General features: G+C 47.1%; 6 protein-coding genes, 2 long non-coding RNA genes, 1 other non-coding gene and 1 pseudogene across 11 annotated transcripts in view; 3 read left to right on the forward strand and 7 right to left on the reverse strand.

Annotated features, from left to right (window-relative positions):
• The window catches only part of LOC144102225 (uncharacterized), an 833-nt gene extending 401 nt beyond the window's left edge, over positions 1–432 (reverse strand). The window contains exon 1 of the mRNA XM_077635537.1: positions 1–432. This exon is cut by the window's left edge and continues 401 nt beyond it. Coding sequence (XP_077491663.1) covers positions 1–432 — 432 coding nt within the window.
• Positions 433–15,253: 14,821 nt separating this feature from the next.
• Positions 15,254–19,004, forward strand: LOC144100151 (uncharacterized). Its single transcript, XR_013307534.1, has 2 exons — positions 15,254–15,388; positions 18,774–19,004. It is a non-coding gene; the product is annotated as an uncharacterized LOC144100151 (long non-coding RNA).
• Positions 19,005–20,158: 1,154 nt separating this feature from the next.
• Positions 20,159–28,292, reverse strand: LOC144101142 (uncharacterized). The gene is made up of 3 exons (XM_077634178.1): positions 28,043–28,292; positions 25,210–25,321; positions 20,159–20,570 (listed from the first exon to the last, which is right to left on the reverse strand). The coding sequence occupies exons 1-3, from the start codon at positions 28,203–28,205 to the stop codon at positions 20,474–20,476; spliced, it is 372 nt and encodes a 123-aa protein (XP_077490304.1). The 5' UTR covers positions 28,206–28,292; the 3' UTR covers positions 20,159–20,473.
• A 6,711-nt stretch (positions 28,293–35,003) lies between these two features.
• Mgtor (nuclear basket protein megator) lies at positions 35,004–124,936 on the forward strand. Of its 3 annotated transcripts, none has more exons than XM_077634179.1 (49): positions 35,004–35,239; positions 38,395–38,499; positions 39,345–39,418; positions 41,665–41,761; positions 42,638–42,741; positions 44,372–44,536; positions 44,929–45,102; positions 46,059–46,278; positions 49,368–49,579; positions 51,782–51,952; positions 53,198–53,346; positions 56,356–56,457; positions 58,585–58,756; positions 61,605–61,780; positions 63,922–64,144; positions 64,715–64,855; positions 67,737–67,820; positions 69,149–69,349; positions 70,586–70,628; positions 71,830–71,895; positions 72,550–72,687; positions 74,957–75,054; positions 75,946–76,080; positions 79,653–79,727; positions 80,487–80,687; positions 82,740–83,000; positions 84,396–84,718; positions 86,097–86,409; positions 89,907–90,116; positions 91,845–91,947; positions 92,968–93,060; positions 93,831–93,964; positions 94,242–94,306; positions 95,577–95,782; positions 97,819–98,031; positions 101,034–101,129; positions 101,561–101,636; positions 102,370–102,506; positions 104,445–104,566; positions 105,221–105,298; positions 105,836–105,944; positions 106,418–106,659; positions 109,764–109,867; positions 110,824–110,924; positions 111,096–111,191; positions 111,787–111,988; positions 117,434–117,570; positions 119,374–119,487; positions 122,906–124,936. In XM_077634179.1, exons 1-49 carry the CDS (start codon positions 35,098–35,100, stop codon positions 123,370–123,372), a joined length of 7,470 nt encoding a protein of 2,489 aa, XP_077490305.1. In that variant the 5' UTR covers positions 35,004–35,097; the 3' UTR covers positions 123,373–124,936. The 3 variants fall into 3 exon arrangements, with proteins under 3 accessions (XP_077490305.1, XP_077490307.1, XP_077490306.1); XM_077634181.1 differs by having other exon boundaries at positions 111,805–111,988; XM_077634180.1 differs by having other exon boundaries at positions 101,564–101,636.
• A 10,015-nt stretch (positions 124,937–134,951) lies between these two features.
• On the reverse strand, positions 134,952–135,032 carry TRNAI-UAU (transfer RNA isoleucine (anticodon UAU)). Its single transcript is given in 2 exon segments — positions 134,952–134,987; positions 134,996–135,032. It is a non-coding gene; the product is annotated as a tRNA-Ile (tRNA).
• A 3,935-nt stretch (positions 135,033–138,967) lies between these two features.
• Positions 138,968–177,617, reverse strand: LOC144102226 (uncharacterized). The gene is made up of 23 exons (XM_077635538.1): positions 177,413–177,617; positions 176,015–176,284; positions 172,508–172,663; positions 170,993–171,054; positions 169,973–170,256; positions 166,543–166,663; positions 163,986–164,052; positions 163,795–163,875; positions 163,060–163,277; positions 162,354–162,434; positions 161,922–161,982; positions 160,463–160,713; positions 157,985–158,340; positions 154,266–154,473; positions 152,235–152,315; positions 151,220–151,303; positions 149,464–149,529; positions 147,576–147,722; positions 146,578–146,667; positions 144,296–144,417; positions 142,082–142,171; positions 141,214–141,255; positions 138,968–140,477 (listed from the first exon to the last, which is right to left on the reverse strand). The coding sequence occupies exons 1-23, from the start codon at positions 177,615–177,617 to the stop codon at positions 139,781–139,783; spliced, it is 3,840 nt and encodes a 1,279-aa protein (XP_077491664.1). The 3' UTR covers positions 138,968–139,780.
• A 2,667-nt stretch (positions 177,618–180,284) lies between these two features.
• LOC144100152 (uncharacterized) lies at positions 180,285–186,614 on the reverse strand. Its single transcript, XM_077633178.1, has 2 exons — positions 186,403–186,614; positions 180,285–181,100 (listed from the first exon to the last, which is right to left on the reverse strand). The coding sequence occupies exons 1-2, from the start codon at positions 186,506–186,508 to the stop codon at positions 180,865–180,867; spliced, it is 342 nt and encodes a 113-aa protein (XP_077489304.1). The 5' UTR covers positions 186,509–186,614; the 3' UTR covers positions 180,285–180,864.
• A 4,925-nt stretch (positions 186,615–191,539) lies between these two features.
• Positions 191,540–196,548, forward strand: LOC144100153 (uncharacterized). Its single transcript, XM_077633179.1, has 3 exons — positions 191,540–191,789; positions 194,513–194,621; positions 196,196–196,548. The coding sequence occupies exons 1-3, from the start codon at positions 191,684–191,686 to the stop codon at positions 196,284–196,286; spliced, it is 306 nt and encodes a 101-aa protein (XP_077489305.1). The 5' UTR covers positions 191,540–191,683; the 3' UTR covers positions 196,287–196,548.
• A 2,536-nt stretch (positions 196,549–199,084) lies between these two features.
• Positions 199,085–202,771, reverse strand: LOC144100332 (uncharacterized). Its single transcript, XR_013307618.1, has 2 exons — positions 202,677–202,771; positions 199,085–199,294 (listed from the first exon to the last, which is right to left on the reverse strand). It is a non-coding gene; the product is annotated as an uncharacterized LOC144100332 (long non-coding RNA).
• A 35,477-nt stretch (positions 202,772–238,248) lies between these two features.
• Positions 238,249–239,080, reverse strand: LOC144102227 (protein GVQW3-like; annotated as a pseudogene).
• Between the last annotated feature and the right edge of the window lie 15,138 nt (positions 239,081–254,218).

A 254,218-nucleotide genomic window follows, 5' to 3' on the forward strand; every position in this document is an offset into this window, starting at 1 on the left:
ACCGCTCCCGCTACCGGAAGGCAACCCTTGATCAGGGGCGTTGGTAGCGTTTCCGGTGCCAGTTTCCTTTCCAGGGCCGCCTTCCTCTTTTCCAGAGCTGTCCTTGTCAGTTGCGGCGCTGTCTCTATCCTTTCCAGAGCCCTTCTTCTTCTTTCCAGGGCTGTATTTGATCTTGGGACGTCCTTTCCCGCGGCCATCCTGACCTTCACCTTCGATCTCCTCGCCCAGCTCCAGGGACTTGGCGTCGTCCACGAGGAAGGTACACAGGCAGCCCTCCTCCTCGCAGCTCCATCGCATGGCTCCGAGTTCGGAGCAGGAGGCCGCGCAGTCGTCCAGGTCGCACGTCGAGTCTGGCCCCGCCTGACACCTGTCCGGAGCGAGAAGAAGCGAGACAAAGGCGGCGAGGGCAGCCAGGGAAACGAGGCAGTTCATGGCTGTGGCCTCGGTGACGCGTTCTGCCTGCGCGCCGGCCGCGATGCAGTGGCTTGGCTTCTCTAAGCTTTCTGGCTCAGGCTTTGTCTTTGGTCAGGCTGCTCCGCATGGCTCTGCAAGAAGAGAGAGAGAGAGAAAGGAAGAAAAGGGGAGCGAGAAAAGAAAGAAAGGTGGAAGAAAAAGTATAAAGGAAGGAAGGGAGAGCGAGGAAGGAAGGAAGGAAGGAAGAGAAGAAGGAAGGGAGGGAGGAAGGAAGGAAGGAAGGAAGAGAGGGAGGGAGGGAGGGAGGAAGGAAGGGAGGAAGGAAGAAAGCAAGGGAGAACGAAAGAAAAAGCGAGTAAGAAGGAGAATGAAAAAAGGACAAGAAGAAAGAGGGAAAAGAAGAAAGAAAGAAAGAGGGGAAGAAAAAAGAAAGGATAAAGGGAGTAAGGTAGAGAGGCAGGGAGGGAGGTAGGGAGGATGGATGGACGGACGGACGGACGGACGGACGGACGGACGGACGGACGGACGGACGGACGGATGGATGGATGGATGGATGGATGGATGGATGGATGGATGGATGGATGGATGGATGGATGGATGGATGGATGGATGGATGGATGGATGGATGGGAAGGAAGGAAGGAAGCAAAGAAGGACGAAATAAAGGGAGTAAGAAGGAGAATGAAAGAAGGACTTGAAGAAAGAAAAGAAGAAAGAAAAGGAGAGCAGGAAAAGAAGAAAAAGAAACAAAGAGAGAAGGAGAGAGAAAAGAAGGAAGGTAGAAGGAAGGAAAAAAGCCTAATAAAGTGAAATCAATTTTAGGTTATGGCATTTGTAATTTATTTTATCAAAAGCCAGGGACGAGATTAACAATTTTCATTTTACGTGAGTGCAGTTTATGATGGGTTCCTGCCTACTGTGTTGACTCTTATCGTTCGCTACTGATCTTGCGCTGATCAGTACCCAGCCCTATTACGTGAACTAAAGCGAGCAAAGTGTTCATACTGGCGAAAATTTACCGAAACACACAGAATTATTCTCGTTGCACTCGTGTTTTTTTTCTCGAGTTACGACACTTTTAAAAAGGACCACTGGACTTAGTCGCTACGTGTAGTTTCGTAATAACTGATCATCTTATTCTCGAACATTGAAACACTGTTCACAGATGCCTTTCGCGATAACGCTGCAGTCTGTCGCATTTTAGTATTCCAGCAAATAGCAAGCAGCCGCACAGACATACGGCACTTTTCTTTATACAGGTTTTTTGTTAGTACATATAGATTTCACACCTGTTCACCGAAGAATTTTACATAATTTAGCTTTCTTGTTGCCAAACATTTCTCCCCAGTGAATCCCCCTCAGACAGTTTTTTTTTTCGGCTTGCTAAAGCAAGCGCAGGCTCCATCTCAATGCTGTTTTGGCAACAAGGAGCATTTTTCTTCACTTTGACACCAAAGATTTCGCAGGAATTTCGGTTTCTCTGCAAATCAATCCACCATGCAGAAAAGTATTTTTATTTCTTTTTTTAAAAGTAATTTAAGCTAAAGGGAACTCTTCCATGTTGACTTCAATGCTTTGCGTCAGCGCAGTTCGCAAGACTGCGGGTATACTTTACCCTGATTCACAAGCATCAAGAAATAGAGACGCACATATTCGTGCCTATTTTCCGCGTATTCTCCGAAGCGGCAGTAATATTGCGTAAACTTTTGGCGAGTCATGCATAAGACTCTTTCCTTGCAAGAAATGAATACAGATGAAGCTAAATTTATTGTCAGGAGCCGTACATGCCAAGAAATGAAAACTACAATGCTTCAAAAAGTATGTATCCTTCTTTACTTATTCACGAAGCGTAACAGAGTATTGCTGAAGTGCAGGAAAACCCAAGAACCAAAAAGAATTATTGACAGAACTCACAACTGGTTCGGAATATTTACGAGTTAGATTATGTGCTGCTCCTGGCATTTAAGTCAATGTCGTTCTTATATTTTCTAGTACTGTGTCATTTTTACCTGCATGAAGCCGCCGCGGTGGCTCAGTAGTTATGGCGCTGCTCGGCTGCTGGCCCGATAGACGCGGGTTCGATCCCGCGGCCGCGGCGGTCGGATTTTGATGGAGGCGAAATTCTAGAGGCTCGTGTACTGTGCGATGTCAGTGCACGATAAAGAACCCTAGGTGTTCGAAAATTTCCGGAGCCCTCCACTACGGCGTCCCTGATAGTCTGAGTCGCTTTTGGGACGTTAAACACCATTAAACCAAACAATTTTTACTTGTATGGTTGAGGTGCAGTAGCGTAGAACGTTGGGCGAGCTGATTACACAACAGTACGGCTATAGCAGCACTACACTCAAAACAGCCACCGAGCATAAATGCTTCGGCATCATTATATCAGCCAATCTGAGGTGGACAACTCACGTAGATCACGTAACAAACAAAGTGATGCGTATAGCTCATGTTTCTGAAACGAGCCCTGCGGTATTCTACGAAAGAACCAAGCTTTTGGCGCACACTACTATCATTCGCCCAATACTATAGAATACGCAAACGTCGCCTCGTTCCCGTATACGCTAGGTAACATATATCTACGATGGAGGCTGTCCAGCAAAAAGTGTGCGCTTTATCTGCAACAGATATTGGCGCACCGATGCTCCGACGCTGATGCTATCTGAGACTGGGCTTGACACGCTAGCTAGTCGTGCGACGCTTCGCCGTCTGAAGTTTCTGTACATGATTTTACGTAACAAACTTAAAGTTGATTCTGCTACATACATTACCCTGCAAACTTCCAAAGAAACGCGTGACAAAAATGAACTCGCCATACAAGAATATTTCTGCACAAATAATACCTTTATGTTTTCCTTTTTTTTTCCGCGAGCTGTGCAGGAGTGGAACTCACTTGATGATTCAGTCATTGTCCAGCCAACTACTGAGAAATTTTTGGTGTTAGCTAGCAAAAGTGTATTACGAAAGAAACTGTGATTTTTATTTACTTTTATAACCTTTTTGGGGGTTTTCCATGAATTTGTATTATTGTCCCCATAATCTTCACTGTCCTTTTTGAATACTTGATATAGTGTTTATGCCTGGTCGACTGTTTGTCTGCGGCCAAAACCCACTCCTGTAAAAATCCCTCAAAAGGGATTGGCAGTATTGATAAATAAATAAACACCGCGCACAAAAACAAAAGCGAAAAACTATTAAAGGGAAGGACGAACATGATCGCAATGAAAACTGAAGACGTCTGTGTTCTGCTTTTAATGACAAACAGCTGTTCAGTGGTACATGCCGAAAGACGATTGTAATGACAGCAGCACGAAGCTGTCGTCATCTCACAGCTACCCAAGGAGCGTGCCACGCGAGGAAAAGTAAACACAGGTGAAATTACTCTTTACAGATTCTTTTTTTTACAGAGAGCACAATGAAAACAAAATTCCAGCAAGTCATGTCCCTGAATTACCGTAAAGTAATGAGCCTACGGCGCGTCTCTATAGGCGCCACTACAGGCTTAAAATAGCTCCCGATTCCGACCAAATGTAATGGCGTAGTCCCTGAATCTTCCCTCCGTGAATAGGCGAGACTCCATTAAAACCATTGCCCCCGGTGGGAGGCAGTCGCGGAGTGTCAAGGATGGGACAGCCGTCCACTGGACTCTCAGCTCCGTCTTCGATTCTGAAGTCGCTGACTAAAAACTGGGTTAAGCACAGCGCCTCCGCCTCGTGACAAAGTTTCGACAAGAGTATTCCTGAAGTTCCATCGAACATTCGAGAAGCGGTTGAGAGGAACCTAGTTTACTTCCACAGACGCTGCCATTATGATATAAAACCGCAGTTACTCTAAGATTTCGTTATGGCGATCACTTATTTTCTTGTGATATCTAACCTGAAAAAATTCGCTTGTGAGAGCGGTGGACTTTCTGCTGCATACAAAAAGCCACGAGTCCGAAAATGCTGACGGTGACATGAAAAACAAATGTGTATGCGTCTACATTTAAGTAGTCTTCTTTTCCATTCATCTCCGGCCATGATCAATAGCTTCCTGTGGGATAAAGGGCAGTGGGCCATAAGCGGTAACTCTATGGCAACGATTTTCCAGAGTTAGCAACGCAGTGAAGAATGCCGCAAAGAACGGCGCTACGATTCCTCACAGTTTATAATCTCGGTTCAGTGGTCAGGACGACTTGCAGGCTTCGATTAGGTAGAGCCGGTTGCAAGAAAACAGCTAATTATTGGTTGTACTCAGGACGCTTACTTCGCCGAAAACTCATCACAGCTTAGTTAAACGCTTTGGTGTGAGCCCCGATGAAGCTCGTCACTGAGTGTGACAGGGCTGACAGGTCAAAGGACAACGTGCTCTAATTTTGTGAGTGGCATAATACAAGATGCACCGAAACACAGGTGCGAAATAGGAGCCTTAGTATAGGACTACTTCGAACGTTTCGGGGAGCTGACTCAGCATCATCTCTTCAGTTTCCGTCAATATTTCCCGAATACAGCATTCATTTTAGAAGAGGGCTGATACGGGATGGTTGGTACGTGTTGAGGGGAAGAATGTAATAACGTTAAGAAGGGAAAAAAGGGACCGAGGGTTTGTGTCTTTCCCTTTATCCCGTCTCAGTTTAATTATATCATTTCTGTCAACATTCGCTTACCATGGCTCTGTACGGAAGACCAGTCAAGGCACCTCAAGAAAGCAGATTATAATATTTTCGTTGATAAAGCTCCGCCCTCATTTCTGGCAGTCATACATGGCAAATTGTTTCAAGAAAGCGCCAGACTTAACGACGCTGCGAAAAAATACGTGGTGGTCTGTGCATCGAACACACAAATATTTTGCCTTAGACCACAGTAAAAGTACGTTTTTCTGCATTACACGCTTGCACTGCGGGTATGTTGCCTGCATAGGCGAGTGAAAGTCGGCGTAGCCGTGACCAGCCTACGAAGCAGATGTAACTACACCAAGTGAATGCCGGAAAACAACTTTCTGAACCACCGTATCGCTGCCGGCCCTTGTGGCACAGTGACTTTCTTCGGAGGTCGCGAAAGGCTGTGAAAGCAAATCTAGTTTCGTTCTTCCAAAGCAGCGAGAGGTTGTAAAATCTACTCGGGCCTCTTCACAGGCTGCTTTCATTCATATAAGAAACGCCAGCTATAAATCAGGCTGCATCCCTAATAGCGCCAAAACTGATTCGGTCACATTCAAGACTTCTTTGCGGGGACGGCAACACAAGGACGTTACGGACAATCCGCGACCTGATGCCTTGATTATACATTAAAATAGCTTGCGTCGCGTGCTCTATCGGGATATTAATAGCATCTTCCAGCCCTATTAGCAGTGAGAGAGCCCAAGCGACTCTTTCAAGGCGCCACATCACAAAACAACCAACCGATAGCTTTACCTGGCGGGCGCAGGAGGTCGCTCGAAGCGTAGCACTCGCTTTCATAACCGCTCCCGTAAGAAGACCTCTGCTTTCGAGATTCATTTATATGTACTGCGCGCTGCTGTCGATCGGCATTGTGATCGAAACCTATTGTCACGGTTGTTCTTTTTTCGAAAGGGTTCGTCAAGACTGGAGAAAGAAATAAATGGGCGTGGCCCCAACGCACTCAGCTTACGGGAGCGCCACGCATTTGAAGACTCGTCAGAACGTGTGGACGACGATCCACGGTGAACAAGATGTGGCCTGGTGAGCGTTCTGGGTCTCCGTAGAGTCGAGCGTTAAGTATAAGTCCAAGCGCTTCCTACTCTTGCCTTGAAGATGCCAGCAGTGTGCTCCGGAGATGGCGTGGTTTCCGCACCTTTAGAACACAGAGACTCACAGGGGGCCCAGGACAAGAGTACGGTGTCGTCGTGCCGTAGTATTCCGGGGTGCTCCGTGAAGTCAAGTCCTGCAGAGCACAGCACGTTCTCTCTCGTGGATTCGCGACGCGGCGAGGAGAGCGCGAGAACGAAAAAAAAATCAGGTGAAAAATAAAAACGCAGAAACGAGAACGCGAACAATCAAACACAGCTGTGACAACTAACAATGGTAAACCTGGTTCACCCCCCGGGCTTCCTCGAGGTGCTCGTTTTTCTAAGGTGCGCTGTTGTGTGTTTTGTGCGCCTAACCAAGGCGCACAAACATGGTTTCCTTTCTCTTCCCGGCGTCGCGAGCGCCTTTTGTGACCGCTCGCTGCCGTCGAACCTAGCACACGGTAGCCGAGCTCGAGCAGGTGTGTATTTCACTGATTACAAACCTGCCTTCGACGAGTTGCCAGGGCTGCTTCTTTGGCTTTTTCATTAACTGGTTGCCCGTCAGTCAAAAAGGGAGGGGGGGAAGGGGGAGGGTAACCTCGTAAATCATGTTCTCTCCTTTACCCGTTCCTCCTCTCCTGGGCTCTTGAATGCGGAGCGCCAGCGTTCAAGCGATAGGTGGCGAGGAGGAAACGCGTGAGGGGAGAGAGTTACGCTCGCCGCATTCCTCTCTTATTCGCCCTGACTTCCCTCAATAGACTTTTGCCTTCATAATAAGCTAGCGTGATTCTCCGTTAGGAGCATGCAGGCAGAGTGTCCGACGATGGCTCATTTTATTTACCAGAAGGCTGTCGTGTTATAAAGTCAAAAAATCAGGTTTACCAGACGCGTAGCGCAACGCACCTTTCGGTGACATCAATAACAACGCGCGTTGTTCACATAAATACCCCCGTAGGTATATGACTGGACACCCTCTGCAGTAGCTCAGTTGGTAGAGCACTGGACGGGAAATTCGGATGTCATGGGTTCGGATCCCACCGGCCGCATGTGGTTGTTTTTCTTCTGCTTTCTAAAAATTATCTTTCAGCTATAAAATACTTGCGCTATTAATTTCCCGCTGATCAACACCACAAATTTTAAAAAGAACACTTCCCCACGATCTTTGGTTTCGGTGACTGTTGGGATTCTTTCAAACACCGTATGCTTTGGTGGCGCAGTGTTGTTATTGCTTTAGAGACTTTTCGAATAGGGTGACCCTATCGGTTAAAGGCATTGACGAATAGCGGGGCTCCAGTTCGCAGGCGAAGGACAATGCCACCCCTCCGGTTATTGTCCAGCGCATGCGCACTACCGCTCCGCTTTTCCCCTATACCCCTAACCGATAGAGTCACCCTATTCGAAAAGTCCCTATTACGTCTCGCCACATTAAATTGCGATATGCGTTGTACTGTAGGTGCGTTTACATGTTCATGATGTTTCGGTTGTCTCATGTACACATCATCAATTCCCAATGTTGCTCCCAATGCTGCTTCCCCCAATGCTGCTCACTGAGCCGAATCACATACGGACTACCCTTTCACATCCTAACAAAGGGAGAGGAGCAGCAAGGTGACACCATCATAAGGGGGGTATACACGGCGGCCCTTAACCTTCCTAAAAACACCTCGATGGAGCGTTTGACCGCACTAGGAACCTTCAACACCTTTGCGGAACTATCACAAGCCATCCGTGCATCTCAAACACTAAGACTTCAGACCACCCAAGCTAGACGAGCTACCCTACGCCGAGTAGGCACAGTTGCGGACATCCGCGCACTAGATGCTCAATCCTCTCTAGAAAAACAGCACAGGAAACACATCAGCGTGGCCCCGATACCGAAACATATGCTCAAAGACGTTCACACAGGCAGACGACGAGCGCGAGTATCGTATACCTACGCCGACGCCTAGCCAATTCCCCGAACGTGGTTTATGTTCACGCCGCTGCATACCCGCACCATGACAAGTACGCAGTGGCGGCAGTAGACCACCCTATTCAACACACTATTCACTCTATTCACTTCTTCTGTATGAGCCGAAACACCACCGGCCGCGGAGACCACCGCCGTGGCCATTGCCATTAGGCATTACGAGTCCCTAGGCCAAAACGCCCATGCGATCACAGACTCGCAACACGCGTGTCGAAACTTCCTGAGAGGCCGAGTTCCCAAGCACGTCAGTCGGCTCATGGGCACTACACCCCACATCAAGCACCACCAAATCACCTGGACCTCCGGCCACGAGGGACTGGAGGGAAATGAGAGGGCACATGCTCTAGCTCGAGGCGTCATCAACCGAGCGGGGCCACCCAAACTGTGCCCGCTTTTACTCCTCTACCTTATAGGTATAACGAACTCCTCGAGTTTCAGCGCCTTGAAAGGAGGCACTTCCATTTACCTCATAGGCAATTAGACACCCCAGATGCCGTCTCTTGGCGGCAGATACAGACGAACACATTTCCAAACCTCCATAGACCACACCTCATACACACATCATTATACTCCGACACCTGTCCCTGGTGCCAGGCCCGCCCTACACTCTTCCACAGTTCGTTGGGATGTGGGGCCAAACCAAACACTCTACAGACGGAAAACACGTTTCTGAGTGGTGGGAGGCGCTGCTGACCAGTAATAACCTGGAGGACCAACGGGCCCTCATACAACAGGTCCGCAGGGCAGCTCAAGCCAGTGGAGCCCTGGAATGAGGGCCCATCCATAAGCTCGCCCAACTCCCCTTCACTTTATAAAGTATAAAGTTTTTCCTCCTCCTCCATCCTCAATCATTAAAGGAAAACGAAAGACAAATTGTTATAATTTTTTTTATTTAAAGGAGTCGATTCTATGGCCATTTTCTGGCTATGTTGACGTTTGTCTAGCAGGAAAAGACTAATGAAGTCTAGGGCTCGACGGAATCCCGTCTGGCGGGGAAAATTCATACTGATGAAGAAAACATACACTCGCCAAGGTTCAAAGAAAATAAGAATGAATTGACGTTTCGGCGCCTGTACGGGTGCCTTGATCACAAAGAAGCGAAGGACGGGCAGGTGAGCTATATATGGGCAGTTTTTTGCAATTCATTCTTATTTTCTTTGAACCTTGGCGAGTGTATGTTTTCTTCATCAGTAGGAAAAGACTAGTTCATTTCTGAAAAAAAAATTGATTTAAAAATTTTCCCGCCACTCATTTCAAACACGTGACGTAGAGACCAAAAAGGACTCTGTGATACTCGTTTGGAAGTGAATGGCTGCGTAGCCCAGCCTCAGAGATGCGCGATGAAAAGTCTGCCTTTAGGAATCGAACTTTGCTTGCGAAAATGGCCGTTGGTGGAGTCAACTATATTTTTTTCACGTTTTCTACACTGTAAACAGGAATTGCCTTATAAGAGCTTATAAACGTAGTAAACAGTACTCCATCACACTCCCTAATAGGGCAGGACATATATGGCCCAAGTCCCAGGATGGACTTGGAAATTTACCCTCCCTTATAAAAATTTCTTTAGATATATAGTCTAAAGACTGTCCATAGACTTTTATGAAGTCCATAAGCTTTGTATAGACAAATCCTGTAGACTAGTCTATAGGCAATGCAAATCCTGTACAGTATATAGAGTATCTATAAATTTTTGGCCATAGAGTTTAGTAGAGTTTTTCTATAGACAGTCTCTAGACTGAATAGTCAAGAAATATCTATAGGAAGGCAATATAATTCATACAAAGTCAATAGATAGTCTATAGACCATTTCTGGAAGGGCAGGGCTTGGACAGCACACCCTGCCCTTATTAGGGAGTGCGCTGGAAGACCGTTTAGTGCTTTTTTACTCCCTTATAGGTAAGGGCTGAGCTTCCTCTACTTATAGGGTGCTTCCCGCTTACTGTGTAGCTCATAAGAGCTCGGTTTTCAGCGGAAATAGCCCCTTTCTAATTAGAGCGCTGTAATATATCAGTGCAGGTTAACTTCAATTTGTACACGATGCCTTTTTAGAAGCGTTCAACACGCTAGATGCCAACTTGCTAGATGCACGCGCTTCGCGATGAGTTTCTTAAGGGAAAGGGAACCGTCGACAGCTGGCACCTGTCGTAGCTGGAATTTCTAATGCTTCAACGCTCCTTTCAAATGAGTTCGCTAATAAGGTATAACCCAGTGTGTTTGCGGCGTGGGGCCGTCGAGAATTCACTCTCCGGTTCGATCCCGGCCACGGCGGCCTCCTTACTGTGCCGTTCGCTTAGATTACGGTGCATGTTAAAGAACGCAACGTGATCTAAATCATTTACACTTCTCCACAGTACGGTGTGAGCCATATCTCACATTATAGATCTGACACATAAGCTATCATTAATCACTAACGAGGTGCCGTATTTGGTAGCGCTCCTTCCTTTATTTTTCTTTCGCCCCTTTATCAGTGGGGATCTCGACTCGAGACTGTGGTAAGGCGCGCTCCTCATATAGGCTTGATAATTGGTTTTTGAGGAAAGACAATGGCCCAGTATCTGTCTCATATCTTGGTGGAGACCTGAATCGTACTGTAAGGAAAGGGGTAAAGGAGAGAGTGAGAGAAGAAAGTAAGAAAGAGGTGCTGTAGTGGAGGGCTCCGGAATAATTTCGACCACCTGGTGATCTTTAACGTGCACTGACATCGCACAGCACACGGGCGCCTTTTGATTTTCGCTTCCATCGAAACTGTGCTGCGGTGGCGGGATATCGATAGAGTACTATACCAGGGTGGCCAAATCCTACTCTGGTGAGAGTGTGCGTTGTCGGTTCTGGTCACCGAGATCAGGCCGCACCCCAGGCCTGGTTATACAATTCCATCGACATGCGGAGAAAAGGGGTGAGGTGAAAGCGACTTTGCAGGCGATAGTGTCTGGGATACATTTTCCTTGATCTTGGCGCCAAGGGGATAAAAGGGACTTTTAGAACAGGGTCACGTTATTCTAAGTGTTAGAGACTTTTAGAACAGGACGACACTATTGGTTAGGGGCATAGGTAAATATCGGGGCGCCAGTGAGCCGGCCAGGACAATAACGTTCCTCCAAATATTGTTCGGCGCATGCGCTCTGGCTCCCTGTTTTCGGAATGAATGGACAAGGGGCATTTTTCTGTGCACTACCAAATTTCCTTTTCGAAAGGGTAAACGTATGGCAGGCCGTCTCCGAAAGCCTGTGCGTTAATCGATGACCAACGGCGTAGCGAACCACGGAACGAAAGAACGACCTGATGAGTGTTACCAAGCAGAACACTGCTATACTAAACCCGCTCTGCGAATTCACTTTAGTGAATATCAACCGATAAACGCAACACATTCGACACGCTATCTAAGCAATTTAACACTTTCTCAGTGGCCAGTACACAGCTTCGGTAGCTCGGTAAGCCTGCAGCAATACAACCTTGAGTTATTTCCTTGTCCCTCTAAGGCAACTCCTGTTCGTTTCAGGAAACTCACGTAACTGCTTTCTTTCGTCGACCGTGTACCGCTTTTGCTCGGTCTTCGGAATATTTTGTTCACAAAGCTCGTTTTGAGAATACTGTGTCCCTTTACAAAGAGGGCCGAGCTGTTGGTGCCGCAGCGTAGTGCGTAAATTATCTCCACACAAGGCATGACCGAGGACATTCTTTTCTTCCACCCATTCTAGCTTGCACAAAGCATTCTAAAGACGACCCCATTTACCTAGAAAGTGAGAAAGATTGGAACGAAAAGGGTAAATGCGGCGACGCATCGATGGGTCTTTTCAGTCGGCACCGCGAGAAATGTACAGGCCTCGTAACGCCGTTGCTTCTGTTCGTCTCTTTGTTTTTGTTGTTAGTGTTGTCGCTTTCAAACGATTTCTCCCAGAACCAAGCGCATCGTAGTCAATGCTGCCCGCTGTGGTGTCGCAAGCACAGAGCGAAACAGACAGACGGGGCGACTCTGCTGATAAAAGCACGCGACTGATGATTCATTCGGGTGGAGCTTCGTAACGCATTCGATAGAGGGCGTCACGACTTAAAGGCCTGGATAGGACGCTCCCGCCTTCCCAGCCGTCGCTCGCCGCTGCATTTTGTTTCTTAGAAATAGGGACAGATGGCGCGACGACTTAATCGCGTCTTCGGATGGACACGGAAGCTCCCTTGGATGTTCTGAAGACGTATGGGACGTCCTGTGGACGTCCACTAAACGTCCAGTGGAGTTTCAGTGCTCATTGGGCTGCGACCACCCCCAAACCTTCTCACGAGCTTTTTTCGCGTGGAGATAGCGATGACTTTATTAGTACGCAGAGTTGTGCTTATTAATGGACTGTTTCCCTCTAAGGAAACTTTTAGTGGTTGACCAACAAGTTATTACTTTTGTTGAACCAGCTACTGGCCGCAAGGACTATCGGTACAAATATTTGGGGACTGTTTGGAACAAAAGTTTTTTCTGAACATCAGTATCTTCTGTAATACTAATTAGCATTGCTTGAAGCACTAGTTAGTTCACTGCTACTTTTTAGTCTTCCTTTTCCCTACACTTCTCTAATACCAAACCCCAAGGCGCACTTCGAGAAAATCGACGCCTGCAGGAGAAGCTTATCGTCGATATAGACTTCACAGCGAAGCTTGAGGTATACACCTCCGCGTTGTGATGGAGCGGTTGCCTGCTCAATGCGTCATGGCAGGCACTGACCACGCCGACGGTGAAGAGACGGGCACGAATGGTGACCGATCCGAGGTGACATCCATTCCCTTCTCCATGAATGCAGTCCCTTACATCGCATCAACTCCACTTGTTACTTGCGCATGCCAGGCAGGCTAGATAGGCATGACGTTTTTTTATTATGCTAGCTTATTTCTCATTTCAACAGAAAAGAAGAGCAAGACGCCGACCAAAGGTTTTTGTCAAAACAGACATTTCGGCTTCCATACGGAAGCCTTGTTCACTAGATTTTATTGTAGAACCGCAACGCTTAAATAGGTTTCAATAATCGTCCCAGGCATCTTGCATAGGTGTGTGGGAGATTGCCGATGTTACGAATAAGTCTTTTATCGGTGGTCTGAATCACCAAGGACGCGAGATACTGGCGTGAAAGCCAGTTCTTTTCTTTGGCGATGATAGAAGCCATTTCCCAGCAGATATCATGACCTGCCGATACGGCGTGCTCCGCAAGTGCGTTGGAAGTGACTTTTTTGTTCTTCACGCCCGACATGTGTTCTTTCAGACGCCTTCCTCCACGAAATCGAATTCTCCAGCAGTCCACAGTGCTCGACATGTGGTGTGGGCGAGGGCCTTGAACTCTTGGTCTCCTGCTACCATAATTTTTCAGCCTGCCGCAGAATACTGGAAACTGCTTTGGGTCCGCGACAGGTGCCTGGAGCTTGTACATGGTACCTGGTGCGAAGCTGCTTCTGCGTTACGTTTATTTAAAGTTTTGCCTTTTTTTTAAGGAGTTGGGTCTGACACGATCACTTTGAACATCTTGTGTATGCATGTGAGTGTGCGAGATATTTGCGTGCATCTGTTTCCTTAATATTTTTTCACCTTCATCTGGAGTGTGCTGACAGGTGTACCACCAGACAAATATCTACAGTGGTCATTAAAGCATGCCTCCTCCTTCTCCAACTCCACACAAGCGCCTGAGTAGAGAGCAAGTTATATACTGTATAATACCATGGCAGCTGAGGAAAAAAAAAGCTCCTTCCCCAAACCTCCTTTTTTTTCCCACCCGAACATACCCTACACTACGCCTCTGCCTAATAGTGATGTTCTATGCTTTAACCGAAAATCCCCCTATTAACAAAAATTCCCTATTTCAGCCCCTTTTTACCTTGTAGCAGCTTGAAAAGTCCGTCAGTATGAAAAAAATCTGAAAAATGTCGGTTCTCAAAATTGCCTGAAACTGTAAAAAGTCCCCAGACACACCTCCTGACGCACGAAATCGAGCTCACCTCTGATGAGCCGGTACGGTCAAAACCCTACAGGGTACCACCCCGGCAAAAAGAAATAATGGACGCGGAAATTCAGCGCATGTTGCAGTTAGGGGTTGTACAGCCAGCGGAAAGTGACTATACCTCACCGCTAATTCTGGTTGAGGCCCCAGGGAAAGATCCTCGTCCCTGCGTGGATTATAGAAAGTTGAATGCAATTACCAGGGATCAGCCATACCCGATTCCCAACATAGAGGAAAGGATAGAAAGGGTGAGGGGCGCGAAATTCATTTCCACCCTCGATCTCGTACGGGGATATTGGCAAGTTCCCTTCTCAGAAAGTGCGAGCAGGTATGCCGCTTTCATCTCCACAGCGGCACCTTTCGACCCTTAATGCTTAGTTTTGGGTTGAAGAGTGTCCCCTACAGCCTCTCGAAACACATGGACATCGTTCCCTTTTGCGATATTTCGCTCCGGAAGTTTGAGGAAAACATTAAAAAATGATTGTCGATTTGAGCAGTTAGGCCAAATGCGAATTAGGTGCTCTAGCGGTTAGGTTTTCCTTTCGGTTGTGGTGTTCAGAGCCAGTGTTCACGGAAGGCAATTGCTCGGATGGCGATAATGGGAATGGTTGGTCCCTTTACGGAGACTTAAGCGTCCCTTCAGGTTTTCCCAAGCACCCTCATATGAATCTGATCAAAAGCACCGGCCCGTCTATCTATCTCCTTCCTTTCTATTGTTGCTATGTTCTGAAAGCCGCTTTCATTGCACACATTCGCGCTTTCAAAAGAGCTGTTGGGCCTTTGCTGATAATACGAAGGGCCGCCTCCAACTTCTCGCTCTCATTTATACTTTATTAACGCAGCGCATAAAGCGCTTTATTCCAGCCGTCTGCGTCAGGCTTACCGGCCATGGAAATAACAAAGGGAGATTTTTTCATGGCGTTCTCTTCTTTTTTCGGCATGTTGGCTGATATATAAATATACAATGATCGCTCGACACTTTTTCTTAGAATTAGGTGAAATGCAGTGAAGGCTAGTTTTCTTTTCATCGCTTCGTTCTTTTCTTTACATTTAGCTTTCGCGTTATTTCAGCCATAAAAAACGTGCAGTTGTGACAACGAGGATGATTTGAAATGTAAAAATTACGGCCTCCCGACTGAAAGAGCCTAAATGGTTTACAGGGAAGCGCAGTTGGCGCTCACATTTGTTCTCAACGTAGTCAAAGACTGTTCGCTGACGTGTCAGAGCCAGAGACTTATTCCGAATTTAACGGCCTTCCGGCGCCCCTTATACGACTCACTGTCGATTCGAGGAAAAAAAAAATATTCCACGTAAGTGGACCCGCTATGTGAGCGAGCTTTGTTTTATGTACGGTGGAGCGATCTCGTGTTTGGAAAGTAGTTGGTTCGACGTTAATTTTGACATCTTTTCCTTCAACACGGACGCTACAGATGAGACACGACCAGTTTGCCACGGGCACAGCCAACTAGGGCCATCTGTCGGCTGCGAGTAGCGAGAAACGCGTGACTCAACTGGGATATATAATGAACTTGTAATTTTTAGAGAACTAGAGAGTCCCGAGAGATTCTGCCTGAATGGCGTGTTTATCATGGCCGACTCTTCTTTTTATCTAGAAAATATAACATAAAATGCTTCCTACGCAACCATGAGTTATTTCCGACGGCCATAGAAACTGATTGCTAAACATTTAATTCGTCAGAAAAGGCAAAATTGAAGACGATCCGTGCTAGATGGCTATCAGTCTACTGCTAACAGCGACCTGAGTGGCCCATTCAATGGCCCGGGTTTGAACGGCCAGGTTTGAGCTGACCAACACGACCTCCCTTTTCTCGAGAGTAGGAACTTGTATTAGAGATTCCAGTGGCGGCTCCTCTTTGCAGTTCACAACATGTAATCGCAAGTGGCTATTTCGCCACATAGTGTACATTCCGTGTCGTAATCACCGAGATTTCTAATTTTGATAGTAAGTAAGGAGTAATTAAGGATCGCGTCTGGAGTCGCGTCCAGGTGGTCTCCATCTCCTTGTGTATGGTTTTGTATGGAGGGGAGAAGATCCATCTTTCTAGTTTTAAATGACTAGTAATGTCGTTATATGATGCTAGGCCGGCATTTGAGAAACTCTCAGTAATTACCGCGTCTCCTGCTAGGCTAACGAATACTCGAGCTTTGATGTGTGCCGCTTCGTTGCCAGGGTTCCCCGAGTGAGCCGGGAACCATATCAAATCAATTGTTGTGGCTAAATTTTTTGCTTGACCCAATATGTTCATTACTGCCTGAGAAATTGTGCCCCTCGCATAATTGCGTATGGCCAATTTAGAGTCGCTTAGTATAGAAAAGCAATGGTAGGTACCGAACATTGGAAATTCCCGCGGTGATTTTGAGTGTTCAGGGCCACGTGGCGTGTGGTGGCAGCCTTACAAACTAGAAACATAGGTGCAAATATAGGTGCTCACCGTGTGCCTTCTTGCATATTTTCCACATCTGTGTCGCGATAAGCTATCTTCTCAGATATGATCGTGTTTATGTCATTCTTCACGCAAGTTTATTTTTTCTCTTTCGCGCTGGACGAGAAATATGCGTAATACTTATTTACTCAGTACGGTCAACATTTTACTTAGCAGCTTTATGGCACTATGGTCGGATACAACTCAAGAATGAAGCGGCTTTTCCCCGGCAAAGTATCCTCTTCCAGCCAATGGTGTCGGCCGATTTCCATGCGCCCGCTAGCGTGACAATGCAGGGAGTGGAAGATAAAAGGGGACAGTCCTTTCCCTGCATTATCATGCTAAGAGGTTCGTGAGAACTATCAATGCACTGTTAACGCGCCAACAAAAAGCTACACAACTAACTCGGCGGCAAGAAAAAGTTTCACGACGTTCTTAAAATATTCGTAATGAAAGCAATATCCGCTCTGCGGCCGTTTTTATTTTTTGCGACTCTTTGTCCGATTCAGCTTTTGCTGGCTGCCTTTTGTCGGCCTTGCCTTCCTTTAAAGAGCATATTAATAATAACGCAAGTTGGCCTTCAAAGCTCTTTGATCACACCGGTTGCGAAACTCTCCATAATCCTCCTGATAGGATCAGAATCCGGAGAACAGCAGACTGTCACGCCACCTGCGGCATACAAACGAACTACTCAGCGCTGCTCAAGACGCTAACAGGGCACAGACGCAATGCAGAACGTCGCCGATAGCTGACAGCTCAGCTCATAGGCGGTTAAAACATTAAGTTGGGCTAGTTGGTAACGGCTTAAAGGAATCATATTCTTAGCGGTAAGAAACAGACACAACACCAATTATCGAAGCCTTTCGTATTCAAGAAGCGGGCGACATGTGTGTAAGCACTCCCTCCCTGGCGTTGGCAGAAAAAGAGATTGTTTATCTGCGCAACCGTATGCCGTGCAGGAGAGGGAAGGGCGTAGTTAGACCTGATGCGGATGACGAGGCACCTGCGTGTGCTCAGTGATACATATTTATGTCGTACAAGTGTCCAGTAAAGACAGTTGAAGTCTAGCGGGTGTTTTGTGTGTGTGTAGCTTGGTGTTGTGTCTGTTTCTTACCGCTAAGAATATGATTCCTTTAAATCATAGGCGGTGCCAAGGCAGCGCTCGTGTCTGTTCTTGCTTTTCGTCTTCGTCTTGTTTTGCCTAGATACGCATTGTTTCCTCGGCCAGGATGTCCGATATGTAAACACGAGGACATTGAAGCCGACATTCATCACTTACTGTGGAACTACACCGCTCTCAAGCCTACAAGGATCCGGCACTTGAAGGTAGCGGGTCTTTCACCAAGCAACTCTGCTTCATACATTGCCTGGACGCAGGGACTCTATCGTTCTCTACAGGACTTCCTCAAATCAGCTAGCCTTTTTTCCATTCATTTTAGTAGCACTATACTACATCTTTCATCACATTTTCACCCGTCATTGATGCCCTGAGGCAATAAATTTCGCTTTAAAAAATACCATTGCAGATCTAGTACACATGGTCTGTACCTGCCCCTTCTATGACGACCCGAATAGAAATGTACAATTCTGGGAGACCTCATTGCTCAACCACGAAGCAGAGGAACAGCGCAAAGTCATCGGTCTCGCCATGACCGCCGCCGAGTCCCAAAGGATTCCGGCCGACGGTTAGGGGAATGAATGGGGATTTAGGCTATAGCCTTCCGTCCCGTCATTTTTTACGGGTGCAAATTCAAGCTATTTCTCTCCCTCGCGCGCGCTGAGTTTTCCAAACATGCATCCACTGCAACTTGTCCAATTCAGCATCCACGTGCAACCTTCCTGTTAACCTGATGTGAAGTGTCCACTGGAGCTAGACAATTTTTGAAGCGGTTTTTTTCGACGGTACGATAAGGAACTCTGGTCGGTCTTTAACCATGACGTCACTGGAGAAGTTACACATTATATAGAAGCGCAGAATAGTGAATCGAAAAATAATTTCTAAAATATGCGGCCGGAGCGCCTATGGCTTTTCTTTAGCTTTTTTTTAATTGCACGTCTACGCTGAAGCGTAGGCGAAAATTCGGAAATTTCTCAGCACTGCGGGAAATCCTTCGAAACTTATTCTCCTCCGATAAGTGCAAGTTTAGACACGGGACTTTGTAAAAATAAGATAATACGTATTACAAACTCTCCACTGAAAGTAACTGTCCAGCAACTGCTTTTTGACTTTGCCCGCTCAACTTTTATGCAGGCAATGTGCGGTTGCAAGCAGTGGAAACGGCAAAGACAAGACACAAGATAAACTACAGAGCGAGAAATAAGACAATACCACCAGCAGCTGGAGAGACGCGAGTCATCATAATGCACAGTACGGCTGGACGGAGATGTCCGCAGTCCATGGTCGTCCCTATTCTTCCAACGGCGGTGACCTTCTTTTTACTGGCGTTTAACGTTGTGGCGGGCTGCACTACACAGGAGTGCCAAGACGAATGCTTCCCACGAGGCGCCAAGGAGGCCTGGTGCAACGGACGGTACTGCATCTGCGACATCGACTTCCGTCCCGCAAAACCCGAGGATCCGTTTCCCACGGAAGAGAGGGAGGCTCAGCCCAGTGTGTAGCTCCGATCTCGTAACGCAATAAAATTCTGGTCAGTCTATTAACGGCATTCTTTATGCTGGAGGACTGAATTATTGCAGTACTTGTTGGAATGTTCTTCGGGGCTTACCAGTTTGCTCCTCGTAGGTCCATTCAAATAGACAATCGAAGATGAGTGAGGTATGGTATGTGGGATTTAACGTCCTGAGCCTGCGTGCGGTTATGAGGGACGCTGTATAGGATTAGTTTCCATCGCCCGGGTCGTTCAGTGTCTGCGATTCCGGCACCTTGGGCTCTGACAGTAGCCGAACGAACGCCATCTACTCAGACGCTTTGGTGGTTAAGAAAGGCCACAGTTAATGGTTAATAAATTTCTACACTCTGGCTGCTGAAATACTCTCTCGATTCTTTGTTAAAATGATTTAGTGCGAACAATGCGTACGAAATCATTAAAAAGAAGTACGAACGCTTCAGACAGTCTCCATGTCTTTGTGCGTGCCTAGCTGTCAGCACCAAAGGACATGTTCATTTAAGAGGAATTCCTCTTGAAGTAGTGCGTTAAAGTTCATTTCGATTGAAAGGCACTGATAGGGCGAAACACTGACAAAGACGACGGGACAAAGTAGTCGCTTTGAAGAATGCTAATTGCGCCCCTGTTTGCAGCAATCGCTTGAACTTCCAATTTACTAAAATAAAAACAGCACCAGACATGAGCAAACAGGCTCCTTGGTGCAGCTGTGAATGACGTCATATCAAAAATAGGGCTATATAGAATTACGTCATATCAAATGAAAATACCGCTATATAGAATGACGTCATATCAAACGAAAATAGCGCTATATTGCTGCTAGGAGGTTGGGTGTAGCATTAAAAATCCACGCATAAAGGGAAGAAACGTCCACACAAATGTTCGAAAGCAGCGCTCCACACAAATCTTCGAAAGCGGCGCGCAGCGCTGCTTTCGAAGATTTGTGTGGGCGTTCCTCCCTTTTATGCATGAATCTTTAATGCTACACCCACATTCCCACTGTGTTCCAGAAAAGAAAAAGAAAGTTGGTTTTATTCACAGAAGAAGGAAGAGAGGTCGGCATGTGCTCTACATATTGCTTTGGGTTGCTTTCCGAAATGCAAACACATTTAGTTTTAGGCAGAAGCTGTTGCTGATTCGTTGCGGAAGATGTTAACATGTTTACAAGACAATAAACTCTGAGCTTCACGGCTTTATAAGAGGTCTTATCGTTTAATATTTTTTTTCTTCTCCAGCAAAACCACTTCGCATGCTAAGCAGATGAAACAAAAATATGGAAAAGTGCATCAGACAGCACAAATGGGGTTAACGCTGGCGCCGCAAGTCTTCAAACCCCACCACAGACGAGAATGGGGCAGCAGCTTGGGAATGCTTCCAGAGACGCCTCGAGTTCGCAGTGCTGCGGTACTTGGAAATCTCCGCATCTGGCAACAAAGTAAAACATTGATGTGAGCTGTTACAATTAGGTATTTTTTCTTGAACGTCCATAGCTTCAAAAAGTGGACATCGCGCTCATGAATTAAAATTATCACCAAGAGACACAGAACGAATAACAATAATAATAATAATGATAATAATAATTGTTTTTTTGGGGAAAGGAAATGGCGCAGTATCTGTCTCATATATCGTTGGACACCTGAACCGCGCCGTAAGGGAAGGGATAAAGGAGGGAGTGAAAGAAGAAAGGAAGAAGAGGTGCCGTAGTGGAGGGCTCCGGAATAATTTCGACCACCTGGGGATCCTTAACGTGCACTGACATCGCACAGCACACGGGCGCCTTAGCGTTTTTCCTCCATAAAGACGCAGCCGCCGCGGTCGGGTTCGAACCCAGGAACTCCGGATCAGTAGTCGAGCGCCCTAACCACTGAGCCACCGCGGCGGGGCCCCAGAACGAATGAATTAATAATAATAATTGGTTTTTTGGGGATAAAGGAGGGAGTGAAAGAAGAAAGGAAGAGAGAGGTGCCGTAGTGCAAAACTGGTGTTTTCTGCTGAAAAGAAAGGATGCATCCTAATATAAACAAGAAGTTGCTGTCTTTCGCTGAGCAGAAAAAAGGATCAAAGAGAACTTCTGTGTACTGTGGCGAGTTGAAGTGAAAAACTTAAATATTTACTCAAATAACTCATCAAAGTGAGGTACACTTTGAAGGAAAAACGGAACAATTGCGCACAAAACCAAGTTTGTGTTCAAAGTCAACACAGAAACGAGGTAAATCTGCAGGAAAGATGTCACCAAATGGGAAAAAAAATAAATTCCGGCAAGGTTGAGATCCTGTCAACGCACTTTCGATTATTGACGCAGCAGTGAAGCTATGATTGTCCCAGTGGCTATTGTAAACAGTGCTAGATCAGGGGCTAGTACATGGCCAATGGGCACTTATACTCCCTTGGACGTCACACGGATGTGCTAAACGTCCACAGGACGTCCGAGGCAGTTTCAGTGCCCATTGCCATTGTAGTCTGCTTGACAAGGTTATGTGAGCACTCAAGTCTCCTGTCCTTAGTTTAATGGCTGCATGCTACTTTATAAACTAAAAGTACTATAAGCACTGTAAATAGGTTTGGTTTATGGTTTGGTTTATGGGGGTTAAACGTCCCAGAGCGGTTCAGGTTATGAGAGACGCCGTAGTGAAGGGCTTCGGAAATTTCGACCACCTGGGGTTCTTTAACGTGCACTGACATCGCACAGTACGCGGGCCTCTAGAATTTCGCCTCCATCGAAATTCGGCCGCCGCGGCCGGGTTCGAACCCGCGTCTTTCGGGCCAGCAGCCGAGTGCCATAATCACTCAGCCACCGCGGTGGCTGTACTATAAGTAGGGCTATATACGTGATTAGTGTGTTATTAAATGTGTAGCTTCATAACTTAAAAATTTCTTCACTCCTAAGAAGCACCTGGGTTATCAGGAGCTTCATGTCACGTATGAGGCATTCGTCTACATGACAATGCGGCTGGCGCGGCTATTTGCCGCATGCAGCTTGTCATATCCGCTGACGCATCGCACACGCATTTGTCATACTACAAATGAATCTTCTCACTTCCAGCTTCATACGAACGCTAACACGTTTGAAGAACTTCAAAAACAACTTCGTCGTTGATACTGACGATAGTTCCGAGCACATAATGCTAACAATAAGGCTTTTCAAAAGCAGTGGGTTTTCATTGAGCATAACTAACATCATCCCAATGTATGATATCATGCAGACAAATTTATAGAGGCGTAAAAAGTCAGCATTTTCTTCTTTTAATTTTTGGTTGGTTGGTTTTTCTTCCCAGCCAGTCATCTGGAAATGTAATTGGCTCCGTTGTTTTGCTGATCAGTTTAACAACAGAGAACAATCTATTACATTCGAACCGCGTCTTGTCACATCAATTCCGTTCTCCACAATTGGTTGCTTCGAAACAAAGGGACAGTGAACACCTGGCTGCGCACGCCATACATGACACCTGCGTCTCCGGGTCCGTATGAACTTGTCTGAGCGTACACTTAAGTTTTTACATTCGAATGGGCAAGTAAAAACAAAAGTTCTTCCTTTCCGCGTTCGTCTACTTGCAATTAACGCTATAGACAATGTTACAGAGACTGACAAAATTAAAAGTGCGAGCTTTTTGTACCACTCGTCATTCAAAGCCCGTCAGACTGCAGCCGTGTCTTTTATAAACATGTCAAGTTCTCAAATGTTTGGAAAAGAGGAAGGTGAGACGCGCATGTATGGCGAGCAGCCCAACTGGATATGTTCTCTGAGAGTGTTCTATAATCGATTTCACCTCGTCTGTACCCAACCTACGTTTTAGGCGAAGCTTACTGAATGCTTCTTCTTTTGTCGCGAAATGTGAGGATTTCGAACACTTTATTTTATATCAGCGTTTCCGATTCCTTTCACAAGTGCATCCTTCGAACTGCGACATGGAACGCAAGTTCGCATCCCTCCCGATCAAGATGCTTTTTTTTAGTGCCTGGCAGTTTAAATTTCAATAATGGTTCCGTATGAGGGAGAGAAAAGCCTTAAAGGGACACTGAGGAGAAATTGAAGTTGGCTTGTATCGATAGAATAACAGCTCCTGATCACAAAAACGCCACTCTTACTGAAAACAAAGCTCTTGTAATGTAGAAAATAGCAAGAACCAAAATACAGGGGTCGCCGCCACAGGCCAATCTCGCAAGTACAAGCGTGATGACTTCCTAGGACAAGAGGCGCCACCTTGGAGGAATTTTCATTACTTCATGAAAGCGACGAATCTCTGAGGCTGGCAAAGGAAGGTTGCGCACCGCACAGCTAGCCGTCAGAAATCACGGAGTCTGCGTTTACGTCACTTATCACGTCACTCCGTTCTGAGACGTCATAAGAGTTGTCGTGGCGTCATTAGAGTTCCCTGAGTTTGAATCAGAGCGGCGGGAAAAACTTTTTCATCTTCGAATCCAAATTTCTTTGAAATAAATGCATCTTTCGCGCCCGGACAAGCGGCAACAAAGCCATGAAATGCCGAACTATCAGATATTGCTAACAAAAAAAATGATAAAGTTCTCCTCAGTGTCCTTTTAATTATGAACTGCGGTTGAAGGGAGGCGTCCAGATGGTGAAGCCCGTAGTCAACTGCCCAATGTGCCGCAGCTATACTGCTGGCCCGGTCGATCATGGGACGCTGGCAGTCCTGGGCCGTGCTAGACAGGGCGGCTTCACACGGGCAAGGGTAGAGGGTCGAGGTTTATGGGGAGTTTAACGTCCAAAGGCGACTCAGGCTATGAGGGACGCCATAGTGGAGGGCTCCGGATTATTTTGACCGCTTGGGGTTCTTTAACGGGCACTGACATCGCACAGTTCATGGGTCTCTAGCGTTTCGCCTCTATCGAAATGCTACCGCTGCTCCGCAGGGATAGGGGGGCGGGGTAAGAGGGTTAAGGGAGTTGGGGGGGGGGGGTGTACTTAGTGAGAACTGGGCTCGCAAACTTTTTAGCTGTTTGTCTTTGAGAAGGTGTACATAACCTTCGCTTTTGGATTTATCGCAACAAAAGTCCAATTTAACCTACGTCGTAACTGCTCTTTTTCTGAACAACATTCTTAAGCAAAGCATACTTCGCCTTAAAGCTCTATGGACCAGGTTTCTTCGAAGACATGCTAGCCGTCGCGGTTAGCTCATTTGGTAGAGAACCGCTCTGGTAAAAAGGGATCATCCAGGGTTCGAACCCCGGACCAGAAATTTTTCTGCCGAATTTCGATGGAAGCTGTATAGCTTTTCTCTGTTACCGTATGGCTGGGCTCGGGTGGATGCCAATGAGTAATTACTTCCTTATTACAAATCTACTCCACATTGGGGGATTCCCCTAAAACATTTGTCGAACACTGTTCCCGCTTCGAGTTATTGATCAATTCGCTCTCGCCCTACCATATAAGCTAGACGTCCCGGTTAGCTCAGTTGGTAGAGCGACTACTCCGGTGAAGTTGTGGTCCTGGGTGCGAACCCCGGACCAAGACGAATTTTTCTTTAACGACAAAGCTTCTGTGGAAGCTGTACAGCTTTCCTTTGTAGGCGTATAGCTGCGCTTGGGTGGATGCAAATGGGTAATTACTCCTTAAATACACAAGATTTGGAATATGAACGCGTCCGTACCAAACTATGCCATAGCTATTATGAATACCTAGAAAATTGCCTCACTGTAGGTATACAGAAACATGTACACAAGGTATATCCCGATCTCTGCAAAAACACCAAGAAATTCTTTCTGAGCTGTACGCAGGCTGGTTCCTATCGCTTGCGATTTCTTCTTACTTGCATTGCGGGAGCTTTAGTTTTAGCAGTAAGAAAGTGTACGGTCGGAAACAATGTTCGACAGGATTGAATTTTTGAACTGTCTCCAGGGGGCAGACACAATGGCCCCATTTACAATGCGCTTCGTTTGGAGAGTTGGGACAAAAAAGAAACGCTCGCTGATTATCTCGCTTTCTTCGTTTGTGCTCTCATGCGCTCTGCGACCAGCAACAGCGCAAAAGGAGATTCCTTTAATCCGGGTCTCTTGTCCCGTTGTCGCGATATATTCGCCAGCTCCACATGGACAGCTGTGTACCTCTGAATGGTGATGGTGAAGTTCTCAGCGTCGCACGTCCAGGCCTCGCAGGGTTCTTTCATTAGGTTCAGCGTGGTCGGCTCCAACATCAGACCACCCCACGAACACCGTCCTGAAAATGAAATTGAAAGCAAATTGAAAGCCTCAGAAGAGACCCGCCGCGGTGGCTCAGTGGTTAGGGCGCTCGGCTACTGATCCGGAGTTCCCGGGTTCTAACCCGACCGCGGCGGCTGCGTTTTTAAGGAGGAAAAACGCTAAGCCGCCCGTGTGCTGTGCGATGTCAGCGCACGTTAAAGATCCCCAGATGGTCGAAATTACTCCGGAGCCCTCCACTACGGCACCTCTCTCTTCCTTTCTTCTTTCACTCCCACCCTTATCCCTTCCCTTACGGCGCGGTTCAGGTGTCCAACGATATATGAGACAGATACTGCGCCATTTACTTTCCCCAAAAACCAATTATTATTGAAAGCCTCAGATGAAGACGTGTTCTGGTGCAGAACTAAAAAATCAGTGTTTTTTGTTAATGAAGAAAGGTATTCGGCGTTAATGTACTCTCCAGTATCCTTGCAGAAGTGTATTCCGAGCTCAAACGTATAAAAAACTAGGAGCACTCATGTCTTTGCAAGTGCGCACATGTATGGTACCGAAACGAGGACGCAGGTTATTTGTGTTTTCAAAATGCATGGGTGAGCTTGGACGAACAGGAAACTGAAAAGAAAAAAAATCCTCCCAGTTCAATCACCATTTGCAACGCGAGATCCACCGACAGCTGTTTTCCATGGGCAGAAACGTGGTAGCTAACGAAAAGGGTTCAGCTTTATTTAAGGTCAATGCAGCAAGCTACGGAAAGAACAAATGATAGGTTTAACGTTAAGAGACCGGAAGAGGGCAGAGTGGGTGAGGGAATAAACGCGGGTTAACGCCATCCTAGTCGAAATCAAGAGGAAGAAATGTGCTTGGGCAGCGCATGTAATGCGAAGGCAAGATAACTGCTGGTCCTTAAGTAATAGAGTGGATTCCAAGAGACGGCATGGCGTAGCAGTGGGCGGACGAGATTAAGAAGTTTGCGGGGGTATGGTGGCCGCAGCTGGCAAAGGACAGGGTTAATTGAAGAGACATGGAATAGGCCTTTGTCCTGCAGTGGGCGTAGTCAGGCTGATGACGATGATGATTGTTCATCAACTTGGCTGGTGGGATGCGCACGACGCAACTGTGGTGTAGCTCTTGACGTCACTTCATACCGATGAGGTAGTGGCATGTTGATGTGCGAGTAAAGGGAGCTTCTTAGCAGTCGGGAGTGTCTCCCAGCAAAGGGTATCTCTCAAGAGGGGGGGCTCTCCTCTGGTACCAAACCAGGAGCTCCTTAAATACTCTTCGTATTCCCCAGATCCCTAGCTGGGGAATACAGTTCGAAGAATGATGTCCAATAAAACGATGGCACTGATGGTACCACCCACGGCAGGGCGGTCCTGATGTTCTCTCGCAGCTCGGTCGAGGGAAAGGGAACAGGACCCGGTCACGTTGTCGTCTACGCGGCCTCCAGGTAGGCGCGCACGTGGGTTCGGACTGCGCCCATCTGGAACAGGAAGGCGCCTGCGTGACACCGGAATGCGGGCTGTCTCCCAGCAGGGGTTGAAGATCTTGTACTGATGACCGAAACGCGGAACCTCTGTCGAAGGCGCAGCTCTCGGGCAATTGTTGAACCCCAGCGTGACTGAAGAGGGAAACACTGATCTTGTACTTCGACGTCTGATGACCTGTTCGAACACGTGGGGACGCTATTATCGTCGCTGCACCCGATGTTCCTGCAGCCACGTTTCTTCCAGAGGACTCATTCACCTTCGCGGTGGTTTTCAGGGAATCCTCCCCATGTCCATATTCGCCGAACTCAACAACAGGAAGGGAGCGCGAGCACAAGCCGTAGCATTCGGCGTTTCTTCGGTGTATCCGGCGAACTTTTTCTTTCAGAGTTGCACAACTGCGCCCTGTAATGGGGTGGACTCCGGCTTGATTCCGACCCCGTCAGGCATCTAAGGCTGCGCCACAACTTCAGAGCATCGAACGTTTTGCCCTTAGCCTCGGTGGAAACTGCGGCCGCCTTGACCCGGTACCGACCCCGTTACCTCATGATCGGCTCCAGGACACTATACCTAACAAAAATTTCTTTAGACAGTCTATAGACTGTCCAATGAATTCTGTCTATAAAGTCTATAGACTCTCTAAAGACAGACCCTAGAGTAGTCTACAGGCAATACAAATCATATAGACAGTCTATAGACAATCTATAGATTTATGGCCATATACTTTTAGTAGACTTGCATTGTCACACCGCTCCCTGCATTGCCATGCAAGTCGTTACATGAGAATTGGCCGACGCCATTGGCTGGAAGCGGGTCCTTTGTCGGGGAAAAGCCACTGCGTTATTGAGTTGTATCCGACTATAGTAGTCGCATCCACAGTCGATCTCCCTTTCAAACATTTCTTTAGTCAGTCTGTAGACTGCCTATAAAGTCTATAGACTCTGTACAAACCCTAGAGAACAGTACATAGACAACCTACAGATTTATGGCCATACACTTTTAGTAGACTTGTCTATAGACAGTCTCTAGACTGTATAGACAAAAAGAAATATCTATAGGAAAGCAGTAGAGTCTATAGACTATAGACTATATAGACTATAGCAGAGACTATAGCTAGACTATAGAAGAAGTCTATAGACTGTCGATAGACCATTTTTGTAACGGGAGTATGCACCGGTTCAGATAGAGTCTCACCCCAAGGTGTGTACGAACAGGCTAGTATATATAGTTAAGTGATGGCCACCGGGACTTACCACCAACGACGACCACGTCCTTGACTTCCAGAGTCGGCACCGGGCCAGCGGGAACTGGGGGATGAGCTTCTCCGGCCGTGGTAGGCTTAGTCGTCTCGCTCGAAGTCGTGTGGCTGTGAAAAGCCGCCAAAAAGAGGACCAAAGCCAGTACTCTGTACATCATTTTCGGAAGGCGCTGTCTGCTCCAGGAGGACGCCCGTTTCAGAACACGATTTCACTTCAGACACGCGCGAAGAACAGACGAGAGCGCGAATAACGACGCCTCGAAACCATTAGTGACAGGAAGTTGACGGAGATCGTGGGCCGCGATCTGCGCCGAACGTGCATCCGCTTCGACATGCACTAACAAGCGAGCCTCGAGATACACCCAACACACGCGACAAGAACCGAACACATCAAAGGTCGCTGCAGCCATTCTTTCCCCCTCTTTCCTTTCTTTATTGCTTATTGCTTTATTGAGGAAAAACAGGCAGCAGCGTCACTGGAAGCAATTATGTGTATCAATTGCTATAAGCTGACACTTTCAAGAACTTGTATGCGGTCGTCTTTGCGAGTTTTTTACAAAAAGAAATTCACTGGCGATCATACGATCTGATGCGACCAATCTGCGGTAGCATTATACTGGTTGTTAATTTCGCTTTCGCATTGATCGCCTTCTCATACTATTGCTTAATAATAATAATAATAATTGGTTTTTTAGGGAAAGGAAATGGCGCAGTATCTGTCTCATATATCGGCGGACACCTGAACCGCGCCGTAAGGGAAGGGATAAAGGAGGGAGTGAAAGAAGAAAGGAAGCAAGAGGTGCCGTAGTGGAGGGCTCCGGAATAATTTCGACTACCTGGGGATCTTTAACGTGCACTGATATCGCACAGCTAGCACACGGGCGCCTTAGCGTTTTTCCTCCATAAAACGTAACTTATTTAGATTTGATTTCGTCGTGGACTTTTTGTTGGTGCTTGGTGGGCACCTGCCAGCCAGTCGAGAGCGAAGATGGCTTGGGAAGAGGGGTAGTGGGCCTTTGGAGTATGTGAGCGGTTGTAAGGTGGGAAATTGTAGGCGGAAAATGCATTTTTACCGGAAGGTGCCCGGAAGGTGTTCCGATCCTCTCCGACGTGCCAGGGGGACTGAAGGGCGGAGGCCTGACATGGACACCAAGACAGCGGCATTTCGCCGAAAAATGTCTATCCTACTAGCACAGTAAAAAACACAGTAGAGCAGTCTGCTTTACTGGCGCTTACTAGAAAAGACGAGCCATCACCCTGCCATTCTTGAGCCTTGAGCATGTATGTACAGTCATGAAATTTATAAGCGTGACCAAGTGCACAAAGGAGCGTGTGCCTGATATACCCTCGAACACTACCTGTAGCGATACGTGGTGGACCAACCAACCTACCTACCTACCTAATTGCCTGGCCATGTTCACGCTCATAAATTTTGACTACTGAGGTTACATTTTACTGAGGTTACATTTTACTGACTACTGAGGTTAAATTTTACTACTGAGGTTACAAAAAATGGGCTATTTAGACAAACTAGGAAGACTAACTATTATAACTAGGCCCCACAAAATCAGTTGCAATCGCTTATCACATCCACGCGCAGCTAGCTCTCTTCCTACTACCCCAGAATGTATGATCTCAGAGCAGCGAGCGTGGACAGAAAGGCCGATGCGCGCTGTAGGAGAATGAAAAAATGAACAAGAACGTGAACCAACCTTATGCGGCAGATTTACTTTCTTTCCAAACCTTACAAACATCACGAACCCGCGTTTGTTCCCGTTTTTTCTAGTAACCTTTATTTCTTTCAAGCGGCAGATTTGAGAGCAAGCTCGAATGGCGCGTGACCTGTCGCACGCCACGTTGGGTTGCCGAGACAAACCGCAACACGTTTCCTGGGCGCGCGTGAGACCACACGCGAAAGAATAGTCGAACAAAGTGCTTCGATACAGCTTTCTAAAGGAACGTTGTGCCTTTGAAGGGCTATGGTTGCACCCATGGAGGAAGTACCAAAGAAACGCTGTACGCCCTAAAGTCAAATCGAACTGCGCGCCAGCTATCGTCGGTCAACGCAAACATATCGAGACTTGATTCCAATAGCCAACGCTTAGCGGCGCTGGCGTCAGTTCAAGCCGCGTGTTCGTGCTTTTGTATTAAGTATGCGTTAAGCGTGCGGGCCGCGGTACTCAACAGCTAATCATAGCCTCCCATTATTCATTCCCGGTCATCCGCTCCAAATCGACCGTTACACACTTCTTATCTGACTTTATGCGATGCGAGCGCCTCTTGCGGGCGTGCTGCTGGTTAGCGCGCATTTCAAAGAATTTTCCCTAACCTGCGGTGTATGTTAATTACGTTAACTGTAAAAGAACACGCGGGAGACGATGTCAGCGTATTTAGTCAGCATAAAGCATGCTCAGAAAATTGTAAAATCGTGGAATGCGTTTCTGTTGGTAAGGAGCGCGTATGGAAGAACCACATACAGCCTGCGTCGCCCTTGTGAAAAGCGGACGAGCAGTGCGCACCAGCGAATGAGAACAGAAATCAGACAGTAGCCCATCGTTTGCGGGTAAAGAATTATGAAGGTACTTCATAATACGGTATTTCATCCCTGCTAAAGCGCGCCAAACCACTGGAATCGCCACGCGATGCCAAGCTCAACGCGCGGAGCGAGTATTGACTCCTGGAAAATTAATGTTTATTTTTGTCTTGTGATTTTTTCTATTCTTTCTGTAATTTCTCCTTCATTTGCGCTCGCACGCTATTGATGCTGAGTACAACTCGTTTTCTTGAAGTAAAAATGCTTGTGAAAAATGCATTTGTAGAAATGCCTGTATACGTGAGCGACAGGAAAGGGTGGTCTGCTCTGCTACGCACAAAAGTGTTCAGCCCGAAAACACAGGACAGAGGGGGGAGAAACTAAACAGCAAGGGTGCCAGCTTTCAAGTTGAACGTGTTTTGGACGCCTCAGCTCAGGCCTATAGATATGACCCCATGCGCACAAGCCCGCAAGACTCGCATAAATTGAAATGAATAATACGGTTATCAGGATAAATAAAATGCGTTAATACCGAGCGTAGAAAATTACCAAGCAAAGGCGCATGCTGCGAAAGCGGTAAATGTGATGCTCAGAACTGTAAATTCAATTGTAAAATGGGGAAGACTACGTATGTTTGTCTGTGGTTTTTTAGTGTGAAAACACTTAAAGCTGTCGCGTTGAGGCTGCTACAAACTAATACATTTATGAACCCGGTATGGGCGTACCACGCGTACCCAGAGCTGAGGTCGCATGCTATAGATGCACACACTGTGGGGCGAGAGGGACCCTCTACCGCATGATTTGGGAGTGCCCAAATTCTCCCGGGGCAGGCAAAAATATTGATAGTAGAGAAGCCTGGGAGACCCTGCTAAGAAGCCCGGACCCTGAGCTCCAGCGCGCCTCCATCCATCTGGTGGAAGAAGCCGTTAGCGGTCGAGGACTGCCGGCCACCTCCCAGGCCTGCGTGCAGAAAACGCCTTTTCTGATGAAAAAAAAAAGTTCAACCGAAATTCCCACCCCGCAAAATATCAGGGTTTGCGTGAAGTTTCTGAGGGAGTCATGCAAGGAAAGGAAAGGCGCTCGCTGGGTCAGTGGACACCTCAATCACGCTTTGAGGTACGTGGCGGGAGATGTGCGCCGCATGCGTTGGCGTTGACGTTGTGGCAGAAACGCGGCACTGGAGCAATACCATCGGCGTTCATTGGGTTCATTGGCGTTGACGTTGACAACGTTGTAAAACTGAAATGGCTCAGTGGTTAGGGCGCTCGACTACTGATCCGGAGTTCCCGGGTTCGAACCCGACCGCGGCGGCTGCGTTTCAATGGAGGCGAAACGCAAAGGCGCCCGTTTGCTATGCGATGCCGTCATCGTCATCATCAGCCTGACTACACCCACTGAAGGGGAAAGGCCTCTCCCATGTCTCTCCAATTGACCCTGTCCTTTTCCAGCTGCGCCCACACTTCTGCTGCTCTCAAATGTCAACTAAAGGTCATGGGTGAGGGTTCGACATCTTAACTGTACCACATATCGTCATACACAGCTATCCTTGGCCATACACGGCTATCCAGTGCCTATCCGAAGACTGCTTTACCTAGCGTAGTGAAGCTTTTCGCTAATACAGCGCCACTTCCATTCCTAAAAAAAAACGGTGATTTCACACCCTTCTTCATCTCTTCCCCACGGTGTGGCTGAAGTGTCTCCTTTGTTTACCAATTTGTGTAACTTGCTTCCGGCCAGGCCACCTACCTATAATTAACTCGCCTTGCTTGCTTACAAGACGCAGCCATCGCCCCGTGTGCAGCGCCTCCACTGCGTTGTGTAGACACAAGCAACCCAATGGGCACTGAAACTTCACTGAGCGTCCCTAGGACGTCCAAGGGAGCTTCAGTGCCCATTGGGAAGGGGTGTGAGCACCCATCTCGTCACGTTCCAGGCACGAAGCCCGGATATATTTTCTTGGAGGTGGAGGCGGAGGAGGTAAACTTTAAGTTTTAGGCGCAGGTTGGGGTGGTGTTACCCTCCCCGCGGGCCCGCGGTTGAATGAATGAATGGGTCGGGCGCAGCAATTAGGAGGGGGTGCCTCCCGGTCGGCTCTCAGCACCGGAGACCACGAAAAGAGCCTTGTAGTAAGCTGTCTCCGCCTGACGGATGAGGAGTCTTTGCTGATCCTGGTCGTGGCTCCGGATCAGCTCTTCCCAGATGGCAAGGTCTGGGATGCTTTGTGATTTAGCCCCAGGAGAATCCTGACACTCTCAAATTAAGTGATTTTGCGAAGTCATTCTGTGGCAGCTACTGCAGAGCTCAGGCTCCCCAGAGTCTTCATCGTGTAGTATAGAGTACGGAAAGAACCTGTTGACCTGAAGCCTCCTCCAGGCCCTGCATACCTTTGGAGTGAGTGACCTATCCGGAAGTGAGAGTGTTCTCCTATCCAGTCTAGGTGTTCTGGTTATTTCTTTATACGTTATGAGAGGGTCTTTATTCCCACTCAGGGGCACTTCCAGAGTAGCTCGGATGTATAATTCTCGAGCGACGCTGTGAGCAGCCTCATTCCCCGGAATGTCCTCATGAGCAGGAACCCATATGAGGGAGACCTCTGTGCTTGAGGGGTATCTTAGTAATTTGGCGGCTTGACTGGAGACCACCCCCTTACAAAAGTGAACAGCTGCCTTAGTGTCAGACAAGATGATCTTGGCTTTGGTACTGACGCACGATAGGGCAATAGCAGCATCATCTGTCACTAACGCATTCCTAGTGTTAATCGATGCCGCAGTCACTTTCTCCCCATTCCCATCAACGGCGGCAATGACGGAGGCGCCATCGGACCCACAGGCTGCGTCGCAGAAGGCTATGTTACCCGGCGTGTCCCGGGCAAGATTGTTAATTATTGTTCGAGCTCTATGTCTTCTCCTCTCTTTATCATGCTCCGGGTGCATATTCTTAGGTATATTGGCGATTTTGAGATGCTTCCGCATGTCCAAGGGGAGAGGCTCTGCAGTATACGGGGTTTCCTCTCGCTCTCCCCTAGGTCATTGAGGATCTGCCTCCCTTCTATTGAGGAGCTAAGCCTCCAAATTTGCGTTTCTCTTACTGCCCTTGTGATCTCCGCACATGTATTGTGGACTCCCATACTAAGCAGTTTCCCCGTTGAGGAGTTAAGTGGGATGCCGAGAGCTCTTTTGTATGCATTTCGTATTAACTTGTCTATTTTCTCCTCCTCTTGCTGACTAAGATTCAGAAATGGAGTCGCGTATGCAATCCTGCTCACTATGAATGCTTGTACTAATCTCAGGAGACAGTACTCTCGCAGGCCTTTGTTTCTGAGGGAGATCCGTATAAAGATACCTATGACTGGGGCGACATAGGTGCTAAGCTTCTTGACAGTGGTTATGTTACGTCCGTTCGTCTGGAGAAAGTATCCTAGGACTCTTATAGTGTAAACCCTAGGTACTAACCTACCCCCAACGACAATCTCTATCGGGCCGTATAGGTGAGGGAAGCGAGTATCTTTCTTCATCTGGTCTTTGGTATTAAGCGAGAAGATCTCAGATTTTTGAGGGGAGCAGGAAAGCCCTCTCTCCAGAGCATAGTTTTCAACTACCTCAGCTGCTGCCTGCAGCCGGTTTGAGATGTCAGCGTTCGTTCCCCCTGTTGCCCTAATGGTCATATCATCGGCATAAATGCTGTGCTTTAGCCCCTCAATTTTTTTTAGCCTGCGGGACAGCCCTATCATGGCAAAATTGAAGAGCATTGGAGAGAGGACTGAACATTGAGGGGTCCCCTTAGCCCAATCTGCTTTGAGGAGAGCCCTACAAAGCTTATAGGGGCCTTTCGATTGCTTAAGAATCTTTTGACATAGTTAAAGCACTTGATACCTACTCCGGCCTCACTGAGGCCTTCAAGGACCGCTCTATGCTCCACATTATCGAAGGCTTTTGTAAGATCCAGCCCCAAGATTGCCCTGTCCCCTTTAGTTCTGTCGGGATCATCAAGTATATCACGTTTAAGCCTTAACATAACGTCCTGTGCGCTAAGACGCGGTCTATAACCTACCATTTCAACAGGCCAGAGTTCCTCGCTCTCCATGTAGCACGAGACGCTTGTCTGCACCACCTTTTCCATTAGCTTGCTCATGCAAGATGCCAGAGAGATGGGCCGCATGTTGCCTAGATCGACTTTTGCCTGGCTTAGGGATATATACTAATTTAGAGAATTTCCATTCCTCCGGTAAGTCCTCCCCGTCCCAAATCTAGTTCATTAGCTCAGTTAGAAAAGAGATAGAACTATCATCCAAGTTTTTCAGAGTGGTGTTGGTGGCGCCGTCAGGGCCCGCGGTTCAAACGTGCAAAACTTGCGTTCCAATTTCGCGCGTTCCTCCTCCACGTGACCTCACTTGCCGAGCGTCCGGTTCCGGTCGCCATCCGTTAGTCAAGCCGGTGTTTGCGCAGCGTACAGCACATGGCGGGCATTTCTTGCCGTAATTGTTAGTTGCCGGCGCTGGTGCCGTTGTTTTCGGCGTGATGTTAACAGATATTTTCGACGCCGACGAGGTACAGGCCTTCGCCGAGACCAGCAGGGTGAAGCTTGAAAGCTTCATTGCCCTGAATGCCAAGACCACTGAGGAGCTCCGTGAGGAGAATGCTCAGCTCAAGGCGAGATGCGGTAAGCCGATGTTTATTTCGAAAACACTCTTTCGTTCTTGTGTTGTGCTCGAAAGACAAAAGCAGCTGCTCTCCCGCCGCTTTGAGATGGAATACGTTTGCACTCATAAAACTTGGCATCGGTTGACAACAACCCGGTTGACGGCCGTTCTGTTGACAACCGACTGAACACTGCATTCGTGGAACTGCGTTTTCCCAAGAAAGTTACGGTTCCTGTGCTTCATTCAGTTTTTGGGTGGTCAGTATGGCCGTTATACGCTGTATTTTCTTGTCGAAGCGCCCGGCTAGGCAAATGATGTTTGCGCCTCATAATAATGCTCGCTTTGACCGTTACTAAACTGCTTCCTAGATTTTCGGATTTCAAAGTGCGTTCCGAGTTTGCGAACGTATTTATTCAGCCGGTATGCCGCCGCAGAAACGCAAAACACGGATTTCATTTTTTTTATTTGTGTGCGCGAAAGTTCGACGTCCGTTGTAAACAGCACACGTAGCAATTAATGCTGGTGCAAAGCACAGTTTACAGTCGTGTTTGCCGTTGCCAGCTTGAATTTTCATTTGTGGGCAGGGAAGACTGCCACTTTCACGCAGGCCCAGTGACCCTCTGCGCGTCAGAGATGACCCCGATCTTGTGTCCTCTCTCTTCCTATCCTATATCCTATATCTGTTTTATCCTATCTTGTGTCCTATCCTATCTTGTGTCCTATCATCTTGTGCCCTATCATCTTGTGTCCTATCCCGTCCCTTCTTTCTACCTGCACTGCCATTGAAGTCATGTTTAACCAACTAGCCCAACAAGCATCGATCTTAGAGATGACCCGTTCGGGCCATTGGCAAGTTGTAGTAGGGATGCAATGACTGATTCCTTCATTCTGCAGGAAAACTTGGCCCTTTGACCTTTTCAGACTTTCTGCACCTTTATCACCTAGAAGGCATGCATTATTGTGCCGTTGCTTTGAATGTAAGCATGTTTTGATTCAACCTGACACCTGTAGAGGATGCATGTTTTAAAAAAGAAAAAGAAACCTTTTCTGTGTAGCCACAACTTACCATCAGCAGTGAATACGTACGTACCTGTAGCTTGCTTTCTTATTTACGTCCTACATCTCTGCCGTACCTTTCTGGTGTTCATTTCTGAAAAAATCGCCAGATGTTTTTCGGCTAGTATACAGTGCAACTGCTACAAGGGGTGGGTATTGGCAAAAATAATTTGCATAGTTTACAAATGGAGTGATAGAAACAGAGCACCAATACTTTTGGCTCATTGTTACATATGCTGTGCACAGTTATTTGTAGTAGTAGGCTTGTGGATCCTTATTTAAATGCGTGTGTTGAAGCACCCAGTTTTGAAAATGTGCATTGAACATTGGGGCTTGAGGTATTAAGACTCTTGGGACAATACTGACTTAAGCTGCCGCAGTGGCTCAGTGGTTATGGCACTCGGCTGCTGACCCGAAAGATGCGGGTTCGATCCCGGCCGTGGCGGTCGAATTTCGATGAGGTGAAATTGTAGAGGCCCACGTACTGTGCGATGTCAATGCAAGTTAAAGAACCACAGGTGTTCGAAATTTCCGGAACCTTTAACTATGGCGTCCCTCATGGTCCGAGTCACTTTGGGATGTTAAACCCCCATAAACCTAAACCAATACAGACTTGCCGCACGCATGTAGTTCCTAGAACAAGTGAGCAATAACGCCAGCACTGACACTATGCAGTGCAAGCTTGGTGCTCCGACAAGCTTTACAGGCGGCATTTGTCTCATACTACGAGCCTGTAGTAATGTCCAAAATTCATCTGGCTACTCTTTTTTTCGCAAGGGCCACAATTCGGATGCTGATCAGGCAGACATCTGTGAACTGCAAATGATAGTGGGAGTTCTATTTGATGTTCTGAAGCAACTTGTTTGAGTACCTCGTAGAATGTTGTACTAGTGTTGCTAGCTACATATTCTGGTTTACTAGGTTCATTAGGCTGTCCAACTCCAGGGTCTTTGGCAGGTGGAAAATTTCACACAAAGACGTGGACACGTAAATGAGGTTCTTCTCTGACCTGAGTCATCATGTGCCATATAAAAAGGCCGTTCTCAAAAGTTTTTTGTGAATGTTCTAAAGTTTAGACTTGTGGTTTGAATTTTTAGCTCCTCCCTCAGTGGTATCAGTGGTTTTGCGATAATGTAAAATTGAGCACCAGTTGTTCACAACTTTGGCGAGAGCCTGATGAAAACAAAGGGCTGACTGTGGAGGGACAGTTTCGTTCAATACTGAATGAATGATGGATAACGTTTAATTTAATGCCGCAGTTTCTGACAACTCTTGTTTGAGAGTTGGCTCGTCCTTTTTTTTTTATGCTTGGCCAAACTCGAACTTTCTTTGTAGTAGATTAAAAAAAGTTGTTCCATGCATCTGTCGGTAAAGTTAATTCTGATGGCAGAAAATTTTCTACGATCAAGCAGGCTGCGCACTTGGGTGCTCAGCTGTACCCACTGCACTTTTTGAAGGATGAAGGATGAAACAATCCACTGCGGCAATATTCTCGTTGACGGGAGTTCAAAATATTGTTGGTACCCTTAGTGGCTACCTAAGCACCACTGTGCTTTAGAAAGGAAAGGAATATAAAAGTTTGTTGGCAAAAATCGGCATCGGTGCTTGTGGATTTTAACTGATTTCATGCTATTTTTATCGCTGGATGTCTGTTGGCGTTTTTCAGTTAAAACCGGAAGGTACTCGGCCTACCTATAGCTGCTTATTTGATTTTCTACAGTGGCCAACCAGCTTGGTTTAAGAAAAGTTTATTATTCATAGTGTGATAGATGTGATTTTATTGTCTGAAGTGAATGACAAGGTGCTTTTGAGGCATGTGCACTTGTCTGCAGTGTTTTCCGATTGCTGTTGTGGGGATTACGAGCATTGTGTAGACAAACACTTGGTGCTTTATCTATGTGATCGATGTGTAGTTTATGTAATTAAGCATAGAATGATTTCTCTCAACGACTCCTTTCTGTACAACATTCTTCAGTGGGCCATGTGTTGCATGAAGGTTCAAGGAACCGGAACTGATTAGACTTTCAGTGCAGTAGTTCCTTGCTTTGCTCTAGTACTAATATGTGTTCCTTATCTAATCTTCATCTTACATCTATTCATTATCTCCTGGACTATGCAGAGCGGAGCAATTTCCAGCTTGAGGCGGCCCTCACGGAGCACCGGTCGCAGACGAGCGTGCTTGAAGATGCCTGTGAGCGGTCGAACCAGCAGGCAGCTCAGCTTGGTACAACCTTCCCGCAATTCTTCTCTCAGCAGGGAACGCTGTGTAACATGTGGTGTCATGGCTTGCCCCAGCTCATTAAATCACTGCAGTTATAATTGGTCATGTTTACATGCCTTAGTTTTATTCTAGTTCTTTGCTCTGTTTTTAAGTCTGTTTTAATATCCAATGGTGCTCATCACTTCATAACATTTTGCCCATTTTGGCAAGAGCAGCACCGATCTAAATTGTCATGTGTTGCACAGAGCTGTGGCATTCGGTGTTTACATGATGGGGCATTGGCGTCAAAGACCCAAGACTGTTGGCGCATATCACCTAACCATTGCGGCTTTGTTAGCTGGCATTGTTGCATTATCATGTGGAGCACCTTTCATATGAAATGAAGGAAGGTGTAATGCAGTCATTAGAGCAGTTGTTGCAAAGGCTTTCTCAAGCATTGATTTATTTAATTGACCTACGAATTATTGCATGCTGCAGTGATATCAATGTCCTGTCGAGCTGTCAGAAACAGCTGTTTGCGAGATTCTGTTATTAGACGCATAATTTTTTGTAAGCTCGGAAAACTAGACAATTGGGTAGTCAAACTTGAGTAGGTAAAATGTTTAAATGGTAGTTCACCTGTTAGTTCTGTGCTTCTAGGTCTAGATGCAAAATACAACACTCATAGAGCACTCATCAGTGGTCATCTAAGCCCTTTGTGATTTATCTAGCAGTGCATAAAGGAACCTGAATTTTCTTGGCTTATGATTCCTGTGGTTCATTACTGTTCATTTTGGAACTGGCACCTAGTCTGGCAAATCCTGTGGGAAGTGGTGACCAAGGTTCGCGTCTTTGAATCCTTTTCTCAGCATCTGAGCTGGGCAGCTGCCGTGTGGAGCTTGAAGAAGCGAAGACTGCCGCTTCGGCCACTAAGGTGGACCTGGTGAGTGTCTATGGTCTCTCTCGCAGCACTCTTCTCCTCGCATAGGCACAAAATGATTATAATCGGGGCTGTACGTGGCACAAGGAGCCAGTTCAACAAAACTAAGCAGACCCTTGGAGTTAAAGATCTTGGCTTGTTCAACTATGGAGCCATCAAGGTTGCTCTAGAGGAGGTTTGTAGTTTCGTTTCTCAGGCAGTGCTTGCAGAATTTAAGTTTTGTGCTTTAGATGTTGAAACAATTGAGGGGTTCAATTTCTGGCGCTGTGCGAGGAATACACATAACTGGTTTTGGATAGAAGGTAGCTAAGTTTCTTCACCTGATGGCAGATTGCGGTGATCTACTAACTGCAAACAATTCATATTTAGGCCTGCTTCTGCTGGTGTGATTAGCTTGGTTGAAGTAACTAGACAAACTAATGCCTAGACTGGCAGTAAGGCTGTGGTCTACTTACACCTGCCATGCTCCATGTGGCTAAGAAAAGTGTGCAGAACTTCAGCTGACATCATGGCACCCTGGGGTTGCAAATAAACTTCATACAGAATTTGCTATTGCAGAAAAGTCTTGGCACATGTTTGAGTTTGTCTTCCTAGTGCTTAGTTTGATCAGGGTGACAAGCCTAGTGGCCCTTAATTTTTTTATTAACCGTTGGCTGCTCTAGAGGCCAATGCAAGGTGGAATAAAAATGTGCAGGTTTGTGGAACAGCAGAAAACGGAGCAAAATATTGGTATTGGATCAGCCAGGAAAATGTGGAACCCCGATTATGCATCCCCCATTCATGTGACGACTCGCATTTTACAACGAATTGGTGCGGACATGGCAAATCTACCATAGGGATTATGCATTAAAAGCCTCGATTATAAAATGAAAAAATATGCATGCCTCGCTTCGTACAATGGCTGGCAGGAACCGTCCTGAGTGAGAGACGCTGGCAGAGCACTTTATTGGCAGACGTGACATCAGCCAAGTTGGTTCCAGGTCGGAATCAAGATGGATAAGCGTGCCAGCGATATGCGATCGAGAGCAAGACGGCCTGTAATGACTGCTCTGCAGACTGCTCGGATTCTGACTCTGCATGTGCGACCCGCGGCTGTCAGTGCGAGGCGGCCCGCTTGGCCTGTTTTCCTGCATGCTTTTCTGACGAAGACGTTAAGGAAATCAACTGTACGTTTATACCAGCATGAAGTTATTGTAGAGGTGGTTACAAGATCAGGCATTTCTAAGGTCATTGGCGGCTAGTTCAAAAGTGCTTTCCGCTGCGGCTTCAGTGCAAAGCACGTTAGGCCTATTGAAACAATGCTAGCCAGAGACGAGCGGGGCGCTGTCACCCGTTGGGCCGCACATTGTTGCAGAAAGCGCACTGCCGGCGCATTAGTGTCGCAGGCGATCATCGCGTTTTTTTTTCTTCCTTTATGGTGCGAATTCCTAGTACAGACACTGCTGCTTTCTGCTGCGGAGTGACAGCGGCTTTAGAGGAAGTCTGAACAAAAAGGCGTGTTGCTGGCATGGTCGTACGACGCACCAGAAAACGTCTTCGAAGGGTCGGAGTAGCCATATTTATGGCTTGTCGAGCATATCGTTTTCGAGGTGCATATGTGATGCCTACTTAGTGCTCAGGGATGGAGCGCTCGCGCGCCTCGTCTGAAGCCACCTCTTGACGTCGAAGAGCCGGCCTGTGTGCAGTCTCAGAACCAATTCTCGCAGAACGAAAAGAGCCGCGTCTATGATCTGTGGGGAGACGAACTTTAATTTTTAAAATTCAGAGTTGCGGACGAGTTTATTACGCGAATGCATCACTTGCGCGAGGTTTTCAATATTATGACGGTATCCCGTGGTCCCCCGAAAGTTGTATAATCGAGGCTCTACTCCATACAGAAAATGCAAAGAAAGGCACGAGGAACATATTACACAACGGGGAAACAAAACCTGCATTATTCAGATTTCATTCTTTGGTTTGCCTTGCGTGCATATTTATTTTGCGGAGAAGGGAATTGTTTATATGTGTGCATCACATGCCTGAATTTAGAGATCATTGGCCGCTGGCTGGTATCCAGTGCAAATCTTCAATATATCGGCAAGCAAGAGTGGAAGCTTTTGCGGAGAATTAGCGTGTAGGTTGCGAAGCTTAGAATACATTGGTGTTCATTCATTGTGAAACCTGATCATTGTGGCTTCATTTTGAGGCAACAAGTGCCTTTTTATTTTTTTCATGTGCAGTCTAATGTTGTGTTTTTGTCGTGGGGGCAGGAATTGGCAAAGAAGAACCTGGAGCAAGCGACAAAAGAAAAACTGGAGCTCTTGCAAGCCATGGAGAAGCGAACGCAGGAGATAGCATCCCTCAACGGTATACTGACTTCTCCAGGCTTAGAAGGAATACCGGAATGCCTGCATTGAAGTGTATTGCTTTCTAAGAAATGAGGAAACTTGGTACTTAGGAACAGCGGTTGTTTTTCAAGGGTGCAGGGCAGTGTTTGTTTAGAAATTGCAAGGGGCCTCTGCAAAGCCACTGGAAACACTGATAGTGTAAAAAGTGGCTGGAGAAGACCTAGATTAGTGCTACAGGTGGCTGCATGATAACAGTTAGGTATGGTACTACGGACAGAAGCAGCCCAGCAAACTGTACCTGGGAAGCTGATCTGTGGCCTTTGTTCTGGTATGGTTTTGGCTCTGTGCCGACTGTTCCTTGCTTGGGACAGTCAGCTAGGTGCCCAACACACTTTGCTGACTATGCATCCAAAGTGCCTGATGAGAAAGTAAGGGGTGTTTGGAAGGAAGTGAGATTTTTTCTATGCTGGGAGAGGGTCAGTTCTGTCTCATTTAGTTGAGCTGGTACATGTTTTCTAAGGAGTCATACGAAGAAAGCATTAAAGCCCAGATAAAGGAGCCACAGCTGGGTAAACACTTTGGGCCTTAACAGTTGGGATTGGTGGGCCAACATTTTATTGTTGATTATTGTGTTTACATTAATGCCAGTCATTGCAGTTGAGCGCAGAGGGACAGCTGTTGGAGCTTGAGTAGTTGGCTCGTGAGTGTAAATGTATCTCGTGACCTTCGACAATGCTGTGCTCTGTGCTCACTTGGCAGTATGTGATACCGTGGTGGCGGTTTTAATTGTGTAGTAAACAGCCTGCAGTCTATAGGATCTTGTGCTTTGGGATTAGATAGAAGTTGACTGACTGATTGTTTACTAACCTCTGTGTATGTGTATGCATGCATGCAGAGCGTCTGGAGTCTCTGCAGACAGAGTTGAACAGCAGCCACCAGCAGCAGCGCGAGCAAGCGGTGCGTCTCGAAGAGTTCCAGTTGGAGCTGCTCAGTGCTCAGGTCAGTCCTCTGCCCTTTCGTAACATTATAGATGTTGCGCTGCAGTTTTTTTTTTTCTAGGCTTGGGAAAATTTTGCAGCTTCTTCAAAACTTTGCTCCCTAGGGTTGAATTTTGCCAGAGGCTCGCATACTTTAGGATGTCAGTGCACGTTAATGAAACCCATGTGGTCGAAATTTCCGGAGCTCGTCACTACGGCGTACCTCATAGCCTGAGTCGCTTTGGGACGTTAAACCCCCCTGAACCAAACCAGGGTCATGTGTTGCATTCAGTCAGTACTGCCTAGCAACTACTCGAGCATTATTTTTAGGGCAAAAGCAGTACTTCACGAGGTCTAATCGGCTCACCGAGTTCTTGAGAAGCTTGACCTTGAAGGTGACATTGGCCAAACCGTAAATAAGTAAATAAAAGAAAGATTGTCGTGACTGAGATTCAAACCCGCGGTGGGCGAACAGATCAACTTTGATGGCTACTACACGACAGCACTGTGCCACACCGCAGCCGATCACGCCTCGTGTTAAACTCCGACGCACACTTGCGCTGTGCATTGCATATCGTCGTCTTCATCAACTACTACTACCGTTGAACTTATGCAGCCACGAGACGGGCTGACGACCCAGCAAAGCAAAACCATGAGCCAGCCAGGCTCAACACATGCTTTCGCACGTCTACTTGGTTTAACTAAGTTAGAACCCTACCACTTTTTACCACTTTTTTTCGTTTTGTTTTTGACGATTGCCTGTTTGGCTGATTTGTTGACTAATTTCTTTATTGGTCACTGGGACGAATCGTTACGCAGCTGGTGGGAGGTGGACACCAGTGCTGCTCTCGCCCAGCTCGAGAATTCGAGTAACTCTATAACTATGCTGGCCCACCTTGGGGTTAATCTGTCTAGCTTGCTCACTTTGATCAAGTTCAGAAGTGTACATTCTTCACTGCAAATATACAGCCCGCCAGGTTTTCTTCTAGGCTACGCAGCTGGGCTCATCATTATTAGCATTGCAAAACTCTTAAAAGGTGAGAGTAGTTCTCGGTAGCACCCATCAGCACCACACAGTCCAGTATGGAAGCAAACCCTTTGGCGTGTATACTTTTGACAAGAACTGCAATGTGTAGGGCTACTGGTTGGTTTGTCTTATTAAAGAACAGCATGTGGTAATGTGCTGCTTACTCCCGGACAGTGAGCATGCCTCTCCATCGAAGAGGTTGTGTTGTGTGCTTGCATGTCTCTCTCAAGTCGCCGAGGTTTAAGCGCAATTCTCCCTTTGCACTTAAATCTATGACTTGAAATTAAATACAAAAGAAAGCAATAGGTATAACGTTAATATACAGGAAGGAAATGGTCTTGGGGAGGGTACTGAACTGGATTCCAAGAGAAGGCAAGCATAGCACGGGGCGGCAGAGAGTTAGGTGGGCGGGTGAGATTAAGAAGTTTGCGGGGATACGGTGGCCGCAGCTGGTGCATGACAGGATTAATTAAATGACAGGAGAGATATGGGAGAGGCCCTCGTCCTGCAGTGCATGTAGTGAAGCTGACAGTGACCAGATGCTGCCACGTGGTGCTTTTGCGCTTCAACTGAAACCGCAATTCATGTGCGCGTCGGGGCGTTGCTTCGTCCCCCCTTTGTGCAGCATGGGGAGAAGCGTCTGCAGCAGGAACGAGAGCTGGTGCAGGCACAACTGGAGGAGCTGCGGGAGGAGGCAGCCTCCCACCGCCAGGAGGCCGCACAGCTGCGCCGCGACAAGGCGGGCCTCGCCCTCGACTTGCAGGCACAGCTCGACCAGCAGAAAGAGCATGTGAGCCACCGGCAGTTGTCCTTCCTCTCTCTCTTGCTTAACTCGCTGCAGCTCACCATGTTTTCTTCAACCAAGGTGTAGCACTTATTGAAATAAAGGCTAACGCACGGCTGTAGAGTAGAGTCGCAGTTGTTCTGAGAGAGTAATTTTTATTACTGTCGTGGTGTGATCGCAGGCAGATTGTAGGAAACTAGAAGCACGGAACCCCACGGTATCTGTTTGTGTTGGCTCGTTTTAACAACTTAAATTACTTGGAAATAAATGGGAGAAACAAGAGCCACCTAACTGTTTTCCCGCGGCGTTGAAGAGCTCCTCCTTTCAGGAGCGTTATCCTGGCTTCCTGTAAAGCTCCATGGATCCATGTGACAGTGTGTATACGTGTGTGTGTGCAGGTGCGCTCCCTGACGGGCCAGGTGGAAACATGGCGCTCCACCGCCCGGGAGCAGGAGCAGCGGGCCGAGGCGCTGGCCTTGCGTTTGCGTGAGGCCCAGGAGGCCCAGGCTAGCCTGGAGGCACACTTTCGCCACGAGCTGCAGGCACAGGCACGGCTCACAGACATGCACAAGGCAAGTCGGTTGCCGCCCGCCTGCCCCCGTTCTGCCATGGTTCTGTGGTGTTGTTCGTGTAACACTAAGCTCAAACTAGGTGATCACGATGAGGATTTATTGACTGTCTCCTTTTTATTGGGTTGACACCATGTCGCCTGCCCAGCCATAAAAAACAAAAGAAAAAAAAGAGCGGCATCCTCTGTGTGCAGCTACAGAGTAGTGCTCATGGCATTCATGCCTGTGCACAAAGATGGTGCCACTTGTCTGGTGGCACATTCAGCACTGTAAACAGTTGTTGCTGAACCTTGCATCACACAGGAGTGACTGGCGGGTGTTTTGATGGAGCTTAGACAAACAGGCGCCCATGTGCTACATGATGTCAGAACCCCACGGGATTGAAATCTAGAGCCCTTCACTCGTAGCCTTCATAGCCTGTGTCTGATCAGTTGCTTTAAACGCCACAAGTTGCAATTTAAAGAGGAAAAGAAAAACTCTTGGTCCCCAGCTTGTGTTAAGAAAACTACCTTGTGCCCTGGCGCTCTTTGGCCAGTGCTGCCCTAGTGCCACGATAATACATCATCATTTCGTTTCAAAAACTCTTTCTCTGTTTGCTGCTGTTTTTAGAAGTGAAGAAGTGACAGTGATGATGCAAGCATTGGTTGGTACAATAGAGGTCTAGCTTGGGCTCGTTGCCGGATAATGTTGGTAGTGCTGAAGTCAAGGAAAGGAGATGGACATGGGCAGGGCACACGATGTGAAGTGCAGATAACGGGTGGTCTTTTGTGCTAGCACAGTGGTAGCTGGGAGCGGTTGAAAGTCAGGTGGGCAGATGAGATTAGAAAGCGTGCGGGGATTAAGTGACCTTACATGGCGCAGAGCAGGGTTAACCCGAGGACAATGGGACAGGTCTTTGTCCAGCAGGGGACCTAACTGGGCAGATGGTGGTCATGCTGATTGGCCTGCGGCGCGTGCAGGAGCTGTCCGAGAGCCGCAAGGCCCGCATCGATGAGCTGGTGGGCACACTGGAGGAGATGCAGGCCCTGCTGCTGGAGACCAAGGCAGCAGCCGAGAAATCCCAGGAGGTTCTGCGGGAAACCCAGGCCAGCCACGAGCAGGAGCTGCAGAAGCGGGAAGCAGACGTGGAGGCCCTACGCAAGGAGCTCCAGCTGGCCAACAACCTGCTTGAGAACAAGGGTGGGTGATGGGGCTCTCTCATTCTGTTCCATCTGTCATTGACATGGCACGGGCTCTCGGATTGTGTTTTGTGGAACCTATTGGTTCCTTGGTGTGCTTTTTGGGTTCCCCAGGCACCTAAGTCCACGCATGCCTCAGCCTGCACGCCCCCTTTACCCACTTTATTTTTGGACTTCACTACACTGCAATTGCTTGTTACGCACGGTTTCACCGTGTAGCCAGTCATTATTGACTGTATTGGGCAGTCTCTTGGTCGTGCATGCTGTTTTTTTCATGTCCCCTAGGAGGGAAGGGAGAGAATTAGGGACACGTGGGGTTCTTCAGCAACTTTTCAACGCTTTCTGGGATTCCTCAAGTCTTTTAAATTGTAGGGGTGTGTGAATATTCGAAATTTCGAATACAAATAGAATACCATATAAACGCTTGTAAGGGCCGTGCCCCTGTATGGGCCGCACCCTGTTTTCCCCAAGGAAATATTTAAAAAATATAATATCAGTGTAAGGGTCACACCGAAACTTTCCACGACCCACGCGGGAATAGCCTTTGAAATGCACGTGCCGTGGCCTCTGCGATCAGCTCCGGCTGCGAGCATGGTGCGTTTGATTGCGGAGGTGACGCATGCGCATAGGAGCTTCCAGGTGCCGCCCACGGATGGTGCCCGAGGCCATGGCTCATGATCATCGTCAACTTTTTCCTCCGCCGCGAGCTTCCGCTATCCATATCGGCATCAGTGTCACCAGCTCCAGCATTTTCTGGCTGTCAAAGGCACAGGAGTTGTGGTAGCGTGTTAGTTCACCGTAGTTGTTGCTTTCGCGTGCTGCCGCCAACTGTTAGAGTTGCTGTCGAACATGGCAAGCGTGTGGTGGGCATGGAATTCGACATGGCCGAGAAGTGCATCCGACGATGGTGCAACCAAGAGATTGCATTGAGGAACACAAGCTGCAAAAAGCGTGCTTTCCGAGGCAAGCGTACAAGTTTCCCGAACTGGAAGAAGAGCTGCTCTGCTAAGTGATGGAAGCGCGGAATAATGGCGACGCATTGATAGCGGACATGCTGCGTGACTTCTTGTGGAATGAGCTTTCATCAGAGCACAGCACCAGCTCGTAGTCAGAATACTCCGAGAGTGGCGATTGAAAGTAGAATAAATGCCGCTCATTCCCTGATTGGTGTGTTTTTACTTGAAAAAGAAATTTTTTTTCGCACTTCACGTGTAGGGCTGCATCCTGAAAATTGACCCTCAAATCTGGGAAAAAAAGTGCGGCCCTTACTTGCGTTTATATGGTATATTTGTTTTTTGGTTTGCATCAGATTTGATGCCCCCCCCCCCCCCCCCGGCAGCATCTTGGCGTGCTGCCAAGGTCTTCCCTGCGGACAGCGCGACAACTGAGGAACCAGAAATTTCAGCCTTTAGCTACACAAAGCTAAAGGCTGAAAAAAAAAAGTAAATTCTGAGCGACAGAAATGGAGGGCGGGTTCATTATGCAAGTGGGTTCATTACGCGAGTAAATATGGTAATGAAGTTTTACTACCCATCGTTTTATTATAAATTACTTGATCATGTGTCAATGCATATTATCATTTTTTTTTATTAATTTTGCATGGCCACATTACAAGTTGCATACTCTTATGCCGTCTAATCAAGCAGTATATGCATTTCAGTGCATGTCATTGTTTTTTTTTTTGCATGGTGCTGATTGAGTCTGGTTTTGTTTATTTCAGTTGCATAGACTACACTACAGTCAAACCTCGTTATAACAAACATGGAATTATTGGTCATACCTGACTGTTGCTAAATCTTTTTAACAAGCATGCATTCCTTACCTTATATATCGAACTGGGTTCGTCATAAAACGGATATATCGAACTGCCAAGTGCCAAGCTGAGCCCGCTTGCATGGCAGACTTTGCCTCACTACATGGGTGACCAGTGGTGGTGTGGCAAGCATTTGTGCCACAGTTCGCGCTTTAAATTGCATTTGCCAACAGTGCCACAAAAGATACGGCAGCGGAAAAAACAGCTGGTTGTGGCGCTGTCAGCAACTGGGAGAGACCTTTTCCATCCACACAAAAGCTATCGTGAGTACATAGAGATCGCTGCTGGAAGCAGCCATCTACTCGTGTTGACAGTCGTGGAGTGAAGGTGGTGAAAACGGCGATAGCTTTTGTCCTGGCATCCGTTTTTTTTTTTTTTTTTTACCCTACACCGCTGTAATGCGAGAAAGCCAGCCTAGGTGGCGTTTCACCTGCCACCGCCGCGTGGTGCGGTGCTGTGCTGGGAAGCCAACATAACTGGCTTTTGTGAGCAGCTTCAAAACTGTGCTAAAACTACTGAAAAGGTCTCTCCCATGTTGCTGTTCCTTCACTGACTAAACTTTTCTTCTTCAGCCTGAGTATCTTGCGTAATTTTATATCGCGAATTTCGGTTACACAGTTAACCCTGGATATGACAAAATTGAAAAAATCCTGGGTTTTTCGTTACATCCAGGTTTTCACTCTATGCAGCTTTCACGAGAAGACTCGAAAGGACAATGCAGAATGGAAACCAAAATAAGGAATAAATCTAGATTAAATCATGTTAGAGAGCTTTTGCAGAAAACCTCGTTACTCGAAGTCGCAAACGCCAAGAAATGTTTTGCGATCACACTGATAGCGTGATTGCGGCAGCAGCCGCCACTACCTTCACCACGGCATGCGCAACACTGCAACGAGTGGGGTGGGGAGGGCGGGTTAGGCGAAGGCACTGTGGCCGAGCTAGGAAAGAGTGCACGCAGTCACCCCGCCGCCGTAGACCGGCTGCGGAAAAGCATGCTTCTTCCTCCAGGTTCCCCTTTCTGCCTGCCCGTTGCTATTGCCCACGGAATGAACTTATTGCCTTGTGTCCCCAGCGCTCCCCTCTACTTTCAAGAAGTTTCACTCTATTTCGAGAAGAAAACTAACCACTACATTTTCCTCTTTATCTTTTTCTGAAATCTTTTTTTTTTTTTTACACTAAGCAGGCATTTGATAGCTGATTCCTATAGGAAATATTCAATATTTGCACACCCATACTAAAAAGCTAAGTACCCCTGGTTTGGCCTTGTTTGAATGCAGGTGGCATCATGGAGCGCCTCTTTCCTGCGGCCCATGTGTCCGGCCTGGCATCGGAGTCTGGCCTGAGCCTTACGGAGCTGTTGACTGAGCGGCTGGAGCAGCAACGGGCCTTAGCGCAGGCCACCCGCGAGAAAGAGGCCCTGCAGCAGCAACTCCACGAGCTCTCACAGGAACTGGCCGACAGGGTGCCTATCGTGGCTAGGCACATGCAGGCAAGCTTCCCTCTTGTAAACACTCCCGAGTTTATTGTCCTCCTTCAAGGCCAGGAGATTGCATTGACGGCTGTACTGTAATGCAGCCACTGTGTGCACAACAAAGCCTCGGTGATACGAATTTCATGGGGTCGTGAAAACATATCATATGAACTCAATAAAATTTCTTGCTGGGCTAGTTGGGGCTTCATTCTCTTGGCCAGAAATTAATACAACATAAAGACGTTCACAAGTAAGAAAGACAGGGCAACGTGCTGCCAACACCTGAGGCATAGGTGATGAAAAACGCAAAATATTTTACTTGAGTACCTTTCTCATACAGTTGGCCCTTCTTTGTGTATTTCATCTTCACTTACATCACAGGCATCAGTTAGTAAGAAGTCCTGTCTTTGTTACTTGTGAACATCTTTATGTTGTTCATCCTAACAGCGAAGAGCAAACAAGATGACCACAAAAAGGGAAGACGGCAACACAAGCTCTAGTTGGCTATATAGCAGTTGTAATAAAAGCTATGGCTGTAAAGGAATATTGTTTAGTATATTTATTTCTTTTTCATCAATGTACCCTTTTCTTAAAATCCACTCTCTGCAGAGTGTTGAAATTTTGTGTGAGAGTAGTAACCAATTCTTTACGCAGCTGGTACCCAAATAATGTGCTTGCTTCAAACAAAGTTATGTTTCTCTTCTGTGTCGGTGTAATGAAATTCCCACTTGATTGTTTATTTTTTGTCAGAAAAATGCAAACTTGCTTGGGCTTATTATTCTGGTACTTGTTATGTAAATGGCTTTGATTAACATCTGTGAAAAATTTTGTTTGCTTATACCTTATATATAGTACAGAAATCTCCAAAAATGTTGTTTCAATAAAAACTACAATAAAATCTCTAAAAACCGTTTTATTCGTCAAAACTTTCCTTGACAGAAGAGCTACAGGAAGAGCCCCAGTGGCTGAAAATTTTACCACGAACAAGGCCAAATTCCAGCCCGAAACAAAAACTTATGTTTCTGATGAAAATCTTTGAAAGTATCCGTAACAGAGACGATGTCGAGACTCACCTACTTTTCCAGTCTTCGTGACAACTAAAAAGGACCAAAAAACCATTTGTGAAATCGCGAATACCGTAGTGCGATATATTTCAGGGGTGAAATGCTCCCTCCTGTGTGGATGAAAGTACCATATAAATGTGTGTAAGGGCCGCGCCCTGTTTTCCCGAACAAAATATTTAAAAAATAATAATATCCATGTAAGGGTCACACCAAAACTTTCCACGACCCACGCGGGAATACCCTTCGAAATGCCCGCGCCGTGGCCTCCGCGATCAGCTCCAGCTGCGAGCAATGGTGCACTTGATCGCAAAGGCAACGCATGCGCACAGGAGCTTCCAGGTGCCGCCCGTGGTTGGCGCCCGATGCCGCGGCTCATCATAATCATCATCGTCAACATTTTCCTTTGCCACGAGCTCCCGCTGTCCAAATCGGCATCATTATCACCAGCTCCAGCCTTTTGCAGCTGTCGAAGGCATGGGACGGGAGTTGTGGTAGTGTCTTAGTTCACCGCAGTTGTGGCTTGCACGTGCTGCCGCCAAGCGTTGCAGTTTTAGCACGATGGGCAATCACCTTAATAGCTACATGGCTGGGAGTTTCCTGTCGAACATGGCAAGCATACGGCGGGCAGGAATTTCGACGTGGCCGAGAAGTGCATCCGACGATGGTGCAATCAAAAGGATGCACTGAGGAACACAAGCTGCAAAAAGCTTGCTTAGTGAGCCAAGCCATGCAAGTTTCCCGAACTGGAAGAAGAGCTGCTCTGCTAAGTGATGGAAGTGCGGAATAATGGCGACGCGTTGACAGCGGACATGCTGCGTGACTTCTTAGGGGATGAGCTTGCATCAGAGCACAGCACCAGCTCATAGTCGGAATACTCCGCGAGTGACGGTGGAACGTAGAATAAATGCTGCTCACACTCTGATTGGTGTGTTTCTACTTACAAAATTTTTTTTTCCGCACATCGTGTGTATGGGCTGCACCCCGAAAATTGGCCCTCAAATCCGGAAAAAAAAGTGTGGCCCTTACACGCATTTATACGGTACCTTGTGCCATGGTGCTCTTTGGCCAAAGCTGCCCTTGCACTATAAGCATTCGTAATCATCCTTTTCTGCTTCTTCTTCTTGACCACTGGTGCTTTGGCGTTGCATGATTGCAGGAGTATGAGAAGGTGGCGTCCAGCGTGGCTGCCCTGCGGGAGCAGCTGACAGGTGCCCTGGTGGAGCAGGAGCAGAGGGCGCGTGAGCGGGATGAGGCTCGAGCCGCGCTGGCTCACGCCCAGCGGGAGCTTCGCCGCTATCAGCAGCAGGCCAAGGACCTCTCGCGCCAGGTATGCACATGCGGCTGGAGAAGTGTAGAGTTGGGCTTGTTGTTTGACGTTCACTGTTGAAAACAGTGCGAAAGAGAGGTGAACAGCACAAATGCTGACTGTCAGCTGGCGGTTTTATTTCAGAAAGTGCCACCCTGTTTTTGTCACCTTCATGCTGGGCTGTACACACCCATTCATCTTTTGTTTTCCCAAGTGGCTTGAAGGTTATATTTTCATGCTTTCTGAAATGAAACTGCGAGCTGATAGTCGGCGTTCACGTCATCTCTCTCTGCTTTGCCCCGTTCTTCGTGCTGCTTTCAAGAATGATTGGAGAAGCATGTCTGTCCATCTTTCTATACTTCTAAAGTTCTGGCTGCATGCTCTGAACATCCGTTAACTGTTCTCTAGGTAGAAATAGGTTTGGTCAGTTTGTTACTGTTCCTGATGCAAGTGGGAAAGTGTTTCATGTCTTTAGGAGACATTTGCTGATTTACGTTATTTGAATACTACAGATATGCCTTCAACAGCTGGGCCTCTGCGTCTTTAATCCAGGGGAGTGGACACATTGATTTTAGTTGAAACAGGGATTCAGGAATTCAATTCACATTGGCTTCGATGGATTTCGTCACTGACCTTACAGCTATGGGTCCACAGGCCTCAGTGCTTATTGGAGAGGAACGAGTTCAATGGAAGGGGAAAGAGGAGACACGGGAGTGAAAGAAGAGAAATGAATGAGGAAACAGGAGTCGGTTAACGAGGAGTTGCGTATAAATGCTTGGCGACTTAGATAAGATGAGGGGTAGCAAAGCGCCTGTTAGCTTTAGAACTGAAAGAGTCAGGTGCTTTAACATTGTTCTGTGTTAGCATCCCTTGCATCAAAGAGCTGCGCTATCTTCATTCATTCTGTCTCGGCATTAACTCCACTTACTGCTTATTTTTACGCATTACGAAGGAACGACTACTTTGACGTGTTGTTCTTTGAATCCTAACTAGTACTGAGGTGCACAAAGCACAGGATGTGCAACAGCATTTGGAGTGCGTGTTAAAAGCAGCGCACCGCGTCAGTCTCATTTATCGATTCCCTAAGCTCCGAAGGAGCCGAGTTTTGATTTTGCAATAGTATAGTGTTAGGAAGTATACTGCGGTCTTTGCGGTTTGGCTGTGGTTTTGCATTGCATTTGCGTGTTTTGCCGTAGTATAGTAATAACCCGGGACTGTGGAGGCTGAAATGAGGGGGCGCGAAAGACGGTGCTGTTGACTTTGCAGGTGTGCCAGCTGACGCAAGAGGTGGAAGATGCGCGTGCAGGCAATGCGCTGCCATCGTCACAAGTGGAGGAGATCACCTCCACTGACGACGGGTCTTCGCCTCCGCTCACGGCCTCTGAGGTCATTTCAAAGCACCTTGTGACGTTCAGGTGGGCTGCTAACTGGCTCCATGCTCTCGAGCCTCATGATGTGTCTCAAGTATAAGTGGTCGGCAAATGAGAGCGGCTGGTTGAAATGGGCGGCCACTTGAGTTAGTCCAATCAGCGGCAAAAACAAGGGAAAAGCATGTGCAAGATGCTGAAAATCATTATTTTTGAAACTCCACATGTGCTGCGCAATCAATTTTCATTTCATTAATGCAAGAGCTCAGGTTGGTTGGCAAGAGCTTTATTTGAGCCACTGCAGTGGATCAGGTGAGGGCAAGGGTGATGAGCAGGATGGCGAGGGGCGCTCGGGCTGCTCTAATTGGCAGGGCACTGTTGGGCTGCAACAACCTTCAGGGCCCAGCCCACTATGCAAAGCTGTAGCTCGGACCGGTCTTGAGCTGCCCAGGAGTGAATCCTCCCATCACTCCTGTGATTCTAACCCTTGGAAGGGAGGTTTCGGTGGAATTACTACTTTGAGCCCCCGAGGTGGCTCAGTGGTTATGGCACTCAGCTGCTGTCTCGCTCCGCCTTGCATGCGGGAGGTGCGAGGTTCGATCCCCAGTGCTGCTGGGCACCCACCGGTAAAACAGTGGATGCAAGCTTTCCTCTGGTCTGGTGCTCGGCTTCTTTAGGGTGAAATGCTTGGGAAATGGGTATTTTACTTTACCTTGAGAAATAGAAAATACCTTGTGCCATGGCGCTCTTTGGCCGTAGATGCCCTTGCGCCATAAAAACCCATATTCATCAGCTGCTGTCTCGAAAGACGAGGGTTCGATCCCGGTCGTGGCGGTCACATTTTGATGGAGGTGAAATGCTAGATGCCCGTGTACTATGTGAGGTCGGTGCACGTTAAAGAACCCTAGGTGGTCGAAATTTCCGGAACCCTTTACTATGGCGTCTTTTATAGTCAGAGTCACTTTGGGATGTCACACCCTATAAACTGAACCAAACTACTGGTTTGCTAAGCTTCTACAGTAAATCGTCATTAACTCGAACTCGCATATGTCGAAGTTGACCACTTTTTCATGTCGTGCAGTAGGTACTACTGTCTGCTTGCCTCTGCTTAGCGTGAAAGTGTCCTTGCGACGAAATGATTATTATCTCGAAACCTGGCCAATGAAAACTCAAAAAAGTGCCATCAGCGAGCGGCCTGCATGGCCCCACAAGTCGTGGTGCCTACAAACGTGCATTTCGTGTAGGTACGCCACAATTCACGCCTCTTGATGGCATACGTTCTGTACTGCATTGTACAGTAGAACCTCGGTGTTACGTTTTTCATGGGACCGCAGAAAAGAAACTGTACCACCCAGAAAACACAGTAGCGGGTAAGCATGCGTGGTACATCGGTGTCTGCAGTGTTTTCAGTGCGAAAGCACTTCTAGCCACATTCCCCCGTGTTTCAGTGGCGTGTTTCTGTGTGAAGCCTCTGAGTAGCACAAGTGTAACTGGCTCACTTGGTCGGTGGACACCTCAGTTGCGCTTTTAGGCATGTGGCAGTGGTGTGGTGTCCACGCACAAATAACCATGCTTAGCAGTGCTAAACCGCCAGCCATTTTTTTTTTCTACTTCTAACAAGGGCAGCACGCTTCTCTGCAATTAGCATGGCACTTTGGCCCTCGCGATTGTTCGCATGCATAGGACGTCTTAGATGCCTGTGGTGGCTGTCTCTCTGCCAGAGCAGCTGTTCGCGCCCACTGGAACTCAGAAGTTGTGCTTTTAAGCCGCAGGCGACAAGGCAAATGTGGATGAAAGAAACAAGCTTCGGAGCCAACCCATGCAGCTGTATCTCTACAGCGCTGCTTGCACTGCATTTGCCGTGGCATTGTTTTGTTTTCGCAACTTCGGTCATTCGCGCTCGTGCCACACCGGTGATGGAACTACGCTTGCAAGCACACGCGATTCACGGCGATGTCGGCGCGGGTGGCGGCTGAACGTGGCGGTGGCCAAGTCACACTTTGCCCAGTCTGCCATAGCCGTTTCGTATGCGTTAAACATAAGCTCTCAAAATGCCGGCGTGCGGTTAAGCACTGTTGCGAAGTGACATTCACGACTTAGCACGTCGGAATGCTGCCACAGTTGTCACATAACAGTGAAGTCTGTATTGCATGGGTCTCAATGAGAGTTTAGACGGGACTGGCTCACGAAAACATAGCAGCCGGGAAAACACAGCATCCTGGAGCATAACAGCAGTGTTCTACCGTATTTAGCACAACCTGGCTGCAATGGCCAGCACCTCTGTCACGCACATTGATGATGCGTGGTCAGGGCAGCTGGAGTCTTTCCCAGGGCAGTGGCGGCTGGACAAGCCACAAGTGGATATGCAGGCTCACTCCCGCCCTGTTCTTTCCATGTACAGGTAGCCATGTCGTCTGAGCCACAGTAGAAAACGCGGCAAGTGCTGCTGCCATCGGTCACGTTACGAATGCCATTGTGTGCGTCTCTTTTCGGCCGTGTTGTTTGTTGAGATGCTGCACTGTTTTCTAGGGGTCTTTTGCACAGTGGGGATTGCGCTGTGAAATGAAGCTCGGAAGAAGACTTGAATGTTTACGAAGCAAGATTAGAACACTGAAAATTTTGGTACTTTACTTGTCTCTATATTTTTCGTGGTTTTTGAGGCTTGGAGTTAACAGGGTTTCACTGTTCTCCCGTCTTCTTATGCAGGTCATTATGCTCTCCCTCGATAAATGACAACCCGAGGAGGAAAGCCGACGGTGTAGATTATGGTTGATCAGATGTGCAGAGGGATTTTCGCTTTATCAATTTTGTGGTTGGCAAAAAAATTGAAGTCTGCGGTGACGCTTATCCTGAATTTGGACACATGCCCGTGGCTTTTCCGGATCATCGTAAAGCTCAGTTGACTTGCCTGATTCTTTGTTCACCTCTGCCACCTGCTCTATTGCCAAGCTATGTCCAGTTGCCTTGTCATACTTCAGTGAAAGCAAAAGCTGGCAGCTGTTTGTTTGACAACTGGGTGATCTCTGGATCATTTTATTGACTGGTGTCCACCTGCAGGAACATCGAGGAGCTTCAGCAGAGGAACGTGGAGCTGCTGGCCGTGGTGCGGGAGCTGAGTGAGAAGCAGGAGGATGAAGAGAAGAAGGCGGCCGAGGAGAGGTGGGTTTTGCTATTAGCTCTGCTCTAGCTTGGCTTAGACTTCAGAAGCATGACCATTACTGAAACTGCCTTGGGAGTTTCTCTGTCTTTCTTTGAGGCGTGTACATGCACATTATGCCAGCGAGGTAATGGAAAAGAAAAAGCTGCTCTCCCTTGGCAAGACTCCCATCTTCAAATTGGCACACAGTAGAATCGCAGTGATACGAATCTCATGGGGTCACAAAAAATTGGTACAGCCAAAATTTCGTACCATCCATTACAAATAAAATCCGTATGCAGAAGCATGGGAAATGCATTCATGCAGCTGTGTTTATGTTTGATGGGAGTTAAACAGGCGTGCGGCCACAGCTTAGTGCTCGTGGTGCATTCAGCACGACTGGCTGTCGCAGAGACTGCAATGTTCGGGTAGCGCTCAGTGTTCGAGGGTGCGGTCGTGGCTCACATGTTCATTAGTAGTGGTGCGGAGTGAACACATCTGAAATTCTGCATGCTGCATTCAGTGCACTCCGGCTGGTATGAATTCATTTTGTCCCGAAATTCGTATCGTCGCAGTTGTGTATTACATCATGCAGAGGACCAAAAGGCCAATGAGAACAGCTGAGATAGAGCATAGTTTAAATCCTACAAGTAATTGCATTCTTAATGTCATCAGCCGGTTCATAAACACAAAAATCCCCATAAACTTGGGCGCTCTTTCAAAACACTCTCAACTGTTTTTTTTTTAAAAAAAAGCTGTTGCACGAAGAACCTTTCAATGAAACGCATTTAAATTGCATCTAGTGATGATCGTAAGCCGAAACCAATTCACAGATGTGGCGCATATTACAATTCAAGGTGTCATATTTAGTGGACAGGATTTGTTAATAAACTGAGCGGCTCATAGAAATGTAAAAAATTTAGTCCACTTATACAAAATCCATTCAGCACTGAACAGTCTGCACAGAGTAAATGAATTTGATGACATGACCGTCAATCAATTAACAAGCAAACACTGGCACAGCTTTGATTGAAGAACACTAGACTTGGGGGGGGGGGGGGGGGCTTGCAGTCATGGCAGTGCTGTCGCGTGACCTCTGGCAACTGCAGCAGCTTTGGAAAGGCCGCAATAGCTCTGCCAATGCTTTGGTGAAGACGACGGTTCTGATCAGCTTGCAACTCTGTGCCTAAGAGACGGGGCGGGGCTCTGTGGTGCAGGGTATTCCATGTTGGTTTATGTGCTTGAAGACAAACCGTGGAGGCCTTTGCTTCAAGTGCAGCTGCATCACAGTGAAGGTGTAAACCGAATGTTTTATGGTGCTGTATAAACTTCGCCCCTGCATTTCGGCTTAAGGGGGGAAGCTGGTCTTGGAGAAAAAATTTTTATTAATGAAGTCACAATTATGAAATCCTCAGGGAACATGTATTTTTGCGTGCTGATTCCAAATATGGAATTTAATTTAATGTACAAAAAAATCCTTGTGGACTTGATGCAATATATTATGTAACTTTACCGAAATTTCGCTGCAAGGAACTTGCTAGAGTGTGTGCCGTCCGCTTGTCTTGACAACAAGCTATGCAATAAGGGTGAAATTATTATCCTGCCTATCACAGAAGTTGAGTTACAGGGTTTTGAACTTCGTACTTCACGAACGGGAAGAAAAATTTCTCTCTGTTTCTGAAGTGACAACTTGAAATTTCTATAACTCAACTTCTATGACAGGCAGGATGATAATTTTAGCTTTATTGCATAGCTTAATGTCAAGAGAAACCAATGGCATGCATTCTAGCAAGTTCCCTGCAACACGATTTCTTGAAAGCTCTCTACAAAAAGTTACATAACGTATTGCATAAGTGCTCAAGAAATTGTTGCACATGAAATTAAAATCCATATTTGGAATTAGCATGCAAAAATACATATTCTCTGAAGATTTCATAATTGTGACCTCATTAAAAAAATTTTTTTTAAGACCCTCTTCCCTTTTAACCAAGCACTTCTCCAACATTCATTGGTCTTGCGTGCTAGCTCAGGCAAGCCAGTGCAGGCTCCGTTTGTGCAGCTTCACCTTGCTACAGTTGTGGGTGCTCCAGAAAGTCCCCTTTCCTTCTTCTTTCCTCTTTATTTAATTCTTCTTTCCTTCTTCTTAACAGGAGCTGTGAGCTGCGTGAGAAGCTGGATGGCCTGCTGGCCCAGCTGCAGGAGCTAGAGCAGGAACGCAGCCGGCAGGCGGCGCTTGTGGCCTCCATCTCGCGGCAGCGTGACATGTACCGTGTCCTGCTCGCTTCCAGTGGCCGCAAGGACATTGACCTGCCAGAACCCATGGTAGGTGCCACCATCCTTTTGTTTCCGTGCAGTTGTGTGTTGCAGTTTCAAGGACAGTAGCTGTTGCACGGCAGCTTTTCCCAGAACAAAGTGGCATTGATGTTTTTGACGCGATCAGTTTAAAGAGACACTGAGGAGAACTCTATCAATTTTTTTTTGTTAGCAAAATCTGATAGTTCGGCATTTCATGGCTTTGTTGCCGCTTGTCCGGCAGCGAAAGATTCATTTATTTCAAAGAAATTTGGATTCGAAGTTGAAAAAGTTTTTCCCGCCGCTCCGATTCAAACTCGAGAACTCTTATGACGACACGGAGAACTCTTGTGACGTCACAGGATGGTGTGACGTGAAACGTGACGTAAACGGAGACTCCGTGATTTCTGGCGGCTAGTGGTGCGGTCTAGCGGCTGCCGAAATGAAAGCTACCACCGCCGCACGTTGAAGGCATCTGTCGGGGGTCGCTACTGTCGCTCTGTTTACGTTTGCACCGGCATCTTGCCAGCGTTGCGATGGATCCTGTTCACGAACCCGACGACGTAGTTCTCGCAAAATCTTCGGCCTTCATTTCAGCGACCTCAGCCCCACAGAGCATGCGATGCTTTTGAGGGAGCACGGTTAGGTTAGGCGCCGGTGGGTCGTTTGCCCCTTCCTCAGTGAGCAGCCTTGCAAACTAAATATCATAACCCCAGTGCAGGGAGTTGCGAGGCGCCAGGACAAGGTCGGCGCGTTGTGCCCATCGGAGGCTGGCCGGGGCTTTGGGGCCAACGGATTCCTTGAACGCGTGGTTGCACGGGGCAGCAGGCGGCGTCGAGGTCTCCCACGGTTGCAAGGGCCAAGTTATTTGTTTATTTTATTGCCACAAAAAACGAATAGGTGCTCAAGGGCGGTCGCGTTTAAAGTGGGCACCTTGAAACTAAAGCCGACGCACGACGCTTCAACGGCTTCCGCTAGATCCAATGGGTCCACTGGATCGGGCTCTCTCGCCCACTTGCATGTACCTTCAGATGTGTACCATGAATGGATCAAATTATTTGAGAGCTCGAAAAGAACAGCTCCGCCCAACTGCCGAAGTTATTGAATTACGTCACAACGCGCACCTCACCGCAGAGCCGAATCAGTCTGGCCGGGCCGGGGGCGGCTGGCACACTCGGCGCGAAATTGAGGCATGCTCCAAGTCTCCCCGCCAGTGCGGTCAGAGTGCGCCGAAGCCGCCGAACGCGTCGGTGGTCAACCGCAGTTGGAGTATAGAGGGTCTCGCTTTGGCCAACGTGACGTCGCCGTGCAGCGCGCGCGCGCGTTACGCCGGAGCATAAACGCGCCTTAACAGAGCCTGAGCTTAACCGCTAACCAACATATTCGGTGGTGGCATCTATGGGAGCCACTGAAACCCCCCCGCCCACTCACTGAATAAAAAAAAATTCTGTGCCGAGGTTCGGAATCGAACCAGGGCCTTTGGCATTTGAGGCGGAGACGCTATCACACCGCCACGACGGCTCGAGTAGCGTTTGTCAATAAAGGCACATCTAGTGAATGCACTCTTCCGATGCAGAAATCTCCGCGCTTTCGCTACGTATATCCTGGCCTACAGAGCTAGGCCATCAGCAATTTTCTGAACTGCCTTGTACCTTGCCTCCCGTCCCTAATAAATTTCCGTTAAGTAGTTTGAAGTTGACTGGCACAGCCGGGAATGTTTCGCCGGGCGAGCGTGCGAAGACACAAGTGCTGTCTTGTACGATTACCGACCATCGTGCCATCATAGTTTTTCATCGACCATGGCGATCATCTGACAAGCCTTAACAGGCTCCTTCAAAGGTTAACTAGCACTTGAAGCAGCACTTGGAGTTCCTCTGCTGTTCGGCGCTTGTAAATCGAGGCGCGTCAAAAACAAAACCACGGGGCACGCAAAGCTCATAGACGCAAAGCGCCTTAGGAAATCGAAACTCTCCTGGCCGCCTGTGGCGCCGCCAAGAATCGGTTTTCTTTGCTTCCAACATTCAGGTTGCCTTTTGTCTGCCTTCTTTGTGTGATAAAAGTGCACTATCGGTTTTAAAACAAAACTTACTTCAATATTGAACCGCGCAATCTTCCTTTGTCAGTCTCAGAGATTCGCGCACTATGTAGGAAGGAAAATTCCTCCAAGGTGTCGTCTCTTGTCCTACGACGTCACCACGCTTGTACTTGTGAGTTTCGCCTGTGGCGGCGATGCCTGTATTTTGGTTCTTACTATTCTCTACCTTACAAGAGCTTTGTTTTCAGTAAGAGCGGCGTTTTCGTGATCAGGAGCTGGTATTCTGTCGATACAAGCCAGCTTCAATTTCTCCTCAATGTCCCTTTAATGCTGTTTGTCACGATGCTTCACGGAAGCAGGTGCGCATAGGTGGTGCGCAGTTCGCATCTGTGTGGAGGCGACAGCCAGTGTTGAGAGTGCTTTCAGAACATGCGCAGAACAAAATGTATGAAAGGGTCCTTCAAACACGTTCCGTTACAGACTGATGTTAGCCAGTGTTGGGACTGCCATACCTTGTGCCTTGCAAACAGTGGATCGACTTCTTTACGATGTTTTCATTAGTTACACCAGACTACTTTCAGCTGTAGAGAAGTTATACTAGTAAGCCTGTAACTGATCATGAACGCAGTGGCATGACTGTGACGGTGGCAGCGTGTGCTAGAGCGCCACCGAGTATGTTGTAACTGGTGGCATGACGTAGATGAGTGTACTTTTCTGCATTGGTGTTGCTACAGAATTGCATCGACATTGTGCATGCAGGGTTGTGGGGACATGGTTGCAGTTTTTTACATGCGGATTCACAAAAGATGCCCGCCCACCATGCCACCCTTTATACCTTGGCAGGAGGACGAGAGCATGTTTGAGCCCAAAACTGCGTCCACACCGGCCGTAGGTGGCAGGCACACACCTGACAAAGCACTTGGCAAGTCGAAGACTCCATCACAGGATGCCAAGGCGGCACTCGCCGAGCTCCAGAAGGAGTTCAACACATACAAGAAGGAAATGGCAGAGAATCACAGGTGGGAAGCGGCTGAGTTTGCAGCAAAACTGCATAATTGAATCTGGGCTGCGAAAGTACATCTTGTTTTCAAAAAAATATACTGTGCTGTTTTGGTGCTTTGCACAGCAGAAGCTTGCAGGTGGCTGGTCACAGCCGTCATGAAAAACTCCAAGAGTAGTATGCGTGCCGTATACTGGCGTAATGAACCCACTCGGAAAATGAACCCAGCCCCCACTTTTGTCCAGCAGAATTTACTTTTTAATTTTCTCAGGCTTTAGCTTTTTGTAGCTGGTCCCTCAGTTTCTGCGCTGTCCACACCGCAAACCTTGGCAGCGTGTTAATAGGCTGCTTGTTTGTTTATCTTTTGAGAAGAGCTCCTTCCAGAAGAAAGGACTCCTTGGCAGTGCGCCAAGATGCTTGTTTATCTTTGAGGAGAGCTCCGGGGAGAGCACTGCGCACTCCGAACTTGGCAGAGTGCCAAGACGTTGTATGATGTCAGCTAAGGCATAGTCATTCGCATTACGCAGTGGTCACCGTTCACTGTCCTGTGTTTTTTAACCTCTCGTAAAAAATGCGCGCCTGACCATCAGGACCGCTGTTCAGCATGTTCCCATTATCTGGAGGCGAATGGGCGGCGCCGCCGGCTACAGCAAAATTGCCGGAGGATCGCGTCAAAGTGAACAATGCTAAACACCAGCAGCGTCAACGCCTCTGACCACGTGCGTTTGTTGATGGCGGAAGGACAGACCGAACGGAGGTAGGATATGAAATATATTTCATGTTCGACCCTTCCAAAAAAATCTGTTGAAACTTTTCTTTCCCGCGTAATGAACCCTCCCCCCAAACTGATGTCAACTTTTCTGGAAAAAAAGTAGGTTCATTACGCGAGTAAATATGGTAATTTAGGTGATCAGCTTACAAATGTGTCTTGGTCTTTTCTTTCACATAATGGCCTTTCCAGGCTTCTGTGGTTTCAATTGAGAAACTCTTGGGAGAAAGAAAGGCCTTATTAAGAAAGGGAAAGTTGTGGAGTTTCTTGCTGTATTTCTTAACTTCTTATCGTACTCTTGGGAGAATGAAAGGCCTTGTTAAGAAAGGGATGGTTGTAGAGTTCCTTGCCGTATTTCTGAACTTCCGTCGGCCGCCGGCTTCAGCTTTGCACCTACGGAAACGCAATATGGCGGCACTGCTGCTGATGGCGATGGTGATGGAGGCTGTTGACTTCAGCCGCCCATTGTTGTAAGATTTCCGTAGTTTCTCGGCCAATGACCGGTATATAAGACGGGGGTCGACTTTTCACCATGGTTTTTTGAAAAAAAAGTTCGACCTATATTCCGGTTTTTACGGTAAGTGTGCTGGTTACTATGCACAGTGCAAAAACGGGATTTCTGCATGATTGCTTGCCCCTTTTGCGGCACCCCTTAACTTGCCCCTTCCAGAGACCCGTGCAAAATTCCACTAGTGAGCTTTCCCGCATGTCATAGTTGACTAAAACGAGATGGCGATAGGACGAATGCCATGTGTGCGGGCATTGGGCACATAACACATTATCGAAGAATCTAAGAAAAAAACAGCACACTTTCTCATTGTGATTGCTTGAAGTGGAGGTCGGCCATCTTGTTTTTATTGGGTGCCGCGTGAAAAAGCCCACTTGCGGAATTTTGCACGAGTTCAAGCCTAGCTGTGTCTGAATGGGATTGGTCCACGCGACAGATGACTCGGGGGAAAAAAACCAAAGAGGTTGCCTATGTACTGTTTTCCTGGCACTTTAAGCTTGATTTCGGACAATTTGCCCAGACATTGTTTTTGCCTCGGTTGAATTTGTGAAAGTCTGCACAGTACACAGTCGCTGCAAAATATTGGGTAATTTTTCAGTATTCGGATATCCTCGAATATCAGTTTCTTTAATATGAATGTGAACTGAATATCAAATAAAGTATTTGATTCTTATTCGAAATTTAGAATATTCGCATGCCCCTGCTTTATTTTCTATGTTCTAGCGATTGGAAATAGTGTGAATTTTCGCTGTATTGTTAGATTATCAGGTGTCAGCATGGTGGCCTGAAACGAAAGGAAAGAATCCAGTTGTTATGTGGTGGACGAAGCTTAGGGTGCATCTTTCAGTTGATGTGGGGATTCTTTTTTTTTTTCCATGTGCAGGATGGTGGCAGAGCAGCTGGCAACAACGCAGGAGGAGTGCTTGCAGCTACGGCTGGAGGCGGCGCGCAAGCAGGCAGAACTGTCGCACGTCCAGGAGCGGCTGAAGCTGGCGCAGACAAGCCTCGAGCCACTACAGCAGGAGACCATCACGCTGCGTGAGCGCTCGCAGCACATGGCCGATACCTTGGTGCAGCACCAGCAAGCGCTCGCCACCCTTCGGCAGGTGGGTGCATTTGAGGCGTGCAGCAGAGTGTGCATTACCGTTCGTGTTCCATGCTGACTGACGGTGGCGGGTGGCGTGAACCAGTTTATCAATCGCCGTGTGACACGCCACACACCCTCTCCGCACTCACCCCTCTACTCTGATTGGCGACCACAATTTCACCTCTTCCACTCATAGCGTCCCACGGACTTCCTTTCCACTCCCCCTGCCCCCCCCCCCCTCCTCGCACTTTTCTCCCTCCTCAGAAAATGGAGAGGAGGGGTCTCCTCTTTTTTGCCTCCTCTCCGCTGAGGCTTCACATGCCAACACCGGGCAGTTTGTGATAATGGGCGTTCTAACGCTAACGCATTAAAAATACTTGCAGTTTAGTAGACAGTTTAGTTTAGTATTTCCAGTTTAGTACTTGCAGTTTAGTAGACAGTGTAGTTTAGTACTAGTACTTGCAGTTTAGTAGACCAGGGGTTCTTAGACTGGGAGTGCTTTTGGGGGGTTCCCACAGCACCTACTAAATCCATGCATGCCCCAACCCCCCGCTTTTCCTTTATCCACTTTATTTAACCACGTGTGCAGGAACTTTCAACGTCACAGGAGGCAGCGTCCCGCGCCCAGGTGCTGCTTGAGAGCGCCCGGGCCGAGCGGGATCAGCTGCGGGAGACTAACGCCCGCCTGCTGCGGGACTTGGAGGCGTCGCGTCAGGAGAAGGGCTCCCAGGCAAGTTTTGCCAGCAGTTGCTACGTGCATGCCTGGTGTGCCGGCACCTCTTGTGTGTTGTTGCTATGGCGTTATTGCATCTTCGTAACCCTGATTGAGGAAATATGCCGCTTACAGTAGAAGATTGTTAATTCGAATTTGAAGGGGCCAGAAACAGCGTTTGAATTATCCGAAGTTCAAATTATCGAATGACCTCAAGAAAAAAAAAAAACTCACTAGAGCCACTTGAATTATATTATTTGGTGAAAGATTTGCGCTGGCTTGTTGTAGAAGGTCATCATCACCAGGGCCCGATGGTGTGACGTGCGGAGTACGTCACACCATCGGGCCCTGGTGATGATGACCTTCTACAACAAGCCAGCGCAGCATCAAGTTCGTTGTTAGTGCATCTTCATAACTCTGATTGAGGAAATATGCCGCTTACAGTAGAAGATTGTTAATTCGAATTTGAAGGTGCCAGAAACAGCGTTTGAATTATCCGAAGTTCAAATTATCAAATGACCTCAAGAAAAAAAAAAAAAAACTCACTAGAGCCACTTGAATTATATTATTTGGTGAAAGATTTGACAGTGGTGGCCTACTTTTAAGATGAGAACAGCACGACAGGGACCAATTTTCACATCTTCATCAATGCCTAACTGCGTGCACATTATCATGAGCATCGAAGCAAAATTGTTCCAAAATGATCCGGTCCTCCCTGGCAACCTTCACAGTGTGGCATGGTAGTGATGGAGTTCCATCAGAGGCTTCACGGGACCATGGCCACCTGGATCAGATGTGAAGCTGTGCTTCATTGAACAAACAGCGAACGGCACCTGATGGGTGTGTAATTTCGGTGCAGTGGAAGAACCATGCAGATGGGCGCGAGGGGAGACACGCTGAAGCAGTGTGCAACTTGAATCGGTTGGCTGGCTGATGTGCGGCCGATAACTGCTGTTGCCATGGGCTGGTGTAAAGCTCAGAAAAGCGTGAAACTGAAACTATGCGGTTGGGCAATTTTTGGAGACTTGGCTGTCCATTTTGGAGGTGCGCGGTTGGTGCTGCAGAATGCAATTCAGGTTTAAATGGGGCGACTGTGATCACCGCTTTCCGCGCCGGTCATTCCTCAACTAAGCTTCTTTTCGGGAGCCTGTTCGAATTAACCAGTGCGAGGCCCATAGCATCGAATAAGTGAGCATCGGCTGCTATAGACTTATGAGTTTTGGCAGGGACATTCATACTTTCAGTGTAATTAGTTATTTAAAGAATTCACTGGAGCTGTACTATATTGTTGTAGTGTCATAAAAAAGCGTGTCATAGCTTAAAAGGGGGGCACGTAATCGAGGCTGCGCTGTAGTCGGAAGAATTTTACAAAAAAATGCCAATCCCTCTCAAAACCCTGAAAAAAAGTGTGCCCTTAAATGAGGATATGCGCTAACCCTGTCTTGCGACAGCTGCGACCGTACGCTCTCGGAAGGCTTTCTAAAGGTACTCCGAAGACAAACATAAGTTGGCCTTCATTGTTAGGGTACCGCACCCTAATCGTAAAGAGACCACTCTCACTAATAACAGGGCTTCTGTAACCTAGAAAAGAGTAGAAAAGCAAAATAGAGGTGTTATCATCGGTTTGATCGTGAGCTGAAAGTTCTTCAAATGCGCTGTCGTACTAATGTCTACTGTAATTCATTTTTTCCGCACGTTTCCGCACACTGAAATAGGCTTCCCAAGAGCATTGGTGAATATAAAATGTGTTCAGAGTTTCAATCTTTGTTGTCACGCAGTCTGCTGTAGATTAATATCAACCGTTTACTTCATGTCTGTTGGCTGGCATTGCGCTTCATGCGGTAGTGTACCCTTTCCATTTCTGTGTTGTAATTTTGCACCGCGGTACACCGAAGGCAATTTGCTGTCAAGATGACTTATCGATGTTACGTATTTTGTTACTTTCTTGCTTTTACCAACTGTGCTTAGCTGTTCTAAGTTTTTGTCACATGTTTATTTTCCTCCAGTTGTCTCCCCTGCAATAATGCCCTTGTGGTGCTGCACGTACTTGTGTAAAAAAATAAATAAAAAAATTGGCGGTGGTTTAGCTTTGGTTAAACTTGTAGTGACGCGATAGCTACAGCTGGCCGAGTGGAACTCGTTCAGTCGAATTGCGAAGTCAGTCTTTCGCCGCTCCATTTCGCTGGACGTTCCTTCTGCTTCGTTCCACTTGACACGGCGCATGCGCACGGCTGTGGGAGCTCGGTTTCGCCGGCGCGCCACGCTGCCGGCAGCAGCAGGTGCTCCACACCACGTGACAGCGTGGCGGCGCCGCCACCGCCGTGGCGCTGCCATGCTGAAGGCTCGAAACGCTACCATAATGTAGCTATCGCTACAAAGGCTGAGTTTTCAAGTAAAATGAGCGTGTCGACACTGATTTTTGGGTGCGAATCCTAGACCACAGTTCATCTCAAAATGGTGGCAACCTGTTCATTCTGGTAAGGAAGTTGCGCGTTTGGCTCGGCGAGTGGGAACACTTAAATCCTGTTTTTGTCTTTTGCTACTGGACAAACATCAACATAGCCAGAGAGTCAATTTTTACTGAGAACAATAATTGGATGTAGATGTGCTGTGTCCATCATCAGTCCCTCTTAGCCTCTGCTACCTTCAGCTATATACACTTACTGCATTGTCCACTCTGTCGCCTGAACAGACTGCCAGTTGCATGTTGTGCACATTACGTGCCTTGCTCTTGCCTGTTGCCTTCTCCTATTTTTCGACTAGGATGTTGCAGGCTCAAGTTTTACTGTGTAATCTGTGCGTCTACGGTGTTGTATGAAATAGCGAAGGTACTGTTGTGGTTTTTGCTCCTCCTTGTGGCTGGAGAAGTGATTATCTGCGGTTCTGTGTCGCCATGCAGGCCCGCATCCTGGCCAACCTGCAGACGCTGCAGCTCAACTTGGAACGCATGGATTCGGAGCGTAACGCTGCCGACCAGGCCAAGGTGAGGAAGGCTGTGGGGCTTCTTTTAAAAATACTAGGCAGAGAGAGACAGAGAGAATATGAAAGAAGAAAAGTGAGAAATTCCTGGCGAAAGTGTAGAGTGCAGACTTGCCCAGCTTATGGTGACTAAGGTGTCGTTGAGAGAGCACGCATTGTGTGCAAAGTTCCATCGTTGTTCGTAATACAAAGGCTGCTACAGTTGCTGCGGTCTCTGACAGATGTCGATCTGGCCATGCATGTATGCCACGAAAGCGCCTTAATTAAAACAGCCTTCGTAGTTTGTGGACTAGATGTTTGCGAAGCATGTGGTCGACAGGCCTTTTCGCCGAGAATTGCTCCTTTACCACAGTTCAGTAGAAAGCCAAGTCCTTTCCCTTATCGCCTGCGCCTTCTTGCTGCTAACCACATTCTGAAGGGTCCTGGTGCTGGAAAGTGCTCAGCTAATGTTGAGCAATTTGCCGAGAACAAGCTGCTCTCTGTTCCTATCTGTGAACAGGCCCGCAGATGGTTGCAGCTTGTCATTTAGTTGGCACTTTCCTGATGCAGTTAGTGATGCCCGATGCATTTCTGAGATGAAAATATACCTAGACTGTGTAGTAAGATGTCTGGGCCATATAAGACGAGGAGTATGTATAGTGGAATTTCTTAATGTGGTGCAGTAGTCATTCCTGTGTCTTTTTTGCCTCGAAACAGGTATAGAATGTGTCATTTTTTTTTCCTCTTTTCTGTTTATGTACCAGCATTAGTAAGTAATTGTTGGCCTTCGAAATTAATGCCCCTAAAAGGGATTCCTCATTCTTTTAGCATGTATTGAGCGGACTTGCAGGAGCAGCTAAATGTCATTGTAATTATCGTGATGGATGTTGCTGTAATAAATTCTGTAACGTTGGGTTCAGCAAAGAGCTACGTTTCTGCAGTTATGTGTATGTTACTTTGTTATTAATTTTTATTAAGTTACCTCGTTATAAATTTAAGTTTTTATCGTAATGAGTTTCGGGTGCACCTTATTCCTTCTTGTGCCTCTGTATAGAGACGCTGTTGTATTCAACAAAGAATTGTTTCATGACTGGAACGCCAAATGGCGCAGTTTCGAGGAGACGTGGTAATTTCCCCCTGTGGTCACCCTAAGGCAATATTTCATGCTTGGATTGCTGGGTGGGGTGCTGCACTTTGCTGAACGTTCGTGGGGCCATGCTGTGTGCTATAGTTTCTTTTTTTTTTTCAAACATGCCAGCTGCTATTTAGTATGAGATGAAGACAGTAAACACAGTAGCCGGACTAATCGGTGTATTTTTAAGTGCCCTGTGCCGTTCTGCTGTTGCGCTGCAGGTGGCTCAGCTGGAGCTTCGCTGCGAGTCCCTGCAGCGGCAGCTGGAGTCCCAAGCGGAACAGCACTCATCGGCGGTGGCCGCCTGGGAGCGGCAGTTGCGTGAAACCCAGCAGCATGCCAGGGCTGAGGCCGAGCGGGCGCGCAAGTCCACTGATGAGCTGGTTGATGCCTATGCGCAGCTGCACCAGGCACGCCAGGAGGTGCGTTGGGATGGCTTCCGTGGGTTTGAAGTACAGTATACAGTACAGTACATATATTGTATATACTCGCGTAATGAACCCACTGGCATAATGAACCCGCCCCCACCACTTTTGTCGGCCAGAATTTACTTTTTTTTTGCAGCCTTTAGCTTTTTGTAGCTGGTTCCTCAGTTTCCACCCCCGTCCGTCCGTCTGCAGCACAGGCCTTGGCAGCGCCCCAAGATGCTGCCGGCCCCTGATAACATCACCTCTTGCTTATCTTTTGAGGAGAGCTCCTGCCAGAAGGTGGGGGGGGGCAGCGCAGCCCACACACCTTGGCAGCGTGCCAAGATGCTGGGGGGGGGGGGGGGGGGGGGGGGGGGGGTCTGTAGTAACAGTGCATCATGCATCAGTGGAGCCTTTCTATTTCAGTTTATTACTTTTAAAAAACTAATGTCAGCATGTTACCCTTACAGCTTTTTGCATTTCCGGTGCGTGGAGAAAAATCAGCAGTTTATGTGGTAGGAGCTAGCTCATCAGCTAAATGGCTTTCATCATTTGTTTTGCGTCAACTCTGGTCATGCCTGTTGTATCACTGTCTGTCCAACAAGTTCCCACCAGGCCTAGTCATTCAGGTAGTGTTTAGCATTTTAGATGTTCTGGGATATTTTCTGGGAAATGGAAAAATCTGCTCACCGTACTGCCAGTAATGCTGGAAGTTGATGGGGATGTGTAGTGGCAAATTGTTGTCCCTTTCAAAACGTTTTGCCAGTGTTTCTGTTGTATGTAGCTTCAATAGAGCGTCTTCACATATGGAACCCAGCGTTGATTTGGCCACTGCTGACTGTGCATATATCTTTTCTCATAGTGAGCAGCCTGCTTGTTTGTACTGACTGCGAGCACCTTGTATTAAATCTACCGTATTAAATTCCCCTGTACCAAATTCACCGTAGTATCAAGTTACCGTAACAAAATCTCTAACAAATTTAGACCATCAAATTGTGCTGCTTGGTGCCGGATGTCTTGAATTAGATTTGATTTTGTTTGGTCCCATCAGTTGTCATGGGGCATCCAAGTTTGAGTGGCCAAGGCCAGTCGGGTTTTTCATTATGAAGCAAAAAAAAAAAAAAATCTGTAAGATTTGTTTGCTCCTATAGGAATTTCAGGGCTGAGATTTGAAAATGTTGTGTAGCTAAAAAGTCTGTTGACGGTGATGTGCTTGAAGCTCGTTCTTGTTCTTTTTCTTCTTCTCACTAGCTTTCTGAGAGCAAGTCTCACCTGGCACGCAGCGAAGGTTCAGGTAAGCTCCAGGTGTTCACATTTAAGTGGTGGTATTTAAGCAGCATGCAACACTGTCGAGTCAGTTCGGCATGGGTTAATATCTGCATTGGGTTTAACGTTCAGTATGAAGTTCTTGTGGAGCTGTAACAGTATGCAGCTTTCATCCCCAATGCTTGTACTGATCTGTCCTTTGGGCCATCTCGCATGTTGTAGTATGAAACTGCTGGCCTATTTCTGATGTAGAAAGGTGGGTATGATTGGTTTTTGTTTTCTTTTTGTGATGTACCTCGCAGTAGAGAATTGTGGGCTTTGTTGAATAAACCTTTATATTCATCAAACGCTGTTATGGGTGCTTGCCAGGAGACATGTCAGTCAAAGTTGGGGAATTTGATGAGCTTGTATGCAGGTTGTGCTCTCGAATATTTTAATAAATATTGCAAATCCAATGAAAGGATAAAATGCCAATTTATGGGTTAATGTCATAAGTGGCCTCTCGGTGTCTTGTGGTGACAGCATGGTGTACAGTCAGGGGCAAAAGTGCACGGGATGTGATTCGCAGAAAATAATTTAGTATTTCTGTTTCGCCTCGCTGTTGTGATTTTCACTGACTTGCCTTGCCTGACTGCGTGCAAATTAATTTCTGCTAACCTGCATCCCGTAAACTTTTGTCAGTGTCTTTCCCTTTTTTTAAATGCTGGTATGTTGGTGGGTGACAGGGGGCTGTGCAGTTTTAATTTCTGCTTTTGCTTATTGACAAGAGAATAGGCTTGAGAAACCCGTTACTCACTTGCAGCTTGGATAGCAGTTCTTGCGCAGATTTTTACATGCTGTTACTGGGATCAGCCCCGATTTAGAAGTGTCACCAGTCATCTCACCGGGAGGTTTCAAACCAACAGCACCATTTTAGAACAAATGCAATGACTGTGTCAGTCACTCAGACAGAATGGGTGTAGGGCAACTCCTTGGTTGAGGTAGCAAATGGTGGTCTTGCCTGGCTTTGATTTGCACCTAAATGGTCACAGCACACCAAGTATCGGGCTCAAAGTCTGGCTTAGAGGAGAAAAAGTTGAATTGGCATGTGGCCATGGGAGATCATTGAGTCTGTTGCTTGCCAGGCTGGACATTAGTTCGTGTTCATTTCTTGTGGAACTGGCAACTGTGTGTAGTCTCTGAGAAACTGTAACCTTGAGCCTGTGCTCCTCAACTTTGCCTGCACACAGCGGCGGAGACGGCGGAAGTCAGCTCGCTGAAGAGCCTCCTCACCAAGAGCCAGGACAAGATCAAAGGTCAGTTTTCTGTCGCTCTTAGCAAACCACTGGTTCTCAAATGAGGCTGCTTTGCTGACCCTTTGGAATCCTAGAAAACAGTTCTTGGGTTGGGAGCATGCATATAAAAAATTCTTCAGAAGTACAGGCATGAGCAAAAAAAATTGGCACAAATGGCGCTGCCAGAGCTACAAAATCGCACCGCCCAGCTGGTGCGGTGCTGTGGTTTGTGAGCAAGCCTGGCACTCTTGTTATCGGCGTGTTTTAACAGTAGCGTCGAGCATTGCCATCTGCTGCTGTGGTGACACGTCTCTTGTGCTATAATCTTTTTTGTTCACGCCTGAACAGTGTTACGGTGCAGGGGCCCATTGCAAAGATGGATCAGTGAAGTACATTGGTACAGTATACTTGGATCATTATTTGGTGCACGTTCATTAACAGGTTGAGATTTTTCATTGCACTTAGTTATGTAACCTGTCTTAGGTTGTCATATAGCTTTCACCGCCAGTCTCCGTGGGCCTTTCAAATGCTTTTGGCACATGGCAGTGAACAATCACAGGGTGTAATTAGTCTTGTCGGGTGGGGGGAAGCCCTGTGCTGTCTTGATTTGCCTTTTCCATTTTCCTCAAGCTTTCTCAAGTTCGTTCTGCTGTGTTCCTCGTTGCTGTCTTCCAGAGCTACAGGCTGAGCTACGCACCATGCGGGAGCACTCGGAGCACCTGAAGGCAGTGTGCAGCCAAGCAGAAGCCCGCCTCGCCGAGCAGGACACCCTGAGCAGCCACTGCCAACAGGCCCTGGAGCAGGCACAGCAAGGTGGGTCATCCGTGCTGCATTGTAAGGGCACGCTGCACAGGCAGTGGCACCATCTGGTGGCATAGCGGGACACTGTTGGGCAAGAGTTCGGTGAGTGTCACGAGGTGGAGCAGCTAGTTGGAAGTGATGCTGCAAGCAGGAAGGAAAAATGTTTAGGTCTTTGCTTCGCGAACCCTGCTTATGCAGAAATGCAGTGTAGAGACATCTTGTGCAAGAGTTTGTGACATTTTGCAAAGCACTGCAGTTCGTATGAATGTTGCGAGAAATTTCGCTCACCTTGCCTTACGCCATGAGATGTTCATGTTGTGCAAGTGTGTTTTTTTGTTCGAAGCAAATAGTAATTTTCTTCGAATAATTTCTAAGCAAATATTTTGAATACTTCTGGCACATAAAAAAGGTTGACTGGCACAACAGGCATTTTCAGAATCGTGAATTTTTTCAAGCGCAAAATGCCATTACATGAAAAAGAGAGAGAATGCGGAGAAGCTTTGTGGCCCTCGTTGAACCTATGTCGACTTTCTGCAAAAATGGCCATCGGAAATGGCGGAAGCCATCCTACATGTGGTACTGACATATCTGTGGGCTGTGACACCACCTATATGTAAGACTAGCTCTTAATTGTGAGTGCTTCGTATCACAGCTGTTGTTTTTAAGCAGCGACTCCATGACACCTCATAGGCGCACTCACCTAGAGTAACTGTGTACACCGTATTTACACTATTGTAAATTGACCTATTTTCCAAATGTCAAAATCTGAAGTGGGGGGGTCGACTTAAAATTGAAACCAAAGCATCGCACCATAAATAAAGGTGAGGCAAATGAGATGTCAGGCATGCTACAGCGTGGTTGCATTTTTGCTGCGCGGCTCTGTCACATCGCTCTTGGTGCTGGCCTTGAGCAGCTGCTAAGTCAACACACAGAACCGGCATCCCCACACCGCGCGAGGCGGCCCGTGGTGGCTGTCAATAAGCAGCAAACCGGCACCAGCCCACTTCCCACACGTGGCCGCTGATTGCTTCTGCTGATAAGCGGCGGCGGCCCGATAACGCATTCGTGTTCTACTGTTAATAGGTGTCCAATTTTTTTGTTTACTTTAAACCGCGCACTCGGCGCTCAAGGGAGCGTCAATAGTTGAGGGAAGGGCCACTGTTCCAATCGTGGCGGCACCCCCACTTGGAACCGCAGCGGCGCCGGGGAGTGTCTGTAGCTGACGGAAGAGCCGAAGCCACTCGCACGTAGTTTCTCTTTGGCTCTGATGCATTTGACTTCTGCTGGCTGAGTTTCACAAGCTTTTAAAGTAGTTCATCAGTCGTCATTTGTGATCCGGGTCCGGAAAACGACCGGCACACATTCACGGCTACATTCAAGATCTCTGTCATTCTTTGCGCCGAACGACTTTTGTCACTCTTTGAAACGAACGACTGTGTGCAGGGTCGGAAGTTCGACGTTCGCAGCAGGTGATGCAGGTGTGGCTGCTGCAGCGAGGCAAAATTTTCAGCTGTTCCACGTGATGCCGGGATGTGGCTGTTTGCGAAGTGCAGGATTTCACGGCACGACAATGTTAGCATGACGAGCTGTGGGACCGCAGTAGCGTGGCCGTAGACGCCTGTCAAGTACAGATCTGGGCGCCGCGCTTCCGCCTGCTTGAGTCTGTTGCCGCGAGCACGCGCAGACCGGCTCCAGCATATGCGTGGTACCGCAGGCACGTTGCGCAGAGTCTGGACTTTGGCTGCACGTGCGTCGCAGTACTGTCCCGGAGGAGGTACACTTCCAGAAACAGTTCCCGAAACGTTATTCGCTCGTGACAAATAACTCGAGATTTCGAATACCGAACATTCTGACCGAATCAAATGTGAATACTTTACTGTTCAATCGAATATTTGCACATACGTAGCGAACAAGCCTATTGTACTGCAACCAACTGCACATAGTGTGTTTACCAGTGTGGCTGACAATCATGCTGTTTTCTTCACCGCTTTTAGCTATTTCACTGTGCAACTAGCCCCCCAAAATATATGCTTTACCAAATAGAAATAAATGCTGAAAAAAAGCAGACTTTTCTGAGATATAAACACCAGAAAGCCCATGCCCTAGGTGCAGTGGGACTGTGCAGTGTGGTGGTGGGACGCTGGCGCAGTGGAGCATGCATATCTCAGTCTGTGAAAAATGGTATATGTGGAAAATTGAAGTGATGCATGGTTTTATTTGGCGACATTAAGCAAGCAGGCTGAGTGTCCCGTTTATATTTCTTAAAACTTCTTTCCCGCAGCCAAGAGGGATCTGGAAGAGAGAGTATCGCGTCTGGAGCAAGAGATCCATGAACTGGCCAATGAGAAGGCTCGACTGCTTGAGGAGGGCAAGGCCAAGGTGGGTGCTCACTTGTCTACTAGTGTACTATACCTTCAACCCGTTTCTTGGGGTGCCCCTTGTGAGCCCAGTAGAAGTGTGCTCATTAGCTAGCTTGCCAGCTTTAAAACTCGAGTGTGAAACTGTCATCGCAGAGACATGCAGTGATGGAAGTGTTGTAGTAGTAGATGCTGAATTCGAGATCCAGAACTGCTGAGAATAGTGAGAGAATTTTTAAAGTACGTAATAAAGCTCCGGTTGATTTGTGAAGTACCTGTATTGTTAAGTGTCAAATAGGGTACCTGAAATTCAACAGTGCAGTTTTTTAGAGATAGTCCCTGTGCTCAAAGATATAAACAAGGAATGCTCACATGTGCGTCATTTCGTTTGCAGTGCGTCTTGCCAGCACTTTGTATTCCTGACACATCTGAAACATTTCCTCGTAGGTACTGCACTGCAACAGGGCCAGTATTCTTGAATTAGAATAAAAGCAGATTTAAATAATGTGGTAAAAAAATGCATCTTCATTTCCGCTATGCGTTTGGCAAACGTTTTCATATGGCCATTGACAATTCCATTCCCATTTGCAACATAATGTGTGTATTACTTGGCAGGCTAGCACGTGCGTGGTTTCATCCGTGACAAAGTGCTGAAACTTTCCAATTGATATCAGAGGTCTTGGAGGGTTGTTGAGGGACGGGTTCTTCTGGGGGACCTCGGGTTAATTCAGATCATCTTTGTAGATACTATGCGACTTAGGCTAGAGGGGCTAGTTTGCTGATGGGACGTCCAAATAGCTGCAGTGGCAGTTTAAGAGACGCAGTGCAAGTGATAATACTGAGCCTGAATATCTGTGGTTTCAAGTTGTGGTGGTCTTTGACGCTTGACATGCCCGCGCCATTCTTATTGCAGGTGCAAGAACTGGAGCAGCAGCTGGCGGCCGCTCGGAACGAGCTCTCGCAGGCTCAGAGCCAGATGGCGGACAATGCCCGCAGAGACGCGGAGCACGTCCTCGACCAAGATGTGCAGCACTCGCTGGCCAAGCAGGTGGGTCTTCAAGCACTGGTGGGGAGGCCCAGCAGGAGCCCACCCTACCCTGCGCTGGTGTCTAATTTAGTGTAGTGCCACTGTTGTCCCGGTGTTGTGTCCGGTGAGTCACATTCCCGAAGTGCAGGGCTGCTTGCTGTTGTGGTGTGGTGTGTTACTAAAGTGGGAGAGCAGTTTATGGCCTGTATGGTCCAGTGTCGTTGCTAGGAATGTTCATTCTTGTCTCAGTGTGCGGGAGTGTAGTGCGTGCACTAACTGGGCGGTGATGAAGGCAGATGAGGGTGTACTTCTTTGTACAGGGTAGTACAGGGTTGTACCAGGGCTGCACTGGTGCAGTTACATTGTTGCCGCAAGTGGGGCAAGTGTAGCGGAAGTCGATATCACAGTTGCGTGTGTGACAGTGGACAAAATTGCGAGCACAGAATTGTTGAAGTAAGCTTCCGTTGATACGCTGAGGCAGAGGTAACGTAAGGTATGTAAGTGTGTATTCTGAGTATTATACTCAAATTATTATTATTGTTAGGGATACGCAGATATTCAAATTTGAAATCCTGAAGTGTGAAATGCGCATATTTCTCCTTCTCGAAATAAAGTAGCTTATGTTACTGCATGGCAGTTTGGAACTGCAGCTTTTGTTGATCTCAGGTGTATCGAATTACTGTTTTTATCGAACAATAGGAGCATCCCCTTGAAAATTCCGTGCAGTAGTATATCACTATTATTTGCGTTTCTCGAACATTTGTTCATGGAACATTCAATACACCAGATGGCATGCCACTCCCCTGCAAGTGGCGCCTCTCCTAACGTTGCTGTAGGGGTCACTTCCTGTGCCTGGGGACTGGTGAACTGTGCGGCCCTATGAGTCCATGCCAAGACCATGCTGCCTCAGGGCATTCAGTGTGGACGAAGCGCGCGTGCGCTCACCTCACTGTGTGTTAAGTAGGAGTCACATGCACATCAGCATTGAGGCTTTGGATGATGTGTCAGATATGCAGTTGTTCAGATTCCTTAAAGACTATGTGTAATGCGCAATACGAACAAACCGGCTACGTGACTTTCCGTTGAAACCACCTAGAACGACAGTGCCTGAATTTGATGCACCGTTAAAAAAAAAAAACCAGGAGCACGGTGCTCGCCTGTGCTGCAAGAGCGAGACAAGAGTTCACCGACGCCGGCGCTGCGCTTCCTGCAACGATGTGCCCTCCACCGAGCGACAGCAACTTGTTCCGTCCTGCTGGCTCGGTGTTCCTAGGCCTAATGTGCTCCCCACTGAAACCACAGCGAAGTGTTTTGGAACTAGCCACCGCTCGTCGTAAAACGCCTGAATTTGTTACCTGTGACCGTCGACACTATAATTTCACGTTAAAATGAGCGCACAACTGATTTTCGTAATGCTTTTGTAAGTCGCCTTGCACCGACGGCTGTGAGTAGCAAATGCGGAGTCCGAGCCCCCTTGCCGTCAGCATAACAGTTGCAGGCGCCGGATCGCATCCTTAAGCGCGCACGTCTGCTCATGAAATCCGATTCCGCAGTGAATGTCAGCAGCGCTACTAAAAGTGCAAACTGACTTCAGCAGCCGCTTTTGGCAAGGCCAAACCAGATAAGCACATTTTGATGCGTGAAACAAAAAAAAAAATCTGCTACTTACTAGACAAAAATATCGCTGATGCGTATCCCCACTCCAAAAATATTTCGTTGTGCGGGAAATAATTGCATTGCCTTCTATGGTTTGCGGGCGTAAAATCTGAAATTTCACTGTAGCGGGGTTTGACTGCTCATTTTTCGCGTGCCACTGCTGTTATGTGGGGAAGAGAACCTGACTAAAGCCTAATGGCACCCGGCATGCTTTGATGCCGAAGACATTGTGGAAGCCATATGTACCTTAATCTTGATGAGAGATTATTCTATTTATAGTGTACTAGTAAAAGGTTTAGTCTTATGATAAGCAGTGGCTGGTTCCAAAACACCGTCCGCTGCGGCTTTGACGCAAAGCAGGTTAAGCCGAGCCATGCCCAGCAAGTGATGTGCTGCCAGAAAGCTGGTGAGTGATGTGTCGTTGCAAGGAGCGTGTCATTAGTGTGAATGCAGTGCATTCTTGCTTCTAGGTTACAGATAAATGTATTTACTGCCATTTTTTGTGTGTCGAACTACCGTAAAAACCGAAATATAGGTCAAACTTTTTTTCAAGAAACAATGGCGAAAAGTTGACCCCATCTTATATACCAGTCATTGGCGGAACAACTACGGAAGTCTTGCAACAATGGGTGGCTGAAGTCAACAGCCTCCATCACCATCGCCATCAGCAGCAGCGCGGCATGGCGACGTTGTCGCACCGCCATTTTGCGTTTCCGTCATTGCAAAGCTATTTTGTTAAAAGGCTGTTTTTTCACATTTTGTTTCAAAATGAGGGGAAGCCAACGGCATTTCACTGTCGCCTTAAAGAAAAATGCGATTGAGTACGCGGAGGCTTACAGCAACCTGGCGGCACGGCACGAATTTGGAGTATCCGAAAAGAGCATTCAGTACTGGCGGAGGCAGAAGCTGCGTATTACAACTTGCAGCAACTAGAAGACAACATCATTTCGTGGGTGGACCGCAGCGTATCCAGAATTGGAAGGAAAGGTTGCGCTGCGTTCAAGATCGCTGCCTGTAACTGCTGAATGCATCCGCGTGAATGCGGTAGAGATCGCGCGTGCCTCTAGACTCGCGAAGGCGCAATTCAAGGGCTCGCCATCCTGGGTACGGCGATTCATGAAGAGGAAGGGCTTTGCTCTACGGCGCCGTACTTCTGTGTGCTAAAAACAAACACGCGGGTCAATGCCCGCGATACTGTTAAATAATTGGCAGGGTACATACAAGCAGCATTGAAATGAAAATAGATTCTGTCACCATTGTGCAACCTTTTGAGTCGCATTTGTGTCAACGTAAGGGTGTCTTTCGGTACTTTTTCCATTGAAAAAGATTGTTTTCATTTTTAGAATTGGTTAGTTCGGGGGTCGACCTATGTTCCGGTCCGACCTATAGTCCGGTTTTTATGGTATTTTGCAATCTCTGACCATTTCGATATACCCGGAATGAATGAACTGTACAGTAGATATCTCGGTGTAAGGGGCGCAGCCCCTCGTCAAGCCGTTAATAGGCTTTTTGGCTGCGCCCCTAGCATCCTTGTGATGTTGAAATAAAGATGACTTGACTTGACTTGACTTATACGAACTGAGTACTATGCTAAGTATACTGAGTATGCAGTGTCGAAAAAAATGCTATCCAGAGTGAAGTGTGCACCAGCTCAGTGAGAATGAAACGCCATGCACACTTCTTCTCGAACTTTCTTGATGAACTTTTCTGAAACCTCTGTTATGACAAAAGCAGTGAGAGCTTTCATCTGTGCACTGCAGTGATTTTGGCACTGCCTCATCCTTTGAAGTGCTTCACATAATGAATGTGCCACTGAGAGGGAAATCAGTGAGTATCTTTTGTTATTGCAGGCTGCTTTCTCTGGTTGGTGCATTGTAATCGACCTGTGGAATAATTGTCGTGCACTGCCTCACAGTACCTCATTTTCCTTTGCGCAGGCCCAGGAGAAGTACGAACGGGAACTGCTGCTGCATGCCGCTGACATCGAAGCTCTCTCAGCTACGCGGGCTGAGGTACTGATCATTTAATTATTCTTTTATTATTATTTGTCTAGAAATTAACTGATTGATGCTTGCCATGCTTTCAGATGCACAGGTTAAACTGTTCTTGGTTTATTGTGTCATTTTAGAGCGTAGTTATTAAGGGATCTTCGCAGGGTTTCTCGGTGGCTGATGATGAGTTTGGTGCAGCTGTGGTGGCACAGGTACAAAAATTATCATACGAACCCGTAGCACGTATCTTTGTGAATAGTCTTGTGACAGATTGCAGTTCAAAGCTACCGCAGAGAATGTATGTGTGACTGAGAGAAGGTGCAGGCATTGCTGATTAGCAGTCTCTTTTGTATTTTTGGTGCAGAAGCATATGTGGGGAATGTGTGCATTGTACATGGAAGCCGTTGTTGCAGGTAGTGTTTTGCAACTTTGGAGGAGAGATTTTTTACACTATCCATTTCAGGGGGCATCAAAAGAAGAATTGCACTAGGCGGTTTTCAGTAAACTGGCAGCCTTTGGAGCGAAGCCTCGATGTGCTACACAGTTTAAGCAGCGAAGGTATACAGATGCAGGAACTCTGATACAAGTATGCCAGTAGCATTGTCTAGAAATGTGGCCAAATTTCATTGCGTGTGCCATGCTACGCTCAGTCTCCTGCAACGTGTACCTTCTGTGAACAACAGTAGATGACGCTGAGTTGACGGCTACGAAGCGCTTTCAACCTGCACCTGCCCTTGGCGATGAGGTAGATCGGTGTTTTCACTTTTCGTTCACTTGCAGCTGAACCAGGTTCAGCAGGAGATATCCAGCCTGCAGCAGCAGGCCAAGGGTGCGGAAGAAACCCTGGCATCGGCTCGCGAGTCCTGGGCCCAGCAGGAGCAGCAACTGCAGGCCGAGAAGGACGCGCTGGCAAAGCGTGTCGAGGAGGTCTTGCACCAGAACGCTCTGCTTCACCAGCAAATGGAGCTGCTGAGCTCTCAGGTAGGCCACGTGAGTGGCGAGCGCGTAAGGCCGTGCTTTCGGATGAACATGCTTGAGCACGTGCAATCAGGAGCAGCGAAGTCTAGTTTAGAGCTGCAGTGTGTGCTGGTTGAAAGCCGCTTGCATGCAGTTCGCACCTGGAGGTGCGAACATGCCGTTTAGTGTCAGAGCACGCGCTCTTTCAGAATGAAAAACTTATATCATGTGTGTAACACTTCTAAAGACGATTTTGTGCCTTTCTTTTTCTGAATTTTTATGTACACTACCCCTCATGTAATACTTTCTGACAAAGGTCTTAAGGTAGTGGATAGAAGTGAAGTCCCTCAAAGTAAATTTCCATCACTGGTTGTTTTCCTTTTACGAGATGAAAGGCATTCGATGGCATTAGCAAAAAGGAGCGCAAAAGGAAGCTTGAAGGGGTGACACATGATTGGCTGAGCATTGGGAGCATTGCTTGTGCTGCATTAAGTACCCGCACCAGCTATCGGTCTGCTGTTCTTAGTGCTGAGAGTAGAGTGAAAGGCCCAGGAACAAAAAAGCAACTGCGTTACTTAGGGCTGTTAAAACCCTCTTGGACACACTGGAGAAAAGACACTTTTGCTCAGTGCTATGTGTGTGATGTGCACTTGAGCCTCTGCTAGCTTTGAAAACATTCATTGTGTCAGTCTAAAAAACCGCCATCTATTCATTCTACCCATTACACATCCCATCCAAGCCCAGGTATAGTGACAAGGTCGGGAAATTAACTGTGACAATACAGTAATAGTAATACTATACATGCTTCTGGAAGGGCTGCACCCCCAACTTGGCAGCCAGTAATTCAGGGAAAAAAAAGTCAGCCAAAAGAATTGTTTCATGTGCGCATAATTTTGCCCATGTGGTACATTACACTGGAAGCCGATAGATGATAACTGCCTATGACACTGTACAACCACGCGCAAGTCATCTCGCGCGTGGGGGACTCTGCCTGGAACCGTGAACATGCGGTGCCACAGCGCTGCAAACTCTTCATGTGCGTTTGGCATTCGCACTAGAAGGGACAAAATGTTATGCTGCACAAAATATGCACCCATGCTAGCAGCACGGTTCTTTGCGGCACCACCCAGCAGGCTCTCACACCGCAGTAGTGCACCGTTCGCCCGGTGTCACTAGGCCTAACAGACTTCACATCGAAGCTGCAGAGAAAGTGCTTTGAATCTAGTCACGGTTTACTATGAAAGGTCTAATCACGTTACCAGTTTAATATTACACATTAACCTTACATGAAAATGAACCCATAATTGATTTCCACAATGCCCTCAACTGAGAAGCGCGTGCGGACAAGCAGGCCAGCTAAACTCCACCTCACACCGACGAACGAGAGTCGCACGTGAGGTGCGCCAGTTCAAGACGCTGGTCATTAAAGCGCCAGACCTTCGAAGGATCTTGATCTTAGAATCACGTGAGGTTTGCCAGTAAACTGATGTAGCAACCTGTTTTACTTTTTGTGGTTAATTCATGCCAGTCGTCAGGTGCACGTCCTATCATCGATGCTTTCGATGAGTTATGTATTCGAAGGATTCGCAGGGAATGCACTGATTCGTCATACAGCGGCATGTAGCAGCGTAAAAAAAGGGACCTATAATCGGGGCTTTGCTGGTTTTTATGGAAAAGTGCCAGTTCAGTATAAGGGCCACACCCCTAAAAACCGTGGAAAAAAAAAGTTCAGCCCTTACTTGAGTATATACAGTAGTAGTTTCCATAAGACAGGGTTAGCTGTCCCTTGTCCTGAAGTGCACTGATTGATAGCGGTTGTTGGGAGCCGGGGCGGCTAAAGCGTCTGCTACAGCAGACGTAGTTCTGGGCAGTGCCATAAGAGGGCGCTAGTACCTTGTAGTTGGGAAAATAGGCATAGGATGGCGCTAGGCGCAGGGCAGCTCTGGGAGTACGAACAAGATAGAAGAGCAGAGGAGTAAAGGTTGTTGGCGTAGAAGCCGCCTACGGTGGTGTTGTCGCTGCCACAGTGTGATGCAATGATGATGAAATGCTTTAACGTCGATGCAATCCCGACAGGTGGTCGGGCTGCAACAGAAGATGTGGCTAGACGCTCCAGCGGGCGAGGCAGCGGCTGGAGTGGGTGGCAGCGGGGGAGACCGCAGTGCGGAGCAGCTGCAGGAGGTGGTGCACTTCCTGCGGCGCGAAAAGGACCTGGTGGCGGCCCGTGCTGAGGCTGCCGAGGCTGAGTGTGCACGGCTGACGGTGCAGCTGGAGCACCAGTCATCCCGTTTGCGACAAGCCGAGCAGGAGCTGCGGGCCGAGCATGACCGTGCGCTGGTATGCTTTTGTCTCTCTCTTCGATCCAACAGTTTCTAGCCATTCTTGAGGTGAACACGGGAAAAGACAACAGGCAAGAGGAGGTAAAAGTTCTCGCGCCCTGCATACCATGAATGCATGTCAACTTATCCAGTTCTTTGTTGCTCTCGGCAGTGAGTGTGCGGTTGCGTTGAATACCAGCTAAGTGCTTGAATAGCCTAGAATGGCCAGTGGTGCAGTTGTACAGCTGTTGCTTATGCTTCATTGCTGTCAATAGAAAGAGAAGGGGAGGTGAAGGGACGGGTGGCGTTCAATGTACTACTGCTGCCTGGTGTGGATAGAACTGTAAGAATGAGATGATCGTGCAGTGCAGAGATGGGTGGCATATTTAAGAATGCACACTTTCATCATAAAGTATTTAAACCATGTGGCCTGAGCTTTATGATTTTAGGTCACATGACACACTCTCTTAGCCCCTTGAGTGGGAGTTTTTCTTTTTACTTGCCAACCATGCCCTGAAGAGTTTTTTTTTGCCAGAAAGGATGGTTTATGGGTTATGGGGGGTTTAACTTCCCAAAGCGACTCAGGCTATGAGGGACGCCGTAGTGAAGGTCTCCGGAAATTTCGACCACCTGGGGTTCTTTTGCGTGCACCGACATCGCACAGCACACGGGCCTCTAGAATTTCGCCTCCATCGAAATTCGACAGCCGCGGCCGGGATCGAACCCGCGTCTTTCGGGCCGGCAGCCGAGCGCCATAACCACTGAGCCACCGCGGCGGCTTTTTGCCAGAAAGGAATGCAACAAATAAATAGAATCCACTTCCTGTTTTCTTGAAAGTCATGATATGTTAATTATGGCATCTCATTCAAATTCTGGTTTCTCGAAACCTTTTTTTGGCGTGCATGGGTGTGCATATATGCATGTGTGCGTGTGCGTGCAGCTCAGAGGGGACATGCATCTCTTTTGAGCATCCTTGCTACACACTTTGCGATTCCCGCCAAAAACGGTCAGTCCTTCGTCACTTATCACATATAAAGGTGCACTTAATTTGGCACAGTCGACATCAGGTTCGATGGATGGAAGCAGTTGATCTACATAGTCCACTCTGTTCATTCAAAAGAAACCAAGCCGCGTCTCTTGCAGTGCCCACCAGGTGCCGAATTACGCAAGGGTAACACTCTCGGAACAGGTTCAAAACAGTCTCAAAGCCCTGCTCCTGTTGGTTGGTTTTGACCTGCGGTCACATTGATCAGTAGGAATGGGGCTTCGTGGACGGTTTGAGACTATCTTTAAATTGATTGTGGTCATTACGTAATTCATCCCCAAGATGAAAGTGCCAGAAGCACTCGTCAGGGTGTGCTCCCCAGTTTAGGGGTTGACCCTCGTTCATCGCTTCTCTCTGCGCGGATCGCAGGCTCGTGCCACCAGCGACGCCCAACATGCGGAGCTGCTGCGCAAGGTGGAGATGGTGCAGCTGCTGACGGAGAGCAACCGGGCCCTGCGGGACGAGCGGTCAGAGCTGTCCGACAGCAAGCAGCAGCTGGAAGAGCGGTGCGCGGCACTCGAGCGGGAGCTTGGACCACTGCGGGAAGAGGCTCGCAACCGGGCGGCCCAGGCCGAGACCCTGCAGGCGGACGCGGCCTTCCTACGGACAGAGGTTCAACGCTGGCAGCAGCGCACCAACCAGCTGCTGGAGCAGTCAAGCCGCACAGACCCGGAGGCCTTCCGCAAGCTCGCGTGAGCCTTGCTTCGTTGTTCTGACACCGTTCAAAGGTTGCATTAGAACACAGCAGTGTTTATTACATAAGTTGTTTATTACACAGCAGTACGCAGCATCACTCCAACTTATTGCATAAGTTGTTTATTATTAGCAGTGTTTATTACATAAGATGAAGTTGGATAATATATGCTTTTGGGGCTTGCTTGTAGCTGGCACAGAACAGGGCCAAGCAAAGGTTTTACCGAGAGATCCCATGCCCTGATTGTGTGCCTGTTTTGTCTGATGAGTTATACCCTCAATGTTTCTGCTATAGTCGCTGAACGAAAATTTGGGTGCCTGATCTGTTGGACATGCTTGATTATTCTGACTTTTTCGCGGCACTGCTACATGCCCCATGGAGCTAATGATAAGAGTGCCTGAAATTTCAGACGGATATCAACTGACTGCTCGATTTTTCGGACCTCATTTACACTCGCCGCAGCATTGCCAGGCTTTCATGTAATGTGTATAGTGAAACCTTGTTAACTCAGACTTCAAGAAGGATAAAAAAATTGATCAAATAAAGCTAAAATCAGGCTAAAAGGAAGCCTCTTAAGTGGCAGTGCTGATATTCTTTACAGGCGCGCACATTGCCCACGTGTGGTTGCAAGCTTGTAGCATTCTTGGACGTTGCCCACTGCTAAAACTTTGAATAGTCTTTTCGTTGCAAAATAGGCTAAGACACAGCAGAAGCAAAGTGCGTGGGAGGCATACGGCTTCACTTAGACAGTGAGAGGAAGAAAATGGCAATGCTTTTCGAAGCAAAGAGCCCATATGCATGATAACACGCAGTGCAGCCACAACTGCTTAATCAAAACGCTGTCAAAATTTGCGTCTTGATGACAGGACAAACGCCTCTCCTTACACACAAGCCACTACAGTGTGCCTACAAAAAAATTGTACCACTGGTTGTGTGATTCGTTTTTTTTTTGGCTGTAGTTGCTAGGCCTAATTAGGAAGGCCAAGAAGGCCAGTTACGAAGACTCTCTGGTCATTATTTTGCTTGATCTTCTTCTAGTGCATGGGTTCTCAAAAAAAGGGTTACCTTCGAGAACTTAATTGTCTTTTCGGTACCCTGAGCACCTAAATCTTCCTTTCCATTACAAACTTTATTCTCGGACACTGTTTGTACTGTAATTGCTTGTAGCAGACTGTTCCGCTTTACAGCCAATCATTATTATTTGGATTTGGGAATTTTCTTTTCGGGGGGCATGCCCTTAAATGCGTGCATGTGGCAACCAAGGCTCACGGGGTTGCTTGGCACTCTGGGAAAGCCTTTAGTGTTCCCGGAGGCTGAAAAGATAGTATCATCTGCTGAGTATCTTATCATTTTTGTGCTGCTGGTACCTCGTGCAGGGAGGAGAACACCAGCCTCAAGCGGGAGGCTCACAACCGTGGCGAAGAGCTGGTCGCCGTCAAGAGACAGCTGGCCACCTACAGAGATGAAGTGGCCGATGCCAAGCATCGCATCAACGCTGCCACGGAAGAGGCCAAGACCGTGCGAGCCGAGCTGTCCTCGCAGTTGGCCGCACAGCAAAAGGAGTGGCACAAGGAGCTCCAGGCGGCCCGCACCGAGGCAGAGCAGCTTAAGGCAGAGGCAGAGAAGGCAGCCGTGGAGCTGCACGCCCTCAGGACCGACAAAGAGGAGAAACTCAAGACAATAGTGCAGGCAAGTTCGCACTTGTTTCGGGAGTAAAACATTGTGAGTGAAGGGAGTCAGTGGATGTGCAGCTGAGGGTTCAAATATGAATCGGTAGGAATCGGAAGCTGGCAGCATCGCAAAAGGCAAGCAGCGCAGAAAGAAGACAAGCCACAGGAAGGAAGACGGGACTTCCCATCTTCGCTTGTCGCGTTCTTGCACAGTTTTTTTCTTTTGTACCCTATTGGCTTGAATCTAAGCCAGTGGTGATTGTGAGCTAACCGTAAAAAATCTCAAAGGCGGGGGGGTGGGGGGGTGGGGGGGGTGGGGGGAAGGAAGCCTAGAAGCCAGGCCAATAGTAAAAAGGCCACCCAGCGCCCCTGAACAAAAAAATTGGCGGGGTTTTAGCTCTGGTTAAACCTGGAGTGAAGCGATAGCTACAGCTGGCCGAGTGCAACTTGCTCAGTTGAATTGCAAAGTCAGTCTTTCGCCTCTCCGTTTCTCTGGGTGTTCCTTTTTCGTCTTCGTCCCACTTGACACGGCGCATGCGCACAGCTGTTGCAGCTCGGTTTCGCCACTGCACTGCGCCACCGGTAGCAGCAGCTGCTCCGCACCACGTGGTCGGTCACGGGACCAACCAGGTGACGAACCACGTAATCAGCCACGGCGCCGCGCTGCAGGCAGCTGCTCCGCACCACGTGACAAACCGTGTGACAGCGTGGCGGTGCCACGCTGAAGGCTCGAAGTGCTACCGTAATGAAGCTATCGCTACAAAAAAAATACTGGTTGCACTTATCATGAACCCGACAGATTCATTCGGCGTTGTCCTCCTCCTCACTAGAAACCTCTCTATCACTTTCTTCATCTCGCAGTGCACTTTCTTCGTGTGCCATCCAGCGCGTTGGAAGCGCAGCATTTCTAGAATGACTGCACGATCATCTCAGCCGGAATGTCGTTCCTGTGATCCGGTCGGCCACTTGACAGAGTGATGTGCACTTAAGGAGACGGTCGGAGTGAGCTGGCGGTCTTGTTTGGTCAGCCGATTCATATAGTTCTTGTGGACTCTAGACTTGAATGGTTTATTGGTGGCAGAGTCCAGTGGCTGCAGCTGACTGGTCATGCCTCCAGGTACAATAGCCAGATCTGTCCCACTTTGTGAAAGTGCAGTCTCTGCACATCCGTCGGGTGCCCGCTGTAGGAGTCCAATACAGAGGGAATCCTGGCACAACAGAGCACCTAGTCGACACTGCCACACCAGCCCGATCCATTCTTCTACCATCACGCTCGTCATCAAACCACTCTTGTGTGCACGCACGATGACAGTTTTTGGAAACTCTTCCTTAGCAGAAAGCGTCTTCCTCTTGGAAAACTATGTGCAGCAGCAGTTTCCGTTCATCGGCAGCACAACACAGCATCATGGTCGACCATTGCTTCTCGTGCCGCGGTATATACTGGCTTGACTTCTTTAGCTCCGTTCTCGGTCATTGTGTGCGCCGTGGGCACTTCAGAGTCATATAGTGCCCGAACGGTGTTCCGAGTTTGCCCACCTCGTACTTTTTTGTGCTCTTTTTTTAAAAAGATTTACGTACTTTTTAAAAGAAACCAATTTTTCTTCAAAATTGCCTGGAAGCTTTTGGCTAACTGACGTTCGTCACCGCAGGCTAAAATCGAATCACTTCATGAGTCCTTGAAGCCAGCCCCTGCTTGTCTGAACTCGGTGTGCGAGTGATACCTCGTGCTTTTGTGTCTTCCCTGGCCTTCACCTTAATAATCTTTGTGGTAATAGGAACTGCTCCAGTCCTCTTTGCCGTTACAAACTGCTCAGCTTCCTCTTCTACTGGATGGTGAAGGTCTCGTTTTCTCCAGCACCGAATATCTGCTTTGGCCATGCCATACTCGCTGTGCTTGAAGATTGGGCACGCTTTTAGCTAGCACAACTTTTCACCTGAAAGCAGCGTTGTGGTGACACCGCTTTGTTGGCGCTGTCGTGTCGTGAAACCAAGCGCACTGCTAATATGGTTCCTACCGCAAGCACTCTGGTCATCCAAACGAACCACGCTGAAAGATGGCAGGGTAGCGAACTTTGGCGCTGATCACTGATCTGACAGTAGCATGCATGAAGGAGGTGCCAGAGGTGCTGCATTCGCAGTAGCAGTGATGGCAGTGGCAGAACCATATTCTCGATCCTAAGCAGACTGTAGAGTTTTGCATAGAGAGTTCCAGTAAACACCATCAGCTTAGTTTCGAGTAAAAATGGTAACAGGTCTTTGTCTACTTACCTGCCTCCATTTCTGTTTGGCAGAAGTTCATTTCTAGTTCTTTGGGCCCCACTTTTTCTTGTTATTCTAAATATAGTAGAGTCAAAGCTTGTTAATTTGAATTTGAATGATTCATATTGGTGGGTAATTCAAACGAAGACTTGGTCCATCCATGCTTCATTGGAGTCTATTCAGAACACAGCCTGTTAATTGGAACGCGAATTATTTGTGCCACCGATAATCTGAACTACGTGCCGCAGTGCCTGTGTGGTTTGGGCACATGGCCAACTGAGCATTGCACCCGCAAGCCTGCGCGGCCTCTTCGGGAGAGATGTGCAGAGGGTATAAAAAATTTTCCGCTGATTACACTTCTCGGTAGTGCCGTTTTTGAGTGCACCTGCTGGGACGTTTGAAACATAACCGACTGCAGGCAGAGCACGCAGTGCCAAGGGGGTGGGGGGAAGATATAGGTTTTGGCTTTGGCAGCGCGCAGAGCAATCTGCCGCTGCTCATGGAGCACTGCTGCTGCAGTACCGTCCTCCTGCACTGTACCACTCTCACCTCTCTGCACTACCCTCCTCCGTGTTCCTCACTCTTTTGCCGCACCCTCCTCTTCCGCTTTCCTCCGCAAGTGAGTTGAGGTGTTGAATGCTACAGGTGGGGTTAGCCTTGCTCTCTCTGCCGGCAATTGCTCCACCGCAGCATCCCTTCGATATTAACAATGCCGCATCTACCCCGCTAAGCGCAGTCTCTTATAATAGCACACATTCTCTCCCGCGGTCACCATCTACGCACACAATCACTCCACACAGTCCACATCACAGTCCACTCCAGAAGTCACCATCTATGCACATATTCAGTCACAGTAGAACATAGGCCACTTTAGTGCCACAATCCATACACGCATTCACTCATAGTACAACGTAGTCCACTCCAGAAGACGCCATCTGCGCACGCATGCAGTCACAGTAGGCCATTTAGTCCGCCGCACGTGCTCTTTGCTGTCGCTGTATGCTTTCATCCCTTGATATGCTCTTCATTTGCTCTCTTTCATCATTTGCTCTGCCAGTTATGACACCACCAGTTATGACAGTTATGACTCCACAGCAGTTTTCACCTGGCGTGTCTCATTCCTGGTCTGTTTTTATTTGGTTACTTTGAAATGCCCTGCATTGCCGAAGGGCACGTTAGCAGTGGAGGGTGGCACCTCAAAGCCTTTGTGATGAATTCCTGCAGATTCTTACCAGCAGTGTCTGTACATGCACGCAGGTGAAGAAGATAGCGCGCCATTATCGCAGCCAGTACGAGGAGATAAAGGCCTCCAAGGAGGCCCTGGAGAAGCGCTGCACGGAGATTGAGGAGGCCCAAACACGGGCCGCCACTGAGGGGGCGCAGGCACGCTCCGACCTGGACGCCAGTGTGCGCCAGCTTCAGGAGCGCCAGACCACCCTCACCCAGGAGCTGGACCGAGCAAAGGCTGTGAGTTCTGCCCTCTTCCTTTGGCTGGGAGCGCAGGTTAACGAAGTCTTCTGGTACTGAAAGCAGTTAGTTCCTTATGGTTGTATTCTGCGTGTGGCATTGTGCATGCTTTTTTACGGCGATGGCTGCTAAAGGGCACATTTCCTGGTTCTGTGCCATCGTTGGCGTAATGCGAAGGAGCAACGACGAGCACACGGGACTGGCACCGCTTGCAGCACTATGTGCACTTAGTGTGCCCTCTGTATGCAGCGGCATCAACTAGTCCCTGTACCATGCGCGCTCTGTGTGCATAGAGGGTGCCATGCGATGTCACAGCTAATGGCACATTCAACACTAGAAGTTGAGTTTTAGCATAGCCGTACGATTTGTAAGGCCGGTATGGTAATATGTTGCCGTACTTGCCTAGCCGTACTTGGCTTACGGATGCATTTTCCGTAGGTTGTCTATTATAGTTATGACGCTGCTAAAACTCTCTAGTAGCTGTCACCAAGGCCCCTAGTTTCCCGCGATTCCACGGAAAACTGCGGATTTAAGTATTGTTCGTGGAATTTTGTGTTGGCAGCTGAATTGTCATTTTTTCATACAGTTGTTACCGACATGGTAGGAAGGACAGAATGATGTCAAAATGACTAATTTACATTATTTACACAAATACAACGCAAGGGGGACTTTGAGACCTCAGGAAAACTTAAAAAAAATATTATTACAATTATAATGACAGCCCAAACTGTTCAGGACAACCATAGCCGAAGCAGGATCCACTGCATGTTAGAATCGCAGCTGCTAAGTGGTAAACCACTTGAAAACTGCTCTCAAACTGAAATCCAGTGACAGACAGCACAGTTTCTAAGCAAAGCAAACAAAGTAGATTGTGATGTCCCATCTTTCTGGGCTGGAATGGAAGAAGTGACCGTAACGCTTCCTTTCATTGCAGTTGTTATGGTGATCTTTTATCAAACAAGTGCCATTCTTAGATAACACGAAACATTACTCGATGCTGAGTTGTAACAGCTACTTTCAGGTTTACAAGATGGACTTCTGCAGCATGCGAAGCATGTGCTCAAAGTATAATCTTGCATGTTTCTTTCAAGCAGAATTTCACATATTCGCAATGCTGCATTTGCGCAGTATTGCGGATTCTTCATTCATGTGCATGGAATCTCAAATTTTCCACTTCAAAAAGTTAGGTGCCCTAGCTATCACTGACTGTTGCCATACACAGAGGTGTAGTAACCAATGATCAGTTTTTTTTTGGGAGGGGGGGGGGGGGGGGGGGGGGGGGGGGGTTCACGTTTCAACACTTTACCCATGCTATGGGGGACACTGTGTAGTGGAATCCTCTTTATATACCCTTAGTTGTCCTCCATACCTTCTCTGAAGTTTGTAGCAAATGTAAGCAGTGCACAGCAGCCGAGGAGAACATAGTTGTTGTTAGTCTTCACTTGGCCTGACTGCTTTTTCTATTCACAGTTATGCAGCACCCTCTGTGCTTTCTGAGCCTGTCAAAGACTCCAATCAACTCGCCATAGCTTCAGGATAGTCCACCTGCACTGAAACTTGGTGCATCAGGATTCTCTCATTTCACCTCGATTTCGAATTGGGCATGCTGCAGCTGAGCGCTGCAACCATTGTCTTGATCCGAGCGGCTCAAAAGTCGTCAGCTTACTTGTGATTGGTTGCCTGGTTAGGACCTGGTGGATCACACCTGCTTGCCTCGCCTTCTTGCAGGAGAGTGTGCAGTTGGCTGCTGAGAAGGAGCAAGCAAACACCGCAGCCAGTCACGCCAAGGGCCTCATCCTGCAGGCGCGCAAGCGCATAGCAGACTTCAACAGTGAGTGCCGTCAGCAGAGTGGAAGGCTCAGATCCTTCGTTTCTTTCTTTTTTCAAAGCATTTACATCTGCTCTTCAAACAGCCCCATGGAGCATCACTATAGAACGTGGGTTCTCAGGCTCAGTTCCGTTGTGCCTTGGGGTTCCTTGGGAGTGCTCTTTGAATTCCCCGAACACCTCAATCCGTGCATTTCTCAACCCCCAGTGTTCCTTGAACCACTTTGTTTCGGGACTGATTGCACTGTAATTGCTTTGTAATGGGCTAATGGCTATGTGGCCAGTCATTACTAATTGGATTTGGGCTTCTTTTTTTATACAAGCGTATTCATGAGAATCTACTCCTGTCTTACTTTTGTTCAAGCTTTCTGTTATCTTTAAAAATGTTCACTGATTGTTTTGTTTTACTTTGATGTTAACTTCGCTTAATGTTCTTGTTGCTTTTTCTGCGAAAATGGACACTTTGTTATCAAACTGTCTCCCCTGCGATAATGCCTTCTAGGTCACGCAGGTATTCTGTTAATAAATAAATAAAAATGAGTTGGCAGAAAAAAATGGAAGTCAAATGAAGCTGGTCTTTCCAACATTTTAATGAAATAACTGGGGTTCCCCAAGTCTAAGAATATGGACCCCCTGTTGTAGAACATAGGTGTAACCGAAGACACCCCTGGAGCGTTTTAGCGAGCTGCCTTAAACTTCTGTGATATGTGGAACCTGAGAGTTAAAATATTTCCTGCAGTATCCAGTACTAAAGGTGCTCTGAAGCCGTCACATTTCTTTTTCAGCAGCACTGTGAGGTGTGCTCTGTCATCTGCTGTCTTTTATTCTAGTCTTGGTAGCGATGGATAACACTTGCGCGTAAATGACGGCAGAAAGCACATCGTATTGACGGCAAAGTATCGTGGCATCGAAGTGCCAGAGCTCGCTCACATTGAGTGCAAGTACTTCCTGTGCCAGCGACTTGCTATACTTGATGTAACGGGCAGAGCACGGTGCTTCATTCAATCTCTCTTTCTTTCTTCAGCCAAGAATGAGGCCCTGACCAAGGAGAACCAATCACTGAAGCAAAATGTTGAAGGCCTCAACCAGCGCATTGCCTCCATGGAGCAGATGAAGCGTGAGTTGCTGTTTTTCTGCAAAGCGGTGTCACTGCGGCGAAAAAAACTGTTGTTCTGCGTCTGAAACTTCAGAATCTGTATCTATTTTACTAACATGTCAATATTTTACATTATGATCATATAGAGGAAGGGGAGGTTACAAAGTCTGAGACCGAAATGGGACCTCCTGCATTTCTCCTGGTGCGTCTAATTGGTTGTGCAAGGTTCGGCTTCAGCTGTAAAAAGTAATGTCCAAATTTTCGCTGGGCATTTCAGACTGTTGACTCGCTGTTAGAACAACTGCTACCCTGTTGTTCAAATTACCATAGCTAGTGTAGAAGATGTCATGGTTGGCAGAAATATGAAGGTTTTGGCAACGTTGAAAGGTTGCAGGTGATCATCCCCCAACTAAAAGCCAAAAGCTTGGCATTTGCACTGTGCCACGCCAACTTAGACGAAAAGTTTTCTCAGCTAGAGGCAGGGAAGAATGAGATGGGGAACGCTGAGTATGGTTGGCTGACAACTTAAATGGAAGACCCATCTAAACCGCATACGGGCCGACAAACCGAACAGGAGGACAGGGCAACTCTGAATCGGTTCATAATTCCGCTTAGCTTTCCCGTTCAGTCTGTGATGAACTTTTGAAATTCGGCAAGCTTTGCCTTTTGGTCGTGAAGAGTGGTTAGCGGGGATGTGTAGATGCTAGCGTGTGGATGCCGTGATGTCGATGCCAAGGCACATGTCAATGCCGTGTCGATGCAAGCGTGTGGATGTCGATGCCAAAATGCAGAGGAGAGCACACTGCGGGAGAGCAGCCTGCGGTCGCAGTTCGAAGGTCGGCTGTTGCGCCAGGAAAAGGAGATGCGCGACACCCGTGAAGCCCTCGACCGGGCCCAGCGCCAGGTTGACGAGCTCACCCAGAAGGTGAGGGGGACTGCCACCTGTTTTTCTTCCCTTCTTACCTCTGTCATAGTATCCTAAGAATCTTGGCCTGTCTTGAGGGTCATTGCTTTTTTTCTCACTGTATAAGTGAACTCGGACTGGGCAACATTATTTTTCTTTCTTTTTCTCTGCCCACACTTAATATATGTGTAAGTCAACTGTTATCGTAGTTCACTCACTCAAACTGTTGTTTGTCATACAATGCTCAGCTGGAATTGAACGCTAAGCATGCCATTGCATTCTGTGCTGAATGACGCAGCTGAACCAACAGCAACAGAAGCAAGCGAAGCCCACCATGGTGACGGCGCCCGTGGAGAGGGCAGGGTAAGTAGAGTGCTGCTTTTTGTTCACACAGTGTGTTTCTTGCTTTGATCATAGTTTGTAGTAAAAGCTCATTAATTTGAAACTCTTCAATTCGAAAATCCGGATAATTCGAACTGTTGGCCCAGTCCCGGCCAGTGCCCATGTAAGTCTGTCGGACTTACATAGATAGACTTAGTCTGTCAGACAGCACAGCACTCCGAAATGATTTTTATGGGCATATGCTTGTGCCAACAGATCTGTCGAGGTGGTCTTTGCGGGTATTCGAGTCAAATTTGAAAGCTTTACATGGACCCTGTTAATTTAGAAATTTTTTTCAACTCGCTGCTCGCAGTAGCTTGCAATTGATTAGGGCCACGCCTCACCATTGCAGCTCCAACCTTGGTGACATCAGTGGGCAGTCTGGGCGATTTTTAAATTATAGGGTCTATGCAGAGCTTACAGATTTGACCGGAATAACCGCAAAGACCACCTCTACAGATCTGTTGCACTAGGTTGTGCCCATCGAAATCATTTCAGGGTCCCTTTAATTCGAGCAGGCTCTCAAAGGGCCTGCGCACGACGCAGGCGTGATGATGAACGGATAGCCCAATCTTTGACAGTCACGTCACATAGTTTTGGCCTCACTTTTCTGAGCTTTGCACCAGCCCGCATCAGCCAGCCAACCAAGCCCACCCGCATGCCGTTCGGTCGCTGATTGGCGTGTCTTGCTAGTCTTTTCTATCCCCATTTCTTTTTTTCTCACCACTTTGGCACCGCTGAGTGTCTCCATTCTCTTCGTTCTTCCAGTGCGCTAAAACTTCCTGCTTATTGTGTGCCATTCTTACTTTCTGTGGTGAAGCCTCCTCACATGTGATGCTGCTGCTGCTTGTGAGGTGTACCACACTATACCGGTGGAGCTTCACTGCCGGAAGTAGTCACTGTAGCGCTGTTCTCACCTCAGACGCAAGCAACCATTGTCCAGTCTTTTGCCAAATAATTTGCTGTGATGCAAGCAGTTCTTATTAGTTTTATTCGGGTTCATTTCATAATTTGAACTTTTTTGTGTGTGTTTTGAAGTTTGAATTAACAGGCTCTTACTGTGCTGTTACTAATCCATTATTAATGTAGGCACTAATTAAAAGTGCATATAATTTTATGTGCCAAGGCACAGCTTTGGCTCTTGGGCATGCTACAATGTAGATTTGACCATAAAATCGGCTTTTATCCAATAAAAATTGGACCAAGAGCCAGCCTATGTAGGGCCCGGATGACAGTGTGCTCTCTGCTGCAGTGGCCACGGGAGTGGGGCACCGAGCGAGCCGGTGACGGCCAATGTGAGGCCACTGACTCCACCTCCACAGAGCACTGTGCCCCTGCAACGCCCAGGCCCAAGCGTGGCACGACTGACTCCAACCGCCAGCATCCGGCCCATCACCCAGACAACCCGGGTGGTAACTGTGGCACCCACTGCACCCTTGCCGTGCACGCCGCCAGAGGGTATGTGGAACTATGCATTCGAGCTTGATTTATTGATAGTGTTAAGGTGTGTACAGTCGAACCCACTTATAATGATACCGGTTTTACCAATATATCGATTACAACAATGAAAAGCTGCTGCATCGTCCACTTTTGTATATTTTCTATGGTAAAACAACCAGCTTACTACAATGCCCCCATGCCGCATTATCGGTTATAACAATGAAGTTGGCTCCTGAGTGCTCGTGCCAAAAGGTAGTGGAATGCGAAATGCTTGAAAAGAAAAAAAGAAGAAAAATTCCAGCCGCTGCACCCTTCCCGTCGCACGCTCATACAATGGAACCTGTTTTCCGGCCTTCTCCGCATCGGCAGCCTCCCGCTTCACTCCTACTGCCCTTCCACCCCTTCGAACACAAATGGGCTGCGCCCATAGCTTTACGCCACGCCACCCTCCGAAACACGAATGGACCTCGCCAACGCGCCTACAGCGCTGATCTGCTCGCTTGCCCCTCATTCTGCACAGTTCTGCCAACGGATTTGGTTGTTTGTGTTAGTTGATTGCATCGAAGTCGTTCATAGCCACGTGGTTTTTCCGCCTCGTTTGAGTCGCCGTCGAAACAGAAGATGGCTGATCCGCCCGCTGATTATCAGACGACGTAGCTGGTGAAAACAAAGCGCACAGCTATCGATTTGGAGACCAAGTACAGTATCATGAAGGCCTACAAAGACGGTAAGAAAGTGTGTGTCTTGGTTAAGAAGTACGCAACCGATGGTGTGCAAGCCAGTGAGAAGTGCATTGCGACATGCTTGTGGCGGTTTCACCCCAACGTTTCTCCAGGATTTTTCAAGCTGAGAGGCAGCCGCAGCAACCTTCTCGTATTTTTCGCAAGGCCCCTTTCGGGGCCACCAAAACGATGCCTTGGCAGAGCTCGCTTGTCACTTGCTGTCCATGACCCCTCTTTGCAGTTGTTATGCTTTTTTTCGTGCAACGCACGGAGCGGCAAACCACGTAGAAGCGCTGCCAGGTGCCTTGCCGAAACACGCGGGACTCAATTTGCAGTCGTAGTTTGTCGGCACATCGTCCTCGACAAACCCGATGCCGCTAACGCCAGCATAGCTTCCGCGCCGAACGAGCGGGCAGCAAGCCGCAAGCTTTGTGCTGAACACGCCTTGGATGTGCGCTGCATTGTTCGCCGCTCACCGCGCGATTTCTGCGTCCCCGCACGGCCCCACAGCATCCAAACGAGAAGAGCAGGAGTCGCTGCCGTCGCGTGCTATCTGTTGGGGCAGTGGCACACATTGCGAGAAGGAGGAGGAGGGAGTGGTTTTAGTGGGCGCCTCCTGATGGTGCAACGTGCGTGCTTCTGGGATTTTGTAGCAATAGCGACATTATGGTAGCATTTCGAGCCTTCAGCGTGGCGGCGTGGCTGCGCTGCCACACTGTCACCACATGGTTGGTCGCGTGGTGCGAAGCAGCTGCCGGCGGCGCGGCGCCGTGGCTGATCACATGGTTCGTCACGTGGTTGGTCACGTGACCAAGTCCCACTCGGCCAGCTGTAGCTATCGCGTCACTCCAGGGTTAACCAAAGCTAAACCACCGCCATTTTTTCTCTCACGGCCAACGCCGCCGACGCCGATGACACCGGCTTTTCTGTGACACAGGGCCCTTAACGCTGTCGAAAACCTTGCCACCAGCTTGCCGCACCGCCATCACTCACTTGTGTAGCGCGGGGAAACCTGCCGTCTGCCATCTGGACGAGTACCACTTGGGACTGGGGAGTTCTATATATCCGTTTCATGGCAAATTGTGTTCGATATATAAAGTAAAAATTGCATGTGTTTGTTAAAAATATTTACGAATAGTTCAGAATATCTAATAATTTATAATATCGGTGTTCGTTGCATGGAGGTTTGACTTTAGTAGCAATGTTTAAGGTGCCTTTCTTTGCCTCGAACCTCAAACCATAATTGTGCAGCAAAAATGACTTACGGATTCCTCCTGCATAGAAGTTATCTGTCTAACTGCCATTCCACGTGCTGTACTCTGCGTGGTGCAGTGGAGGTGCAGAGCCCAGCATCGTCAGCCGCACCAGCTCCAACATCAGCGCCAGCACCGGCATCGCTGTCTATACCGACAGTTACACTTGTACCTGTACCTCTACCTGCACCTGTACCTGTTGTGCAGCAGCCAGAGGTGCAGCTGGCCACGGTGGTTGTGGCACCCGTCCAAGAGGCCAGCTCAGCGACCTCCGATGCTTTATCATTCCCCGGTGGGTCCCTGTACTTTATGGCATATTTCCCGGCGATCGCACAATGACAAGAGACAGGAGTCGGCACAGAAACGTCAGGGCCCTGCAGGTGCTGACATGGGCTACGAAATAATCTCCGAAGTGTGACCAATGTTTCCATGGTACACAGTGTCTTATGGGATTTGAATGTGGCTTTAAGCTTGGACTGGTTGATCAGTCATCACTGGCTTTTGTGGATACAGGAGCTGGGGGTCCACTTTGTGCTACCCGAACTAGTAACGGCACTCATTTCTGACTGGCTGAATGAACATGGCCAACTATGTCACAGTGCACGGCCACAGTTTAGAGGAATGATTGGCTAGATTTGCTGCTTGCTTAGTTATTGCCAACCCGCCGCGGTGGCTCAGTGGTTAGGGCGCTCGGCTACTGATCCGGAGTTCCCGGGTTCGAACCTGACCGCGACGGCTGCGTTTTAATGGAGGCAAATCGCTAAGGCACCCGTGTGCTGTGCAATGTCAGTGCACGTTGAAGATCCCCAGGTGGTCGAAATTATTCTGGAGCCATTTCCTTTCCCCAAAAACCAATTATATATATTAGTTATTGCCTGTGTTCAAGGTTGGATGTTTTGCTTTTCGCAAGAGCAGGTGGATTTACCATTAGAATACAGTAGAACCCCGCTGTTACATTCCCGGGTGCTGTGTTTTCCTGGCTTCTACATTTTCGTGAGCTACTCCTGTCGATGCTTCCATAAAAATCCATGCAATATAGAGTCGGCTGTTATGTCGCAACGTGGTAGCGTTTTTGCATGCTTCACGAATGCCAGTTTGCAATAGTGCTTTATCCCGTGTTTCAACTTTGACAGCCTACATTTAACCAGCGCGGAACGGCAAGAGCAGACCAACTAAAGCGGGACTCTCGACTCCATTGGCTCTTGTCCGCCACCGTGTTTGGCAGCTTCTGGCATGTTGCACCCATGCCTATGCTGAGCACACTTTCTGGTGGTGTAAATATTGTTGTCTGTCAGTGCAGTTCCACCGCAGCTGAGGCACGAGCACGAACAGCCGAAGACGCAAAAACAAAACTCTTCTGGGGCGCCGCGCAGGCAGTGCTGTTTTGATAAAGACGCTCGAGTCGGCTCCAAGGCGTGCTTCTGTCATCTGTGTTTGTTTTGTTGCCTGCAGCTTAAAAAGGGAATTTCTAGGCTCCAATAGATAAGGTTTGTTTAGGATTAAAGCGGCTGCTGCGAAAACAGCGCAGAAGCGTGCACGCATGCCCAAATTTCAGCCACTCTGCGTGCCCTTCCTCTTCGCTGCTGCCTTCCCTCTACTAACAACGGCCGAGACTCATGGAAAGTTATTGTAGGGCATTTAGGACATCCTATGCATGTGAACGATCGCCAGAAAAACAGTCTTACAAATTCCAGGAAAGCATGTTGCCCCTATTCAAACTGAAACAAAACAAGAAACACGGCAGGTAACAGTGTATCTTTTTCTTTTTTCCGTTGGCTTCCTGGCTACTAGTACATTTCCCGACTAGTGCATTTTCTTTTCCGCATTCCCTTGAACAATCGTACAGTGTGATTCTGCTGTATCTGGTTAGGTGTTGTGTCTTGAAGTTTGCACCTTTATTTATCCTAATTGTGATTTGAGATTGAAGCTACTGTTGCTTAATAACTTGCACCTTTGGGTAATTTTGGCATCTTTTTTTTTTGGTTAATTGAAGTTTGAATTAATAATGTTTTACTGCCCATCCTGTTACTTTTAGTTGCCTGTCGTGTGTCATTCTTCGCATTAAATTTGTCGCTCATTTTGCATGACCCTAGAACAGATTGCATACTGTTAAGATTAAATGGTATTCATTTCCGAGCACCACGTTTTCTTTAGTAGGGTGTTAAGTCAGTCTAGGTTTATTTTGGTTGCAAAAGATGATACACTATTTTGAAAAGAAAAAGAGAAGAGGCAGCACTATTTTTTGCTTATCTATTTCTAAAGTTTTCTTCTTCATGTACAGTCGCTGGCTGATTTTTGGACTTTGTGGAACCCGGAATATGGTCCGAATAATCACAGCCTGAAAAATCCGTGAACTTCAGAGAAAGAAAATCTTTCTGCGAAAAATCGGCTTTCAAAATCTTGACCATGCTGCTTCCCACATTCGGCTTACAAGCGATAATATCAGACATTATCTGAGCCACAGACATGCTTTCGTCTTGTCTTCACCGCCTCGCATCACAATAGTCACTCGTTCATTATACCAGACAGTGTGACGCGGCCGCAAGTCATGCTGCGAACAAGTGCATGCACCGCGCAAAGCAAGAACAGACAGTTTCCTCAAAGCGAGTGCCTCCGAAGCCCCCCCCCCCCCCCCCCCCCCCCTTTACCCCCCACCTCTCCATCTCCACTGCACTGCGGGTTGCGCTGTCCAAGCCACGGCGGCAGACGCTGCAGCTGTCCCATTCTTAGCATGATTGGGCGCTTTGTAGGCCATCTCGATCACAATGAACAGCATGCCGTTATCTCAAGTGGCAGCTGTGATAAACAAATATAGCCAAACCTATCCAAGCCAGCCTATTCGCTTGACTCAATTTAAATCAAAGATAGCACCTTCGTAGCGGCGGAGAACCGGTTGGTCGCGGCCCTCATGCCCGCTCGCATCTACATTAGTTCGAAAAAAAAAATTTTCGTTTCAAAAGTGATCTCCACAGTTTTGCTGGCATCTATTTTAGGCCGAAAAATCTTTCTGAACTCCACAGAGCCCGAAATATTGGTTGTGAAAATGTACATGTTCCTTTGAGGTGCGTGATGGTTTCTCAGGGAAATCCGAAATATTGCCTATTATTAGTCCTAGTTATTAGTCAGAAAAATAACTTTGCTGCTTTATTCATATTCAATCCGTATTCAAAAATTTCAATAGTATTCGCACCCGCTACAAGAAACAGGACAGCTGTTTTCTTTATCTGTGTGAACTATCACAACAGCTTACTCGGCACTTTTTAAAAATTTTTTTGCCCTTTACAATATGCGCAGAAACTGATTCTGGTGTCGAGATTGTGGTGCCTACAAGCACGGTGTCGATCACCGTCATCCCTTCGACCCAAGTGGCAGAGCCCAGCAGTGGGACTGGTACGTTTGCTGTAACTTGTTCTTTATTTTGCAATGCCGAGGTGTAGTATTTCTTGACTCTGTGCCTCGGCTTTTATTTTTTTATATGCATTCACAACTTGTACGCCTTATTCATTGCTGCTTGGAGCCATTTTCTTTATATGTGCCGAGGCGGCTGCATGACGTATTCTGCTGCAGGCATGTGCAAGCATTCAGTTTACGTCCGCTTTGCTGCGTGCACTGAAGTAGTCGCCTGAAGTGCGTCACTTGCTTGTCTGATGGTCAGGCTTGCCGTGCAACGCTCACTGGCATTTTCCGACTACTTAGGCGTATTATCGATTGCGTTGCATTTTTGGACTAATCGCTTAATTAAAGACTTTCTCTAAGGTTTTTCGAAACCTGCTGTTGTGTTACCATGCTGATGGTGCTGCCTCATGCTTGGTCTTCAACAGCAGCTGATGAAGGCCCGTCCTCGGCTAGGGGAGCTTCACACAAGCGACCCCGGGACATGGACCAGGAGCCATCCAGGTGCGTAGCTGTCACACGCCACTTGTTTGTGGCAGCTTGTGATGGTAAAGCGAAAAAAAATATCTACGAAAACATGCTGCACCTGTTGTAACAGGTGTGCTCTGAAACCTTTCACAGCTTGAAAATGTTAATTCAGCTTGTTTTATATTTAAGAAGAGCAGCAGCACTGGTAGTAACAAAATTGTGGCGCTAGAGTCACTCGAGGGTCTCATATTTATATCTAGAGTGATTGAATTTCTCTCTGGCATGTAACCTTTTCTCCTTAATGGGGAGAGAAGCTGCTCTTAGAAAAAAAAAAGTAAATTGTTCATAAAGTCACAGCTATGGAATTCCCAGGGAACATGTTTTTGCATACCGATTTCAAACTGGACTGACAACTTCAGAAACCCTATAACTCAAGTTCTGTGACTCGCAGGATGATAATTTTACCCTTACTGCATTCCTTGATGTCCAGACAAACCAATGGCATGCATTTCAGGAAGTTTCCTGCAGGAAAATTTCTTTCAATTTCATTCCAAAATCATGCAAAACACGTTACATAAGTGCACAAGCACTACATTTACATGAAATTATATGGCATATTTGTAATCGGAATAGACATGGGAAAATACACGTTTCCTGGAAATTTTGTAGTTGTTGACTGTATTAAAAACATTTTTTTAAAGTGCAGCTTCCCCACTTAACGAGTTGTGCCATGACCGTTATTCAAACTGGAAAGGGGGCGCGCATGCAGCTCGGACACACAGACACTGGGTTCCACGGTGGCGCGAGCTGAGTCCCCGCTCTCTAAGAAGCTCAAGCCGGCCATGAGCACAGCTGAGGTGTCCACCCAGGAGGCATCCCCGTTGGCTGCTGAGGCGGTCGAGGAAGGTGAGTTGTTCTCCTCTTTAAACGCCCTTCTTTCAAGAACGTTGTTCGCCACTCTTCTCTCGGCATCTTCTGCTTGGCCTGCCACGGTCACGGGATTGAATCCTGGCCGCACATTTTGATGGAGGTGGAATACAAAAACGTCCGTGTTACAGTGTGCTGGAAGAGGCAGTGCAGCGCCCAGCTGGGATTATGGATTGGGCACTTGTCCTCGCCACTGATGAACAAAGGGGCGGCGCTGCAGTTGCCCACTCCTGAACGCGTTGCTATGGCATTGCCAAGTTCGTCTGCAAACAGAATTGGTGACTTGCATTGCGCTGCATGCCTGGTACACGAAACGACGAAACATTTCTTTTCTTTTGCAAAGACAGTACTTCAACAATGCTTTAGGCGAAAAGAATGTACCGGTTCAAACGCCACGGTGATCCACCCGTGTCTGGCAGCGCTGTGATCAGGCTCTTTGAAAGTGGGCCGCAACTGGCGATGCCGCTGGGGTCATGCGGAGCCCTCTCTGCTGCTCTATCTATTCCGCATCACGCAGCATACTGTACCTGTGTGCCGCGGGATGTCGGCGCACACTGAAGAAACCCAGGGGGCCTAAAATTAATCCGGAGCCCTCCACTACAGCGTCCCTCATTGACCAAATGTTGCTCTGGGTTTTTAAATCCTGTCTGTCAGTGCCCCACCTGGCTCACCTCTCTTGCATTTGCTAAGAACGAAATGTTGCCATTGGTCAGTTTTCGTGTACGGAAGGAGGATGTTGCTGAACACTTCATGGAAAAAGAACGCAGGAAATTTCTTTGCAGTTCTGCTTGTTAGGCTATCGGGAACATTGCACGTACCCCATGTGCTGTGCTCTTGCAACTCCTGAAAACATGCTCGTATAGTCAATCACGGATATATCGATCCCGGATATATCAACTTAATGCTTATATCGAACTATCAGTATATCTCCTTGAAAATCCCGCGCAAAGGTATAGCAGTGTTGTTCACGCTTATCCAATTCCCGTTCAGCACAGTATTTGGTGCATCGAACTGTGTGCTGTGCCGCTGGAAGTGGTGCTTCTATTAATTGCGCTTCTGCAATCAATTTTCGCGCATGGAGCTCGGTCGGCTGCATGGCCTTGGGCACTTGCTGGCAATGCTAGCGCCGTAAAACAGCATGACTAGGTGAACTCAGGGTGTGCTTGACGGTGACCTTCGGTCTGGCGGGCTTATTTTCAATGTGACGCTGCTGTCATGGCGGTGAAGCCAGCCCAGCAGACCAAAAGGTTGTGGCATTCCTCATGGTTCGCTTCGCTGCTGAAGGTGAATCAGCTGTACCCCGCTTAATTTTAATTGAGGTATTATTGTGTTTATAGTGTACTGGTAATAGAATTGGGCCTCTCGTAAATTGACGGTGCTTTTCTCAAAGCACCCTCCGCTTCGGCTTCGGTGCAAACTGAGCTAGTCCTAGCGACACCCAGCGAGCGGTGTGCTGCTGGTGTGTCGGTGGGCTGCAGGTCGCTGCAGGAAGTGCATCGCTAGCTTATGTGCACTGTATTCATGCTTCTGGGTTGCAGGTAAGCATATCTATTGTCACGTTTTATTTGCTGAATGAATTATCGGTACACTGGAGCAATTTCGCAATACTCCTCTTGTTCAGTATGTCTGGGACCAACAGTATAGTGCTGTGAATTGTACTGTGAATAGAGCATTCATTTTTGCTGTGAGGCTCTGCATCTTTTCTGCATAAGATTGGCACGCACCTGATGCGATGGGGCTCAAGTTTTGGAGCAGGATTCATTCGAAGACGATGTAGCAGGCACTGTACTGAGGTTCAGTTCTTCATCTTCATTGACAAGGGGTTTGTGGCAGATCAGATGCTGAGGAGTGTCACTATGGGAAGTGCCAACATTTTGCCGTTCATTTTAAATCCTCCTTCCTTTTGTTTGCATGCAGGAGTATCAAGTTCACTGGCAGGACCCAGTGTAGAAGAGCCCCAGCAGTCCACCTCGGCTGATGACGCGATCGTTGTCGAGAGTGACGATGAGGAAGAAGCAATAGAGGAAGAACAGCCAAAGGTGACGATGCGTCCATTGATCTGTGTTTCCAGGGGTGCTTCTTTTGTTGTGAAGGTGTCCATGGTAGCCTGTAACTGGAGGCTTCATCTTGATCGCCGGTGAGCACGTGGTACACACGCGCCATGGGGGTTCAGCAGCTGTGGAATTCTGGTGGGCCTGGCGTCGTAAGTTGTAGGGTCTGTGCGTGGATGTCAGTGCTGAATTTTGATGAGGGGGGGAGGGGGGGGAACGAAAAATGCCAATGTACAGATTTTTTGGTGTTCTCAAAAACAAGAGGTGATTAAAGTTAACAGGGAGCCCACTACCGCAGCGTCATTCATGCTCAGAGTGCAGCTTTGAGTTGTGGAATGATGCACGAATTGATCCAACAGCAGCTCTTAGAACTCCTTTGAAATCGACGGAAAGGGACTTAAAAAATTGTGTTCAGGTTGATAGCAAAGGTTTCTAATTGAAGCGAGCACCATTACATTAGCAAGCAGCATTTTAGCGTTCTCTTGAAAAAATAAAGTGAGGGGAGTTTCTTTGATGAATGTTGATATATTTTTAGAAATGTGTGGCCAGAAGACAAAGGCTTTTTTGGTTTGTCTTTCTCGATGAGCAGTCGGGCAGCTAATACAGTAGTGATGTGCCGTGATTGTCACTCTGTGATGCCAGGTGGAACAGTTGGAGGGAACTGAATCTGGAATGGAAGATGATTACGAAGATGAGGAGATGAACGTCACCTGCGGCACGGTAAGTTGTCAGTGGAAGGCCGTCAGCGAGCACGTTGGCACATGATATCCTTATTTTGTGCTATCACCAGAACAAATTACCGTGCTGGCTCGGTGCCTTTTGGCTGCCTAGAATGAGTGTGCGCATGTTCAGTCCTGGCCATACTGGTGGCATTATGAGACAGAAGTGAAATGCGATAATGCCAATGCATTGATATTTCAATGCACTTTTTTTTTTTTAAATTATATCAAATTGGTCGTTTAGTTTCCATGCTGAATCTGTCAGGAAACAAAAATGCTTTGGGCTCGCCCCAGTCGCCTTAAACCGCACACAGTGCCAGAAAACGGGACAAGCTGAACTTGTCAGGAGCCAGAAATGATAGTCAGCTCGTGAAAAGCCCGGCTCTTGCAAGTCCGCTAGGGCTCAAAGAACACTAGGTAGTCGAAAGTAAAGTAACCCAGAGTCCTCCACTATTGCATGTCTCATAGCCAACAGCATCGCTCTGGCATGGAAAAAGTCAGTCATCTAATCGTAACTTGTTTCGCGCACAACTTCCAGGGTCGTGGCCCAGGTGAAGCAGATGTGCCTGAGGAGGACATGGCGGAACCGGAGTCTCTGGACGAAGCAGAGCGAGAGATGGACGATGCCAATGAGATAGAGATTGTGGGTAAGTAGGACGAACCCGGAAGTGGACCGAACGCAGCACTTCTCATGGCACATTGTGCATGGTCGAGCTGTGTCCTGTTCGCAATTCTTCCGCGATTCTTCCCTTAGTTCTCGATTCTTCCGGGAACACTAGCCGTCCTCAATGGAACATTTTTCAGTAGAATGTAAGAAAACTTTGTAGCTTGTCTCTAAAGCTAAGACAGTGGTTGAAGCATTAAAAAAAAATGCTGGAATTGGTAGTTGCGGGGAATTTTGGGCAGTACGGTCTCTTGTTGCAGGAGAAAGGGAAATGAAAGGACGCATGTTTGAAGCATGGGTTAGAAACGGGAGAGCCACGAAATGAACTCGTACAAACATGAAAGCAGGAAAGTAAGCAAGCTCGTGGTGTCCAGCGTAAACAGTGCCATATACCGTGGAAGTGTTGCCCGAGACCTGCTGCTGACACTGCCGAGTCTTGGTGCGGTGTGTGCGCAGACCTCGGTTATGAGGCTGGTGAGGACAACGAGATGGAGGAGACCCTGGCCGAGGAGGATGTGGACGTGCAGCAGGGCTCCTCTTGCGTGCCCGTTGAAGAGGAGGAGGAGCTTCAACCAGCCCCTCCCGCAGAGTCCTCTGCGGCGGAGGTGCCTCCGTCCCTGCTGATCCCACCTCCGCTGCAGCAGCAGCAGCACAGGCTGTCACTTCTGCCTCGTGTGCGCAATGAGCGCCTGCCATCGGTGGGTTGCAAACTTCTTTGCTCTCTTGTTGGCGTCTGTGTTTGCTATCAGATGTTATCAATCAGCAGTAACTCGAAAGTTGTTGGCTATGCATTATAACACCAGAATTAATTGAAGATTTGGGAAAGGGACCCGTATAATGAATGCAGTTATTAGCAAGAGAGAAGTCGGCAGAAAGCAGTCGGGGAGCAGAGAAAACTATAAAAAGACTTGAGTGTGCTGTCACAGGCATGTTCCTTAGGAGTGATTTACAGTGAGGCTTTTTGAAAACATTACTGACTCTTGGGTGAGTGTAGTTGCACGTTACTGAGTGAGAATTGAACGCAATGGGACGGGGAGGGCTATTTTTAAGGGTTGTAGTTTGATTTCGTTTGCACATTAATGCTTGCATAACATAATACGAGCATTACAATGTTGAAGAGGGAGGTGGATGTTGGAAGTTACTATTACATGTATGGTTTGTGTCCTCTCGTACGACCTTTGTGCCGTGCTTGAAAGCATTCATAACGGCATGCTCATATTTGCTGAATTTATTTTATTCCTTCCTACATGGTACTTATTCATTTGTTCTTGTTATATATGTTTAGTTTTGTTTTGTTTTACATTGAGCATGCAGAAAACTGGGTATCAAAGCTCGAAAGATTTGTTTCGCCAGATAAAAAGGAGACAATTAAGGCTACTAGCAGCTTGCTTAAGTTGTGTTTTGACTAGATGACTTGCTTTTTGTTCTGTTTTTTCATGGTACAGGCACCTGTTTTCAGAGGGGTGTAAAATTGAGGCTGGCAGCTTTTTTTTTTTTTTTTGTAAATACATTCTTCGATAAGCTTTTGGTTGTCAGTCCTACTGTTGTACACATGTAGGAAGCAAGGAACTGTTGTAGCAGTGAGTGGAGAAATCAAATTAAGGAATCTATTCCTAGTCTACAAGTTTCAAACCTCAGCGCAGCTATAGCAGCGGGGTGCTTTTGGAGAGACGAAACCGCTGAATTGATCTTTGAGACAGCCTAAGCGGAACCTAACGAGGAAATTTACATATCTTCTTTCGCTTCTTTTCAGAAGTCTCGAAAAAGAGATTGATGTGTAAGGCCAAACTTTCGTGCATTTTGCTCTGGTGGGAATCAATAGAGACGATAGTTTAACCGCAACTCGTGTCGTTTCCAAAATGGTGCTGTTGCTGGATTGTCAAAATATGGTTCTGCATATACCGTATTTACACGATTGTAAGTCTACCTGTTTTTCAAAATTTGAAAGTCTCAAGTGGGGCGGGTTGACCTAAAATCGGAACCAAAGCATCGCACCATAAATAAAGGCGAGACAAACGAGGTATCAGGCATGCTACAGCATGGTTGCTTTTTTGCTGTGTGGCTCTGTCGCATCGCTCTTGGTGCAGGCCTTGAGCAGCTGCCATGTCAACATGCAGAACTGGCATCCCCACCCCATGCGAGGCGGCCCATGTTGGCTGTCGATAAGCAGAAAACCAGCACCAGCCCACTCCCCACACGTGGCCGCAGATTGCGTGTGCTGATGAGCGGCAGCGGTCCGATAACGCATTCACGTTCTTCTCTTAATAGGCATCGTCCAAGTTTTTTTTTGTTTTTTGCTTAGTTTCAACCGCGCACTTGGTGCTCAAGGGAGTTCTGATAGTTGATGGAAGGGCCACTGTTCCAAGCATGGCGGCACCCCCACTGGGAACTGCAGCGGCGCCGGGGAGTGTTGGTAGCTGATGAAGGAGCCGGCGCCTCTCACACGTAGTTTCTCTTTGGCTCTGATGCATTTGACTACTGCCAGGCCGTGTTTCGCAAGTTTTTAACGTAGTGCCTTGTCATTCGTCATTTGTGCGCCGGGTCCGGAAAGCGACCGGCACACGTTCACGGCTACATTCAAGATGGCTGTCATTCTTTACGGCAAAGAAATGAACAACTACGCGCCGGGCCACAAGTTCGACGTTCTCAACTGGTGATACAGGTGTGGCGGCTGCAGCGAGGCAAAATTTTCAACGGTTCCACGCGATGTCGTGATGTGACTGTTTGCGAAGTGTGGAATTTTGCTGCACGACGATGTTAGAATGACAAGCTGTGGGACTGCAGCAGCGATTACGACGGCAGCGCTAGTGAGGACGATGGCGCAAGTGTGGATGATTAGTCCAGTTTTCGTCTTGGAATGCGCCCACAGGCGCTACTGCGCGTGGCAGCCGGTAGCGGTTGGCAATAAGCGATAAGCAATAAGTGGTAATGCTATCGCGTTCTATTATTAATGGTCAAGCGTAAACGACCTTCAAGTTTTTTTTTTTTTAGAAGTGGGATTGGGGGGGTTCGACTTACATTCGGGTCGACTTACAATCGTTTAAATACTGTAAGTCCGGGCTTCCTGTTATGCATTCGCCTGCCTGTTGAATATTTTGCCATGTTGTCTTATCCACCTTGTCAGGCCTCGAATAGAACTTTGCTCCAGTGCGTAGCTAGCCGTCGCTGTTATGAGTTTCGGCTAGTCAGCTTGGATATTAAGGGATTGCTGTAATGATGAAGGGGCACTAAATATTAACTGTGCATTTGTGCTATTGGAAAGGATTCCAGTTTAATCAAGGCAGTAGATCTCTTGGTGACTCTGGTCTAATTTAATGAGATAGTGCCCAGCTGAGGGTGTTACTGCATGCCTCATTTCACATTTTTGTGCTGACTGCCTTTTGATAAGTTTCGGGGTGGCCCTGGACAAATTTTTGAAGCAGTTTCATGCCATCAGGGAAAACCTTGAGGCTGCTGCTTGCTAGAATTACTGTTTAATGCTGTCACCTTGCTACTCCTGGAGGAATTTCTAGTCAAGAACAAGAAGCGTTGTAGTTGGATGTTGGGACCCAAATGTTGGGACAGTTGTGCCTGAGAAGCAGTGTCAACCCTTTTTAAGACTTTTGGCGGAGTGAACATATAAGCCACATCTTGTACAGACCATCTTGCAACGTATACTTGCTGTTTCATTATGTTTCAAAGGATGTATCGCATTGTGCATCTTTTTCATTGTTGCCTCTTTGACAGTTATGCTAACTAAGCCAGATTAAGGCCACTGTTTTTGCGTCCCAGTTTTTTTTATCTTGTTTGTTGAATGTTGCAGAGTCAGAGTGCGGCAGGCTTCGAAGAGGGCGACGACAGCATCGTGCCCAGCACGCCAACCCTGTTTGTGCCTCGGAGGACTGATGGCTTTGCAGAGGCTGTCGGGTGAGTTTGAACGGATCCTTTGCAGCTGCCTTTTGCAGTTGATTGCTTTGGAGCAGGTCTAAACTCTTTTATGCACAATAAAAGTGAAGAGTCATCGTTATTTTCTTGTTGTCTACAAAGTGTGTGATGATAACATTAGAACATTTGCTGTGTTCTGTTCAAAAAGGTGGAGGGCTAGTTTGTCATCATAGTAATCATAGTCTAACTGTGCCCACTGCTGAGCAAAGACCTCTCGCATATTCCTCCAGTTAGCCCTGTCCTGTGCCAGCTGCAGCTACCCTATCCCCGCAGAGTTCCATAGTGCCACTCACCCGCATTACTCTCTGCCATCCTCTGCTACTTTTCGAAATCCACTCCATTGCCCTAACGGACCATTTTCGTGAGAAGCTAGGCCATAGCTGTTTACTGGGCTGACTTCCATGCACTGAAAGGAAGGAGATGAAGGGGCCGAAAGCAGTACTCGAGAGGTGCATGAGATTAACAGCAAAGCCTTCTCCAAATTTCAGAAAGGAAAGCACTTTTCATTTGCTTGCTAACTGTTCTTCTGTCTTCAGTACTCGGGATTATGTTTTGAAATATGCTGCTGCAATGTCTTTTCATTCCGCAGGTCATATTTAATGACTGAACTGAAGCAAGGTTGTTGACAGGCAATGTAGTGTTGTTTTAAAAATGCCAGCCAGTATAAAGGAATTGGTAAACAGTGGCCGGTAGTCCTTTATCTGTGTGGTATTCTGCCTTTATTTGTTTGCATACGTGATGCATTAGTTAAATGAGCCGTAGGTACTTGCTGCCGCGCAACTTAATGGAGCAGCTGTGGACACTCAGGTTTGGTTGTGCAGCGTTACGGTTTGTGGGTTTGGAATGTTTGAGTTACACTGAGTAGTCTCGTGGCCTGCTTTATTATTGAAAACGTATGCTGCAGTAATTTTCTTCATGTGTCACGTCCCTCCTCGCAGCTCTCCGCACGTGCCGCACGCTGGCTTTGTCTTCGGTGCGGCGTCTGAAGGTCAGTCTGCACCAGAGCCATCCGGTCTGTCACAGCTAGCCTCACAGGAAGGTGAGTCTCTCATGCACGCTACATGATGTCACTTGTTTCACTTGCATTTCTGCTGCCGTGTTCATGATCGGTCGTAGTCATCAAAAGTGGTTTGGCGCAGGCAGAAAAAAGGTCAAGATTTGAAAAAAAGAAAATGAATAAACGAATATGTGACTGCATGTTCTTTCCCAGGTGTGGGAGTGGATGACACCCGGATGGACCTGTCACACTTTGAGGAAGGAGGCGGCCGCAGCGTACCGTCCACGCCGCTTCAAATCTCCCCACCTGGTGAGCCTGTGCCCGGCATTCGAAAAGGCCCATACTGCCAAGCTCTTGTGCTGTCGGTCCATTTTCTGTGTTTTTCTGGCTGCAATTTGCCTGGAGACTCAGGTTGAAGCTTGCTTTCTTCTTTTAGCTTTCTTGCTTTGCTTAATTTCTGAGAGGCTCTTGTCTTTCCTTTCATGGCTGTTTTTATTTATTTTGATCTTTGTTTTCTTCCAGTCCTTGTCTCCTCCCATCATTCTCTTCCTGTGTTCTTGCCTTCGGTCTTACATTCTCATCACTTTTTTTTTCGTCCTTGATTCTATTTCCTTTTTTGTTTCTCGTTTCCTCTATAGGAGCAGCACACCCTCAGCAACACACACTGCATATCAGTTCTGCACTTTTGCTAAAGCACTAATACTTGTTGAATGCATGCCTGTCCATTCGCTAAGACCTCATGCATCACTTCTTGCCTCAGGAGTGAGCAGTTCCTCTGAATAGAAACCAGTAGCCAGTTTCCTTCGCTTTTATTGTTTTGTTTGTTTTTGCTGTAGTCGTTTTGCTGTAGTGTCGGACAGTGTGGGGCCACATGTGTGTAAGCGAGGGGGTGTGGCACATGCAGGTTTTGTGTTTCGCGCAGAATCGCGGGACGCATCTCTGTTCCAAGGGGAGGCAAGTATCGTGGAGGAGCCCCCCGACGAGGCACCCGAGGAGGGAGTGCCACCCGCCACACGCGAGGAGGAGGTGTCTACGGCGGGGACGCTCGCAGTCTGCAGCCCGCCCGTCGTTCTTGTCACCGAGGCTCCAGAGTCCAGCGAAGAAGGGTGCGTCTGGTTGGCGTGATTCTGTTTTTTTCAAAAATACACAGCACCACGACTGCTGGTTTAATAGTGCCACATAGCAGCAAATACCGTATTTACTCGCATAATGCTCGCACTCGCGTAATGCTCGCACCCCCCACATTGGCTATCAAAAATTGGAAAATTTTTTTTCCCCCGCATAATCATCGCACCCCCAAAATTAATGCCGCGAGCCGTCTGCTTGTCGTAGCGATTGCCATCTATTGACTGTGGCCACAACTAACTGCCATGGTTGGGCGCGCGTGCTACTAGGCGGCGGTACTGTGCTATCATCCGCTGCCACCGCCGCTACCGCTCATCCACTCACTACCGCTACGCCATTTTGCGAAGGTGTCCCCAGCTCTCCGGTGTCCCGTAGGCCTCGTTTGCCTTGTTTGCGTGTTGCACCATGCTCTTTGTGCCGCTTTGCCATGGGATGCTACGCAAGCTACACAGCTGCTTTTAAGCTAAAAGCTATTGAGTATGCGTTGGAACATGGCAACTGCGCCGCCAGCAGACACTTCGGCGTCAACGAGTTTTGCGTCCGGTATTGGAGACGGCAGCATGACGAACTCAAGACGACTGGTAATAAGCCGCCGCGGTGGCTGAGTGGTTATGGCGCTCGGCTGCCGGCCCGAAAGACGCGGGTTCGATCCCGGCCGCGGCGGTTGAATTTCGATGGAGGCGAAATTCTAGAGGCCCGTGTACTGTGCGATGTCAGTGCACGTTAAAGAACCCCAGGTGGTCGAAATTTCCGGAGCCCTTCACTACGGCGTCTCTCATAGCCTGAGTCGCTTTGGGACGTTAAACCCCCATAAACCAAACCAAACCAAGACGACTGGTAAGACGCGCCGGGTCTTCCGTGGACCGAAGACTGGGAAATTTCCTGCCGTCGAATCCTCTTTACTGGAATATATCAAGGCTCGACGAGCGGATGGGTGTGCTGTGTCGATTGATTTGATACGGAACCAGGCGCTCGTAATCGCAAGAAAGGGGGGCATCCCGGTGCAAGACTTCCGCGCTAGTAATGGGTGGGCCACACGATTTTCGCGGCGCAATGGACTCTCGCTCAGGAGGCGAACGACGCTTTGCCAGCGCCTGCCCGCAGCTTATGAAGAGAAAATAGTGGACTTCCATCGATTCATTATCAGGATCCGGCAGGAGAAAAACTTCTTGCTCTCCCAGATAGGGAACGGGGACCAAACTCCGCTGAATTTCGATATGCCCAGCAGCAGGACAGTCGAACAGACAGGCGCTCGGACTGTGCACGTCAGGACTACAGGTGCCGAAAAACAGAGGTGCACGGTCATGCTAGGCGTGGCGGCGGACGGGCGGAAGCTGCCACCGAACGTCATTTTCAAGCGGAAGACCCTCCTGAAAGGAAAGCTCCCCCCTGGTATACACGTGCGCGTCCAAGAAAAGGGGTGGATGACCGCGGACCTTATGGTGGACTGGGTGAAGACTGTGTGGGGGCGGCGACCGGAAGCGCTTCTTTTTCCGTCGATAGCTTTCGGGGCCATCTTCAAGAGTCGGTTCGGGCGAAGTTCAAGGAACTGCGCACGGACCTGGCTGTTATACCCGGCGGCCTCACATCAATGCTACAGCCTCTTGACGTATCTTTGAACAAGCCATTTAAAGATAACGTCCGGAGGCTGTACGCAGAATGTATGGCCGAAGGTGAACATGCTCTGACGCCGGGCAGCAAGATCAAAAGACCGTCCGTGGAGCTGCTGTGCAGCTGGGTATCAGAGGCACGGGGGATGATTGATGTAAACATGGTGGCCAGAAGCTTCAAGAAAACAGGAATTTCGAACGCCCTGGTTGCGACCGAGGACCACCTGGTGTGGGACGACGAAGAAGCATCGGAAGATGAAGAAACCATCGATTCCAGTGTCGACACGGACTCTGATGAAGAGTAGAATTGCCTGCAGGATGTACGCAACGCGACTAGTGACGGGGAGGTTGCGCGCGGCAAATAAAGTGCTTCAGCAGCTTGAGCTTACGTTCACCCTGTACTTTCTTAATGAAGGTAAGTTACGCTTGAAAGTAATGTTTTCGTTATATTTACAATTGCGGACCTGACAATCCTGATCTTGCACCCATTCATCTTTGCATTTAACACTCCGAAACATTTGCTTGAAAATTTTCTCCGCATAATTATCGCACCCCCAAACTTCGCGTTGATTTTCAGGGAAAAAAAGTGCGAGGATTACGCGAGTAAATACGGTAGTAGACATGTTATGACAACACAGAAAACACAGTTAAGTGTTTGTTCTCATTGTTTCTGTGGCACAGTAGGTTAGCATTGTGTTAATGTTTATGACAGCATTTCAAATCATGTTGGTCATAGTACCGTATTTACTTGAATGTAACGCGAGTTTTTTCTCGTATTTTTTCCCCTTAAAGTCTGCCCTCGCGTTATAATCGAATACCGCACTTCGATTGGCCTAAAGCAGTGCCGCGGTGCTGCCATTTGAAGCAACCAGCTTGGTTTTGGTTTCCGCAGTTTTGCGATATTATGCTGGCAACATGGGTACCACGGAAGCCAAATCCTCATCCATCCAAAGTCAAAGTGTTGTTCTCTGTCATTTTTTTGTGTTTGTTGCGACCTCGCGCTCAGTTCGTCATTGTATCGTGTTCTTGTGGCGTCGCTCGCGGTGTATTGATTCAGTTTGCATGATGGCAATGCGTCATGCTGAGTACGACAGTCGTTTTAAGAGAAAAGCGATCCTGTTAGCTGAAGATGTCGGGAATTGTGCAGCAGCTCGAAGACTTGACCTCAACAAGTCAACCATCCGCGGATGGCGGCTGCAGCCGGAGGGGCTTTTTAATTGCGCGCCCGACCACAAAGGATTTCGATGGCCTCGCCACGGCCATCACGTTGAGCTGCAGAAAAAAAGTGGCGCTCTTAATTATTGAGCAGCACAACCGTCTCATGGGGGTCAGTGTCGAGCTAATCCGTTGGAAAGTTAGACATTGCTTTGGAGATGTGAAGTTCAGAGCATCTCGTGGGTGGGCCCAAACTTTCATGAAGAGAAATGGATTCTCTCTGCGGCGAACAACATCGATGCGGCAGAAGTTACCGGGAGACTTCGATTGCTAAAAGGACTCAGCTTCCAAGAACTCGGCCTCCTAACGCGAGGAAGATGAATAAACATGTTGGCCACGATGTCTATTAAAAGTACTTTGTTTTGCGTCCTTAAGCCTCGCGTTACATTCGTGGTTTTATTTTTTCCCGCTGGAGCATGTAAAGTCACCCCTCGCGTTAGATTCGTGGTCGCGTTAAATTCGAGCAAATACGGTACCTTATCTTTTCTTCTTCACCCCCCCTTCACAGTTCTCAGGCTACAAATTATTTGCAATCTCTTGCAGGTACACATTATCTTTCAGATTATATTTTAAGATCCATTTTTGAGCCATAATTACGAGGTGTGTGTGAATATTCGAAACTTTGAATAGTTTACAAGGAGTACTCCTTGTTTGATTCGTACCGCACTTTCGCTATTTATTCGAACTTTCTAAAAATTCAGACATTCCAAATTTCCTGATAGTCTAAACTTGCAGCAAGAGTGAGGATGTATGTTCAACCGAAACTGTAGACAGGAAGAGTGAGGATGTCCAGTTGCCGACTGTTTTTTCAGACTCCAAAAATTCGGGCCTGCTTGATTATTTGGACTGTTTCGCAGCACCGCCACTCTCCCCATAGACTGTAATGTATAACAACTGCCGAAATTTTGGACACCGTGCAACGTCTAGTTTGATTTTTCGGACACTCCTTGAGCCAACTCAATCGACAGCATCTCCCCCTACCCACTCTGATCGATGCATGGTTCGACTTGCTGAATGCCATTTTTGTTTTTACCTGTTCCTCGTCGCTGCCCCACGAGGTAGCGCTACTGCAAACGCTCGCTCATCATCATTGTGTCTGTGCGTTCTGGTAGTGGCAGTTCCAGTGTGAGCTTGGTCGCCTAAGCAACTAAGCCAAGTCATGTCTAGCCAACCCAGCAGCCGATTCATTTCGTTCTTTGTGTACAACGCTGCGAGTAGGCCACGCTTTTAGTTTGTGCAACTGGTTTCCGCGGGTGTTTGCCTTGTGCGATGTGTTGAGGTTGCGGTGATCCAACTCGGCACACGGAAACATTTCGTCAGGCGGATAATGGCGCCGACAGTGCCCATGTAGTCTGCGCTGGGGAATGCTGGTAAGCATGATAAATATACTACAATGACAATGGCTAAAAAGATCGCCATTGTTCACCAAGTGCAAAGTGGCCGGTCTCAGAGCACTGTTATTCGGTTAATGTTTCGAAGCAGACTGTCTCGAATTACGTATAAGGGACACTGAGGAGAACTCTATCAATTTTTTTTTGTTAGCAAAATCTGATAGTTCGGCATTTCATGGCTTCAAAATCTGATAGTTCGGCATTTCATGGCTTTGTTACCGCTTGTCAGGGCACGAAAGATGCATTTATTTCAAAGAAATTTGGATTCGAAGTTGAAAAAGTTTTTCCCGCCGCTCTGATTCAAACTCGGGAAACTCTTATGATGTCACGGCAACTCTTATGACGTCACAGAACAGAGTGACATGAAACGTGACGTAAATAGACTCCGTGATTTCTGGCGGCAAGCGGTGCGGTGCGCAACCTTCCTTTGCCAGCCTCAGAGATTCGTGGTGTCCATGAAGTAAGGAAAATTCCTCCAAGGTGGCCGACGCCTCTTTTCCTAGGAAGTCATCACGCTTGTACTTGCGAGATTGGCCTGTGGCGGCGATACCTGTATTGTGGTTCTTGCTATTTTCTACATTACAAGAGCTTTTTTTTCAGGAAGAGTGGCGTTTTTGTGATCAGGAGCTGCTATTCTATCGATACAAGCCAACTTCAATTTCTCCTCAGTGTCCCTTTACGATTATTGGCGAATTATACTAAGATTATTGGTGAAGCATCCAATTCTTCTTCCAGCTTCGAAAGAAAAAAATTTTACAGACGGCAGCCACCGCAGTAAGAGTGAGAATGTATGCTTAACCAAAACCATACGCTGCAAGAGTTTCGGAAAATGTTATTCATTTGTGACGAATACTTTAATTTTTGAATACCAAACATTTGTATCGAATATCTTACGGTTTGGCAAAATAATCTAAATTATCAATTATTCGCACATGCCTAGTTACATACGTTTGCTTCGAAATATAATGCGAGGCGCAGTCTGAAACTTGTAAAATAAGGAAAAAAAACTTGTTAGTAGGTAAGTTGTTCCCAACCAGACAGGCAATTCTGTTGGAATTTTTACATTGTTTAGTTTTCAGCGTATACAAGTAGGCTATTGTTTAGGTAGCAAATAGTTCTTGCAACTCTGTGATTTGAATGCACTTAGGTCATTTACAGTTGTGTGCCTGCATGTTGCATTCGTGCCCTGTTGCTTATCTACCGCCTTCAGGCCTTCGTCGGACAGTTCAGCAGTGCCCATTGTGGAGGAGCCTACAGAGCCCGAAGAATCGTCGGCCAAGGCTGAGCCAGCAGCCAGGCGGGCATCACCAACCACAGTTGTCATCTCTCCGGTGCCTATCATTGAAGGTGAGTGTTTCAGTTTTGGCACTGCCAGCGTGCGTCTCAGATCAGGCAGAAATCCTCCATTTGTTAATGGATTTTGTCATCTATCACTAGTGTAACAGTAAGGGACTTCTTTCCTCCACCTACCGTTGAAAGCCACAGCATCTTTTGAGAGGTCCTGCATTTCTTTATCTCCATTCTTCCGTGCCTAAAATGCATGCCTCTTCATGCAGTGAAAGCTTGAACTTCATTCATTCAAATTTCTGAATAATTCGAATCGCACGACTTGAGCCTGCCTAAGTGGGCTGGACACTCAATCTCTCGAGTCCTCCTGCTCAGGAAAAAAAAAAAAATGCAGGTGATCACAGGAAATTTTTTAGAGCAATAAAATATAATCTTACTACCACAATGCTTCCTGACCACAGTTTACCAAATTTTTTGTTAACTTCAGTTACTTAAGCGGGGCAGAATGGTGGGCCTGTTGGTATGGCATGTTAAAGAAGAAATATACCAGCCAAAAAAAGATGAACACACAAGGAGAGAACGACAGGCGTTGTCCGTTGTCCTGTGTTGTTCTCTCCTTGTGTGTTCGCCTTTTTTTTGGCTGGTATATTTCTTCTTCAGTTACTTGGAACTTCACTTGATTGAAATTATTTTGGTGTTTCGGTGTGGTTCGAATTAACAAGATTTTACTGCAGTCTTATTCGCTACTTCTTGGGAACAGTGCTTTTCATGTTACTTGGAAATCCACTTCCTAACCAGTTCATGGATCCCAAGTCATTAATCAACAATGTCTGCACTTGGTATAGTCAAGAATGTTGTACTCGCAAACGGTTACATGAATTAGGGTATAATCGCTCCATCATTAGGTCCATCATTGACGTAGACTAATTTTCTTTGTTTATTTGGTACATGTTTTCGCTTTCTTTAAGTCCCTGTTTGTGTCCTTTCTTCTAATAATATTTTTGTGGCCCTTTGTAAATTATTCACCGCATATTGCCTGGTGTTAGTATTTGATGTTTTATTTGTTGACTTGTTAGTCTGATGTTAGTAATATTTAACTGAGGCAGCCCTCGTTAGTGTATGAGTACGCCTCAGTTAATAAATTCAATTAATAATGAGCGGCTGCAGAATGAAACTCTGCTGAAAGCAATTAAAGCCCGATTACTTTCAAGATAAAGTATTGCGTCATGTTCTGAAAGATGCCGGGGAGGCCCTTGCAATGAAGCATTGATGGAAGTGTAAAAAGTCATCATTGTCTCAGAGTTCTCCTCTCAAAAGCAAGCAACCATTGCATAGTCTTCCATCAAATAAATTTACTCTTGGAGCAAGTGATTCTTGTCAGTTTGACTTTTTTCCAGTGTCATTTGATAATTCGAACATTTTCTCCGGTTCCTTGCAGTTTGAACGAACAAGCTTTTACTGTATTAATTTTTCTTTGCTATGTTCAGTCAGTTCAGTGTAAGCATTCATTAGGAGGTTAAAACTTAACCTTGGCTCAAGTATTCTTATTTCAAATTTGATGAAGTTACTATCTGCTAAACTGAGGTACTTGTGGCTTGTTAGATCACCAAAATAGGCAGCTTTCACAGAGAAAGTATCTTTTTACAGCATGGTTTGAAGACAACTTGTCATGAGTAGAGCATATAATCTGCAGTTTGTGTATGCTGCGGTATATTTATACATGGACCTGTTTTATACTTAACACCTTTGAAAGCTGGCTCTCCTGATACAGGTTATGCATATTCTGCTGATCAGGCTTTTTCCCCCACATACTGTTTTGTGAATGAAAAATGACATGCAACCCCCACTGCTGCTGCTTACCAGTGACTCCCGATGAAAAGGAGGAGGAGGAGCTTCTGTGCTCGGAAGGAGATGGCCCCGACACTGCAGTGGACACTGGCTCGGAAGCACAGGCCTCGGAAGAGCCAGCCCCCTCGGGTAGGTCGTGCAATGTTAGCGCAATATCTTAAACTCGTTTGCCTCATGTACGCGTTGGGAATGAAACCCGTGCTTAGTTTATGGCGCCAGCAGCACGTGCACGTGAATGCGAAACATTTCGAAGGGGTTGCTGTTAGCAGTTATGCCAGCGAATTCCGCAACAGCCGCAGGTTGCTTCTCACCCTCGCCCTGGCACTAGCTTCCTCACTGGCGCTGGTAGGTTCTCTTTTCTTGTAATTTTTGTTCTTGCGTGAACCTTTTAATGCGCTGTACAGTGTCCCTGTGAGAAGAGAGAGCACGAGAAATGACAGGCTTTTGAGTTTATGCAACAGCAGCGACAAGGTATGCAAGATGTCGCACTGTGAGTACCAAAGCAGTGTGTAAGCATCTTGCCATTTTAGTGCTGCAAGAAATCAGTGCGTGTGGTACCTTAGTGACTTCAAGCCACTGATTTATGGCACACACAGGAACTTTTTCATTTTCTTCCACAATGGCCACACCACCCCAAAATGTTGTCGCTGTTTTTAAAAAGTGTTGGTTAGTTAAATTGTATATGTTGGGCGGCATAGTGTTAATACAGTAGCCGACGGGTAATTCGGACTTGTAGGATATTTCAGACTTCAATGAGGCACCGTCAGTCACCCCATAGCAGCGCATGCATATTTGCGACGAATATTTCAGACTTTAAAGTCCGAAACATTGATTTTTCGGACTAATTTCAGTCGCCTGCAGTCCAAAATCGGCAAAATCGGCCATCTTATCGGCTTTTTGCCGGCACTAAAGGCGCCATCTTGGATTAAGGCGGATTTACTCTGCAGTTGGATTGGCTTGACGTACTTTTGGTACCTTTTTGCCAGCAGAGGTCCCTGCGATCTCTGCCACTTCGAGGTGGCAGTCGATTGTCATTGCCATTAACTTCCTTTTGTCGCCTATGTCGCTTGTCTCATACCTTGAAAATTGGTTTTTGGGGAAAGGAAATGGCGCAGTATCTGTTTCACATATCGGTGGACACCTGAACCTCCCTGGGCTGTAAGGGGAGGGACTAAGAGAAGAAAGGAAGAAAGAGGTGCCCGGCTCCGGAATAATTTCCACCACCTGGAATAATCTTGACCACCTCCGGATCTTTAACGTGCACTGACATCACACAGCACACGGGCGCCTTAGCTTTTCGCCTCCATCGAAACGCGGCCGCCGCGGTTGTGTTCGAGCCCGGGTACTCCGGATAAATAGCCAAGCGCCCTAACCACCGAGCCACCACCATTCGCCGCTTCGTCACTTGGGTTTCTCTGACCGCGTCGACCAAGTGGCGCTTTGTCTTCACGAAGTTACATCCGTTTGCCGTATTGTGATTGCGTCCAGCGGTTCCACAGCTTAGAACAAAAAGTGCCTTGTCTTTGCGTGTGTTTGACGAGTGATGTGATGCACACTCTGGTTGTGGACAACATGGCCCTGCCGTGTCCGTCAAAGAACCGTGAGAAGTATTCAAGTAAGAAATTTGCCGCAAGGTAAAATCAGGGACATTTTTAAGCCAGTTTCATCTCAATAAAGTGATTTTCTGTACTTCACGGATTTTTCGGACTGCTCGATTATTCTGACCGTTTTTCAGGTCCCTTCGAGTCCGAAAAATCGATCGGCGACTGTACTATGCCTTTGGCTAACGATCTCCTCACTTTTGCCGTTGTTTAATATAGCTGTAACCATAGTGGCAGATGCAAAAAAAAAACTTTACCAATGATTTCGATACTTTGAGCGCAGCTTGATTTTATCATATATTGAGGCAGAAAACTTGGACGACACTTAAGCTACCCTTAAGAGGGCAATGTGAATGTGAAGCATTGCCGCCATGTTGCGTAAGGCTTCTGAACTATCGCACTGAACGAACGTTCCTCAGTGGTGTAGAGTGGCATGGTGCAGGCCTTGTTTGGTTGTGGCCACATTTGTTGCCCCCTGCGAGAACTCGTTGCAACATGCTTGCCCCATTGCTTTAAGGAGGAAAGCTGAAGCCACAAAGGACGCACCTTCGTTTGAAGCATGTTGAGCAGCGTGTGCCCTTTCCCGTAGTAAATGGTGTGGGCTGCACAAACGGCCCCTGTTGAAGCCCATGTATGTGCTGTTGACTGTCGATACATGACTGACTCAAGTTGCGACTAGCAGTCTGTGGTAGATCTTACGCTGATTCAAACATAATCAGCCACGCACCTGTGCAGCAGTTAAGTGGCCCACAATCTTTGCACAAGGAATTGCCTCACTTGGGCAAGGTATGTTGCGCTGTCTTTCAGAAACCCTCCACTTAGTGCAGCTTGAAATGGAGGGTTTGCTGGAGTATCTGCCTGCTACCTCATCCTCCACAATCACTTTTATGCAGGTGGTTGTGGTGCATGTTCTATGCACGACAGCTGTCTTTAAAAAAATGCGTTTAGAAATTTATTGCACAGCAGCTGGCCAAACTGAGCGCGACACCTCTCATCTGCACCCATCGCACCCTCCTCCTCTGCCTTTTCATTCTGGCCCTCTCCCTTCATTACCGCCCTACTTCCATCCATGCTTTTCGCTTTGCCGTGCTGGTTACAACAGTGACGACAACTTGTAAGTCAGTAGCGGGCACTGAGGAGCTCCACTCTGAAAGCCTTTAGGGAGTTTATAATAAGAGGATTTGATTGGCTAGGCGGATAGGAGAATAGCGGAACGCCAGTGTGCCGGACAATAACGGCCCTCGGGTTATTGTTCTGCGCATGCACAGCGGTGCCCCGCTATTCCTGTACCCCTCTAAGCAAGTGTCTTCCCATTCTAAAGCTACCCATTTTAGAGTGCAGCTCCTACATGCCTGTTCTTTTATGGAAGACCTGGATTCCACATTGTAGTCGTCGTCGTGATAAGCCGCCAGCCAGTGGTGGCAGGTGGCGTGTGATAAGTAGTGCTCAAATTTTTCATTACCGACTATCGTAACCGTCTGTTTATACTGTAAGTGCGTGATAGAACTGCTCTTTTATGTGGCGTGTTAAGAGCGCACTCCACATCAGGAGCACACTTGTGTGTGATGCTGGTGAGCACGGTTGTGGTCAGGCTGCATGCAACTAAATGCACGTAACTAAACATAAATGTCTTTGAGCGTAGAAGGGGTGACACCCACCACTGTAGATGTTTTCCACTGCACGTCACACGTAACATGCAAATATTACGGGCTTGACTCCCGCTGACGGCATGACCTCTTTCGCTGAGCTTTGTCAGTTTATCTCCTACCTAAAATGCTACTCACTTTTCCCTTCTAGCAAGAGAGAAAAAGCAACAATCGTAAAATTTTCTTATTCTTTCTTTGGTTCCCCATTGACTGCTTACGTGGGCTAGCACCATGCGTAGTATGGCCCAAAAGTGTTGCGGTACTTAGTGGTGTTCATCTTGGCCCTCGGGTTGCGTGCAGCTGGCGCATCCGTGGCCACGTCGTCGTCAGGCCCGCCGTCTCAACAGCAGCAGCAGGCGCCTTCACAGCGTCGACGCATCGTGTGGGAGGATCCTGAGCCGACTTCCAGCTCGGCAGCTCCAGCTCGACCTCCAGCTCCTTCCCCGCAGGGGACGGCGCCGGCTGTGAGTGGGGTGCAGGGGGTGGCACCCAGCCCTACCCACTTCTCACCGCCGCCGGTGCACGCGAGCCCCGTTGCTGGAGCTGGCGGGCCTCCCGTGATGGCGCAGCAACAACAGCAGCAGCCGAGAGGACACCCGATGCTGCGCGGCCGCCGGGTGCGCCTGCGAGGAGCGTTGCCACAGGGCCGGAGGGCGGGCCCTCAGGGCCGAATGCGAGGGGCGGCGGGTCTGATGTGGAGCCCCAATTGGAGGGGTGGACGGTCCCCCCGCGGGTCGCACCCTCCCCGCGGGCCGCACCCTTTCTAAGCCGCTGGTGGTGTCATTTAAAGCGGGGCCAAGTGAGAAAGCATAGCGGTATTGTCAGTGGGCAAGGGGGCGCAGTCCTTGTCATAAGTTCACGGCCCACTTAGCGCATTATTGGAGGAGAGATCGGGCCGCGTTGAGGGCTTCCTCTTGCATTCCCTGTATTATTGACACACGTCAACACATTGGGTTTATCTCAGTGCTTGCTGTGCCTGCCTCGTGGTGGGATAACTGCTCTGCTATGCTGCTAAGTGGCCCGTATACTTCTGACATGGGCTGCATGAGGTTGTCTGCTCAGCAGAATGTGTGGTGGTTGTTCTGCACTGGTTTGGGAACACATGTATTATTTGATCAGAACCAGTTGCTATATGCTCACTTGCATTCGTTGTCTTTCTAGGTGGCACTTATATAGTATGCATTGTCTACTGCAGAGTGTTTGAAAGAGGAACAGTCATGAAGTGTTTCTATTGAGCAGCGTGTTGCAGCGGACTTTTTATGAAAACATGGGAAACTGTGTAGTTTCTGTTTTGCATGTTCTGGCAAGGTTTTCTCTTTGAAAAGTGGAATTACTTCACAGAAGTGCCGACTGAGAGTTCTAGATTTGTTGCTGAAAGAATGAGCCCTTGTGCTTGTAAAAGCATTGCTTGCACGATTGTAAAATAGGGTGGAACAAAGGTTTGAGTGAGAACAGAGAAATGGCTGCCCTGTCTACTAGCTGTTTACAGTGTGTTGTGGTTGTAATCAGTGTAACAATACAGGAATGTCAACAAAGCAAGTGATTCATTGCTGCATCTACAGTTTACCAAAGTTTTAAAGCTTTCAAGTTTTAAAGCGTTTTCTCATTGCTCGTGAGCCGAAACGTTTTTTTGTAGCATGTTTCACCATTGGAAATGCTGCACCTCAGTTTCATAGTAGCCATAATTGGCACTCCTTCACTTTCTTTTTTTTTTTTTTCACAGCTGAACTTTAGGCTGCTTTAATGCAACCTGCATCCCACAATTCATTTGTGTTTAACTTCATTTAATGCACAACTTATCATGGTCACTGTAGCATGACTGCATTAGAACAACTCTCATCATTTTGGTTGTCACAAACTTCTGTTTTCATATTATGGTTGGTGACTGAACAACATTGTCATCATGCTGGTGGGCGGACTAACATTTTTTTCGATGATACCAACAATGATGTCATTGAAGCTGCCTTAGCGCAATTTGTGTTGAAGCTGCCGTAGCTAGTTACAACGGGTTTAAAATTTTGTATTTGCGCTCATTTTCTTTCGTCTTTACTTACCGGACCCAAAACCTGCATGGCCTGTTGACCAGGCTTGTGCAGCACAGAATGTGAAGATGTTGCAGAATGTTATAACTGCAGGCAGCATCTTTGATCATGTGCGAAACGTTTGGGGTACTGCGCTCTCATGCTGTTTTATTGGGGCAGCTGTTACATGAATCCTGGCAAGGATTTGAACCGGCGATGTGCTGACGTACTCATCGCATTCGAAATGTTGCATGTTTGGTTGTTTATTTTGAGTGCAAGAAAGATTTAATAAATTTTTTGTCACTCTTCATGTTTCGTGCACTCAGTCTTTGAGCTCAGTGCTTTTCAGCAGTACAGTCGAGCCCACATATAACGGCCCCACTTAAGACGAACTTTCGCTTATAACGAACGAGACCTACGCAACCATCAAAATATACATTGTTTCAATGGCATAATCACACGTATAACGAACGTCATTAAGCCCTGCTGATCGGTTACAGCAAATGGATGGCGTAAACCCGGTGCCGCAATGCGAGATAACCTGACTCCGACTCCTTTGTACGCCCGGCGCGTGGCATGTTTCCTTGAGCCTCATCCCAGGCAAACTGCCCGCCCCGTTTCATACCGCCAGGCACCGCTCTGAAGCGAGCTACCATTTCCGCGCCAACACACCTTTCCCGCCCCTCCTTGCAACTCCGCTTCCCTCTCCTCACTCTCTTGCAAATCCGCACGTGGCCTCCGCGATCAACCGTGCCGCCGGTGCCGATCGCAGAGGCCACGCTCCGTGAAGCAGGCTTTTCATTGGAGCCAAGAGGTGGCTACACTGACGCTCACAGACGCCCCTCATTGGTCTCTATGCTGGCGCTGTGCGTCTGTATCCTTAGCTTGATTGCCTCCTGTGCATATTGCATTTCTACCCCGTCGCGCGCTTTTGTCAATCTTGTTTATCATGTTGCGGTGCGAGCGTTTTGTTGCCCTGGTTGTAATTCGGGATGGCGGACGGGAACACCGTGCCCATTTGCCATTGTTATCAGCGGTAGAGGTAATGAAAGTGGCCAGGGCGAAGGTGACTGCCACTAGCATGCGGAACTGCTTCCGCAAGGCCGGCTTCGTCGACATGGTGTCTGATGCCGAGCCTGGTGCTTCAGAAGATGACCAGCCCGGCGGCGATTTATGGCAGCGCATCGTCGACTCCGACATGGGGGTCATGAAATTGGTTGTAATGATTTTATTTCTGTCGCTGACGACACCGATACCGCGGAACCGTGCACGGACGAGGGCATCGTTCCTGAAGCGCGGGACGAAAGTGACGCGGAGGAATCTGATAAGGATGAAACTTCGGAGCCAGCACCCATAAGCGCGCCTCTAGCAATGGGCTACATAGAGAGCCTCAGACAACTTGTTTATGCCACGGGCCTTGGCGATAGCACGCTTCTGCTTTAAATAAACTGGAAACCTCCCTCATTGGATCTGCGCTGCAAAAACAGACGTCCATCACGGACTTTTTCGTGAAGAAAAAATTTTGTGTTTCGACAAACAACTGTCTGTGAAGTTGTGGTCCACTTACCAAGAACTTTGGGATATAACGAATGGACGCTGCGTGACGTTCATGTTCGTTATAAGTGGGCTCGACTGTATCTCGATGATATGGACACGGTTGATACGAATTTCGGGATCATACGAAGTCGTAAAATTCCCAGGTGCACTGCATTGTGTAGTCGAACAAGCATATATCAAACTCTCAAGAAAACTTTATAGTGTTTGATATAACATGTAGTTCGATATAAAAGTAGCTGTAAATTTAATAACATACAAACTTGTGGAGATGGAAGAAGTGTATTTCTTTGATAGCCACTTAAGTGCACAGATTACCGAGCAAGTGTGTCATGAATTTTTTGTTTCTTAGTCTTCACTGCCTCGGAGAGAACACATTTTTCAATGTTATCAATGGACTTCAAATAGCTGAGACCACAGCCATCTATCAACGTGCAACAGCGACGAGCCATGCTGAGCACGCGAAGCAAGTCAAAGCATGTGTGCACAGGTTCTCTCAAGTCCTCATCACAATTCGCATCGTCCCTGTTATCCGAGACCTTGGCAGTGTCGGTTTACAAGGTTTTCTGCTGTCTCAACGTTGTCATCCGCGGAAGCAGTCTCGTATGGCTGCCCTATCACAAATAGCTCCAAGACCCATGACAGCTTCGGCAAGCTTATCTAAAAATTTGCTCTGTCTTCTCCAGGAAAGCAGAGACCAGAATGTCGGAAGCAGATCTATATAGTTTTGTTTTTCAAATCATTCCACGACATGACCCACTTAGCTTAGACAGAGTGCCTAAGAGAACGATTATTGGGTTTCTTCTATTCCTTGGGGTTTTGCAGGAGTCGCTCAATCAGGCATTGCTTAAAACTAGCCTTCACCACGCGAATTATCTCCTGGTGTGCAAGGGTTGGAGCACCGACATTGCGTTCGGCGGCAGGAAACTAAGTGCAGTTTTACTGGAACTAGCACTGCAGCAATGGGCAAAGACTTGGTGATCTTGTCCTATTAGGTCGCCGTTCCAAGTCCTTCAGTCATTTGGCAAAAAGTTCAAGGGTCATCCATGCTCTTTGATTCGGCCTGTAGGTCACCAGAACTGAAAGCGTGTTCTGCAAACATCGCAGAGACTTTTATTTTCCAGTCACGAGTGGTCAAAACTTCGTCGAGCCATCCATGTTGGCAGCAAGCAACTTCGCATTTCTCACCTCATTCAACTCTATAATTTACAGTTTCATGGAAAAGGGGCTGTTCTGCTGTTTCATAGCTGGGATAGCACACACACAGACAATGAAAGGGGACACTTAAGCTCAGCTTTAGGTGTATGATGCAATAGCATAGTGGGTTGATTCCCTTATAGTTTGCAGAAGGTCATTTTCTACTCTATATTCATAGATCCCTGAGAGTCCTCATACCCCTCCTGGCACAGTGGTGCACCAGTTAAGCAGCGATGTGTCACTGCCCTGTGACGGCAAATGCTCTCACTAGTGGGCCTGGTCTGGCCCAGATTGCTGTTCCCAAGTGACCAACTGTTGACATCCACGGTGGACGGTTGACAGTAACGATGACGAAACCAGTTCGAAGTGACGAGTCCTGTTTCGAAGGGACATTTTGGAAACTATATAGCATATGCAAGGTACACATGCTAAACTCTGGAAAAGGCATATGAGCGTGCGTGACGCAAGCGTACGGTAAAGCTAGATTTGAAATGCCGTTCAGCATATGTACGTTTCGAAGCGCGGTATTTTTTTTCCGTGTACGCTATCTCGTATGCCTCATTTTAACCCGATAGTGTTAACGGCCCGTTACCCAATAAATCCGGCGTCGGCGCTGTGAGCGCAAAATAAAGTGGATACCCGCTTGAGAAGCCACCTGGGACATGTGACCTTGAGGCGTCATCACAAACATCACAAAGTAATTTGATTACTGTGCCAGGTGGCAGTTAAACTAATGATTGGTCGCAAAAGGTTTCTCGGGAATAGCAACCTTGGTCTCACAAGCCCCACCTGCAACAGCTTCTGCCATCGCAGGGCAGTGGCGCATTGCTTAACCACTGCACAGGAGCAGTATGACGACTCCCTGGGGTCTATGAATGTAGAGCATGACCAAATCTGCATATATGGGCATTAACCCATTATCTCTATCGTCAAAAGGACACTGAGGACAACGCTATCAATTTTTTTTGTTAGCAAAATCTAATAGCTCGGCATTTCGTGGCTTTGTTATTATTATTATTTATTTGAACCTCAAGGGTCCCTCGTGGGACATTACATGAGGGGTGGGTGCAAGAATGGCGTTGCTGCTTGTCCGGCAACAAAAAATACATTTCTTGCTAAGAGATTTGTTTCGAAATTGAAAACTTTTTCCTGCCACTACGATTCAAACTCTGGACACTGATAACGATATAGGAGAAGAGTGACGTAAAGCGGCGGAAATGAAAGCGAGGACTCCGTGATTGTTGACAACGAGGGACAAGAAAGGGAGAACTTGCTTTGTGCCACTGTGCAAAAGTGGCTACAAGTCATACAACGAAAAGGCTTCTTTGTCAGGGCTCCAAGGGACCAAAAACGCCTGGGAGAATGGGCAAGGAACATCAAGAGAGACGACAAAGCACTGGACAAAACGTGTGTTGTGTGTTCTAGTCACTTTGATGACCGCTTCATTCTGAGGGCTTTCAAGCATGTCAATGTTGAGGTAGTTGAGATTGAGCGCTAACGACCGGCACTCAGTGAGGATGCAGTCCCCACAATATTTCTCGACACTCCAGCGTACTTGACTAACGCACTGCCAAAAACGAGAAAAGTAAGAAGCATTGCTGAAAAATGAGGCCCGCCATCGAAGCACAAGACATCGGGAGCGTGCATGCACGGTGCCAATGCCCCAGGAATTGATGAAAACATTCATCAATTCAGTGATATACGGATGTCTTCATCCCTTTGTACAAGAATTGTTCTCCCGAACGAACCAGCGACATTATGCTACGCGTGGCACACTAGCACGGATCTGGCCGACGTGCATGTATTGAAGCACATTGTGTTTTCAGCTGGCAATGAAGGCAGTGGGATAGAGAATGAGCAATTCTGCTGCGCGATATATTGCCGTAGCGTCAAGGTTGGCGAGCTCTATGTGCATAGCAAAAGCGGCGTCGAAGCGGTGTTGAAAAGAGCTGACGAGATGCTGTTGTGTCCTGGCTGTAAAATTGAGCCTGTGATAGCCACTGATTATGCTGCACGGGTAGGCACAGCTTACTATCTGAGAAATGGTTCATCACTACAGCTGATGGTAAAGCCTGCTTGCAATGCAAGTACACGTGAAGGGTTATTCAAAACCAGGTGAACAAGCAAAAGACAAAAAATGCAGAGACATACAGACAGCGAAGTGCAAGAAGATCTCTGCTGTTGTTCAGAGCCAAGAAGAAGCTGGCGGAAAGGAATGTTGCTCAACTGCGGGCCGTCAATGAAGGAATTGAAAAATCGGCACTGGAGGATAAAATAAGTGGCCTTCCAGAGAAGCAACGCCTTGCATTCAGGGCAAGCTTTCAGGTTGCTTCAAGAAAATCGAGCCAGGGCATGGCATATGACAAGCTGTGGGTATTGGAGTGTGTTCTAATGAGAATGAGGAGCCCACAGCTGTATGAGCATGTGCGAAGACATAAGATCATGGCGCTACCGAGAAATTCTTGCTTTGACAAGCATATGCAAAGCTTCAAGAGCACATTCGGGTTCAATACGGCTGTCTTTTTCAGCCCTGAAAAATAAAACTGAAGAAATGGACGAATTTAGTTGTCATGGTGGACTAGTGTTTGATGAGATTAAACTCTCTCAAAACATTGCTGTTAAAGTGTCAGGTGAGGTAAGTGGCTTTGTGAATCTGGGAACTTTCACAGACGGCTCAGCCAAGACTGAAACCAGTGACCACGGACTGGTCATCATGTTTCAGCCTTTTCAGGGTAAGTGCGCATCACATACGATTTTTCTTCTATTGATAGCTGCAAGTCTGTGTACAGTTATTTTTATCTAGCAATATGAGGCTTTGTGCTAGGCATATAGGAAAGAATTTTTACTATGAGAAATGCAGAATTGTGCACGTAAAACTTCTTGACTGCAAGTGATACATTTAGTGTTTTATACTTGCAGGAAAATGGGCACAAACACTAGGTGTTTTTGCCTCAAAAGGCAACGTGAAAGCTCCTGTCTTATCGAAGACACTTCTCGAGGCAACAGTTCTTGCCGAGAAATCCAGTCTATTTGTGGACTTCTGGACAGATGATAATGCCCCATGGAAGCTCTGGAGGCTATTTGGTATCAAAGGCATGTATCAAATGTACCTTACAATCTTTAAAGTAATTTCATGCACCTGTTGCTTTATTTGTTTTAATTGACTTCTTTTTTTTTTCACAGCTTCATGAAAAGAAATGAAATGCAAAGTTCCGCATCCTGTCAACCCAGCAAGAAATTTACATTTTGTCTCCAACTTCCCCCACTTAGTGAAGTGCATTCAGAATGCATTCATGTCAAAAGGTCTACATGTAGACACCAGCTGGACATGTTCGTGCCGATATTATCAAGGAAATCTGGAAGGTTGACAATGACTTTGACGCTGAAAGCTGTGCGCCACATAACACTAGCACATGTAGGACCAAATGCATTTGAGAAAATGAGAGTCAACTTAGCCTTACAGCTTTTCAGCCAAGAAGTCTTGAAGCTTTATTTTTACAAGGAGTCATTGAAAAAAAGAGTTCAAAACAATCCAGCTGACAGAAGAATTCATAAGGTAGATGGAAAGACTCATTTTTGTGGTGATGTCCAGAATCCCCTCTGAAAGTCTGAAAAGAAAATTCAGGAAGTGCACAGTTCTTGCAAGCTTTCATTGTATTTTTGGCAGGATGGGAACAGTATGCTACTCTGCACGGAGGTAGATTTCTAAGCGTGTCTACAGCTGTTGGGCTGCGCGCATTCTCACTTTTGAGCTACGTAACTAGCTGTCTGCGATACAACTACCTGCTCACAGGGAATCTGAGCCAGGATAAACTGGAAAATGTTTTTGGAATTGTCAGACAGTCATTTGGGTGTTAGCCGCCGCGGCGGCTGAGTGGTTGCGACGCTCGGCTGCCGGCCCGAAAGACGCGGGTTAGATCCCGGCCGCGGCGGTCGAATTTCGATGGAGGTGAAATTCTAGAGGCCCATGTACTGTGCGGTGTCAGTGCAGGTTAAACAACCCCAGGTGGTCGAAATTTCCGGAGCCCTTCACTACGGCGTCTCTCATAACCTGAGTCGCTTTGGGACAATAAACCCCCATAAACCAGTCATTTGGGTGTAATGATCAGCCAACGGCTGAACAATTTTTGGGGATTGTAAGCAGCTTATCATATTATAACCTTGCTAAGCCACCAAAGAGTGGTAATTCACCACCTGAACTAATATCCGCTCTTTTGGAGCCGTCGGATGCTCCAGAAAAAGAAAGCGTGCTCGTGTAACTGCACTTATTGACAAAGTTTTGGATGGAGGAAATCTGCTGGCTGCTGAAATGGTGCTATCGGATGACAGGTGCTTGTTGGACCACCGCGATGTTGTAGAAAAAAAATTGACAGTCGGATAATTTTTTACATAGCCAGTTATGTTGCCCGCAAATCACTGAAGTAGTTTCCATGTCCTCATTTTGTATCATGCTCTTGCACCTTGCCCGTGCAATGTGCAAGCAATCGGAACGCCTCACTAACTAGCAGATTTGACCATGGCGGCCTGCTCTACCCGTCAAAATCGCTTGAATACCTCGTAGCTAAGCTTGAGCATTCTTTCACTGTGTTCTTCAGCCGAATCAAACTTCATGCTGACAGCATGGTTTCTTGCGCTTTCTACAGGGGCAAGAACTCCAAGAAGTTGGTTGAGCTGAGCACGCGCGTGAAATCACGTCGCACGGGATTAAATTTTACGCTGTGACCAGGCTGCATTTTTTCACGAAAGGTGTGAACAAAAACATGAGTGCACTGCGCGAGAAGCAAAAGTTATTGAAAATGAGGCGGTGCCAGTGACGTATGCTGGCACTTCTAAGTCGGCTCCCGCAATTTGCTATTGTGATAAAGTACATTCCTGTTTTGTTGCTCTCATTTGATTGCAGAGTGGCTGCCTGCACTGTCATTCTAAAGTGTTTCAGTTGGGCGGCACTAAGTGCAGTTAAAACAGTAAACTAAGGCGGAGATTTTACTAGAAACTGCTTCAGGAACGCAGCCATAACGTCCTTGCTAATGGGCTACCACAAACAGGCAAACGCTTAACCGTAATTGCGACGAAACTGCTAGCACTCGGGCCTGAGCTGGCGGGAGTCCGCGCGGACCGCGCGCCAGCTGGCCGTGGCGCCATCTGACAGCTGTATCACGAAGTATTGCCTCTCCACATATTTTTTTTAGGCGAAATTTATTGCCCTAGGGCACCAATGATGGGCGAAGGTGTGATGAATGATGTAGTAGAGATTAAATTAATGGAAAAAGGTTAGCTGATTTGATGAAGTCCAGTAGATAACGATGGTACGGTCCCTGCGTCCAGGCAATGTATGAAGCAGGGTTGCTTGGTGAAAGACCCGCTACCATCAGGTTCCGTATCCTTGTAGGCTTGAGAGCTGGGCAGTCCCACAGTAAGTGATGAATGTCGGCCTCAATGTCCTCGTGTTTACATATCGGACATCCTGGCCGAGGAAACAATCCTCGGTACTGAGGCCACTTCCGAGTGATGGCTGGTGTGAGGGCAACCCCGACCCGGATCCTCCGAAGCGCAACCTCCTCTGCACGGGTAAGACCGCGGGGCAGGGTTACCGCACACGGAGGGATGAGAGCACCTGTGCGGCGCCGGAGCAGTTCCTTTCTTGATGAAAGGAGGGTAAAATTGTCCAGATGAAGGAGCCGAGGCGGTGATGAGTTTGTATTCGCAAGGCGGGTCGCTAAATCTGCCTGGCTTTGATAGGTCAGCAGATCCCGTGGGACCCACTCAATACGTATTGGCTGCGGGATACGTGCCGCGAGCCGGTGGATGCCCTGACATATCGTTGGACAGCAGCTAACAGGTCGTAGCAACCGGACAACTTGAAGGGCGTCAGTGCGGATGACAATTAACGCGGGCCGCAGGGAGCGTAGTTATGTCGGCCACGGAACAGAGTGCTTCATGAACTGCAACGAGCTCAGCACAAAAGGACGAAGGGGGTTCCGTAAGCTCAAAACGAGGTTTGATTCAGGGCAGGTCTGCACGGGCAGTAGATAGCTGTTGTTGCTTTGCAGTCTTGTATGCTTGCGTCTACGTACACAACAATGGATCCTTCAGGCAGGCAAGCATCTTGTTCCTCAAATTTCTGGCGAAGCAACGATGCCGAATGAGCAGATGTTGGCCGGCGATTATCTGTTGGCTTGTCGCTGAGCTGTACAAACTTCCATGGGGGAGAACTGGCGTTTGTGGCTGAAGAATCGAGTATGACGTTGCATAAGTCCTCAGTGCATGCGTGGAGTGCGATAGACTGGCCTCAAGGCTGCGGGCTTCACGCTCTCCGCATATTTAAATTCTGTAATAATGGTCATCGTAGGGCTGGTTATGCAGCCCGGAGTCTTGGTGGGTGAGGCAGTTGCGTGCCGCTGCACGAACTTTGTCCGAGCAGCACATAGAGAGGAGGCACTTGGAGGTTCTCCGCTGTTGCGCCCTTGCAAATTGCTTTGTAGATTAAATATGTGTAAGGATTTACGTGAACGGCAAAATGGTCACTTGTTTTGTCAGTAACCGCTGTTGTGGAATGTCAAGGGTGGATCGTAAAAAGCGGAACCAAGACAGCGGAGTGACGAGTTTGGGAAGTCACCAGTTGTTGATGAAAATTGAGCTGTATCAAGCATTTTCTTGCATTCACTTTTATTTGTACACTCACTGTGTACAGTGTTTGTTATCCAGTTGATGCCGATGCTATCACCGTAGCCGATCACGTCTAGTGTTAAACTGCGACACACTCTCGCGCTATGCATTGCACATGGTCGTCTTCATCAACTTCCACATCTGTGCGTGAAAGTCACGAAAAGAAAGGAAACGCGCATAACTTGCTCCTTGATTTAGTGGACACTAAGCCGTGCTTTCAGGTACGTTGCGGTGTTGCCGACCTGCAAAAATGTGTTTTCGCACAATATTTAGTGCCTAGCAATGCTGAACTGTCAGCAGTTTTTTTTTATAAGCCTGAAAATTATAGTTGCACCCAAATCTTTTTTGAAGTCGTTCCCCGGCTGCTGTTCACGACACTGTGCACTTTCGTTCGCCTTCGGATCGAATCTGTCGAAGTACCGGCTTCTTCCATATGACTTACCGTTTGCTGCACTGCACGTTACTTCATCCTTCGCCTTTCCTTCCTGGCATCTGCATGTGCACGCTGCCGCATTTCTCGCTGTTCATCTTCACACCCTCTCTCCACTCGGCTGCAGCTCGCGCAACGCCATCCTCGCATTGGCTGCAGCTGGCACGACGCCTTCATCCCATCGGCTGCAGCTGGCGCGACGCTCCTCCGAGCTTACCAGAGTTACTCCAAGGCTTTAGAATCGCGCATCACGACATTTACGCTAGTGAACCTTCTAGTGCTAGCACTAGAAACAAAGCAGTCCTTGGTATAATTAAGGCAAGAACATCATGTTGTCAAAATGAATTTTGAGGCCTTCCCCAAATGGAGCGCGTCACAGCGCACGGTGCTGCTTTGAAAAATAAAAAAATAATAAACAAGTAAACGTGCTTCAAAACAAAGGGCGGGCTAATAACGGCAACAGTTTTCAAAAGATAAGCGCCGAAGCGGGGGCTCGAACCCCGGGCCTTTAGGTTAAAAGCTTATAAGCCTAACACTCTACCGCCTGAGCTATCCGGGCGGGCTGTCGTGCGTTTCATAAGTCAGACTTTCCCGTAGGTATTTTTGTTGCATGAAAATTTCACAAAAAAGGAACAAAGAGCACGCGGAAAGCCACGCCAATATTTCAGGCAGGCGTAAAAACTCTTAGCACGATAGAAATATGTCACGCACCATCTGTGCAGCTTGCTGTGGGATTTATTTTCCAAATACACACTGTATTAGCGAACAAATTTTAGGGAAACTTTTTATTGGAACCTGTGCTGCCTTCACAATCGACGTCTATGTAGCACTCAGTGGACATCAATATGATACACCAATTTTATCTGGATGAATCGAACTAATATTTCTCGTCATTTTCTTTACAGTGGCACAGATACAAAATTGCAAACGCAAACAAAATATCATTTGCTTTGTTAATGGTTGTAAGGCTAGATGCCTTCTAGCAATTTTCAGTCGCAGGCCTTGTGTGGAACATAATTCATCATGTTTTTGATTTTTTTGGGAGGAGCCGCGCTCAGCATTTCTGTCAGCATCGAGTGACATCAAGGTGAAGTTGCCCCAGTTGCTATGACGTCACCGAACCCAGTGGCTATTCTAGGAACCACCATAGCTTTCCGGTGATGCCGACGTCATCAGGAATGTGTTAGTCCAGGTTTAATGTGAAATCACAAGGTGCGCTTCAGCCGGTGCCGACTGATACCGACGCTGCTGGTCCAAAATCGTTTGTATTATTCCCTCTGCGCACTAGTTTTTTGAGCTCATTTTGATTATTACTGGACTGGTAGGCCCTTTTCAAGGCAAAAACAAAAAACGAACACCCAAGAACTCCTGTAACCCTTTAAGCGTACGTGTACGTGTAAGCCGATTGATGGCAAACGTTATCATAGCCCGCGCGCGAATTTAGCAGAGGCCCCATTGAACTGTAAGGGTTTCAGGTATAGTTAAGATGTGCCGTGATTCCGGATATAAAAACTAGTGGAATCTTCTCGTTAGAAAACTCGCTGCTTTATTTTAATTCCTAACTGAGTCATGAAAATTTTGCTGGTTTTTCCGCTTTGAGGGAGAGCTTAATTTTTAGAGATTTTCTTACATTGCTTAAGCAGAAAGTCGAGTTTGTGTTCAGCGTGTATTATTACACTGCCTTGATTAACATGAGGCAGTCGAAAATGAAGCCACTCGATGAATAAAAGCAACAATTTTTGCCTTGTGTAAATGTGCAAATATCTCCGCTGAAGAACATCTGGCATGCCTAGAGATAGTTAAAAACGTACCATATAGTACACCGGATTAATATACCGCGTTGCTCGCGATACGAGCTAAGCTTCGAAATAAGGCACTACTACTACTACTGCCTTGTTTACATCGGCTAAGCCGGGTGTGAGAAAAAATGTCCCCGGATGATTCGTCCCCGGAAAGTACGTCCCCTGCAGAGAAGCGCCCTCTAGGAAAAAAAGTCCCAAAGTGAATTTTTACCCCAAAAATGCATTCATTCTTCGGGAACCCACTGAAAAAAAATTATGTATTTATTTGAACCTCAACCTTATTTATTTATTTGAACCTCAAGGGTCCCTGACGGGACATTACATGAGGAATGGGCGCAAGAACAGCGGTTTTGAAATGGGCTGGATCAGGGATTAGTGCTAAGTCGGAGGGAAGGACATCCCAGTCGCGAGCTGTGTGAACAAAACATTTTCTGAAATGTAGTAGTGAGGGCACGATGCGGGATGACGCTGTTTGAATGGCCTGTGCGGGGTGTTCGACGTACTGGTAGAATGAGCTTGCTGTCACGGGGTGAACAATGGAAAAACCTGTGATAAAGGCAGAGACGTGAAATTCGGCGACGGGAAGCGAGAGAAGGAAGTTTTAGTTGAAACTTCAAGGCTGATATGCTAGAGTATCGCGAGTATAGTTTGAAAGGATAAAGCCAGTGGCCCGATTCTGAACAGATTCAAGGGCTGAGGTAAGGTTAGACAGATGGGGGTCAAATATTGCGCAAGCGTATTCAAGTTTAGGTCGCACAAATGTTTTATAAGCTAGTCATTTTAAGGAAGAAGGTGTCATGCGCAAGTTACGACGGAGATACCCAACTACTCGATTAGATGAGTTTATGTGGTTAATGTGGCAAGACCATGATAAGTCACTAGCGAGGTTAATACCAAGATACTTAAGAGTTAGTGGAAATAATGGCAGTATCGTTAACTTTATAAGTAGGCGGAGTATAATTTCGGCGGCGGTGAAAAGAAATTTGCACAGTCTTTGTAGTATTTAGGGACATTAGCCACGTAGTGCACCACTGCTGTATGTTATCCAGGTCATTTTGGAGGATGTAAGCATCCTCGGTGTTAGTTATGGGGCGGTAGAGTACGCAGTCATCCGCGAAAAGGCGGATGCTAGATGTTACTATGGAAGGCAAATCGTTAATGTATATTAGAAGTCCCCTCTTTATTGGACTACAGCATAGACGTAAGCATGAAGCATTCTGCAGCGCTATAGATCACACTATTGTCATGTAGTGTAGGTCATATGATAAGAAAAGCCACACGAGTATGATCCAGGGATGCTTTTGCCCTCATCCACTCCGTTACTGCCACCATAACCTTTTTTTCAGCGCTCCACCCGAGTCACTGATATGATAGTGGCTCTACCACTAAAGCCAGTGTCCTCTAAAAACTTCCGAGGGTGGTTGTGGCGCTGATCACCGCTCAATCCGGGAACCCTGAAGGTACACGATGACAATTATGCATTATGTTTGGCACAGTGCCACCGGGGGGGGGGGGGGGGGGTGATGAACGCCCGGAATCTGTTTGTTGTTTAGCTTCTTCCATGCCGATGGGTGGAATCACTGTAGCGTACAATGTTTCATAACTGTGATCCTGTGTCCTCTAAAAAGTGACCGAGCGGACGCTACATATCATAGGGAGATAAGTGAGAGGCGTTCGCCAGAAAGTTATCGTGTTTTAGCTCTGTTTACCCACCCCTACTTGTAGGTACCGTTAACATGTATCAAAGCAGTCTCGGAATCAACATTGAGCAGCGAATGTCCGGACCCCGTAGAGTATCTGTTACGTGTCCAATTGGACTTATTTTTGGAAATGTGGCGGAGAGTTTGAAGGATGCTCCACTCCAGCCACCGGTTGGCCCGATGTTGCATTACCTGCGGGATCGGCCTTGTCTTTAGCGCGTCTTTACCATCCTGTCTTTCTATCCCATCTTTCAACTCTCCATTTGCACGTGGTAGCGATTGTGGCTCGGCTTGAGCCAGTGAGCAGGCCTGTGCACTTTCCTTTTCTTTCTTCCTGGCAACAACAGACAAAGCAATCTCGGGCAGCTTCCGGCATCAGTCGCTTGGGGAACGGTCACAATTTAAGCCCCCCCGTTTCCACCGCGTTTAACAGCACCATCGGCGACAAGTATCCGTCTGTCGCACTTTTATGGATCCTCTCTAGAACTCACTGTATGCCGGTACTGCACGTGACGTAATATACGCTGAGCACCAGGCCTATAGGGATAACCGTTGGATACTCGGGTGGCACTGGTTATCGAACCCCCACATCCCACATGCGAGGCATACGCTCAAGTCCTAGGCAGTGACGGGACGTTTGATGTCACTCGTTTCGGGTTATTTTTTTCTACCTCGAAAACGGGGACGCTTTTCCGGGAACATTTTTTGGAGTCGTTTTTTCCGCAACCCGGCTAATTCATGGCTCGGCAGACCTTGGCATATTTGAAAGTTCATTTTTAATAGTTCACAAAGGCTAGAAAAGAAGGACATTAAGAACAATATATGAACGTTTGACCAGGGCAAAAAAAAAGTAATTGTTCTAACATTCCTGTGTTACCTGGGATGATATCAATTTAAAAAGTAATCGCAAATGAAAACAGGAACGTTTTATTCAAAAATGCACGAAAATATAAGGCCACAAGGAAAGGACACATTCCAGATCTTTGCGCGTACGTAACAAGTGAAATATCAAATTGCGATAGTGAAGCTGCAGTCTATACCTAAAATGTGGATTGCCGAAACACCGAATCATATGAGCACGGGTCAGTAGTATTACTGCACTTATGTTTAACCGCGTTCATGCTTTCGCAAATGCAGTGAATATTTCTGCGCTTTTAAATGTCAAAAAATTTTACCGCTCCCAAAAGGTGTAACCGCTGTGAAACTGCTCTCCATCGACTGATAACTACGAACAGAGGGTCTGCGTGTCGTGCTTCAAAAAGACAACATCGTGTTAAGCCGAGTCCGCATCTGTGCTAGAAGTTTCCGCAGTGCTTTCCGGAAAGAAGCCACGAATATGTGGGGTCAATTAAAAACCCACGATGTCGTCTTGTGAGCACTATGATAGGGTGGCTAGACTCTAGCCACCTTAACTACGACGTCACGGCTGTCGCCATGGTTGCTTGGACGCGTTCCACCTCCAGCTGAAACGAATAAAGTTCAACCAGCAAAAGTAACTCCGTTGAAAAAAAACGCAATATGTCTACGTGAGTCACTGTGAATTATGGCGTCATGGTTGGAAAGAAAAAAGTTCAGAAGTATGGCAGGCGGGAAAGTGCAGTGAAGTACAAAAGCGCCGGCATTGAGAACGAAGAAAAAAAGAGAAAGCAGATCGAGAAGTTGAATGGAATATTGCGCATGCACCCGAGTCTCAGTGACGTCACTGTGCGTGCGCATTGAAGCTGAGCTTATTACCGGTACCGTATTAATTGTATCCTAACCCCCATGTTCATTTCGGGAGTGTCAGTTCTGCAGGCTTTTTGAGTTTAGGGCGAACTGGGTGAACTCGGCGATGAGGTGAACGCAGGGGATGATGGCGTTAGGGGCGACGCCATCGCGGGAGACCTTCTGCGATCGATACCGCAGCTGAACGGCCGCACCAGCAGCTCCTCATCGCCGACGTTGTCACCAATGGCATCAGGACTGGCAGGCTGCGACTCGACAACCCTAGGCTCGACAGGCTTTGGCTTGGAAGGCGTCGGCTCGGCAATCTTCAGCCCGGCAAGCTTTTGCTCGGCAGGCTTCGGCTGAGCAGGCTTCGGTTCTGCAAGTTTTGGCTCAGCAGGCTTTGGCGCAGCAGGCTTCGGCTCAGCAGGCTTTGGCGCAGCAGGCTTCGGCTCAGCAGGCTTTGGCTCAGCAGGCTTCCGCTCAGTAGGCTTCGACACTGCAGGCTTCGGTACGGCAGGCTTCGGCTCAGCAGGCTTTGCCTCGGCAGGCTTTTGCTCGCCAAGCTTCGGCTCCGCAGGCTTTTGCTCGCCAAGCTTCGGCTCACCAGGCTTTTGCTCGTCAGGCTTCGGCTCATCAGGCTTTTGCTCGTCAGGCTTCGGCTCACTAGGCTTCGGCTCACTAGGCTTCTGCTCGCCAAGCTTCGGCTCGTCAGGCTTTGGCTCGCCAGGCTTCTGTTCATCAGGCATCGGCTCACCAGGCTTCGCCTCCGCCTTTGATGACTTGTGTTTACGACGCCTGAAGTGCGAGCGCAAAGGGAAGACTCGTCTCACGCGGTGCTGGGTACGGCATTAAATACAGCGCAATCTCGCCAATTAGATCTTCTGCTTAATTAAAACTTCCGGTTTATTTGAACCAATGGCTTTTTTTTTCTCATGAGCATGTCTTCTGCTAAGTGGAGTGCGCTCGGGCTCCTCATTATTCGAAGACCTCAATTCAAACACATTTTCAGTACTATTCGATTTCGAGCTATCGTGTATTAACTCTAGCGCATAAACATTACCAGCTGATTGGCTATAGTGTCTAACGTTTGACAAAGACAGCTATGAAATGATACTCGCAGGCATCTACTTCCAGCAAGTATATGTAAGAGTGCTACCAGTGAGAAAATAATCGGCCATTTTTTTTCCTCTTCCGAGAACGTCTGTTCATGGCACATTTCCTGGTTCACCTGCATCGGCGTTCGCTTCACCAGGCCAAGCTGATTGGTTAGCATGCAGTTACGCCACTACAACACGTCACGTTGACTGGTCCGCACACTATGAAGTCACGAGGTACAGTGAGTGACGTAACGCACATACTGCCGAACAAGGAGATAAACATTAATCAATAAACCGTGTTGTCGAATTGCGCAGTGGAAATCGTCGTGCAAGCTTTTTTTCCTTCCTCTCTTCTTGTATATATGCCAGCATTGTACTTATACTTACATCTCAGCTCACTGTGGTAGCGTTTGTTTAACAAATGCAGTACTCACGATTTTTTGCGAGCCTTCACTTCTGCTGTGTGCTGGATGCCACTGTAGTTGGAAGCAAGCAACAAAACTACGAATCAGCAAACAACCAAGATTGGCCGTGCATGTGCCGTTAAACTAGCAGCACATTGAAGCAGCCATGTACCTTGCCGCGGTGCCTCAGGGGCTGCGGCGTTCGGATGCTAAGCACAAGGCGAGGGGGTCAAATGCCTACTATGCCGAACGCATTTCTACGGAGACAAAATGCGAAATCGCCCGTGTGCTGCACGATATAAGTGCACGTTAAATAGGCTCATGTGGGCGAAATTATCCTCTTCAAGCGGTGCATGTACATTTGTAAACGCCTCCTGGATCCTGTCAGATCCCTGTATATAAGGAAGATTTGTAAAGGCCTCCTGAATCCTGTCAGATCCTTGTATAGAAGGAACATTTGTAAATGCCTCCTGAATCCTATCAGATCCCTGTATATAAGGCAGATTTGTAAAAGCCTCCTGAATCCTGTCAGATCCCTGTATAGAAGGAACATTTGTAAATGCCTCCTGAATCCTATCAGATCCCTTTATAGAAGGCAGATTTGTAAAGGCCTCCTGAATCCTGTCAGATCCCTGTATAGAAGGCACATTTGTAAACGCCTCCTGAATCCTGTCAGATCCTTGTATAGAAGGCACATTTGTAAAGGCCTCCTGAATCCTGTCAGATCCCCGTATAGAAGGCACATTTGCAAACGCCTCCTTAATCCTGGTTGAATCCCCGTACAGAAGAAAGATCTTTCTTGCACCACAATCTCATGACGTGTTCTGGTCAGTTATCGCTTCCTTGAACAAGAATGCAAAGCAAGGGTAGGGAACCGGTGCCTCGCCTTCTCTCCCACCTGCTGGAGCTGCTTGAAGAGGAGGTGGAGGGCTTCTTGGAGGCACCCGCCTTTCCCTCTTCCGCCTTCTTGCCGTCACCATCCGCACCCCTGGAACGCGAAAAACACATAAACCGATTTTCTCTTAGCCGCTCAACGATGTGTGAACTTTCACAGATACAGCTGGGAGATGGACCTTCTTCGGGGTGAATTCAGCTTGCGGTATCATAAACGAAAACTGCCACTCCGCTTGGCCGAAACTACCCAGGGGCAAAGTTTTGTGGCCGTTATTTTGAGCATTCTCCCCGGTCACTTCCCGGTCCAGCTATGAAATATTGTAACTGACCAGCAGAAGAGCAAATATGTTTTCAATTATGACATATTACAACCCTATCGGCATATACGCTGGAGAAGGTGCCCGTAAATCTGCTTTTTTTTAAGGCGGTCATCAACCCCGTTCAAAGTCAGCGAATTATCACATTGAACTGGTTACTCTTTGCCGCCATGAAACCAGGGGCGGTTTTATGGTGGCGACGGAGGGGATGGTCGACCCTACCCTAAGCGAGAAATTTTACATAGCAAAACATTGCTGAGCCACAATTTAGAGAGAAAAATGTCCAAGAAATACGCTGTTCAAATGGAACCGCCCCCAACCGCTCCTTCCAAGAGTGACCCAGAAGTCCGTCCCTGCATGAAGACCACAGCCATGGCACAGCCACGGCGGCACAAGAGGTGCTTCCGTCGACCACCCTTCGTACAGCCTGGGTGGAAATTTACAGACTACGTGGTCTGCTTCTCAGCTATGAACTGTCGCCATAATGACACCCCTGAAGCTAGAATTATTACGGTAGATTGAGTTGCCCATGCCTTTCAATACCGTTTTTCTTCAAAGGTGCCATTAGTGCCCCACAGTACAGCTGGAAAGGAAACCGAGTGAGCTTTTTGACCGAGGCTGTACACTGCCCTGCGCAGTGCTTACCAACGGAGCACGGATGAAAAGAAAGGACTGCGCAGCACTTTCTTGCGGCTGTTGTATTGCGTCATAATGATGCGATGCAGCAGACTCCTTTATAGGGAGCGGGGGATGGAGGATATCAGGAAATTTTGGACAAGCGCATTTTTCAACGGGAAGTTTATGAACGTAATTGTTTTCATATATCGCAAGATTCGACTATAACAATCAATATATCTGCAGATCTCGACAGGCTTGCATTTTTGCTAAACTCTTTTGCTATTGTCAAAAACTATACCCATGAAACACACGTGTTAGAAACGTCCTAAAACAGCTTGAAATGGCTTCAAACGTCTTGCGCCAGATCGAAACGGCTTATAGACTTTGGCAGCAAGACGCTTCTGTAGAAACTTCTCTAAGATGTCTACAATGAGACGTTTCTCGATAATGCTTTAGCATTAATAACAAAGATGCCGCGGAAACAACAAGAACAGTGACGACCGTGCGCAAAAAGGCATTCTTGCGCATACTAAACGAAATATGGAGCACTGATCCTGCATTAACCTTTCCGACATTTACTCAACTTGAATTTGGTGAACTTTTGGTGGTGTTGAGATCCTGCTCTCTTTTGTAAGTCCTAAGACTGTCTTTTTTTTTCTCTCGTAATATTCGTTCAAATCATCAAATCAATCGAAGTTTTTTTTTATGTTGGCCCCAGCAACTATTGCGCATAAAGCTGTCCCATTTTTGTTGCAGAACATTTAACATAACTTTTTGCAGCATTACATTATAGCTGCCAACTATAGCATTTCGTATGTTGATTATCTACCACGTGCCTGGATATTCTCATTGTCGCAGAACGTCTTCTATTTTGTATAACCATTTTGCGAAGACATCGCTATATATACAACTACACATTTTTCCGACAATATTTCGCTAACCTTTTTTTTTGTGTGCGATAAAGTGATTTCAGTCTTTGTGCGCACTAAAAATTTAATGTTCCTCGTTCTTTCCAGGTAATTTTTGGCTTCTTTAATGTTTTTAACCTGGCCGTCTTTTTGTTTTTGTTTTATACTTTCCGGCAGCTATTCTTTAGGCTTTTGTTTGTGAGATTTATGTACTTCGTTTTTTTCCTCCTCTCTTTTTCAAAGGTGCGGTTTGTTTTGAGGTACCAGTAACAATGAATAGTTAACGCAGCTCTGTGCAAACCAGGATGTGAGCTCCACCGCGAGAGTGATGACGTCAACAGCGTGTAAAGAAAGAGGTGTTTGGTGACCACTCACGCTCCTTGGGCAGCAGGCGTCTGTGGTCCGGAGCGCACGTACATTGTGGAGAGGGAGATGGCGAGCACGAAGGCCGCCAGGCCCACCAGCATGTAGGTGAGGATGTACACCCAGAAGCTGTTCTGCGTCTCCGAGACCCCATTGCCAGTGGCATGCGTACAAGAGGGTGTTGTATGAAGGGCATCGCCCAGAGCTTTTTAAGTCAAGTTTATTTTTTCTTTTCGTCGAAAAGAAAGGGGCCAGGACTAAAAGCTGTGAAAGACAGCTTGACAAGGCCCTGGCCCCCTACAATAATTGGCAGAGCAACAGCTAGGAGAAAGATCAGTTTGCATCATTTTATACATCGAAGAGTTTCATATTATTACTTTTGTCCGTATGAAAACAAGACACACACACTAAAGCACAAAAACAGAAAATTAGACACATCTCGAAAAAACAGTCTTAAAATTAGAATACATCAAGATAACATTCTAGATACAAAGCAACACTAGGTTCACAACAGTTGTTCACGGCAAAAAAGACAAATTCGGCGATTAGACTCATATACTAGATCGAATCCAGTTGCATGCAACTTATTCAGTAGTTTTGGTACAGTGTAGCATAATGATTAAGTGTATGAATACGTGCGAGGCACTGAAACAAGATATTATTCTTTGTGTCGGGTTGGTCGGTCTCGGATATTTTCTTTTAATTCTGCAAGGTTTACGACAATACTTACATTAGATTGTGTGAAATATTTATAAGCTACGAATATCTTGTAATCAAAAAAGGAGAACACAGAGAGGACATTATACTTTAAGAAAAGCTCTTTGGTTGGATGACGGTAAGACACACCCGCAACATACCGTAATGCTCTTTTCTGCAACAAGTGTAATTTGGATAAGTTGGTTACCCCTGTGGTGCACCAGACTAAGCTGCAGTACTGTAAGAGCGGTAGCACAAGCGCGTTATATAACAAGTCGAACCAAGTCGAACCTCGCTATAACGAAATGGTTTATAACGAAACATTGGATATAACGAAGGAATGACTATTCCCCTTAGAAGCTTTGTCAACGCTGGCTATATAACGAAGCTACGGCTACAACGAAGTAATCGCCGAGCCCCATTCGACTTCGTTATAACGAGATTTTACTGTTCCTCAGGCCTGTGAGAAGTGTTGTTTCTGAGCTTGCTTGGTCGAAACATTTCTCAAGCCTGGCTGCTGTCATGAATGTGCTGCACACATCTTGTTGACTGTTTCGTTAAAAAAACAGTAACAGCAGCAGTCGTCGCACACTTGCTTTGTAGCTTGAACGCAGTTACTGGTTACAAGGAGAAAACGAGTCTGCTGTGTTTACAGAGTACACGAAAGACTAACTTGGCTTACGTAGTCAGCCAACACTACTGAAAGGTTCCATAGGAGCTGTTCCATGTAATAAATAAAATAATTGGTTTTTGGGGAAAGGACTCCACGTAATCAAAACGGAAGTTTATAGAATTATGGGACTCAGCAGTCTTTTCCTCTCATACATTTAAAGCCCATTTCTAAGGATCATTTTTCTTTCCTTCTTCAGCTTATCTAACTTGTTTATATGGGCCCCTAATTGAAAAGACTGCTCTGCTTCTTTTTTGCTATGAGCTGTAATCTCAGAGAGCTATACTTGTGACGATAGTCTATACTATCCATCTACTCCTTGGTCATCCCTGTGCCCTCCTCCATATCCAATACCCTTTCTCTGACGCTTTATTCGCCCTTCCTCATTACAGAATAATGGAGCTTTGGCTCCTGCAGCTTCTCTGTTATGTGACTTTCACATTAAAAGTGCCCCTTATTTGGCCATGCCGTACTCAATCCTTCCTGGTCACTCCACTGATTCCTTTGAGCATTCTCATTTAAATCACTTTTGTCCTCTTGAGATTATTTTTACTGGTTATAATAGCACGAAGTAGAAACGTGAAGATTCAGCCTCTGTTATTCACAATGTCTCCCAGAAATTTCAATCTCTGTTCTAATGTCCCAGTTGCTTTCACGTTAAGATGGTCCTAGTGCTAGAATTATCACGCGCTGTACACCAGCTTTCAACCCAGCTATAGCGCCACCCTTTTTCCTATAACTAGTCCAGTGGAACCATTCTCACTCTTTAGAGTAGCCAGTCTAGAAAACCGTGTCTGCCACAGCAGCTTCGTTTCACAGTACTGGGCAGAACGCGGCAGTGACGCTTAGAACTCGCCAAGAGTGTCTGTACTGGTTAGAATACGAAGTATTAAGGGATATGATTACGAAGAGGCACCCGCATACTCACATAGGGTGCCACCAAGTCGAAGCAGGCTGCCTTCAAGGCCGACTTGTACATAGTGTACGCCGGACCGCAGCGTCCTACGTCCTCCCTGATCTGCGAAAGGACGTTCGAATCAGTTTTCTTCCCGAGAGCATGACTGTTCGCAACATTCTTACCCAAGGGAAACGCCGTCCCTCGGGTTCATTCTTAAGACGCAGCATCTGACCATTAACACAGTTTGTCTTCAGATTGTCGGGATATTTAACGCCGATCGTTGTTATGGCCCAGATTAACACATCAATCTATTCTGACATAACATGCATTTCTTCAGTTCCATCTACACTAAGCACGAAAACACTTATATGGGAGTAAAAAGGGAGTAAGCTATCTACTAGCACACTTCCTTTTATAAAAGGAGGGTACTAAAGGACAGCTTACTTTCTTTTTACTTTTTTCTACTTAGAATGTAGGTCTGAATGGTCGCAGTGAGCGGTCAGAACGAGGGCTCAGAAATAACAGATCATTTCATAGCGTGCACACACTCACAAAAGACCACATATTAGACATCTTTAGCATACTGTGTGCCGTGTTACCGTTACCTGAGTACCAGGAGCCCGCCCACCACCGGTGAGCGCGCGCCGATTGGTTCCGATGCTACAGATGCGTGCGCAGCTGCTGGGCATCTGGCGTCATCTGGCGCCGGTCAAGATAATTTGCGCATGCGCATTGACTGCGCGCGGACTCCCGGTACTCCGGTATCGGTAGCAGTAACACGGTACACGGTATGCTAAAGGTGTCTTTTTTTCTCAGCACAGTTTACGTCTTAGGATCACTGAATAACCTGAGCACACCGTTTAGTGCTACCACTATCAAGTGCCCTGTCGCTATATAAGCCGCCATTTACACAAAATGGCCTATTATTCCAGAACAACTGTAGCGTATCTGTGAATGTCCTGCGCAGTTCGCTGCCTTTAATAGATTACTTGTTCGCAGGCTAGGAGCTGGAAAGCAAGAACACTTGCCTCATTGGCGACGTGCGACAGGTAGGTGTTGACCAGATTACTTATCTGCTGCTTGTAGCGGCCCGACCCTCCCAGCACCCTGGCGAGAGCAGGACGAAGCTCGGGCGTGCGGGATGTAAAGTTGGCCACATGGTCCCGGTAGTAAACCTGCAAGCGTGTTCATCATGGCATGTTCAGCAACATCCGTGCTTCCAGACCACAGTGAACCGAAAATCGTTGTTCATTGTGCCATTCTTGCGCACTTAAAAATCGTCCCAATCTTTTTCGTCATCTTCACCAGCCGACTTGACTCCTCTTCCAGTAACCTCTTTCAAGGCCTCTGCCAGACGTCTCCCTTCTACCACTGTAAGCCGTAGCGGTGGCTCAGTTGGTTATGGCGCCAGGTCGAACCCCAGATAGTCATTTCCGGAGCCCTTCACTACCGCATCCCTCATAGCCTGTGTCGCTTTGGAACGTTAAAGCCCCAACCAAAACCAACCTTCTACCTCTGTCTTGAGTTAGCCGCAGTCACAGCGCCCCAGAAACTTTACTAAGCTCCCCTCTTCATCTCATTCTTCTCTACCCTGAAAATATTGCCGCGAATATTTGCAGTGTTTGTTCGTTCTTCAAATCTGCCGCCACACCACTTTATCGCTTTGTTCGCGACGCAAGACGCGACTAGATTTATCTCGATTGATCGCAGCCAGGCAGAGCTGATTCTACGTTGTTCCGGAACGTTCTAGTAACTTTGCACGCTTTATCTCGAAACTTCGCTATCAGCTTTAAATTGAGCACGGCCGACAGCGGCGGGCATTCTGTTCGACGGCCGCCGAGCACGCTTGTCGCTTCGCCGCCGCCGAGTGGTTCAGTCCATTTTGGGTGCAAGTCAGCCCAATAAACAGTTTTCTTTTAGAAGACCCTTTCGTCCGTTTTCATCGCTGCTTCGACTGCCGTCACCACTACGTGACAATATTTTCCTTCTTTGGTGACCTGCTTGTCACTCTAATTAACGACCGGTAGTTCTGTTGTGGAATCAAGAACAAGTGAGAACATCCGGCCGTTTTATGGCTAACAGTTGCATCGTTGCCGAGGTACTGCTGCCGTTTAACGAGCAACAGCCAATGTTTGATCCAGGGATCTTGGGCTAGGAAGCAGAATGCGAAAGCCAATGAGTCACCGTGACGGGTTACTCGTCGGAGATAGAAAAGACAGATGCTCTCGTAATCGTCGTTCCTTTTCTTTCATCAGCTATAGGAGGCCTTTTTCTACAACAAGCGGGAAATAGTAAGAGTTGAAGCATGATTACTGTTGAGAACTCCTCATGATATCGACAGCCCTGATCATTAGACAGGTAAATGGGACACGTAAGCTGCGTATTTGTTGAAATAGCAGCCAAGTGGGTAGAATCGGTCTCTCGATCGATTGATTGCTTGAAACCCTAATGTGATCTGGCGGCAGTCGCACTCTAAATCAAGCCGTAATGAAATGAATATGCATTGTGGAAGGCTAATTTTAGAGTTCGTTTCAGTAGGCACATTGCAAGTTTTCAGCGGCACGTTTAGTCTTGCTATTGTTCGTCGAAGACTCTGTTCGTCAAACGCTCTGTTCTTCAAGGAAAACTGTAAAACGCATCCAAAGACGAGAAATCGTCATCGCAATAAGCAAGTCTGCAGCCTTCCATGACGGTGCACCGAAACCACCATTACCATATTTCAGTAAATGCCATTAGCACTTTTGCAATCCACCATACATGATATCAGCATGAGGATTCCTACAGCCTTTTGAAATTAAATTTCAGGCGTTCCCTCAGCTTTATGGTAGCGAAGACACCTTAGTACATATAGCTAACAATGCTCCCCGGCAGGAAAGCATTCCTGCACCTAAAGTTGTGCGCTTTACGGAGACTCACATCGATAGTCTCATTTTCGACCGTCTTCAGGGAGGCCAGTTCCTGCAAAAGCTGGACCACTTTCTTCTGCAAAGGAGAAAGGGAGGAAATAAAGGGAATTATTCCGTCACAGTACGGGGTGAAACGGCGAAGGCCGCCAGTAATAAAAAAAAACGCGTTTTGATAGCCATAGTGATAATAGGCATAATAATACAAGTGGCCGCTGGTAAATGAAACCAGGTCAGTCGAATTCGATATCAGGCGCCTAGTTCCCATAAGATATCTATAGCTGATGGTGAGGAACACGCCGATAAGTGCTCAGAATTTCGAAACAGAACTGTGTTCGTCGCTGTGTGGAACCTGACATGTGGCGCCGAGAGAAGTTTACTTCGGGTGTGTCCGCATGCACTCAGCAACCGCACGGTTTCGGTTCCACGCTCCCATATAATTCAATGTACCGCAGCGACGAGTAGAAAAGGGGCTAACAAAGTCCTTATAACTATGACTAGCACTAATCGCCAGCTACAAATCTGTAAGGATCGGGCCCCTAACCATAACGGTTAAAGAGATTACTGCTATAATTCACGTATAGACCGGAAGCAGGCAAGGTGGGTGAGGGAACAAACGCGAGTTAATGACATTCTAGTCGATATCAAGAGGAAGAAATGGGCTTAGGCAGGGCATGTAATGCGAAGGCAAGACAACCGCTGGTCCTTAAGGGCAACAGAGTGGATTCCAAGAGAAGGCAAGCGTAGCAGGGGGCGGCAGAAGGTTAGGTGGGCGGATGAGATTAAGAATTCTGCGGGGATACCGTAGGCGCAGCTGGCAAAGAACAGGGTTAATTGGAGAGACATGGGAGAGGCCCTGCAGTGGGCGTAGTCAGGCTTGTCGCCGCGATGCTCGCGCGCACACGAAATGAGGAAAGAAGGAGGGAAAAGAATACAGAACGGCTTGTAATGCTGATGATGATTCATGTAACCTGCATACTAGTTAAGTACCGCAGCGACGAACAGAAAAGGGCTCACAAAATCTTATAAAATGTGACTAGCACTAATCGCCAGCTACAGATCTAAAAGGTTCAGACACTATAATGGTTAAAAAGATTACTATAATTTACTAACCAGCCTGCTAGCCTGCAAGATTCACCTGTTTTGTGACGTCCCCACCACTCGAAACTACTATGCCGCAAAATCCAACTGTAAACCTCAAAATTCATATTTTACTGGACAGACGTCTTACATGGGGGAGGGCTCGCTATCAGCTAGTACCATTTGGTATCGTTTAACGGTCATCGAAATCTAGGTCCACGATTTTGTTTTTACATTTTATCAAAGTTCGGCCTCCGTTTTCATGCTGCAACCCATAACCTCGTCTTCAATACCAGAAAACCAGACAATGCTCGGTAAACGGAGCGAGATGCGAGGCCAGACAGTGTCACGCATGCATCGATAGCAGAACGCGTTTTGATAGCCATAGTAATAATAGGCATAATAATACAAGTCGCCGCTGGTAAATGAAACCAGGATAGTCGACTTCGATATTAGGCGCCTAGTTCTCATAAGAGATTTGTAACTGATGGTTAGGAACAGGCCGATCAGTGCTCAGGATTTCTAAACAGAACTGAAAAAATAATTTCTAAACAGCAAAATCAAGGGGACAAGAAAACATCTGAGATGAGCTCTTTTTAAGATGACTACAAGAAGTGCCAGTCATGTGCCTCCCACACAAGAGATGACGTTTTGATGGCGCAGCCCCTGCAGACCGGTGGTAGACGCACCTTTAAAGGCTCCGCATTCGCATAGTCACTGGTGGTCTTTGTCACCTGTTGGAGGGCGTCGGCGACTTTCTGCTTGATGCTCGGCTGGCCATGCGAATACAAACGAGTTGTGTTGCTTGAGGTTTATTGAGGTGATAGAAAGTTCTTGCCCTTGAGGCAGGGTAAAAGGAGGGAACACATCCTCCTGACTAGACCCTGGCCTCGGGAGGTGGGGGGAGGGGGGGGGGGGCACCGACGGTGCAGTAACAGTGGCGCGTCAGCAGTCGCTCTCCACAACAACAGTTATACAAGAACAAGCAACATTATCCAGAATATTGTAGTGTGTCAAAATGTACACATGAAAAACATAATGTAACGGTGCTGTGCAAAAAGCAAAAGGAAAGTAAAAAAAAAGTGTGTTAGATTACTTAAAGGCAATCAGTGAAAAGAATGCTGTTTAGTGTGGGAGTAAGAAGTACGTGAAAAGAAAAACGAGAGAAAATCACTAGACCTCGCATTACAAAAATCATGCAGACAGTAACATGGAATTCCAGCATTCACGCTTAAATTTGCGAGATGTTTTACATTTCTTTGCAATATCAATCAATTTAGGGTGAGCATTACAGATTCGCATGATTTGATATTCCACAGTTTCCTTTCTATAATTGGTACGAGGGCGCTCTACTACAACTGAGGTTTTCCGAAAAAAGGAACTTGTATCTCTGCTTAAGGTATTGATTATAGAAGCTGTTGCAGTCCTGTGTTATTTTTGTGTATACAAGAAGGCATGATCTGATAGTGTAGGAAATTGTAACAGGTGGTGTAGCACTGTCTTTCTCAGTGTATTGCCACTCTTCAAAGCTAAGTCATGTTTTACCAAGCCGGACTTTTCGAACGCTTAGCATTTACGGGGCATAACCTAAGCCTTTGTTTTTAAGTGATATTTATTGCCCGACGTCCGAAGAGGCTTTGCAAGGTCCTCGTTACAGGACCAAGGATATGTGGAAGAGCTCAGACAAAAATTGAGACGACTCACGTCGTCGATGGAGTCCTGTATGCGAGTCAGTCGTTTATACAGGATGTTGAAGGCGTCCGTGCTGAAATCAATGCTGCTCACCTGGCAATGGCGAGAAAACAACAAGCGGTTACAAAGACGTTCCCTCCTTATTACCTTACCTAACCTCGTAAAACGCGCTTGATTTGTCTCACGTTGAAAGTTGATATATCATAGATCAGTTTCTCTCTCTTTGAAGCTCAAATGTGCAACTGTGATTTGAAAAATGAGAATGGGATGTTGAATTTTTTTCAATCCAATACAAAAATAGAAAAAAAACGAAATTAAGAAGACGTAACGCCGATATAAGTGCAGTAAGTACGCCACACGTAACACTGACAGAAATCGCAACGCTATGGAACAAAAAAAAAAAAGAATACCGCCAACTGCAAAAATACTATTTCCGAGCCGAGAAAAAAAGAATGCCTTGTGGTACCGTGGATCAGGCGTAAGAAGGCACACGTCGTACAATGTACCTGCTCATTCCAGATTTTTGCAAGAATATATGCGCAGGTTACAAAAAAAAGGCGTAATCGACCTCAACGACTATTTTTCACAATTTGTTAGTGTGTGTAGTTTTCCATTTTTTGTGTGGGCATGTTGTGCGCTCAGAAACCCTAAGAGGACAACTGTAAAAAAAAAACTGCGCTCTAAAGGACTTGTAAAAAACGATTAGAATAGTTCAATATTTCACCAATTTACCGACATGTTGAAAGCTTAGAAATCACCTTCATATACTACTATCAGTATTAATAGCATATAAACTGTAGATAGATGGAATAGTAAACAATATATTAGCATCTAACAACCCCTGCCCCTTATTTCATTTAGATTACCAATGAAACCAACACCTGCAACTAACAATCTAACTTACCACCTTGTCATAGTATGTACGGCCAGAGACTCCTAGAACATAATTTAGCCCATGTATGCAAGAAGTCCCAAATCAAAGAAAAAATAATTTTTTGGCTTCTTCAATAAATATTTCGCTAATTTCCAGGGAAATGCAGGAATGAAGAAGTTGTGCGATTTGATTGTGGAAGTTTTGCTTACAGCTGGCTGTGTTGTGATCTAACCGACCATACCCCATAGTTTTGTAGTTCAGCTCTGTTAACTTTTTTGTGCATTACCGATGTGCGCTGATGATTGCGTCCTGTAACGACAAGGTTTGCCAGTATTATCGTGCTTGTTTAGCATTTGGACCCATTGCTTGCCCTAAAGTCTATGGGTCCACTACACTGTGATAATAATAATTGGTTTTTGGGGAAAGGTAGGTAGGAAAAACTTTATTGAAAATGCCGGCAATGGCGCAGTATCTGTCTCGTATATCGTTGGACACCTGAACCGCGCCGCAATTGAAGGGATAAAGGAGGAAGTGAAAGAAGAAAGGAAGAAGAGGTGCCGTAGAGGAGGGCTCCGGAATAATTTCGACCACCTGGGGATCTTTAACGTGCACTGACATCGCACAGCACACGGGCGCCTTGGCGTTTTTCCTCCATAAAAACGCAGTCGCCGCGGTCGGGTTCGAACCCGGGAACTCCGGATCAGTAGTCGAGCACCCTAACCACTGAGCCACCGCGGCGGGTCCCACCCAACTGTGTGTGTGCAGGTTCTGAAAATCAATAATGAAAAAAGCGAAAAAGAGGTGAGCGACAGCATCGTGTGTGATAGTAATAATAATAATAATTGGTTTTTGGGGAAAGGAAATAGCGTAGTATCTGTCTCACATATCGGCGGACACCTGAACCGCGCCGTAAGGGAAGGGATAAACGAGGGAGTGAAAGATGAAAGGAAGAAACAGGTGCCGTAGTGGAGGGCCCCGGAAAAATTTCGACCACCTGGGGATCTTTAACGTGCACTGACATCGCACAGCACACGGGCGCCTTAGCGTTTTTCCTCCATAAAAACGCAGCCGCCGCGGTCGGGTTCGAACGCGGGAACTCCGGATCGCATCGTATGTGCCATGATCTAATAAATCGCAGTGCGACGAAGAGAGATCGATGAGTCGCTCACGTCCATTATGTAGGTTTCCACGTTCAGGTGTTCGAACTGGACACCCTTGATGCCGCTCAGCTTGGGCTCGAGGTCGCTCAGCTTCCGGACGTCCTCGGGAACCAGGAGGGGCGCCCTGGGGTCGCCAAAGTGGGACAACTTGTCCGACAGCTCTGGGTCCTTGAGGTCCGACCAGAGCCAAGAGAAGGCCCAGTCCTTCCCCACAGCGCTGGAAGTGTGCGCGAGCGTGTAGTTGATATATTCTGGTGTTCGAAAGAATCCCGTCTGCTGAGGCAGCAGCATAGCGATGAATGAAATAAAACATGCACTCGCCAAAGAAATAACGGTGTCGTTTCGGAACCTACAAACGGACCATAGCGATGAACTAAGAAGGCGATTTAAACCATTGACACTTCGGAACCTTTTACTTTTGGCATAGTGACGCAAAAAAAAACTCACAGGACGGTTACGACTATGTACCGCGAGATTCAGCGATAGCTGTTTAAGTGTTTAGTCGCGTGACCACTGGTGTATTGGTCACGTGATGCACCCCTGCACGGGCAGGCGGCTGTTGCAAACAGAGCCACCCGTAGGCTTATTCGACCCAGGTTCTAGTACACGGGCGCGGAAGGGGAATTATAAATCTAGCTAGATTCAGGGCGTGCTGCCTCAAGGTGGCGAATATGACATTTCTATCGACAGCACCGCTTGGATAAGCCAGGAATTCACGTGAAATCGAAGAGAAGCAGCGAAACACCCCCCTGACAAATTCCGGTAACTGCATCCCGTCATACGATTTCTTCGCCCGGCGCGGTTGGTACGTCAACGTCAAGTGCACCACTATTTCGATGAGCCTTGGCCGGCGAGTAAGTGCACCAATTTTCAAGCGAAAAGCTTCACTGCGCTAGGTAAAGCAGTCTTCGGGTAGGCAGCACAACGACCTTGAACGACCTTCAGTCCAACCAAGGATAGCCATGTATGACCATGTGTGGTACGGTTGTGGTGTCAAACATTTGATCCTTGACCTTTAGTTGACCTTTGACATTGTGTGACCTTTGGGTTGACCTTTGACCTTAAGGACATCGGATGGGGTGATGTGAAGCCACGTGATGACATCCGATGGGAGTGTCGTAAGACCATGTGATACCACATCATAGCCATGTAGTCGTGTGGGTATATATAGAACGGCTGTCGCGAGCGTGTAGCGGAGCTGCCATGGACGAGCCTCAGACGCTTAGCAAGCGTGCTTGCTTTTCGCTGAATTCCAGTGTTAGCCAATTCTTAAGCCACTGCCAATTTTTTTTCGCCTTCTGTTGTATGCAGGAAAAGATCACGCCTATATTCACCTTGGTGTTCATGCGGAAGGCTGCTTGCGGAGATATGTACCTTTCACTTTTGTCTCTTAGTTTCCAGTGAAAGCGGCCTCTTTCTCACTGGCAAAAACTAATCTCTTCTAAGGAATAGAGGGGCTTGTATATACAATGACACACATATATAAGCATGAGAGGATGTTCAAAATTTTTTTTGTTAGTTCATGATGTCGGTCAATGGGAATTTAAAGGTGTAACTGTAACCATCTTTTTCACCTGAAAGATAATTTATTGGAAAGTAAAAGAAAAACAACCACATGTCACCGTGTGGGTTCGAACACACAACCTCCGCGTGTTCTGCTCTACCAACTGAAATACGATGGCAGTGGTCCAGTTTTTTTCTTTCGAGGGTATTTATACTGCATGTAACCTATTCTTGAGAGTGTTCACGAGCGCCACCCTGGACTATATAGCGGCGATAGTAGCAACATCGTGTTATATACCGCCAGTTCCTCATGCAACTTAATCGAATGGTAAAGAAGGTAGTCATGCGACAACCCACTTATGCTTCCTATGGCATGAAGACTGCCAGACAAGAAAAACTTTGAAGGACTACTATGCTGCGGTTTGACACGATATCGTGCATGCGCTGTTTGGTGCGTCATATGATGCTGATGCGACTCTTTAGGTTCTTTGGTCTTTCCATTCTGAGCAGTTCGGCAACTTTGAACGCATTTTTAATTTTTTCAATTCTTTCAATTAATTGATCAATTACACACTCTAAATTTTCTAGTTATCGTAATCAAGCATTGTCTTTTTCATTATGAGCATTTTGACACCTTTGACACCAGCAAATCATCAATTGCTAGAACGACAAATTACCATGATACAAATTTTCTGACGCAGCTCCCGATTATTTCCGACACGCGGTGCCGACTACCCCGACGGCTTTTTGACCGAATGAGCTGTGTATGCTATTGCGTAAAATTAATTTATGGTTTCCTCAGTTTCAATGACTGCTGCCTTTCTTCCCGTGTCGCCTCTTCTAGATGTGTTGTCAGTGATAAGAGACTTTTTGCCACTAAAAAGTGGCAATCCATTAAGCTACGCCAATATTGATTTCTCTTCACCGTCTCTTTAAATTGGACACAAGTCTTGCCCAATGCAAAGAAGTTGACGACTTCGCACAGCTCAAACGTTCCATATGCGCTGCTCGTATGGCACCGTACGGCATTAAGGGACTACGGAGTCCATAAGATACGGAGAAATATATAGAAATCCTTATCTTGTCCATATACGGAGTCCATAAGCATTCCACATTATTTCCATAGGGACTCCATAAAAAGTGCATGACGTCATATAGTACATTCCACATGTTTCCATGTGTGCTTTCCATATAGTCCATATAACTTCATATACTCCACACTGACTTCATAGAATCCATATGAAAGCGTAGGGAATTATGGGATATAGACACACACACACACACACACACACACACACACACACACACACACACACACACACACACACACACACACACACACACATATATATATATATATATATATATATATATATATATATATATATATATATATATATATATATATATATATATATATATATATATATATATATATATGCCGGCCCGAAAGACGCGGGTTCGATCCCGGTCGTGGCGGTCGAATTTCGATGGAGGCGAAATTCTAGAGGCCCGTGTACTGTGCGATGTTAGTGCACGTTAAAGAACCCCAGGTGGTCGAAATTTCCGGAGCCCTTCATTACGGCGTCTCTCATACCCTGAGTTGCTTTGGGACGTTAAACCCCAACAAACCAAACCATATATATATATATATATATATATATATATATATATATATATATATATATATATATATATATATAATACCGTAACTAGACGAGTCCCATAATTCCCTACGCTTTCATATGGATTCTATGAAGTCAGTGTGGAGTATATGAAGCGGTATATGGACTATATCGAAAGCACGCATGGAAACATTTGGAATCTACTACATGACGTCATGATATATATATATATATATATATATATATATATATATATATATATATATATATATATATATATATATATATATATATATATATATATATATATATATATATATATATATATAATGGGAATTACAAGGCACTGTTTGCCTACTTGAGAGCGACTGTATTGAGTGACAAATTGTGACAGCGTCGTGCGTGTGTGTGTGTGTGTTATGCCTTTTTCTCCTTCTCTCTTCCTCCTTTTAGTCCCCTAATCCCTCTTCCCCAGTGCAGGGTAGCCAACCGGAACCCCTTTCCGGTTAACATCCCTGCCTCTCCCTCCTACCCTTTATCTATCTGTCTATCTGGACTCGTCGTGCGAACATTTTCAGTAGGGAGGAGCAGCGTAGTGACCTGCTGATCTTCTGTATGAGCTGTTCGCCCAGCAGGTTGTACATGCTCAGCGGTTCCTCCTGGCACTGGCTGAAGCGCTTGGCGATGTCGTGCACGGTTTCCGGGTCGACTTGCGCCAGCGCCTTGCGCGTCTCGTTGGCGATGTTCCTCTTGCGCGCCACCTTCAGCGCCACCCCGAGCACGTCCTTGAAGGCGGGCTGCGAGACGTCGGACATGACGTCGCAGCCACACCGCTTCAGGGTGAATCCGGTCGCGACGCCCACCGCGGTGGCCAGCATGGCGTAGCCGAACAGCAACAGGAAGATGAAGCCCCCCAGCGCCAAACACCAACCGCCGTTGCGACGGTCGTGCCAACCCTGCACGCAATGTCGTCCAGACTAAACGACAGCGGTTTACGCGGCAACACAATCTCGCCTCCAATCAAAATCATGCAGAGCAGCATAAAGCGGTGCCAAAGCGCAAAAAAAAGCCTTAGCGCAAGCAACAATGGTCACAGCAAATGCAAGGAAAGCACTGCGCAAAACCACTGCGACCTATCGAAAACACAACGCGCTCGGCACACCATACATAAGCGAATGAGGAACTTGCGCTGAAGTTAGCTGTGCCGATTGCAGCGCCATAACACACTGCCTAGCGAGAAGAGCAAGCAGTTTTGGGTAGTACTCTTCGTACTTTTCCGCGCCACCTTCAGGCGCTTATTGGCGTGAGCCTCTGCGCTCTGTCGAAGGCGCACGGGCCGTGAGTCAGCTATCTGGGCTACGCCGAGAGAAGCTAGGCAATGAATGCTGTCAGCCAAACGCGGGTATCTAATCGCGCAGAATGTGTTCACGCGATTGCAGCGGCCCAAGCGGCTGACAAAAGCAGTTTTGAGTCACCGAATGGAACAATTGCAGTGCCACCTTGGCAGCGCAGGTTCCCTATAGCATTGACTTAAAGGTCACGCACACAGTTGTGACAGCGCCAGTCTCTAACAAGCTGCGCAAGACAAAGAGCAAGTCATCGCCACAAAAGCGAAATCAGGACAAGCCAAAGGCATCTCACCTCTCCCCTCTCTTTTTGCTGTCGCAGCTTGGCCACAACAGTTGCAATGATGGTGAAACTTAAGAGAGCGAAAGCTCTACTCTTCGCACTGCAACTCCCAAGGTCAAGTTTGGTGCGCGTTTGACCTTGAGCCGGCGGAGCGGAGGTGTGACAGGTGACGTCGTACCACTCGACTCGCTGTGGAGAGGCACCGCAGCTGTGTTCGCTCGGAGCCTCGCCGCTTCTTGTCCCACGTGTCTAGCGGGGGTGTAACAGCTGCTTCGCTGGCGCTCGGTCGATCAAGACTCGCCATGGATGAGGCGCGCGCCGGACCGACTCCGGCGCCAAACCATGCGTAACCATGCTTAACATAGCTTTCGCTCGTATCACTAGGTTTAACAAGCGTTAAACCTCTGCTAGTTTCTTTTTGGAGTGATAGCTACATTACAGTAGCATTTCGAGCCTTCAGCGTGGCAGCACCGTAGCGGTGGGGGCGCCGCCACGCTGTCACGTGGCGCGGAGCAGCTGCCGGCGGCGCGGCGCCGTGGCTGATCACGTGGTTGGTCACGTTACTAAGTTCCACAAGGCCAGCTGTAGCTCGCGTCACTCCAGGTTTAACCAAAGCTAAACCACCACCAATTTTTCTGATACTTCGACGTCTAGTTCACACCTTTGAAGACAGTGTTGTTGCTTTTTGCAAGCGTTCTATGCTACCTACGGGTACTATAGACTGCGAATAATACTAGAGTGGTAACTATGCTGTCTAATTTTGCTTCGAGTAACCGAACCCTGGATTGTTTTCCAAAAGTAAGCAGGACAGTGCGAACGCCAAATCATCATCATCATCAGCCTGACTACGCCCACCGCTGGGCAAAGGCATCTCCAATGTCTCTACAACCAACCCTGTCTTTTGCCAGCTGCGGCCACCGTATGCCCGCAAACTTCTTAATTTCGTCAGCCCACCTAATCTCCTGCCGCCCCCTGCTACGCTTGCCTTCTCTTGTAATCCACTCCGTTACCCTTAAAGACCAGCGGTTATCTCGCCTTCGCATTACATGTCTTGCACAAGCCCATTTCTTCCTCTTATTTCGACTAGGATGTCATCAACCCGCGTTTGTTCCCTCGCCCACTCTGCCCGCTTCTGGTCTCTTAACGTTACACCTATCATTATTCTTTCCATGGCTCCCTGCGTTGTCCTTAACCTAAGCTTAACCCTTTTCATAACCCTCCACGTTTCTGCCCCGTAGGTGGGTACCGGTAAGATAACGGCTTTTGTACACTTTGCTCTTGAGGGATAATGGTAAAGTGCCACTCATGATCTGAGAGAACCTGTCATATGCGCTCCACCCCATTCTTATTGTTCTGACTGCATGACTTGGAACGCACCTGCACATTAACAAAATAGCGTCAACAGTGGGTGCAGAGCATGATGCAGCAATTAACGACGGCTCGGCGTACCGCGTCGGTTCCCCAGGAGAACCAGGCCAGCCCCCACGAGTAGAGGCACACGATCAGGAAGAGTGTGGCGACGAAGGACACGCCGGCCGGGGTCAGTGTGCGCACGTAGGGCTCGGCCGCCCTGAAGAAGCCGCCGTAGCGCTCCCTCACGATCGAATGCAAGATGCCCGGGTCTTCCACCCACTCCACGTTGAAGTTGTCCACGAGATCCACGAGGTCCGAGCCGAAGTACTCCACCTCCAGCTTGACCTCTGCGCATGCGTCAGCAGAGATGCCCCGAGATGCTTTTCCCCTCAGGCAGTGCAGCTTGGATGTTATAGTAGCGCTGAACTGTTTTCTGTCTTCAAAATGAATGAATGAATGAATGAATGAATGAATGAATGAATGAATGAATGAATGAATGAATTGGGGGATATTATACTAGGGCGGCTGAAGTACAAACGGTGCGAAAAACTAAGATGCATATTTACGCTCAGTGGCTCAGTGGTTAGGGCGCTCGGCTACTGATCCGGAGCTCCCGGGCTCGAACCCGACCGCGGCGGCTGCGTTTTTATGGAGGAAAAACGCTAAGGCGCCCGTGTGCTGGGCGATGTCAGTGCACGTTAAAGATCCCCAGGTGGTCGAAATTATTCCGGAGCCCTCCACTACGGCACCTCTCTCTTCCTTTCTTCTTTCACTCCCTCCTTTACCCTTCCCTTACGGCGCGGTTCAGGTGTCCAACGATATATGAGACAGATACTGCGCCATTTCCTTTCCCCCCAAACCAATTATTGTGTTATATTTACGACTAGCGAGGTGTCCTTGTGAATATGTTTTTTTATTTTTAGTATCCCTCCGTACATATCTCAGTGAAACAGTAAGCTCGCTTTCCTTTTATGGGCTCGCTATCCGTTGTCACTCTTCTACCTACGGGTGATGCGCCAAACAAAGAAATTTCAAAACGCCGGACGTATGATTAACACCTCGGCCAGCGAGACAGCAGAGCTAACGCTGGTTTCTCTCTTGGGCTTTCAGACGCTTCCAGCTGCAGTAAATACGGCTAAATTCTTTTACCAAACATGCAACTGACACTCACGGTGCAGTATGCCGTTCTTCAGTTTTATTTCAGGGACACAATCAAACCTAGCGTAAAGTTGATATCCCAACGGAGCAACATTGCTCCTTTGCCGTAAATAAGCAATGGATTCGTTACAAGTCCAAAGGTCCCCATGTCTGCTTCTCATGTACTGTCATACATCTAATACGCCTAAGCTATGAAGGTCCCCAGGGGTAAGGCTGAAACTCTTCCTCACCTTCCTCGGCTTTCGAGGATAGCGCGTTTCGTAAATTTCTCCATACGCGTCTCAAAAGCCGGCCCTGTGGTCTGAGGACTTTCAAATAACCCTGCACGTCTCATTGCAAGGCCTTAGACGAGCATGTGTTCCCACGTTTACCAAGATTACCGCGAGTAAGCACTTACCCTTGGCTGCTGCCCCCAAGGTGTGCCGAACTCCATCTGGTGTCACAGGCAGCTGTGCAGCCTGCGTGCCGACAAAGTTGGCATGGATTTATGTCCGTGCTAAGATCATTGTCATTTGCTTCGAGGCCCAAAGAAGCCCCCGAGAAACATTCGCTTTACCCAGAAATCGATAATAGTGAGAAGTGATCGAAGGATGCGAGGGAATTGTTGCGGTTAACATACAAGGAAAGTTTCAGAACTTTGTTTTAAAATCTTGGCAGTTTAAGAACGCACATCCGGGTGGGATAAGTTCACTCCTACTATAAGATGGTCAAAAATGCATTCCAAGAACTTGAAACAACGAGTGGCTAGTCTCTCCACTGCTTCGGGCTGGTTCGGAACTCCACCCTAAATTCCCGAATAACACAAGCTGAGTAAGGACCAGAAACGCACCAAGTCCACTTCGTCCTTGAGAAAGGAAGGCTGCACCAGGTCCAGCTTTGTCATGAACCTCTTCAGACCGCCCAGGTACACCTGAAAACGGAACACAGGTTGTCGGATTCATTATTTTGTAAACGCATTGATTCGGTACTATACAAATTCTGAACAGTAAAGAGAAACGGCACCATAAACCTGACTGAGCTTAAATTTCGACATGTGCTGGAAGGGAAGTCTTGTGGAACGTACATATTGATTTATTTAGAATACACCTCAAGGGCCCCAATATAGGGTATTACATAACGTAATGTTAGAATTGTTCACTTGCATAGAAAATTGTCGTTTCACTGCTCCTTTCTTTCTTTACTTCTTTCTTTCCTTCGCTTTCTTTCTTTTTCTCTCTTTCTTTTCTTCTTTCTTTCTTTCTTTCCTTCTTCCTTCCTTTCTTTCCTTCTTTCTTTCTTTCTTTCTCTCTTTCTTTCTTTCTTTCTCTCTTTCTTTCTTTCTTTCTTTCTTTCTCTTTCTGTTTACACCTACTGTCATCGCTCTGCGCTAAACATTCCTGTGTAAAAGTGGCCCCATCTAATGTCATTTCTACTAAAAGAATACTCAGCAGGGGCTATATCTTTATCACATCTCTTATCAGCCACTATATGGGAGCTATTTGTACGTTTTTGGGACAATGCACAGAGCAAACGCGTTGGCTTTCGCACGTACATACCTCGTCGGGCGACGCGGCCTGGGAAGGGACCAGGTCGGAGGTCCTGTTCAGGTCCCTGCAGTAGGGTGGGAGGGGAGTCTTGCTTGCGCACTCGGACACAGCAGCGGCGATGCGGAAGTGGATTCCAACCCGCTCGTCCCGCAGCTCCCGGATGGCGGTGCTTAGATCGGCTGTCGCGCTGGTCGCCTCCCTCAGGCACTTGTCGATGCGAGCGACACCTGCAGGCGCCCAAAAGCATCACTGAAACACCGTTTCATGTCTATAGCTGACCTACCTGCAAATGTCAAAGCTACATCAGATCCCTTGATCGCTCGGCCCAGGGAGAAGAAACTACAGTTTAGCTTCGTTATAACGAAGTTGAAAGCGATTACTTCGTTGTGCCTAGTGGGCATTGAAACTACCTTACCACGTCCTCCGGACATCCTAAACGTCCGCAGGACGTTCAAGGGAGTTTTAATGCTCATTGGGTAGCGGTAGTTATACACAAATCGCGCCAGCATTGATTAGAGGGTACTTAGCAAGCACCTACTGATGCGAGCGACATCTGCAGGCGCCTGAAAGCATCAGTGAAAAACCCTTTCATGTCTATTATACCTGACCTATTTACAAGTGTCAAAGCTACATGAGATCCCTTGATCGCTTAATTTTATTTACTCGTTACGAAACATCCCTAGAAGTTTGGCCCCGTGAAAAGAACAGACTACAGCTGTGGTCAGAGTGATTCCGGATACTCACGGTTCACGACCATCTGGACGCTTTCGATGGGTGACTCGCCGATTATGCCCTTGAAGTCTTCACTCATCTTGACGACGCAGCCTGTGAGAAAAACTTCGCATCAGCTGTAAATTTGCATACCGGGAACAGTGAGCATCGTAGAAAAGAATGTGGACAAAGGCAAGCTTGTGCTCATTGTCGACGCCACTCACTGTCTATTCTTCGGTTGAAATCGCCCTCGAAAGTGTTATAGTCCCTCACGAGGAGCATGTCGATTTCCTGCAGCATAACAGAGATGAGACGAAAAGGCGATGCTTCTTGCGATGCATCAACTTGTCCTAGGTTTCTTTTTATTTTTTTATTGACGTGGAGTTGTCCATATTGACGTGGGTCGTGTTAACGGTGCAGAACCATATTTTTATTCGGAAACACCAGAACTATACAGGCGTGATGGTCCCGAACTGTAACAGTCATCGTCAAGTCTAGCGCGCCGTGCAGCCAATAAAACGACAGAAGAGTTTGATAGTTATTAAAACGCGGAAACGAAGAACACAAAATTGTGTGATCGGTGCCGGGCGAAATTTCGGAAAGATTTCAAGGGCCCTAATGACAAAAATGAAGCCAAGCATATTAGTAGTGTAACTATAGAGGAATGAATTTTTAACACGTGGGGTGGCCCAGAAGAGCTGCCAGCAGTTGTTCCTTGACATGGCCGTGGAGAGATCGTGTAGATAAAAAAGTTGTTTGCAAATGCTTCACCCTTTCTTTTCCTGCTGATCTGCTCTGATACAAGGATCCGCCGCAGTGGCAGCGTTCCGATGCTGGTCCCTTGGTCGAGGGTTCGGATCCCGCTCGCGGCGGCCGCGTTTAAATTGAGGCGAAATAATAATAATTGGTTTTTTGGGGAAAGGAAATGGCGCACTATCTGTCTCACATATCGTTGGACACCTGAACCGCGCCGTAAGGGAAGGGATAAAGGAGGGAGTGAAAGAAGAAAGAAACAAAGAGGTGCCGTAGTGGAGGGCTCCGGAATAATTTTGACCACCTGGGGATCTTTAACGTGCGCTGACATCGCGGCTGCGTTTTTATGGAGGAAAAACGCTAAGGCGCCCGTGTGTTGTGCGATGTCAGTGCGCGTTAAAGATCCCCAGGTGGTAGAAATTATTCCGGAGCCCTCCACTACGGGCGAAATGCAAAAGCGCAGTGTTCTGCGTTATGACAGCACACGTTAAATATTCCCGGGCGGTCTAAATTAAACCGCAGCCCTACACTGCCGCGTCCCTCATAGTCCGCGTGGCGATTCGGGACATTAAACCCTAACATACGAACCTACTGGTGCCTCTTTTTGATACGGTGAGCCAAAAATAAAAATAAAATAGTTCAACGAAATTCATTTCTGCAGGTTGGAAGCGCACATACAAGAAAACTTTTCACCATAAAATGAAAAAATTAATTTTCTTGTATATAGACCCCTATTCAGCAACCATCCCTCCCCCCTCAAAAAAAAATTCTATTCTATTCTCATCAAGCAGGCCGGTACCAAACCTTGGTGCGGCCTTTAGCGGAAATATACAGCTGACAGTATTTCCTGCGCAAAAGAGACGTGGCTCCTCTCAAGTCGGTAGCGTTTAAAACCTCCCAATGCTGATAGAAGCTCTCGTCGTCACCATTTCGGGAGCCTTGGCCTTTCACGGGTGTCCAGGAAGCCCCACTCAATTAATTAGAAGCAAGCCCCGTCGGCTGTATGCTTCTCGCAAACGCCATATATTTGACGGCTCTCTACGGCCTTTTCTCATGGCTCTTCCTTTTGCCACGATATTTAGGGTCACTCTGTAGGCCGACTGCAGACAATCCATCCCTTACAAAAATGGTCTATCGACAGTCTGTAGACTCTATTGCCTTCCTATAGATATTTCTTTTTCTCTGTGCATAGTCTGTAGAGTGTCTATAGACAACAGTCTACTAAAAGACGTAAATCTATAGATTGTCTATAGGATTTGTATTGCCTATATAAACTGTTCTCTAGGCTTTGTCTATAGAGAGTCTGTAGGCTGTATAGACAGAAGTGTATGGACAGTCTATGACTGTCTAAAGAAATTTTTGTAAGGGACGCACCCGACGCCGCCACGGTGGCTGAGTGGTTATGGCGCTCGGCTGCTGGCCCGAAAGACGCGGGTTCGATCCCGGCACCGCCGGTCGAATTTCGATGGGGGCGAAATTCTAGAGGCCCGTGTACTGTGCGATGTCAGTGCACGTGAAAGAACCCCAAGTGGTCGAAATTTCCGGAGCCCTTCACTACGGCGTCCCTCATAGCCCGAGTCGCTTTGGGACGTTAAACCTCCTAAAAACCATAAAGGATGCACTGTAAAACCCGCTGCGGTGGCTCAGTGGTTAGGGCGCTCGGCTACTGATCTGGAGTTTCCGGGTCGGAACCCGACCGCGGCGGCTGCGTTTTTATGGAGGAAAAACGCTAAGGCTCCAGTGTGCTGTGCGTTGTCAGTGCACGTTAAAGATCCCCAGGTGGTCGAAATTTTTCCGGAGCCCTCCACTACGGCACCTCTTTCTTTCTTCTTTCACTTCCTCTGTATCCCCTTCCTTACGGCGCGGTTCAGGTGTCCAACGATATATGAGAAGATACTGCGCCATTTCCTTTCCCCAAAAACCATTTATTATTATTAATATGCACTGTAAATCATCTTTATCTACAGATCGCCCGTGAACAGTCTGTTGAATGTTTTGCGACGGTTTCGAGAAGACCTTCTTGCTCACGTGTTTGGTCTTGTCGAAGAAAAGGAGCGCGTCGCTGATGAGTCGGCGTGAATGCGGCACGATGTTTCTGGCGCCGTGAGACATGTGCAGGTGGGCGACCAGCGAGCAACCGGCGCACAGCCTGCTTAGCGGAAGAGAGAAAAAGAGAAAGGGTAAGGTGAAGGCTACTCCCCTATTTCGATCCAAGCTGCGGACACGTGTATACGAGTACTCCTTACAACGAATTCTTTTTGAGGACTCAAATGTGCAAAGCGGGTATATGGCTTCAAAAAAAATATATTTCATTTGTTGCTCGCCATCTGGCGCGTCACAACTTCCTGTCGAGCGCGAAAGCAGTCTACGGAGTACACATGTACAGTCAAACCTCGTTATAACGAAAACGATTTACTGCGAAATAGGGATATAACGAAGCAATGGCTATGCCCCTTGGAAACTGGCATAGCAGGCCATTTGTTTCATATTACGTTTTAACGAAGTTTTGCCTCGGAGGGACATAACGAAGCTTGGTAATTTCTCGTTGAGTGCGCCGATTTTTAACGGTTCCCAATACTTCAGTACCGATTTCGTGCGGCAAATTCAAATCACCGCGCACAAGCTGCTCTGGGGTGCACCACACAAGGCTTCCGGAAAGTTTATCCCGCCTCGAAGCCTGCGTGAAAATTTTATCTGGATGATTCGTGAGATTCGGCTTCGGTATCCGCTTTGACGCCGGCACTTTTGTGCGCAGGAAAAAGGTTAGGCGGCCACATGAACGATGGCAAGCTGAGCGGCGCACACAGCCACAAGCTCAGCGCTTAATCGAGACCGAGTTGCCGAGATCATTCTAGTTTCCGTGATGTCTAACCTTCTCATGTACATGGTCCGCTGTTAGCGCACTCTGTTTCCCAGGTGCCGTGTGCAGTTCAGTTTTCGTCTTCGCAGCGCGAACCCATTATTGAAACCGTTTGACAGTGTGTATGAAATGCTTGGCTCTATCCATGCCCCACTTGTATCACAAGGCCCAGCGGTGTAAAACGAGAGAACAGAATAATTTTAGTGCACCAGAAGGCGGCCATCAGCAGATCAGTTGCATTTGGTGCAATGAGGGGTAGCCTTCGCTGTGGCGTACCCATTATTCAAAGACGTTACTGTCAGTAAAAACTGAAAACAGCGTAACTTTTTAGAGAGGAATAGACGAAGGCAAACAACACCGCGCTGTAGTGTTTGCTCTACCTCTAGTACTTGTCTAAAAAGTTACGCTGTTGAAGCGAAAAGCTTCACTACGCTGGGTAAAGCAGTGATCGCGTAGGCCGGAGGACGACCTTGAACGACCTTCAGCACAACCACGCTAGTCGCGTATGATCATATGTGGTAAATTTATGGTGTCAAACCTTTGACCCATGACCTTTAGTTGACATTAGGGTGACCTTTGGGTTGACATTTGACCTTAAGAACATCCGATGGGGTGCTGTGAAGCCACTTGATGACATCCAATGGGGGTGTCGTAAAACCACGCAATTCCTCTTCATAGCCACGTGGTCTAGTGGGTATATATAGAGCGTGTAGCGGAGCTGCCATGGACGAGCCTCAGACGCTTAGCAAGCGTGCTTGCTTTTCGCTGAATTCCAGGTTTTTGCGAAGTTAAGCCACTGCCAATTTTTTTCAGTCTTTATTGCTATTAATTACGAAGTAGCCAGGCAAGCCATGCTCACACATTACTGTCACCCGGTGACATATTCTGGCTAGCAGGCCCCTGCGGGAAAGTTAATGAAAATGGGTACTCGCCATGAGATAACCACTGCGTGGCTATAAACATGAGCTATATTGTGCCCAGTATACTCGGCACCAACGTCGCGCACCAGTATAACGAAGAAACAGCTATAACGAAGTAGTTTTGGAAGGTTCAGTTGTAGTTTTAGGAAAACATATTGAATTTACTGCAAGTCCAATGGTTCAGACTCAATTTCCAGTTATTAAAAGAGTGCGAAAGGTCTAACTTTTCAGATTGACTAGTCTAGCGAAATATTTTTTCTTTTGATTCTGAAACTTTTTAAGACTTGTTTCGATCCGGACTTCGTTCCAGTTCCTGTGACATCAATTCTCGCCCTTAACAGGTGCAGCAAATTGCTTGGACCCCAATTTATTTTAAGCTGACGGCGTTAACATGTCGCCTGGGCAAAAATAAAAAAAAAAAGCCATTAAGCTATTATCTCTTCCTCCACAAATCCTAAACATTCTTTTCCTTAAGCTTAACGATGATGTAGGCAAACTACAGAGGCGTAATAAGTTACTAACTTCTCTGCGGTACTCTCGAATTCCTGTGAAATAGCTCCATCTATTTGCGCTATAAAGTGGGTCTAAATGTCCAGCTCGAGCTCAGGGAAGTTAAAATGACGGGCCGGAATGGAGAAGGAAGAATGGTAAAAATCCTTGGCTCCCCTTGGTTTGGGAATGTGCTGCTCAACAAACTGGCGATAACGCAGGAGGCGATAAGAGAAACTTTATTTCTGGTTTCTGGCAACCGTCTTATAGGATGGCATACAATGGTACACATTAGGATAGCATTTCTTGTATACAGAAATAAACAATGCGTCATTTGCTTAAAATTCAATGAAGTGCACTTGATTTTAAACATTTTAACTATACTTGTGAATTTTAATGTTGACATATCTTCCGGTGAATACAACTTCACACAGGAAACACTTCTAAGACGTTATTTATCACGGCTGTTCAGAGACGCGCTTTGTGGACTGTGGGAATCGGATGCGGGGATCTCGGCCCTAGACTCCTCAGTTCTGCGAATGCACACGTTTGTCCACGGACACAGGCGAGCTTCAATTATATGCTCGTATATTAATGCGAAAGCATTGCTAGGCTACGTTGGCGGGGTCGTGTCACCAAAACGTGTCATCAAAATGCGTCGGCAGCAGTTGTGGGCAACTCTGAAATAATAGCGCCAAACGGGTGGTTGTAATCGAGAGGATGATTTGAGGATGCTGCGCAAAAAATTATGTCGATATAGTGAATATTTAAATAATTAGAGGCAAAAAAGTCACAAAAGTGGGCGGAACTAGGACACCGTGTGGCGCGAAATTAAAAACCCGGAAGTGTGGGCGAAGCTAACGTGGCGCGAAATTTGAAAACCGGAAGTGCGGGCAGACCCAACGTGGCGCGAAATTTGAAAAACCTGAAATGTGGGCAGAGTCAACGCGGGCGCCAAAATTGGAAAGCCCGAAATGGGTACTGAATAAATAATTTAGTGTAATTAAAGAATTAATGTGTGAATCAAAATAAAATGACAAATAATGAATTGAGGCTGAATTAAGAAATTAACGCTTTCACATTCCTCCAATGCGGGTAGCCGCAGTGATCTCTATTTTTGTTTTGTAGAGATAAGTTACAGGTCAGAAACAGCGAACCAAAACATCAGCAGCGGATGCACGGCACTGACATCATTATGATGCAGCACGCCAGTAGTCCGGCCGAGTACTTGTTTCGGCGACGCTCCTCCTCGTTGACTGGCTGCTCAGAGTCGGAGCTGGAACTTGAGGCTCCGCCGCCCGCGCCGCCACCGGCGGCTGCAGTGGGAGCGGCGCCCTCTTGCGGCGAAGCGTCTGTTCGACCGGCGAAGCGGCGTCGGCATAGCAACGTCGCGAGTCCCACCAAGGGTACAAAGACGGCCAGCAGGAGGCACAGAAGCGCTAGCATCGCCAGGAGCGGGAGGTCACCCATCAGCTGTGAGGAGCAGATGTTAATTTCAGGCGCCGCCTCTCAGTTATGTTCAGAACGAATATCTTTAAGCCTAAATTTTGTATACGCGCATTAAGACAGCCAGTTATGAAGTCTTTTAAAGAAAAACACACACGAGTAATTAGAAATAGGAGCTATTTTATGGACGCCTTCCCGTGTGTTGGCTCGCTTCGTGTTTGTGTACGCGGCGGTATCCATTTATAAACGCATGGAGTGAAAATATCGGGTTTAAATTTAGCGACACGAGAAATCCACATGGTATAGAAGAGAACCTGAAATAGTGTAGTGGCCATTATTCAAACAGATATTAATGCAAAAAATCTTGTACTGAGAGGAGCGATCATGCGTATGGGCTCCGCAGCTTGCACTAGCAATTAACATAATAGTGTTCTTTTCAAGCATGTTTGTGCTTTATGTGGTAGTCCAGGCCAAATGATAATATTTGATACATTATCGGATTCTATCCTTGGGATGGAAAATAAAGGCATTATTATTATTATTATTATTATTATTATTATTATTATTATTATTATTATTATTATTATTATTATTATTATTCCAGTGTTTATTATTACCTTTAATATTGATTAAACGAACGAGCCAACGGTGCGATACAGAAGCCTCGATGGGAACTCCGTCGCAATGTATTTCTCCAGCAGCGTCTATATCCAACTTTCACAGCATCGGCCTGAAAACATTTTTTTTTTCGAGAAAAACTCACCGAAAGATAGTTATTTTTGAAGTAACCTAGCGGATCTTCGATGAACTTGTCCGTTAGAAACACTGGAACGCAGAAAGGAAAAGAAAACGAAAGTGTTGCTAAGCTGCACACAAAACTAATTTTATGAAAATACTTTTTTTTTCGTAAATCTCACTGTCAGAGGAGCTTCTGGTGAGGCTACGTATATAAAAAAAGCTAGTCTGTAAGTTCTTTTTAAAGTTTGGGGACATGTAAGCTCCTTAGGCGTATGACTCGATAGCGTTAATGGTCCCTTAAGCGGTCTGGGGTCTTCTTTCTATATCACTTCGCTTACACAGACTCTGTTTTCTTTCGCCATCACATAATGCTTTGTCACTCACCCCATCTTAAAACACTCATTCCAAGTCTTCCTCTGCTTCACATCCTTTATAAGTGAACACTGTGTACATGACCGCGTCGGCAATAGCATGAATTATCTTTGCCCCCCGGGTAGGCTTTAAAGAGGAAGTTGTACAAGCAGCAGTTGTAGCCAGTAGAAGACAGCCTTGATAGCATAAATAGGTTACTATTAGATCTACCGCATGAGGAAACAGTTTCTGTAAATTTGCCCAATAATAAGATGCAAGTGTTAGACTCATAACCGCCCTCCTGTATCCCGAGCAAGCACTCGTTTTAATCACGTGTAAATGATCCAAGAGTACCGTGCTTATACGCATGCATTTAAATGTTCATACTTCGCGACTACTGTTTCAATAGAATAGGTTATCTCGGATTGGTTGTTGACAGTGACGTAGGCGAATTTATTGCGTCGCCGAAAGGCTTGAATGTCGGCTTTCTTTTTTCTTTTAGAACGAGAGCTCTAATCCTCGGGGTACAACTTCCGATTTCGACGCGAATGAGCCAATGACCTTCAATGCCTCACAAGGTCAAACCGAACTTAACTGCGTGGTGATATGGCCCAAGTTATGCTACTATGACCACATGATTGTATGACTATGCCATTGTGTACCCGATCTTCACCCTCGACATTTAATTTAATTAAGACATTGGGCACACATCGACAATGACCTTCAATGCATCACAAGGTCAAACGGAACTTAACTTCCTGGTGGTACGGCCCAAGTCTAAGTGATCGTATGACTATGACCATTGGGTGCCTGACCTTGACATTTGACATTTCATTTGAAACAATGGAGGCCATGCTTAACAGAGCTTTCGCTTGTATAACTTGGTTCAAGTCGCGTTGAACCCCGACCAATTTTTGGTTTTGCTGCTATTAGTGATGTGTTTAATGTCAGTTCGCCCACTCCTGCGTGGACTGTATTAGGAGTCTGCAGTGTTGTTAAATAAAATATGTATTAATTAAATAAATAATGAGCAAGGTAAAGGCTTGGCAGTCCGTCACCAATCGTAATTAAGCGCAAGTGGCGACGCATTACCGCAGCAACCTATGGCGTTCCGAGTGCATGCCCAGAAAGTTTTTATTTCGCTTTTTTTGCCTGCTAATCAAAGAAGGGTTCAAAATATCCGCCTTACGCCTGGGCACCTTCGCTGACACAAAGATGGCCGCGACGAGATGGCCGTACGCGTAGAGTAGGCGCGGCATCCGGGACTCGTAGACGTCTTCAGACGACTCGAAGTGGTACGCGCGGAAGTTACTGGAGAATTTGAGCTTGATCGGCGACAGGCAGTCTGCAAGGCGCGGTAAAGGTCACGAGGCCGTTTCTGCGCGGTGTCCAACACACAGCAACAAGAGCGCAAAGCTGACGCGGATCAGGAAGGGCACATCAGGAGGGCCGGATTCCAAGTGAAAAATTTAAGCATTAAGCGCTTCCGCCCCTCAATTTAAGCGATCTCAAGAAAATGTATTCCCCAAATCACGGCAAGCCCAACGCCGAATCTTTGGCCGAAAATTTTCTGACATCTTAAATTCTAGGCACTAACAAAATAACGCTTTTGTTTTATTTATTTACATTACCCCTCAGGGCCAGTGGCATTATATAGAGGGAAGCGGGGGGTAAATATAAAAAAGAAACAAAGAAAATACAGTTAATAATAATAATAATAATAATTGGTTTTTGGGGAAAGGAAATGGCGCAGTATCTGTCTCATATATAGTTGGACACCTGAACCGCGCCGTAAGGGAAGGGATAAGGGAGGGAGTGAAAGAAGAAAGGAAGAAGAGGTGCCGTAGTGGAGGGCTCCGGAATAATTTCGACCACCTGGGGAGATTTAACGTGCACTGACATCGCACAGCACACGGGCGCCTTAGCGTTTTTCCTCCATAAAAACGCAGCCGCCGCGGTCGGGTTCGAACCCGGTGCCTCCGGATCAGTAGTCGAGCGCCCTAACCACTGAGCCACCGCGGTGGGTAGAAAATACAGTTGGTTGAAATAATGTTAAATAGCATCTCAATATGCAATGTTAGCTAGGGCTACGCGGTGCTACTCATAATTTACAATGCCAGCAACTTCTGCGGGAACGTGGTTCCAGTCACGTGAGGTTTGCGGCAGGAATGACTGTGAGAAGCATTGCGTGTTGAATAACACAGTTCCGACTTTGTGATTAGGATCAATGCGGCGGAATACATAAATTGGCTGCGGGATGAGGTGATCAGATATAGCGGTATGATGATGCAGCCTGTGGAACAGGGCGATACGGAACACTTTTCTACGCGATATCAGTGTTCTACGCGTTGCTCTATCCCAGTGCCTGTGCAGGATTTGAAAGATAGCCGGTTCAGAAAGAGCAATTTTTTCCGATGCCTCACGTCACTCGGCCATATCCGCAGCGGTCTCCCGTCGTTTCTTGCGATTGGTGCGCAGCTCCTCTGATCGACTAAATCATCGTCGTTCACATCTTTACAACGCGCGTTCAGCTCTTTTTAAATGCTCGACGGCCCAAATTATAGAACTCTGCGCGCACAGTGGAGACAGTTCAGTTAAAAGATAAGAAGGCTCGCCTGTGTACCAAAGGCAGCTTTGTGATACCTGCTCACTAAGGTGAGAAGGCGGCCAGGGTAGCCGAGCGCGTTACTAAGGGAGAACTGTGGACAAGAAAGGCAGCTTTGTGATAGCTGCACACTAAGGTGAGAAGGCGGCCAGGGTAGCCGAGCGCGTTACTAAGGGAGAAGAACTGCGGACAAGAGGTAAGGAGCCTCAAGCAGCGAAAACAGCTATAGGAACGCTGGGTGCACTGCTCAAAAAGAAAAAGAAGCGACGGAAACCGGAAGAACAGAAGAAAAACGAAAGAATGGGCTAAGATTATGCTTGGTTTCACAGAGACAGCTGTTCTTCGTTCTTTCCACCACAGTTTTAATCGCGCCCTTGACGTCGGCGTCCGCAAACCGACAGCGGAGGCATAGGCGGAGGCACTGGAAGTTGTTTCTTACGTTGACAAGGACTTGCTACCCTATAGGTTCTGGTCCTTGAAGATTTAACTAATCGCGTTCACATCAGTGAATGCTGCAATTCGCAACAGACACTGAAGCAGCTAAACCATCCAGAAAAATGTGCATCAGCCTCTTCTTTCACAAACGAGATCTAATTAAAGATTTATAACACATTACAACACATTTCACTGATTACATGGCCGTTACCACCCCGTCAAATTAAACTGCAACATCAGTTCTAATATTGCCTGCACTTCTTTGCAACCGGAAGCCCTCTAACGCCGGATTATTCGCGTTACAAACTAGTGCAATTCCTGCGATATTCTCTTCTTTTTCTTATACGGTGTGAATTGTTACACAGAGTCCATACTAACCGAGGTCAGTGCAATTTGTAACCTCAGGTGCCAAATTAACCGGTGGGCGAAGCCTGTATTTCACCGCTAGGTGCCCGGATGTGCAACCTCCATAGGGTATACTAAGAGAATGCCCTTCGGACTTAGGATGGTACCCGGAAATTGTAACGACCTGCTTGGAGCCATGGGAGGTGCAAGCTTCAAAACAGAAGCAAGCACGCATGCACACAGGCTACAGACCACGCACACAGACGACGGCTTTTTCGCCTAAGGAGGACAATACTGTTAACCCAGTAAAGAAGGGAATTAGATCTGAAGCTGCGGGGAAAGGAGCTGAAAACAAACCAGAAAGACACGAGACCAGATAAGAGCGTCGCACCGGTATACCGTCGGGGTACTCGGCAAGAGCGGAGCATGCGACAAAGCGGTGCGCGCGGACCTTGGACTGCCGTCTCCGGCCTGGTTCGTGCTGGAAAGGCCGTGCAGCAGAGAGCATGCAGGACGCTTCAGTTCTAAGCAGCAGCCGCAGCCGCTTGAGTTCTGAGACGTGGACTAGTTTAGCCAATAACTTTTTCTGCTTCCAGCCATCTTCAGAAGCACAGGAAGGACCGTGTTTCAGCAACAGTAGGGTGCCTTAGTCAAAAATATAAATAATAATAATAATAATAATAATATTAATAATAATAATAATAATAATCATTGTTTTTTTGGGGGGAAAGGAAATGGCGCAGTATCTGTCTCATATATCGTTGGACACCTGAACCGCGCCGTAAGGGAAGGGATAAAGGAGGGAATGAAAGAAAAAAAGGAAGGAAGAGATGCGGTAGTGGAGGGCTCCGGAATAATTTCGACCACCTGGGGATCTTTAACGTGCACTGACATCGCACAGCACACGGGCGCCTTAGCGTTTCGCCTCCATCGAAACGCGGCCGCCGCGGTCGGGTTCGGACCCGGGAACTCCGGATCAGTAGTCGAGCGCCCTAACCACTAAGCCACCGCGGCGGGTCTGCCTTAGTCAATATATATGTTTTCATTTGAGTGCCAATTGAATAAATAGGTGTAAGTACAGGCTGTTTTGTCAGTCCGCTCCGTATAGTTCCCGTTTATAGTTCTGAATATTCCTTCTGTATTCGCATGCATTGCAAACCTGGCAGCATTATGAGTGTGACGTGTTATTTTTCGGCTCTGTGCCCAATGCCTCACATCCTACCTCGCGGAACACATCCACGCTCTGCACGCTTACAGAACCCAACACCGAACCTGACCGTCGCCATAAAACGCCCCCTGCATGACACTCACAGGTGGGGTCTGGTTCGTAGACGACGTCGGACGGGAAGGTATCAAGCTGCAGTCGGCGCCGCGCCGATGCAACGAGTGCCGGACTCAGCAGCCAGAACAGCAGCAGCAGGGAGGCAGCGGACAGCATCGATGGAGGTCCTCTCTCTCCCCTCCCGCCTGGAGAGGGCCGCCTCGCCATTGGCTGGAGGCAGCGGAGGACTCTTCGTCCTGGTATCTCTCGACCGTTGAGGAGGACAGTGCGCTCCTCGAAGAGGAAATCCCCACCTTCACCTATGCAAGGAAGACAGCGTTTGTGGCGTCATGGCGGACAGGGTATGCTTGTGTTTATGAGGCATTGATCTCAAGTGTCCAACGACAGCTTTGCCAAAGAGTGACACGGCTGGTGTGTTATTCGGTCTGCACCAGGGAGGGTCGAATACCCATTAAAAATGATATTGCAATGAAGAAAGGATAGGGGAAAGCTTGTACCTATTTAAAAATTGGTGGGTATTCGGTGACACCGGGGTTCGAACCTTGGACGTCCAGCATGCGAAGTTGATGCCTAAACGCCATAAGGCCACCGTTACAAAGTTCCTGATAGAGGTACAGAAAATGTATGCCGACGGTGCTGAACCCAATGTAATAAAACGTACCCCCAACAATGTACGACCCAGTAAAGGATCGAGGTGGAATAGTTAATGAACATTCTGTCTAAAAGAGTAATAAAATGAGGCTATCAATAGGAGCAAGATACGAAATCAAAGTACGAAATTAGCACAAGGTATTGATCCCCTACAACCCACACGCGCACGGTGATGCGCACTTAATGCGAGAATGAGAATATGTGACCATGCTCTTCAAAGCACTCGTGCGTCCAGCACGGCCACGCAGTGAAGCGACGTTGCGTACTTACAGAACTTGAAGATGCATGGTGATCTGCGTCATCTGCCGTTTCACTCTGATGCGCAGGACAGACTGCGCGCGGTCACACACTAGCGTGCTCATTCCTAAGTGTGGTTCACCGTGTACGTCAATAAATAGCAATAACGTCGAAACTTGGGCTTCCTACTTCATAGTTCCGAGTTGTAGCGCATCAAAAGGCAAGGAAAGGTGAATTCGTCGCGTGTGTACAGGTGCACTGTGATGGGCTTATGTAAGAATCCCCTGGCGCCTACAGACACGCGTTAAGGCAGCTTTATAAAACGCAGATTACATTAGCCTGACGCTGGAATTGATACTAACCGCCAGAGAAACGCGGACAGGGAACACACGAGGATCAGACATCTATTAAAGATGCTTCGCCGACGCAGAGGCACGATGAGTGATGCCAACCATGCCGCATAACCTTGTACATGGGCGTAAAGGGCTGCGCAATCTCTACGCCGCCCATGAATTAACGCGGCACAAGAACACTCTTACCTGCTCTGTGAAGAAAGCAGATCTCTCCTCTTGAATCGCGGCTTGGCTTTCTAGACCGTTCTCCTGATCGGATCTTCTTCTTCTGCACGAGCGGCCAGGGCTCATGCGCGCGAGACGCAGTCGTCAGGACACCGGGGAACCGCGCCCCGAGTTTGATGATGACGATGAGATGGTTCCTGTCACAGTTTGTCGACAGCAGCGCCATCTCGCGGCTGCACTCCGCTCAAGGCTATCCTTTTTTTTATTGCGACACTGTGCCTGCTGGCAAAAAGTATTATTTATAAATACAGGTACACACTGGACTCTCGAAGAAAGTCCAGTAAGGGGCAGGAGTCACCGAAAGGGGCATTGTACTGTACCGGCCACGACCAGGCTACCGCTGGGGTGAGGACGACACGGATGGGTAACCTTCGAAGCAAGGCCTCTTCCCAGCATGCAAGGCCAAGGCAGGTCGGTGCCACGTTGTGTTAGAAGTGCTCGCGTGGCCTAGTATATGCTGAGAAACTATAACAGTTCCTCGAGAGAGAGATACAAAACGTTTACACATTGCTCATAGCGCCTTGGGAGTCCTCATGGGTGGAAACCCTACTCCAGGACTTCTGCGGCAGCTGCAGCAGCTGGGGCCCATTCGACCAGGGAAATCTGATTTCCGGGTTCCCAGCTGGACAGCGTTACCTCCCACTGCTCCGGCATGACATTGTGTATGACTGGCACTACAGGGTTGTGTTGGCATCCCCATGTGGTGTAGTATGGTATGGCTGTCTCTCCGCCCCATGGGCATGCGGTCCTTTAGGTAGTGGGGTGTCTCTTATTTACAATAAACAAGCATGAATCTTTGTTGGTTGGAGGTGTCCCCAGCTTACAGTTTGCTGTTTAGTGGATTAGCTATGGGGTGGGGGATAGATCCTCCTTAGTCTCATAAGGTCCTCCTCCAGTATGTCGCAGTACGTCTGGGTAACTGACTCGAGTCCCAACGTACCAGCAGTCCCTCGGTTGCAATGTCCTCGATCAATGGCGTCCGCAGCGTGGTTCCCAGCCAGGCCGGCGTGTCCCGGTGCCCACATGACAGAATGTTTTTCTTCTCTTGCGCCACCTTGCCTTAGAACGCGGATTAGCATCCTTGCCAATTCTGCCTCGCAGGAAATTCTGACAGGCAGTCTGCGAGTCCGACATGATTACCAGAGGTTCGCCTCTTCTGTTGCATCCTCGAACTATAGCCTCTACTAGCCTTCCTCATAATTGGCGATTTCCATTATCTAGAAAGGGCGCTTCTGTTTATACAAATTATTTTTTCTTCACTCTACCTAAGACCTGTCATAATAGTCGTCATTTGACGGCGTTATGGAGCACTGCTTCTCGGCACAGCCTACGTAAAGTGCTTCTTGTGTAAAAATTTCAGGATAACCTTGCTCTTTTTTGTCGACGGTGACGACCTCGTGTCGGTCGCTCTTTCGTTGCTTAACCCTATAAAAGAACTACACCCGACAATTACTTTTCGTTATAGCCGTAGCTTCATTATAGCCCGGTTTGTCCGAGCTCCCGATGGGAATTGTCATTCCTTCGTTATACCCATCATTTTGTCATAAAACGTTTCGTTATAACGAGGCTCGATTGTATGTAAGAAGCAATGAGGAAGCCGCTGCCTAGCGTCTAACAAAGGCTGGCTTGAATGCGTAATGGAGAACGATGGACGCGCACTTTGAAGAGAATTTAAATCTCTAACATCGACGTTGGAGACTTGCACAATGGATGGATAACAGAACTAGAAGCAGAGTTTTTTTTTTCGCATTTAACACTACAGGTTAGCAATACAGAAGCGACCGTCATAGTACTAGCGCATGAAACAAGTTAGAAACGTCCTCCCTGTCGCATGAGCTCTAAATGATATACGTTACCCCGTTTCAAATTTTCTTATGCTCCTAAATTTCAATGGTCGCGTGCTACTTTACGTCTGATTAAAGATTTTCACTAGTAATTCTAGTTGGCGGACAGCAGAAAATCGGTGATGAAGGTTGAGTATTAAGCTGGTTAACTTGTTTCTGATACATTTTAAACTATTAGATGGAGGCTTCTGGTTACAATTAGATTTGTAGGTTACTGTTAGTAACAGCTACATCGGCTTTTATAATTCTGAAAACGCGATAGCCGTGGGTTTGGCGGCTCGAAGACTTTGGCGGTTAGTAGTTCTCGTTCTGGCTTTGCTTCCACCGTTTTGATTTCAACGAGTTCGCTTTTTTTTTCAAGTATGTGTAGACAAACAAAATTGCTTGTAGGTAACGGTACAGGAAGAGGCAAACATCGAACCAGTATAAGAAGCTGTCCACTTTGCAGTAGCAAACGCGATGCTCCAGTTCAGAAGGGTCTTGAATCGTAGCCATGTACGAGATCCGCATGAGCTGGATTTTTGGGTGTTTGCCTAGTGAGCACATGTATGTTGCGCGGTTAGAAATTTTCCTCGTTGAATCTCACCTCTCATGTCAGCAATTGCAATGTCTTCGATTAGAACGTGCTTGTCGCTTTGTGTGTGTGTGTGTGTGTGTGTGTGTGTGTGTGTGTGTGTGTGTGTGTGTGTGTGTGTGTGTGTGTGTGTGTGTGTGTGTGTGTGTGTGTGTGTGTGTGTGTGTGTGTGTGTGTGCGTGTGTGTGTGTGTGTGCGTGCGTGCGTGCGTGCGTGTGTGCGTGCGTGCGTGCGTGCGTGCGCGTACAACACAGGTGAAAGAAAATTGGCTGCCGGTTTCCAACGCCAGCTAATTAGGCCTAGCAACGTTCCGATTCCATGCGCTCCGCTAAAGCGCGTGAATGTTAGGACGCAAAGCACGGAGTTGTGAACGGTTTAGAGACCTTCACTCAGTGCCTGCAATAAACTGCGACACGCCGTAATTCGGTTTCAAATTTTATTTCAGCAGCACGGCGTCATGGCTGTGGGCTTAGTAGATTATGGCAAGCTGAAGATTTCACCTTGGAGGCATAGGTGAAAAGATGTGTACACGAAGCAGCTCGCCCTATATGATCAAAGAATTCAGTGCTACTGTACGATTCTTGGCGGCGATAGAAAAACTGCTTGAAGCCGGTAAGGTGTTTCGTTTTGAACATGGCGGCCCCGCATAATATATTAATAATTGGTTTTGGGCGCCTTGGCATTTTTCCTCCATAACAACGCAGCCGCCGCGGTCGGGTTCGAGCCCGGGCACTGCGGATCAGTAGTCGAGCGCCCTAACCACTGAGCCACCGCGGCGGGTCGCCCCGCATGCCCCGCATACCACCACTGCCATTCTGTGCACGTGGAATGAGTGGCGACCTGTAATGACGTCACAGCTTCGTTGTCACTGCGGCTTACATCCGAGAAGGCTCGTTGATCAAGCTTGGACTGGCGTCCGCGTCAACTCAAGGTTATACTAAGTGTCCCTCGGGTTAGACGTAATCAATGGTCGACCCTCTGAGCAGTGTCGCCGTTCACTCTTTTGGCAGGCACTCAACGTAGGGTGGGGGCTCTGACTCCTGCATGAGGCACTGGTCGTACGGTGGCGGCTTCGAGTCTTCTATGATCATAACTGCTTCGAGAGGGACCGAAAGCGGGTGATCGCAGTCTTCGACCCGGACGTACGAAGGGGTCATCTCCTGGCAGGCGTCCAGGGAGGATCCGTAGAAGAGGTTGTGACCAGAGCGAGGAGAGTCGCGGGGCACCGTTCCTGCAAAGATAAGTGCAGCATACGGAGTCCTCAATGATAAATTTATACAAAGGTGTTACATGCTGTATGCAAGCCACGCGATGGGTTCGTCGGCTACAAGGTACAGGTTGAGGTTGAGGTGTTGAATGCTACAGGTAAGGTTAGCCTTGCTTTGTCTGCCGGCAATTGCTCCACCGCAGCGTCCCTTCGATATTAACAATGCCGCATCTACCCCGCTAAGCGCACAGTCTCTTATAATAGCACACATTCTCTCCCGCAGTCACCATCTATGCAAACAATCAATCCACACAGTTCACATCACAGTCCACTCCAGAAGTCACCATCTATGCACATATTCAGTAACAGTAGAACATAGGCCATTGTAGTGCCACACTCCATACACACATTCACTCACAGTATAAACTAGTTCACTCCGGAAGACACCATGTACGCACACATTCAATCACAGTAGGCCATAGCCGTTCCTGCTGTCACCATTTAAAAACAAGATCCGTGTTCTCCAGAAATGTTAAAAGAAGGCGTGCAGCCTCCCTTCTGCATGTCTGGTTTCCACTCGGGTAGACAATGTCCTGCACTGTGCTGTGACGGGTTCCTGTCTTCCTGGAGGAAGCGAACATCACATGCCTTTCCGCGTTGTACTCTAGGCAGTACATAATATAATGTTTGATATCCCCGCACACACCACATAAAGAGCAGAGCGGAGACGATGCTATGCCGGTCTTATGCATCCATGCAGGAGTGCAGTCACATACACTATATATACGGACCACACCTCGGCGTTCAATCATTTTTGACACATTGCACAGCAAAAGTTATTAGGTCCTAAGGAATGGGAAACTAGTGCGCTTGAGTATAGAGACAGTAAACCTTACAATTTTTGCTACTCAACACGGGGGAAAAGTGTTCGCTGATTGGCAGCATCTCTACCAGCTCATATGTAGTAGCACTAGATGACGCATCTGGAAACTAGCCCTGCCCAATCGGCGCTGTGATTATCCTAGTGCGCAACTAAAAACTAGACAAGCTCAACAGGTATCTCATCATGAAAGAGGGACTGAAAGAAGGAAGAGAGAAGGAGGGTGCCCCAATGGAGGGCTCTGGATGAATTTATACCACCTGCGGTTTTATGATATTGACTGAAAATCGCGCAACACGAGGGAATGAACTTGCATTTTACCTCCGTCGAAATTCGGTCGCTACGGATGGGATTCGATCTCGCGACGTCGTACTTGGCAGCGGAATGCCATACTGAGTGAGCCAGCCACTGTGGAGGTTGTTGAAGAAACTTCATTAGCATGATCTTCTGGAGGGCTTTCTTAAACTCAAGCTCTCTCTCTCTCTCACACACACGCACACACACACACACACACACACACACACACACACACACACACACACACACACACACACACACACACACACACACACACACACACACACACACACACACACACACACACACACACACACACACACACACACACACACACACACACACACACACACACACACACACACACACACACACACACACACACACACACACACACACACGCACGCACGCACACACGCACGCACGCACGCTAGCTTTATTTTCAGACAGTAAAATAAGCATAAATAAAAATGTCAATACGGCACTGTTTTTGGACGCCTGGAAAACTTTTTTTTTCAAAAATAAAACAATGTAATGTAATTGAACTTAATGATAGACCTTTGCGTTCATTCACAAAAAAAGAGTATGAGCAGCAAAACGTTTGTACATATTTGGAAGAGACATTATGAATACATCAGTACGTTCTCTTTCTACAGCATTCAATAATCGCGGAAGATTATACCGGAGTGTTTGTTGTCCATAGGCAGTGCGGCAATTTTCGAACTTTCCATCGTTCTGGAGTTCTGGTGCTGTAGATGGGATAATTAGGTTTTAATTCTGCCATTTCCGTAAAAACTGGTCTCTCTCGTTGGACACTTAAACAGTACTGCCTGCATAATTTGTATTCGTATAATTTTTTTTACCTTTCCATTAATTAAGCGAAGAAAAGATACGTGAAGACGGTGCTGTGTATTCAACGTTACGTTCGATCGTGGTAGACTTTGACCATCACTCCAGCAAACTGGTTTAAAGTAACATAAAAATTCGTTTGCCGAATTTCAGCTAACTGTGCAAGTAAGCGTTCGCTTCAGCAGACCATCGTTAGTGGGCTAGAAAAAAAAAGAAAAAGGCGCTTCCGAAATTAGGGCTATGCTGGGTTCCATATAGAAGTACGAAAGCGTTTATTGAACGCTCTGGTTCCTTAGTGCAACGAAACGGCGACGCCACGTATTAGCAGGGAACAGCTGGTCAGAAACGTGGTGACCTTTAGCCTCTTGCTTTGTGTCATCGGGTGTCACGAACGAATACAGGTAGAACGAAAGTGTCACCCTCGAAATGCCCCTCTCCGTTTATCGAGACGTTTTCATTGTGTTTGGCCTGCAGTGCATCACGCCGCACGCCTCTGATAGCAGCCTGTGACGTCACTCTGCTCTTCCAACAAGCACAGATATGTGGTAACAACCTGCAGTCACAATGTGCCCGGGGAAAGCCTTTTATCACTGTCTGGCGGAATTGTGACGATAAGACGCGTCCTCTCTCTGCTTGCAAAGCATGTTGCACAGATTAAATACCTTCCATGGCGATTTGCAGCACGCTATAGCATGCTACGTAATCAGGCTAGATTATCAGTTTATTAGGCGACTTCACGGAGATGTAAAAACAAATGTCTTAAATACATCACGCGAAGTAAATGTTTGTCCTGGCTGTGTTTGCGAAAAACAAACTCTTATTTAACCTATAGCTGTATTAAATTTGAAAACATTCGATTCGCAAAGAGTTTTTACTATTCATGGTCGATTCGGAAACAATGTTCGCTCATGTATATAGATATATCAACGTATGTGATATATTTCTAATGGAACAGACTTCTTTTCCTGCAAAACCTAAAGGAACAGGGGAAATAGTGAATTCATTACTCTGCGCGTGAGATGAATATTATTGCATATTTAACGTGTCCAGCGTTAACGTACCTAGCGTTAACGTACCTAGCGTTAACGTGTCCAGCGTTAACCTGCCCACCGTTAACTTGCCGAATCTTATTCCGATCGAGCGCACGTGGGATACGAGAACACATTTGTCGAAGGACCGCCATGGCGTTGAGGCAACATGCGTTGGAAAGGGACAAAATTTTCTTTCTTCTCGCTTTTTTTTCTTCTGCCAGCTAAAATTATATGAATATTCATGTGCTAGATTTACAAAGGGCAATCTTTAACGGCTTCATATCATGCAGCGGAAAGCGATTCTATTTGTTGATAAAATTTTTAGCACGTGACCATACTCAAGATTTTTTCTATGAAAACAAGATTCTTACATTACCAGGCTCTTTCGCAACATATGAACGCGCGGACTGTGGCTACGAGTTAACTTTCAAATCCCTGCACTTTTAAACATGTTTCAGGAAATAGTTCAAATAGTTTGTAATTCCAACTCAGTAAATAGTTTTAAAAGACAAGTTAAAATTTCTTTATTAGATAAAACATAACAACTACCCTGTCGAGATGTATGCTGTTTTGATTTATTTTTTATTTGGTACTGTATTGTATCTTGTATTGTGCCTTTGTATTGGTTTCTACCCGCTCAGTGATTGATGTTTTTATAATGTTGTCTTGTACTGCATCTTTCTAATTGTTTTGTAACTGTACAGTTATTGCTTCCTCATTATTCTTTCTTGTTCTTGGCGCGACCGGCCTCTTGTCTGTCCTGATGCATTATTCCCGAGACGAGACCTCGTCAGGCGTGCATTCAACGCCTTTTGCCTCATCGACCTTTGCAGTGCTTTATACCCATGTGTGACATACGGTCCCGTATTGTACACCCAGTTCTGTACAAATAATATGAACGAACAAACAAGATTTGCCTGCACGAGTGATGCTATGCGCTTATTTTCACACCTGTAATCCTTAGGTGAATCGAAGTTTTGACATGCGAGCATAGTATTGGACAAGCGTATTAATGATACGCTTGTAATTCTCTGAGTATACTGTCGTCAGCTTTATGAAAGGGAACGCGAGAGCGCGTGGCAGGTTGCTTCGAACCCTACTTGGGGCGATACGAATTGCGGCCGCGTTTCGTGACGTGATGGAAAGGGTTCCGCTGCCTTGCCTGCTTCTAGCAGTTAAGAATCGCACCTCCATTATCACTTGGTGTCTGAACGCGGCCGCCGCGTATCGGGACAAGTAGGGTTGCAGGCTATCTGCCACGCGCTCTCTCGTTTCCTTTCACAAAGCTGACGACCACCACAATGGCAATCAAAACGCCTCGGCCTATTAACCCGTGTGAAGAAATCGACTGTGTACAGTCTCGAGCCATACGACTCGGCATATTTTCTGCTTTTGTTAAAGGGCAGCTATATAAAGAAAAACGCGGCGCTCGCAATAGTACGTTAGGAGAATGAGTCGGCGTATTTGCTGCCGCGACTACTATTCATGCTGAGCCACTCTCGCTACCCGCTTGACGGTGAGAAAGCTGGGTGTGCAGTTTGCGAGTGGCTGTCTGTACACATGCACAGTAAAGCATAGTTGTCATATATTGTGCAATAGTTTCAGCTACTGCTTGTCGCTGCTGCAAAAATACGTATTGTTTTTGCTTCAGAACTTATAGGCGGAAAGTATTTCGATCGACGACATTTAAATCTGGGCATTCCGAGCAGTGCCTGTACAATAGGCGCGGGTCAGATCTTCACAACTAGTAAACAAAGCTCATGGTCGGCACCAACGAAGCTCATTGTCTGAAGCACTGTAGGGTCTGTAGCGAGAGATGCGAACGACACAGGAGATGCCTCCAATACTCACCAGGCGTGCAGCTGTCGGCTCGAATAATATGTGCGCAGATACTGAACAAACCCATAAACTCGCGTGTAACATTCGGCACTGACAGTTCTATCAGCGACTTAACTATCACTAATTGAATAGCGTGCGCTAACGGGACGAACACAGGAAACTTGGAGACAGAGGAAAGAAGCGCTTCTTTCGTCTTCTCCAAGTTTCCTGTGTTCGTCCTGTTGGCGCACGCTATTCAATTGAAATGTACCAACTAGCCTGCCCGAAAGTTCTACTACAACTATCACTAAGGCGTTACTGAATTCCAGTTTTCAACGGCCGGTAATACTCGGCTCATTTCTTTCGATATTCTTCAGTTCTCTTCTTCATACGCCACGCATCAAATAGCGCGCAGCTGCAGACGCAAGGGAGATACGAAGACACGGCTTACCGATGACGACCTTTTTTGAATAGACGTAACGAAGATATGCCTCCGACAGACACCAGACGGTAGCCAACGACGCGGTGACGCAGACGACTGCTGTGGCGGCGTCCATGCTCGAATTGTGTTTTTGCTTTGCGGGAGTCTCTCTTTTCAGCGGAGCTGATCTTAGCTTTGCTTCGGTGGTTGAACAACAGCCCCGCCGATAGGGCCGCTATCTCGGTGGCGAGGGGCGGTAGCCAGGCGCGCTCGCTATCTCCTCCTGATCGGAATACGCGGCCGCAAACACACCTTTCCTCTCTTCGGACGGCCTGCACTGATTTCCGCGTCGAGCTGTTTGACCCGGGACGCGAACAAAGACGACTTCGGCACGCGGGTCAGGAGGGCGGTGAAGAATTCTGGCGCGGTATGTACCGGACAGTGCGGCGGAAACTTCCAATCTTTTAACTGCGCATGGAGAGGCTTGCTTTTCCTGGACGCTTGTGTGTTTTGGTTTTATGGGGTTGAACGTCCCAAAGCGACTCAGGCTATGAGGGACGCCGTAGTGGAGGGGTACGGATAATTTTGACCACTTGGGGTTCTTTAACGTGCACTGACATCGCGGAGTACATGGACCTCTAGTATTTCCCTTACAAAAACTTCTTTAGACAGTCTGTTGACTGTCCATAGACTTCTGTCTATAGGCTGTATAGACGAACTCTATATAACAATCTATAGGCAATACAAATCTCATAGACAATCTATAGATTTATGGCCATACACTTTTAGTAGATTTTTGTCTATAGACAGTCTGTAGACAATGAATAGACAAAAAGAAATATCTATGGGAAGGCAACAGAGTATAAAAAAGTCCATAAACTGCATATAAACCATTTTTATAAGGGTTTGTCCACATCGAAATACGACCGCCACGGCTGGGATCGATTTGGCGCCTTTCGGATCAGCAGAAGAGCACCTTAGCCACTGAGCCACCGCGGCGGCTTGAAAAAAACGGACTATCTGCTATGCTTATTTGCGAGTTACTTACGAGGCTTAAGATCACGATAATCATTTCGTTCTCATATAGGGACTGCTTTCGCTATATGGCTTGTATGAAACATCGTGGAAAAGGTTTGGTTCGATTAATGGGGATTTAACATCCCAAGGCGACTCAGGACTATAGACAGTCTATAGGCTTCTTATAGACTCTATTGCCTTCCTATGGATATTTATTTTTGTCTATACATCCTCCTTAGACTGTCTATAGACAAAAATCTACTAAAAATGTATGGCCATAAATGTATGATTGTTTCTAGACTGTCTATAGAACTTTTATTGCCTATAGACTGTCCTCTAGGGTTTGTCTATAGACAGTCTCCCGACTTTGCAGACAGAAGTCTATGGACAGTCTATAGACTGTTTATAAACTTTTTGTAATAATAATAATAATAATTGGCTTTTTGGGGAAAGGAAATGGCGCAGTATCTGTCTCATATATCGTTGGACACCTGAACCGCGCCGTATGGGAAGGGATAACGGATGGAGTGAAAGAAGAAAGGAAGAAATAGGTGCCGTAGTGGAGGGCTCCGGAATAATTTCGGCCACCTGGGGATCTTTAACGTGCACTGACATCGCACAGCACACGGGCGCCTTAGCGTTTTTCCTCCATAAAAACGCAGCCGCCGCGGTCGGGTTCGAGCCCGGGAACTCCGGCTCAGTAGTCGAGCGCTCTAACCACTGAGCCACCGCGGCGGGTCTTTTTGTAAGGGAAAACCGGTTTCGGACAGACAAACACACCACGGCTAAATGCGGGGAATGGCTACTATAAGTGCTAGCACACTAAAAACTAGGTTCGTAAGATGCGCGCATAACAGCACGTATGCATACCATTCATTATCAATATAAAATACGAACAAGTGAGTCATTGATAATAATAATAATATTAACAATAATAATTGTTTTTTTTTTGGGGGGGGGAAAGGAAATGGCGCAGTATCTGTCGCATATATCGTTGGACAACTGAACCGCGCCGTAAGGGAAGGGATAAGAGAGGGAGTGAAAGAAGAAAGGAAGAATTAGGTGCCGTAGTGGAGGGCTCCGGAATAATTTCGACCACCTGGGGATCTTTAACGTGCACTGACATCGCACAGCACACGGGCGCCTTAGCGTTTTCCCTCCATAAAAACGCAGCTACCGCGGTCGGGTTCGAACCCGGACATTGATTGGCTCATTTACCGTTTATAAACGTGTCATTAACTTTGCATCTTTGGAGAAAACGAACAGTAATACCGAAATTTTTGTCTTGTTCTTTTGCCGTGTAATTTTTGTTTTAAATATTTTTTTATGTTCTAGCCAGTGTCGTCTCTATCTGAAAATGCATATGCACCTAACTACAGCCTCAGCAGTGCCTTGCATTAGCACCGCCGTATGCTCAAGCGTCATGTGGGTGTATAATGAACATATCTGCGGTGTATTAGATCCAATGACTTCAGACATTCCACTCAGACATCCTCGGACTCACGATAGAAGTCAATAAATTAGGGACCCGATGTTAAATCCTCATCAGAGACCGGTTCTGACTGAGTTACGCAGACGCCGGCATGACGCAGCTTCAGACGATGGTAGAAACCATGGGTTGAGGTAGGAGGCTGACCTGCCCACCGTGTGTTGGGCAACCTGCCCCGTTATATGCCGTTCAATTAATTTAGGGAGGCTGCTCGCGAAAACCAACCTGGATAGCAACCCAACGCAAGCAACCCAAGTCCCACCGATGGCATCACCTGCCAGGGCAGGGCAGTAGCGCATCGCTTAGCCGCTACACCACTGCGCCAGGAGTGGTATGAGGACTCCCGGGGGTCTATGAATGTAGAGAAGGACCAATTCCTCATATATGAACATCAAGCCATTATCGCTATCCGAACAACTGCCATCCGTGAACACTGGTTCTGAACACCGGAACCGATATGAACACCTAACTTCTAGAGCACCTAATTCGCATTTGTCTCAACTACGCAAATCAACCATTAATTTTTTTAAATTCGAGAACAAAATAAGAATTTTTAATTTTTCTTTGTTAAGAGTTACTTTCTGAATCAGTATGTAACTCGTAATACATTGGCCCAATGTTTAGGACAGTCCTCCGAGGTGGAGAACACTAGTAATTAAGGAGGTAATTACTTAGTAGCACCCACGCAAGCGCAGCCATGCGGCCGCAAAGAAAAGCTATGCAACTTCCACGTGTTTGAAGCTGCGCTTTATTTTTCTGAAGAGAGTGGGGCTTTCCAAGCTGCCTCAAAGCACTTTTTCTTCCATTTCCTTCTTTACGAAGTACAAAAAATAAATTCAATTAAAATTGGGAAGCGCCTCTCTCTTATAGAAGGAAGACAATCTTGCTCGCTGTAGAAGGCCTTCTCTTCGTCTTGCGTCGCACTTGTGTTTTTGTTGAGCAGCGGTTCTTTTCACTTACTGAGAACAAAAAAGAACTCCTTCCTCACAAACCCTGCTCCCATAGTCTGTTGCGTTCAGCTCCTAATAACACCCAGCGATTCCTAAAAACTGTTCAGTCCTGCCCCGCGTCACCCTGGAAAATGCGTTGGCTTTGTTCCTTTCCACCCGGGGGCTCTCACGGGAGAACATGTAGAGGTAAACATGCGCCGTGGTATGGTGGCGCCGTAAGCGGAAAAAAAAAATTGCTTCGCCAGACACGCGATTACATTCGAACAGGAAATTGTGAACGACACTGCAAACCCACGCGTCGACGCTAAGACAAGGCACAGACTGGCACGGATTAAGTTTACAGAGCTAAGCATCCTTGACAGCTTTTTTTTTTCTCGCGAATGACAGCGACATTACACCACAGATTGGGCTTACCCAAGCAAACAAATCTTCTTACTGCGTTTGTGCCTAGCTCTTTCCTTCTTCCATGCTATATTTCATTCCGGTTTATATCGTCTGCGTCGTTTGTCTTTATCAAACGACGAAAAAGACATACTAGGGAGTTGTGTAAGGTGGAAAGTTGGGCGAGTTGAATTTGATTCATAATGAAAGGTAACGCGAAAACAACGAGGACCAAAGGAAGAAGCAAGACACGACACGAGCGCTTTTTTTTTCGCAACTAAAACTTTATTGGAATGAGCACAATCTGTACCCACTTCGTAAAAAGACAACCAAAAGGATAACACCATGAAGAGCGCAGGGCAAAAAATTCAGAAGATGGCAGTGCTGAGAAACAAGAGATATGATACAAAAAGCAGGAACCCCATTGTCACATTCAAGGAAGACCAAATGAAATCAGTTGCACGCGTAGTCTAGGTATGCTAGTTTCTTTGCAGTTAAAAAAAATCGATGCTGTGCTAATACATGAACTTCCCTGTATTTATAAAAGAACAGAGAACTTCGTGTATTAGCACACCAACGATTTCTTTAACTGCAAATGAACTAGCATACCTAAAGACAGGGAAGTTCATATATTAGCACACCATGGATTTCTTTAACTGCAAAGGCGCTAGCATACCTTAGACTACACGTGGAACTCATTTTTTTTGGTCTTCCTTGAACGTGACAGTCGGGTTCCTGCTTCTTGTATCTCTTTTCTCTCAGCATTTCTATTTTCGCCCTGCGCTTTTCATGGTGTTATCCTTTTTGGTTATCTTCTCCGAGGAGGTTATATATTGTGTTCTTTCCGATAAAGCTTTAGTTGCGAAAAAGGCTCTCGTGTCGTGTCTTGCTTCTTCCTTTGGTCCTTGTTCTTTTCGCGCTAAATTTCATCATACTTCGCATTAACGAAGCGAAGATACTACGTAACATGGAAGACGCGAACCAAAGCTTTTTAATTTTTCTTTTTTTTCTGGCGGAATAGATTTCTTCAAGTTGTACCGGATGGTAGTACGTGCTAAGACTCTCCACCCGTTTATCACAGCACCAGGACACGCGGGCTGTCTGTACGTGTCTCGTATACTGTGCTTAGTATGTAAAAAGAAGATATTTCAACAGCCGCTTTTCCTCCTCGCCTGCGTCGACGGCGTGGTTTTCACAGCTCACTCAATACCGGCGGCGGCGGCAAGACCTTGAACGCTACAGCTCATGTAGCGGTGGTTACGTACAACGTCGTGCTACGTCGGGGTCTTGGAGGTCAAGGTGAGGTGTCGAGAATAGATAACATCGGCCGGTCGGCTGATGTAGACCAGAGACACCCTGCGCTGTCAGCAGCAGCCGCTTATACCTGCTAAACCGAAAGGGGAGAACTGGTCGAGCTCAGGCTCATTCAGTAGGTTCCAGGACGTCGAACAAGCAGCAGTAGTAGCAGCTCGAAATGCATTTCCAGGCAACGGTTCTTGTTGCTATTGCGGCTGTCTTCGTAGCGGAATGGCAACTGTCTGCGGGCTACGTTTCTATTGGAAGGGTTCCTGTCAAAAACGGTAAGTGTTTAGCTTTCAGAAGAAAGGACAGCATTTAGTAACTTAAATTCGTTAGCCACTCAAGGTGCACTGGAAAGCAAAAGAACGGTAACGCAGGGGCCGAGAGAAATGCCCTTAAGCTAAATACTTTTTGGTTAGCATACGAGTACCTTATTCGCAATCACCTGTTCATGGAAAAGTAGTAGTGTGCAAGCAACTCTTGTTTAAATTTTTTCTATTCCTGTAGCCCGTTCGAAATATTCTACTAGGCTTGTAGTACTGACACAGGTTTTAACGTTTCAAGGGTAATGAGTGTTAAATCACGAAGTAGTGGGAGCAAGTACTCTAGCAGCTAGCATTCAAGCACGAACTGTAAATAAGTAATGACTGACAACGAACAGCTACTAAAGCCTGTTTTCAGATATCTTTAGAAATCTATTGCGAACGACAAGTCTGACCACAGAGTTTATCCCCGAGATATTCCGGGGTAATAAATCGGGCACTAATTGCATCACATCTTTCACGTGTTTATTATTCGACTTCTGAAATCAATTTCAAGAAGGGTGCGAAATTTTCTGATGTGAGCAAAGTTTACGGCAAGTTTTAGTGACATTATAACAATGGGACCCAGGCGAATCCCACAGCGCATCAAGAGCCAGAGAAAGGGATGATTATCTCGAACCTGCACCATAATACAGTTGTGCAGCTACAAGGGAAACCTACACAGCTTTCTAGAGTCACCGTAGTTGAAGAACGCTTCAAGAAAAGAATTATATTTCCCGCATAGTTGTGCTTTGCGGATGTTATTGAATCTTCAGCGTACCATTATTTATTCGGATTTCGTATTGAAGTAAGGGATTTGAAGAGTTGCTATCTTCGAAAGTCGCTCTTTTACAGCTATATGCTCAAACTGAAAATTTCAAGCGTTGGTTCTTTCTTTGCTGATGTGCTCTTTGCTGTAGACTTGAGTTAGAAGTAACTAAATCGTGCTGCCTTACGCTTTGTTATAGGCGATATTCTTATAGAAACAAGCTGTTCTTAGGCGTGGTGATGAAGGTGACGTTAAAACGCAGGAGAGATTATCGTGAGACGAACCACGTGGAAAACTATTCCGATGGTGTTCCAAAGACCAGAAAAAATGAAGCTTCGTGGGGCACAAAAAAAAAAAAAGAAAGCCCATGACGATAGGGATCGGCTCCAGACCATTATGCATCACCATTATGCATTATGCATTTCTTTGTTCTACGGACCCGCACCTAAAATATACACTCCTGCATAGATCTTCCTACCGCCGTCTGCGACTGAGCATCGCGCTTAAAAAAAGAGCTTTCGATATCCCTTAAGGCAAGTGACCAATCCACATTTCAACAAGTGCTGTTCAGTTGAAAGTGTGTAACACGCCCTCTAGGAATGTTGAGGTTCGGCTGACAATATTGCGAGTATGAAATAGAGGCTCTCGCGGCAATACAAGAATGAAATGTGTTTTGTGTCCCTTTACGTATATCTTGCGCAGCAGCACCATTCCTGGAAATTTTTGTTTGCCCGCTTGGAGGAAATTGCACTTACTGACAAACCTTTATTCCTTTCTTGTCTACCGCATATTGCTCATTGACCATGCACTCAACCTTTTCTCTGTCCACCTGCAGGACATTGAATTTTTTTATTCCCTCAATATTATACAATATATTACAATATTTTACCAAAGGACGGTGTGGTTGTTTTCCCGCTGCAGGAGTCGCTTGGAATGATAAATAAATAAATTTGGCAAAAATTTTTTTGAAGAACAGGGCTTCAATTGCGCGAGCGTGGAAGTGTGCGGCGTCCGTGAATTCCTAAAGTTTTCCAGTCATTCATGTCATTTATGTGAACTAGGGGGCTTGAAACACACGCACTGTGATTTTGATGTTTTCTTGATAGCAGAACATCATGCGCGTCTTAAAGGCATAAACTACACAACTGCTAAAACAGACAGTTTAGGCCGGGTGTTTCAGGGAACACTTATAAAAAATTTGAAAGATAGGCTTTCTGGGGTAAAAATATGGCTTTTGCAGCATAGTATTGCCAGTTTTGGCGGGCACCAGAAAACCGGTGAATCGGGTTGACTAATTGTTAATTAACTTTTTAACCAGTACAGTTGGGCGCCTAGTCGCAATTAGAGATTTGTAGCCGGTCGTCAGCAATAGCCGTATCAGTTTTTAGAATTTCGAAAACGCCATTACCGTTAACGCTGTGACTCGAAAATTTTTGACTTTTTCGACTAGTTACGTGCACTGGAGGGGTTGCTTTGCCTGCATGCTTTCGAAGGCGCACGTATTTTCGCCGATGCAGCCAAATTTTGTGGAGGCTCAGCGGCGAGGATAATCGCGTTTTATAAATTATAAAAACTGATGTGGCTCTTACTAACGGCCGGCTACAAATCTCTAATTGCAACCACTTGCCTATATGTGATGGTTAAAAAGTTAGTTATCAGAAAATAATTAACCAACTTAGTTCTTAAGGCAATTCACCCGCTTTACGGTGTCCGCCAACACTGGTAAATACTATTGCACAAAGCCCATATTTTTACTCCCAAAAAGCCTGTCTTTTTTTAATTTTAAAATTCTTCCCTGACTCAGTATAATATGCTTGCTATCATTTTTTTCTCGCTTTTGATGTTAAAAACAGTGTTACAGCTCCTGGTGACCTTGATGCCGAGGCTGTTTTTTGGAGTGCATAACATACAAATCGTGTTCTTGTTTTTCAAGGAAAATGCCTGTACAACGAGACGGAGATTACACCGCATGAACCCTTCTTTGCCGAGTTTCCATGCGAAGAATGGGAATGCACCTCGGAGGGGGCCCTGACCATCACGGGGTCAGTTTCGCCTCTTGAACGGATTCTATTGGCTTCTAGTGACTTCTGGCTCGTATATTACGCGATAGCGTATACAGCTCGTTTGGTCGAAAAGCCGTCGGCGGAGTAGTAGTCGGCACATCGTGTCGGAAAAAGACGTGTCGTGGTAATTTGTGATTGTAGTGATTAATGATTTATCGGTATGTGATAGGCGATGACGAGTTAATGGGATCATTGTTATTAATTGATTAATTACAAGATGAAAATGGAAAAGATGGGGCTAAAAGGTGTCAAAATGCTGAGTGAAAATCCAATGCTTGATGCTAATGAAAGAAATATAGAGTGCGTAATTGATCAATTAATTAATTGAAACAACTTAAAAAATAAAAAATGCGTTCAAACGTATCAAACTGTTCAGAATAGAAAGCCTAACCCACTATTGTGATCTCGAATTTCTTTTCGTCAGGAAGTAAAACTGATGCTGCGATTGTTTACGCAAGGCGAGAATGTCCTGAAGTGCGAACTAAGTACGTGTCTTGAATAGTGCTGGGCTGAAAATGTGGATTAGGCTGCAGCTGTACTGTGCCTGCTCTTTTGTGGGTTATTGATTTCAATGCACATGTTTGGTTAATTGATGGATGGAAAAAAAACTTTATTGCTCTATTTGCAGCTTTCAGCGCCTAACAGAGGTCTTCATGTTTTACTGAAACGTTTATTCTCATACGTAGTAGATCATTACGGTGGGGATTACAGTAGTTTTATTCCCGCGGTGTTAGAAGCGCTAAATTTTTCTCTTTTTATAGCACTCAAAAACCTTCAGGAATGCTTTAGAGATTTGGGTATTGTAGAACTACTAGCCTTATGTTCCCCTGATGGCGTTCGCCCTAGCCTTTGTTCTTTTGTTATGAAATTCGGGGTGCATAATTCACGAATGGGCTGAACCTTGATCATGCACGGTGCGCCTAGGAAGTTGTGTCTGGTGTTGTAACTTTTTACTTGGTTTGGTTTGGTTTATAGGGGTTTAACGTCCCAAAGCAACTCAGGTTATGAGAGACGCCGTAGTGAAGAGCTCCGGAAATTTCGACCACCTGTGGTTCTTTTACGTGCACTGACATCGCACAGCACACGGGCCTCTAGAATTTCGCCTCCATAGAAATTCAACCGCCGCGGCCGGGATCGAACCCGCGTCTTTCGGGCCAACAGCCGAGCGCCATAAACACTCAGCCACCGCGGCGGCCAACTTTTTACTGTTCTCACGCGATGTAATGTTTTGCTGAAACACACTTTAGCTGATTTTTCATGGCGGAAACCGCTTCTCATTGTATAGAAAATGAAATTTTTGTCATAATTTTTTTTGTTTAAGAATGTGCCTTAAATTCCGTTACCTTGTAAGTGCGAGGCATGCTTGAATTTCTAAAGTTTCTAATCCATTAAAGTTTTTTTATTTTTGAAATAGGAGGTTTGAAACATACACGAACCAATTTTGAGATTTTGTTTTATTGTGGAACAGGATGGTTGTCTGAGCGGTACATCTTTTGATGATGAATGACAGCAGAGATGCCAACTGACCCTTGCTTTTTTTTTTGGATTTGCAGCTGCGGAAAAGTCGTTGCGGGCCGCGACTGCGTTTTGTTGAAGGGATCCGGTGTGTACCCTCGGTGCTGCGAACAGGTAGCCTGCCACTAAAAAGAAGCCCGTGAGCGCTGGCGTTGCGTCGCGCCCTTAACTGGAACGAGCTACGCCTGCAAAGCTACGGAAAAGAAGACACTTCAACGAGAGTTAACGGTTCCTGCTACCGACTGGATATTGTCATTGCTTCTGCGAGCGATTCGTGGGCGCATGCTTAGGCAAGAAGACGCACCCAAACAGGTCATACTGCTTCCGGATATTGAGGAATTTTTATAAGAACAAGCTGTTGTAAGTACGAATAAAGAATAGAATATCCGTTCTCGGTGTCCTAGCGCCTCAACACTGCGCTTCCGGTATTACTTTATTGATTTATTTACATCTCAAATGCGTCGTTCTGGGGTATTGCATGAGGCGTCGGTCATAACAGCGTGCAGACGGTTTCTTTAACGCCAATGTCCTGAGGATTTGATTGTTAAAATGCGTAAGCAGGGAGGTGATTCCTGTCCCTGGTTGTTGGAACAAAAAAAGTAACCTTAAGATGCGCGGTGTAAGATGAAGGGTAAAGTGCTCAAATGTGACCAAGGTGCCGCGAAATGTGGTGGTGGTGGGAAGGCATCATGAGTTTCCAGGAGGCATGTGGTAAAATTTGTGAAAATGAATAGCCTGGCCATTTTAAGAGATGGATGTCTCGAGTGAAGCCGTAAAACTGAATAAGAAATAGCTTCCATTAGAAGAGGCAGCCAGAGTTCTAGACGACCTGAGCAGTTGTAATACAGAACATGAGAAGGAATTTAAAAACTCCCAGTTGAGGATCAGTAATCTCCCTGCTTCCTGATATAAATATTTGAAAGAGCACACGATGTATCATCATCGTTTTGAGAGCACCAGGAAGCAGCACACTGACACGAAGCGTAAGAGCCGCACAACACGCTTTGTTGGAGCTCTGTATTCTCATCACGTTCAAAAATGTATAACAACTAGCTGAAGTGCACGCTGTTGTGATCATATGCGATGCACGGCAGTGCTAATGCCTGCGATATGAGCCCATTCCAGCGCTTGCGGCAGCTATTATATATCGCACCGTTTACCAGCCAACCTCCACACTGAATCCAATTTCAAATTGTGTACTTATTCTTAAAATCTATCAAATTTGTTCAAATTTTTTTAAAAGGTAGTGCAGGTGGGCTAGGAGGTTCATAGTTTCAGGAAGCATTACAACCCATACTAAAGATAGAGAGAGGAAGGACACGGGTGGTGGTGGTGAGTGAGGTTAAACGTGCGCGCTTATACGCAGGTAATTAGATAATTTTACCCTTGGGACAGGTATGAAAACTTACACGGAGCAAAACAATGCATAGCAACACCAAGTCTTTCATTTACTTGAGCGTGAATGCGCCTTCGTTTTACGCCTAATCGAGACATCGACTCATCCAGCCGCACTAAGCGAAGCATGCGACGACTTCGACGGTTCTACACAGCTGTAAAACACGCGAGTTGTTCGTCGTCCTCTCGTTCGCTGCGCGTCGCGTGTAAAACGAAAGTAATTCAAACAGTTGTTTTCGTCCTACATGCGCCGGCGTCATGATCTCGAAAAGTTCTCTGTGTCTCTCTCTCTTCACTGGCCTATAACATTGCACGGGCTACCATCATCAACGAGGTGCCGTGGAATGCGTAACATCTTCCTTGAAATGAATTTCATGCGTGCACCTAATCTCGACGACGAGACAGACTACAAATTTTGGACAACGTGGTAGCTAGAGCGATTATGGTTTCTGTTTAAGGGAGCGCCTATCCGAATTCTTGAAAACGTCTAATCATTGACATGCGTCGCGTTCTCCGTTGCTTGTTCTATGACGGGCAGGTCATGACGTGCGAATGGAAACTAGCCAATTGTCGTTTAGGGTTAAAGAGTGGCTACCAGGATAAGGCGAAAGTAACTGGGGGCGGCACAGAGTCAGGTGTGCGAATGATATAAAGTAGGCTGGGGTAACTTGGCCGCACCAGAGCACAGGGTTAACTGGAGGTGAATGGAAGATACCTTTTGTGCTTTGACCTTGTAAAAGTGGTCTATAGACAGTCTATAGGCTTCTTATAGACTATATTGCCTTCTTATAGATATTTCCCTTTGTCTATTCACATTCTTTAGACTCTCTGTAGACAAAAGTCTACTAAAAGTGTATGGGCCTAAAACTACAGATTGTTTATAGACTGTCCATTGGATATGCATTGCCTATAGATTATTCTTTGTGATTTGTTTATGGACAGTCTATATACCTTATAGACAAAAATCTATGGACAGTCTACAGGCTCTTCACAGAAATTTTTGTAAGGGTGGATGAAGTTGGGCTGACGATGGCGATGATTGTGATGGTACGTTGTACAGTGTCCTTAAATAATGTAAATTTGCGGTGATTTTCTAGTGTCCACAAGATGTCGACACGTGCGCTCGGCTCGGCTTTCGTGAACCCAGCCACATTAGGAGTACTACAAACTGGAACGCACATTAAGGAAGGGTTGAGTTTGATGAATGGGCTGTAAACATAAGCGTTAAGTGGACGCAGTGGGTGAATAACGAGATAATTTGTTCGAAAGGGGCCCTGGGGTGGACCGTGTGCTTACTAGCTTCCTGCAATTGGGAAACATTACTAAGCTTGTCTTGAGGCTCTTTTTACGTGGGGGATGTTTAGGGAAGTGTGCTAACCACACTCCCGGTTGCGCTCGATTAGAAAAGAAACACAAGCTTGTGAGACATAGACGAAATATAACTCACACGCTCTCTCCGTAGAACTGATGTGAAGAATGGGTGGATAGAAACTTTCATAGTAATGTTCTTTCTTAAAGAACAAAAAACGGTTGCAAAAAGCGTCAACAATATTTTTATTTACAAGCTGAGGTAAGATTTGTTTGCAGCGACAAAATCAAAATTTTTCGGCTTCATCAGTCATGTTCTGAGTCGGGCTCGGGCATAGTCTGGTATTATTGCACTCCATGTAGCCTTGTCCGCCTGGAAGTGTGCAGCTACCATTGCAGCAGACACCTTCCTTCGCGTTTCCAGTACTGTTATCCTGAAACAAGAAAAGGAACGCAGCAACCTCGATTTGAGAAAGTAGGTTTGCAGTTAAGAATGCTCTTCATGCACATGCTCTAATATGTATTCTTCATAACGGTCTCTGGAGTCATGCACTTCGGTGAACATCTAGTAATTTTCTTGCTTTAAAATTCATTGCACATAATTAAAACGCCGCAGCGAGTTGTACTCTGAAGGAACTTGTGTAACTTTTTAAAGCCGAAGGCATTTTTGCTGAATTTGTTAAATATGACAAGCTTCCTAATACCTTATCTAATTTTTGTCTTTAGCTTATATTTTTTCTTACTATGGGCACATGACGTGCTCAGCTGGTGGTAACCGTTTCCGTGAATGCAGGCTGGTTGTCCACATAATGCGGGTTCCGGTAAAAACAAACCTAGAGGCTCACCCCGCCTTCATTGCGTGCGTACGCTCTCATTTCGAAGTTAGCTGAACTGAGAGCAAGCGTAATTAAGAGCGCAAGTCATTATCAGACAGCAAGGTGCATTAAAGAAAAACACTGCTCCAATCCGCAGACTTCAGCGTAACCCATAGTGCTGTTGGCGCAAAAAAAGGCCAGTGCTGCCTTCAGCGTAAACCACAGACTACAAACGTTTCTTTACTGGCGGGCCGCATTGCCACTTAGGCTTTCGTCAGGAGTGAAACCACGTAAGAGGATGGTGGCGTGAAATGAAGTGACAAAGGCGGCAAAAGGATGACTTTGCATCCGTTACCATTGGCAATCAACCGCTACGGCGAAGAATAAACTATACGAGCTCTTCCACGCCTCACTGGCACTGTAGCGTCCTCTACCGCACAAGCGAGCGTCGGAACGCCCTTCGGGCTTTCACTTGTGAACACATGCAATGTGAATGCATCTGCTAGCCACCGGAATGCCGGCGGCAGTCCCCTGAAAATGGCGACGATGGCAGGAGAAAATACTTCGCATGTTGATGCTCCTCGCGTGCCCCGCCGCGGTGGCTCAGTGGTTAGGGCGCTCGACTACTGATCCGGAGTTCCCGGGTTCGAACCCGACCGCGGCGGCTGCGTTTTTATGGAGGAAAAACGCTAAGGCACCCGTGTGCTGTGCGATGTCAGTGCACGTTAAAGATCCCCACGTGGTCGAAATTATTCCGGAGCCCTCCACTACGGCACCTCTCTCTTCCTTTCTTCTTTCACTCCCTCCCTTATCCCTTCCCTTACGGCGCGGTTCTGGTGTCCAACGATATATGAGACAGATACTGCGCCATTTCCTTTCCCCTAAAAAACCAATTATTATTATTATTGATGCTCCTCGCGTCAGTCATGACATCTTTACGTACATGTTCACGCGTGAGATTTCCCGCTGTTAACAGCGCTCCAGCGCACCACTGGCAATACAGCAATAGGAATCAAATCCGGAACAGGAGTAATAAATGGAAAGTTGGCGGTGGTGTTAATGCGATACCATTAAAGGGTCACGAAGGCGAAAGCTGTCCGGCGGCGCTGGTGTATGTCTGAAGCCTCCACCTGCTGGGTGGTGTTTACGCGGATTTGCCTCTCTCCACCCACTCCCTCTCCCTACCCTCTCAACTTGTAGGGGGCAGGAGGGAAATGCCTGACGAACAATGACTTAGCAAAAAGTGACGGTTTATTTAGCATTGTTAGGTGCGCTAGCACTCCGGGCTTCACTTAGGTTTCGGTTCGACTCTCTGTTTTCGAGGTTCTCTACATTGCATTCATAGATCTCAAAAGGTCCAAACAACACTCCTGGCAGGCGGTGCAGCAGTTAAGAGATGTGTCACTGCCCTGCGATGGCAGGTGCTGTTACTGATGGGACTGATGAGACGCGGGTTGCTCTTCCTGGGCAATCTCTCGACCAATCATTAGTTGGACCCACCTGCCCCCACTTAGATTGCTCTAAAGTCAAGCAGGCTTCAGACAAAGATCGCCAAAATCGCTGAGTGCGGGCTTAAGTGCTAACGCACTTTGCCGTAGTTGGCCATAAAGCCTGTCGGTAGGTTGCTCTTGATGCAGAGACCTCAGACAGACAACTGCGAAATTGGTGAGTGCGGGTTTAAGTGATAGCGCACTAACATAAAAATGGCTAAAAAGAAACTGACTCAGACAACAGATGGCCTACCTGCAAAATATACAGCCTCCCGAAGAATTATCGGTGCAAAATGAAGCTTGCGGGAGCCATTCCTTCTAGAGCAGCCTGGGTCTAAAAATTGCTGCGAGTATGTGTTTTAAACAGCCACCAACCAGTGTTGTGGCGCTTCGCTTAACTGCTGCACCACGGCGCTGTTAGCGGTGTGTGGACACTCCGCGACCTATGAATGGGACACATTTTGCCTAGTGGCGTAGTCGAAATTCTAAGAGAATCAGAATTGGAATATATTCGGGATTGAAAGACAATGAACTCAAAATTGGAATAGGATTAGGACTGGAATTGACTACCGAGTGAAAGAAGTGTGCTATAGCGTTTCTTCCTCATCGATCAAATTGATCACTCCCATTTTTCTTCTGTGCCTCTTCGCGCTCGCGGAGTTTTCGTTCTTTCCTTTCGCCTCTCTTCCGGCGTTCCTGAATATCAGCCCTGCCCTCATTGGCTTACTCAGCCGTTACGCATTCCGCCTGCATGACCTCAAGAATCGTATTCTTTCTTTTTGCTGCGCACCAAAGTAGTGCCCAACCCTGCGCAAATTTCGATGCGTTTCTTCACATTGAGGCTTTCCATCGTGCACAATAGCCTGTTGCGTTCGCTCTTTTACAATTCCCCTGCTGTTCACTACTACTGATCAACTAGTATGACACGCGCAAGCCATTTACAACACTGCCATGCTTACTCGCACCGCACCAGCTTTGGTTTCAAAGTGCTTCTGCTAGGCTCAAAACGAACGAAGTTATCTCAAGTACTTTACACAGCCCTTCCATAACTATTTGTCTTCTTTGTGTATTCTGTGAACGCATGCGCGACGCAGCCCTTATATTCAGCATGCCTCGTATCAATAAACCAGTTGTTAGTGCAGCGTTCTTGTGTGTGTTTGTTCCTGATGTGAATGTGGTTCTTGGGCGGAAGCTATGTCTCAAGAACGTGACGTATTAGTTAGCCGGCCAAGGAAATGCGAACGAAGTTAACACCTAACAGATTATGTCGTTACAGACTATTAAACTGAACTTTGCAGGGATGTTGATTACGGGTTTCTAAGTGCGTTGTTTATATTCTATGCCAGAGTTCAAAGTGAGAACACTTTTTCTAAACTTTCTCTTCATAACCTGAGGCAACCTGTGGAACTGTAAGCAGCCCGTAATTATATACTGCCTGAAAATTTTAGAATTTTCACATACGGTATCAAATTTGAAAAAAAGCATGCATCGGGAGAATTATTTTTACGTACCACACACGCTGTGCCGTTGTGCCAGTATCCTCTCGACGTAACGAGCCACGGATTAGGATTGCCCTTTGTGCAAGCATACTGACATGATTTTACTGGCTCCTTTTCATGGAAAAAAGTGCGAGAGACACTAATGAACTATTTGTAATGAATTATCAGGTGGCCTGCAGGACTTTCCTGACTGTACAAATGTAAATGCAAATGCCTTTATTTAAACATCACGTGACGTTAGGCGGTGTACCCGTTGACCCCACACACAACGCACACCGTCGCGACAACCCTCCCTTCCCTACCATCCTGCAACAAGCCACTGATCAGCATAGTCCAAACTACTGGGTCTGATTTGCTACCGCGCACTTTTTCACACTATGGCTTGAGGTATCCCACACCGGGTACCGACGGAAGAGACCCAAACCCGGAACATGCGGAGGGTGCCCATCTCCTTCACCGATATCCTCTGCTCACCTAGGCAGGATCAAATTAAGCTCCCTCCTCACAGTATGATCCCTTCTAGGCGATCAGCCTCGATTGATGTAAAGTGTGCTCCTGACAAGTTTCTAGCCAAACCTACCCGTCCTGCACCTCTGATCCACTACGCTCTACTCTGCACTATGCTCCTCTTGGAATGGCGGGCCGATATTCTATCGTCTCGTCCGGGCTTGCCCTGATCTTCCCGATGCTCTCCATTTCGCAGTCTCACTCTCGTATTTTTGGAGCCATGGCTGACCAATACGGCCCTTTACTGGCTGTGAGTGCTGCTCGAGAAGGCCCACGTAGCGTTTATCGCCTCTGCGGTCCTGTAGTGGGGACTCCACCCTGAGCTCTAGATGGCGTTTTCGCCTAATAAAGTTACTTCTCTTGCGCGTTCTTCTTTCTTTAAAACAAGAGTGTTTGTTAGAATTACCCCGTCACATATGGTGATATGCACATGAAGGACAACTGTATACCGCAAATAGTTTAGGTGTTTTATTTTATCGTATCGCTAATTCTTCAGATGTTCTACAGCGCCGATGACATTTCTTCTCTTCTAAATAAGCTAATGAGGATTGCAATAATATGAGGTGGTCAGTCTTGCGCACATGCCTGTGTTAAAACTACGTTGAACACTTGAATACAGAGGGGAATACTAGTGTTCGCGTTCTCGTATGTTTTTGAAGTTAATCTGTTTGATCTGCGAAGGCGAAAGTTTTGCATAAAAATTTTGCACAAATGCACTTGCCTGTGCAGGGCATTTCGGTCCACATCCAAAGGTGGTGTTAGCTGTGCTGGTGCAGATGAAAACAGCTGAAAGGCAATTCAATTCGTAGCTAAGCCAGCAATTCGACATTTCATTTTCGAGAGTTTAGTTTAAGCTGCAACCGCACATAAGCCGTTTGGCGTCAGCATTAATTCATTTTTTTCAGCGGAAGAGTTTTCCTGTAGTACTTGTATTTTTCTTTTGCGATGTCTCGATCGATACAGTTCGAAAAGAAGCGGGAAATTATGTACAGGAAAAGGTGCTTACACTAGTACATGGGAATAACTGATAAACACATATTTTAACTACATCTCAGCACTTCTGCTAATGGTGCTCGGCTGTGAACGCTTTTTACGACTTTACCCGAAGGTGCCTGAAGTTAATGAGTTTAGTACATCCTCGAATTTTGACTGCCGATAAATTTGACACTGGATAACAATATACATTATTCTTTAAGTCGGGCCTACGGGCAATGCAAGCGAAAGATTCAGGCAAGCTGACAATGTTTTACTTGATTTAAAAAAAAAAACGTTCCAAATTATAATAATTTCAAGTAACTTAATGTTGCGGCCGCGCTGTCTTCCAAGGCGAGGTCGAAAGCTAGATAGATATATATTATTTCTAGCGTCATAATTACATTGGCTAATGACTGCGCTCGCGTTTCTGTGTGGGTCTCTCGAGAGTTGGTACAATTCTAGCTTTGTTTTATTTGCCTTGCTGATCAGTCATTTTTTCCGCCAGATTAAATTACGTGCTTGTGCGTCCAGTAAGCCGCAGATTATCTTTCCCTAACTAAATTCGCAAGTGCGTTTGTGGTCGGTGTTGTTCATGGAACTTGATGTTAAAAACGTTAGACGCGAAAGAATGCCCATAACTCATGAAAAGAAGCCGCCACTCCGACACTGGCGAAAAAAAATTTCTTACTTTCCGTATTTAACTTTTCGATACTGCTCACGGCCTTTTGACAGCCCAGGAAAGAGCGATTACATGAATTAAAATCGAATCACTTGCACTAGAACGCGGAACAAAATCAGAGAAACGTGAGCGAGGCAATCAAGAAAGAAAGCGCACAAATAATTACTATATCTGCAAATTTACAATCAGTTACAAACCGAAGCAAAGCCTCGATAAGGCGAACAACGATATGACACAAGTGTGAAAGTGCCTACACATACGTAACCCGGTAACAAAAAGTAAGAAAGAAGTCACAAACGGAATAACGCACTTCGTTGCAGATAAGCTTCATGGCAGATACGAAAGATACGACCGGATAAATGTTAACGATTTTATGGGTTATGACGGTCTACTGTGCTATTGTTGAGACGAAGAACGAAAAGCAGGCACCTGTCAGCTTTAGTCTATGGCGCCACAGTTGTTTTGTATTGCGTATCTTTTGTTTCCTTTCTTTAATTGCATTAGGGGTGTGTGATGTCATTTGTAAATATAATTTATTTGCGAGGCCAGATTATGTTCGATGATGACTGGCAGCGACTCATCAACTCTAGAGAGTGTAAATAAATCTAGGTGGCTTTCTTCTCACATATTCGATGCTATTTATGTCACACTTGACATGGGCATCGCACAAAGCGTCAGCATACTCAATGATGCCCTAACGAGCGCCATGTATGCGTCATGTGCAGCTCTTTTCTGTCTTTCCACGCGTAGCCGCGGGCCTCACTCTTTACAGCTTTACCTTTCTCCGCACATGATGTGTTGCAGAAATGTGCACTTAATTCCATGTTCTTTTTCAAACATAAACAGTTGACAGAACCGCTTCGTCCAAAGTGCTTGTGTGTTTCTCCAATCTAGTCCTGTAGCCGTTTTCTGGGTAGCGGATTTTAAACCTGAAAAAGTAGGCTGCACCTTTAGTCGTATTAGCTTAACGTTTAAGACTGTCTCTAATAAACAATAGCATTCGCGGTGACGGACGCAAGTAGGACAGTAGCGCCGCAGGGCCCCATGCGGACCTTAGAAGAACTAAGCGAAGTACTAAGAAGAGGAAGCGAGGGGGAAGCCGGCATACGGTTGATTTTTGCGAGTTGAGTGCGGTCGCGAGAGCCAGAAGCGTATAGCGTGTGTGAGAACGCGAGAAAGGAAAAGCGAAAATGTGGCTACCCTTATACTACACTTCAGCTTAAGCTACAGCGCTACAGATAAGGAAAGCATTTCTTGTCGAGCGTAGAGAGCACACGTGTACGCTGTCCGCCCTTGCTCGCTCGTTTATCGCTAGGATCCCGCAATGATCGACTGAGTTTGCAAAGAATGCGAGATAAAATCATATCATGTTTGAAAGTTCTGTGGATGGCGCTGCTTCGAAGGGCGTTGCCAAAGTCCTACAGTTCGTAGCATTTGTGACCTGTATATTAAATAATACCATTTCATGCTTAAAAATTCACCGCATAGCTTCGGAACAAATGAACCGATAAACTTTCTACTTTTAAAGGCATTTGCGCATGGGCCTCGATTTTAAATTAATTAGTTGATTTATGGCGGGTTTAACGTCCCAAAGCGACTCAGACTATGAGGGACGCCGTAGTGAAGGGCTCCAGAAATCTCGACCACCTGGGGTTCTTTAACGTGCACTGACAACGCACAGAACACGGGCCTCTAGAATTTCGCCTCCATTGAAATTCGACTGCCGCGGCCGGGATCGAACTCGCGTCTTTCGAATCAGCAGCCGAGCAAAATAACCACTGAGCCACCGCGGCGGCTCTTTAATTTAATTGGAGTCTATGGCTTCGTTGCGAATGGGTGTGAGCAGAAAAATGCGTTACAGAACGGTGCAGCGCCTTCAAGGGCGGATCGTAGATTGTTGCAGCCGCACTCGTGTAACGGCTACGTCTGTTGGATACTAGACGTGGCGCCATATTCGGTCACATTTTCTATTCAAGCTGAGAAGCGAGCTTAGTCTCCTTGGTTGCATTCGCGTATTCAGCAGCCGCCGCCATTAGTGCTGTCGTCCAAGAATACATGGTGCTTTTGTAACGCCACGCTCAGCTGTTTCTCTTTGTAGTGCTGGGCATAACATTCAGCGTTTCTCAGTGCGTTCGCTGCTTAACGCGCTGTAGCGCTCTCAGCCACTTCTTCGATCATTGCGGCGCGTACCGCCGGCATCTTCGCATTCCAATAGGTAGTTACATAAAGATGACGCTGGCAAGGTGCATCTCGCCTTCTATACTCCGGTTAAACTCACGTATACGGGCAATGTTGTGAAGAAAGCAGACCATGAGAAATTGGCTACGATGATGCGCCACTACTTTACCCGCCGCGGTGGCTCAATGGTTAGTGCGCTCGGCTACTGATCCGGAGTACACGGGTTCGAACCCGACCGCGGCGGCTGCCTTCCGATGGAGGCGAAACACAAAAGGCCGCCGTGTGCTGTGCGATGTGAGTGCACGTTAAAGATCTCCAGGTCGTCGAAATTATTCCGGAGCCCTCCACTACAGCACCTATTTCTTCCTTTCTTCTTTCAGTACCTCCTTTATCCCTTCCCTCGCGTGCAAAAGGACCTGGGCTCGAATATCGGCGCCACGCAATTTAAAAAAAAAAGAAACTCCGCGTGTCGATGGAATTGCATAGCCAGGCCTATGGTGCGGCCTGATCTCGGTGACTAGAACTGACAACGCACTCCTTCACCAGAGCAGGATTTGGCCACCCTGGTGTAGTACTTGCCCACAACCTTCTATGAACAAATCAATTAAACCTCGGCCTTCAGTCACCAGCGGCTGCGGAGCAACTGAACAAGGCGGCGTTCAGACCTGTGACGCAGCGGAGGGTGCTAAGAATATCTGGCTCCCAACAGACCGCCGTTGGAAACTGAAACTGAACTTAGCGACGCTTTAGGGCGCTTCTCACTTTCATCAGCTGCTACACAGAGCGGCCGTGATCAGCTCTGTCCTTATGTTTTGAATCAAGACAGTAAATTGCATGGCCATGGCGTTAGCCTGGCAACGCGCATTTTGGAAGCGCAGAACTAACGGGTGAAAGATGAGAAAGAACGATTTACAACGCGCAGCCCGAAACCTTCAAGGTTTCAGAGACAAATGCTATTAACTGAGCGAAACGGACGTCTTTCTGAATATTTTCAGATTATCGACACCTCCAGTATACCTGGAGCAAAAAAGTTTTTTGAACGCAACGTATTGAAGTTAGTCCAATGTTTAGCGGTATCCCCAAGGTGGAGATAATTGGTTTTTTTGGGGAAAGCAAACGGCGAAGTATCTGTCTCATATATCGTTGGGCACCTGAACCGCGCCTTAAGGGAAGGGATAAAGGAGGGAGTGAAAGAAGAAAGAGGTGCCGTAGTGGAGGGCTCCGGAATAATTTCGACCACCTGGGGATCTTTAACGTGCACTGACATCGCACAGCACACGAGCGCCTTAGCGTTTTTCCTCCATAAAAACGCAGCCGCCGCGGTCGGGTTCTAACCCGTTAACTCCGGATCAGTAGCCGAGCGCGCTAACCACTGAGCCACCGCGGCGGGTACCCAGGGTGGAGAAGATTTGCAATAAGGGATTGATTACTTATTCACATCCACCCAAGCGTTGCCGTACGGCTGCAAAAGAAAGCCACGCAGCTTCCACAGAGAGTTCGAAAGTAAAGAAAAAGTCGTCAGTGTCCGAGGTTCGAACCCGGGATCACCACCTTACCGGAGCAGTCGGTCTACCAACTGAGCTAACTGGGACGGCTAGTATGTAGTAGAGAGAAAGCGAATGAATCAATAACTCGAAGCGAGAAGAGTGTCCGTCTAATGATTAGGGGCCAATAGATCCCCTATCCCCCCAATGGCAATAACCGACACGCATGACGGGTGACGAAAAAAAGATATAAAAAAGGAAACATCAAATGTCACATGATTTCCACCGTTCCTAACGACATATCTAGACCGTTCTGCATGGCACTAGGTAACGCTGCAGTATGGTGTGAAGGTGGCAACACCTCTGTCAGGAAATCAGGGACCGTCCCCATGGTTTGCATTTCTTTTTGCAGAAACAACTATCTGAAGTAACTTTTTTTCATAACGCTTGCTGCATAAGGGAAGTTTTATTACGGTTATCATCTGCACAGGTGCACCTGTGCAAAATATATTCATTAGTGCTTAACAGGGCTAGACTGAACATTCAGTTGGCCGAGCAGATTACGTGATCTCCTCATCTTTGGTGACAAGCACATTGTCCATAACATTCACAGCTCTTTCGCGCCGTCGCCCAGAGATTGAGTGCGTGTGTTCATAACTTGGTCAGAAACCAGTTTTATATGACATCACAGGACTACAGCTACGTCACACTGCAGCGGCTGTACCTAGAGGAAGGTGTCATTAAACATATGCCGCAATTACGAAGTGTTTCCATGATACATTTAAGAACCATACCCCGGTCTTTGTCTTTCCCGCATTGATTGGCCGTAGCCGACAAGAAGATCACATCGCTCACCCGCAAACTCTCGTCCTAAGCTTCAGATTTGCTTTGTGTTGTGGTGTCCCGCAGGCGCGCGTGCCTGTTACTTAGGCAGACATATTGCTGGAGCATTGCCGACGATGTTCGCCGCGATTTTTAGAGCACTAATGCGGTCACAGCTATCCCTTTTAAGTGATTCCAGACATGTTACAATTGTTCTATGCACAACTGCTATATGCAGAACTGTTAGGCCACAGTATCATCATGACAGCATTTCTTGGCCTCACAAAGGTTTTGAATTACCTTTTCCCAGAGCAACATGCATGCCTGAATCTTATAACTCTAATTCACCTCTACTGACCCAATGCGATTCCACACAAAGTAGCGATGGCAAGGAAGTCATTGTTTAAAGACAACTACTTATTCTTGGTTGAAAATCTATTGGGCACCGCACCCACGCTAAAGAATGCCTCTAGATGACCCTGTGGTATAAATGCCTTTGTTATGACTCTTTCTTCGTGGGCTGTTGTCATGCTGGCTGAGCGTGATCAGTCCTTGTATGCTGAAAGAATATTTCGCATACCGTCTGCTTAGTCATTAGGCAATTCGTCATTGCTACTGCTGCCTGAAGTTTGTTCTCCAGAACAAAACGTTTACGTATTTATTTATTCGCACACTGCCAGTATTGGAGAGTACGTCCAAAAGAATTTACTACTCTTATGTGCATCTATTGAACTTCTCGATTTTAACTTGTTTAGTACGAAACCTGAGGATAAGGAATCGCGCTCGAATGAACTCTGCAGTTGAACTCTGCGAAGAATGATTTCGCAATTAAGGTGCTTACTGCCGACTCGAAGATACAGAATATAAGGAAGCAACGAAAGTAGCAGCGCAACCGAAAGCAATATACTACAATCTTGCTGCGCACAGCCACCCGGGGACAGGGAAGTTGCAGCTGTATTAGGACCAGTCTGTTGAAAGGCGCACATTCAAGACGCGCAAAAAAAAATGTGAACTGAAAAAAATTACCCCCCCCCCCCCCTCATCGATTTCTTTCATAAAATCAATGCGACCTAGGTGCGCTAGCGCATACGTATGGATATATTTCGCATATGTTGCATATGACGGGTTTTCAGACACTGTAAACCACAGCTGGGGCGATGCGGTTTCTCAGAGAATTGGTTTTTGTGGAAAGGAAATGGGGCAGTATCTGTCTCACATATCGGCGGACTTCTGAACCGCGCCGTAAGGAAAAAGGATAAAGGAGGGAGTGAAAGAAGAAAGGAAGAAGGAGGTGCCGTAGTGGAGGGCTCCGGAATAATTTCGACCACCTGGGGATCTTTAGCGTGCGCTGACATCGCACAGCACACGGGCGCCTTAGCGTTTTGCCTCCGTAGAAATGCTGCCGCCGCGGTCGGGTTCGAACCCGGGAATTCCGGATCAGTAGCCGAGCGCCCTAACCACTGAACTGAGCCACCGCGGCGGGTTTACGCGATTTCTCTTATTTCCAGGTTGCATGAATTTATATGTGTGCTTTTTTTTTAGAAATGCTGCCTATGACGTGAGCTTTTTTCTCGCGTTCTGTATACTGGTCACGCCATGCTAATCGCGTAAAGCACAGATGCACATCGGTTGAAAACTGCTGAAGGGTATTGTTCGACGTTCCTTATGCAACTTGGAATACAAGATATTTTCGAAGGTTCTTTCTTCTTTTCTGCAGCTTGTAACAATATAGTTATCTGGGGCACACCAAGTGTCTGGAATCAAAGTCTTTAGTATCCAAAAACATAACCATATCCCACTTCGGTGTTGGAGACATTGTCAGATGAGGGTAGCCAAGTGGCTCTTATTCAGATTTGTCTGGTAAAAAATTTTGATAAGGTGCCTCGTGATTATTTACAGTCTTGGAGAGCGCAAACATTAATGATGTCTTCTTTAAAGGCAGAGAACTACGTTATAGAGCGCCCACTACAAGACTGATCAGTAATAAAAAGCTTGCCAAAACTATTGCAGTTCAATCATTGATTCACAGGGCTGCCCGTTATCGCATTGTGTTATTCACTTTATATCTTGAGCTTTTATGCTTTATTATAACCAAAAACAGATAAATTGGTGGGCTGGCAGGCTTTACCATACAGGCTGGAAGGAATCTTTCTGCTGTAGTCTTCCACACATGTCCATATTTATTAATCAGGCAGATATGCTGATGAAAGGACGCCGACTGTGTCCAGCGTGCTTTGCAGAACACTGTTGGTGTCACAGCAGCACCTTGTGAGAGTTAAGTGGTTTTACACATTTTTCTTCTTGTGACATATATAATGCGGCATATTTAGGCCACACAAACATTCGGACTGAATTTCGGGGCTGCGCCAGTGTTTATGAATCCAAACTTTTTGCCCAGGAAGCGTAAATGAATATAATAACTTACATCAAATTCACCTCTACTCACCCAATGCGATTCCACAAAAAGCAGCGATGGCAAAGCTGTTCATGTTTCAAAGAATAATACTTGCTCTTCGGTTAGAATCTGTTCTATGCTGCGCCAACGCTACGGAATGTCTTTTATAACACGGCCAGGGTAAACGCCTCCGTAATGAGTCTTTTTCCGTGCGCCGCGGTCACGCTAGCTGAACGTGATCAGCTCTTGTGTAAGAATGTTTCGCATACCGTCCGCTCAGTCATTGAGCGATTCATTGTTCCTACTGCCGTCTGGGACATGTCAAGATTTTTTAGTCATAATTGCACGCGAACAATGGCATCTAAAGTAGAAGATTCACGTGACAAGGGTTGTGTCAGCGCGTGGAGTTTGTTCTCAGGAGCAGGAGATTCATATTTATTTACTTATTCGCATGCTGACAGTATTGGGGAGGAGGTCCAAAATGATTTATTGTTATCTGCATCTACTCAGTTTATAGTTTTTTGCGTGGTACAAAGTTTGAGGATGAGCAGTCACGCTCGAACAAATTCTGCAGTCAATCTCTTCGAAAAATGCATTCGCAGGCATAGCTGCATGATGGCAATGACTTCAAAAGTGTGTATGCTCAACGCCGTCGCCATGGCGGTCGACATTAGTGCAGGATTTCGCTAGTAAAAATTACGATGTTTCCTCGCGGCTCGACGAGACAGAAAAATTGGACGGGAGACTTAAGCTCCGCCTTAAACGTATGATGCATAGCATTAATGAATTGACGTGCATGTATGCGGAGGGGGTCATTCTCGGCTTCGCATTCATAGATTACGAGCAGTCCTCATACCACTCCCGGAGCAATGGCGCAGTGGTTAAACGACCAACTACTCCCCTGCGGTGGCAGTTGCTGCCATCGATGGGGCTTATGCGACCGAGGTTGCTCTTGCCGAGCAACATCTCGCTACCAATCATTAATTTAACTGTCAGCTGCTACGGTTGTCAGTTTGCTCACAATTCGATGGGCAGGTTATGATGACGCCGCAACGTCTCGTGACCTAGGTGGCCCGCTTAGGTTTCTTCTCCGAGGATTTTTCGCTCATAAGTGTTAACGCTGACGACGCCTATGGCGGCTCCGGGTTTTCTTAAGAACGCGTTTTCTTAAGAGGAGGCAGTTGTAGTACAAGGACTAGTCTTTTGAGGGAGCCACATTCAAGGCGGACAAAAAAATAAGTGAAATGAGGAGAATTAACCCCCGATTTCTTCGTTTAAGTAATTGCAACGTAGGTGCGCTAGTACACACGTCTGGACATTTCGCTTAGGTTACAAATGACTGTTTCACAGATACTGTAAGCGTCAGATGGGGCGATGCTGTTTCTGTCTTTACGCTGCGTTGCAGCTGCCGCGAACCCGATTTGTTTCCTTTTTACTTGACTACAGCTGGCGCGCTACCATCGTTTCCACTTGACTGCAGCTAGCGTACACGGGTTTCGTCCTTCCCACGTGGCTACAGCTGCCGTGAAACCGGGTTTTCCTCCTTCAGCAGGACAGCGCTAGGCTTCACAAAGACACATAACGACTTTTTGGCTAGTGATTCAACTAGTGCTAGCGCACTAACAGGAAAGGACGATTCATCTGTCTGCACTTTACCATCCACCACCGTCGCCTGTCACCCTTTCTTCGTCTTTCCCCTCCCACTTGCATTTTCTCTCTCCTATAAACGTGTAGAGCGAGGCTTCCCTGTCTGCACTTCGCCAGCTGCCAACTGTGGCACGTGGAGGCTTCGCAAGGACGCATAAGGGCTTTTTTTTTTTCAGGTGACGCAGAAATATAAACATAAGTCTCTTCTTTGGGCAGCGTCATTAGATTAAGCCGTCCTCAGGGCATACTGCTCGTAACATAGGTTCCCGCAGCCTGCATCGAAAAGTAAATTTAAAGAAACCAAATTCAAAATCACAGCAGAGATCAAAATGCGTCCAGTTCCCGCAGCATTCGCAGTAGCGCTAAAAACGCGTTTAACGGCATCATCTAACCGCAGACCTGAGTGCTAGGAAGCATCGAGTTATTCGCACCAGCGTTAGCCAAAGCTCGCAAGAAGTGCAGTGGGGACGATTTACACAGCGCAGCCGGTTTTGGTTGTTTACTGACTCGCCGAGCAGTGAAGTGAACACATTCCTTCGTCAGCACAGTATTTTAAAGGGACTGTGAAGGGGGCTCTAATAAAGTTGCGGCATGCCTGGGATATTGAAGCACAGCCCTTCACGAATATTGTCCAGCAAGGAATTTTTAAATGCGCATTGTAGAAGCTGAGTTATCTGTAGCTAAAATTTGAATTTCAGCGTCTTCGCGCCTCTCCCTCTCTTGTCACTTTTTGCATGCTGGAAGGTAGGCGCTCCTTCGTCGACCCCCCACTTGGAGCTGAGCTTCCCCACCCGCCGGAGATAAGCGGCTTATCGGCCGCAGCCGGGGTAGTTGCCTGATGTCCGAAAGAATCTAACCAATGGCCACCTCTCACCTTGTCTACGCAGATGCGGGGGACGGAGGAGGGTGCGAGCATGAAAAAGTCGCCGGGAAGGACTCGCCAACTTTGACGCGCGATTGTGGATCGTCTGCTGCGTGTTGAATAGTATTATTTGGCTCCGGTTTTCATTGCAACACAGTGCAGTGATTAAGTGAGTTAATGTGCTCTCCTCTGAAGGCGTTTCAGAGCCCCTTTAACACCACCGCGTTAAGGAGCTCGAGTCGCAGAAAAGCCGGTGTCGTCGGCGTCGGCCGTGAGCAAAAAATCCCTCCTCCTCCTCCTCCTCCTACGCGTGAACGAAAGATACCTCATCCTCCGCGTGAGCGAAAAATTACTCCTCCTCCGCGTGAGCGAAAAATGCCTCCTCCTCAGTGTGAGAGAAAAATACCCCCTTCTCCGCGTGAGGGAAGAACACATCCTTCACTGGAGGGGGCGAAAAAACCTCCTACACTCCAATGTACGCCATTGCCCCAACAGATGGCACGCGACGGCAGCGCCTCCTAGAATGCCTCGATGCCCGCTTGCCTCGCCTTCGCTTTCGGAGGCGAGCGGGCACCGAGGCACCCTAGCGCCTCCCGCTCGTCTCGTTCAGTTTCGTTCGGGCGCAGTGGGGCCGTGCGGGTACGCAGGAATCACGCGGTGAGCGGCGAACAACGCAGGGCACATCCAAAGAGCATTCACCACGAAGCTTGCGGCTTGCTGCCCGTTCGTTCGGCGCGGAAGCTATGCTGGCATTCGTGGCATCGGGTTTATCGACAACGATGCGCCGACGAACTACGACTGAAACTTCTTTTTTCTTTATTGCCTGGCTTTGACCCATAACATTTACACAAAAAACACTCAACAAAAAACACACAAAACGCTATGTACATACGACACTGTCGTGGTCAGCCATCATGAGTCTGGCTTCGTCATACTAAAATTCACGAAGCATACAGAGCGGCTCTAGCCTCGAGAGCCACTCGGGAGGCTCCGCAGCTGCTTTCTGGATGGCCAGAAAGCAGTCCATTCTTTCCCGAAAATAAATTCGGGCAGGTCGTGCGTCTTTGTCACAATAATAGCCTGCCATTCTGGAGCGGCATATACTGTGGAGGCCCAAGAGCATTATGAGATCAAATGGTACCCCATCCTCATTGTCTGTGCTTAAATAACGAATTCCCTGCGCGTCAAGTGGTAGCTCTTTCTTTATTGTCCTTTGTAACACATCCCAAAAATAACCCCCTTCCCAGCAATGCAAAAAAACATGGTCTATTGTTTCGGGCTGTTTAGAAATTAAGCAGTTCGATCCACACGGTAAAAAGAAATTCTTTCCTTCCAAAAACTTTTTAACTGGGAGTGTCCCGGTGTGTAATTTAATAAAGAAGGTCTTTACTACGACTGAAACTTCCGCGCGTTTCGGCAAGGCGCCTGGCAGCGGTTCTACGTGTTTGCCGCTCCGCGCGTCCGTTTCACTGCATACGTATCAGAGCGATTGGTCTAACGGGCAAGGCGTCGCGCCGAATGGGCGATGGCGCTCCGTGGACTCCTTGGCAGTGCTGCAACACCCTGTCGCGTTCCACTCTTAAAGGTGAAAGTTAAGCGTCCTCCAAATTTTTCTGAAGCAGCTACTGCAAATGCCCCATGGCGGCACTTACGTTTGAGGCGTGAATAAATCGACATTTTTTTCTCCTCTGCCTTAAAGGCCACATACTACAATCAGAATAAATTTTCATACTTTTTCAGTGCGCTAGCACTTATGGCGGCCATTCCCCACCTTTAGCCGCTGTATGCCTGCCTGCCTGCCTGCCTGAAGCCACTTATGTGGACGGCTACTTACCTTCCCACCGTGTGGTAGGCCACTTGCCTAGGTATATATATATATATATATATATATATATATATATATATATATATTGTAACGGAAAACAGGGAGACAGGTCGCTAACCAGCAGAATACAGCAAGCAGCCAGCCAGCCAGCGAGAGACACTTCAACGTCTTCGAAGACACTTCAGCGCCACCTGAGAACACCAGGTGGCATTACTCCCCCTCCAAAAAAAAAGAAAAACAAAAGCGGGGTTGCAGTATGGGCAGTGGAAAGAGAAAAAAAAACAGCACAAGCACACAAAAATGTACAAGGGAGGTGGGCGAAGGTGTCCCACGCGAAAACTAGCAGAACACTGAGCGTACTATCCATTACCGCGTGAAGTAGGGTTTCATGCGGACAACGTGCACAACCTCAGAGCGGGGTGGACGACGCTGAGGCTGCACAGTCCCGTCAGGAAGAACTTCGTAGGTCACTTCGGTGACGCGGCGCAAAACTCGGTACGGTCCAAAGTAACGGCACATCAGTTTTTCAGACAAGCCTGGGCGGCGTACCGGGGTCCACACCCAAACTTGGTCTCCCGGATGGTATTCGACGTGCCGATGACGGAGGTTGTAGCGGCGTGCATCCGTGCCCTGCTGCCGCTGAATGTGAAGACGGGCAAGTTGACGTGCTTCCTCGGCGCGCTGAGCGAACTGCTCGGCGTCTGGCGTGAGTGGGTGGTCATCAGTGCTGCATATATATATATATATATATATATATATATATATATATATATATATACCTAGGCAAGTGGCCTACCACACGGTGGGCAGGTAAGTATATATATATATATATATATATATATATATATATATATATATATATATATATATATATATATATATATATATATATATATATTGAGATCGCCAGTCTAGATGAGGGCCGTTTATTACACCTAGGTACTTTAAGGACTCAACTTGCGGGATTTGGGCACCACAATACAATAGACAGATATAAAGAGGGGACGCTGGAGGAAAAACAAGAACGGAAGATTTGTTCACATTGAGAATTAAATGTAACTTGCCCAGCCACTCTTCCCTGGCATTGAGGTAGGGCTGCAATATCTGGTAAAGTGAATGAATGTCTATAGCAGAAGCAAGAAAGGCGATGTCGTCCGCATACACATACACTTTGATGTCACCCTGAATTGGTATGTCCCGGATAAGTATGTTAAAAAGTAAAAGAGACAGAACCGAACCCTGAGGCACACCGCTAGTCTGTGAAAAAGTTTCTGAAGTAAATGAACCGTCAGAACAGAAGAACCGTCTATTTTCGTAGCGATAGCTACATTACGGTAGCATTTCGAGCCTTCAGCGTGGCGGCGCAGCCACCCTGTGGCTGCGCCGCCACCCCATGGATGTCACGTCACGGGGTTGTCACCCTTCAAAAAGTTCCCCGCAATATTTTTCAAGTTATCGCTTTCTCGGACAGCTGCTCAGTCTTGGCGGCACTAGAAAGCTCGGCAACTAGTCTCTTGTACCGTTCCCTAGTGTACTTTGTGCCACGACATGTCCATGATATGCGCTTTCAGTGGATTCCAGGGCAATGTGGCATTACTTCAAATTCGATGGCCGATTTCTTAGCGAAATCAGCCATCAATGGGCCCGTTGCCCATGTCGTTCCTAACCTCACTCTGCTGACCACGTCCCGTTATGAACGTTACCAAATACGTTATTTCTTCAGCCATGAGCCCATCCTTGGTAAATCGGATTTTGAACATTTAAAATTCCTATGGAGCATACAATACTGCGCATCAAGGCAATGTGAGGTTTCCATGACGCTGTTGCGCTGTAGTAATCCTCGGCTTAATCTATATTTATGCCGTTCTGGGTTCACGGCGTCGAATCTATGTGCGTCATGCGGGGACGTTGAAACGATAGATCATTTCATTCTCTACTGCCGGCGGTTTGCACGGCAGAGAATTCAGTTATCGCAAAATCTTCTCACTCAATTAGGGCAGACGTTTGCTCCGCCCGTCCTCCTCTCCTTCGGTGAAACCGTCAAAGATCATGCCATTAGGCAGGTGTGTCAGCTTCTTCACAAATATATTATTGACACCGGGAGATTTTTGTGTTAACTTCTCGTTGTCTTTACTTTCATGTCAGAATTATTTTCTTTCTGATAAATTATTTAAAATTTAGTTATTCCACCCACACTGCTTTGTTTCCTCGATTTTCATTCCGATTTCCTCAAGATCTCTCAAAATTTGTTATTTTTTTTTACTCTCAGATTCCTCTATATTTAGGAGCCGCTTGAAGTAAACCTGAAAATGTTTCCTGTTTGGATCTGCACCAAACCCTGGATAATCCTCCACCGTGGGCATGTGCCATCGTATTTGAGGCAACAACAAAAATGGCCAGGCTTAGCTTGGTTAAGCCAAGAATGCGTTGCATATCTCGATGGAGTTCCGTGCTGCTCCGTTGACTCGATAGGCTATTGACTCGATCGCCATTGAAACTGCCCGTGCAGCAGCGCTCGATCGCCTTTGAGTCGATAGACTATCGGTTCGAGGGCCCTCGAAATGCCCGTGTGACAGGGGTATAAGACTGTCCCGGCGAAGGAGCGCAGCTCTTTTGTACATATGCCGTGACATCAATCATAGCGCAGCGCCCCTAGCGGGAGGAGCGGGAGTCACGTGGTGGCTGCGGCCGCGCGCGACCGCGCCAGTTGGGGCTCAGCTTTTCCTCCGTGACGTCACGCGCCGGCGCAGCGCCCCTAGCGGGAGGAGCGGGAGTCAGGTGGTGGCTGCGGCCGCGCGCGACCGCGCGAGTTGGGGCCCAGCTTTTCCTCCGTGACGTCACGCGCCGGCGCAGCTCCCCTAGCGGGAGGAGCGGGAGTCAGGTGGTGGCTGCGGCCGCGCGCGACCGCGCGAGTTGGGGCCCAGCTTTTCCTCCGTGACGTCACGCGCCGGCGCAGCTCCCCTAGCGGGAGGAGCGGGAGTCAGGTGGTGGCTGCGGCCGCGCGCGACCGCGCGAGTTGGGGCCCAGCTTTTCCTCCGGCTGTCGTGACGTCACGTCACGTGGTTTGGTGGCTGCCCGGCCGCGCCCAAGGGCTGAACTGAGTGATTGCAATATGCAACGCATAAAACAACAAACGGAGCGGCGAAAGACTGACCTTGCAATTCAACTGAGCAAGTTCCACCCGGCCAGCTGTAGCTATCGCGTCGCTCCAGGTTTAACCAGAGCTAAACCACCGCCAATTTTTTTAGGAATTCCTGCACCCATGCAAGAATGTAAAAAGGCGGCCGAATTTCGTCAAGCTTCTTCAATAGTATTGAATGCTCTACGCTCTCATATGCTTTAGCGATGTCCAAAGTGACTACAGCCGCGACCTCTTTCTTCTCCATTGCAACTCTAATTCCGCTTTCCAAATCTAAATTTGCAGTCCAAATCGAGCACCCCCGACGAAACCCTATCTGAGAAGTACTGAAGGCTTGTATTGAGAGAACGTGATCTGTAAGACGGCAGTGAACAATGCGTCCAATAAGTTCAATGCGCTCCGTTTAGCTGGGCGTTCCTCCTTCATCTTCGTCCCACTTGACACGGCGCATGCGCACAGTTGTTGCAGCTTTGTTTCACCGGCAGCAGGAGCTGCTCCGCACCACGTGGCTGGTCACGTGACCAACTAAGTGACGAACCACATGATCAGCCACGGCGCCGCGCCGGTGACCAACCACGCGACGGCGGGGCGGTGCAGCCTCGCGGGGGGGGGGGGGGGGGGGGGGGGGGGGGGGTGCACCGCCACGTTGAAGGCTTGAAATGCTACGGTACTGTAGCTATCGCTACAAAAATACACGATGATTATAGGCTTAGACGCCATTTTTTAAATAGCGCTCGTTGCGTCTTTCATCGCTTTGGCCTCGTTTGTCGCGCTGAATTTCAAGGCGTTAGGACACTAACAGGCACAACTATTTGTCGTAACGCTCGAGAGGCACGGTAATAGGTATAATAATAGGTCTTTGGGAGCTGCTCTCGAGCACTCGAGTTTGCGAGGAATGGGTTGTGACAGAATCGGGTATGGATAGAGGCTCGCATAACAAGCGAGAAAATGCACATCCTTTATAAAAGTAACAATTATTAGTTTCGGACTTCAACACATACACAATATTCGTAATACTTAGAATACAAGAGGCTGCTGAATTATTCCACGAGACAAGTTTAAAATTGGCACGTTCAGAGAACAAGCTAGTTGCCTGCTATTCATAAATAGTATAAACGTGCTGCAAATAGCGCTATACTTTCCTTTTGACATCAGGGCTACTTTTAGAACAGATCTGGGGTGGCCAGATAGACGTATTCAAAGATCCGCAAAAATACTTGCTGGAACCTGGATGATTTTGGAAAATGCACGTGCAAAGTGCTTAATTTTATTAACAATATTTCATTAATTCCGAGACCCCTTCCGTACGGGTTTTTCTTTTTTAAGTGAGATTTACTGCCTCAGGGCATCAATGATGGGCGAAGGTGTGATAAAAGATGCGGTAATGATTAAATTAATGGAAAGAGGCTAGCGACTGTAGCAACGAGGGATGCCGTAGTGGAGGGCTCCAGATAACTTCGACCGGCTGGAGTTCTTCATCGAGCACTGACATCGCGCAGTACACGGGCCTCTAGAATTTCGCCTCCACCGAAATGCAACCGCCGCGGCGGGCATAGAACCCGCGTATTTCGGGTGAGCTGCGGAGCGCCTTAGCCACTAAGCCACCGTGGTGTCTCCCTTTTTCGTACTGAGATCCTTTCTTTAATTTTATTTCTTTCCTTTGTTGGTGGACGTCTCCACAAGTGTGCATTCCTTTATTTTCTTCTTCCTGCCGCAATAACAAGACTACGCGGTTGTTCACATGCATGGTAAATAAAGATTGATTGATAATATTCTGGCCAATGCCGTTATAACATTAAACAAAAAAAGCAGCCCAGAGACAGGCTTACCCCAGCCCACCAATGCATGGACTTGTTTTCCAACCCCGAATAAAGCCTTATGTGCAGCCGCTGTTGTGGCTTTTTGGTGTTAAGCATTCGGCTCCTGGGCTAAAGATCGCAGGTTGAATCCCGGCCGCGATGACCACATTTTCGTGGAGGCGGAATTAAAGAAAACTTAAGTGCTGTGGGCTATCATTGCTCGGTGCAAAAATCCAGCTGGTCGAAACTAATCTGGAGCTCAATAGTACAGTATACTCCTCATAGTTTAGGAGCCTCGGAACGTTAAACACTATACATCATGCCAAACTGCGTATGCGTGCTGACGCATCTGAATATTTGCAATAGTAATGAACTCGATTAGATCAAAGGTGCATGTAAAGACCACCTTCGGTCGCGATCACTGCACTTGCGGTTCCTGAACTCTGAGCTCGAATGCATGCGTGTCGCATAGAAATGCAGCAGCATTTGACAATGGGTCGATATGTTTCAGACCTGCTTGCTACGCCTAGAGTTTTTTTTTTATAAGTGGTGCCATTTTCTAGCCTGTACCGCCCAGACAAAGCGAATACAAGATAAAATGAAGCCTGCTTGTTGGATGAATCACGCAAAGACTTCGTGATACCAGTCTATGTTAACTAAGCTTACCTGTATTGCTGTAAACGGCCTGACGTGGACGCTGCGTAGCTGCAGTCTGCTGATGTTGCGGAAAACCGGCTTCCGGCCAAGGTCCGAGAAAATCGTGGTCGGGCTCTCATGTTGTCGTTGTTGGCAATGACCTGACATGAACAATCTGTTTGTATGACCGATGTAAAGCGTATAAAACGATAAATTTATAAAGTTGGTCGTCGTAGAAGGAATATACAAATGCGGGGGGTCGCGATCCCAAATGATCCCAGTTTCTGTTGGGCACTCTTCATTAGTCTGCTTCATGAACACGCTCATGAATGTTCATAATACGATACCTAACCTGAAATTAATGATAGGCGCCATGAATGCAAGCCAGCGTTTCACCAGTGTAATACAGCTGCAAATTCCCTCTGCATGAGATGAAGCGGAAAGGAAGCATGCCTCACACACACGAGAAGAGGGATAAAGTAAATCGCTCTAGCCACGCTAATTTTTGACGCAGAGGGTGCTTTCCGGAGTCGACTGTTTAAAATACCAGTGACAACTGTGAGGATTGGACTGTACATGAAACTCCGCTAAGGTTGGCAATATATCCAAGAAACTGTTTATTTACATGGACACAATTTTTAGAGAAGGATTTCATTACGGCAGCATGCTGAGGAAAAAAATTGCACTTATTCATGTTGCCAGTGCAAGTACACAATACCCAGTGAGTTCTGTTCCACAGACGGCTCAATATATATTAGTGTTTGATCGGTAGGTAGAGCTTCCAAAAAGCATTTGCGAAAACTATGCGTGGGCTGTTCTTTAGAGTCGAGGTCACCTGAAGGGATTTAGTTTTATTGCCACTGCAGTGAACCACTTAGCTTTGCGCAAAATAGAGTGGCAGAAACTGTGCGGACGAGGCGAGTGCCCACACACAAGCCCTTGTGTGTGTGTATGTGTGTGTGTAGCTTTTTCTTCCTCGGCAGTTCATGGTTTATATCGCGTCATTCTTCGCACAGCATGTCACAAAGCTCGCATAAATCTTTATGGTTCTAATAATAATAATAATTGGTTTTTTGGGAAAGGAAATGGCGCAGTATCTGTCTCATATATCTTTGGACACCTGAACCGCGCCGTAAGGGAAGGGATAAAGGAGGGAGTGAAAGAAGAAAGGAAGAATAGGTGCCGTAGTGGAGGGCTCCGGAATAATTTCGACCACCTGGGGATCTTTAACGTGCACTGACATCGCACAGCACACGGGCGCCTTAACGTTTTTCCTCCATAAAAACGCAGCCGCCGTGGTCGGGTTCGAACCCGGGACCTCCGGAGCAGTAGTCAAGCGCCCTAACCACTGAGCCACCGCGGCGGGGGTTATGGTTCTAGCCGCTTAGCATTTGCTCATTTATTTATTTCACTACAAGCGCATAATGAACCAGAATAGCAGCTCGACGCCTCATGGCTTCTCCTTAATCATCACGTGAACAGGTCGTTGCTGGCTTACGATTCAAATAACTAAAAAATATAAGCACGAAGGAAGGCAAACAACAGGCCTAAGATAACATGTTACGTTATATATTAGTGATCGTGGTGTGCAGCCCTTACATTCGACAAAATATATGGCTGTTTATTAACACGTCTAATGTACTGCCATATGAAATTCCCAGAAGTTGCTTCAGCAAAATAAGAATCGGTCGAAGGGAAATGTCTACCTAACAGCTAAGTCCCAAGCGCCAGTACATAAATAAAATCGAGCAGCGCTGTGCAAATCGTCACTTGAGCCCCCTTTTCTTAGAGACTCGGTGAATGCTGGTTTGAGGCGTTCAGTGCTTTCTGTTCGTCAGGTCTGCGGTTGGATGGTGCAGTTAAGCAACTTTTCATGTTGCAAAAGCCGGACGCACCTTGACCTTTTCTGCGCCTTTCATTTTGGTTTTGTCAAACTCCTTCTTCGAGGCAGGCAAGGCGCAGCTGTGTTTCGAAGTGTAAGCATTGAGCACGGCGTGCTTTAAGGCCACTGTTTAAGAAAGAGCAGGATTTTTATGTTTCTGTTTTCTTATCTCACATTTTTTTTGTCCACATTGAATCTGTGCCAGTCAAAAGGCAAGTCGTAGCCGTACAGCGACCTCTACATGCTTGGATGCCTTAGTACAGTAACATCGTAGTATAGCTCATTCTGCGTTCATACATTTATGATGACAAGCTTTCTTTGATTCATGCTATAGAGACCCCTAACTAAAGTTTTCCGCGCGACGACAGCGCCGTGCTCCTCCCGTAGCGGCGGAATTCTGAGGCGTTGACCGGGCGCGACGACATCGCGGCGCTCTGACTGGCCGTGATCGCCTGCTGCGCGCGCTTTCTCTCTCTCTCTCTGCGCTCGTCTCTTCGCGGGAGCGGAGGTTGCGAACACACCCTGACACGTGTACAGTGCGCCGATTATGTCCACCGGCGGGCAGTTTTTATGTGGTGATCGAAGTGGCACGCGGCACCATGTTTCCTAAAGGCGGGGAAGCGTCTTGCGTGACTTGTGGGCTTCCCTGAAATGACGCATTTGCTCACTGGCGCGTGCTATCAACAGAAATTACGCAGGTGCCAGGAACCGTTCAGTGCGAAGTACGGGTGCACTATCGGGCGATGCAATATTGACTAATAACAGTACTAATGATCCATCGCCTGCGGCAACGGTAGAGAGCGCTGGCGGGCACTCGGCTCACACCATGTAAACTGGCAGTGCACACAACTGCGAAGGCGAAGATGGCAGACACCATTGCACATGTGAACTAACCTTGCGTTCTAGACACTCAGTAGCAGTGTGGCTTTGCAGATTACAGACCAGGCACTGCAGATCACGGGCGGCCGCGCAATAGTGCCACCTGTCCCATCAATGCGCACAAAAAATGAGTCGTGCCAGTGGGCGGTCAGTTTAACGTCCCGAACCTGTACGTAGGTTGTGCGGAAAGCCAATCTTGAAGGATTCCGGATTTAGAGATTTTTTTCAGATATTTGTATGGTAAATACGCGGTCTGCGGTAACTACAACCATACGGAAGAAGCGGCTAGGCAAGCGCGACGCCGGAAGGAATGGCAATGCCTTAACTTATTCAAATGAAATCAGTTTATTCGTACATAAAACACGGTACATGCCCACGGGATGAGGCAAAAGGAAGCTATATAATAACATGCTTCCTGACGAGGCCTCACCCCGGATTGCACGTCACTGGCAGAAGGATAGACAAACTCATTTTTCTAAAAAACAAAAAAATGAAATAGAAACGAAATGACAAAATATGTATAAAAACACTACCACATACAACCAATTTGTAGTTTGTCATAGTTAGATATTAAGACACATGGCATTATAAACAGAAAAATACAGCAGTGACGCTACAATTCGCGACACAAAAGAAAATATGATGGGACAAACGAAAACACTCCTTGTAGTAAGTATCTGGAGCATCAGGAAGAAGTGAAAATAGCGACTTCATTTTCTTTTTAAATTGAGAGATATCTTTTCTGGTTAAAGCGTCATGGATTATTGAAGGGTACGTATTACATACTGTTGTAATTTGATTATCTATATGTGATGCGCCGTAGTTAGTTCGAGCGGCAGTGGGGATAAGAGAAACAATCCGAAGAATGTAGTCTATATTTCTGTTCACATATGTTCCTCTGAAAAATGTGATGTCCTGCTTTCCACTGTCTTCCGACCAACGGCGGATACCGTGATGCAAACAGAACATAAAATCACAGTCCTTGGAGCGCTGTATTGCTGTCCATCTTGTTTTCCCGTCACCTTTTGTGTATGTAGCAAACTGCGCCTCAAATATCATGGAATCTCTTTGCCAGGCGATCTACAATTATATCAACATTTAATCGCTCTCTGAAGATTGTTTTCTGGGACTAACGATAGTTTGTAAATTGAATGCGTATGATGTAGCATTATTAAAAATATTATGGTATTCTAATCGTTGCGCTGCTGTTGCCGTTTCAGCTAATACAAACAACATACAGGTCGGCTTATGAAGGCGGAAGCAGAAATTTGACACCTAGTAGTAAGGCTGCACAAGAAAATTGGAGAAAGCGCAGTAGTGCATGTTGCGCGATGGAAGGCGATATCCGTAACGATTAGAAACAGGAAGAGAGCCGAACAAAATAGGCAACAGAAACGAAACAAGATGATGATGATGATAATAAAGTGTTATTATTATTATTATTATTATTATTATTATTATTATTATATTATTATATTATTATTATTATTATTATTATTATTATTATTATTATTATTATTATTATTATTATTATTATTATTATTATTATTATTATTATTATTATTATTATTATTAATATTATTATTATTATTATTATTATTATTATTATTATTATTATTATTATTATTATTATTATTATTATTATTGTTGTTGTTGTTGTTGTTGTTGTTGTGGTTGTTGAGAACGAGGTGACGAAATGGACATTGGCCGCGCTTGTACTTCGAAGATCACATAAACAACGATCCCTTGCAGCAAAAGAGTGGACCCCAAAACAGTAACCGGAAAATGGGGTAGAGGACCACCACAAAGGGCACATGGCCAATTGCGTCCAGGACGGGTAGTGCTTCAGAGGTGCACGCCTATCAATATGATGATTTCAGGCCAAAGTATGAGACAGGCTGAAAGGTTAGCGGTGGTCTTCGTGCTTTTCCAGAATGGAGTAAGGCGCCCCCTCCGACAGCGATGAGATGCACCCGAACCAAGACCAGCACGGGAACTTTTCGGAAAAGAATAATAGCGCTCACTTTCCGGGCATCTCAGCCCCAGATAACTCACATATGGACAGAGATGTACGGGCCTGCGCCACGTCAGTAACTCATTCGTGCATCTTCAGTACGGTCATGATTTGTAATCACCTTCCAATTAACATGTTTCTCAGTCAACCAGAGATTCAATGACACTCCAAAGGGTAGATCCCACACTTGATAGCTCCCTGGGGCTCTGTCTGTGCTTTCTGTAACGCTAGTCATTGTTCGCCCCGAAGCAATTCCCCGGCACCCAGCACACATGCAAACATTCAGCGCACAACATTCTTTCGAGCAATACCTCATTCGTCTTCCTGTGACAATAGAACCAAACTGAGCCGCTCTTCAACGCCGTGCTTTCGAGGAAAGTACGCCAAAATGCCCTGCGACACATCTCGAGCACAGCAACACATGCTTATCGGTTCCAAAACAAACTAGACTTGGATGTCTCGGCATGAAAGTGAATTGATGTACAAAAGCTAACGGTATTCCATGCACAACAGGCAGCTGGAGATAATGTGAATAAGGCATTCTCTGCTCCCGTCTACATGAGAGGCTGAAATCGGTGTTTTGGACGAACTAATGCATTGAATACCTTCGGCTACATGTACGGGAAAACCAACGCCGGCTTTCCTGCAGAACAGGCTTTGCCGCCGCGCAAAATGTGGTCGAGGCTTAACGTACATTTCAGAGTACAAAGCGATAGCATCGTATAGAACGATCCACAGAGGTGTAGAAGTAGCGTATTTGGCTCACGACCCAAAGCACATCGGTTGCATTCCGCTTGGGCCCATTGTTTCTTTCAAGCGAATCAGCTTTTCTTCCTACGTCAGCACTCTCTTGTCCAATGGCGCCTTTTCGGGAGGCAGCCGGCGCCGGCTCTTCACGAGAACGGGAGCTGTAATGCTGTCGCATAATCCTTCATAGACCGCTTCGCGTTCGGTCAGTTGACTTTGGCTCCATTGGATGGTTCTTTGTGGTTGGTTCTTTGCGGCCACGTGACACCTGTGACGTCGTCACCGACTAAACCAATCAGCGAAGTTCGTGACATCGGTGGCGCCTTGGTGTGACGACGATTCTAATGGACGCAGACCCATGGTCTCTGGAATGTCAGTGCACGTCAATGAACTCTAGGTGTTCGAAAGTTAGCCGGACTCTTCCGCTACTGCTCCGTTTTAACGCGATAGCGTTAAGTGTCCCTTTTAGCGGAGAAGCCAGCGTAGTTGGCGTCGTCGCAGGTGTGTGCGAAAAAGACAGATTGGTCAAGACCGTTGTGACGTCACACGTGGAGCTATGGAATTCATTGAAACGTTAGAAAACTGGGGATTAGAAGGTCGCAACTTGACTCAAACGTCATTAGGACATAACTATATAAAGTAAACGAATGGGTCATGCAGGAAAGAAAATGGAAGTAATTATTCGGGAATCAAACACTGACCATTGGATTGCAAGTCAGACGCGCTATACCCCTGGCCTACACAGGCATATCCGCACGGCTTAGATAAAGCGCAGATTTGTATGAATACCGTGCGGCCTCTCATATAATATCGAACAGTTTCCGTGTCTTCGTGGGCAAAACGAGCCGCTGACTGGACCCATTAACGCTAACACGTCATGCCTTTGCAGGTGAGCTTAGGTGTCGCCAAGTTTGTTTAATTCCTTATTTCACTCCTTCACTGCCGCCTTATTCCCTTCGTTCATGGCGCGGTTGAGACCTTCACGAAGAAGCGACACACTTAGCGCACCTTTTCTTTAACTCCTTTTCGTGCCCGTATTAACTGCTTTAAATACTCATTTCTTCTACGAACCATTTTCTATTGGTATAACATCACTACCAACGAGCTGTTTGAAACGTAACTGGCATCGCTGGCTCAACGTGTTGCCTAATTTGTTGCGGTGCATTTTTCGCGTTGGTATTTCATTGTATATTTTATTTTTCTGTTGTTTCCACCATCATGTTCAGATTATTGTATGGTTGACGCTGGCATCAGAGCGTAAACTTGTGCTGTTATTAAAGAGGTAACGTTAAGGAGCTCTTGCCGTGGAAAATCCGGCGTCGCCGGCCTCGTTGATAGTGAGGGCAAAATCGATGAAAAATCCCCAGAGAAGCAACCTATAGGAGGCAGGCGGGCACCTAAGTCACGTGACCTCGCAGTACCATCTTAACCTGCCCACCGGATTGTGAGCAAACAGTCATATACAGTGAAGGATGCCCAATATGGCCGATCCCGACTACTGAGTGATTGCTGTGACCTATAGTGCGATACTACTTAACTCTCGAGTGAAGCTCCGCCCATATTCACGACCGCTTCACAGAGTGCCTCCACGACAAAAAAAAAGCCATTGTTAAAATCTTTCTTGTTGCCTAAACAAAAACTATTCACAAGAAAAAATTATAGAAGCTAGAATTTTGATAGCTGGCTTGTTTAATATAGTCAAACGTTAAAAAGCTGATTTAGTTAACTTTTGTGACGGGAAAGCGGAGTAATACAGAACGCCACGGTCCGTGGCCCAGTGTTAACAACTGCTGGATTTTTTTAAGTAGTATCCTGCTATAGGTGATCTTGTACACTGTACTTGCACGGTGTTTACTATTGTTAGCAACACTGTAAATACTCTCCTTTGCTAACGTCGATTTAACCACGGAAGATAGAAGCGTAGGGACATGCTGGCTTTGTCCTAACTAAGAGGCGCACAATGATTACCCGCGATGTCAGAATTATATGCAGCCTCCGCGGTGGATTATTGGTTTTGGCATTCGGTTTCTGATCCGCACACCACACAGGATCGAATCCTGGACACGAGGGCCACATTCAGACGCAGGCAGCACAGAAAACCATTCGTGTGCTGTGCGCCGTCAGTGACGTGTAAAAGCAACAGGTGGTCGAAATAAAGCGTATACTATAGACTCCCACTGCGGCACCACTCATATTCCAGCAGCCTCATGATGTTACACCGCATCTACCATGCTAAGCAGTATATGCGCGCATTTTAATATTACCAATAATAAAGGAGGTCATTACTGCAAGGGTGATTATGAATGTCCCCTTCGATTGCATTTACTGCACTCGTGATTCCTGAATGCTGAGCTTCGAGGAATGAGCGTCGCAAAGAAAAGCAGCAGCAATCAGCAATGCACCGATAAATTTAAGCACGCTATGACAGGAATGTTTCTGCGTCAGCGTTAGCTAATTTAGCCTCTTTCGACCAGGAAAAGCGAAGAAAAGCTATAATTGGGCATTTTCTTAGCTAAATCACGCGACATTCACGCAAAGACGTCGTCGTTGCAGCTTATATTAGCTGACCTGTCCATTAACTCTGTCAACAGCCTGGAGTTGACGAGACGTAGATATATACTGTGATGGCGTCATAAGAAACCGCTTAGCCACCAGTTTGTGAAAAGGCATGCTGCTCTCTTTTATCATCGTTGTTGGCAATATTGTGATGTACACTACAAGTTTGTTCGACAGATGTACTGTAGACAAATCAGGTAAAGAATGTCGGTCATACAAAAGGTATAAAACCGCCAGTGAAAGTGCAACCAACGTTTCTGCTGTTTACTGTACATGAGCGTGATTTCACACTAACCTTTCAGATTAGACGTAATAATAATTCCAGGATACGCTGTCTCGACTAAGAAAATGAAGAGTATATTACTGGAAGCTAGCTGTACTCCGGTGTCTAACATATGCAGCTTGAGTCTATATGACGTGAAGCAAAACATAGGCAAGGTTGAGCCATTCGAAAAAAAAACCCATAAAGCAATTCGGTCAATTTGCAGTTATTTAGCAAAAATGAAAAGTGGATGTTGGAGAAAAGAAATGGCCCAGTATCTGCCTGGCACTTCGGCGGGCGTCTGAAGCGGACCGTAAGGGAGGGGATAAAGGAGGGACTGAGAGAAGAAAGGAAGAAAGAGGTCTCGTAGTGGAGGGCTCCGGAATAATTTCAACCACCTAGGGATCTTTAACGTGCACTGACATGGTGATTTCCGGAATAAATCAGCTGCTTAGAACGCTAGTGAGTAAAAAATCTGCATGAAATCTGCTAAGATCAGCAATAGCTAAGCATTCGTTTTTTTTTTTGCTAGGACAGAGCAATTGCAGGTGATATTGCAGCATATTAAGAAACCAAGAAGGAGTTTTTCATGTTTGCAGCATATGTATAAACACCGAATTGATTCTGTTGCACACACAGCGCGATATATCTTAGTGCTTGATTAGTAGGGAGACCTTCCGATAAGCTTTCCAAAAGCCATGCGTCTGCTGTTCTTTAAAGCCGTAGACACATTGTAGGTCTGAGTTCGATGGTCAAGAAAGTTAACCACTTATCCTTTGCTCTTTTTTTAACAAGTCTATGACGAATGAAGACAGGTGATCGACGTCTCATGATATCTGCTTGATAAGAATGTGAGGAGATCATTGCTCCTTCCAAGATGCGAGACAGGTACTGCGCCATTTCTTTTCTCCAACATTCACTTTTCACTTTTCCTAAATTACTGGGAATTGAGTGAATTGCTTTATGCGTTTATTTTTCGAATGGCTCGACCTTGCCTCAGTTTAGCTTCACGTCATATAGACCAAGCTGCATAGGTTAGACACCGAAGTACAGCTACCTTCCAATAATATACTCTTCATTTTCTTAGTCGAGACAGCGTATCCTGGAATCATTACTACGTGTAATCTGATAGGTTAAAATGAAATCGCGCGCATGTACAGGGAACAGCAGAAACTTTGGTTGAACTTTCACTGGCGGTTTTATACCTTTCGTATGACCAACATTCTTTACTTGATTTTTCTGCAGTACATCTGTCGAACAAACTGGTTGTTTGCATCAGAATATTGTCAACATCGATATAAAAGAAAGGAACATGCCTTTTCACAAACTTGTGGCTACGCGGTTTCTTATGACGCCATCACACTATATATCTACGCCTCGTCAACGCCAGGCTGTTGACAGAGTTAATGGACAGATCAGCCAATATAAGCTGCAATCACGAAGTCTTTGCGTGAATGTAGCGTGATTTATCTAACTAGCATGCCCAATTATAGCTTTGATTCGCTTTGCCTGGTCGAAAGAGGCTAAAAATGCTTGCGCTGACGCAGAAACATTCCTGTCATAGCGTGCTTAAATTTATCGGTGCATTGCTGATTGCTGCTGCTTTTCTTTGCGACGCTCATTCCTCGAAGCTCAGCATTCAGGAATCACGAGTGCAGTAAATGCAATCGAAGGGGACATTCATAATCACCCTTGCAGTAATGACCTCCTTTATTATTGGTATTATTCACATGCGCGCATATGCAGCTTAGCATGGTGGACGCGGAGGCACTCTGTGAAGCGGTCGTGAATATGGGCGGAGCTTCACTCGAGAGTTAAGTTGTATCGCACTATAGGTCACAGCAATCACTCAGTATTCGGGATCGGCCATATTGGGCGTCCTTCACTGTATATGACTGTTTGCTCACAATCCGGTGGGCAGATTAAGATGGTACTGCGAGGTCACGTGATCATCATCAGTCCCAGAAAACAACCTTTAGAGAGCGAGTAAATGTTTATAAAATTGTAGATCGCCTGGCAGAGAGATTCCATGAGCTTTGAGGCGCCATTTGCAACACACACAATAGGTGACGGGAAAACAAGATGGATAGCAATACAGCACTCCAAGGACTGTGTTTTTATGTTCTGTTTTCATCACGGTATCAGCCGTTTTTCGGAAGACAGTGGAAAGCAGGACATCACATCTTTCAGACAAACATATGTGAACAGAAATATAGACTACAAACTATATGTTACTTCTCTTATCACCACTCCCGCTCGGACTAACTACGGCCCACAACACATAGGTAGCCAAATTACTACAGTATGTAATGCCTACCCTTAAATAATCCACGACGCTTTGAACAGTAAAATTATCTCTCAATTTAAAAAGAAAATGAAGTTGCTGTTTTCACTTGTTCCTGATATACCAGATACTCATGACAAGTAGTGTTTTCTCTTGTTCCATCATATTTTGTTTTGTGTCGCGAATTGTAGCGTCACTGCTGTTTTTTTTATGTTTATAAGGCCATGTGTCTCAATATCTAACTAGGTCAATATACAAGTTGATTGTATTTGGCTGCGTTTCTATATATATTTTGTCATTTCGTTTCTATTACATTTTTGTTTTTGTTTTTTAGAAGAACAAATTTGTCCATCCTTCTGCCAGTGATGTGAAATCCGGGGTGAGGCCTCGTCAGAAAGTATGCTATTCGCTTCCTTTTGCCTCCCTGATCCTGTGAACATGTACTGTGCCTCATGTCCGAATAAACTGATTTGATTTGAATATGGTAATGCATTGCCGTTCCTATCGGCGCCGCGCTTCAATTGCCTAGCCGCTTCTTCCGTATGGTCGTAGTTACCATACAAATATGTAAAAAAGATCTGTTAATCCGGCGCCCTTCAAAAACGGCTTTGCGCACAGTCTACGTACATCTCTGGGACGTTAAACTCACAACCCACTTGCACGAATCAGTTCTGACGCGCATTGATGGGGCACGTAACACTATTGCGCGGCCGCCCGAGATCTGAAGTGCCTGGTCTGTAACCTGCAAAGCCACACTGCTACTGCGTATGTACGACGCAAGGTTAGTTCACATGTGCAGTGGTGTCTGCCATCTTCGCCTTCACAGTTGTGTGCGCTGCCAGTTTACATGGTGTTGGCCTAGTGCCCGCCAGCGCTGTCTACCGTTGTCGCAGGCGATGGGTAATTAGTACTGCTTTTGAATCAATACTGCAGCGTCCAATGCTGCACCGGCACTTCGCATTGAACGGTTCCTGGCACCTGCGTAATTTCTGTTGGCAGCACACACGCCAGTGAGCAAATGCGTCATTTCAGGGAAGCCCACAAGTCACGCAAGACGCTTCCCCGCCTTTAGGAAACATGGTGCCGCGTGCCACTTCGATCACCGCATAAAAACTGCCCGCCGGTGGACATAATCGGCGCACTGTGCACTCGTCAGGCTGTGTTCACAACCGCCGCTCCCGCGAAGAGACGAGCGCAGAGAGAGAGAGAGAAAGCGCGCGCAGCAGGCGATCACGGCCAGTCAGAGCGCCGCGATGTCGTCGCGCCCGGTCAACGCCTCAGAATTCCGCCGCTACGGGAGGAGCACGGCGCTGTCGTCGCGCGGCAAACTTTAGGTTGGGGTTCCTATAACAGGAAGCAAAGTAAGCTTTTCGTACTAGACGTATGGACCCAGAAAAAGCTTTACTACGATGTTACTGTACTAAGCCATGCGTGCATGAAGAGGTTGCTGTTCGGCTACGACTTGCCTTTTGTGTTGCACACATTGAATGTAGACAAAAAAAATGGGAGATAAGAAAACAGAAACATAAAAATCCTGCTCTTTCTTAAACAGTGGCCTTAAAGCACGCCGTCCTCAATGCTTACACTTCGAAACACAGCTGCGCCCTGCCTGCCTCGAAGAAGGAGTTTGATAAAACAAAATGAAAGGCGCAGAAAAGGTCAAAGTGCGTCCGGCTCTTGCAACACGAATAGGTGCTTAACTGCATCATCCAACCGCTGACCTGACGAACAGAGCACTGAACGCCTCAAACCAGCATTACCCAAATCTCTATAAAAAAGGGCTGAAGTTACGTTTTCCACAGCGCTGCTCGATTTCATTTATGTACTGGCCCGTGGAACTGAGCTGTTAGGTGCACATTTCCCTTCGGCCGATTCTTATTTTGCTGAAGCAAATACTTTGAATGCCGTATGGGAGTACATTTGACGTGTTATTAAACAGCCATATTTTTTGTCTAATGTAAGGGCTGCACACCACGATCACTAAAACATAACGTAACATGCTATCTTAGCCTTGTTGTTGCCCACCTCTCTTAGTAATTCTTCATTAGTTCGTTGAGTAGCAATCCAGCAGCGATCTGTTCACGTGATAATTAATACGAAACCTTGAAGCGCCTAACATCTATTCTGGTTCATTATCCGCCTGCAGTGAAAAAAATAAAAGAGCAGATGTTAAGTGGCTAGAAGTGTAAATATTTATTCGAGCTTTGAGACATGCTGTGCGAATAGTTACGCGATATAAACTATGAACTACCGAGGAAGAAAACGCAACACACACACACACAAGGGCTTGTGTGTGCGCACTCGCCTCGTCCTCACAGTTTCTGCCGCGTAATTCTTCGCACAGTTGAGTGGTTCAGTGCAGTGACAATCAAAATAAATCCCTTGAGGTGTCCACGACTCATATATATATATATATATATATATATATATATATATATATATATATATATATATATATATATATATATATATATATATATATATATATAGTGTCACGACTGAAGTCACAGAGAAGGTACACGTTGCCGAGGACCAGAGAATAAGGTCGGCTTGCCGTTCCGATCACAGAGTCACAGAGACAAGCACCAGCGCGCCGCTCGTGCCCACAACAACCGCTTCGTCGTCGTCGGCACCAAACAAGGCGGTCGCGCGGCGCTAGGCACGTGGCAATATATATATATATATATATATATATATATATATATATATATATATATATATATATATATATATATATATATATATATATATATATATATATATATATTAAGGAAGCCAACAGTCACCGAAACCAAGGTGCATAGGGGAATGTTTCTTTTTTTTAATATATAGTGCCAATCAATTAGTTTTTTTAAAAGAAAGTTACTTATAAAGCAGCAGAAAAAACAACCATGCCGCCTGTGGGATCCGAACACACGACCTCCGAATATCGCGTCCGGTGCTCTTACCAACTGAGCTACGGCGACGGCTGTCCTCAAGGTTCGCTTACACGCAAAACATTAATACCCACGAAAGCAGCAGATTGGACAGCCGTCGCCGTAGCTCAGTTGGTTAGAGCACCGGACGCGATATTCGGAGATCGTGGGTTCGGATCCCACCGGCAGCATGGTTGTTTTTTCTGCTGCTTTATAAGTAATTTTCTTTTAAAAAAACTAATTGATTGGCACTATATATTAAAAAAAAGAAACATTCCCCTATGCACCTTGGTTTCGGTGACTGTTGGCTTCCTTAATATGTTTGTCAAACGAGCAACTCACTTCATATATATATATATATATATATATATATATATATATATATATATATAGGGTTATCTGTGGAACACCACTCACCGCGTATTTCGTACTTGGGCTGGAAACATGAACAAGTGCAATTTTTTTCCTCAGCATGCTGCCGTAGTGACATCGTTCTCTAAAAAATGCGTCCAGGTAAATAAACAATATTCTTGGAATATTTCCAACCTTAGCGCAGTTTCATGTACAGTCCAATCCTCACAGTTGTCGCTGTTATTTTAAACAGTCGACTCTGGAAAGCACCCTCTGCGTCAGAAATTAGCGTGGCTAGAGCGATTTACTTTATCCCTCTTCTCGTGTGTGTGAGGCATGCTTCCTTTCCGCTTCATCTCATGCAGAGGGAATTTGCAGCTGTATTACACTGGTGAAACGCTGGCTTGCATTCATGGCGCCTATCATTAATTTCAGGTTAGGTATCGTATTATGAACATTCATGAGCGTGTTCATGAAGCAGACTAATGAAGAGTGCCCAACAGAAACTGGGATCATTTGGGATCGCGACCCCCCGCATTTGTATATTCCTTCTACGACGACCAACTTTATAAATTTATCGTTTTATACGCTTTACATCGGTCATACAAACAGATTGTTCATGTCAGGTCATTGCCAACAACGACAACATGAGAGCCCGACCACGATTTTCTCGGACCTTGGCCGGAAGCCGGTTTTCCGCAACATCAGCAGACTGCAGCTACGCAGCGTCCACGTCAGGCCGTTTACAGCAATACAGGTAAGCTTAGTTAACATAGACTGGTATCACGAAGTCTTTGCGTGATTCATCCAACAAGCAGGCTTCATTTTATCTTGTATTCGCTTTGTCTGGGCGGTACAGGCTAGAAAATGGCACCACTTATAAAAAAAAAACTCTAGGCGTAGCAAGCAGGTCTGAAACATATCGACCCATTGTCAAATGCTGCTGCATTTCTATGCGACACGCATGCATTCGAGCTCAGAGTTCAGGAACCGCAAGTGCAGTGATCGCGACCGAAGGTGGTCTTTACATGCACCTTTGATCTAATCGAGTTCATTACTATTGCAAATATTCAGATGCGTCAGCACGCATACGCAGTTTGGCATGATGTATAGTGTTTAACGTTCCGAGGCTCCTAAACTATGAGGAGTATACTGTACTATTGAGCTCCAGATTAGTTTCGACCAGCTGGATTTTCGCACCGAGCAATGATAGCCCACAGCACATAGGTTTTCTTTAATTCCGCCTCCACGAAAATGTGGTCATCGCGGCCGGGATTCATCCCTGCGTTCTTTGGCCCAGGAGCCAAATGCTTAACACGAAAAAGCCACAACAGCAGCAGCACATAAGGCTTTATTCGGGGTTGGAAAACGTGTCCATGCCTTTGGTGGTCTGGGGTAAGCCTGTCCCTGGGCTGCTTTTCTTTTTTTAAAGGTATAACGGCATTGGCCAGAATATTATCAATCAATCTTTATTTGTCATGCATATGAACAACCATGTGTTCTTGGTATTGCGGCAGGAAAAAAAAAATAAAAGAATGCACACATATGGAGACATCCACCAACAAAAGAGAGAAATAAAATTAAAGAAAGGATCTCAGTACGAAAGAGGGAACCACCGCGGTGGCTCAATGGTTATGCCTTTGGGCTGCTCACCAGAAAGACGCGGGTTTGATGCCGGCCGCGGCGGTTGCATTTCGATGGAGGCGATGTGCTAGAGGCCCGTGTACTGTGCGATGTCAGTGCACGGTAAAGAATCTCAGGCGGTCTAAGTTATCTGGAGCCCTCCACTACGGCGTCCCTCATAGCTCGAGTCGCAATGGGACGTTCAACTTAAGAAACCGAAACAAACCAGTACGGAAGGGATCTCGTAAATAATGATACCTCCACTAAAGATGTTACGTGGTCCAAGGCGATTACGACGCAAGAGCGTCCCTGGCACAGAGCACAGGCCGTGAGCACAGAGCACAGCACAGAGCACCCAATCTAAGAACACGTGCACCACCGATGCACTTCGTTCACCTCGTCTTCACCCACAATATCCGTTGCAATATTAAGCACTTTGCACGTACATTTTCCAAAATCGTCCAGGCTCAGGCGAACATTTTTGTAGCTCTTTGAATATGCCTGCCTGGCCACCCCAGATCTGTACTAAATGTAGCCTTGATGTCACCGGGAGAGTGTAGCGTTATTTGCAGAACTTCTACGCTACTAGGTCTGTTAGCAAAGTATCCGACCTTTGGTTGAAGAAAAAGAAACTTGCAGAACTGGAGCGTTGTAAACCTAATCGCCCTCAAAGTAGTCTCCTCTTGACTCCACACACTTCTTCCAGCGGTGCTGCCATTGTTGGAAGCATTCCGAGAAGGCCGCTTTCGGAATGGAGTTTAGCTCAGCTGTTAATGCAGCCGTAATGTCCTCCCTTGTCCGAAATCATGGTCCTTTCAATGGCCTCTTTATTTTGAGAAACAGCCAGAAGTCGCAGGGGCCATATCAGGAGAGTAAGAAGCCTGTTGAACTGCAAGAGTCTGGTTTTTCGCCAAAAAAGTCTGAATCAAGTGCGAAGAATGTGCAGGAGCATTGTCGTGATGGATGCGCCAATTTCCTCTCGACCACAACTCCGGTCTCTTGCGCCGCACAGCATCACGTAGGCGTCGGAGGACATCCCTGTTGTACTCTTTGGTGATTGCTTTACCCTGTGGTGCGTACTCGTGGTGTACGACACCGCGGGAGTCAAAGAAAGCCGTCAGCATCACTTTGCTTTGACGTTGCTGCGCACTTGGCGGGCCTTCTTTGGTCTTGGTGACGCGGAATGCTTCCACTGCGACGACTGGTATTTGGTTTTCGGGTCGTACCCGTACACCCAAGACTCGTCACCAGTGATTGTGGTGTTCATGAAGTGGGGGTCAGTGTTTGCGGAATCCAGCATGTCCTTTGAGACTTCAACACGAAGTTGCCTTTGCTCCGCCGCCGCGGTGGCTGAGTGGTTATGGCGCTCATCCGCTGGCCCGAAATACGCGGGTTCGATCCCGGCCGCGGCGGTTGAATTTCGGTGGGGGCGAAATTCTAGTGGGCCGTGTACTGTGCGATGTCATTGCACGTTAAAGAACCCCAGGTGGTCGAAATTCCCGGAGCCCTTCACTACGGCGTCTCTCATAGCTTGAGTCGCTTTGGGACGTTAAACCCCCATAAACCAACCAAGCTTTTGCTCCACCGTGAGCAGCTTCGGCACGTATTTCGCCGCAACTCTCTTCATGGCCAAACCTTCGGTGATAATGCAATGTGCAGAAAAAGGGCTGACGCCCACCTCTTCCGCAATTTCTCGGATAGCCACACGATGGTCCCGCATCACCACAGCGCTCACTTCGGCAATGACTTGGTCATTTCGGCGTGTCGATGGACGTCCGGAGCGTGGCCCATCGATGTGCGGCCGTCTTTAAACTGGTTGTACCGCTGCTTAATCTGTGTGCTGCTCATAGCATCGTCACCGAAAGCCGTCTGAATTTTCCGGATGGTTTCCAGTTGGCTGTCGACCAGTTTATGGCAAAATTCATGCAGTAGTGCTCCTCCAGTCGTTCCGCCATTTTCCTTGCAGTAAAAAACCTACGAGAGCATAGAGCACTACCTCAGTCAAACGCTGCGTCCCAGCGACTGACGCTATCGGCAGGCGGGAAAAAAATTCGAGCATGCGTAAAAAACTGCAATGTCGGTTAATGCAAGTGAACTTGTTTCATATCCGTCAGGGGTTCAAAAAAAATATACGGTCAGATACTTTTCTAACAAACCAGTTATTTAAGAATAGTAGGCAACTGGCTTCTCTGAACATGCCAATTTTAAACTTGTCTCGTGGAATAATTCAGCGACCTCTTGCAATCTAAGTATTACGAATATTGTGCCTGGTAGTACAAAACTCATAATTCTGACTTTTATCAAGAATGCGCGTTTTGTCGCTTGTTATGCGAGCCTCTATCGACGCCCGGTTCGGTCGCAACCCATTGCTCGCAAACTCGGGTGCTCGAGAGCGGCTCCCAACAAAGACCTATCATTATACCTATTACCGTACCTCTCGAGCGTTACGACAAATAGTTGTGCCTGTTAGTGTGCTAACAACTTGAAATTCAGCGCGACAAACGATGCCAAAGCGAAGAAAGAAGACGCAAAGAGCGCTATTTAAAAACAGATTCGACAGTCTACACCCTCGTTGTGTCTTTGTTTCACCGTCCTTGTTTCCTGTGTCGCACTGAACCTCGAGACGTTCGAGGACTTAATTTCTCACCAGAAATAACGTAGCGATGGCGTCAGGGTTTTAGTTTTTGACTGTGACGTCACTGCTTAGTTGTCCACTTATTTCGAAGAGGGGGCTGGTTCTGCAACCATAAATCGCTATGTTGAGAACGTATGGGCGTCTATGCAAGCTTGGCTACCACTATACATCGACCATGTCGGAACCGCGACGGCCATCGACCAAGTGAGCTGGTCTAATCGATTCCGTGTTTATCCCTCTCGCCGGGCTGCGGCAGCTCGGAAGGGGAGCTCAGCCAAGTTACAGGGAGGCCACCCAAGATTCCCTCTGCGCGTGGCCGAAGAAACAAAATAACCGGAAAAACCAGCGCGTGGATGACGCAGTAGATCCCTTTGATTACTTGTGTTTAAAAAAAGGTAAAAATTGAAACGAAAGAGGACATCTGGACGCGCTGAACTCAGCTTTTCGGGGCTTAAAGGGCAACTGTATATGCTTTAGAAATCGACGATCTTAAAGAGGTCGAATGTGTGAAACTTGCACGTGAAGCATGGGAAGTCCTTTTGGGCTAGCATTTCAAACGGTGACGTAATCGTCGGTTAAAATAGTGGCTCCCTTCAGGCTTCTCCGCAGCACACAACGCCCAGTTGGCGGCGCATGATGACGTCATCTAATGTGCCGGTACATTTCCAAAACATAAACGCTTATTTAGAAGGAGAAAAAACCAACGCCACCGAAGGCAAAGCCAGCCGAGAGTTGTTTGGCAACATCAAACGAGGCACAGCAGGGTGTGGTTGACAGCAGGAACAATTTGAAATATTACCTTCCGTGACATCACACCGAACTTACCCGTACTTGGCCACAACCTTCTATGAACAAACCAAGTAACCCTCGGCCCTCAGTCCCCAGCGGCTGTGGAGCAGCTGACCAAGGCGGCGGTCAGACCTGTGACACAGCGGAGGGTGCTAGGAATCTCTGGCTTCGGACAGGCCGCCGTTGGAATCTGAACCTGGCAACCGAGCTATGGAATGAAAAATGACAGGCGTAACGTTAAGGGACCGGAAGCGGGCAGAGTGGGTGACATCGCACAGTACACGGGCCTCTAGAATTTCGCCTCCATCGAAGTTCGATCGCCGCGGCCGCGATCGTACCCTCGTCTTTCGGGCCAGCAGCCCAACGCCATAACCACTGAGCCACCGCGGTGGGTGCAGCTGATATACATTGCTTTGACGCTTGGCGACTTCCGGTCTGTACGCCATCGAAATTCGGCGGAGCTTCTTTTTTGGAAATCGTTTCGGTACCTCGGTGTGTCCACCATCGTCTCCACGTCTTCTGAGCCGGAGAAGAAATAGATGTCCCTGCGAGTTCAGAGGTGAGACATTCTTCTTCTCTACGACGGCTTGAAGATCTTGGATTGCTACCCGTAGCAGACAGCAGAGGCAAAGAGCTACCCAGCATGGTTTAGGACGGTGAACCCGTCACGTAGATGATAGCAGAAGCAATCAAGCAAGAAAATGAGAGGAACACACGAAGAGCTAACAGCACGGCCGGTCTATACAGCCGCTGTAGAAGAAAAAATCAGAAAAATGGAGCATATACAGTGTCCCGCCGTATTGATGCATTATGCACAACTTCTATGGTCACTGAAGGCGCTTCATTCACTCTGCCGAAGTTAAGTTCATTAGTTTTTTTAATTAAACTGAAGGGATGCGAAAATTATTACTCTCCTTTCAGTCCGTTGGCTCAAAGTGCAGAAGATGAGAGGAATACGGAAACCGTCGCCCGAGCTGTGGCACGCGCATGCATGGCTAAACTCGCGCGTCTGAAGCAGCCTTGATATCACTTCATCTATCGACGGGCCAGAGGCAGACAACGAAAACAAAAACAGAGAAGTCTGGCCGCAGGAAACTTTACGACGCGCCGCCTGCCTATTGAAGCAGCGGCGCGGAGAAGTGCACTGTCACTGTTCCCGGCCTCTGCACCCTGGGAATGGTTTTTATCTCTGATAAGTGCGGCAGCGCAGACCGGCCCTGATAAGTCCAGTAGCCGACAGTAACGCGCATGCGCAAGCTGCCGCCTGGCGGGTGAAAAATGCGAGATGCGGCCGTCAGGAAGTCGTCGTTTCTTCGTTGCTGCTAGCCACGGAAATTATTTTCGCCGTACGAGCGGCAGTGCTTCGAAACATGGCTTTGTGCCCGTGGGTTGCTGCTGTCTTCACCGTCCAGCGGAGACTCGTAGGAGCTGCTGCACTCGCCGCGACTGACGACTGCCAGGCCGTCGGCATCAAACGTGAGTGCGAGGCTAAGCCTCGCGGCGAGGGTTAACTCTCCGTGAAACCTGCTCCGGGCTGTTAGAGCGAATTTACCGTTCACTGGCACTGTTTTCGCGAGCATCGAATAAGAGTCTGCAAGCAGAATGCAGCGAACAGAGGAGTGGTTTCACGAACCATCGCCATCGGGTTTCTGGTTCGTGACGGAAGTGTGGTGAGCTAGGATTCGCGCCGCATACTATAGCTTCGGGCTTAGTTCACTATAGGCAAGCCAGCTGTACGTATTGAGCCAGCGAGGAAACTTTGCTGGCTGCCTCGAGGGGGTTTAGATATGCGAGCTCGCTGCCGTTTGCGTCACCGAACATAAACCCGTTCCGAACAACGTTGCGGCCAAGCTACCGTGTCGTGCCACCGAACGCCCAGGGGCGGATATGATCTTGAACGGCATGTGGTTTGGGGCCGAAACGTTGGTCGGAAAATCTCGCCAGCATCGTCCAGCAACTCAGAAGAACGGACGCTGCCTACGGACTGCGGAACATCGCGTTTCCGCTGCAGCCAAAGTCGGTAGTTCCCTATTCCTACTTTTTTGAGTTTCGCGGAGTAAGGCTTCAGTCGCGCCCACTTTGCTCCCACGGTGAGTATGTGTAACTGCGACGTTATGATTGCGTTTCTGTCGCCTTTTTTGTTCTTTGCAGGTGTGCTCACACCAGCATTTCATGCTTCATCCATTGGCACTGGTGCATTCGACCCGCAGTGACATCTGGCCCGATATGGCAGTTGCGAGTCGTGCAAGTTCCCTTCGTGCACCTTCTGCCTCCCGCCGCAAACGCTCTACTTTGGGGTGCTTCTAGTGCACTGCATCGCAGCGTCCAGTTTTCTTCGTTTTGAATAAGCAGGACCACGCCTTATCGAAACGAGGACTGGCATGACTGCAGGTGAAAGCGGTACCCCCAAAGTCTGTATCAACACCAGCTGCCCCGAAGGGGGTCGAGGATGCAGTTTTCTCGAAGTCTCGACAGTACAGCTACTGTACAGCGTGATCCCCAGACGCCTTTGGAATGCCCAGGAAATCCATAGTTGCAAGAAGATGGCTTAATAGCGCTGGTTGGTGCGCGTTGATAGAAATGATTGAACACTGATAACAGACGGGACGGCAGAGAAGAACGCAGCCTCTTCCGTCCCGTCTGTTATCAGTGTTCAGCCGTTTCCATCCATGGTTGCCTTTGGCGAAGGTTCCCTTTCTATCTTAGCAGATATGCCGTCTTAGGGTCTCCCTTGGACACGGACAGCACGGAGCCGACTCGGCAAGCCCTAGCTCGGATCTCTGGTCCCGGTCTGGTATCCATGCGCCACGCAAGATATTTCATTCCTGCCGCGTGTATGATGCCTCCTTCCTCCACAAGAGCTTTATCTACTTACCAGCCTGAATCTACAACAGTCGATGGCGCACGTAACACTTGGTCTGTTCACCCTTCATCCAACAAATTATTTTTCCGCTCGTCTCCGTATTGTTTAGTCGTGTTGCTACCAGTCACCCATGTTGCACTAATTTCACCCAATCCAGCTGCCGTTATTGCCCTCATTTATGGCCACACACTTTTATCTGCACTTCACGTAAGTGGTTCTGGTTGTTGGTGAAAAATTCGCGCAATTCTTACATGCCTTACACAGTAGTTGTCACAATTCAGACAGCAAGCTCTACTTTTTTGTGCGTAATATTGTCAATATCCGCAAATACTTTACTCCCGCCAAACCTCTCGATAACACCGTTCTGTGCGAAATGTATTTTCCTTTTCGTTTTCATATATTTCGGCTGCGTTCTTTATGCCCGTTTGGTCAAATAACCAGATATTTGGCATTACTTTACATACTGGCCAAAAATTTGATCCAAATAACTCATCCCCTCATCTATTGCAAATTGCGTTTCACCTTCGCCTGTGCAATTCAAAATCTAACTAGCCTTCTCATCAGTGCAGTCATTCCCGATACCAGTAGATTAGCAACTTTTGCATACTTTCAAGGGGCCCTCTTGACCAGGCAAAGTGGACGTCAGTCCGGCTCTTTGCGGTGTGCGACGTTGCTTTCTTCTCTAAAATATTTGTCTCATTTGGTCTACTTCGGTTCTTGTTTCCTTACGCATTTCATCGGTATATTTATATCTGAGCTGTAGTGTTTGTATCACGATAAGCAAACGGCCAGTTCTTGTTACACCTCGGCTACAGTGTCGTTCCCCTCTCAAAACACATGAGCATTTCAGTTTTTCTAGTGGAGCGGATAGAAATGTTCATTCTACTTCCTCCTGTCATGAGTTATTAGTGGTAAATGTTAGATGAAACAAATGCTAGAAGGAGAAACCAAGGATACTTGTGGAACGTGCTCAGAAAAGAAAGGCGAAGCAATTATTGTAAGAGAAAAGAAAGCGACGTTGCACAACGACTTGGCTCATGGGCAGAATAACAATCTAATCACCGGGGGCGCGTTGTTGCGCCAAGCGGGCTTCGTCGTCTCCTTCCCGAAGTCGACCTACTGGACGTGAACACCAACGGTTTCCACACTTCTGCTTCCCGTCAACGCAACGGGGGACCCTATAGTCAGCGCCTCTGGGAACTGCTGCTCCGAGTCACTGCCGACGTGTCGTGCAGAGCTGCCGCCGTCATCTCTTTCTGTCTGCGGCCATCAACGACGCGAGGCAGTGCATCGAGGCCTTCAGTGACTACTCCAGGTGAGCGAACTGCTTTATCACTTTGGTTTCTTCTGTTAGACCAGACTGATTAGCTAATGATGGGACTCGCCCTCTGTTTCGTTTGCCATGTATATATTAGCTTCAATTGCGACTTATGCGTAGTATGAAATGGCATTTGCAATGGCCTTGCTTTATGCATCTTATTATTTTTTTGCAGCTGCTGTGCCTTCGTCCTGTCGAAGGTGTCCTCCCTTTGAAACCGGCTCGTCAGTATCGACGCGACGCCTCAACTTTCCTGTTCTTTTTGTGCGTTTACACTCACGCTTTTCTTTTGTTTTCCTGGCCGTTCCGTTTGAGATACTGCTGCGCTTGAATTATCTGATTGCAGACTAAGCAAGCCCCAGAGAGCTTTTATTTCCTCTGGTTTCTTCTCATTTCCACTTATCAGCTCTTGCTATTAGAGTGTCGTTCTTTGAGGTCGCCTCGTCCGCGTACGCCTGTACATGCAGCCTGCACAGCCGCGATACTCAAGGTCAGCCTGAGGCGCGCAAATCCTTCTGTGCACCACAAAGCCCCAAACGAACCCCACATCCCTAATCCCGACACCCGCACCGGTTGGCTGCTTACTGCACCCGAATATTCCTACATTGTCAGTGCCGCATTCCCACACCTGCGTATGTCCCTAGATATGGACCTCCTGCATGTTTGTAAACAAACGAAGTGGCGCTGCAGTGGCTAGCGAGCTCGTGGTAGGCAAAAGGTCGGGGAGTGGCGTCGCGGATAGGTGTTGTGCGCGGGTTTTCAAGGCTTGTAGGCGCGTTTCCAGTTTCTGCGAATCATAGCAATGGTCGATGCTTCCAACTTACTAATTTGTCGAAGTACACGAGCTCGCGTTGTCCACGTGCGGCCTATAAAGAGAAATAGTTTGCCACTGTGTATTGTATAAATGGTTAGTAGTAAACACGTAGAAAGCGTTCCTGCCGTTTATTTATGCGCTAGGCATTGAATAAAACAAGTTTTGACACTGTGCACTAGCCGGAATGATTTTACTTCAGGACAGTAGTGAGGGGAAGTGCTGGCGTTGTTTCGGCGGAGCAGACATGCGCTCATCGTCTGCTGACATACGTACGTGTCGCGCTGCGCTAAATGTGGGGACAGCGTCGTGTCCCTGATCTCCTGTCTCGCTTAGCGCTGTTTTTAGCCGCATGACCACGCACCAGCCAGGCCGACTTGTCCTCTTGTTAAGCTGGTCGATTTGGTGAAAAATTTTGATTTCTAGAATTATTTTCTTTCCTAGCCCTGAAGCATAGTTTCGTGACGAAAAATTATAGCAAAATATTGAGTACAAATTTATAAATTACGCTTTTTAGAAGTGTGGTCGTAAAAAATTGTGAGGTAATTTCTTTGATTTCAGTGCCGCATTTCTTTGACCAAAGCGAAAGCGAAGATGCCATAAACGAGGGAATAAACTTTAAGGTTCGTTTTCTGACCTCTCACATTTTCTGCGACTGGATCACTCACCTTCGTAATTGGCATGAAAATCAAATGATTCCACTTGTCGCAAACTATTCCTGAGACGTTGAGGAGCGTAATGAATCTCGATTTTTTTCCCTACACGTGCAGTATTGTGTTAGTTATTTTTTGTAAGAAACGTTTTCATGTAACTATTCATGCATAAGTACTGATCATATAGAAAAAGAACTAATCGCGTCATCGTACAGAACAGGGCTTTATGCACATGCTGGCATAAAAAAACTGCTCACTATCTACTCAGTTAATTGAGACCCAGCTTGGGGGGACTTGACGACGGTGTTAATTATAATTACCCAGAACTGCACCAGGTATAGCTATAAATAAAAAGAATGACTGAAACTAGCATAGGAATTTCATATTTGCACCAAGTTTAGTTACATATCGCATGCATGAATAACGAAAACATTTTTTTTGCCGCGTCCCCTCTCAATCTCGCCACGTGTCTGTTAGTAGCACGCCTGCGGCTGCTTCTTTCCAAACAAGCTTCGCGATCATGTATTACTCATGAAACATGACACACGCATGATTCAATGAAAAAGCATATGGCGTTTAGCACACTTAAGGTACGCTATTCTAAGCACACCAACGCGACCGCGCAAGATTGACACAACTTACCAGACTTCTTTCTACTCGAATGAAATAATTACGTCGTCATATCAAGAAATAGTTTCAAGTAAATATTAAATGTCACAAAACGCGCCATTTAAACATGGTGTGCTATTAACAAATAAACGCATTCCATGGGGGCGAGTGAACCTGTCGGCGCCCCGTGCACTCCGGCTCAAGGTGTTAAGTATGTGTGCAGCTACATATGTCTTTTTTTCCTTGAGCAATTATCAGCCTACTATCCTGAAGTTCAGGTGAATGAACGAAGTAACTTGCATGCTATTAAGTGCATTGAGTGGCAGTGCCTATCGACTCCCAGACTTCGCGCTTTACTACCGTGGCCCAATGCCTGTTAGCCAGTTTCCGAATGCGGCATTTATGCGCGAGAAATCTATCGAGGCTAATTTAATATTTTTTATGCTACTACGCGGATCCAGCAGTGACGCAGCTGGTCAATATATGCTGCTTCTGCAGTGCACAGGCTTGAAGCAGCCGCCGGTAACTGTGGCAGCTGCGGTAGGCACGGACAAGCGAAACCTGTTTTGCCTACCATGCGAAAGTCGCTGCTGACATCAGCGCCACCGCATCTTCGTGACGTCGCGGGGTGAAGGAGGTCCATATGTTGCGGATGGATGAGCGACCGTGCGTGACTGATGCCTACCGTACCCCAACGACACACCTCTATACACTTTGTCACAGGGTAAACGTCCCGTCACTCGTCGTCGACCACGGTCGCCAGCTGTCCATGAAGTTCGCCTTACCACAAGGGTAACTGTCAGGGGGCGGACTTAATTTTTTGCTGCAAAATAAATTGGCTGGGCCAATAGTACCGTTAGTTGGGTGCTGTCAGAGTGCGCGCTCGAATTCCCTGCGTGGCATTTTCTTTACATCGCCTTTTGTCTCTTGCTTTCCCGTGCTACACACGCCAAGTGGGTGTGCTATTTCGTGTACCGGGCGTGGCCTCTTCTGACCTCGGATCTGGCCCTACAGTGACAGCCACGCGTCGTGCAAGATTTTTCTGTTCCTCACAAGCACTGTGATGTGCCAGAAGAATCTCTTTGTCCTCCTCCATCAGGAATTTGCACCGTTACTGCATTCAGTGTGCTCTAGTCATGAACGGCGTGACCTTCTCCATCTGGAATGTGCACCGTTAATGCATTCAGCGCGCTCTTGCCATGAACGACATGACCTCATCCATCAGGAATGTGCACCGTTACTGCATTCAGCGCGCTCTTGCCATGAACGACATGACCTCATCAATCAGGAATGTGTACCGTTACTGCATTCAGCGCGCTCTTGCCATGAACGACATGACCTCATCCATCAGGAATGTGCACCGTTACTGCATTCAGCGCGCTCTTGCCATGAATGACATGTCCTCATCCATCAGGAATGTGCACCGTTACTGCATTCAGCGCGCTCTTGCCATGAACGACATGACCTCATCCATCAGGAATGTGCACCTTTACTGCATTCAGCGCGCTCTTGCCATGAACGACATTACCTCATCCATCAGGAATGTGCACCGTTACTGCATTCAGCGTGCTCTTGCCACGAACGACATGACCTCATCCATCAGGAATGTGCACCGTTACAGCATTCAGCGCGCTCTTGCCATGAACGACATGACCTCATCCATCAGGAATATGCACCGTTACTGCATTCAGCGCGCTCTTGCCATGAACGACATGACCTCATCCATCAGGAATGTGCACCGTTACTGCATTCAGCGCGCTCTTGCCATGAACGACATGACATCCTCCATCAGGAATGTGCACCGTTACTGCATTCAGCGCGCTCTTGCCATGAACGACATGACCTCATCCATCAGGAATGTGCACCTTTACTGCATTCAGCGCGCTCTTGCCATGAACGACATTACCTCATCCATCAGGAATGTGCACCGTTACTGCATTCACCGTGCTCTTGCCACGAACGACATGACCTCATCCATCAGGAATGTGCACCGTTACAGCATTCAGCGCGCTCTTGCCATGAACGACATGACCTCATCCATCAGGAATATGCACCGTTACTGCATTCAGCGCGCTCTTGCCATGAACGACATGACCTCATCCATCAGGAATGTCCACCGTTACTGCATTCAGTGCGGTCTTGCCATGAACGACATGACATCCTCCATCAGGAATGTGCACCGTTACTGCATTCAGCGCGCTCTTGCCATGAACGACATGACCTCATCCATCAGGAATGTGCACCGTTACTGCATTCAGCGCGCTCTTGCCATGGACGACATGACCTCATCCATCAGGAATGTGCACCGTTACTGCATTCAGCGTGCTCTTGCCATGAACGACATGACCTCCTCCATCAGGAATGTGCACCGTTACTGCATTCAGCGTGCTCTTGCCATGAACGACATGACCTCCTCCATCAGGAATGTGCACCGTTACTGCATTCAGTGTGCTCTAGTCATGAACGACATGACCTCCATCAGGAATGTGCACCGTTACTGCATTCAGTGTGCTCTAGTCATGAACGACATGACCGCATCCATCAGGAATGTGCACTGTTACTGCATTCACCGTGTTCTTGCCATGAACGACATGACCTCATCCATCAGGAATGTGCACCGTTACTGCATTCAGCGCGCTCTTGCCATGAACGACATGACCTCATCCATCAGGAATGTGCACCTTTACTGCATTCAGCGCGCTCTTGCCATGAACGACATTACCTCATCCATCAGGAATGTGCACCGTTACTGCATTCAGCGTGCTCTTGCCACGAATGACATGACTTCATCCATCAGGAATGTGCACCGTTACTGCATTCAGCGCGCTCTTGCCACGAACGACATGACCTCATCCATCAGGAATGTGCACCGTTACAGCTTTCAGCGCGCTCTTGCCATGAACGACATGACCTCATCCATCAGGAATATGCACCGTTACTGCATTCAGCGTGCTCTTGCCATGAACGACATGACCTCATCCATCAGAAATGTGCACCGTTACTGCATTCAGCGCGGTCTTGCCATGAACGACATGACATCCTCCATCAGGAATGTGCACCGTTACTGCATTCAGCGCGCTCTTGCCATGAACGACATGACCTCATCCATCAGGAATGTGCACCGTTACTGCATTCAGCGCGCTCTTGCCATGGACGACATGACCTCATCCATCAGGAATGTGCACCGTTACTGCATTCAGCGTGCTCTTGCCATGAACGACATGACCTCCTCCATCAGGAATGTGCACCGTTACTGCATTCAGCGTGCTCTTGCCATGAACGACATGACCTCCTCCATCAGGAATGTGCACCGTTACCGCATTCAGTGTGCTCTAGTCATGAACGACATGACCTCCATCAGGAATGTGCACCGTTACTGCATTCAGTGTGCTCTAGTCATGAACGACATGACCGCATCCATCAGGAATGTGCACCGTTCCTGCATTCACCGTGTTCTTGCCATGAACGACATGACCTCCTCCATCAGGTATGTGCACCGTTACTGCATTCAGCGCGCTCTTGCCGTGCACGACATGACGTTATCCATCCGGAATGTGCACCGTTACTGCATTCAGCGCGCTCTTGCCATGAACGACATGACCTCCTCCATCAGGAATGTGCACCGTTACTGCATTCAGTGTGCTCTAGTCATGAACGACATGACCTCCATCAGGAATGTGCACCGTTACTGCATTCAGTGTGCTCTAGTCATGAACGACATGACTGCATCCATCAGGAATGTGCACCGTTACTGCATTCACCGTGTTCTTGCCATGAACGACATGACCTCATCCATCAGGAATGTGCACCGTTACTGCATTCAGCGCGCTCTTGCCATGAACGACATGACCTCCTCCATCAGGAATGTGCACCGTTACTGCATTCAGTGTGCTCTAGTCATGAACGACATGACCTCCATCAGGAATGTGCACCGTTACTGCATTCAGTGTGCTCTAGTCATGAACGACATGACCGCATCCATCAGGAATGTGCACCGTTACTGCATTCACCGTGTTCTTGCCATGAACGACATGACCTCATCCATCAGGAATGTGCACCGTTACTGCATTCAGCGCGCTCTTGCCATGGACGACATGACCTCATCCATCAGGAATGTGCACCGTTACTGCATTCAGCGCGCTCTTGCATGAACGACATGACCTCATCCATCAGGAATGTGCACCGTTACTGCATTCAGCGCGCTCTTGCATGAACGACATGACCTCATCCATCAGGAATGTGCACCGTTACTGCATTCAGTGTGCTCTAGTCATGAACGACATGACCTCCATCAGGAATGTGCACCGTTACTGCATTCAGTGTGCTCTAGTCATGAACGACATGACCGCATCCATCAGGAATGTGCACCGTTACTGCATTCACCGTGTTCTTGCCATGAACGACATGACCTCATCCATCAGGAATGTGCACCGTTACTGCATTCAGCGCGCTCTTGCCATGGACGACATGACCTCATCCATCAGGAATGTGCACCGTTACTGCATTCAGCGCGCTCTTGCATGAACGACATGACCTCATCCATCAGGAATGTGCACCGTTACTGCATTCAGTGTGCTCTAGTCATGAACGACATGACCTCCATCAGGAATGTGCACCGTTACTGCATTCAGTGTGCTCTAGTCATGAACGGCATGACCGCATCCATCAGGAATGTGCACCGTTACTGCATTCACCGTGTTCTTGCCATGAACGACATGACCTCCTCCATCAGGTATGTGCACCGTTAATGCATTCAGTGTGCTCTAGTCATGAACGACATGACCTCATCCATCTGGAATGTGCACCGTTACTGCATTCAGCGCGCTCTTGCCATGAACGACATGACCTCCTCCATCTGGAATGTGCACCGTTACTGCATTCAGCGCGCTCTTGCCATGAACGGCATGTCCTCATCCATCAGGAATGTGCACCGTTACTGCATTCAGCGCACTCTTGCCATGGACGACATGACTTCACTTCACTTCACTTTATTACCTTAAAGACCCCACTTTGGGGGTGTTACATAAGGGGTGGGAGTACAATAATGGGTAGAATATGATTGCTTACATGACATTTATGAAATGCATATTTAAATTGTTCACAAAACTTGATTGGCAGGTGATGGCATCAACGTCGTGGGGAAGGCCATTCCAGTCTTTAGCAGTGCGAAGAAAAAAGGATGCGGAAAAAGTGACGGTGCGGGTGCGTTGGCATGACACTTGCAGTGGATGGCCGGTGCGATGAGATATGCGAGCGGGCGGTGTGATGTAGGGTGGTTGTCCGAGGGAACTGTAAAAAAACTTATGAAACAGACTAAGAGAAGCAATGCGACGACGATGGGCAAGAGTTGATAAACCTGATTGTCGTTTAAGTGACGATACACTGATGTCGTATGAATAGGCAGAATGAATGAACCTCGTGGCGCGATTTTGGACAGATTCTAGTGAACTGATGAGATATGCTTGTTGCGGGCTCCAGATAGCAGATGCGTATTCTAGTTTTGGTCGAATGAGTGATTGGTAGGCGAGAAGTTTAATACTTTGAGGGGCGTGCCGTAGATGACGTTTCAAAAAACCCAATGACCGGTTAGCTGATGCGACGATGTTCGTTACATGAGAGCGCCAGGAGAGATCCTGGCACAAGGTGACACCTAGGTACTTGTATGAGTATACAGATTCTAGTGGAACGTTAGCAACGGAGTAAGAGAAAATATGGGGGTTACGCCGGCGGTGAAAAGATACGAGTTTACATTTATTAGGATTAAGCGACATTAGCCAGTCATCGCACCAGGCATGCACTGTGTGCATGCCTGGTTACTGCATTCAGCGTGTTCTTGTCATGAACGACATGACCTAATCCATCAGGAATGTGCACCGTTACTGCATTCAGCGCGCTCTTAGCATGAACGACATGACCTCATCCATCAGGAATGTGCACCGTTACTGCATTCAGCGTGCTTTTTGCCGTGAACGACATGACCTCATCCATCAGGAATATACACCGTTACTGCATTCATCGCGCTCTTGCCATGAACGACATGACCTCCTCCATCTGGAATGTGCACCGTTACTGCATTCAGAGCGCTCTAGCCATGAACGACATGACCTCATCCATCAGGAATGTGCACCGTTACTGCATTCAGCGCGCTCTTGCCATGGACGACATGACCTCATCCATCAGGAATGTGCACCGTTACTGCATTCAGCGTGCTCTAGTCATGAACGACATGACCTCATCCATCAGGAATGTGCACCGTTACTGCATTCAGCGTGCTCTTGCCATGAACGGCATGACCTCCTCCATCAGGATTGTGCACCGTTACTGCATTCAGTGTGCTCTAGTCATGAACGACATGACCTCTATCAGGAATGTGCACCGTTACTGCATTCAGCGCGCTCTTGCCATGAGCGGCATACATCGCCTTCGCTGCGGCGTTAAGCGTGTTCTTCGAGGAACGTGCCTTCATCTCCCATCACGATACGGTATTCTGGAAAAAATAATTTCCTGTGCTTTCTAACGCGGTCATTGTCACAATTGTCAATAAATCCTTTCCACTGCGGTTTCGTACGAGCTTCTTGTCGCCACTTGAGTACTCCCGGCGCCAGCCAGCTTGAGCACGTTGACGTTGATGAGACTATCACGCTTCTGAGTACTCCCTGACGCTGCAGCAAACATTCAAATCCACTCCACAATCTCGAGGTACAGGAGATAGGCCTTTGCACTTAAGGCTCCCTTGGCGTCGCCACATTGCTCGCTGGGCGTTGTGTGCACTTAGCGCTGGCACGGTGGAAGAGTCAGCGAAACCAGTTTGCAACAGCCCAAACAGGCGATGATTCGACATCCTACTCGCCCAATGGAAAGGCGTCTATGTATAAAGATATGTCCAAAATGAGTCCCGGCAGCGTTTCGATGGAGGTGAAGGCGCCCGTGTGGTGGGCGATGTCAGTGCAAGTTAAAGATCCCCAGGAGGTCGAAATTATCTCGGAGCCCTCCACTACGCCATCTTTCTTCCTTCCTTCTTTTACTACCTCCTTTATCGCTTCCCTTACTGTGCGGTTCTAGTGTCCGCCGAGATGTCTGACAGATACTGCGTCATTTGCTTTTTTTTAATTGGTTTTGGGGGAAAGGAAATTGCGCAGTATCTGTCTCATATCGTTGGACACCTGAACCGCGCCGTAAGGAAAGGGATAGAGGGAGTGAAAGAAGAAAGAAGTGCTCGTATTGGAGGGCTCAGGAACAATTTCGACCACCTGGGGATCTTTAACGTGCTGTTTCTTCCTACGCCTCCGCTTATCAAGTCATGGATCGTTTGAATGCTGCCAAAAATGCTGCCGGTCATGTTTGGGAGGAATATCTCGTCGCGCGGCTGAACTACTGGGAGAACCTTCTTATCGCCCTCTGCGCGGCTCAAGAAA

Source organism: Amblyomma americanum, chromosome 8 (genome assembly GCF_052857255.1).
Source record: "Amblyomma americanum isolate KBUSLIRL-KWMA chromosome 8, ASM5285725v1, whole genome shotgun sequence".
In the NCBI taxonomy this organism is placed as follows: Eukaryota; Metazoa; Arthropoda; class Arachnida; order Ixodida; family Ixodidae; genus Amblyomma; species Amblyomma americanum.

What these genes read in the sequence shown, in the direction of transcription:
- LOC144101142 (XM_077634178.1), bottom strand. Translation starts at nt 28,205, where the DNA reads ATGATGTACAGAGTACTGGCTTTGGTCCTCTTTTTGGCGGCTTTTCAC. An exon ending in GGACGTGGTCGTCGTTGGTG is followed by an intron (nt 25,322 to 28,042) that starts GTAAGTCCCGGT and finishes TTTCATTTTCAG; the next exon opens with GACGGTGTTCGTGGGGTGGT. An exon ending in TTCACCATCACCATTCAGAG is followed by an intron (nt 20,571 to 25,209) that starts GTACACAGCTGT and finishes CTTTGTTGCCAG; the next exon opens with ATGCGGAGATTTCCAAGTAC.
- Mgtor (XM_077634179.1), top strand. Translation starts at nt 35,098, where the DNA reads ATGTTAACAGATATTTTCGACGCCGACGAGGTACAGGCCTTCGCCGAG. An exon ending in TCGACCAGCAGAAAGAGCAT is followed by an intron (nt 44,537 to 44,928) that starts GTGAGCCACCGG and finishes GTGTGTGTGCAG; the next exon opens with GTGCGCTCCCTGACGGGCCA. An exon ending in CAATGAGATAGAGATTGTGG is followed by an intron (nt 105,945 to 106,417) that starts GTAAGTAGGACG and finishes GTGTGTGCGCAG; the next exon opens with ACCTCGGTTATGAGGCTGGT.
- LOC144102226 (XM_077635538.1), bottom strand. Translation starts at nt 177,617, where the DNA reads ATGGCGCTGCTGTCGACAAACTGTGACAGGAACCATCTCATCGTCATC. An exon ending in CTGCTTTCTTCACAGAGCAG is followed by an intron (nt 176,285 to 177,412) that starts GTAAGAGTGTTC and finishes TTCCTTGCATAG; the next exon opens with GTGAAGGTGGGGATTTCCTC. An exon ending in GTGAAGGCTCGCAAAAAATC is followed by an intron (nt 140,478 to 141,213) that starts GTGAGTACTGCA and finishes CTCGCACTTCAG; the next exon opens with GCGTCGTAAACACAAGTCAT.
- LOC144100152 (XM_077633178.1), bottom strand. Translation starts at nt 186,508, where the DNA reads ATGGACGCCGCCACAGCAGTCGTCTGCGTCACCGCGTCGTTGGCTACC. An exon ending in TTCAAAAAAGGTCGTCATCG is followed by an intron (nt 181,101 to 186,402) that starts GTAAGCCGTGTC and finishes TTATCTTTGCAG; the next exon opens with GAACGGTGCCCCGCGACTCT.
- LOC144100153 (XM_077633179.1), top strand. Translation starts at nt 191,684, where the DNA reads ATGCATTTCCAGGCAACGGTTCTTGTTGCTATTGCGGCTGTCTTCGTA. An exon ending in AAGGGTTCCTGTCAAAAACG is followed by an intron (nt 191,790 to 194,512) that starts GTAAGTGTTTAG and finishes TTGTTTTTCAAG; the next exon opens with GAAAATGCCTGTACAACGAG. An exon ending in GGGGCCCTGACCATCACGGG is followed by an intron (nt 194,622 to 196,195) that starts GTCAGTTTCGCC and finishes TTGGATTTGCAG; the next exon opens with CTGCGGAAAAGTCGTTGCGG.